The 263,350-nt window shown below is 42.3% G+C and overlaps 2 protein-coding genes across 7 annotated transcripts; both read right to left on the bottom strand.

Moving 5' to 3' along the window:
• Window positions 1–41,681: 41,681 nt before the first annotated feature.
• On the bottom strand, window positions 41,682–184,652 carry LOC147880794 (uncharacterized). 6 transcript variants are annotated; one of them, XM_087371099.1, is made up of 18 exons: window positions 183,684–184,652; window positions 167,216–167,764; window positions 166,983–167,123; window positions 153,259–153,340; window positions 152,363–152,847; window positions 151,712–151,870; window positions 129,564–129,672; window positions 129,294–129,395; window positions 129,142–129,201; window positions 128,755–128,796; window positions 126,586–126,696; window positions 100,702–100,764; window positions 100,295–100,413; window positions 100,067–100,127; window positions 99,635–99,785; window positions 59,040–59,171; window positions 58,818–58,969; window positions 41,682–42,378 (listed from the first exon to the last, which is right to left on the bottom strand). In XM_087371099.1, the coding sequence occupies exons 1-16, from the start codon at window positions 183,971–183,973 to the stop codon at window positions 59,155–59,157; spliced, it is 2,541 nt and encodes an 846-aa protein (XP_087227225.1). In that variant the 5' UTR covers window positions 183,974–184,652; the 3' UTR covers window positions 41,682–42,378; window positions 58,818–58,969; window positions 59,040–59,154. The 6 variants fall into 6 exon arrangements, with proteins under 6 accessions (XP_087227225.1, XP_087227227.1, XP_087227224.1 ...); XM_087371101.1 differs by having other exon boundaries at window positions 58,818–59,171; window positions 167,216–167,454; window positions 167,611–167,764; XM_087371098.1 differs by having other exon boundaries at window positions 58,818–59,171; window positions 183,684–183,984; window positions 184,171–184,652.
• A 37,964-nt stretch (window positions 184,653–222,616) lies between these two features.
• Window positions 222,617–224,359, bottom strand: LOC147880793 (Eukaryotic aspartyl protease family protein). Its single transcript, XM_087371154.1, has one exon. The coding sequence runs from the start codon at window positions 224,312–224,314 to the stop codon at window positions 222,872–222,874; it is 1,443 nt and encodes a 480-aa protein (XP_087227280.1). The 5' UTR covers window positions 224,315–224,359; the 3' UTR covers window positions 222,617–222,871.
• Between the last annotated feature and the right edge of the window lie 38,991 nt (window positions 224,360–263,350).

Here is a 263,350-nt window from a genome sequence, read left to right as displayed (position 1 = left end):
ATACCAACTTGGGAATTGGGTTCCAAGTGTGGGAAGATGGCCCCCACACACCTTCAAAATGTGTTTCTTGTTCTGTCGAGGGGCTCCAAACAAAATATGGGTGCATAGGATATGTGAGCTATAGGAAGGGGTTACCCATTCTTAAATGTCTCCTCTGAAAACACTCTAGTAAGGAGACCCATGTAAAATCCCAAAATTCATGAGGTAATATCTTAAAAACAATGACGATGCTATGTTATACTTATGAAGGCCAAGGCTACATTTTCAAATCACCCCTCTCTAAAGACTCATGACTTGCTCCCAAAACAACTCACAAAGGCCAAGGCCACATTTTCAAATCACCCCTCTCTAAAGACTCATGACTTACTCCCAACACAACTCATCACATGACAATGCCTCTCATCTAGATTTAACTAGTGGTAGATAACACGTCTCCCACATTTTGAAGAATTGGGTCTCTTATCTCCATCCAAGCACAAAGTAAATGTGTCTCTTAACAAACTATATGCTTCTTGAGGCATCATCCAAGAGCAATTGGAGAAAATTTGAAGAAGTATGCACTAGCATGCTTATACAACATGAGGATATTTAGCTAATGAGCATGGCGCTTTGACGATAAACTTTACAAGTAACTACTTTGATTTTTATATAACATAACCATCATTTTGTGTAATGATAGCAAATAGTTCATAAACAATGCCTCTAAATCACAATTTTTGTAATGTTGATATTCCATGCTATAGGCATTTCCACATGTTGTGGGCTTTAACCTATTCTGCAAACACTAAAGTATGTTAATATGAGAGGCATGTAACATTTTGGTTATGCATGTGTTCATTTGAGATCCATTGTACGGACTATGAGACTTTTTAAATGGATACATAGTGATGTTACAACCATTGCTTGTATTTCTTATTAAACAAAAGCTTGCATGGGAAGACTTCACATTCACACCCACCTACATGATGTTGAGTGTTTAATTGCTATAATGTCAGTGTAAGGTGAAATCGTAATGCCCATCTGATGGTCTACCAACATATATGATGGGAGTTAATTGCTATAATGTCAGTGTAAGGTGAAACCATAATGCCCATATACTGGTCTACATATGTATTTCATGGGAGCCCAAAAGTGCCGCAAACAACCCCTTTAATGAAACTAAAAATGCCATATGCAACCCAGCTTTATTTTGTTTTCATACTCTCATGCATAATTACGATCTCCCCACAAGAGAAAGTTATCCATTGCATTTTGCTTTTAAAAGTACATAATAATAATAAAGGGCTTGTTGTTGAGATGTCAATGTTATTAAAAAATATAATAATATGCGTTTATATCAAACAAATTGTGTATCGTATTTCCCCAAGGAACCTGCACTCACAACAATCGATTCCCCATTCCAGCTCGTTGCCTGTCTGCCAGACGACTGCTCTTGACTAGCCCCTGCACTTAGAATTCCCACAACATAGAGCAAGCCTAGAAACATTATTGCCATGGCTGTTAATTTTAAAGCTGGTAGGAGTAGCATTGGCTAGGAGAGGAGCAGCTATCTGAGAGCTGTTTAGTGGAGAAGCAAATTTTTGCCTTGAACTGTTTGATTTTTTATGCCTTGAAGCCCTTTTTTCAGCACCATATGTCATAATCTCCCTTATTATCAATGGCACTCTTGTATTATTTTCTCCATTTTATCATTCTCATCTCTCTCATCCTCACTCTCCTCCTTGTTATTGAATGGCATAAATATTGATGGACACTTCATAAAGTATTTTATGCCATAACCTTAGTTAGAACTAACAAGTGTGCAAAACAATAGAGCCTATTCTTTATATAGGCTAGGTGCATGTAAGTTTGCCTCAATATAAATATTGATATGTTTTGTTACTACAAAACTATGCATCCCTAGATGGTGCATTGATGGAGTTAAAGGTCTTAAAAAAAGGGTTGAAGAGACCCCATAGGTAATATACCCCTTTCTAAGTCCTATTAATTTAAAGTTGACTAATACACATGCTCTTACAAAAGGCAAACTATATGCAAGCCCTATTTGGTTTAGAATAGACTTATATGCATACTCTTACAATATTAGTGTCCCATAAGCCTTTGGAGTCCCCTATGGGGTATGCATTATAAAATTGCAATTTTCTTGTTTGAACGCCTCTTTGGAATTGCAATGGATAAGGAGAGGGTGCTTTACAATATTTCTCCCTTTTTTGAATGAAAATGTTGAAAAATAGTAACATATGTGTGAGCATTCCAACTACATAGTGAAAAGTGTTCATTTAGCACAACTTTTGAAGCTGATTTTGGTAGATGCCAATGACAAATTTTCAGGAAGATGTTGGCCACATTTGTTTTGTGTTAAACAATCAACTAGGTCTATTTCTCCACCTACCACATTTTCTCTTACGAAGAGATAGTGTAATTCAATATGCTTTATCTTGGCATGAATTTCGCTTCTATGCCTATTGAATAGTGCTCTATTATCTAAATAAAGCAAAAAGGGATCCATTTGAGATAATCTAACTTTCGTTTGCCATGATAAGGCTCTTCATCCAAGATAGAATGAGTAACCACTATGGCATCTTTTATGACCACCCATGCCCAATCGACATTAGGAATATAGATCTTATAATCTAGCACCTTTCAAACCATAACTCCATGTGCCCTTCAAGTATCTAAGAACTCTTTTTGTTGCTTAAAGATGAGTTTGACGCTTTATACACTAACTTGGAACACCAATTGCAATTTGCTAAAGGTAGATCTAGCCTTGCAATTGTCTATTAGATCAAGCTTCCAACAAGATATCCATGATTAAATGGATCTATTGCAACTGCCTCATCAAGTTCTTTTGTGAGTTTGCCCTTCACTTTTGAATAAGTTCAGCATTAGCAACCTATGATGATCACATCATTAACATAATAAAAAACAATACTAATGTCCTATTATATTTTCTTAATGTAAAGTAAGGATTTGAATATGATGGCAAAAAACCAATTTTGACAAAATTATTCCAAACTCTAGCATTCCATGCTCATGGTGCTTTTAATGATAAGCTTTAACCTTTCAATCTTGTCATGTAGATTTCATTATTTAACTAGCCATTTAAAAATGCATTATTGATGTTTATTCAATCTTTGACTCATCAAAATGTAAGCCAAGGGAATATTTTTGAAAAGGTCGTATTCACAACTAGTGTAAATGTTTCTTCATAACCTATCTAACCTTGCTTTGTAATTTTGAACAATTCCATCTAAACTTAGATATGTCTATACACCCAGTCATAACAAATAGGTTTCTTTTCTCTTAGTAAATCAATCAATAATCTAGTGTCATTCTTCATGAGCCTCGTACTCTACATTTCTTACATATTGCCATCTTTGTACTCCTTTTTTCATTAATATGAGTTCATTGAATTCCATGACACCATAAGCACAAATTACTTTTATACGTTCTTTCTGCTTCTTCCATTATCTAGATTATCTTCTAAATAAACTTTGTTGTAATTATTGTTGTTGTTGCAATACCTATGGTGCCATACACTTTTTGTGTTTCTTTGCTTTGCATTGTTAACTATGACTAAACTATTTATAATCTCAAAGACAAACTAGTTTTATAACTTATGTAACTTGGAGACTGCACAACGAACACTACACCTCTGAAAACAATGAGTCTTCTTTTATTGGACCATAAAATAAAACATGCATTTAATTCCTCAATGTAACCTATGAACACACATTTCTTGAACTTGATATCAAGTGTGTTCAAATTTTAATTTGAAATATGAGTACAGTCCAAAATAAACACTCACAAGTGGTTGAATATTGGATTCATACATATACATGCCTTTCTTGGTCTAATGTTTCAAAAAATTACTTGGTGTAATGGTGTATGTTTCTTGGTGTAATGATTTAAAAAAAAAACTATTGGACTTTTCTTTAAATAGATAAGTTACTCTTGCATGTACTTTTACCTTGTAAGTTCTAGGTATCTTCTTTTTTAACATGCATCTAGTTAATTTTGAGACAACTATATTCTTCCCTTTTACAAATTCATTCTATGATAGCACAAGCTAACTAGCAACAGCAAGAACACATAAGCAAGTTGACATATTATTTTTTCCTTTACTTGGTATAGTTAAGGTCATAAAATTCCAAATAATAGTGTGAACTATTTGTGAATGTATTTATATCACATGGGATTGCATAAAATTCTTGCATAGAGCCTAGAAACAAATCGGGACTATAGCGGATTTGGAACAGCAAGCATGCATAAGTGTACCATCAAGTTGTGCTACCAACAAAGGGCATGGAACATGGCGCAATCATGGAGGGGGGAGCAGAACATGGGTCGGCCATTAAATAAGGCTGGTAGGGCTAGTTGGATCTAGCCAACCAACCCAAGATATGGGTAGACCTAGGGGCTAGGCCCCAACATGAAATAGAGGACCTAATGGCCCAATTTAATGAGCCCCACAAGTTGGTGGGGGGTAGAGATGAAGTCGGCTAGTAGGAGGTCGACTGTGAAACCCCTACTGGGTTGATCATTTTGGGGGCTGGTTTGCATTCTAAAAGATGGGCCTATTGGCCTCATTCAAAATCATCTAGATAATCCCTTAGAGAGCAAACAAAAGTAGCAAGAAGGAAAGCATTGGGTTTATACATAGGAGGCGAAGGTGACCTTGAAGGAGTTATAGACTAAGCTTCAGTGGGGAAGCTAACCTAGGTTGAGGTTCTAAACATTAAAGTGGGGAGATCCTTTGGACGCAGAGTCTACATATGCTTAGTGGAACTACACGAGCTCAGAGATCTAGAGGTGCCAGGCATATAGTAGGAGAACCTTTTGGTATTGTTCTTGTTCAGTTTGTGGTGGATGAATGAAAATATATAGTGTTGCTTCTATATTTGTCTATGAGCACAATATATGCTAGTCTGAACATGCACATTAATGTTGTGAAGTACATACACTTGATGAAGCTTTATTCCATAGTGAAACTCTTCCATGTGTAATTCATGGGCTATCTATCAGTCTTCCACTGGCGGGATACCCTCTGGTGGGATTTCAATTTTTTAATATGGTATCAAAGACTTGAAGGAAGTTCTCAGGAAGTGGAGCTTGATGGTAAAGACGTTTTTAAAGGACCACCTTGATTCATTTGCTCGGAGGAATTAGGCTCGGTGTCTGAAGAATTGTACCCAAGAGGCAGGCTCAAGTTTAGGTAGATGCCTGAAGGATTGTACCTAGGTGGGAGGATAGGTGTATGGCAATCTAGACCCTTTTTCTATGTCAGCTCATTATCATGGCCAATAGATACTAGATCCCAAAATTTGGTGAGACTGGAAAGCTCAACGGGACCAACTACTAGTTTGTTATTGTTAGGATGTTAGACATCGAGGATTAGTCAAAAGAGGAGTCATGATCCTTTGTGGGGGATTCTTTGATTAGATCTAAAAGACTTAGGGTCAAATGGAGGCTGTGACTTTGAGGGGGACAACAATACAAAACCATAGTTGGAGCTTGACGGTCCAGATAAAGTGGATTTGTGCCTAGGATATGATGTCTTATGTATGGTGTTTAGTTGTAGACCTAGCCAGATAGAGGATGAGTTGAAACAGACCCTGAGAGCTTGGTGCTTGGAAGAATTCAATATGTTCACCTATTATGAGGGGAATAGCTGGAGGATACCAGTACCTAGAGAGCTCAAGTTTAGAGGCGGGTTCGTGGATTGAGAGTGGTAGTGCCATCAAGTGCTACCAAATATGGACTTGTGTACCAGACTAGTGTGCAAAAGTGAAACCAGACCTGGATGAGCAAGAGCCACTGGTTGAAAATCTAGCAAAAGACTATGATGACACCAAAGTGTTCTAGAGGGCTATGATACGAGAGCTACTGAAGCATTTTCAACTACGAATTAGGATCGGGCCAATGCGGGTCTATGAGAGAGGGTGAATGGTCAGCACCCCACTTGTGAGCCCCCATATGAGAAGTGGAGTGGGGGACTAGAGAGAGAAGATAAGCATGGGGCTACCACATGGGCAGTACATTGGCAGCACAAGGCAAGAGCAGGTACATGGGTGGCAAGAGTACGTACCTAGCCCTGACAAGAGCACGTCAGAGCAGATCCACAGGGGCTTGGCTAGATGGAGCAGGTCGAAGATGACATCAACATGTACGAAGGCTGCATGGGAGGGTATTAAATTTGCATAGGACCTGGAAAGGAATTGGGATTGTGGCGGATCTGGAGTATCAAAGCAGGTGCAGATGTACAATCAGGTTGTAGTGCCAACAAAGGGCATGGAACGTGGCACAATCATGGCAAGGGAGCAAAAGATGGGTTGCCATTAGATAAGGCCAATAGGACTGGTTGGAGCTAGCCAACCAGGCTAGGATCTGGGAAGATCTAGGGGCAAGTTCCCTATAGAGGGCCTAATGGCCTAGTTTTGTGAGCCCCACAAGTAGTTGGGGGCCAGATATGAAGTCGACCCAGTAGGGGGTCAATTAAACCCCTGTTGGGGTCGATCATTTTGGGGGCAAGTTTGCCCTATAAAGGGAGGGCCTATTGGCCTCATTCAACATCATCTAGAGTAGCCCTCAAAGAGTAAACAAGAGAAGTAAGAAGGGAAGACTTGGGCCTATAAACATGAGGTGAAGGCGACCTTGAAGGAGTTGCACACTAAGCTTGAGTGGTAGCCCACTTAGGTTGAGGTTCTTGACAGCAAGGTGGAGAGATCCTTGAATGGAGAGTCTACATATGCTCAATGGAGAACACGGGCTCAAAGAGCTAGAGGTGCCAAGCATATAGTAGGAGAACCTTTTGGTATCGTATCTTGTCCTGTTTTTGGATGGATGGCAATATAAAGTGTTTCTTCTATTTTTGTTTATGAGCATAGTCTATTTGCTAGTTTGTACATACACACGAATGTTGAGATGTACACACACTTGATAAAGCTTGATTCCACAGTAAAACAATTTTGTGTGTAATTCATTGGCTATCTCTCTACAAGATGCCCTTTGGTGGGAGTTCAATCCCCTAATAATGTTCCGAGGCTTTTTTGTTACCTACATATATTTCAATGTCATCTTTGTTGTAGAGTATAAGTGTAGCTTAGGATCTCTGGTTGTATTCCAGTAAGAGATGTAGGCCCAAGTGTCTGAAATAGAAGTTGCACATGCTTGTGTGAAAGGGACATTCAACTACATGGTTGGGGGAATTAAGGCTTTGGCCTCTATTGGGAGTTTAAGGTCTAGAAGGAGTTTTAGGGTTCAAAAGGATGTTCCACGTTTTAGGAGGATCAGTTCAGAATAGAGTACATGGTGGAGACTTATCTCCCTCATAAACCTTGGAGGACAAGGGTTGAGAAACTGATCTAGGGTGTAGGGGGTTGGGAGAAGCATAGAGTGGGAGAGAAAAAAGGTGTAAGATCAAAGGGATTGATGGAGAGAAAGGAGGAGAGGGGACTAGATGACAAAATATGAAGAGGGGAGAGGAGAAGTGTGGAGATGAGGAGAACTAGAGATGAAACCATTAGAAGGTTAAAAGAATGTCATCTACACATCAGATAATATACTGAATCTAGTCCTAGGGACATGCATTATCCTTATGAACAATTTCACTAGTATGAAAGGATTGGTGAAAGATGTACTCTATGTTCTAAAACTCAGCAAGAACCTCGTGTCAGTAGGTCAAATGACAAAACAAAACTACCGAGTAATCTTCAACGGAGATGAATGCACTATCAGAGACAAATCCATAAGATTTTAGCTAGTAGGAAAAGGAGTTAAGGAAGGATGCTTGTACAAAATGCAAGCTACAGTACCAGATTTGAATGCCATGTCAGCTCAACCACAATAGATGCCACTATCCACAAAATGGCACAAGAGATATGGTCATGTCAATTTCAAGAGCTTGCCAGATCTTAGGAATTAGAATATGGCAATTGGGATTCCTAAGCTACAATTTCTTGGAAAAGTTTGCAAAACATGTTGCTTCGGCAAAGAAAAGCAAACCAACTTTTGGCAGAAGCACGTCTCGGGCAAGAGGTATTCTTGATTTGATACATACAGATGTATGGGGTTATGCCCAGACCCGCAACATCAATGGTTCACTTTACTACTTGACTTTCATCAATGACTACATCAAATATTGTTGGGTCTACTTTTTGAAATAGAAATCTAAGGTCTTTTCCAGATTTCAAGAATTCAAAGCCATGGTAGAAAACTAGACAGGAAGAAAGATCAAAGTCATGAGATCAGATAGAGGAGGTGAATACATTTCTTCATCATTCATGAACTTTTGTAGAAGTCATGGCATTTGAAGACAATTCACATGTGCAGATACTCCTCAGCAGAATGCAAGAGCTGAAAGGAAGAATGGTACTTTAGTAGACATTGCTAGAGCAAGGCTTAGTGAGAAGCATCTTTCAAATCAGTATTGGTGGGTAGAAGCAATAGCCACTGCAAACTATTTGCTTAGTCGGCTTTCTATCAAACCGATTTAAGGTATGAAACCTTATGAAGCATTCACAGGACACAAGCCACGCATTGGGCATCTCCGCATAGTTGGTTGCATAGCATATGCCCACATACATGATGACCATTGCAGGAAATTAGATGTGAAGTCACATAAATGCATCATGATTGGCTACAGTGAAGAAATCAAAGCATACAAGTTGTATGCATCAACCGCAAGGTCATCATCTCTAGAGATGTAATCTTTGATGAGGAATCCGAATGGAAAACCTCAAACACACAAGAGGTAGACTCATCGATTTCATAGTTATCTATAAAAAAGGTTGATGAAGAAGAGCAAGAATTGCCAGAAGCACCTCAAGTAGAGCCACAGCAACTCAGACGATCTACTAGGGAAAGCAGACCACTAACCAGATTGACATATGATCAGAAAGGCAAAACAATTCAGGTTGAAACCACCAACTATGCTGTTATGACTACTATAGAAGAGCCACTGTACTTCGAGGATGCAGTAGGCAAGCCAGAATGGCAAACTACTATGAATGAAGAAATGTATGCTTTGTACAAGAATAATACTTGGGAATTATGTGACGTTCTACTAGGAAAGAAGGCCATAGCAAACAAATGGGTATATAAAAAGAAATACAATTGTGATGGAAGTATTCAAAGATACAAAGCCAGACTAGTTACAAAAGGATTTGCACAGCAATACGGTCAAGATTATGATGACACTTGTGCTTTAGTAGCAAAGATGGATTCCTTACAATTCTTAATGTCACTAGCGATACTCAGTAGATGGAATGTGTACCAACTTGATATCAAGAATGTATTTCTCAAACGTTACTTAGACAAGGAAGTCTACATGCAACAACTAGCAGGTTATGTTGAACCAGGAAAGGAGATTGATCTTGAGGGTAGGTGTCGAGAGACCACGCTCAACATCATGTGATTACGTGTGCATAGCACTAACACATATAGAGTGCTATAAAGGAAAGGGTTAGATGCCCTAACCCTAACCCTAAATGGGTTTGTATATATTCTAGATTTTCAACTAAATCTAGTGTACAGTTATTCATTTGTGGTGTGCTCTCTAGTTGTACCCTCTCTCCTCATCTCCACTCTTCTCCTCTCCTCTCTTCATATTTTGTCAAATGTATGATATTTTTACTCTTATTCTCTTCCTCCCTTCTTTTCTTCTCTTCTTTCTTTCTTCTCTGCTCTTCTTCTCTTCTAATCTCTTCTCTTCTTCTATTCTTCTCTCTCTTCTTCTCCTCTCCTCTTCTCTTCTCTTCTTCTATTCTTCTCTCTCTTCTTCTCCTCTTCTCTACCTTTATTTTTTTCTTTCTCTACTTCTATTCTTTTTTTATCTTCTTCTTTCTCTGATTACTCTTATTCTCTTTTCTTCTCTTATTCTCTATTCACTTTTCTCTTTTCTTCTCTTATTCTTTGTTCTCTTTTCTGTTTTCTTCTCTTTACTTGCCTTATTCTTTGTGTCTGTGTATTTGTAGTTCATCATGTGGCTAGGAAGCTCTTTAGGAGGTTTACCTGATCCTTGAGATGCCTTCTCCAAACCACCCCACACCCACATCACTTGAGATTACCCCTCTGGAGTTGAGACATCCCAACAAAAGGCAGAGCCGCCAGCCTTTTCCTATGGAGTTAGAAGTCCCTTCCAGATCACAAAGTCACCAGCCTACTCTCATGTAGTCAGGAGCCCCTTCCAAATCGTAAAGCTACATGCGTACTTAGTGGCACATTGGCCCTTGCCCCTCATGGCATGTAATTGGGTTAACATAAATGGTGAAAGTGGGAGGCTAAATGCCTCATAAAAGCACTACACTACATGTGGACTTGGAGGGACATTAGTTGCGTATACATTGCTATAACTTGATGATATTTAGATTCCTTGAGTTTCTTGAATACTCTCCTCTAATCCCAATTTGAATTTTTTGGGTGTTGAGGAGGCACGCCTAGCTATGGGGTAGGTATTGGGAACCTTATGCTCCCATGCTTCTTGGTATGCTACTCTTATTTTGCATACAAATAGGTGCTTGTGTAACATAGTAGGCTTAGATGGAACATGATGATGTGGTGTGTGATGATGTGACATCCTAAGAATATTTCTTGATGATGTGGTTGATACATGGCCAAACGATGTGGCTTATGATGACATGGCTAAATGATGATGTGGTAATTGATGATTGTACCTACTATTGCTAACATGGCAAGTTGATGATTGTACCTACTATTTCTAATGTGGCAAAATTGATATGGGATTACATGTACTTTGCCCAAAGCCATATCTACCGTATGTCATTATCTTACCTACAACATGTCACAATCTAAGGCTAAGGAACTTATGGGGAAGGAATATAGAAGAAATGAAGGTGGTACATAGGCTCCATGCTTCATCTCAACATGAAAGAGTAGAGGAAATGTGTAGTGAAGCATAGGGATTCTTCGAGGGGCATGACAATTGAGTACATTCAAGCTGATAATCCCTTGCTATGGAGGATTTCACATCTCACATCTCACAATTTGTTGCTAAGAAACCTATGAAGATAGAAGAAATGAAGACGCCACACAAGCTCCATGCTTCGGTACAAAATGAAAGAGTAAAGGAAGTGTGTAATGGAGCATAGGATTTTTCGAGGGTCATGACAATGAAGTACATTTAGGACAAGGAGCTCTTACTACAAAGGCTTGCAATGGAGATTTGTTGATGTTTCATGTGTTTGCTAAAGTCTCTTGCATTTGTTATTGTTGGAGTCATTTGGTCCATCGTGCCACTTGTGTAGAGAGAGAGAGAGAGAGAGAGAGAGAGAGAGAGAGAGCATCTTTGCATTACTATTTCTATGTAGCATTACTGGTTGCTATATGCTATTGCATGTATGTTTGTGCTACTACTATGCATCATGCTATCTTGGTTACTACTTGCTTATTGTTGCTCATTGTTACTCTTTATTTTGTGTCTAATGTAGAAGTTCTTGCTTTTGATCACTTTCGCGGCTATGGTCATTGATTGCAATGTTATTTGCTATCACTCCATGCCCTATTTCCATGGTGCAATTTACACAATTCTTAACAGAGGATGTAAGAAGCTAGTTGCTCCATCATTATTGTGTTTCTACATCCCAAGAATAAATTTTGTATACCCAAAACTTACATGATCATAAAATTGAAATCAATGGAGATGTATTGTAACTATTTCAAATGCAAAGATAGTTCATCAAATCCATATTTGCGTGTGTGAGTGTTTTTCCTATCAAACAACTATCCTACTACCCTCAAGCGTCAACTCCATATATATTATGTTACTACCCTCGTCCAAATTTTAGGGTATGGGGGGACAAGGTCCATATAAAATATGCATGGATTTATTACAAGAATTATAATATATGCAAGGAAAAAATATGAAAATATCAGGGGGGCCGTCCCACAAATGATAAGGAATATACCTTGAAAAATATGCAAGATTTTAAGATTTGTACATATTTTGCATAATATGTGAGACCCAAAGGGGGGGGTCTTTTGGATGAGGGTGGGGTAAACCAAAAATACACTAAAATATGAAAACCAAACTCCTTTCAATATCATCTAACTTTTTCATGTGTTATCCAAATTTCAAGGTGTAAAGACATATTTAAAGCTCTTCTAGTGTAGCACACAATCATTCTAATTCCACCAAGTTTTACTTATGGCATATTGTTTCATCTCATACTCAAGATTTTGATAGGTATTCTTATCAGAGGAAGTTGGAGCCCCAAGCCTAGTACACTACTGGAACCAATTCCAATGCTAAAATAAATCAATTGTAAACATCCGCTCTTGCCCTTTTCAAACACTTAATGAGAGTAATCCATTGTTAACTAATCTCTTAATACTGTCTAAGTGAGAATAATTCATATCATATCGTTCCTTTTGACAAAGTTACAAAGTGAAAGTCAATTTTTATACTCACATTCATGTTAGAATATTGCAAAAAGTACAACAATATTGATGGCTAGGCACCAATAGAATGTCCAATCTTATTTACTAGTACTTGGAGATAATCCACTGTAGAGTACGCTTCGAAGTTGCCAACACCATCTTCATGCCTTAGAATTTTTAATGCAAATCTGATGGAGAAGTATGCCAACTCACCTACATCCATCCACAAACATAGCATGTTAGAACATGTACACTATGAATTGTGGGGCTGTAGGCTTCAATGCCAACACATAGTTGTTATCTGTGTCACTCAATCTAGATTAGCATAATCAATCCTGGCATTTTACTATTCAATAGCAATCAGAGGTGGGCAATTAAAGATATGAAGAAATGTCATAAAATGTTAGGGAAATCCAAGTAGTAAGTGGGAATCTCAAATAAACCATAAATATCGGAGTTCCAACCAAGTCCAAGGGAATTCCCAAGGTTGAAAAATCTAGATATAACCTCCATATACTTATACCTTTTCTTGATTTCTTGTTGGCATTTTCTAATTACCAGTATCATAACTAAATGTATGCATACATCAAAATTATACCAATGGGAAGTACCATGAAAATGAGGTGTTAAAATATCCCAATTATCAATATTTGGGCTTAATGCCTCCTTCACCTTGGGACTTGTCCCTCAACAAAGAAAATGAAATAAATTCCAGAGGGGAATTCCAAAGGTACTTTTTGCAAAATACAATCCTACCAAAGTCACCGAAATCCTAAACCTAACAAAGTCATCAATCTCTACAATAAAGGAAATGTCGTCTTTATACTCTTCTTTTCAAGCAATGGACTTCATGTCTAAAGTATACGAATCCGAATGAGTAGAAGGGTGCCTTAATGCAAGTGTATGATTCCTAAGTAACAAATTGTAGTAAGAGAGTGTTTAAGAGTGAAATTTCCCTCTTAACATAATAAAATTGCCCCACTTGCATATACTTATCAATTTAGGAAAGGGGATCAGCTAGGAAACCATATAAGGAGAATCCAATGCTAAAATTCATTACAACTTCAAAGGGAAGCCCTCATAAGAACCAAGCAAGCAATTATATGCTCTTCTAAAACTATTATCGATTAAAGACAAAAAATAGAAATTACTCTAGAACCCTAATTATATAATAAAATTCTAGCTTTGTCCTTGAAGGCCCATACACCTCAATGAAACTTTCATAGTAGGATGATAGATGTCGCAGATAAGGAGAAGGCTTGCACTACTAGGTAGATGAAGGGCAAGAGGAAAATAAATTAGAATTATTGATGTAATTATTGTTAACTTGCTTTCCACCAATAATAGTGATGTAATTATTGTTAGCTCTCCATCAATAATATCAAATATAATCCAATCCCCTTCTGCCATCACTTCCCTTCCTCCACGTTGGTTGTGAGTCTTCAAAGTTTTCCCTCCTCTCCATATCCAGCCCCAAAACCCATCTCCTTGGATTCCCCGAGTCCTATGTCCTCCCAATTGCAAATTCTGAATCAAGCGATTCTCTGTTATTCTACTATGCCTTGATCATTCCACTTTCTGCACTCTCTTCAATGTGACTTAAGGTACCTTTCTTCATGCCACAAATTAGCTTTCAAATTGAGATAATAAATGCTTACATAGAGAAGCTTAAAGTTCATCCCACTAATGAGAAGATTGATTTATTTTAATTTTTGCCTCTCTTTTCCTCTAGTGATTGATTACAGTCTTCACTATTCTAGTTTCCTCTAGAAAATGCATTTCTTTCACTTACAAGTTACCGCCTCTCTTTTTCTCTAGTGATTGATTATAGTTTTTGGCAGTATGGCTTTCTCTTTTCCTCTAGCAATAGATTACTTTCTATTACATTCTTCCATGGAGAGTGTATATTGCTCAACCTCTCTCACATAAACTTTGCATCATAGGTATAGGCTACAAGTCTTAGATCTTGGTAAGATTTTGAATCACTCTACATAGGTCTATCCATGTTTCTTTGCTGCATTCCTTATCTCTGTTCTTCTTGGTATTTGTTGTGGCCTTTAAGTTAATATTTTTGTCATTCCCTTGTGCTTGGAAGTTGGATGGAATCTTGATGGACATGCCATATTAGATTCTAGGCAGTGGGCAGTTTATATCTCTTAGCAATGTGCAATCTTGGGCAGGAAGCTTCCAGATGAGGCCATGTCCACTATCTCGGCACTTTCAGAGAAAGAGCTGACAGTGATGAGGAGCGATCACCCTCAAGATCCTAGACATGCAGCTTGAGAAGAGGACTTGTAGTGGCCACCTAAATTGTGATTGACAAGAAAAGATGTATATTTTGTGGAGGCCTACTCCCTACATAAATCCTTGATAGATAATGTGCTAAATTGATGACTAATCATTCATTATGGCTACACCATGATCTCCAGCTTGTTGTTCAATTGCTTTGTGTCACCCATCTTGAGCTTGATATTTGGTATCACATAGCTTATGGACATCTGCTTAAAGTTCATCCCACTAAGGAGAAGGTTGATTTATTTCATTTTTTGCCTCTCTTTTCCTCTAGTGATTGATTACAGTCTTCACTATTCTAGTTTCCTCTAGAGAATGCATTTCTTTCACTTACAAGTTACCGCCTCTCTTTTTCTCTAGTGATTGATTATAGTTTTTGGTAGTATAGCTTTCTCTTTTCCTCTAGCAATAGATTACTTTCTATTACATTTTTCCATGGAGAGTGTATATTGCTCAACCTCTCTCACATAAACTTTGCATCATAGGTATAGGCTACGAGTTTTAGATCTTGGTAAGATTTTGAATCACTCTACATAGGTTTATCCATGTTTCTTTGCTACATTCCTTATCTCTATTCTTCTTGGTATTTGTTGCGGCCTTTAAGTTTGTACTTTTGTCATTCCCTTGTTCTTGGAAGTTGGATGGAATCTTGATGGACATGCCATATTAGATTCTAGGCAGTGGGCAGTATGTACCTCTTGGCAATGTGCAATCTTGGGCAGCAAGCTTCCAGATGAGGCCATGTCCACTATCTCAGCACTTTCAGAGAAAGAGCTGACAGCGATGAGGAGCGATCACCCTCAGGATCCCAGACATAAAGCTTGAGAAGAGGACCTGTAGTGGCCACCTAAATTGTGATTGACAGCAAGAGATGTATATTTTGTGGAGGCCTGCTCCCTACATAAATCCTTGATAGATAATGTGCTAAATTAATGACTAATCATTCATTATGGCTACACCATGACCTCTAGCTTGTTGTTCAATTGCTTTGTGTCACCCATCTTGAGCTTGATATTTGGCATCACAAAGCTTATGGACATCCATTCATGGTAGGGTAGTCATTTCTTTGTTTGTGCTCTTATTTTTTGTGTTGACTCTGAGTACCTTTGTGTGCATGGGACCCACTAGGCCAAATTTTCTTTGAAATTCTTATCAAAGCTACCATATGGAGTGAGTTATCCATCTAATTGCATGCATGGGTGAGTAGCTGTACAATGTTAGTGCTTCATATCCTAGGCAAAGTTATGATAACTTGCCGCTAGCCCATGTACATGAGATAGGACATACCTTACCATCCATGCTAGGGTTCTAAGGTTGTGCAACCTAGAGTGCCCCTCTTGGCATCCATTTGTTAAATCTCTGATTCATAGTTTTACATATGAATTTGAAAACAAGTTGACATATACTCTACCCAAAATGTCAATGATCCGGATTCCTACTACAGGAATCAAATCTAAAATTCAAAGTGAAAGCAAAACACATTTTAAGAGGGTAGAGTGTCTTCTTACTAATAAATATTTGCACGTGCTATATATGTTCATCTCTACTTGTCTACTTACTTCCAGGAAAAGAGTGTTTGATTTTCATCCTTACCATTTTGATTCTTTAAGAATATTTATTTAAGAATCATTTTGATTCTTTAAGAATCTTCATTATATTTGACTCTGTATACTTGCCATCTCTATGCTCCTTGAATAGCCTAGCTACCTCCGTTATAGACTCTTAATATGATGTGAGGCCCTATGTTCTCTCCTGTCTATTCAAAGACAAATCAAACACACTTTCAATAATTGCCTTCTACCAAGAGGACTTCTCTTGATTAAACGTCCCTATGTTTGTGCAAGCCATTGAGGAGAGATTAATTGTCAAGTTTGTGATTGGTTAGCATCCCAAGTCCAAATTTATAATCGAGGTGAAAATACATTAAACTTTCTCTACTCAATCTCCTACCCTTTGGCACATTCTCCCTCTCAACATTGCTATCAGCAAACTAGTTAACCAATTATGTTTCTTTTCTTTTTCTCTTTGGTTACTTTTGATATAGTGTCATATTCTGACATAAAACTATCGTATTTTAACATAAATTATCAATTTGTGACTTTTTTCAACTTGGTATTATATGGCTATTAGACATCAGATCTTTATTGTATATGGCCTTTCAATACAATACATCAGTTACTTGATTTGTCCCACAATATGAGTCATTTTTTGGGCCATACATTTGTGCATTGTGCTATCTCTCCATAGTGGGTTGTATCACTTGGTTATAGGTGCAATTAGATAAGTATGTGTGCATTTCAACATTTTGTCATAATACTCAACTTTTGATGTTGATATAAAGGCTCCTTCTCCTTGTTTTCAAATTATCTCAACACTCGATCATATCATTTGGTTGTATCTGTCATTCATCAACCTTAGAAGGGTAATAAGATTCAACACTTTGGTCATTTATTCGACTTTTGGTGTCGTTTCTTAGGCATCTAATTTATCCAAAACTATGCTTCAACACCAGGTTGTTTATTTGGCTCTCAACATCATCGTAGCTTACATGATAAAGTATTTACTTAGACTTTGACACATGGTCATTTATTTGGCTTTTGGTGTCATTGTACGTTATCATAAAATATGATAGTTTAAGCTTTGGTTTATTTGGCTTTTGGTGCTTTTGAACTTAGCATTTTTAAATTTTATTATTGAGGCTTTCACAATTAGGCATTTATTCAATATTTGATGTCATTGTAGCTTGCATATAAAATGGTTGTATGTGTTATCAAGTTTGAAATACTTGTCTACTATAAATGTGTTATGGTTTTTATATTTCAATCATACAGAAAATGTTAAATTAATGCATTATGGTATAAGACATGATGCTTTGAATTTGTCATGATAGTTTTCATTACATGTATTATAATGCACTTATTTCTATGATGATCTTTCACTTAAGATAAGGAATTGGACAAATTAGGAGAGAAGGGGATGAGGAAAGGAGTGAGAAATGAAGGAAAGGGGAGAGAGAGAGAGAGAGAGAGAGAGAGAGAGAGAGAGAGAGAGATTGAGGAACTCAAAGTATTGACCTAGCTTGTTGATTGGTATCTTCAACAAATTTGGTTCTTCGAATGTATCGGTGACCAACTATATTCTTGTTTTCAAAAAATTAGAATGACATTGGCCGAGTTGAAGTGACTGGCAAGATTTAACACTCAAATGCATGCTTGTTGTGACCTACAAAGATGATGCATTTTTTTAAAAAGAAAGTTTGATTATCTAGCTATTCTTGGTGGACAATTGTGTTTATAAACTAGAATGTTACTCTTTCTTGCATTTTAAAATACTAATATATGTGCTTATACTATTTGAATTTAATAAAGTGTTATAGAATTTATTTCCATTAAACAAATGAAAGGTGATGAACGTCCATTGCAACCATTTAAGTGTATTGAGGATGAGAATACACTAAGAAAACAACATGAGGAATGATGGAGAATCAATTATCAACTCCTAATTCACATCAAGAGGAGTTTGTATAGCTCAGAGGAAAATCGTCTTCCATGTAAAAGACATCGCACTCAACCAGCTAGTGAAGAAAATTATGAATATCAAGTTAACATGTCTTCAAAGCTTTTTAATAGATTACTAAGCCCAAGTATTCTTGAACTCTAGCAGTGTGAATGGGATCAGGATAGATCAAAGACAAAGGAAATGATGTCATCAAGCGATGATAGGTCTGAGTTGCATTCTGAGGACTTCAATGTGGTGCCTCATGTGCTTTCACAATCCAATACAACATATGATCACATCTGCCCATACATACATACTTCAACACTCCATGTCATTGATGATGTTTATCATAAACAGAGTTAGGATTTAAACATTTCAAACTTCTCATGAGGAAAGGCTTTTGTGAACAAATTAGTTGCCCGGTCCTTGGAGGAGATGTGAACTGGTTGGATAGTTCCTTCCTTCACCTGATGTCAAATGACATGGTAGCAGATATCAAAGTGCTTTGACCTTTCATGATCTTTTAGGTTCTTTTCCAATGCAATGGCACTTTGTTTGTCACAAAAGATCATGCTAGCACCATTTTGGCCTACACTAAGATCCTCCATGAGCCTTTGAAGCCATATTGCTTCACATGCACACTGTGCAAAATATTTGTATTCATCCTTTGTTGTAGACAATGCCACATTGTCTTGCTTCTTGCTAGTCAAGATACATAATGGGAATTCAGCATAAATGTGTATCCTAAAATAGAATTGCATTTGGGACTGTCTCCCCAATCTGCATCACAAAACTTGAGATGGTGAGGTGGGAAGGGAATGGAGGAGAAGAGAATGTGAGGGGGGCAGATGGAATGGGGGGTAAGAGTGAGTAGGAATGGAGAGAAGGTGAGAGGGTATGATGTAAAAAGTAAGGGGGTGGGAATATTAGAGAGAGAGTGGAAGGTGGGGTGTGAGAGAATGGTGGTGAGTGGAAGAGGGTAGAGAGAGAGGTGGGAATATTAAAAAGTAAGGGGTTGGGAATATTAGAGAGAGAGAGTGGAAGGGAGGTGTGAGGGAATAGTAGGGTGGTGAGTGGAAGAGGGCAAAGAAAGAGAATGGAAGGGGGTTGTGAGAGAATGGTAGGGGGGTGAGTGAAAGAGAGAATGGAATGGTAGGGGGTGATTGGAAGAGGGGAGAGAAAGAGAGAATGGAAGGGAGAGGGGATGGAATGAAGGATGAAAAGGTGGTGGAGGAAAACAAATAAACAGAACACGAGGGAGCGATGGAAAATAAAAGGGAAAAGGAAGAGACAAGGTATAAGAAGATATACATTGAGTGGTGGAGATGCATGACAAAAAAGTGGGGGTGGGGATGATGGGAGGTGGTGTGGTGGTGGTGGACGAAAGTGGAAGGGGTGGATGGAAAAAATTATGGTGGAGGAGAAAGAATGAATTGGGAAAAATGGTGGAGGGGATGAAGATGGTGGATGAAAGGTGGAGGAGATGCAGATGGAAAATGGAGGGGGAGTGGGGGGAGGTCAACATAAAAAACTATGGACAGTGAGAGGTGGATGGAAAATGGAGGTTGAGGGGGTGGAGATGGAGGAGGTGGACGGGATAGAGATGGAAAGAAAAAGTGGTGGTGTGGAGGTGGTGGATGTAGGGACATGCAACTACTATTACATGTCTTGGAAATAACACCAAGTGAGTCCCGTCCCATAACCATGTGGAAGCTCCACATACCCCCAAAAGACCCCAAGAGGGAATGAATGTGGAGGGCTAAGAGGTCTAATATATTCAAGGTTACACAAGGGTACTTTTGTGCTTATGGGATAAAAATCCCCCTTAGTACATGTGTCAATAGCATGGGGCATCCCCCCATTGTTCCTTAACCATGCACTTAGAGGGGTGCAGGCCACCACCTCCAACACCCCCCTATGGTTGAGCCCCAAAACACCATCAATGTACTGACCAAATCAAAGTTCAACACCAAACCAAGGAGACGTGGACAAACTGCATGGGGTCGACAAACCAAGGCCACCTAAAGTGCCTCAAAGTCCATGCCCATCAAACGAACCAACCATCGGTGCCAATAGTCATCCTAAAAATCATGCTACACATCACGAGACCTATGCAACAAAGTCACACTTCAAGGCCACCACACGGCAGATCGTGACATCTTCATAGGTTCATAGGTCTAGACAGTGCCACACCATGCATCAACTATGCCACACCAAGCCATCATCAAAAAATAGGCTCTGATACCACTATCGGGACACATATTTGCTACCATGTGTCTCAAAAATCACACCAAGTGCAGGGTCCCCAAGTATCGCCCTAGCCATGTGGAAGCTCCATAGCCCTAAAAAAAACCCAAGAGAGGATGACTGTGGAGGAGGGCTATGAGGTCTAATATATTCAAGGTTACCCAAGGGTACATTTGTGCTTATGGGATGGAAATCCCCTTAGTACATGTGTCAATAACACGGGGCATCCCCCCATTTTTCTTTAATCATGCAGTTAGAGGGGTGAAGGCCACCACCCCCAATAGTGGAAATGGATGGGAAAATGGAGGATGGATGAAATTTGGAGGTGGAGGTGAGAGGGAGTGGCTTACAAAATTGAGGGGAAAGAAATGAGGGGGAGGGGTGTGAGGTGTGTTTCTTTCATTGGATGTGAGGGATTAGAGGTTTTTTTAAAAAAATAGCATGTTATTTTTCTTATGCAAGTCACCATTATTTAAGATGAAAATCTCATAGGTTATTGTGCTTATGCAAGTCACCATTATTTAAAAAATTAGCGGGTTGTTGTGCTTATGCAAGTCACCATTGTTTATTATGAAAATCTCATAGTTTGCACAAATTGGAAGCATTTTTGCACTCCTTTTCCTATAATAGACTGAGTTTGTCGAAGATTTCTTCTTAGAAAAGGAGGAGGAGGGGGTCTTTAGATGGGATTCAAAAATTCTTACGTCCTTCAAGTTTGGGTCTTCATAAGTTGAACTCAAGTCTTTAGCTGCTCTTGATCCATGTGGTTCCTTAGATCCAGTTGGTGCATTTGTTACCAGAACTTGTGCAATTGAACCTTCCAATCAAGGCACCTCTAGCATTTTCATAGCTCTCGATCCCAACTTGTGTTAAAGCATGCATAAGTGTCCTCTGAGCTTATATCGGGCTTGATTCCTTAGGCACACACTCTTGGTTTATGAGTTGAAGTTTGTAGTAATGATTTTGAGCCAATCAATGTGTAACTTTATCTTCATACATCAAGAGGGACTTTGCTTCATACATCCTTGGGATGTAGCTAGGGCTCTTCTTTAGGCAAACGTATTCCATTAGAAATTGGAAGAAGGGATGCATTTTGGTGTTGAGAGCCTTATTGATCAAGTGTGATTCATTGAAGGTCTTTGCCACAAACATGTTTTTGTAGTGTGCCACACTCAACACTCGAATATGCTCTGACAACCTAGGGTGAGTCAAAACATTTTTGCATAAAGCCATTTATCCAAAGGGACTTATCTATCAAGTATGTTAATGTTGTAGATACCTCCTTCATAAGATTGGAGTGGTCCCTTAGCTACCTTTTCACTCCACACATCATGCCAATATGGAGTGGTCCCTTAGCTACCTCCTTCATAAGATTGGAGTGGTCCCTTAGCTACCTTTGCACAATATGGTGAATTTACCATATTGTGCAAGGTATTGCTCTTTAGCATCTTTACCGTGGTAGGGAGCTACTCAATCGGATAAGGGCCAAATAGTTGCAAGGATAGTTTTTGCCTTTGTAGATATCCTCTCTCCACATATAGGAGGAGTGGAAGCCATATCGGAGGAGTAGAAGAAATTGTGAAGTAATGAAGCCTCATAGCCCTTGCTTTTGCATGTACCAATAGCTCCTTGGACAAGGTGCACCACCAAATTTAGTGTCCAATGTGACATTGGAACAACCTCATCGTTATTCTCATGATTATCCTTAGTTACAGTGAGTTTAAGATGCTCACTACTGGTAATATGGCATCCATCTAGGCACTTGTAAGCTACTCATTGTTACCAAGCTCATCACTGTAGCAGTTTTGTATGGCTTAACTCCACTTCCATTGATCAAATCAGGAATCACCTACCCTTGTAAATCAGCCAATTGAACTATGCCATTGTCATGAACCTCAATTAACCCGTATGGTCTATTCTAAGCAAATTTAAGATTAGGTTTACAATCCAATCATTGCATTGTATAGTAGCACCAACATTCCCTTTTCATATTTTTTTGAGCAATAAGCTGGTCATGCCAAGTTTTCCTCTTCCTCTGTATCACCTATTGTGACACTATATGTAGCTCTAATGCGCAACTTATCTAGCTAATTTAGCTGCTATAACCATCTCTTGATTGTATCTGGTTTATTAATGTGGTAGTCATTTGTAATGCAAATACTCGAGACTAGAAACTCCATTGGAACAATAGCTTCTAAAGTAAAATCCATTCAAAGTATTCTGATACATCCATAATACAACAAGAAGATTGGCATCCCAATGTACTCGTTTTCTTTGTGAGCACTAATTTAAGAGTTTTGTCAGTCAACTTGCCTTTTCCATTACACCTAGGGTAGCATTCGTAGCAACCTGGTGCATGACCATAATCTACTTTGTTAATAACTCAAACACCTCTTTCATAAAATGAGCTCCTTGATCATCATCACTGACAAACTCAGCTGCAAATCCATATCTATCGACAATATTTTGGAACTTGGCTATAGACCAAGACGATTTGTCCCTTAAAGCTTTGGCTCTACCTATTTTGTAGCATAATTTGTGGCTGCAAGACTACACTTATTTTGGTTAGCTGTATTCTTGAATGGACCCATAAAATCTAGGCCAAAGCTTCCCACGGTTTGCTTGGCTACAAAGACATGTGGTCTGGAGGAAGCAAACGGGTTGTGCAATAACAAACATTGCACTAAATACTTTGAGTATGGGCATCCTTGAACACTATACTCCATCACAATCTAGCTTGTAAAACCTTTCGAGTAGTAAGCTAACCACAAAAATGACTCCCAATAGGACTTTTGTGGGCCTCACTAAATACTACAACTCGCTCATATGCAAAAACCTAGTGTCTCAAAATTAGCACTCTTACAATATAATTTTCCACCAATCAAGATGTACTTCCAAGCTTTTAAGGCCAACTACTTTCCCTTGTCTTTTAGCATGTGCTCGAAAAAAGTCCCCTAAGATAACTAGGGAGAAGTCCCTTGAGATATCTAGTGTAGCATTTCATCATACTCAGTTTTAGTGGAATCAATAGCAAATAGATGGGCATTTGGAAATTCAGTAGTAACCCCTTTACTTTCATTTGAGGCTGGTAACTTGGATAAACAATCAGCTCTTGCATGTGATTTGCCATTCCTTGTGAAAACTTATGAAAGTGAAGTCTTGTAATAACATTATCCATTTGACCAATCTACCTTGGATCACTCTTTTATTAATAAGGTATAGCAAAGCCTAATGATCAACATAGAAGATAAATTAATTTCCGAACAAATAGTGTCTAAATGTTTGGACACTATATACCATACTAAGAGCTTCATGTTTGGTTGTGCTCTTATTACCAGTAGGATTCTGAACTTTTGGATCTAATAGTTTTGATGTCATCAACTCAAAACCCTACTCATGAAGTACTTTGGCAATCTTCAATGAGGTTCTACTAAATAAAATTGGATAAGCATTTTCTTCCATCCAAATTTTGAGTAGATTACAATGTAGTGCACCACACCAATGGTAATAACAATATCAAAGAAAATACCTAATAGTTCAATACTTTAGTGATCCACCATATAAACTCAAAATGGATAAGGTTCTAGATTCTTGAGCTTTAGCTACTTCACAATAGCTTTTGAGAGTCTATTTACTCTAGATCTACCATCTATAATTACACCTAACACATTATTCTTATTGATCTTCACATCCATCACTGGAACTTCTTCATCCATTATTGAAATATCAGTGCCTGGAATAGTGACAAGGGAATTCACATCTTTGATCAACTTCTACTCATTTTGGAGTTAATGCCAAAAAAACTCTCTGCAATATGGAGAATTTTTTAATAATTTCGTGATTTTCAAGATAACCTTCATATTTCAAAATATCTGCCATACTTTTTCCATTTTTGGACTTGGTTATTTATTAGAACTTGGTTCATTTTGAGAACTCTGGTGGAAGCCTCAGTTGAGTTTGTCAACTAGTGGTGCCACACTCAAATCAAGTGGCAAATCTATAGCTGGTGCTTTGTCCTTCAGCTCTCATGATATTAGAGATGAATATTGTTTTGGTTCTTTCTAATTAACAACTTTTGATGAAGGCGGTGGTTCCTTTCCACTATATTTATGAATGCAAGCTTGGTTTGAATAATGGGCTCGAAATGAGGTGCATGCGAGGGGTCATCATCATACAAAATGTGAAGTGGAGAACTGCTAAAATGTTGGCCATGCCTCATACAAATTTCTTTCCAAACAACGACCATATATAAAAAGGCCTTTGCAAGAAAACCACAGCCCATAAAATAGCGAATTCATGCCCCCAAATGCCATCCTGTTCTGCAAGTTTTCTCACGTGTGTTAAATACTCATCATAGCTTCACACGCCATGTAGTGACTGAAGAGTACTGGGTAGCAAGTGTGTTTCCAAGCATTGCTTCGCTTTCTCCTTATTACTATTGCAAGCAAGTAAGAAACTGCTGCACAATTACTTTTTGAAGTTCACTGGTGAAAATTGCACCAATTCATTGTAAACCAGTGCACAATGAATGTCACATGAAGAGGAGAATCTGAGAGCTCATAACTAACAAAGATATTAATTGAGAAGAGAAGAGTGGATGGGAAAATACAATACCGCACCTCATAGAACTTGTCATTGAATAACGAGGAAGTCCATGCTAGAGTAAAATATGGGTAACTTGAGTAGTCCGTAATCAAATGACACCAAACGTGGTAGAGAGGAAGGAGTGCAAGAATACCAAAAAAATAAAGGCTCTACCTCTAGAGAAAATTTGGGCATCTCATCGGGCAATAGATGGAAAGAAAAACACCATAAATTCACAAAGGCAAGGAGGGAATCTAAGTTCAGTAACATGCTCTGTAAGAATAGCTAGCCATTCATAGAGCTCACCGACAAATCCGAGGACAAAGGGCAAATCTACTAGTAATGGAAAGAGTGAAGGTAAAAATTCAATTCCCAATTTCATGCGATGAGAAGGGGAAAACCCTCTACATATCTACAAAGCTATCTACAAATGGTAGCAATTCTACAATGCAACATAGAGGATGAGTATTTGTTCTCATTTCCCACCACATTCGTAGATAAGGCGTTTGACTATTTGAATAGTATCCACATGGATGGAATTGAAAGTAGCCTTTATGAGACAAGGTTTTAACACAAGTTCAACAAAAAGGATCTTACACTAAGGCTCAATAAAATGAAGCACGAGGCTAGAGAATTAGTCTACAATATTGTGGCACCTAAATGGGCGTGTTCACCAAGTAATTGGTAATAGCTCAAGATGAATTATCGCTCATAATTGTTAAGTGTCCTCATGAATGGTGTAGAATTAAGAAACATTGAGATTACAAATCTGACCAAGTAGAGAATTGATACAGAAAGCATTTGTGGAAGTTGTCAATGAGCAAAATAGAAGGCAAAAAGAAAAAATCGTTGATGTGGAAAACAAAGAGGATGGAGATGACTTGATTGTTAAAAAACTAGCATAAAAAGGAAGAGCTGAAAAAAAATGTCTCAACAGATGGGAGAAGATCTCCTAACAAAAAATCCTAAAGACATGGGGGAATTCCTTAAAAAAACCTTCTCAAGACATGGAAGAGGAGCTCCTAAAAAAGTAGAAGTTTGGTGCACAAGTGTAAAACATACCAAGCAATGAAGGTTGGTCAAGATGATATTGCAACATCTAAAATCATTTAGGCCACACAACTGAGAAGTGTTGATTTAATGAAACCAAGTAGACTACATAGGTCCATTAGGTAGAAAGGGAGGCAAGAAAGCCCTTCCAAATAGAAGGCCCTATGAAACAATAAACCCTATCATCAAATTGACTAAACCAATAATTCCAATACTCCATGTTTTTTGTGACAAGGTCACCATAAGAAAGACTACAAACTATGGAAAAAGCATCTAGATATGCTATAAGGAGCATGTTGACTAGGATGAGAAAGCACCAATAATAGCATTGGCATTGAGAGAAATGGAAATGGATGTGTTTATGAGGTCACAAGAAAAACACGGACCAAATGAATCAAGAAAATCTAAATGAACCTAGGATTCACTAGAGAAGATGGAACCTGAGATCACCAGAGCATTACAGCTAAAACAACCTTATGATGGAGCTGACAGATGAACCTAAATGTAGTTAGCCAATGAATCAAAATACAAAGAAGGCTGAATGCAGTCAAACTTAATACCACCTAGAGAATGATAGATAGTGATGAGGAAAGAGAAGACACCCTAGTGGAGCAAAATAAGATAGATGCCACTTGGGAGAATTCCATAAATTGAATGTAATAGTTTCAATAAGTCTTTTGTGTCTTTTCAGGAGTTATGTCGGGCTACACAATTTCAAATTAAGGGGTAATGGCAAAGAATTCAAAGAGTGATGCCATGCAAAAAATCAAAGCACCGGCATTGTAGAAAATAAAAAAATTCATATGCATGTGCATGTCCTGAGAATGGAAATTTGGCCCATCTTGACTCAACCAGAAGGGAATATGGATGTCCTCATCTTCCATGCAAGTCAATGTTCTTGAACAATAGATACAAATTACTCCATGACAAAAAGCAAAGCCTTGCAAATGGTGTACAGTGTTCAAAGTTTTGGCACTATCTATTGGGAAACCTATTTGTGTTCTTAGTGGACCGGCCTATTTTATCAATAAGAGAATTACAAAACCAACCTTGATTGGATGCTTCTACTTCAAGATTATTCATAAACGTAGTGTGACCCATTGTGGAGGGGATTATTTATCCCACACAAAATAAAAAAGATCCAAAGAAGATAGGTATGATGAGCTACTCGATATGCAGGATTGTTCACAATCTCAATAAGGATCAGCATTACGAGATCATACAGTACCTTTCCACATCCACATTAACTTGAAGATACATCTACAAATGAACAACAAAGGATTGCATTCAAATTTTGCAAATACACATTGATCACTAGCCATCTATATTGAAAAAGGAGGGATACGATCCTTGATGATGTGGCTTTCCACGTTAAGGGGATACTGGTGGCCAAAGAACATCAAGGAGTGGCAGGAGGTCATTTCTTCACCAATGTCACAATCTATAAAATCTTGAATACTAGGTTATGGTGGAGTACCATGTATGCAATTCTTGCAAGGCAATACAAAAGGTGTGGTATATGCCAAGAAGTGGGTAGGCTGAATTTCAAAGATTAGATGCCTTTAAATCCTACCCATCCATGGGAGTCTTTCAAAAAAGGGGAATACGAAGCATAGTAAGGTTTTTGTATGAAAAACGTCATATGTACATTTGGATGCCCAATTGAGATCATGTCGAATCAAGGAGTTCAATTCATCAACTCAATTATAGAAATCATGATGAAGGAATTCCTCATTCAATAGAAGAAGTTAATGACATCTGTGCATGGGTCAAGCCTTATACAAAATCAAGCACTAATATAATAATGGGATAATCATCCTTGGGCCCAAGCTTGATTCATTGTAGTGGAGGGATACATAGTTCTTAACTGAATGGGTACAATTGGTAGTTGGCATCAAATCAAAACTAACAATACAAATGGATATGATCATATTTTATGTGCATTCACCATCGAAGAAAGACCAAATTCTTTCACATTTGTTTTGCACATTCTCCTAGCCTTTCTAGATTCCAATTTGTGTTTTCTCTCAATTAGCAATAGTTCTCACCAAGATGCACTGAGGTCTCACCATTGGTGGTCAATATAGCACTAGCCTCGTAGCTAGGAAGGACGTTCAAGCTAGTCTATGTTGGAGCACACTCCCTAGATAGTCTTCAGATATGTTCAGTGTAGCACAAGGTGCAATATTTTTCAAACAATAAGAAAGAGAAGTACCATAAGTTCACATGCATCTACACACATGCATACCATGGGAACACTTCTAGAAATGGGGTTTGGACTACAAGTGTCCATTTAAGTAGCATAGTTCTCTAATTATGCAATTGTATGGGCAAAAGCTTAGGTGCAAACGAATGGGTAGAAGCCAAGGTGCTAAGAGATAGCTCTACTTGGAGCACAATAAAGATCATTTATGGGTACCTAATTTGCACATATGGGTGCTTGATCAACTTTGTTAGTAGCCATAGCACACACTTTGGGATTCAAGTATTCGACATCTTGGACAAGGAGCTCATGCTCATACATCAAGTGGGTGGGCCGATGCAATAAATAAATTATTGTAGACCATATTTACTTAGATGGCAAACATCAATCGATAGGATTGGGATTTCTAGATTTAATGCAGCCATTTTGGCATACAAAACAACATATAAGGTTGCTAATACAGTCACACCTTTTCCCATGGCCTATTACTTAGAAGCCATTGTGCCCTTGGAATTCCTAGTTCCAACTCTATGAGTCACAACCTTTCGACTTAGGCATCCAAAATTTATTCAACAGTGCTTGAATCAATTGTCAAATCTTGAGGACTTCCAAACCCAAGTAGCTTGGGCTCAACAAGTGGTTTAGTAAGATAAGGGAAACCTACCATCCAAGAATTTAACAAAGGTATGATAATATTAACAGACAATTTGAAACTTGGTCCCAAAAATCCCGACCTAAAACTCAAGTACGATGGACCCTTCAAGTTGAGCGAGATCTTCACTAGTGGAGTAGTCCAACTAGTTGACTTATGAGGCAACTTGTTCCCCAAGCTCTTTAATGGAAGTAAGGTAAAGCCTATCATGCATTTTTCTATTACATTTTCCAATCATATCTATTCAATGGCACATGGGATCTAGACATAAAGGACTTCAAGTCCAATTTAGCCACATCTTGCAATGATACTAAAGAGCAATCCTAGTGTTTGGCAATATTCCAACAAAACACCACTGCTACTCCATATTGCATATGATTCTATTCCTACATAGATCTTTGTCATCCTTTGCACACAAATCCACTATTCATTTCCATTCTTCAAGTAATAGCTGTCATTATGCACCATGGCCTCTTCAAATAGTCGTTCCCCCTCCATAGCACAAAAAAAGTGCACATTATAGCCCCATTACATATTCTGTCATCCCACTTCATTGAATGGATGATAGAAAGTGAGAGATTGCTGAGGACAAATGGACTTGTAGTGTTTACATAATTTAGTGATTTTTAATATAACCTTCATATTTCAAAATATCTGCCATACTTTATCCATTTTTGGACTTGGTTATTTATTAGAACTTGGTTCATTTTGAGACCTCTGGTGGAAGCCTCCGTTGAGTTTATCAACTGGTGGTGCCACACTCAAATCAAGTGGCAAATCTATAGCTGGTGCTTTGTCCTTCAGCTCTCATGATATTTGAGGTGAATATTGTTTTGGTTCTTTCTAATTAACAACTTTTGATGAAGGCGCTGGTTCCTTTCCACTATATTTATGAATGCAAGCTTGGTTTGAATAATGGGCTCAAAATGAGGTACATGCGAGGGGTCATCATCATACAAAATGTGAAGTGGAGAGCTGCTAAAATGTTGGCCATGCCTGATACAAATTTCTTTCTAAACAATGACCATATATAAATAGGCCTTTGCAAGAAAACCACAGCCCATAAAATAGCAAATTCATGCCCCCAAAGGCCAGCTTGTCCTGCAAATTTTCTCACGCGTGTTAAATACTCATCATAGCTTCACACGCATAGCTTCACATGCCATGTAGTGACTGAAGAGTACTGGGTAGCAAGTGTGTTTCCAAGCATTGCTTCGCTTTCTCCTAATTACTATGCAAGCAAGTAAGAAACTACTGCACAAATTCTTTTTGAAGTTCACTGGTGAAAATTGCACCACTTCATTGTAAACCAGTGCACAATGAATGTCACATGAAGAGGAGAATCTGAGAGCTCATAACTAACAAAGATATTAATTGAGAAGAGAAGAGTGGATGGGAAAATACAATACCACACCTCATAGAACTTGTCATTGAATAACGAGGAAGTCCATGCTAGAGTAAAATATGGGTAACTTGAGTAGTCCATAATCAACTGACACCAAACATGGTAGAGAGGAAGGAGTGTAAGAATACTAAAAAAATAAAGGATCTACCTCTAGAGAAAATTTGGGCATCTCATCGGGCAATAGATGGGAAGAAAAACACCATAAATTCACAAAGGCAAGGAGGGAATCTAAGTTTAGTAACATGCTCTGTAAGAATAGCTAGCCATTCATAGAGCTCACCGACAAATCCGAGGACAAAGGGCAAATCTACTAGTAATGGAACGAGTGAAGGTAAAAATTCAATTCCCAATTTCATGCGATGAGAAGGGGAAAACCCTCTACATATCTACAAAGCTATCTACAAATGGTAGCAATTCTACAACGCAACATAGAGGATGAGTATTTGTTCTCATTTCCCACCACATTCGTAGATAAGGCCTTTGAGTATTTGAATAGTATCCACATGGATGGAATTGAAATGAGCCTTTATGAGACAAGGTTTTAACACAAGTTTAACAAAAAGGATCTTACACTAAGGCTTAATAAAATGAAGCACGAGGCTAGAGAATTAGTCTACAACATTGTGGCACCTAAATGGGGTTCACCAAGCAATTGGTAATAGCTCAAGATGAATTGATAAAATGAAGCACGAGGCTAGAGAATTAGTCTACAACATTGTGGCACCTAAATGGGGGTGTTCACCAAGCAATTGGTAATAGCTCAAGATGAATTATCGCTCATAATTGTTAAGTGTCCTCGTGAATGGTGTAGAATTAAGAAACATTGAGATTACAAATCTGACCAAAAGATGACTTGATTGTTAAAAAACCAGCCAAGATAAAAAGGAAGAGCTAAAAAAAAATGTCTCAACAGATGGGAGAAGATCTCCTAACAAAAAATCCTAAAGACATGGGAGAGTTCCTTAAAAAAACCTTCTCAAGACATGGAAGAGGAGCTCCTAAAAAAGTAGAAGTTTGGTGCACAAGTGCAAAACATACCAAGCAATGAAGGTTGGTCAAGATGATATTGCAACATCTAAAATCATTTGGGCCACACAACTGAGGAGTGTTGATTTAATGAAACCAAGTAGACTACAAAGGTCCATTAGGTAGAAAGGGAGGCAAGAAAGCCCTTCCAAATAGAAGGCCCTATGAAACAATAAACCCTATCATCAAATTGACTAAACCAATAATTCCAATACTCCATGTTTTTTGTGAGAAGGTCACCATAAGAAAGACTACAAACTATGGAAAAAGCATCTAGATATGCTATAAGGAGCATGTTGACTAGGATGAGAAAGCACCAATAATAGCATTGGCATTGAGAGAAATGGAAATGGATGTGTTTATGAGGTCACAAGAAAAACACTGACCAAATGAATCAAGAAAATCTAAATGAACCTAGGATTCACTAGAGAAGATGGAACCTGAGATCACCAGAGCATTACAGCTAAAACAACCTTATGATGGAGCTGACAGATGAACCTAAATGTAGTTAGCTAATGAATCAAAATACAAAGAAGGCTGAATGCAGTCAAACTTAATATCACGTAGAGAATGATAGATAGTGATGAGGAAAGAGAAGAAACCCTTGTGGAGCAAAATAAGATAGATGCCACTTGGGAGAATTCCATAAATTGAATGTAACAATTTCAATAAGTCTTTTGTGTCTTTTCAGGAGTTATGTCAGGCTACACAATTTCAAATTAAGGGGTAATGGCAAAGAATTCAAAGATTGATGCCTTGCAAAAAATCAAAGCACCGGCATTGTAGATAATAAAAAAATTCATATGCATGTGCATGTCCTGAGAATGGAAATTGGGCCCATCTTGGCTCAACCAGAAGGGAATATGGACGTCCTCATCTTCCATGCAAGTCAATGTTCTTGAACAGTAGATACAAATTACTCCATCACAAAAAGTAAAGCCTTGCAAATGGTGTACAGTGTTCAAAGTTTTGGCACTATCTATTGGGAAACCTATTTGTGTTCTTAGTGGACTGGCCTATTTTATCAATAAGAGAATTACAAAACCAACCTTGATTGGATGCTTCTACTTCAAGATTATTCATAAACGTAGTTTGACCCATTGTGGAGGGGATTATTTATCCCACACAAAATAAAAAAGATCCAAAGAAGATAGGTATGATGAGCTACTCAATATGCAGGATTGTTCACAATCTCAATGAGGATCAGCATAACGAGATCATACAGTACCTTTCCACATCCACATTAACTTGAAGATACATCTACAAATGAACAACAAAGGATTGCATTCAAATTTTGCAAATACACATTGATCGCTAGCCATCTATATTGAAAAAGGAGGGATACGATCCTTGATGATGTGGCTTTCCACATTAAGGGGGATACTGGTGGCCAAAGAACATCAAGGAGTGGCAGGAGGTCATTTCTTCACCAATGTCACAATCTATAAAATCTTGAATACTAGGTTATGGTGGAGTACCATGTATGCAATTCTTACAAGGAAATACAAAAGGTGTGGTATATGCCAAGAAGTGGGTAGGCCGAATTTCAAAGATTAGATGCCTTTAAATCCTACCCATCCATGGGAGTCTTTCAAAAAAGGGGAATAGGAAGCATAGTAAGGTTTTTGTATGAAAAATGTCATATGTACATTTGGATGCCCAATTGAGATCATGTCGAATCAAGGAGTTCAATTCATCAACTCAATTATAGAAATCATGATGAAGGAATTCCTCATTCAATAGAAGAAGTTAATGACATTTGTGCATGGGTCAAGCCTTATACAAAATCAAGCACTAATATGATAATGGGATAGTCATCCTTGGGCCTAAGCTTGATTCATTGTAGTGGAGGGATACATAGTTCTGAACTGAATGGGTACAATTGGTAGTTGGCATCAAATCAAAACTAACAATACAAATGGATATGATCATATTTTATGTGCATTCACCATCGAAGAAAGACCAAATTCTTTCACATTTGTTTTGCACATCCTCCTAGCCTTTCTAGATTCCAATTTGTGTTTTCTCTCAATTAGCAATAGTTCTCACCAAGATGCATTGAGGTCTCACCATTGGTGGTCAATTTAGCACTAGCCTTGTAGCTAGGAAGGCTGTTCAAGGTAGTCTATGTTGGAGCACACTCCCTAGATAGTCTTCAGATATGTTCAGTGTAGCACAAGGTGCAATATTTGTCAAACAATAAGAAAGAGAAGTACCATAATTTCACATGCGTCTACACACATGCTTACCATGGGAAGACTTCTAGAAATGGGTTTGGACTACAAGTGTCCATTTAAGTAGCGTAGTTTTCTAATTATGCAATTGTATGGGCAAAAGCTTAGGTGCAAACGAATGGGTAGAAGCCAAGGTGCTAAGAGATAGCTCTACTTGGAGCACAATAAAGATCATTTATGGGTACCTAATTTGCACATATGGGTGCTTGATCAACTTTGTTAGTAGCCATAGCACACACTTTGGGATTCAAGTATTCGACATCTTGGACAAGGAGCTCATGCTCATACATCAAGTGGGTGGGCCGATGCAATAAATAAAGTATTGTAGACCATACTTACTTAGATGGTGAACATCAATCGATAGGATTGGGATTTCTAGATTTATTGTAGCCATTTTGGCATACAAAACAACATATAAGGTCGCTAATAGAGTCACACCTTTTCCCATGGCCTATTACTTAGAAGCCATTGTGCCCTTGGAATTCCTAGTTCCAACTCTATGAGTCACAACCTTTCGACTTAGGCATCCAAAATTTATTCAACAGTGCTTGAATCAATTGTCAAATCTTGAGGACCTCCAAACCCAAGTAGCTTGGGCTCAACAAGTGGTTTAGTGAGATAAGGGGAACCTACCATCCAAGAATCTAACAAAGGTATGATAATATTAATAGACAATTCGAAACTTGGCCCCAAAAATCCCGACCTAAAACTCAGGTACGATGGACCCTTCAAGTTGAGCGAGATCTTCACTAGTGGAGTAGTCCAACTAGTTGACTTATAAGGCAACTTGTTCCCCAAGCTCTTTAATGGAAGTAAGGTAGAGCCTATCATGCATTTTTCTATCACATTTTCCAGTCATATCTATTCAATGGCACATGGGATTTAGACATAAAGGACTTCAAGTCCAATTTAGCACATCTTGCAATGATACTAAAGAGCAATCCTAGTGTTTGGCAATATTCCAACAAAACACCACTGCTACTCCATATTGCATATGATTCTATTCCTACATAGATCTTTGTCATCCTTTGCACACAAATCCACTATTCATTTCCATTCTTCAAGCAATAGCTCTCATTATGCACCATGGCCTCTTCAAATAGTCGTTCCCCCTCCATAGCACAAAAAAAGTGCACACTATATCCCCATTACATATTCTGTCATCCCACTTCATTGAATGGATGATAGAAAGTGAGAGATTGCTGAGGACAAATGGACTTGTAGTGTTTACGTAGGTTCACAAGGAGCCTTGCTTCATCATTAAAGATGCATAGGTAGTAGCTACCATGACAAAGGCTCCTCAATTGTTGTTAAAGAGAGGAAAGGGTTATTCAGCAAGGGATTTATTGAGGAAGTGTTCCAAATTCCCTACGTAGAGAATAAGAATCTTACTCTTTGTGCTAGCCCAATGCAATGCTTCTTCCAGTCCATGTAAAAGAAGTGGCATATTTGGTTGGATGTCGCATGGAGATAAACACTTTATACTCTTGACCTTTGAAGATGAACTCAATTGATGTCGCATGGAGATAAACACTTTATACTCTTGACCTTTGAAGATGAACTCAATGGATGTGGAATCCATTTCCCCCTTCCTTACATCCGAGTTGAGGGTCCCTCCACCACCATGTACTAGCCAAGATGCCAGACACCATCTAGTGCACTAGAGTGACCCAAAGTAAGCATATTTCCAAGATCAATATCCCCTCCCAAGCTACCAACTTTTCTATCTTGGTGCCTCTCATTGGAAACCCTAGTGGCTAGAGCCCTCCTAGAGCCCCTACTAGCTCATGCTATCCATAGGACCCCAATATCTCTTTGGGATTCGGACCACGCCTAGACCACGAGGACTTCGTATAGGCTAAGACTATGTGAATGTCAATCCACACCACTTGCATTTTGAATTTTGAGGTATGAGTACAAAGCAAGAGGGACACATTTATTTAGAAGGTTACTAAACTAAAATGAGGCAACTGTTCACATGGTGGTGTCAGATTCAAGAGCAAATAAATTTCCACTCATGGGATGGGACTTCCAAGTTTTAAAGTCCACTTTAATGATTTGGCCCCCTTTATTAAAGAAATGTCTTCATACCACCGATCATGGACTAATTGGACAATTCACACAAAGGGTTTACCCAAGATAATGTCATATGACTCTAGCTGCTTATGGAAATTCATTATCACAAAGAATACTCGGTAGAAAAAGCTAAAAATTTTAATCTTGAGTTTTTTCATGAAACCAAATGGCTATGCTATTGTACCATAGTCCAACTTCACTAGAGGGTGGTATTCTCCATGGGAGGTTCTCTCCACTTTTCTTGGCATTGCTTGGTGATAATACTAACTCAAGATCCTACATCTGAGATAGCAAAGACCTTATGGTTGTGGTAGGAGATGGGTAGTACTACATCGGTGTCATCACTCTCTCGAAGTAATGATCAAGCTTGTTGACAAGTACATAGGGAAAATTTTCAACTTAATTGTTTATGTCATCAATAGGTTTAACTTGTGAGGCAACTTTGTGGTCTGTCTCATCCACTTTTGTTACATACAACCCACCATTCATCCAATCCAAAAAAACTCTCCATAAGCTTAGACTATTACGCAAAAATGTAGCAATGGGCGATTTGATGTCAATGGGCAAGAAGAATGTGACTCTATGTTGGATTTATAGGCCTAAAGCCACTAGGCATCTATGCAGTTGCATTTGGTTAGCTCAACATGGAGGTGTGAATAGGTGGGACCCTAGGAATTGACATGCCTACTCCCACTATAGATGTGCTGGTGAAAATGGGGTTTAAGGTAGCCCACCAATACCCCTAGATTGTGGGGCACTTTAGTTTTGTTTGGTAGGGTTTTGAGGTTTATGTTGTATTTCTATGGGGGTCCTAGTTGGCCTTGCTCAATTGCCATTGGGATGCATAGGAGTGGAATTTGTTGGTTCTTCCTCCCCATGTGGTAAAATAAATGAACATAAAGTCAAGGGTAGACAAGCTCCTCAAGTACTAAACACCTTGCTTTTCGAGGGAAATAAATCTAGTATTTGAGGGAATTTCAAGGGAACATCAATATCCATGATAGAGCAAAGTAAACTATCATTTTGGTTCAATTACCACGATACTGAGAATCATTTCATTCTTTTGATAATAAAAAGTTAATATACCTACCTATCATGGTCCCAACTATAGGCTCCTTTGAAGTCAAGGTCTTTCTAAAAAGTACTCTCTCTGTTCCACATAACACCACAACATGGATCCCCAAAAAATGTATATATCAGGAATAGAAGTATGAAACCATACATCTCATGTGACCTAAGAAATTGCAAGCCTACAAGTGTAATCAAACCTAATAATCATGTGCGTAGAAGTCTATTAGGAACTCTTTGAAACACTTATTATCCACCATAAGCAATTGCCATCTAACTCAAACTATGCATCTATCTATTCTAGCTCTTGATAATCAAGAAGCTACTACACATTGCTGCCATTATGAGCCACAAAGATTGCTAAGAACATCTCTAGAGGAGGAGTATTTATAAGCTGCTAAAGTTTGCAACCTGTTATCCTACGGATTTCCCAAATGTGTGAGTAGTTCCTCAACACATTTTTTGGCTCTTCTATGCAGTCAAAGTCAAGGGAAAATGTTTTTGTGCAATGGTTTCTCATAGCAGTTCAACATTCCATCTTTTCGTTTCACAATAAAAGGAGGAATATATTTTATTTCACTCTCTCCTCCACCACTTGTAAGTTTGAGATTATTATGAGGGTAAAAAGAAAACTAATTTCCAAAAATATTTTAGCTTATAAGCCAGTTGTCTCCCAAAGTCATGAAAGTCAATCATAAAACTAAGCAACAATTAACATAAAAAATATATCCTGCATAGGGTGTATCCCAAACATCCTACTATATATAAATGCTTTGGTAATTCTGTATCCTTGTTTGCTATCGTGGCCACATGACTATCCTATCCAATGTGAGGCTTATGTTGTGAATTTTCCTTTGTACTTTGCTTGGATTTTGATTATGGAGGCTTGAATGAATAGCTTATGGATATATCCTATGGAAATCTTTGGATATTTCCACCAAGACTATGTATACATCATTGCTGATTGTTGACAACTTATGTTAGAGTAGAAATGGATCTATGCTCATATCTATATTTTTAGACTTGAGGACATAATCAAGAGATTGATATGCAGGGAGTTTTTTCTGATTGGAGTAAGGTTTTTACATGCTTTGAAACCTATGTACTTTGTTATGTTTGCTCCATACTAGTATGATGATGGCTTAGTCCTTGCAAAGCACTTTTGTGTCTACTTAACAACCTCTGGGAGATCTATTTGCATTGCTTTCCAATTCTACCTCTCGCATCTAGTTTGTACAAGCTATTATATATATATAACCACCTCTAGTATGGCTTAGAACTTGGAAAGAAGATGGATATTTTATGTAGCTATGTCTTTCATGGCGAGATGAGGGAGCTTATACCCCCCTTGTCTTAATTATTGGTTGAGATTGCCAAGATTGCAGTGGACTACTAATTTGCCTAAATGAAGGTCTAGTGGATGGGATTTCTTCATTTAGGCAAACCCCATCCACTAGATTCTATAAATTATATTGTCCTCTCTAACAACAAACACAATTCATAAGGCAAATTCATGGAAGGTTTCTCATGCTAAATCCATGGATAATGTGGTCAAGAATGGAGAGTTCCTATAGCAAATCAAGGGCCCTATTGATGAGGCAAAAGCAAAATAAGAGAAATCAAGATCCCTTATATAGAAAAATAAGTATATAAATATTATTGCACACGTAACCTATAGAGCCATATTATAAAAACTATAGGATATGGAAGAAGTCCAATACACCAGATGTTGGAATAACATATTAGACTTTGCCTGAAATTACATATCACTGCAAACTCAAATCATTATAATACTCAATGTAGAAAGATTCACACACTGTATAACTTTTTAACCCTCTTGCCAAAACTTTGCCATTCATGATGAAGCTAAAACTATGATATACCATCCTCCATGACCAGTAGGTAGTTTTTCCTATCCCTTAGAGTCCACTTGGAGATTAAGGTCACCTTCTTGATATCCCCCCATTGAACTCAATAGCAATTTGACCTTTATGTTCTCATTGTCATTTGAATCTAGGGAAAGTCAACAGCATCCATTTTATTCCACCATTCGTATTAGAAGGCATATGTATGTTTTGTTGACTACACTTTGTCCCCCAGATGTTTCTCTTCTTTTGCAAAGAATACGACTTCTTGTCAATGAATTACAGTGAACCTCCCTTGAAAGAACCATGTGATTATCACTCTATAAGATATAAAGAAAGATATTAAGGAAATGTATTTGCACACAAGGAAATTCAACATAAAAAATAGAATGGACTTATTATTCTTAGATTCAAAGAAGGTACACAAAGTTGAGACCATCTAATGTGATGGTAATCTAGATTTATTATTGATGGGACACATGTCGTTTCCCACGTAGACATCTTACACCTTAACAAGCCACCCTTTCTTACAAAATTTGAGCATCAAGATGTGATTCTTCCACTTATGTCCACTCTCTTGCTCTTAGGTAGTTGGTGTGAACCTTGGAATTTCTTTCAAGACCATCTCCAATGTATAGGTGCATGGATAAAATTACCCAATGCATTTTTTGTATTGTGGAACACACAATAGTTTAGAATAATGCATGATCATGTAGGGGAATTCCTCATTATGCTTGCAAGGATAGAAAGATTCTCAAGAGACAACTCCAAGATAGATGGATATTGCAAATTGTAGGAAGGTGGTTGCTATTGAAGGGAAGCTCGAGATAGTATAATTGGACCAACAAAGGATGGAGGGAGAGCGGGAGAGGGCATAAATACGAGACATTAGTGAAATATCCTATTAGGGAGAACTCTATTTATGTACTTGTGATATACGAGACATTAGTGAAATATCCTACTACCACCCGTGTTCAACTTTATAATTATTCTTAAACAAAAGACTCATAGTTGTGTTGATCATTTATGGACACGTGAGTATAGAATATCAAGCAAGGAGTGTCAAATGACTTTCACGACACCTACCTACTTAAGGTGGAAATAGTTGACCTAGAATATGAGGATTGAAGACAATACTTGGCAACTCCCACATTTCTTAACAAAGTCCCCAACAATTGGATAACTTGCATCGAAAGAAAGTAGCAAATAATATTATGAATGCAAGTTGATAGGGAGCCAATAAAGTGCTTTGACAATGAGTCTCATCACATGGAAGGCCCTTGGTTTAGGTGAATCTCATCAAGGCATGTCACAAGATCATTTTAAAGATAAATGACCGGCTACCTTATTTTGACTAGCTACCTTGTTCTAAGATGGAACTTGGTATTGCAAGTAGTTACTAATACCAAGGACTCAATTTTGTGGATCAAATTAAACAAGTCACCTAGTTGCTTGCAACAAGCACATCATAATGGCCACAAATCGTTTGATAAGTGTATTAAAGCTAAATCCCTTCCAACAAAATCCCCAAGCATCCTTAACTATTTATACAATATCATTTTTTGACTCAATTTGCTTGTTAAGTTTATGAGTTACCATTACACATTTCAAGAACATGGCTTCCCTAACTCAATAGTTAATGTCAATACACATGAAAGCTACAACCTGTGGTCTAGTGACCAAGATAGGTATACAAATAAGACTCTAAGGGCTTTTTTAATCAAGACAATAAACACCGATCATAATGAATAGGATTTTAACATAAATGTTACATTACAAGGCTATAGAACAATATTGACTAGCTCACCAACAATGTCCAAATTAGCTTTTATAATGGAAATGACAATCTTAATGGAGTTTATGTATCAAGTTTGAGGATAGCAACAAAGTACCAACTATGTGGACTATAGTAGATTCAAGTTTAGCTCAAGTCAATAGAAAAGCTTAATGTATGGTCCCAACTAGTGATTTGACAATACCAAGCTAACATATTGTGAATAGGTAGCTAAAGTAAGGTATGCTATTGTTACTATACAAATTAAGACTTGGAGTAAAAAGTGTACACAAAAGCACTCCAACTTAAGGATTTGTACAAAATTTATGTCTCATTAAGATAATAAAAGCAAACTCAAAAACTACACCTTGAGTTATAGTCGTGTCAAATGAAAGACCTTTCATGCAAATCACATCAACGAGATGAAAGGTATTACAAGAGATGATTGAACTCTTCTCATACAAGCTAATTCATTCATCTAGAAAAAACCTCAAAGCTCTATCTACCATTCAATTACCCTGATAGTTGTTTGATTGTAAAATTTCCATTTACCAACGTTTCATAAGATGTCACTCCCCACTTTGTTAGTAACCCACTCCACTCCTAGAAATTTTCCTTGGCATTTTCTTAGTCCACTCTTAAGTGTCTCCTATGGAAGTATACAATATGGATACCAAGAGCCAATAATATACTGTGATAGTCAATTGGCTCAAGCATGAGCCAAGAATATATCACTCCAAAACAAAGCACATTGATGTCAGAGAGCACTTCATCAAAGAAAGAGTATACTTAGTAACATCACATTGCAACATATGACAGCAAAGAGAATGTTACAGATATCTTTACCAAACTACTTGAGAAAGATCTTTTTGAGAAACATTGATAAGCTCTTGGTTTGACTCAGAGGAAGAACATTCCCATTAAAAGGATGTGATATAATGTAATGCTAAGAAAAGACCTACTTTGATTCTCGATATTCATCATTTTAAGAAAAGACCTACTTTATGATATTGATCTTGAAGAAAGGTGTTGCCCACAAGAACTGAATTACGTGTGTAGCAGTCTACAAAGGAAAAACACATATTAACATGAGCTATGTGCCAAGCACATCCAACACTTTTAATCTAACTAGGCAAAAATGTGTATCTTAAATGCTTTTAAACTCTCACCAAGACCATTGGGTGCAATATGGAATGAAGCAAATGAGGATTAAGAGCCTTGAGGGATATAGCTAGACATAGCTTCACTAAATAGTATTAATATTGTGAAGAGACATGAATAGCGGATTGTTAAAAAAAAAAGTGTGATGGAAAGTCAAGTATGGCCACCTTGGAATGGTATACCATGTCATTAGTATAGGAATTATGGAATTTTTTCTCAAAAAGCCATCGGAATTGTGTAATAACAACACAACGGTAAGAGGTTGTACCCGCTTTTCTATTATGCAATCTCACAAGGGCATGATGTGACCTTGAGAGTAGATTCATACATAATGTACAACCCTGGGATTGTCACCCATCGAAGGAAAATATACATATAAAATGCTGAAAGTGAGGTGATTTTACCAATCCATTGTCATACAAAATCGTAGATTTCACCCAAATATACATCCCCTTTAAATGGGAGGACTACAAGCCTAAACTTCAACTAACGATCTCTTTGGTAACCCTTGAGTTGGTACTTACACCTTCGACCATTTGCCTTGATGCATCTACTTAAAATACTTCAAAATGACCTTTACACGAGGGAATCCAGGTTCATAACGTTGAGGTAGGTAATATCAAGGAACTTATTACATGCTTTACATTACAACAAGCACTTATAATGCTTGCTTTGGCTAACGCTTCAAAATCTGAACTAATAGAAGGTGAGTAGAACTCTCCCCTTCAAACCTGCAAATTGAAGATCGCTTATTGTTTGGAGGATGTATAAAGAAAATCTTTATTTGCCTCCATAGCATAGTTTCTTCCAATTCAAACTCTCCATGAACGATGGTAAGTTTACAGGCCTGAAATTCAACAAATAAAATATCAGTGTGTTGAGTAAGACAACAGAGAAGCAGCCGTGGAGCAGCCCCCCTAAATTAGTTTAGAAACAAGGATACCCAAAGAAACAACATCGTCTACCACTTATTCTGGAAAATCACAATCTTCACATTCCGTAACCTAGCTCATACATAGCAGGTATTAAAAAAACTTTAGTTCATGACTACATACTGACATCACAAGCCAATACTCTCCCACTAGGCATTTACAATTTCAGACTCTAATTTTTGCATGTTCAAGGTGAAACAGCAGACATCAAAAAAAGAAAAATCTTAAAATGACAAATTTCTAAGGATAAAACTGTTGTATTAAATGAAATTTTGAAATGCAGGCAATGGAGTACCAAAATAAAAATGACATGGAAGAGAGAGAAAGCAAGAAAGAAAGAAAGACAGAAAGTTCGTTAAAGTCTTCGAAAGACCGATGGGTCTACGAGACTATGAGAAACCTGATACAAAACAAGCTGAAAGGGTGGAGCTACTAAACGAGTATCAACACCCATACAAATTAAAATGCCACATAATCATATAATAACATCATAAAAATATCAATATCCAGATGTCATCTCCATCCTCACTACCACCACATGTCATCACAATACAAGACAAGATCCGGTCCAGTATCACAGCTACAGCCCCTCCCCTTCCCACCTCAAGGACGGTGGGGGAGTGATAACATGAAATCACAGATAGATTGCTGTCCATTGTCCATGGGTGCAGCCATGCGTTGTCTCCTCGCTGTGGCTGATCTGCATCCTGACAAGGGCTATGGTGACCCCTATCAGTCGCACAACAACCATGAACATGGAGGAAATGTCCCCAAGTGTGATATGTACATCATGTCCCCAAGTGTAATCTGTGCGTCCGTCCTTTGCCGAAAGTGTCACGCTGCCGGCTCTGGATCATGTCTGTGTCTGAGGTTTGCAGGGGGAGAGCCGACGTGGTACGATTGGATGAAAGAAAATGATCATGCTCTAAAAGGAGTCTGCTAGTGTGCCCTGTCCCTATCTCTGGGACCCAAGCAAGCACTGTCGGTGCCTGACTGTCTCATGAATGTAACCGGCCAAACATCTCTCGTCCGAAAAAGAGAGAAAGCCAGAATGCACCCCGGAGCTTTCTTCAAGAGATAAAAGTGGCACCCTTGGATTTCGTAGTTCACTGGGCATCTAAAAATGAAATGCTCCTCTAACTCGATCTCCTGTAGATTGCACAAGGTGCATATACGCCTCTCCCTAGGTACTCCCTCAGCTTGGCCACTCGGTGTGGAGTCGATGTGAAGAGACCCAAAACTGCCCAATAGCAATCCTCTTTAAATAGGGAGGATGAATCCGAGTATACCTTGGAGGATCAACAAAGCCCTCAGAAGGTACTCATGTATGGCCTAGTTAGCCTCCTGGTACCCAAGTGGGAGAAACGGCGCATCAATGCTGTATTGGAAGGATGGACATCTATCCATGTAGAACCCTAGTCTCTCGAGCCACCTATCTGCATGTGCATACCAGCATCTTTGGTCACCCACACTGCTATGGCCATGGATGAGGATAATGCTAACCATGGTAGTCTACGACGACCTGAAGTGTAGTCTCCGTAACCTCTACTGACACGCCATAGGTATGCAATGACATGGAATGCTGCATTAACCTGTAGTGGGGATGATCCAAACTCAACCTCGATAGTCTGGTAGGGGACCGACGGCTTACCGTGTATCATCTGTGATAGCATAAGAACCTACAGACGCTCCACCTGACCCACTCTGCATCTTGGTATAGGGGCACTCTAGCTCCCAATCTGCTACAAATACTTTTGCTGAATTGTTAATGTAAAAGTGTTGACTAGTTACTTGTAAGTTTTATGTCCTTTGAATTATTGAAGGTCGGTTTCAGGAGCCATGCATAGAGAGCGGTTCACCTTTAATGGATCACTGGTTGAGATTGTTTCATCCTATAGATACCTAGGGGTTTTCTTTTCTGGTCCTATCTTTACGATGACATCGGCGATGCAGGCCTGACTGAGCTGGGGATATGCCTCACTGGCCAAGTTGGAGAGGTAGTGCTTACACTCAGGTTGGAGAGGTAGTGCTTACACTCACACTTCCAGGACCCTCGGACCAAGGCTCTTCTATTTGACTCCTTGGTCAAACTAGCCTGAATGTATGGCAGCCCTTGTGTCAACAAGCAGTACCTCAGGTGAAACATACAATGTCACCAAGCGACCTCCAGATATCTGAGCCTGTCTGTAACAAAGAAACAGAGGTACTACCCCTCTCTTGAGCATCAGGCAATACTCCAGACCTACGCTCTGCTGAGCCTGAAGGAGCCACAACCGAAGTTGGCTCAAGCTAAAAAGTTTTCTAATAAAGCTGAAACAATTGAGGTGTATCTGCCAGATCACCCTCTTCCAGCCACTCTGCATACAAACCAGAGAAACTTTACCTCTGACTTTCCTTCCCTTATGTGCCAATACCTGCTCTGGAACTAAGATATCATCAAGTTCCCCAACTTCTGGCTACACACAGAAGGCATATCCTATGGCACATCCTCTGGAAAGATTTGAGAAGATTCACATTTCAAGCATTATGAATCCTTCAAAGATCTGGTAGCTTCAAACAGTAACCTACATCACTGATCTGCTAAGATACAATGGAAATCCCTACAAAAGCATCCATCTCTTGTCACAAAGTTGGCCAAAGAAAGTCTGCACTGCTTTCACTAAAGCATCAGTTACATCGATGCCCTGCACGCTAGGCCCAAACTGCTTGTAACACCAGAGACGACCATGCATCTGAAAGAATCCATCCCTGAAAGTATAATGCAAATGTTGCTGTCCATCAGACGACTGATCCATGAACCCTGCACGCTCCCCATCCTCTGCATACTAGTCCTTCATTGCATCCAACCGAGGACTAAACACATATGCTTCCCAGACAACCTAGTCTGAGTGAGGAAAATATCTCAAGGTCTGATGATCTGTCTGTACAGTGAAATCAGCCCCTAGCAAGTAATTCTCCCACGCAGAGAGCAAGAGCCACAGCCAGCAACTCTTTCTCATATACTTGCAAATTTCTTTCAGCATCCTGCAACATTCTACTCTTGTAGGCATGAGGATTGCACCAATGCTATTCCCACATACATCACAATGGACAACATAAGCCTGACAAACATTGCCATTACCCATAGCAGGGTTTGCTATACCAGCCCCAGTGCCCTGCATACCAAGCATGCTTAAAGGAGCTCCCATAATGCCATGCATTCCACTTTGCATTCCTGGCTACATGCCAATGTTTCCATTCATAACTCTCTGCATTCTAACTAGCATACCCCCAAGCATAGTGCCTTGCATACCTTGCATTCCAGGATGAAAACCAACAGGGTGATTTCCAAGCATTCCTTGACTATTCCCAACTTGGCCAGCCACTACTTGAAACACAAAACCACCATGAAAATATACTGCATGCACTAAGGGATGCAGAATGACTTGCTGTCCATGATTTGCATGCTGAAAACCATTGCCATGGCCATGCATATCAACACCAGGACCATGAATAAACTGTTGCCATGGAGCATCCTGTCCATTTGGCACAACTATTGGCTGCCCATTCAATGGCATAGGTCCATATGGCTTCCTATCAGCATTCTGATCATCATCAAGAGAAACTCCCTCAAACAAAGATTGCCCATCTTGGGAGGACTCCTGTCCACTATCCCAATCTTCGTCATTGTGTGACATACTTGCTGAATTCTCCTTGCTGCAATTCAATTACAGCCTGCAATACAGCCTCACCTCCTTAAAGAAGATGGTGATGTCTCCTCACCAAAGCAACCATGGACTCACCCCCTTGAGAAAGTTGGTGATGTCCCAGCAACGGAACCATGAAACCGGCCTTCAATAATTCAAAGGGCAGTAAAACTAACAAGTAACCAGTCAACATTGTTACATTAACAATTCAGCAAAGTATTTGTAGCAGATTGGGAGCTGGAGACGTTACAGGAAGACTCTGAAAAAAACTGTTACATCCAAAAGACCATTACCTCCACGCATATGGAATGGTACTTCTTCTAATAGCCATACCCCTCAAGAAAATTCAAGGGTTGGCATTACTTAGGCTGCTATAATAGCCAGTCGTACCCTTTTCCCAGAAGAGGATATTGTAGGTTTGCTTTCCTCTCAGCAAGAGCTTTTGTCACCTCGAGATAGAGGCCTTGATCCTGAGGTTGACATGTAGACTTGATATGTTTTCGCCTCAGCTGTACATACATTATAAATATGCTGTCTCATATTCAATGCTTGACACTTAATGTACAGGTATTTCTTTTATTAAGTGAGAGGCCCTGTAATCCAGGCTACATAAAGGATACACTCCTCCTTACAACTGGGGCATTCCTCATCCCAGTGACCAACCACATATCCTGCATAGCCCTTACAGTTCACCGCTCCCACTACTCCTGGCAATAGGCAATAGGTCTCCATCCCTAGTCCAGGAAGCTTGCACACAGCCCGGAACTGTCACTAGTGACCACACTTGGCCACACAGTTCCCCATAGCTGTCAATAGTGCCCAATTAGCCATCCATCTGCTCAAAGCAAAGAAAGAAAGCATACCAAGGCTTTCTCCACTCTCCAGGACTGCCCTGACCAATAGTCTCTCACCCTACAGGTTGCACATATCCTGATACAACGACTTGTTTCCCAAAAGAGATCTAGCATCACAATAGAACAAATACTATGGCAGTCACTCCTATACCATCCCTCTCGGGGTGGGTGGCAAACCCATGGAGGCGCAAGGAACCTGAGAGGTGGGATCCCCCCCGCGGGGTGCACCATCGACCGACCGTGATCTTCTGTGAAAGGTTTGAGTGGGAGCGTACCTACTGGGACCCGAAAGATGGTGAACTATGGCTGAGCAGGCCGAAGCCAGAGGAAACTCTGGTGGAGGCTCGTAGCGATACTGACGTGCAAATCGTTCGTCAAACTTGGGTATAGGGGCGAAAGACTAATCGAACCATCTAGTAGCCGGTTCCCTCCGAAGATTCCCTCAGGATAGCTGGAGCTCGTTGCACAGTTTTATCGGGTAAAGCGAATGATTAGAGGCATTAGGGGTGTAACACCCTCGACCTATTCTCAAACTTTAAATAGGTAAGCGGCCGAGGTTGCTCCGTTGAACCGCGGTGCAGAATGGGAGCTCCAAGTGGGTTTTTGGTAAGCAGAACTGGCGATGCAAGATGAACCGATACTTCTCATTCCAAGCATGGATTCCCGACCCCTGCTTGCTCAACAATGAGGCTATACCAAAGATGTGTCGCCTGCCTAGCAACCACTCCCTGCATGTGACCCATCTCCTGGAGAAACCCAAAACATATTCCCACACGGAACATGTTACTAGCCAAAGCCTACAATATGATACACAATGAATTCAATCTTACTTGCATTCAATGCATCCCCCTCCTCTTAGTAGGCATCAATATCCCAAGCAATACCCTGTTGGGTCTTGCTCTCACCCCCCAATGACCACAGGCATCCATCTCTGTCCATACACCTGCGTGAGGCTTGGAGTTGTTACTAGCAACCCATATGGGATCACTCAACTCCCCTCATTGCCATGGGTGTCCACAGACTCACTGAAATACCCAAGCAATGGGTGAACACATAACTGATCATCCCACAACGTCGGAAGCAAGAACTTGAACTGCAAGCGTCCAATGTAGACCACCCTGCCAACTAGGCTTCTCCAAAACAGTTGTACTCAGCTTAGGACTATTCCTAGCAACCAATACTTGGTCACACAATCCCCCACAGCTACCACCAGTACCTGCTCCACGCAAAAAGAAAACGCATTTATACACAGCCAACGTCATCAAGAACTTAGAAAAACGGAAAGGATAATCAGTTGAAAGCATAGTTAGGGAAAACGAAAACGTGGAACGGAAACGGAAACGAAAACGTTTCGGGATTTTTGGGAGCACTGAAACGGGGAAACGCCACGTCAGTAAGGGGGTTTTAGAAAAGGGGGTTTTGAGATGAGAACACACACATTTAGATTGCTACAACCTACAACCTACTTGTAACTTAAAATATAGTGCATAATACTTACCACAATGTCACTTAGAAGTTAGAACTTAGATTAAGTTACAAATTAGAACGTGTTTCAATGTAACCATGGTTGAAAGACTTCTACAGGGCTTGGGTCTCTATGGACTCAATTAGCTGCTCTTCATACAGCCAGCCACAGTTGGCTACGGTACAATGACCATGCAAGCATGCTCTATTGACGTATGTGCAGCCCGTACATCAGCCACTCGATACCCAGCATGGCAGACACTGTTCGGAATCCATCTGTATAGCTAGTAGGGACGCTCACTGTACAACCAGTCGTACAATTGTACATACACCAACGGCTACGCTCACCATACAACCATGTATGGCAGTCCATGCAATCATTAAAGTGGGCAGCCCACAGTCCGTACTGTTTACCCGCTCCGTACAAATGCCTTCAATAATCCCGTACGTACATCAGCAGCTCTACCATTACCGCTGCGTACAAGAATGCCAGCCCCCTTCAAGGCTCTTCCAAGTTCCGTGCTCACGACTGCACCAGGCTCCCTGAAGGCTTCTGTCCCTTCTCCGGATTCCAACCCCCGCGTTCATTTTTTGCCTCAACCTCCTTTTTCTTTTCGTGATTCTGCCTTGCGTTCCTTTTTCCCGTTCAATTTTCTACCCAAGGCCTTTCTTTCCAAAAGGGGGCTGCATGGGCTTGCCACGTGGCAGCCCATGCCATGGGTTGCCCCGAAGGGCCTTCAATTGCCCCTAGGCCCCCTCTAGTGGGACCTTTTTAAAAGCCCACCAATGAGCAACTTTAAAGCCTAAGGTTCTTTGGGCCCCTCTTGGCCCTAGACCTTTCATTTGCCCCCAAGGCACAAATGCTAGGGATTCTAGCACATCGAGTAACCCTTGACCTCGCCCCTTGTTTTCCTAGGGTCCTGCCCACACGCAGGCCAACATGCATGTGCCAGAAATCACACCCTCGTGACAGCTCTTCCCATATGCAATGAATTCAATGCATAATCCATCATGATCTTTCGCTTGACCATTATGAAGCTTCATCACAACGTCCTTAACAACCTCTTTCATGAAGAGTGTGTAGAAAGTGGGGCAAGGTGTGTGTTAGAGATTAGGAGCGAGTTGGTGTGGAATGACGAATAACCTGCATGCATAGGTGTACCACCCCTGCGTGCGTGAGGGGTGAAGGGGACCGCTGCTCTAGGAATCTCTACTAGAAGTCTTGGAATTGTATACTAAATAGGACGTTTAGCGACACCTCATTACGATGGACAAATGCTTGCTTCTTCCGACGTACCAATAGACGACACTTTTGCACCAATAGACGACACTCGCTCGACCATTATGAAGCTTCATCACAACGTCCTTAACAACTCCTTTCGTGAAGAGAGTACAAAAAGTGGACGAGGTGTGTGTTAGAGGTCAGGGGCGAGCTAGCGTGGAATGACAAATAGCGTGCGTGCATAGGTGTACCACACCTGTGTGCATGAGGGGTGAAGGGGACCGTTGCTCTAGGAATATCTGTCAAAAGATCTAGGATTGTTACTAAATAGGATGTTTAGCGACACCTCATTACGATGGACTTCTTTCGACGTACCAATAGACAACACTTGCGCACTAATAGACGACACTCGCTTTACCATTATGGAATGACGAATAACGTGCATGCATAGCTATACCACACCTGTGTGTGTGAGGGGTAAAGGGGACCGCTGCTCAGGAATCTCCGCCAGAAGTCCTAGAATTGTTACTAAATAGGACGTTTAGCAACACCTCATTACGATGGACAAATGCCTACTTCTTCCAGCGTACCAATCGATGACACTTGCGCGCCGTCTCTGATTCACTCGGAATGTTATGCTTGGTCTCGAATCTGAACTGACGACGACGGAGAGCCTTGCTATTCCAACTATTACAGGGGATCGTTCTAGGTGCTAGTGGACGAATGGAGTGAGTAGTGTAAGGAAAGCGTGAAGGGCAGCTTCGTGAAGTGAGCAAGCAATTAAAGCCACATAGTCCTGTAGCAATGGTATGAAACCTATATATGTGAGAAGTGTGTAGAGACGGGCAGAGAATCTAGGTGAGAGACAACGGTCAAAATGTATATCGTGGTAGGTGGTGTAGGTGATACTACAAGACGGGGAGTGGAGATGCGAATAGAAGAGGTATGCGTAGCCGGAGGTGGTGTAACTATGAAATCAATGATATGAGAAGTAAAGCCACCGAATCCCATGACATAGTTGACAATGATGGAGCCCCCTCCATGTGGAAATCAAGTAAAACCACCTGAGGAGGGCCATCTGCTGAGACCATTATACATAATGAGATCATCCACTCTGCCCAGATCCAATAGTACGTGCTCAAAAGATGTGACCAGGGCCCGCCTATCAACTGAGACTCGCATCACAACCTGCAACCTCCAAGTAAATATCTGGTTATAGAACATCATCATGTCTGAAGTCGAGGAGTGGCACCTGGTGTACGCCTACCCTCGCATTAAAGTCCCCAACCAGGACTTCCCCGAGGTTGAGAAATCTACAATGTTTGCAAAGACAGAGGGCTACGTACGACGTCGTTTCACTCTCCTCTCGGGCAGGAAAGTAGGAAGTCTGAGGTAGAAATACAATAAATAAATCTTGGTTGTCCGTATGCCGGATCCGGATCCAAAGAAACCTAGACTGTATATTCTCCTCTCTACTAAGATCGCCCCAAAGAGGGACAATCCATAGAGTATTGCTATGCCTCTTGAATCTCGTACACCCCCCGTGTCCCTCGTCTCATCTCTAAAGGCAGTCTCCCATGTGTACCCGTTGGCCACATGTAATGGGTGCTCTAGACTCTGCTGCGGAAGAAAAACCCTTGTAGAGAAATAGTGATCTTACATTCTTGCAGAGGATCCCTCCCCTTTTCCCCTTGATTGCGGGCCTTTCTTGATCTTGGTGTGTTTGCAGGTCACCTGTAGCTGATGCGAAGCTGTGGAGCTAGGCCATGAGGGCCTGTTGGAGCCTCGAGTAGGACCAATGGGCTGCGGGGAGCCCAAGGCTAGCAGCAGGCTTGAGGGCTACTGAGCAGCAGGCGCAGCTGCTCGTGGCCTAAGGCAGCAGCTCAGCTGTTGTAAGGCCAAGCCTAGAGGCCTACGGCAGGCCTAGAGTCCCACCCACATGAAGCAGCAGGCGCGGCAGCAAAGATGACGAGCACGGCAGAAGGGATGGCAGACCGGGGGGCGGGGGGGCCGCGACAGCAGGGGGGTTGCGGGAGGGGTGGATTGCTGTGCTATCGACTCTGAGCCCCTTGTGATCAAACATCCGTTGACATCCTCCAGGAGAGGAGGTGGAGTAGCTGGCGGAGCTACTAGCAGAAGGCGGAGTTGTAGGCGGGTGAGCAACCTAAGGTGGAGAGGGACTGTGATGGTGAAGGGGAGCTACGAGGGAGGTGGAGAGGAGCTGCAAGGGAGGTGGAGGAGGGCTGCGGGCAGGGAGGTAGAGCTCCTGGCGGAGATGTTAGCAAGAGGGCGGTTCAATAGGGTGCATTGCCTGTAGGTGATTAGCTCGAGGGGCTGCGGTGCGGTGGGGAGGAGCTGCGAGGGTGGAGGTGGAGAGAAGCTGCAAGAGAACAAGAGCGAGAGAGAGAAAGAAAGATCTATTAACGTCCGTGGGAGACCTCACGGGTCTATGGGACAAGTTACACACCAAAAAAGTTGCAAATACATCTGGGTATCCAGAGGGTTGAGGGAGTGAGAGTCTTTGGGTTTAGATTTGAAATCATGAATCAAGGCTTGTCCCGAGCTAAGTCAGAGTGAGCTCCTCAGATATCCATATCTGTGTACCTTTCAGCTTGTTTGTCTGTCGAAGAATCTTCGTTCTTCCTACCCTCTCTGCAAAATAAACTTGTACTTGTGTTCCCTTCTGAGAGATACAACTGATGTCAATTTCATCCCATTCTATCTACGGTATCTCCTTCTTGAGACACGCGAGCTTTTCTTCTTCTGTGTATCCCTCAATAAATACATCAACCGGACAACCAAGGCAATCCTCTGGCAGCCCCCCAATGCGCAATATTTCTTATTTTTTGCTATGTTTTCATGCTCTTTTACCTTTGTGTAAAGGTCTGCTTTGTTGATTTTGTTGTTGGCTATAATAGCCATCTCTCTCTTGGCTGAACTGACCTGAGTGGTAATCATCTCTTCGACCGTGGAGACAAGTGTTGGTGCTGGTGGAGATGAGCTGCATTTTTGTAGAACTTCGGCAATGATCTCCTGCTTACCATAAGCCTGAACTCTCTTACTTCATGCTGTAGATAGTAGATTTGCTCCGCAGGTCTGATCCAATCCTTCGCTTAAAGTATAGTGCATACAGGCTGGGTGTCGCTAATGAGGCTGCAATATCAAAGTACGAGGGCTTGCTGACTGGTGTGGTGGCGAGCTGCTTTATCTTAGGGAAAGAGGGGGACTACATAACGGTAGCCTGTGCAATCTATGGTTCCCTTAGCTGAAGCTAACCCATAAAATTGCAGGGGATCAGCCCAGTTTAAGGTGTATTAGATCTCTCCCCTTCTGCTCTGCTCTGGACGACCCGGACAAAAAGGCTGCTTTGCTGCTATACGGACGACGGCGGTGGCTGTACGATGAAGGTTGAAGGCAGCCGTACGGTGGCGGCTGTACGGCCTGTACTGGAGGCTGAGGGGCTAGGCGACGGGTGGGTGACAGGAGGCCGAGAGAGAGAGAGAGAGAGAGAGAGAGAGAGAGAGAGGGGGGGGGGGAGATTGGATCACTTCCTCCTCTTCTAGTCAACTATCTCCTCCTTGCAAGACCTAGCTGGCTGCAATAGAAGTATTTCTTTCTCTTCTTGCTCCCACTAAATGACCACGACAACTACTCATCGTTCTTATCATTTCTCTTTTTTTTCTCGTTGGGCTTGCCGTCGCCAAGCTTGCCCTTATTTGTGCCTTACTTGTCTAGAACATTAAAGGCATTGTCATCGGGCTTGCTCCTGCAGAAGCAAGGCACTTGCTGTTCAAAAGCCCCGAAGCCGACTGCTGCCTTGCAATCATGGTGGTGAGCATGCCCATTGCCAAGTAAAAACCTAGCCATCCTTGTCAAATCTGTCTTTTGACCAGCCGCAGAGAGTTGATCCCTCACAACCTTCATCTTGGTGATGTGCTAATCAACCATAGTTACGCTGAAATGCCGAAACGGCACAATCTAGGCCGAAAACGGCGTTTCTCCCGTGCCCGACCCCCCGAAACGCGAAACGCAGCCCGAAACGGCACGCCGAAACTGCATTTTAGAGCCGAAACGGGCCGTTTCCGGTGCCGTTTCGGACGTGACCTAAAAACAGGGACAAAACAAAAAAAAAAACACCGTGCGCCTGCTTCTCTTCGTCACGTTTTTCTACTCGCCTGCCTGCTGCTCTCCCCCACGATTTCTTAGCCTGCTTGGTTCTCTCCCAGCTCTACGAGTGGCTGCTCTTTTGGACACCCGGCTTTAGTGAGCACATTTCCTTTCTCTATGCTTCTCTTGCCACAAACATCTTGCTGTTTTTTGGCTGCAACCATTGATTCTTGGCTTTTCCCTTTGAAATTTGATCTATTGCAGCTTGTACAAGTGCTCTTTTTGCTCATGGATATGGCTTCACAAGCGCTGTCCCTCAGCAAGAGAAGGAGTTCACCCAATCGGATTATTGGTGGAGCCAAGTTGATTTGGTAGGCAAGTATGACTCCAAGAAAGGAGGAGCTCGCAAGTTTAGATGCAGATGGTGTGGATTGGAGCGAGGAGGGAACCCTGATAGGGTCAAATGTCATCTTCTTGGCATTAAGGATGGGGGGATTGGGCTATGCTCCGTAATCTCACCACAAGAGAAAGAAAGGCTGCAAAGAGAGGTTGAAGTATTGCCCACTACAAAAAGGGCAAAGACAATGGCTTCCACTGGTGTAGGAGCTTCTTCAGGTGCTCATGCAGCACGTGTTCAGCAGGCCACTGCATTTTGAAGTCCTCTTCCCTCTGCTACTACGGCTGCTTCTTTTGCGTGTGCACATGGAGCTCCTGCTGATATTCCTGCTACATCTCGGTCTACTTCACATAGGCAGGGCAGTCTTTACACATCATGGCATCCGCAAAGGAAGGCACAAGTAGATGCAGCTGTGGCCCGATTTTTTTACTCCAATGGGATTAGCTTCAATGTTGCTAGATCACCCTACTTCAAAGAGATGGTGTCAGAAATCAAAACATTTGGATCCACATATACCCCTCCCACATTTGATGCTTTGAGGGGCAAGTTTCTAGAGGATGAGGTGGTGGCAGTTAAGCAAAGCTATTGAACCTGTGAAAGAGAAATGGGTAAAGTATGGGGTAAGTTTGGTTGCAGATGGATGGAGTGATGTGCGAAGTCACTCACTAGAGGGTATCCTTGCATATTGTAGGGGATCTGCACTCTACATACACTCCATAGAGTGTGGAGTGCAACAAAAAACAGCACCTATATTGATGCAAATGTGGGTAGATGCAGTGGAATATGTGGGGCCGTCTAATGTTTTGCAACTTGTTTCAGATGGGGAAAATACCAATAAGGCAGCAGGTGCATTATTGGAGCAAAAGTATCCTCATATCCAGTGGAGTGCTTGTGTAACACATTGCTTGAATAATTTATTGAAAGACATTGGCAAATTGGATTGGGTCAAGAATGTTATTGACAATGAAAAAGAGGTGGTTAACTTCATCACATGACATAATTTTTCTCTTGCTTTGTACCGTAAATTTGCCAACAAGGAGCTTTTGAAGTATGCAGAGACAAGATTTACATACAACTTTTTGATGCTTCGCAGGCTCCTTGAAATGAGACCTGCACTGAAACAAGTTGTGGCAAGCCCAGAGTGGGATGCATGGCCCACTTCTAAGCAGGCTCTTGGAATTTATTGTTATGACTTGTGCATAGGCAGTGATGAATTTTGGGCTGATGCATCTCACATTGTTGATCTATGTGTGCCTATTGTGAAGCTGCTTAACCGAGTTGATGGAGATATGCCTTTTCTTGGTAAGGTGTATGAGGGGATGGATCGGATGATTGAGAATATCAGAGAAATAGAAAAGAATCCCCAAAGGTTGAGAGAATTGGAAGAGTTGGCTGTAAGCAGATGGAATCAATATTACTCTCCCATGCATGCAACTGCCTTTGTGTTGGACCCGGAGTTTCAACACAAGGCAAGTGCACAACAGAGTGATGCATAGGTTGTTCGTGGTTGGAACCTCACTCTTCAGAAGATGGTGCCAACTCCTGATGGACGGCGGAAGATAAAAGACCAGCTTTCCAATTATCGCAATAAGGAAGGCATGTATGGATGGCCAAATGCACAGCTTGATAGGTAATATTAACTCATTTTAATTTTCAGATTTTAGGAACTTGTAATTTGTTATTTAATACAAAATTAGAAATCTGAAATTTATGAGTTTTGGAATTTCAGATTTCGAGTTGGGGCTGTTACATGGTGGGAGGATTATGGAGCTGATTCCCTCGAGTTGCAAAAGCTTGCCATCCGCATTCTACACCAAGCTTGCACCTCCTCTTCTTGTGAGCGTTTGTGGAGTAGCTTTGCCCATATCCACACAAAGAAGAGAAAACGTCTGCGAACGCAACCTGCCAATGATCTTGTCTTTGTTAATGCAAACTTGCGTTTGCTTAACAAGATGAGACACGAGTATACGCATGACAAATATATTGGATTTCATAGCCCAGATGATGCCCACTCACCTGATGATAATTATTTCTTAGTAGAGGAGAATGATGATGATGAGGAGGAGGCGGCGGCGGCAAAGATTGAGTCTCAGGATGAGGATGAGCTTATTATTTGATCATATCATCCTCGATGTAGCCTTTTTTGGGTTTCAGCTTTCGAACCACCAGGTGGGGCTCCGGATCTTCATCTTACATAATGAGTAATTGGTTTCGTCGAGCTTAACCTGTTTTCCAAAAGCTATGATGAGGATGGAAAGAGCCTAGGAATTTGTACACCTACCTGAATCTGGATCTCCCTCCTCACAAGGGAAGCTGTCCACCAAATGTAGAAGTCGATTTCTACAAGCTGAACCGAGATCTCCTGCTGATGCTGCTCCAGTTGCAGCTATCTGGTAGTCTAGTGAGCTGTCCTTGCTGCCCACATGGCAGCTAGCATGCTGCCCAGGTGGCAGCCCTGCCAGCAGTGATATCAGTTTTGCTCCGCATCTATAACTCCCTCTTGGTGCACCTCCCCTCTGCTCTCCTCATTTGGGGGCTCACAGGGTGGGTAGTTCACCTACCCAAACTCCAACAATCACAAAGGTGGTCAGCAATATTGCCATGCAGTCACAGCAACGCACGTCAGCGGGAGATACAGCCAGTGTTTCATGTACGGTGGTTGAAGCAGTACGTTGGACACTTGTTTGATGCAGTTAGGGATGAGGAGAGGCTAGAGATGGTGAGCCAAGCACAGATTCTGAAACTTGAGCATGTCCACCACCACCAATTCAAGCAGGGCACAAGGCAATGACAAACAACCAAGTTCAAACACATAGGCGTGTTCAAGGCAGTTTAGTTGGAAGAAGACTTTTTTCCAGATTACCCACAGATCCTCAAACAGTACAAGGACGAAATAAAACTTGAAAGTGTTGCAACTTAGTCCATGGGGATGTCACATCCATCTCCTACAGATGGTGTGGATAGGGTTGCAACCTGGAGCAGTCCACTAATTGCAGGAGAAGTCTGCAGCAAGGCAGGCAGATGCAGCAGCAATCTGCTGCAGGTCTGGTCTTTATAGGCACTGTACCAGGTCAGCAGACCTACAGACCTGGTCAGCCTGCTACAAACTGGGTCATCCTGCTACAGATGAGGTCGGCCCAGCCCAGCCCATGGGCCCGCAAGTCTATAAAAGGGGGCTCACTCAACCAATGAGATTTCTGAGGCAATGCAGCAGCAGTCCCCCGCCTATCCTCTGTAGCAGCAGCAGGCTACACAGACGTCAGAGCAGATTTCATTCTCACAAGGTGAAACATCAGACAAATCTTCCAAGCACAGTTGCAGCAGTAACTCATTATTACAGGCAGTACCAATGCACAAAGATCCTCTCCATCTCACTGGGGTCTCCATAGCAAAACGACGGGAGGACAGCTTCCCAGAATTCCTTCCCGCCGGCAGTCTGTTGTACGTCACGTGGGCACATTGTGTATCCTTTCTCTTTCCGCCCACATTGACCCAGAAAAGAAGTAAATACTCTTCGGGGGGAGGGGGCATCTCATCCCAATCCAGTGCCAAGCGATATTTTTGCATTGTCTTTCAGTTGTCTCTTTCTTCCAGAATTTGTCTTTCAATTACCCTTATGCTTCGACTTCGCACTTAGACACGGACACGTTCCGCTTAGACCATTCATCAACATACATCTGAAGATAGCTTCAGTAGTCAAGTGCATGTTACTCTATGCATTTGTGTGTGTGGAAATAGATTATTTGGTAAGTAAAATAAGGCCCATGGAAGTTGTACAAGATACATGATCATCACAGAAATCAAAGAGTGTATGTTTTTCTGGATATATGGCAAACTATCAGCTTCTCCGTCACAATATTCTCTTTTCTTCCACTGGCTCAGATACTGGGCCTTATGGACCCTCTGGCTACAGCGCAATCAAGCATATCTGAATTCTCCCCTTCAGCAGCCATATGAGTTCTTCCGAGCCTCATTGCGGCAGTCTTTATATGATGCCTTACATGAGGAAGATTTGGATGTTTCTTGTATTCAGCTTTTCTTTTACTGCTTTTGATGGATAGGGCTTTGGCTCTCTTTTGAGCTCTGCCCAGATGTAAATGAATGTTTCATAATATAAGTATCTTGGTTTCACCAAAAAAAAAAAGTATGTGCTCACATGCCATGTTCTGTGTGCATCGTTAGATGTGTGCACTCTTGAGACAGAGAGAGGGGGGGGGGGGGGGGGGATGCACAATGCAGCTTCTTATAGAGGATAGGAGATGAGCAAAATTTACACTAGATTGTAGTTTAGTTTTGCCAAGGTCCATATAAATATACACCCATTTGAGCTACAACAACCAGGTCCATGTAGAAATCAAAGAGTGTATGTGTTCACATGCCATATTCGGTGTCCATCGCTAGATGTGTGCACTCCTCTGTGTGTGTGTGTGTGAAAGAGAGAGAGAGACGCGGGGGGGGGGGGCTGTGCAATGCAGTTTCTTACATGGGATAGGAGATGAGCAAAATTTACACTAGATTGTAATTTAGTTTTGCCAAGGTCCATGAAATAAATATAAACATACACCCATTTGAGCTACAAAAACCAGGAATGGACCAAACCAACCAGCCTGGAAAAGGAGCATACCTTACATACAGTAACAGTGAATTTCCACTGCTGCTTCCACATCAGAGAGTTGCAGAAGACGAATGCATGGAATATAATGTACTTATAGTGACCACAGCTTTTTCCGCCTCAATAATACCTTGGGCCATTGCATTCTGCAGCTGAGAGGGTCCCTAAGAATCAAAGTGATGGTCGTCAGTCTGAGACAACCACCAAATCTAGCAGCCATTAAGCTTTGCTTACAAAGATTCAATGCGCCTCCACTCAATTCAGATGTGATTCGAGGAATATCTTCCGGCAGATCTCCATTGATAGTCGATGGATGGATTAGGCAATCCTTGTAGATCCACCAGCAAAATCATTTTACAGACTTTCCTGTACAAGTATTGATGGAGAGGTTAGAACCAATGGTGCAAAAGCGAAGTTATACCCAAAAATTCAATTCAGGCAATATGCTTAGATTCCAGCTCATCTTCATTTTACATGAGCTAGAGGCATATCTAATTTTCACTTTTAAAGCCTTCTAAATAAATGTAATAGTAGCTATGTCAGGTCTAAGAGTCTTCATATAAAGCTTAGTCTCGCTTCTTCCCCCCCCTCTCTCTCTCTTTATCAATTTCTTGGTAGAGACATGGGACATGATGCCTGCAGGTTGCCCCACAATACATCTCGATACACACTCCTTGTCGTGGCCTGAGAAGGATCAAGCAAGCGCAGCCACAGGGGAATTGCATGTCCAATCCGTTGTGCCCTCAGCCCTACAGTCTCCATACATCTGGTTATCCCCCATCATGATTCTACGTACTATAGCTCATTTACAAAAATGGATCCACACTACACCTTCAGAGAGCTAAAGAAGGACATCGTCCAACTATCATGGCAAGGCAACATCATGATCTTGGGTGATGTGGACGCTCGCATTGGTATACACTAGTTGCATGATGAGTAAGACATCTCACGTCCTTGGGTGAGGTAAGATGACACATTTCATAGAGGTTGGGACCAGATCTCAAAGGATGCAACGCACAACCATGACCACCATGGAAAATGCCTTGAACAGTTGTGTGGCAACACTAGACTCCTGACTCTAAATGGCATGCCTAAAGAGTAGACACACAAGAGCTTTCACATGTCATACCCTGACTGGCAACAATGTCATTGACTATACCATAGTGCTTGTTATGTCCATAACTAGGCTTACTAGAGCCTAACCAAGACTACACTCTCTAGGGTCAAGGCCAGGGGGAGCACACGGGAGTAATTAGATCCCTATGCTTGCTTACTCTCTAATCAAGCTCAAGGATAAGTGATGTCTGAACTTCAAACTCGTAAACCTGAGATCATTATAAAAGAGATTGCTTGACTTCAAGTTGAATTCAATGTTTCTCTAGTGTGTAAAGCACAAAACCATCCAACAACTGGATGAATAAGCAATAGCGACAAGGATACGGAAGACCAATTGGTTCATGATAAATAATCTAAGGGTTGGTCAACCCCATCAAATGATGGGTGGGCTGTATTAGAGGGGCCCAGCGAAGAGTGAAAGCCCAAAACTGCTAGCTAAAAGTGAAAGCCCAAAACCATAAGTAGTTTCTTGAGCAGTTCATAATATATTTCAAGGAATACGGATTTGTTCTTGGGTGACTTTTCTAAATTCCATGTTCATTATGCTAATGATTCATAGGTAAAGGCTTTTAAGTAAAAGGCATCCCGCTTAGGAATTCTAGTACTTTGTGTTGATAATTTGTTGAGTTTAAGCAACTGTGTATCTCTTTAATAGTTGATTAAAGTCTAGTTTTGCAATTGCTTTGGTTTTTCCTAGATACTCACCGTTTGGCCGAATACTTGGATTGGTGGATTCTCATGGTATGGGACACATAGGATTGTGGCCATGAGTCTAGCTACTTAGCCATGGATTTGGCTAATGGACCATAGATTTAGCAAGTTGCATAGCTTTGATGATGGCAATGAAACAATATTGTGATTGGATAATCCACTATTTGAGAAATCCTTAGGGACAAACCACTTGGTTGATAACTTGGACTTTGTGGGTCACTAAGGTGACGTGGTTGTATCACTACAGTGACAATCTCAATTAGAATTGGCATTCTGGAGTGTGGATTCACTCAAACCCCAACTAAATTGAGACAAAACTTCTTATTCTCAATTCCTTTGGTGCTTTGAACTAAGCGCGTCATAAGGAATGCTGAGTACCTTCATAAATGAACTATGGATATGCTATGCTTGGGTTTGGCAAGTGCGTTATATGATATAGGTAGCCTTGTATTAGTCAGATAAAGATAAGAATAACCTCTCCTATAGCTTGCATAAGGAAGAAAAGATTGTGAGAAGCTGAATCCAGGATAAGGATCACTTCTGTTCTATGAAAGTGTGGCTAAAGGATACTCTGGTAAGAATAAGCCTTGTGGATAAAGATACTCATGCCAGAAATAGGCATTGAGTGAATCTCAAGTCGGGATTGACATGAAGAAGTCACGTTAAGTACTTGACTAAGTTTCTCTAGGCCAAGCTATGATCGTAATGATACGAGTCTGGGAGGCACTATTTTATCATTTTAAAGGAGGGGCAGAAGAGCAAGTCTAGAATGAATTTACAGAATCTAGCAATACATTCACAAATCCAAGAAGGGTTGATTTAGGCCTTTATTTTTTGATTTGGATCCTACCAAGGTTTGCACTCATGCGATCTTGATAGGTCCTCCAGAATCTAGATTGATAGCTTGTAGTAGTATGGGACACTATAAATACTATTGATGCAGGCAGCAGCATTTCTATGTGGTAGGAATCAAAAACCAATGCCAACATGCCCTTCATTTCCACGGTTGGAGTATGGTTAACATTTTCCAAACTAATGGTATCTAGTTAAAGAACAATGATCCTCTGTGTTTGGTAAAGCTGATCTAGATGTATTTCTGGTTGAAGATCAAATGTTCCTCAAGAATATTTGCCACATGTTTAGTAAAGCCGATCACCTTACTATGGCCAATGTGATTAGAAAAGAAGTTCAGATTGAGAATATCAATTTCTTGTTACTTCGTAGTATCATGGATTGCCTTTTTGGAAAGGAATCTTGAAAAAAGAATTCACGGTTTAGGCTACTCCCATTTCACTTGCCGCTACTATGGGAATCGCTTTTGATTTCCTTTCCTCCGACTGCTAAGATGTTTCAATTTGCCGGGTTGTCTCTTGTCTGCCTACGGATTCAGCATCAATTCAAAGGGTTAACCATTCGGGAATCTCCGGATCCATGCCTATTTTTGGCTCCCCGAAGCATTTCGTCGTTATTACGCCCTTCCTTGTCTCTGGGTGCCTAGGTATCCACCGTAAGCCCTTTCTCGTTTGAACCTTGCCGTTGAATGCTATGCTATCTCAATGTGCTACGCACACGGATCCTGTCAACCTCTCCCCACTGGGGATCAAGATTATTCCATACTAGTGTATGCGATTACACGAATTTGGATCACAGGCTGGAGATAAGCGGACTCGAACCGCTAACATCTGCCACAAGGTAAGCCATTGTCTCTTAGGCCTACCTTACTGGGGGACGCCGGCGATATACAATGACTCCCCTCGAACACGGCTTTCATTGTACCGTGCTCTCCAAGGAGCAACTCTTTTCGAATCGAAAGGCACCGAAAATGTTACCAAGTCCCAACCCCCGAGGGTTTGTCAATCCATATAATTTACTCCTCAATTCCTCATACAGTAAGATCAGGATTGCCTATCCGTGGCATATCCAAATACATCTAGTGTGACAAGCCATAATAGAATGTAGCATCTTGATTTGTGTCCGAGTCTCGCGTGGTAGTCAATCCCAAAATTGTCGAAATTATTGATCCTGGCACAACAAGGCGACACCCAAATTTGAACTAGGGGATGAAGGATTTGCAGTCCTTTGTCTTACCACTTGACTATATCACCAATTTTCCCCTAGATTGCTCCACTATCTTTTGACTTACTCAGATCCCTACTACCCACCCCCTGGTCTTGTTTTCCCTCCTAACCCTCTTGGGAATATCGAACGGATCCTTGACGCTCCCCACCCCCCAGAAACAGTTCACATAGATACCGGGTTCTACTTCGTCCTTGTCAAATTTACCTCATTCACTCCCTAGCTTTCGTCTCTCAGTGTCAGTGTCGGCCCAACAGAGTGCCTTCACCTTCGGTGTTCTTTCCGATCTCTACGCATTTCACCGCTCCACCGAAAATTCCCTCTGCCTTAGATTAGTGGGCCACTTTGCTTTGGGGACACTTCAACCAGAATCAGATCACCTGGCACTTAATCTGCATAAGACAGCCACCACTTGAAGTGGCAGCCCACCCCCCACGCCCCCCGTCTAGACTTCAAACAAGCAAAGACTTCCAAGGACAAACTATTGTTAGTGGTGGTGTTGATGATATGTGGGAGATTTAGGTCTTATCTCTTTGTCAATGACTCACTATTTCCATAATTTTTAACATCCGATTTGGTTTGTGTCAAAACAAAGTGTAGGCGTTATACATTCGCAATATGAGACAAAATTAAAAAGATCATTTAAAAATGTTGGCTTTAATATATTGAACTTGATTTTAAAGACTAGACTCAATTTGAATGTGTTTTGCTGAAGTCAATGTTGAACGTGCCAAAATTTTGGGTTTTTGATGCTTGAAATGTGGATTGATCTACTTTTAAACCAAACTATGCAATCTTGGTTATTTCAATTAGACCTAAATCCTTAGGTACACCCCTAGAGCTCCTTGGCATAGAGAGAACGACACAATATCTAGCCAAATTCACCCAACTCCTACACGACCACCTCCAATTCCTCTCATGGGAAGTGAGCGCCCCATCCAAAAAGACACATAAGCTAGATGATGGATACGAGGAGAAGGTTCCACTGGTGAGGGGTAGATGTACTTCCAGCTACTGGCCTCTCACCATCTGGGGGGCAGTACTCAACCGCTTCGCCTACCAACACGAGACTTTCATCGCTCTCCCACAACCCCATTTTCACGGTTTAGACTACTCCCATTTCACTCGCCACTACTGTGGGAATCGCTTTTGATTTCCTTTCGTCCGGCTGCTAAGATGTTTCAGTTTGCCAGGTTGTCTCTTGTCTGCATATGGATTCAGCGTCGATTCAAAGGGTTAGCCTATTCAGGAATCTCCAAATCCATGCCTATTTTCGGCTCCCTGAAGCATTTCATCGTTTACTACGCCCTTCCTTGTCTCCAGGTGCCTAGGTATCCACCGTAAGCCCTTTCTCGTTTGAACCTCGTCGTTGAATGCTACGCTATCTCGATGTGCTGTGCAGGGATCCTATCAACGTCCATAGGGAATAGGTCATGGGTCAACCTGTCCCCACTGGGGGTCAAGATTATTCCATACTAGTGTATGCGATTACACAAATTTGGATCACAGGCTCGAGATAAGCGGACTCGAACCGCTGACATCTGCCACAGGGTAAGCCACTGTCTCTTATGCCTACCTTATTGGGGGACATCGGCGATATACAATGACTCCCCCCAAACACGGCCTACAACTTTCATTGTACTGTGCTCTCCGAGGAGCAACTCTTTTTGAATCGAAAGGCACCGAATAAGATCGATAATGTTACCAACTCCCAACCCCCGAGGGGTTGTCAATACATATAATTTACTCCTCAATTCCTGATGCAATAAGATCAGGATTGCCTATCCGTGGCATATCCAGATACATCTAGCGTGACAGGCCATAATAGACTATGTAGCATCTCGATTTGTGTCCGAGTCTCGCGCGGTAGTCAATCCCGAAATCGTCGAAATTATCGACAACAAGGCGACACCCAAATTTGAACTAGGAGATGAAGGATTTGCAATCCTTTGTCTTACCACTTGACTATATCACCAAATTTCCCCTAGATTGCTCCACTATCCTCTGACTTACTTGGATCCCTACTACCCACCCCTTGGTCTTGTTTTCCCTCCTAACGCTCTTGGGAATATTGAACGGATCCTTTGTAGAATCCCGTAGGATTTTATAGATGCATCTTGGAAGAGGAGTGAGAGCACAATGAAGTTCTCTTTTATGGATTGTGAGAGAGGTGACTCTCTCTTATAGAAAGGGGGAGAAGGTAGCACCTTCCCTACATAAGTGGCAATCAGCCCCTACATCAGTGGGAATCAGCCCCTACATCAGTGGGACTGGCCTAAATCAAAGGAATCTCCCATGTGGGGACCTTTGCTTACATCATCACTTAGGTCACACACTAGACACATCATAGCACTTGAATCTTGATGTGCCTTTACAACACACACAAACACACGTGACTCCCCTAGATGCACATATGCATCATAGAGCAAGCCCTTGATCACACTTATCCCAACATACCCTCCCTCAAGGGTTTGCCTCTTGCAATGTCAAGGATACATCTAGTCTCATAGTTTCTCATGCCATCTCATGGTGGTCAAGGATAAATCTATGGCTAGGATCTCATGCTAGCAAGGGTTCCCAAGGGTGTGAGGTTCACAGAAATGGGATAGACAAAACACATATCACATGGTCTACATCATATGGTGACCAGAGGTGATTTACAAAGGTGATTTACAAAAGACAAAACACATGATATTCTTTTTGGAGTACTACTCCAGACAGAGAACCTCAAAATTTGACCAAGTGATGATAAACAAAAATTTCAAAAGACAAAGTGCTCAAAAAGCATAGTCTTTATTTTCAAAGTTTGATTCTTCATTTGCTGATGGAGTTCTTGTTGGAGATAAGTGCACACTAAGTGTACTATTTCCCTAGTCTACATTTGTCTAAGTCTAGTCTAGTCTTTGTGCCTTGAGTGTGTGCCATGTGGCACCTCTACAATTATCCCATAAGCACTCTTGCTTTCTGTCTTGTACTTTGGCCCATATATTCATGGGTCACATCATTGCAATCTATCTATCTAGCTTGTGTCTTGTCTACACTCTTCTCAAGGTACTTCTTTGTCTTTCAATCTTGTTCTTATTTTACTTCTAGTTTTCTAGCTTCTAGTTCTTCCTTTTCTATTCCTACTTGATATCAGAGCCATGTAGATCCCTCTTCTCTCCTCTCACTCTGCTGTAGCCATAGCCGCCTTTTCTCAGATTCCTGCCCCGATCAGCTGGTCACCATCATCTCCGAAACGGGCTGCTTCTGTCTGCCCTGCCACTCTTTGCGCCGCCATCTCCATCTTCTGCCCGTCTTCTCCACTACATGGTATTCAGACCGTCACCTCCAGCTGCTGCCGTTCCTGTTCAGGTTGCCGCTGGAGATCTGCCCGCCTCTTTCTGCCCCGCCATCTCTCTGCCAGATCTGCGCCACCACATCAGGATGCCATCTCTCTGCCAGATCTGCGTGCCAGATCTGCACGCCATTGTGCTGCCAGATCTGCTGCACCTTGATATGCGCGCCAGATCTGCACGCCATTGCGCTGCCAGATCTGCTGCGCCTTGATCTGCACGCCAGATCTGCGCGCCATTGCTGCGCTCAGCTCGCCATTGCTGCGCTGTGAGCTGCCGCCCTGTTCATGCTGAAGAGCCGCTCCATGTTGCTGCCCATGACTTTTTGAAGCTGCTGCCCGTACCTTTTCTGTTCGAAACAAAGAAGGAGCTGAAGCTGTTCTAAAGGTACTGTGCATTGTCTCTTCAGTTTGCTGAGCAGTTTTTTGTTATCCTCATATCTGCAAACTGCTGGTTCCTCCTGCTTCGATGGGCTGTCACATGCTATTATGGCCTTGACAAAGTGGTGAGAGAACCGGCTTCTTGGATCTCTCCTTTCATTTATTTCTGCAATATTGTAAGGGAATAGACACTGCCCTTGCATCTTAGCAAGAGGTAAGACCTTCCCACATGGCTTCTTCCTCTCATTCTCTCATGTCTATCAACAAATTCAATGGGTCCAACTTTCATACTTGGCAAATCAAAATCAAGTGCCATCTTATGAAAGAAGGTCTTTGGGATGTTGTTCACCATGCTGCTCCCGAAGATCCCGACATTGAGCAAGTTGTCAGTGCCAAGAACGACAAAGCCTATGCTATCATCTTGCTCGGTCTTGGAGATGATTACATTCATCACATCTCCGACATACAGTCTGCTCCTCAAGCATGAATCACTTTGGATACCCTTTTTGAACCCCGATCTAAAAACTCTAAGATTGCACTTATGATCTCATTCTTTGATCTACATATGCAGGAAGGAGCTACTATAGCCTCTCATGTCAATTATCTTCGCAGTCTTATGGTTCAGCTTGCATCAGTAAAGTCTCAAAAGCTTACCTGACACCTATGCTACTCTTGTCACTACCTTCAAGTATCACAATAATCCTTCTCTTGAAGGTATCATCAATGCTCTCCAAGAGGAAGAAAGAACTCAACAACGAAAGGTAACTGACACTGCTTTTTTAGCAAAGAAAGGAAGTTTTAAGGTAAGAAAGCCTTGCACCCATTGTGGCAAAACCAATCATATGGAGAAGGATTGTTTCAAGGCTCATCCATGCACCATTTGTGGCCGTGATAATCACCGGGAGAGGGACTGCTACTCCAAACCCTCTACATCAGCCCCTGCATCTACCTCAGCCCATGTTGCTCCAACATCTCCATGAGCAGATCCTGCTGTTCCTTCCTCATATAATGAGAAGTGCGCTTTCTGATTACTTCATATTTCTTGTCTACCACTTTGACCACCGATGATGTAGGTCAAGGCGTTCTAGTGATCCATCTTGTCCCTACCCTCGTGGACCCATATGAGGATATCACTTGAGGAGGGGTGTCTCAAGATCTTTGTCTATCAAGTCTTCTATCTTGTCTCTCAGTCTATCAATCTTTATGTATGTCTTCTAGTCTTGTCTTTCTTTCTTCCTCCTAGTGTCCACTTAAGGAGGGTGTTGGAGATAAGTGCACACTAAGTGTACTATTTCCCTAGTCTACATTTGTCTAAGTCTAGTCTAGTCTTTGTGTCTTGAGTGTGTGCCATGTGGCACCTCTACAATTATCCCATAAGCACTCTTGCTTTATGTCTTGTACTTTGGCCCATATATTCATGGGTCACATCATTGCAATCTATCTATCTAGCTTGTGTCTTGTCTACACTCTTCTCAAGGTACTTCTTTGTCTTTCAATCTTGTTCTTATTTTACTTCTAGTTTTCTAGTTTCTAGTTCTTCCTTTTCTATTCCTACTGTTCTTCCTTCAGCTAGATTTGCTTTGTTGTTGAAGTAGTCCTTCTTCACAAGAAATGCTTGATTCTCTTTGTTCTTCATGGAATAACACATTCCCTTTTTCAATTGTAGCTAAAGTAACTTAATAAGCAAGATACATTTGAAGCATTTTCCTTGTGCACCAAATACTGTGAGATGATGATCCCAAGCTTCATGTGAAGTTTCAAAGCCATCAATGTGGTGAATGTATGAGCCACTTAATCCCAAAGCAATGATAGCAAGAGCCTTCTTGTCTTTGATCAACCAATTAGCTTCTTCTTTTGTAGACTTCTTTTTCTTTCCATTCACAACATACCATATCTCCATAAACTTAGCTTTTGTTTGCCAAGTATGGAAACTAGTTCCATCAAACTTCTCTATTTGCTTGGGCTTAGTCATCTTTACAATTCAAGTACTCATCGAAGAGAATGACATAGTCATCATTCTAAATGCAAAGTATAAGGACACTTATGTGCTCCATGACTGAGTTCTACTACTCAAGTACAATCAAAGCAATCAAAGTCTGCAGTAAATAATGAAAGCCCCAAACTTATAGTGATTGCTCAACACCCTTTGACCAAAATATGCAAAATTCTGTCAACAGAGACCAGAGTAGATTGGAGGGTGCAATTCTCATAGCTCATAGCTCTATTCAAGGGGATTTTTATGCAGGAAGAAAGGCCTTATACCAAGGAAGCGTGCAATGTTGCGCCAGGTCGCCATAGCCAAGCTTGACAAAGTCGACTGGTTTTTTCGCTCTTTCTCCTCCAATTCTTGACCAAACGGGCTCAAATTTCATCAACAGCTTGCCTGTAGTGTCGTCCAACTCGAGCTCAGGGGGATTTGCAAATGGGTAACCACAAATTTCGCGATTCATCAACGGACAGTCTTCGTGTTGGCATTGCGCGTACAGAAGAAATATCTCTAATTGCTTGCAGCTGGAATGTCGCCCATACACGAGGAGTCTACAACTCAGAGGACTTGGAGAATAGTTGCTTGTAGGTAGAGCATAGGCTCTCACAAAATTTGGGAAAGAAAGAGGAAAATGGAGATGATGAAGAAGCTTTGAAAAACTAGCAGTTTATGCTAGAGAGAGCATCTAATGCTAGGCTAGGCTAGATCTAGAACCTAAAGCTCTGATACCAAGTGTAGAATCCCATAGGATAGAATAGATGCATCTTGGAAGAGGAGTGAGAGCACAATGAAACCAAAATGTAGTTCTCTATTATGGATTGTGAGAGAGGTGACTCTCTCTTATAGAAAGGGGGAGAAGGTAGCACCTTCCCTACATAAGTGGCAATCAACCCCTACATCAGTGGGAATCAGCCCCTACATCAGTGGGACTGGCCTAAATCAAAGGAACCTCCCATGTGGGGGCCTTTGGCTTACATCATCACTTAGGTCACACACTAGACACATCATAGCACTTGAATCTTGATGTGCCTTTACAACACACACAAACACACATGTGACTCCCCTAGATGCACGTATGCATCATAGAGCAAGCCCTTGATCACACTTATCCCAACATCCTTGACGCTCCCCACCCCCCAGAAACGGTTTGCATAGATACCGGGTTCTACTTCACCCTTGTCAAATTTACCTCATTCGCCCCCCTAACTTTCGTCTCTCAGTGTCAATGTCGGCCCAACAAAGTGCCTTCACCTTTGGTGTTCTTTCCAATCTCTACGCATTTCACTGCTCCATTGGAAATTCCCTCTACCCCTATCATACTCCAGCTCAATAGTTTCCACCGCTTGTCCAGGGTTGAGTCCTAGGATTTGACAACAGACTATCGAACCAACCGAGTAGCCACAAGCTCGACCAGCATTGAATGCTGGACTGTCTGTCGAGGAGAGAAGTATGTCGAAACCATGCAAAGATTTACCGTGACCAGATTGTATCCATTGAGCAAATACAGGTTCAATAAGAATTTGCTTCCGTGGGGTTGCAAAGGCTAACATGACGCCGTTATGGACATAGAGACCTCAAGTATGGAACCCTAGGAATAAACTACCCGACTCCAATGGGCTATTATTGCTTCTTTATGCTCCAACATCCTTGCCAACACATTATCCTTATTTTGTTCCGGATCATAATCATGTATAAAGAATATGGCTTCATGGGTGAACGCCCCTGTCATAATAAAACCAGCGATGTACTGGTGAAGGGTGTATAGCGCGGCCTAGGTCGTATAAACCTGTGTTATAAAAGCATAAGCGGGTAAGGAATACATATGGTGCGCCACTAGGGAAGTAATGACTTCTAAAGCCCGCTAAATATTCTTGTACTGACAGATTCCTGGGTCACTGAGGCTTTTCTCCATATGCACCTTCTTCACACATGGAACCAAGCAAATTTGTCCACTACTCCTGTCATGTTCATGGTGACTAGGGGAATCATACACCCGTCTCTCGTTCAACTCAACAGAACGTTGCCGCCATACGCACTGGATCCCAGAGGTTACACAATGAGACAAGATGTTGACAAACCACAAGACACCCTCCTTCAACCACCGGCCGCACCTTCACTTCTTGTGATCACGGGCACCATGCACTACTCACATGCACCGCCCATGAGGACACCTGAACTAGATTCCTACAACTCTTTTCTAAGCCCTCTTTGATTGCAGCTTTGCTCTCATTGTTTGGACGCATGATTACCTCGGCCGCCTTCATCGCCGAGGTTCTTGAGAGGTGAGGCCAGCTCGCCGCACCACGATAGACACAACACCTCAAGCACACCCTTGCATGCGTAATCCCACATGTATCATTTCTCATTAGATATGGGCTTTTAGTCCTTGACCGATGTTTTAGATGGACATTTAGTCCTCACCTGATGTACCGACTTTATGGCACTAGCAACAAGGGCATCCGTACAATTAGGAGAGAATATCGACAACACAAGAAAATACAATTTCTCTCACAACATGCACAAGAGGTCTTGAACATATTATAAAGAACTAATTCCTAGCAATTTTGGACAGAGCTTCTGAAGATGAGGTCCTCTCTTGTATAAGGCCATGGGTGCCCAAATCAAATCATCTACAATACTTAGTTTATCGAGTCGTGAAACGAGGCAAGTCCGTGAACCTGTGGGGACTAAATCAAAAATCCTTAAAAGAACACTATACTTTCTTCTTCCGATATCTAGCCTTTTGTATGAGAGCTTGGAGAGTGAAGAAGTGGGCCAAGGTGAAATGGTCCCGTCTGAAACATGCTTGGTCCGTTGATCTCATACTTCCCACTATGCTTGCTCATTGATGTGTATCTCCAAAGTCGAACCCTACACCTTGGCTATCAAAAATGACCTACCATGATGGTCTAGGTGGCTAGCACAATTGGGGTGAAGCAAGGATGTCCATTATCTCCACCCTCCTCGGACTTTATATCGATGAGTTGGCATCCTTCGTAGACACCCTTGGAGGGCAAGGCTCAACACTGGCAAGACCCTCATTCCCATTCTACCTATGCTGATCATGTGTTGTCATATAGCTCTACATACGTTTTGCGATAGTTGAAACATGAAGGTCAACCTTCAAAAAAACCTACGCAATGATCTCCAATGTCATGATGTCAACCTCAGACACGAGTCTCTAACACGTAGTCGGTTGAGATGGTCACATCTTATGTATACATGGGATGTGTTTTCATGAGACCCAAATACAGTATGAAACTAGCAGCCCATGTATGTTTGACTAGAGGACATGCATCATTCGCTAGATTAGAGACATAATGCTTCTAGGCTCACTTTCGGCCTGTCAACACAAAATCCCTCTCTTTTATTCTTTCTTCAAACCTGCATCATTGTACATGGGAGCCTTCTGGGGGATAGATCATAAAAGAGGATAATGAGTGGGTCGGATTTGATAGACTGCAGGTCACAATGCCATCATGCATCCCCACGCTCATACCGGCAAGTTCACAATAAGATCCCTACACATAAATTTCATTCCAGATAATCGGATACCTTGATCGTGTTAGGTATGCAGAGACTGGCATGGCAATCACAACGGAGGGGGACGAGAAGTGTTGGCACATAGGGCTTACCAAATGGTTTCACTCATGGCATGTCCATTTATCATCTCTCCCCATACGACTAGAGTCCCTAGATGCACCCACTATACACCTCAGTCAACAAGAAATACATCAAGTCATTAGAGAACCTTTGGTAGGTATACATTCATTATCTCCGGTCAAGCCACACTGCCAAAATGGCATTGTACAGAGACCATTTTCCTTGTCCGGTTGCAGAGGGATTTATCCAAATGCCCAGACACTTATCAAACTTTGTACGAATAGCCATAGGACAGCTCCAAACATCATCTTATTGATTCACATGTAGTGATGAGATGCCCTAGATATTATGAGATCTGGGGATAGATGCCACTCTCTTCGAGCAAGGGTTCCAAGATATGAACCGAGTCATTGACGATCTGAACCAATGATGTGTCACACTTTTCGTGTCTGGGGTAACAAGAGACACAAGGGCACTCATGAACACAGCACAAATCGCAACACCAAATAGCAGAGAATAACAAACTTCTTCTTTAACAAGGAAGAATCCACTTCGCACACTCACACTCACACACACACACATTTTTTTGAGGAGAAATCTATGAAATTTTCCATTACAAGAAGCACTCCCTAGATATGGAGCATGCAATTACAACATCATAAGATCTCAATATAAGACAAGTGGATAAAGAATCTATCTAACGAACATATAGACAATCATAGAATGATTGTCGTAGTGACATCCGGAAGTAGTGAAACTTGCAAAAAGTTGAATCTCCTAAGACTCTACAGTTTCTATCTTTCAACAAAGCCAAAGTCCCCAATATCAAATGTCACGAGGGCGTGATTTCTGGCGCATGCATGTTGGCTTGCATGTGGGCAAGGTCATGGGTTGCTTGGTGTGCTAGAACCCCTACCAAGTAATGCTTTGGGGGTAAAAAGTGTGTTTGGCTCCAAAGAGGGGGGGTAAAAAGCCCTAAGGATCCAAGGTTGGGCGATTGGTTTGGCCCCACTAGAAGGGGCAAGGGGCAAATATTAGACTTTGGGGGCAATTCAAGACGTGGGTTGCCATGTGGCATGCCCATGCAAACCAATTTGGCAAGATAGTCCATGGAAGGCTTCTGGCAAGTCGACGAGCAGAGGCGGGCTGGACAACGGGCTAATGGCGCACGTGAGAGCTAACGGGTTGTGGGCATAGGGGACGTTTGGATTGCAGGAGTGTGGTGCTAGCTTGGAGATCACGGCTGATGGGGCGCTGTTGCGTGGAAAGGCGCATGGCATGAAGCTCACAGGCTGGAGAGGAAACACAAAGGCCTAGTTGACGTGGGAATTCAATCGTCGGAGCTAGACAGCACCACTTTGTGCCTCGTACGGTTCACTAGGGGCTGGCTGGACTATAGGCCAGCTCTATGGTGGCAGCGCGCGGGCTGGCCACTAGAGCATGGATAGAGGTCACGACTCAAGCAAGGAGGCCAGGATCCATGCATAGCGTCATCTAAGAAATAATTTCTTTCCAATCCGAAAACATTCAGGAAGCAAAAGGGCAGCCTTTAACTCCGCCATCAATATATCCAAGAAGATCTCCTTGAGTGGGTTGCTAGTGCCCAAAAGCATGAGTGGTTAAATGTTAGAGCACGTGACGCTTCATAGCAACGCAAGGTAAAATTCCAGTATCATTTTCCCATTGTGTGTGTCACAATCCTGCAAACCTGTATACACTTGCTTGGTAATTTTTATTGTGAATTTCTATTTATTTCAAAAACATGTATGCATGCTTTGCAAAAGAGGGTGAATGTTTTTCCTACACTTCGGTTACCACCTTGCCTGGAGTTATGGGCATTAGTGACCCACAAGAATGATGCCCTCTCCTTAAGAGGGAACATCAAGAAAACACACCCCATTTGAGTACTCATTTCTGGAGCCAATAAAATGCACATTCTGCAGAACGACCTAACAACCATCCAAGAGAATGTTCTCAGGCCTTGGGTGTGAGCCAAGAAACATGCCAAAAGGTATATAGATATAAGATAAGACGACAAAAAAATACTCTATCTGTTGAGGTCAAAATGTCTCAAATATGGTTTAAAAGTGTGTCATTGTATATGTCTAACTATAGGGGACCCGTGCAGTCCGAATTGATTTCCGATCACTTTTAGTTTTAAGGGTTTCTAGGGGCGACACGTGCCAGGATGACACGTGTCAGTTGAGCTAGCAGCCAGGACAATTGTCCTACACACGTGGCAGCCAGAAGGGCAAGTGGCAAGGGCACAAGGGCAAGTGGCTAGGACCAAATCAAGAAGGATTTGGGGCAAGTTCTTCTTGCCTCTTTGGTCCAACCAGCCCACCAACTACTCTAGCAAGTATCCACCTTCTATCCTGGGGTGAGGGAGGGGTTCAACCTATAAAAGGGGGGCTTCCAGGCAGCAGCTCCTCTCCTCCTACTCCCTTGATGTGAGAGCCCTCTTCCACCCTTTCGGGTTCAACCAGCTCCCCTCCAAGCCCTTCCCTCTCTACTGCAGCACACTCTCTCTCTACCGTTCCAGCCCCTCTCCCGTCGGCTATCCCATCGCCCCTCCCGATGCCTGTCCCGTCGCTCGTCGCCTTCAATAGCTTTAGCTGTAGCTAGCAACGTAGCTAGCTGCATCACTAGCAGCCAGCCAATGGCGCCACCAGTAGCAGAACTGCCACCAACAGCGCCGTTGCTGCCAACAACAACAATTCCTTTGCTAGCTACTAAGCGTCTCTAACCCCAAGTTGGGCTGAACCCCCAACCCAACCCGAGGGTTAGGTTCAACTAGGGCGTTCTACAGAAATAGCCAATATGGAATAGCCCACCTTCTCCTCCAAATCCCCCTCAACTCCATCAACCTCAACTATTAGGACTCAGTCCTCTACGATTGCAGCCATGACACCCTCTCCGTATGCACGCAATTACTAGCGAGAAGGGTCCAAACGACTTATCCTTGGACAACATGAACATGTTTATTATTTGCAGCAAGCAGTCAGAGAGTTAAGGCTTGAGCTGGTAGAAGTAAAAGCCCAACTTCAAGTTCTAGAGGGACCTGGCAAGCATGCAGTAATTGCTGAGGTTGTGAACTCATGTAAGAATTCTACTCCTACTCCTCAACTAGTCTCTACAATCAAAGATATGGTTCATACTGAAGTACAATCAATCAAGAAAGAAGTGATTGAGGAGTTCGACACAAAGACAAACAAGACTAATATCCAAGAAGAGATCAAAGAACACGAAGCCAGAGGTGATAATGCATTGAAGATTAGAGTGGGGGGGCTCCCTAAAGGATGGTTCAAAGATGTTGACTCTTTCAATGAGACTTTAAAGCCAGGCCTAATATTGAATGGAAGGTTGATGATGATAATGATGATGATGACGGAGCAGCTAATAGCTGGCACTCCAAAGGACACGCTATTCTTACACTTAAGTTGCGAGATTTACGCATCAAGCTTCTTCGACAATCCTAAAGTTGAAAGGGACCAAGATATGGACAGCTGAGGAACTTACATGAGCTCAATTGAAACAATGGAATTAGCAACGGAATTAGCTAAAGTCAAGGCTGCTAGGAAGGATGGAAAATGGGTAGTTTATCATGAAGGCATAGCACTAATCAAAGAGTTTAAATCCAAACCAAAAGACTTTCAGTCTTAAACTGATGTATGGCTGATTACTCTTTCAGACTATTATGTAGGTACTCTAAATAATTGGGTTTGATTTTGCACTCCCTGGGAGCTGCTTTTGTCCCCTCCCTAAAGCAGATGTACTAGATGGTTTTTTGCTGTTCCATAGACCTGTTGGTCTCCCATGGACATCAATAGACTCACTTTCTTTCTTTCTTTCTCCTGCAGGAATCAGCCTCTCCTTTGCATTTCTGGAATCCCCTCTCCTCCTAACCTGTGAGCAGCCATAGCATCCTCTTCTCTCTTGCTGCAGGCTTTCTCTCTCCTGCTGCAGGCTCTCTCTCTACAGCAGCATAGCCCCTTCTCCATGCAGAAATCACTATCTCTGCACTTCTGGAACAGCAGCATGCATCTCTTTCCACCTGTTTGGGAGCAACCATAACACACTCTCTAAAAGCATTACCCCCTTCAGACTTTCTCTCTCTAGCTTGCACCTCCCATTTCTGAGTTTTTCCCTCTCCAGACCCAAGCTATCATCTATTCCAACAACAGGGGCTGCGAAGGCATCAAGGGTACCATAACCATGGCAGCCAATGAGGGAAGGGAGCTTGCATCTGAGATTTATGGTTTGAAATTCAGTTTTGCATTGTGATCTAAAGCATGCAACTAATGTGGGATGAAGTGGTGATCATGTAGGCATCTTCCTTGTGGATTGTGGTGCCCCTGAAGTTCAGTTCTCACTAGTTCCAGCCTTTGAGTCATCTCTTGTACAAATCTCAATTTGAGCCTTCTAGTTCTGCATTTGTGTCCGAGTCTTCTCTCTGTCAAGACTCTGAGTCCAAGTGTGTGAGGTGTATTGTACCTCAGCCTGTGGGGGGGGGGGGGGGTCTTAGCCCCTCAACATTTCAGCATGCAAAATCTTATTCATGCAATCTTCCATTCCAACTTGCATCTATGAGCATATTGAAAAGTCTCTAAAAGAAAGACAGCATATAAATTCCTTGGTTTAAAGCATCGGAAAGCATAGAGTGGATTCAATGTGCCAAAATATGTATGTGAATATTTCACATTTTCAGACCGCCATGCATCTTTTGAAGGAAAGGGAGAGAGTGAGAGCAAGAGGGAGTGAGAGAGTAGAAAGCTTGGAAGCTGTAGTTGCAATAGAATAGAGTGTAAAGAGTGTAACACAAAGTGAGTAGGATAAGGTTTTGTCCTAGTGACAAAACCTTAGCAGTCACTAACCATAGTTAGTGAACTAACTGCAGTTAGGAGGAAAAACCTCTAAATGAGGGAAAAGTGCCCCTAACTAACTTATTATATTACATTGGTCACTGCTGAATTATATCTATAATTCCAACACCCCCCTGCAGTGCCAATGTCATGTACAAGGCTGATCAATCACCAAACGGATATAAGTTCAGGGCACTGCGAAATGCCTCAAACTTCTCACGTGGTAGCGCTTTGGTGAAAATATCTGCAACGTTGTCATGTGTGGACACAAAGATCATACTGATCTCTCCTGCATGCAACTTCTCTCTGACGTAGTGATAGTGAACCTCAATGTGCTTCGTGCGAGCATGAAACACTGGATTCTTTGCCACTGCAATGGCACTCTGACTATCAGTGAGAATTGGAGAAGGACCCTCCAAAGACAGATGAAGATCAGCAAATAAACGTCTCAGCCAGACACATTCAACTGTTGCTGTGAAAGCTGCCCTGTACTCAGCTTCACATGATGAGGTAGCCACTGTAGATTGTTTCTTGCTCAGCCATGAAATGCAAGATTTTCCCAAAAAGAAACAATTGCCACTAGTGGACTGCCTAGTGTCATAATCACCAGCCCAATCTGAATCACTGTAGGCATGCATCTGCAAGTCACCCCCCCTGGGAAATAGTAAGCCAAAAGACTTGGTGCCTTGCAAATAACGGAAGATGCGCTTAACTGCCTGCCAATGCATAGTTTTGGGGCTGTGCATGTACCTGCTCACCTGAGATACTGCAAACTGAATATCAGGCCTAGTATTGCAGAGATATATGAGGCATCCAACAGCTTGACTGTAAAGTGTGGCATCAACTGATTCTCCTACATCATGCATTGTAAGTTTCAGCCCCGGTTCCATGGGAGTAGATATGGGCTTACACTCTTGCATGTTAAATCTGTCCAAAAGTTTCTGAACATACTTGGACTGAGACATAACAGTGCCACGTCTCTCATGAGAGAACTGGATCCCCAAATAAAAGTGAAGCAGCCCCAAATCTGACATATCAAAGTGGGTCTGCAAATCAGTTTTGAAATCTGCAATTTTTTCGTCATTGGACCCTGTGAGCAGTAAGTCATCAACATAAAGAAGGATGACTAAGATTTCCCCCCCATCCATCTTGATGTAGAGGGTGCTCTCAGTAGGACTATTGTGCAGCCCCTTGCTGGTCAAAAAGGCATGTATCTTGGCATACCATGCACGAGGGGCCTGTTTCAGCCCATATAAAGCTTTATTAAGCTTGCAGACTTGAAGTGCATTGGTTGTAATTTCAAAACCCGGAGGTGGTTTGACATACACCTCTTCCAGCAAGTCCCCATTTAAGAAGGCTGTTTTGATGTCCAACTGATGAACATTCCACTCAAAATGTGCAGCCATTGCAATTACTGATCGGATGGTAGTCATCCGGGATGTAGGAGCAAAAGTCTCCTCATAATCTATGCCCTTTTTCTGAGCATAGCCTTTAGCAACCAGCCTGGCTTTATATCTGTCAATGGAGCCATCTGGCTTCCGTTTGACTTTAAATACCCATCGTGTGCCAATAGCATGTTTACCCTGTGGCAAGTCCACAACATCCCAAGTCTGATTTTTTGCAATGGACTGCAACTCATCGTGCATGGCATTCATCCAATGCACATTACCTTGTGCCTCTTCAAATGTGGCAGGCTCCTCTTCATCAAGGAGAGTACCTGCATATGCTGATTCCACTGAATTAGCACCTTCCATGTGCCTTGCTGCACTGCGAGTCCTGCCAGGTAACGGAGCATCAAGTTTACTCTCCCGGAGAGTCTATAACAGCCAATTTGGGACTGTTTTTGCTGCATGTATGTCTGCAATTTCTTGCTGCACCGTTTGTTCCACTGCCTGTGGAGGGGGCATGACATCCTGTGGCGGAACTGAAGCATTTGAAGGTTGCTGTAAATTCTGATTTGGATCAGAAAAATCAGCAGGGGAACCCAAAGCAATTGGTAGCAACCCTTGAAAGACATCTTCTGAAGGTGAAGGCATTTGAAAATCAGCCTGAGTGTGAGCTGAATTTTCAGAAAATATCACATCTCTACTTACAATGATTTTGCGTGTAGCAGGATTGTAGAGACGATACCCCTTGCTTTCTGCACTGTATCCAACAAATATGCATTTGATGGCTTTATCTGACAATTTGTGCCTAAGTTCAACTGGCACATGTGCATAGGCAAGGCATCCAAAGACTCGGAAGTGATCCACTGAAGGCTTCCTGTCATTCCAGACCTCAAAAGGAGTTTTTGTTTTTAAAGCCTTAGTGGGAGCCCTGTTCAAAATGTAATTGGCACACATCAAACCCTCTAACCAGAATTTATGAGGCATGTGTTTGCTTTTCAGCATACATCTGTCCATCTCCATGAGGGTTCTATTTTTCCTCTCAGCTTTGCCATTTTGCTGAGGGGTCAGCCTGACTGTGAGCTGATGCACAATACCCTTTTGTTTGAGGAAAGCATCAAATTCTGCAGATAGGTATTCCCCACCTCTATCCGTGCGTAATGTCTGTATCTTGAGCCCGGTTTCATTTTCAACCATGGCTGAAAAGTGTTTAAACACTGTGAACACTTCAGATTTCTTTTTCAGCCCATAAACCCAAGTAAAATTGGAGTAGTCATCAATAAATGTGACAAAGTAGAGATGACCACCCAATGAAGGAGTCCTCATGGGACCACAGACATCACTGTGTATAAGCTGCAATTTGCGAACAGCTTTAACTGAACCATCCTTCTTGAAGGGAAATCTATGCATTTTACCTAAAATGCACCCTTCACAGGCATGTGGAGGAGGTATCTCAAGAGGTGGCAATGCATCAACCATTGAAAATTTCTGAAGTGTCATTAAGCTGTTGTAATGCATGTGGCCATATCTGGCATGCCATAATTCTGCATTTTGCATGGCAACTGTAGGGGTAGAAATTGCCAAAGCATGAGCTGCTCTTTTCTGAAAAATATCAAGCTGAAAAAGCCCACGCAGCAGAGTACCAGATAACATTAAGGCATAGTTAGCTTCCCTGTCCCGGACAGCACATTTGTCATCCTCAAAGATGACCTGAAATCCCCCTCTGTTAAGAGTGGACACTGAAAGGAGATTTTTGGTTATGCCAGGCACATATAAGACATCAGAAAGTCTGAAAATTGAGCCATCAATTGCAGTGAGCTCAACTTCTCCTGTGCCACGTACTGAATATGAGGAGTTGTTGGCACAAGTGACTTTCTTACCAACAGGAGGTGGATGCAAGGAAGTAAAAAGACACTTCCTCGAAGTGATGTGCTTGGATGCACCGCTGTCAAAATACCATGTGTTCAGTGTTTCATCAACACTGAAAGCAGATGCATCTGTAGAAGAGTCAAAACTGCAAGTCAAAAATGCATATGTATCATCACTGCAAGTAGCTGTACTATCCCGAGCATCTGGAACAGCCAACCTAGAATCAGAAATGCAAGATAAAAAGGCATAATCTTGACCAACAAAGTTGGCTGCAGCATCCCCACTGTCAGATGCACAAGGGGCTGAATCTGAAACAGCCATTCCTGAGCTGTTTTTCTTTTCCTTTGCAATCCTTTTCCTGCATTCTGCTATGTGATGACCTGGCTTTTTGCAGTAGTGACAAAAACCCTTCTTTTTGGGCTTGCTTGCATCACTTTTAGCCTTTTGTGAAGGCTGTCCTGACCCACTGGAAGGCTGATTTGCTGCTGTCTTTGCCTGTCCCTTTGTTTTTGATTTAAATTTTGAGAGCATGGCTTGTTCACCTGCACGTGAAGCCAAATTTTTCCTGGTCTGCTCTTCCTGAAGCAGAAGTCCTATCAGCTCATGAAAAGAAAGAGGATTTGCACCCCCCCTCAATGATAAATTCAGCGAAGTGTGAAAGCTGAGATAAGACTCAGGAAGAGAATTCAGAGTGGTTGTAATCATCTCTGAATCAGGAATAATTTCATCTATGTTTAACAACTGCTCTCTGAGATCCTGTAGCTTAGTGAGGTGGGCTGACATGGAGTCACCCTCCTCCATATGTGTATTGCTCAACTCTCTTTTTAAAAAAGATACCCTGGCATCATTCCGTGCTGCATACATGCTTTCCAAAATATCCCACGCTGCCCTGGAGGTCTTACACGACCGGATATGCGGAATGATTGATCTTTTCACTGAAAGAGAGATGCATGACAAGGCTAAGGCATCCCGTGAATCCCATTTCTTTTGTTCAGGAGTATTGACTGTAGCTGCACCAACAACTTGTCCTGCAGCTGCACCTTGTGCACGACCTCTTCCACCGCCTTGCTGAGGAGGGGTAGCAGGTGCAATATCTGCTGGTCGGATTTCATCCCCATTGACATAATCCCATAAATTGCGAGAAATCAGAATATTACGTACCATGAAACTCCAGAGGGAGTAGTTGGTACCATCCAATTTGTCTTCCTGTGAAAGACCACCGAACTGGAACTCATTCTGATTTTGATGGGCCATATCTGAGAAAGAGATTGAAGCAGATACAAAGCTGAATTCCCTTACTGGGAATAAAATGCACAACTCCCAAAAAACACAGCCAAGCACGGGCTGTATATGCAACTTAGATTTCTGCACTTGAGCTGTCAGAAATCTATCCAAGCATAAAACACTCTCCAAAATCTGCCAAAAGTGTTCCAAACACTCCAAGAAAGGCAGTATGTACTGAATACTCCAAAAAATGCTCTCCAAACACAAAAGCCCCAATTTGTGGCTAGAAATTGCAGCCAGAAAGGGGTAAAAATGCTAAAAGCCCCAAATCTGCAATTTTAATACAAAAGCCCCAAATTTCAGACTATATCTCCAATTTTTCTCCAGATGTAGCTCCAAAATTGCACAATGATTGCAATGTCTGCAATATGCAAAATGCCCCAAATGTACTCGCAGAATACTTAGCCAAACAATGGCTGTCTGCAAAATTAGCCTGCCAAAGATCACCTACTAGTTCTCTTGTACAAAACCAAGGAGGTACCTGCTATACTGAAGCAGATTCAGTACGGAACCAAGCCAAGAAGGTACCTGCTGTACTGAAGCAGATTCAGTACAGATTTACTGTACTGAAGACAGTACGGAAATGCCGTACAATTTGTACGGCACTGTACGGCTAGTACGTCGACAGGTACATAGACTATACAAGAATGATAACCTGTACGAAAAACAGGTACAAATACTGTACGGCATCGATGTACGGGAGTTGTACGACGACGGTGTACGGTACTTTACGGAACTGTACGGCCTTCACGATGTACGACGACGATGTACGGTGAACAGGTATGTACGACGGCGACGGTGTACGGCACTCCACGGACGGCGGTCGATGTACGAATCTGAATGTTGCGCTGTACGGTCAGCAGGTATGTACGGCCGACAATGTACGAATCTGAATGTTGCGATATACGAACAACAGGTGTGTACGGCCGACAATGCGTCAGGATGCCGTACAGTCGTACGGACTGTACGGACAGATTGGAGCGGGCTGAAGCTGGAGGCTATACGAACAGCAGGTGTGTACGGCCGACAATGCGTCAGGATGCCGTACAGTCGTACGGACTGTACGGACAGATTGGAGCGGGCTGAAGCTGGAGGCAAGGCGCTGGTACGAAAAAGAGCAGAGGGCTCAAAGGCCTAGAACCTGCTCTGATACCAAATGAAGGAAAGGGAGAGAGTGAGAGCAAGAGGGAGTGAGAGAGTAGAAAGCTTGGAAGCTGTAGTTGCAATAGAATAGAGTGTAAAGAGTGTAACACAAAGTGAGTAGGATAAGGTTTTGTCCTAGTGACAAAACCTTAGTAGTCACTAACCATAGTTAGTGAACTAACTGCAGTTAGGGGGAAAAACCTCTAAATGAGGGAAAAGTGCCCCTAACTAACTTATTATATTACATTGGTCACTGCTGAATTATATCTATAATTCCAACATCTTTGGCGAACAGAGGTGCTTCATGGAGAGTAATTTTGATGCTCTTATGGCCAAAAAGTGTCCAATAGGGTGGACATGGAACATGCAATATCTTCTTACTAACATCATCAAAGGTAAGAATTGTATTAGGCAACCAAAATTGATTGTACAATATGGAGTCGAACATGCAATGGCCAGGTAGCTAGATTCCAATATTCCAACTTCTTTTTGAGGTTTGCAAGCACCCAATTCATTTATAGGCGGCGAGTGACGATCCATCCGAGGGGATAACCAAGATGACGAACTAGTTGACTGGGTAAAACAATTTCTCGAGGCCACAAAGAGTGATGACAGTCTTTAGCATCCAAAGCTGGAAGCTTTGATTTTTTAAGGTTTACCTTCAAGCTAGCAGCCAATCATACAGTGATAAAGCACGCATGAATTGCAAAGATCCTTCCCAGTTTTCTTTGGAGTGAAGAAGAAATCATCAACATAAGCTTGTGCAGTCATAGGCATCAGTAGCCACAAGATGATCTATGTATCAAAGCTCGGATGAGTGGCTGTTGCATAAAGCAATGCACTAAGAGGGCATCCCTGCAATACTGAGCGATGTAGATTCCACTCACTAAAAACGTCCCCAAACAAAATACAAGACGCTTTACTGTCACAATACATTCCATAAATAACATGTATTTTCCCCCAAACTCCCAAACATTGCATGGTCCGAGAGATAAAGTCCATTGTACAGTTTCAAATGGTTTAGCAATGTCTACTTGTAGCAAAATCACATCTTGTTGAGTGTACGTTGCATATTCTATCCCAACATGAGCATAGATAATATTATCCGTGATACGTCTACGAGGTATGAGGCCATACCGGGCAGGATGTAGACCATCATGCAGGAAACCTTTAATTCTATATACCACCATTTTAGCAACCACCTTAAAAATGACAGGTATAAGTGTAACATGTCTTCAATCAGCAAATGATTCACAAAGATGCTTCATTGGGAGCAGCTTGACCAAACCTTTCTTCCAAGATCTGGCATTTGCTGATTTACCAAGCATAATTAATCATATGCAATAAAATAGATTTGAGGGCATCCCAATATGCAAGAAAGTACTCTACAGTGAGACCATCCCAACTCAGAGACTCCATTTGCCACATGATTTTAATGCATCAGTCAGCTCCCTTTCGTTGAAAGGTGCCTCAAGCTGCAAATCGTAGGCAGGAGTGATAATAGGAGAGACATGCTGGATAAGCTCCTGTCACGCCAACAAAATTTCCTGAAATGGGATTCTAGATTCCCAAGTGCAAAACCATCACATGTCAAAACACAGCAAATGTTTTTTTATAATTGACATTTAAAACAAAAGTGCAGGTGTATGCAAATGCAGCTCAGCCCCATGAACTATTTGTTCTTCAAAAGACATATAATGCTGTTAGATTACTTAGTCTTCAACATCCCTTTTTGAAAGAAATTAGCTCCTTTCTCCATACAAATCTTTTGAGATATGTTATTTTGCAATCCTCCTGCAGGACTTGCAACCTATTTAAACTAAAATTAGCTCGTCTGTCAATAAGCATCTTTTGAGCTACATTATTTTGTAGTGACTGCAAAAGACAGCCATTATCCCAACCAGACAATCTACAAACGATAGAGGAGTTCATTGACAAATAAGTCATACAAAAGAGACTAGACCTGCTCTTTCATTGGTAAGGAAGCCACAATAAACTGTAAAAATATTATGCAGACAGTTTTTACTTTCTCACAACCTTGGAGTAGGACTAATCCAATGTGGCTGTGTACAGAATGCTATTGCACTCAATGACAGACAAATATGCTAGGCATGAAACTCCAGAGATATCTAGGTAAAAACCTCATCTTGCCTGAGAGAGGCAAGATCTAAATCACTCCTGATATGAACTCACATGAGCATAATGCAAAATGAGCAACAAGATCAAGGGGGATCAAACCATACAAGAACTTCCATGAGAAGGACTGGTACACATAACTCAATCGTATTTCATGTTCAAGTACATTGTTTTAAAGCCTCAAGGGCTTATTTGTTATCCTCACTTAGATCCATATGTCAACACCTCATTCTTGCAATCTACTTCTTTCACTCTTGTACCACTCACATGAGCATTATGCAAAATGAGCAACAAGATCAAGGGGGATCAAACCATACAAGAACTTAAAGGACACAAGATTGGTACACATAACTCAATCGTATTTCATGTTCAAGTACATTGTTTTAAAGCCTCAAGGGCTTATTTGTTATCCTCACTTAGATCCATATGTCAACACCTCATTCTTGCGATCTACTTCTTTCACTCTTGTACCACTCACTAGTGCTCTATGGCACCACAGTTCTCAACACCCCCCCTTGGTGGCAACACAGCTACTGCAAGGTGGTCAAATGTGAGATTTCATCTTCACTAGTGCTCTATGGCACCACAGTTCTCAACACCCCCCCTTGGTGGCAACACAGCTACTGCAAGGTCGTCAAATGTGAGATTTCATCTTCATTATTCACTCTTCCTTTCTCTCCCTATGTGTTCAGGCAACTTTGCCCTTGTAGCTATTTTGGCTCTTCATCTTGAGTGCATCCTATGGCCTCAGAGGGTGGATCACAACACCTTTTGTGGAGATGAAAGGGGTGAAGCATCTTTCTTCGTTCTTCATTTTTTGGCCTATAAATATCGGTAATACTCATATGTTGTACTCAGCGTGTAGAGGTTGATTTGATGATCATTTTCGCTTTTTACATGTAGGCCATCCTTTGCTGGTTCTAGTGATGCCCTATAGGCCATGGTAAGTGTACGGAATCAGCATCTACAGTGACAGTCGTACGCTCTTCTCCGTACATGTGTACTAGCTCCGTACGATCATCTTCTCCGTACGTACACCTGCAGATCAACCGTCGTGCGAATTTATCTACAGGGCTTTTGCAAGACATTGCAAAATTTGGGGCTTTCACACATTTGCCCTCTTTTTGGCCTATTTGCCCTAAATAAATTTGGGGCTTTTGCCAAATTTGCTGTTTTTGCATCAGATTGCAGTACATTAAATCAGATTGCAGGACATTCAGTTACATTTGCAGGACATTGAGTCAGATTTGCAGGATATTGAGTCAGATTTGCATACATTGGGTCACATTTGCCAAATTTCAGCAAGATTTGGGGCTTTTCTGAATTTGCCCTCTTTTTGGCTTATTTGCCCTCAATAAATTTGGGGCTTTTGCCAAATTTGCTGTTTTTGCAGTGAACATTGCCTGTCACAGTCACATTTGGGTCAGATCTGCATTTGCCCTTTGATTTGGGTCAGAAAGTTGCAGATATTTGCTGTCATTTTTGGACAGCCAGCTTATTGCAGTGATAGCCTTGAGGCTTTTTGGTTTTCAGGTCTTTTACAAGTTATCACAGTTGCTATGGCTTGGAACAATCAAGATTTATTTGGAGTTCTTCGTGAATATGATAAGTTGGATGGCACCAACTATCCGATGTGGTCTTATCTCATGAAACATATTCTTGTTGCAAAGCATTTGTGGAATATTGTTTCTAAGGCTGATCTGAGGCCAGCCAATCCTTCAGTGGTTGTTTCTACTGCTGCACCTTCTGCAGGTGGTACTACTTCTGATGCCTTTTCATCTAGCACTTCTGCTGTTGCTCTTCCAACTCAAGAACAGTCTAGATGGGATGCAAGAGATGCAAATGCACATTCATGCATTGCTTTATCATGCAAGAGAATCATTATTCCACACATCCGTTCTTGCAGGACAGCAAAGGATGCTTGGGATAAATTGGCTTCTCTATATCAGATTCGCAATGAAGCTCGTGTTGCATATTTGAGAAGGCAATTACAGGAAGTGAATATGAATGAAGGTGAGTCAATGGATGCATATTTGACAAAGGTCAAGGACCTCATGGAACAGCTTGCCAACATTGATGAAGTGGTGCCAAATTCACAGCTTGTCAGTACTACATTGAATGGACTACCAGATACATATCAAGGGTTTGCTACAACCCTTCGATTAGTGGCCATGGGTAATCCAGACCACTATTCTTTTGATCAGCTTGTTACTTTGCTTTTGCAGGAAGAGCAAAGTAGAGCTAACAGACAAGCAATTATTCCTGATCATGCATTTGCTTCACAGCAAACAGGAAGAGGCAAGGCTCCCAAGCCTATGGGCAAGCCAAAATCTGCACACAGCAGCTGCAATTTCTCTACGCATAGCAGCTGCAATTCCTCTCATGCATCTAAAAATACAGCAGATAAGGGAAAGAAGAAAAGATGCAATTATTGTCGCAAGCCTGGACATGACATTTCAGAATGCAGGAAGCGCATTGCTTCGGAGAAAAAGAAAGCAGCATTGACAGCTAATGCCTCACATGCCATTGAATCCCATGAGCCTGCAGATGCTTCACATGCACATGCTCTTCAGGATGATTGGGCATGGGCTGTCCATTGCTCATTTGATCCCTCCAAAGTTGATGCACTTTTTACTTCTAATGATGCTCAGTCCTGGTACTTTGATAGTGGTGCTTCCAAGCATGTCACATCTTGCAGACAGTTGTTTCATTCTTTAGCTGATGCACCTCGAGGGGGGACTGTTACATGTGCCAATAATGCTTCATATGCTGTAAAAGGAGTTGGAGATGTGCAGCTCACATCCATTTCCAGTCATCCTGTCACTCTGACAAATGTTCTTTTTGTGCCTGGAATTGAAGTCAACTTGATTTCAATTTCAGCAATTGCTACTTCAGGTTTCAGAGTAATTTTTGATGGCTACAGATGCCTAGTATATGATCTTTGTGATGACAATGCCATAGTTCTCACTGGCACCTTGCGAAAAGGGCTTTATCACCTTGATCATCATGCAGCTGCACTTTACACCGAAGCATTGGCTATTTCAGATTCACAGCTTGCTGAAACTCATCTGTGGCATGAGAGAATGGGCCATCTAAATTATAGAGCTCTTGCAAAGCTGCATTCACACCAGATGGCTAATGATGTACCTCAGACTCACACAGTTCCTAAACATGTGTGTGAGGGCTGTCTCTTGGGTAAGATGCATCGATTTCCTTTTCAAAAGAATTGTCCAAAACTCTCACAAAGGAAATTGCAGCTAGTACACAGTGATGTCTGTGGCCCAATGAGGACAAATGCCATTGGAGGATACAAGTATTTCATGACTCTCATTGATGATTTCACAAGGTATTGCTGGATATATCCTTTAAAGGCCAAATCTGAAGTTTTCTTATGCTTTCAGAGATGGCTGAATATGGTTGAGAATGAATCAGGCTGCAAGCTTGTCACCCTCAACACAGATAGGGGGGGTGAGTATATGTCAAAGGAGTTTGATGCATTTCTTTCTTCACGGGGCATTATTCACTCATGCACTACTCCTTACACTCCTCAGCAGAATCCTGTTTCTGAAAGGAAAAACAGGTCCACAATGGAGATGGCCAGATGCATGCTCAAGGCCAAGTCTTTGCCCAATAAATTTTGGCTTGATGCAGTAATGTGTGCCAACTATGTGCTGAATAGATCACCTACGCGGGCATTACAGACTATGACACCTTATGAAGCATGGAAAGGCAGGAAGCCTTCACTTTCACACATGAAAGTTTTTGGGTCTCTTGCGTATGTTCATGTACCATCTCAGCTGAGACATAAGCTTGATGACAAGGCAATCAAATGCATATTCAATGGTTACAGCCAGGAGAGCAGAGGGTATCGGTTATATCAACCAAATACTGGGAAGATTATTGTCAGTAGAGATGTGATCTTTGCTGAACATTCATCTTCTCCTCTTGTGGACTGCAAAGCAAAGCCAGATATTGACATGTTTGATGCCTTTGAATCTTGGTTACCTCTACCATCATCAGAAGAAGATTTTGAGCAGCAACATGCGCCTCCTGCACGCCCTCCACAAAGCAATAATCAGCCTCAACCTCATGCTGATTTGCAGGCTTCTCTTCCGGCACCAAATGATCCCATTACTCATGATGCAGTCCTTGAAGAAAGAGCTGTTAATAGACAGCAAAGGCAAGTTCCCAGATGGCTTCTTGATACATTGAGGGACAGCAAACAAGATCAGCCTTTTGCTGCCCGGACAAGATCAGGGAATAGACAGCATGGTCACTTTCTTGAGTTTGCACTCCTTGCTACAGCTTGCAATGAAGAGCCTTTGTGCCATAAAGATGCTTTTGACAGCAAAGAGTGGATGGATGCAATGAAAGCTGAGTTACAATCTATTGCCAAAAATGACACTTGGGAATTAGTAGATCTTCCACCTGGCAAGCATGCCATTGGAACGCGTTGGGTCTACAAATTAAAAAGAAAATCTGATGGCAGCATAGATCGATACAAAGCCCGTCTTGTTGCAAAAGGGTATGCCCAACAACAAGGCATTGACTTTGAGGAGACATTTGCTCCCACATCCAGGATTACTACCATTCGATGTGTCATTGCCATTGCAGCCCATCATCATTGGCAAGTGCACCAACTTGACATCAAGACTGCCTTTCTTCATGGGGATCTGCAGGAAGAAGTCTATGTCACTCAACCTCCTGGTTTTGAGGTTGTTAATTCTGAAAATAAGGTATGCCGGCTTAAAAAAGCCCTTTATGGTTTGAAGCAGGCACCCAGGGCATGGTATGCCAAAATTCATGCACACTTACTATCCCTTAGTTTTCAGAATAGTCCCACAGAACCCACTCTTTATTTCCGTGGGAGTGGATCTGATTTTTTAGTGCTGATTTTATATGTGGATGATATGCTTATCACGGGCCCCGATACTCAGCAAATTGCAGCTTTCGAAGCTGATTTGCAGCAGATTTTTGACATGTCCAACATGGGACGGCTCCATTATTATTTGGGCATTCAGTTTGCTCATGTTGAGGGGGGTATCATGATGTCTCAGTCCAAGTATATTGGACAGCTCCTTGATCGTTTTCAGTTTGAGGATTGCAAGCCAATCTCTACTCCAGTGGACCCTGGCTTCAAATTCTCAGCTCATGATGGGAGCCCAACATGTGATATCACTCTTTATCAGCAGGCTGTTGGATGCCTTATTTATTTATGTCACACAAGACCTGACTTGCAGTATGCAGTATCTCAGCTCAGCAGATTCATGCACATGCCCAGTTCACAGCATTGGCAGGCAGTGAAACGAGTCTTCAGATATCTCAGAGGCACTCAGGATTTAGCCCTCTTCTATGGTGATCAGGGTTCACTTACCATGCATGCTTACACGGATAGTGACTGGGCAGGATGTTCCGACACCAGAGTCACATACTGGCAATTGTTTTTTGCTTGGCAATTCATGTATTTCTTGGCTCAGCAAGAAGCAACCGACAGTTGCCACGTCTAGTTGTGAGGCTGAGTACAGGGCAGCCTTCACCGCTACAATAGAGTGTGTTTGGCTTCGACAGTTACTTACAGATCTTGGTATTTGCCAGACATCCTCCACTATTGTCTACACTGACAGCCAGAGTGCTTTGGCCATTGCGCGTAACCCAGTGTTTCATGCGCGTACCAAGCATATTGAAGTTCACTATCATTATGTTCGGGAGCGGTTGTCAGCAGGTGACATAGAGTTGTCCTATCTTCCCACAGAGGACAACATCGCAGATATGTTTACAAAGGCACTTCCTCGTCCCAAGTTCGAAGTCTTCCGACAGGCTTTACACTTGGTTCCCTTTGTTACATGATCTGACATTCCTTGTACATTCATAGGTGGCTATATCCTTTTGGATGAAAATGTGCCACCATGACCAGAAACTACCAGGTATTCTGAGACGTTTCCAGAATACTTCAGCCCATCCCATGGAGGGGGGTTTGTAGGCCATCCTTTGCTGGTTCTAGTGATGCCCTATAGGCCATGGTATGTGCCTTGTAGGCATAAGTGTAGGCACTTATTGTGTTAGTGCCTTCTATGCCACATAGGACACATAGTCCTATGTGACACCTAGGACACTTAGTCCTAGGCCTAGATACAAGTACTTTGTACTTGTGTTTAGTAATGTTATCCATCTATCTAAGTTTGTGTGACTATCATCTTCGACTCGTCCTGTACTGTATACACTCTCTCTCTCTCTTTCTCTCAATCGTACCTTCATTACATCACTATGGAATTCTTTTTGGATCAAAAGTTATGCTCATTTGAATTTTTGCGTAAGATATTCCCTAAGGATGATGGCACTGTAGATGATGTAGAAGTGTGCATTCACATGTTGTGCAAGAACTGTGCTTGGCAAGATGTAACCGTGTGTTGACTATGCATGCTCAGATGTCACTGTTGACGTGACAATTGACACGTTTCTGGTGACATGACCTATGATGTGGCATTGTTAATAATGGATGGGATTGCCATGTGGCAAAAACTTGACCAAGCCTTTGATGATCTTATCCTATCCTAACTTGTGTGAGTTAATTTGACTTGACCTGGGCTAACCAAACTTGACCAGACCTTCACGTGGGAAGGTTCGTGCACGAGCTTCGTTGTCGCCTTCGATTTCCGTATGGTGTCGCGGAATTTTGTGTGTAGTTTCTTCCGTCTATCTCGTGCTGTTTCTCTGTGTGCCGCTGTTCTGAAGTCGGTCGTTATAGGTCCTTGCGGTTGCCTTCGAGGTCACCTTTTTGCCTTGCAAGCCCTCCAACAAGCAATGGTCAGCCAGCAACCCATAATGATTTGCAGGCTCCTCTTCCAGCACAAAATGATCCCAATATTCATGATGCAGTGATTGAAGAAAAAAAGAGCTGTCAATAGACAGCAAAGGCAAGTTCCCAGATGGCTTCTTGACACATTGAGGGATAACAAACAAGATCAACCTCTTGCTGCCCGGACAAAATCAGGGAATAGACAGATGCATGTTCACTTTCTTGAGTTTGCACTCCTTGCTATAGCTTGCAATGAAGAGCCTTTGTGCCATAAAGATGCTTTTGACAGCAAAAAGTGGATGGATGCACTGAGAGTTGAGCTACAATCTATTGCCAAAAATGACACATGGGAATTAGTAGATCTACCTTCTGGCAAGCATGCCATTGGTACCCGGTGCGTCTACAAATTGAAAAGGAAATTTGATGGCAGCATAGATCGACACAAAGCCTGTCTTGTTGCAAAAAGGTATGCCCAACAACAAGGCATTGACTTTGAGGAGACCTTTGCTCCTACTTCCAGGATTACTACTATCACATGTGTCATTACCATTGCAGCCCATCACCATTCGCAAGTGCACCAGCTTGACATCAAGACTGCCTTTCTTCATGGGGATCTGCAGGAAGAAGTTTATGTGACACACCTGGCTTTGAGGTTGTTAGCTCTGAAAACAAGGTATGCCGGCTGAGAAAAGCCCTTTATGGTTTGAAGCAGGCACCAAGGGCATGGTATGCTAAAATTCATGCACAGTAACTGTCCCTTGGTTTTCAGAATAGCCGAATAGAGCCCACTCTTTATGTCCGTGGGAGTGGATCTGAGTTTTTAGTGCTGATTTTATATGTGGATGACATGCTGATCACGGGCCCTAATACTCAGCATATTGCAACTTTCAAGGCTGTTTTTGCAGCAAGCTTTTGAAATGTCAGACATGGGACAGCTGCACTCTTATTTGGGCATTCAGTTTGCTCATATTGAGAGGGTATTATGATGTCGCAGTCAAAGTATATTAGACAGCTCCTTGATCGTTTTGAGTTTGAAGATTGCAAGCTTCAAATTTTCAGCTCATGATGGGAGCCCACCATGTGATATTACTCTTTACCAACAGGCTGTTGGATGTCTCATTTACTTGTGCCACACCAGACCTAACTTACAGTATGCAGTTGTTGGAATTATAGATATAATTCAGCAGTGACCAATGTAATATAATAAGTTAGTTAGGGGCACTTTTCCCTCATTTTAGAGGTTTTTCCCCCTAACTGCAGTTAGTTCACTAACTATGGTTAGTGACTACTAAGGTTTTGTCACTAGGACAAAACCTTATCCTACTCCTTTGTGTTGTACTCTCTTTACACTCTATTCTATTGCAACTACAGCTTCCAAGCTTTCGACTCTCTCACTCTCTCTAGCTCTCACTCTCCATTTCCTTCATTTGGTATCAGAGCAGGTCCAAGAGCGTTGCGCTCCTTGCTCCCTTCAGTTCCAACACTCAGCCTCGACTTTCAGCCTGCGCCAATCTGTCCGTACAATCCGTACGACTGTACGGAATTCTGACGCAAAGTGTCGTCCTTTGCGTGCATCGCCGTACAAGTGGCACCATTGACGTACATCGCCGTACACGAGCTCGCCGTACAATTTCGCCTGCCGTACAGCTCCGAGCTTCCGTACATCGACGTACCACATCCGTACCGACGTCCGTACATTTCCGTACCAGCGTCCGTACAGACGTCCGTGCAGCTCCGAACAGGCGTCCGTGCATTTCCGTACAGCGCCGTACAGTCTGTTTTGTCTGTCGCAGGAGCATCGTCGCTGCAGATCTGCACCAGTCGCTGCCAGCCTCGGGTGTTCTTTGACAGGCTCATTAAAATTGCAGATTTGGGGCTTTTAGCATTTTTACCCCTTTCTGGCTGCAATTTCTAGCCACAAATTGGGGCTTTTGTGTTTGGAGAGCATTTTTTGGAGTATTCAGTACATACTGCCTTTCTTGGAGTGTTTGGAACACTTTTGGCAGATTTTGGAGAGTGTTTTATGCTTGGACAGATTTCTGACAGCTCAAGTGCAGAAATCTAAGTTGCATATACAGCCCGTGCTTGGCTGTGTTTTTGGGAGTTGTGCATTTTATTCCCAGTAAGGGAATTCAGCTTTGTATCTGCTTCAATCTCTTTCTCAGATATGGCCCATCAAAATCAGAATGAGTTCCAGTTCGGTGGTCTTTCACAGGAAGACAAATTAATTGGTACCAACTACTCCCTCTGGAGTTTCATGGTACGTAATATTCTGATTTCTCGCAATTTATGGGATTATGTCAATGGGGATGACATCCGACCAGCAGATATTGCACCTGCTACCCCTCCTCAGCAAGGAGGTGGAAGAGGACGTGCACAAGGTGCAGCTGCAGGACAAGTTGTTGGTGCAGCTACAGTCAATACTCCTGAGCAAAAGAGATGGGATTCACGGGATGCCTTAGCCTTGTCATGCATCTCTCTTTCAGTGAAAAGACCAATCATTCCGCATATCCGGTCGTGTAAGACCTCCAAGGCAGCGTGGGATATTTTGGAAAGCATGTATGCAGCACGGAATGATGCCAGGGTATCTTTTTTAAAAAGAGAGTTGAGCAATACACATATGGAGGAGGGTGACTCCATGTCAGCCCACCTCACTAAGCTACAGGATCTCAGAGAGCAGTTGTTAAACATAGATGAAATTATTCCTGATTCAGAGATGATTACAACCACTCTGAATTCTCTTCCCGAGTCTTATCTCAGCTTTCACACTTCGCTGAATTTATCATTGAGGGGGGGTGCAAATCCTCTTTCTTTTCATGAGTTGATAGGACTTCTGCTTCAGGAAGAGCAGACCAGGAAAACTTTGGCTTCACGTGCAGGTGAACAAGCCATGCTCTCAAAGTTCAAATCAAAAACAAAGGGACAGGCAAAAACAGCAACAAATCAGCCTTCCAGTGGGTCAGGACAGCCTTCACAAAAGGCTAAAAGTGATGCAAGCAAGCCCAAAAAGAAGGGTTTTTGTCACTACTGCAAAAAGCCAGGTCATCACATAGCAGAATGCAGGAAAAGGATTGCAAAGGAAAAGAAAAACAGCTCAGGAATGGCTGTTTCAGATTCAGCCCCTTGTGCATCTGACAGTGGGGATGCTGCAGCCAACTTTGTTGGTCAAGATTATGCCTTTTTATCTTGCATTTCTGATTCTAGGTTGGCTGTTCCAGATGCTCGGGATAGTACAGCCTCTTGCAGTGATGATACATATGCTTTTTTGACTTGCAGTTTTGACTCTTCTACAGATGCATCTGCTTTCAGTGTTGATGAAACACTGAACACATGGTATTTTGACAGCGGTGCATCCAAGCACATCACTTCGAGAAAGTGTCTTTTTACTTCCTTGCATCCACCTCCTGTTGGTAAGAAAGTCACTTGTGCCAACAACTCCTCATATTCAGTACGTGGCACAGGAGAAGTTGAGCTCACTGCAATTGATGGCTCAATTTTCAGACTTTCTGATGTCTTATATGTGCCTGGCATAACCAAAAATCTCCTTTCAGTGTCCACTCTTAACAGAGGGGGATTTCAGGTCATCTTTGAGGATGACAAATGTGCTGTCCGGGACAGGGAAGCTAACTATGCCTTAATGTTATCTGGTACTCTGCTGCGTGGGCTTTTTCAGCTTGATATTTTTCAGAAAAGAGCAGCTCATGCTTTGGCAATTTCTACCCCTACAGTTGCCATGCAAAATGCAGAATTATGGCATGCCAGATATGGCCACATGCATTACAACAGCTTAATGACACTTCAGAAATTTTCAATGGTTGATGCATTGCCACCTCTTGAGATACCTCCTCCACATGCCTGTGAAGGGTGCATTTTAGGTAAAATGCATAGATTTCCCTTCAAGAAGGATGGTTCAGTTAAAGCTGTTCGCAAATTGCAGCTTATACACAGTGATGTCTGTGGTCCCATGAGGAATCCGTCATTGGGTGGTCATCTCTACTTTGTCACATTTATTGATGACTACTCCAATTTTACTTGGGTTTATGGGCTGAAAAAGAAATCTGAAGTGTTCACAGTGTTTAAACACTTTTCAGCCATGGTTGAAAATGAAACCGGGCTCAAGATCCAGACATTACGCACGGATAGAGGTGGGGAATACCTATCTGCAGAATTTGATGCTTTCCTCAAACAAAAGGGTATTGTGCATCAGCTCACAGTCAGGCTAACCCCTCAGCAAAATGGCAAAGCTGAGAGGAAAAATAAAACCCTCATGGAGATGGACAGATGTATGCTGAAAAGCAAACACATGCCTCATAAATTCTGGTTAGAGGGTTTGATGTGTGCCAATTACATTTTGAACAGGGCTCCCACTAAGGCTTTAAAAACAAAAACTCCTTTTGAGGTCTGGAATGAGAGGAAGCCTTCAGTGGATCACTTCCGAGTCTTTGGATGCCTTGCCTATGCACATGTGCCAGTTGAATTTAGGCACAAATTGTCAGATAAAGCCATCAAATGCATATTTGTTGGATACAGTGCAGAAAGCAAGGGGTATCGTCTCTACAATCCTGCTACACGCAAAATCATTGTAAGTAGAGATGTGATATTTTCTGAAAATTCAGCTCACACTCAGGCTGATTTTCAAATGCCTTCACCTTCAGAAGATGTCTTTCAAGGGTTGCTACCCATTGCTTTGGGTTCCCCTGCTGATTTTTCTGATCCAAATCAGAATTTACAGCAACCTTCAAATGCTTCAGTTCCGCCACAGGATGTCATGCCTCCTCCACAGGCAGTGGAACAAGCGGTGCAGCAAGAAATTGCAGACATACATGCAGCAAAAACAGTCCCAAACTGGCTGTTACAGACTCTCCGGGAGAGTAAACTTGATGCTCCGTTACCTGGCAGGACTCGCAGTGCAGCAAGGCACATGGAAGGTGCTAATTCAGTGGAATCAGCATATGCAGGTACTCTCCTTGATGAAGAGGAGCCTGCCACATTTGAAGAGGCACAAGGTAATGTGCATTGGATGAATGCCATGCACGATGAGTTGCAGTCCATTGCAAAAAATCAGACTTGGGATGTTGTGGACTTGCCACAGGGTAAACATGCTATGTGTGTTAAGATTATATTAGAACCCCTCAAGAAGGTCCAAGAATATATGAACAACACTTTAACATCAAATGATATATAAGAAAAGGTATTTATAAAGACAAGATTGAATCCCAAAAATCAAATTATTTTAGGATTGAAAAAGAATTTTTCCATGGAAGAACCTACCACCATCCAACACGCTAAAGTTAGGATAGCTTAAATCAGAAGGGAAGATAGGTGTCATAGAATTACTGGACTTGTTATCGATGTCCAAAGAGTAAAATATTAATCTATGGAAAATAATTGGATTGGAAAACTCCTTAATCCATGGACAATAAAATTATGGGGGTTAAAGGCCACTGTACCTTAACCCCGGTTATGTACAATACTCAAACGCACATATATATATATGGATGACATAGAAGATTAGGGTAATCTGCACCCACCAAACCTTATATAGTGATGCATCTAGTATATAAGTGTTGCTATATAGTGACTGACCAATGTCGCTATATAGCAACGTTGTGGGCTAAAACCCAAAACCTTGCACAACATCATCTGTCACAACTCTGTTGCGAGAAAAGCAAAAATCTCTCCTCCAACCTTATATTCGGTGTTCTCGCTTTCCTCCAACCTTTTTACCACACTCCTCACCCCTACCCAGCCCCTCTCCCAACACTTGTGCTCCCTCTCCACCCTTCTCCCTCTTTGCTCATGTGAAAAGGAAGTTTTTCAAGAAGGTGTGTCTCTTTAAAAAATGTAGGTTCATTTTTTGTGAGATTTCGTTTTGTGAGTGTTGAAGCATGTTTCTCCTTGCATTGTTAAGCCTATGTGCTAATTTTCATGCTTGATTTTCAGAGGTTAAGGAAAAAAACGAGATTTTGTGAAAGAAGACTCACCTCTTCTCTTTTTGGTACACGATGGGTATTTAAAGTCAAACGGAAGCCAGATGGCTCCATTGACAGATATAAAGCCAGGCTGGTTGCTAAAGGCTATGCTCAGAAAAAGGGCATAGATTATGAGGAGACTTTTGCTCCTACATCCCGGATGACTACCATCCGATCAGTAATTGCAATGGCTGCACATTTTGAGTGGAATGTTCATCAGTTGGACATCAAAACAGCCTTCTTAAATGGGGACTTGCTGGAAGAGGTGTATGTCAAACCACCTCCGGGTTTTAATATTACAGCAAATGCACTTCAAGTCTGCAAGCTTAATAAAGCTTTATATGGGCTGAAACAGGCCCCTCGTGCATGGTATGCCAAGATACATGCCTTTTTGACCAGCAAGGGGCTGCACAATAGTCCTACTGAGAGCACCCTCTACATCAAGATGGATGGGGGGGAAATATTAGTCATCCTTCTTTATGTTGATGACTTACTGCTCACAGGGTCCAATGAGAACAAAATTGCAGATTTCAAAACTGATTTGCAGACCCACTTTGATATGTCAGATTTGGGGCTGCTTCACTTTTATTTGGGGATCCAGTTCTCTCATGAGAGACGTGGCACTGTTATGTCTCAGTCCAAGTATGTTCAGAAACTTTTGGACAGATTTAACATGCAAGAGTGTAAGCCCATATCTACTCCTATGGAACCGGGGCTGAAACTCACAATGCATGATGCAGGAGAATCAGTTGATGCCACACTTTACAGTCAAGCTGTTGGATGCCTCATATATCTCTGCAATACTAGGCCTGATATTCAGTTTGTAGTATCTCAGGTGAGCAGGTACATGCACACCCCCAAAACTATGCATTGGTAGGCAGTTAAGCGCATCTTCCGTTATTTGCAAGGCACCAAGTCTTTTGGCTTACTATTTCCCAGGGGGGGTGACTTGCAGATGCATGCCTACAGTGATTCAGATTGGGCTGGTGATTATGACACTAGGCAGTCCACTAGTGGCAATTGTTTCTTTTTGGGAAAATCTTGCATTTCATGGCTGAGCAAGAAACAATCTACAGTGGCTACCTCATCATGTGAAGCTGAGTACAAGGCAGCTTTCACAGCAACAGTTGAATGTGTCTGGCTGAGACGTTTATTTGCTGATCTTCATCTGTCTTTGGAGGGTCCTTCTCCAATTCTCACTGATAGTCAGAGTGCCATTGCAGTGGCAAAGAATCCAGTGTTTCATGCTCGCACGAAGCACATTGAGGTTCACTATCACTACGTCAGAGAGAAGTTGCATGCAGGAGAGATCAGTATGATCTTTGTGTCCACACATGACAACGTTGCAGATATTTTCACCAAAGCGCTACCACGTGAGAAGTTTGAGGCATTTCGCAGTGCCCTGAACTTATATCCGTTTGGTGATTGATCAGCCTTGTACATGACATTGGCACTGCAGGGGGGTGTTGGAATTATAATAAGTTAGTTAGGGGCACTTTTCCCTCATTTTAGAGGTTTTTCCCCCTAACTGCAGTTAGTTCACTAACTATGGTTAGTGACTACTAAGGTTTTGTCACTAGGACAAAACCTTATCCTACTCCTTTGTGTTGTACTCTCTTTACACTCTATTCTATTGCAACTACAGCTTCCAAGCTTTCGACTCTCTCACTCTCTCTAGCTCTCACTCTCTCCATTTCCTTCATTTGGGACCTAACTTACAGTATGCAGTATGATGTATCCCAGCTCAGCAGGTTCATGCACATGCCCAGTTCACAGCATTGGCAGGCAGTGAAGAGAGTCTTCAGATATCTCAGAGGCGATTTAGCCCTCTTCTATGGTGATCACGGTTCACTTACCATGCATGCTTACACGGATAGTGACTGGGCAGGCTGTTCCGACACCAGAGTGTCACATACCGGCAATTGTTTTTTTGCTTGGTAGTTCATGTATCTCTTGGCTCAGCAAGAAGCAACCAATAGTTGCCACATCCAGCTATGAAACTACTTCAACTGCTGCTCTGCAGCCTTCTGTAGACCAAATAATGAAGTTCCAAGTGTCAACTGCCAAGATCCTAGCCCTACAAAAATAATATGTTCCTCTACTTATTCTTGGAAAATACAATACTGAATCCTCAATAAATCGTTCATGTATCAGAGTCACTTTTAGTACAACACCTTGTTTTTGCACATGACCAAATCGAGATGCAACTTGACGATGTTTAGTTGTCCAATCTATACGGCTCCAAAGGAACATGACAGGCGATATCCCTTTTTGTTTGTCAAGAACATTATCAGAAACGTCCATCAACCCCCAAGGCCAGAAAACCTGCCAGAACCACAGATATACCTCTATATGATAAACTGTACTTCAACAAAACAATCATATACATTTCTATTGGCTGTGAATTCATTCAATAAACATCATGTTCATTTGTGAAGGTTCTGCTCAATAAGTGTCATCTGTCTCACAACATGGGGCATGTAGTGTCGCTATGCTCATAAAACGATTAGAACAGTGGTTCAGCTGATGGCAAACACAAAGAGGCTAAAACCTGCTACCCCAATAGATAGATGACAAGATATGTGATTTCCAACGCAAAGTCGCACCTCATTCTGTAATAGTTCAGAGTCCTCCCATACAAGATCATAACTTGCCTCTTCCTCCAACCTAACCCATATAAGCACCACAAACATGATAAAATAGATTATTCAAAGAACTAAGATACCATGCCAACCTACACCATTTTGTAAAATCATTAGGATAAAAGGAGTTGCAACCAAGGAAAGCTGAAAGCACCTTTCAACTGCCGTTTCATGACACTTCTGCATGCTTACCTTCTAGTAAAGAGTGGAGCAATCAACACAATTAATTTTGGTTTCAGCTCCAAAGCATGATCTAGTGCTCTGTTGATTTGTTCCCCCCAAAAAGAAAACGAAAAGCTAAAGCACATCACCTTGAAACAATCACCCAAAAAAAAAAAAGTTCAGGATCAACTCTAGCTTCATGCAGACTGCCAAGTTCAAACACACCATCCCAAAAACAAAATTTCCAAAATGCATTCATTCAGAAACCCCTTCAGACCATTAATTTCCTGATAAGAACATTTCTCAATTCAAAATTTTATATTCAAAGAAGAATACTATTAGAATTTACTCTATATTTCATCCCTTAACCCTTCGTCCATACTATAAGTAGCGAGCCTTTTATATCAGTAAACTATGCAGAAAAAGTTGATAAATACCAGCTTTGATCCCGTTGGTAAATCTTTCTTCTCAAGACTCAGCCAATCTTTCAGCCCACATGTCTGCCCTAGCACAAATGATGACTTGTCAAAAGGCCTTCAGTGAGAGCAGACCATCAATTGAAGTATTAAGAGAAGCTCAGGAAAATTTACCACTTTTCTTAGTCACTAGCATGCAAAAGAGAGACCACAGACACAGACAAAAACACGCACGTGCATGCCCAAAATGTGAGAATCAGGGAATATTCCTAAACAGAAGCGAAAGAATGCTCTCTCTCTCTCTCTCTCTCTCTCTCTCTCTCTCTCTCATCAGTAGCAGCGCATCACAGCAGCCTGTACCTCTCCGTACCTATCCGTCCGTACCTCTCCGTCAGCAGCCCGTACCTCTCCATACAGCCCGTTAGCAGCCCTCCACCCGTCAGCCCTTTGCCTCAGCCAGCAGTTACCTCGCCTAGCAGCAAACACACTAACCCTAGCCCCGAGTTGGGCTAAACCCCCAACCCAACCCGGGGGTTAGGTTAAGCTAGGGGGTTCAATAGATAGCCAATTATGGATTGGCCTACCCTCTCCTCCAAGTCCCCCTCAACTCCTTCAACCTCCATCATTACTTGTTACTCTACAGTTGCAGCCATGATACCCTCTCCACATGCACAGAATTACCAACGAGAAGGCTCAAAACGACCCATCCTTGGGCAACAAGATCAGACTTTTTAACTGCAGCAGGCAGTGAGAGAGCTACGATTGGCACTGGCAAAAGTAAAGGCTCGACTTCACATTCTAGTAAGCAGGCAGTAATTGATGAGGCTGTAAAATTTTGTAAGGATTCCCCCGCTACCCTGCAATTAGTCTCTACAGTCAAAGATCTTGTTCACATTGAAGTACAAACTGCTAAGAAGGAAGTGACTGTGGAAGTGGACACCAAAGCAAGTAAGTCTGATATTCAAGCAGAGATTAAAGAACACAAAGCCAGATGTGGTAATGCACTGAAGATTAGAATAGGACGACTCCCAAAAGATTGGTACAAAGAGGACACATATAGTGAAATATTGACAAAGATCAAAGCAAGCTTGCCCAACATTGAATGGGTGGATGATGATGAGCACGATGATGACGACTCCAAGCCAGCTTCTATTATGCACTATAAAGGTCATGCAATCCTTACATTGAAGTCAAAAGATATGTGGATCAAGCTTCTTCGACAATCTTACAAGTTGAAGGGTACCAAGGTATGGATAGATACCATGAAGGCATAGCCCTAATCATAGAGTTTGAATCAAAACCAAAAGACTCTCAGTCTTAAACTGATGTATGGCTGTTTACTCCTTCAAACTATTGTGTAGGTACTCTAAATAATGGGGGTTGCGTTTGCACTCCTTGGGAGCTGCCATGTGCCCTCCCTAAAGCCTATGTACTAGAGGGTTTCTTGCTATCCCATAGACCTTTTGGTTTCAGTTCTCTCTCTCTCTCTCTCTCTCTCTCTCTCTCTCTCTCTCTCTCAGCTCGAAAATGGGCAGTCTACCGAGACAGATTGGCATTGATTAGAGATTTCAAATCTAAACCGAAAGACCCTCAGTCTTAAACTGATGTAATGAAGACCAGGCAATTTTATGATAGGACTAGAATTTAGATGTATGCTATAATAACCTCGAGCTGAGATGCCATATGCACTCCTCAATTCTCTGGTTTATCCAAATGTTGTGAGTCTTTTTAACATTTAGCATAGGCCCTCTGCAGATGTTAATATTACTCTCTCTCTCTCTCTCTCTCTCTCTCTCTCTCTCTCTCTCTCTATATATATATATATATGACCTCTATTTGATGGAGATGGGACGACACAAAGAGCTCCTACTGTGCCAAATCAGATAGCAGGAAGAGACAATACCTTGAGAGATAGGGATGGACCGAGCTCAACGGCACATCATAGATTTCTACGACAGACTAGAGTAGGAGGAGATAGACAATATGAGGGCAGCATGGGTCAGCGGGATGAGACGGCGACGAGGGAATATTGCAACCAGAGATGCTAGTCACCCATGATGCAAAGAAGGACCAGAGCATGCACAACGGAGGTTCAGCTCATCCCAACTCTACTCGGAGGGGATCGCGCTTCACTCTCAAGATAGCCCACCCAATACAGAGATCATAGAGACCACACCCCTCACCACAGTGGAAGACGACCCGGCAGACACAGAGATGAGATATTTTTGCAGCTCATAGGAGAGCCACCATGGCACCTGGATATTTTTGCAACTCATAGAAGAGTCACCATGGCACCTGGATATTTGTCTTGATTTAGCTTTGAGCTTTGAGCTTTTTTTCTTAGCTTAGTCGATTACTTAGCAAAGGGCCTTAGTGACACCTTTGACTCAGCCCACAGAGGCCTGTATGAGTTACTTTGATATTGTACTTTGTCTCATAGGCAATGAGGCCTACCGAAGATGGTAATACATCTGCCAACGAGCATCATCACCCATGCTGAATGCTAAGTCCTAAGTAGTACATAGTCATATCATCAATAAAATGACATCATCATCACCACAATCCTCATCATCATGTCAACAAGACCAAGCACTAAATCCAACTAGACTTCAACCAAAGACTCTAGAGTCAACAAAAGAGAGAGGATAGTATAAAGAGGAACCTGCAAGGATGGATAAATGGGAGATGTATATACAAGGTCATCCCAATGCAATAAATTATGAGAAACTTCGGAATGAAGTTACGTCAAATGTCTTTAAGTTGCCAAATACACAAGTGTCTCCCTTTCAAATATGGGCCCAAAAGCAACCGACCCAAGGGACCCCCAAGAGAGGGACAAATATCAAGCTTAAATTTATAATATGCATTTTGCACACACACACAATGAATTCATTGCCATTGGCATCACACATCAATCATGTGCAATAATGCAATCTGAGTTGTGATCATTGAGACACGATCAAGACCCTACTCATACTACAAACAAGAGAAAAATGTATGCCAAAGTGCCTATACCAAGCGTATCTAAGCATTTAAGCAGTTAGCAACCATAGTCACACCTTAGTTCGCTAGACAGTTAGGGTCCTAAGGAGACCTCACATTTCCTTTTGGACGGTGGCAACTGCTTCAAGGAGAACAATTCGTTCTTCACATTGCTCCTTGTCCCCACCTCCTAGAAGGTAGAGAAACTCAACCTATAGTTAGAGGAGATATCTACCAAAGGGAATTGTCAAGGGATACATTTGAAGACATCCTCGTGCTCCATGAGATCGTCTTGTTGGGTTCTAAATTTCTTTAGGTTTGGAGTACTTAAGTGCTTGTCCTCAACAATGCATGAGATCCTTTTAGTGGATTCTACACTTTTACATTTATTGAGGTCTAGGGGATGCACTTCCGCCCTCCTGTTTGACTACAATCTTCACTTCTCTCCTGTTTGAGTACTTAAGTGCTTGTCCTCAACAATGCATGAGATCCTTTTAGTGGATTCTACACTTTTAAATTTATTGAGGTCTAGGGGAGGCACTTACCCCCTCCTGTTTGAGTGCAATCTTCACTTCTCTCCTGTTTGAGTACTTTAGTGCTTGTCCTCAGCAATGCAAGAGATCCTTTTAGTGGATTCTACACTTTTAAATTTATTGAGGTCTAGGGGAGGCACTTACCCCCTCCTGTTTGAGTGCAATCTTCACTTCTCTCCCGTTTGAGTACTTTAGTGCTTGTCCTCAACAATGCATGAGATCCTTTTAGTGGATTCTACACTTTTAAATTTATTGAGGTCTAGGGGAGGCACTTACCCCCTCCTGTTTGAGTGCAATCTTCACATGATGAAAGAGTACCCTGGCCCAATTAGAGAGAGATTGTTTCCAGGTGCGTTTCCAAGATCCACCAACGAAGGGTTGGCTTTTTGACACTCTCGTGAGACCGACTGCCATGTGTGCAGCACCTTTTTGGGGGAGTGACCTTTCAGCTACTGACTGGAAGGGATTTGACATGGGATCTAGGATGATTCAGCGTAAGCCTTCAATTCCCCATCAGATCACACAAGCAGAGCTTACCATGATACCTCTCTAGGTGGACGCCCTCTTCTAGACCATGACTTTTCTCCACAGAGTTTGGGCCCTACCTCAGTGAAGATTACCGAGACTGGCACTAGAGTCATCCCGACGACTAGCAGAGAGAGGCTTTGATACAGCATGGTAGGCAGGGGTGTCCACATGGTTTGATAGCCACGATATCCAGATGGATAAGCTCCCCCCATTCCAGTACAGCATAGATGCACCATTGAAGCTCATTCCACATGATGAGATTAACCGTAGTATCCGGATGGACAGGCTCCCCCCTTTCAGTACAGCATGGATGCACCACCAGAGCTCATTCCACATGATGAGATAAACTGTATCATACGGTTAGACCTTCTCCAGTTCCATATAACTTGGCCTTGGGAGGGGGATCAGGAGTTCCCCACCAAGACCCAATTCTATCATGACCAGTTTTTGAGGATATCGGAGCATAGTCTCATCACCACGCCCCAGTACCTCAAGGATAGGAGAGTCTCACACGCCTTGCAGATTGCTATCGGAGAGATACGAGTCTCATCCCACCAGTTGCAGATTGAGGCAAGGAAAGCGGCCGGCATACCTACAGAGCAGCCGGTCTGTAGACTATGCACGATGGGGGAGGTAGAGACAAAGAAGCATTTTCTATGTGTCTGTGCAGCCTACTATGAGATCCGAGGACGTTCCACTGCCTCTTTCGAGGGGGGCTCGGCTTTGAACCACTCACACGGCTGATACATTTCCCCAACGAGGTTTGCATTAGATCTACCTGATGAGATACAGAGATACAAAGATTCCTTTGTGCGGCAAGCCAGCTACAATTGATGCCTCGGGACACCGGAGCATAGACACGCATCACTGATTTTTACGCATCCGAGCAAGCACCAGATGAGATCGAGGGTAAGGAGCTCGACGGACGAGAGCGCTATGGATCAATAGTGAGACCCGCTACCAGGATGTGGTTGGACGAGAGACGTGAAGACCACACACGGCATGTGGGTTGACCAGAGCACCCACGATTGAGGTTCGCAACCTATCTCAGCCCTCCTCAAAGGGGACCGCCAGAGACGAGACACTACTCTCGATGTAGCCCATCGGATATTGAGTCCAAGAAAGCACACCCCCCGCCACCGTGGGGGAGAGCCCATCAGACACAGATATGTGAGCTCTTTGCATCACATCACAGGGCCATCGGGGAGCTAGGTTATATAGAGCCTACACATGTACTTGGAGCTCTGGTTCTGAGCAATACTTGATTGCTCTTTTCCTACTATTTTGTACTAGCTTTTTGCAAGGGCCTTAGTGAGCCCTTTGCTACAGCCCACAGTGGCTTGTATGGGTTACATATATTTTGTACCTTATCTCATAGACCCGCGAGGTCTCCAAAAGACGTTAATACCTACCCCCCCCTCTCTCTCTCTCTCTCTCTCTCTCTCTCTCTCTCTCTCCCCCCCTCCGCCGTACAGCCCATACTTCTGTACAAGGCTTGTACTACCTTCTGACTAGGGCATCGCCAGTAGCGTCGCTTTCTTTCCTACAACCCTAGGCTGGGCTGAACCCCTAGCCCAGCTTAGGGGTTAGCTTCAACAGGAGGCTCCTCAGACTTATGCAGGCCAATATGGAGTTTCCCAAGACTAAGTTGTTTGCCTCTACCCCGACCACTAAGCCTTCGTACTCCTCCGTTGCAGCCACACCTAGTCCTTATGCATTTACATTCAAAAGAACAATTGGATCAGATCCACAGGAACAAATTTACTACCTAAATCAAGAAGTTAAAGAGATCAGGCTTATGGTTGCAGCTCTTGGAAGAAAGGTGAAGGAGATGGAGAGTAAGGACAAGAAGGAGATCATTTCAGAGGTCATGGAAAAGTGCAGCACCTCTCCGCCACCACCAACACTTGTTTCTACAGTCAAAGAGATGATCAGTACTCAGGTTAGCTCAGCCAAGGAAGAGATGGCTAGTGTGGCCAGAAATTCTCTCTCTCTCTCTCTCTCTCTCTCTCTCTCTCTCTCTCTCGTTTTCTATCAGCCTCATAGACCCATCGGTCTTTAGACTTTAGTAAACTCTCTCTCTCTGCATCAGACGGATTTTATTTGATGCTTATGTGGTGCAAACAGTCCTATATGCAGTAGAAGTATGGGGAGGTACCATCTCAGCATCAAAATGGAATGATATTGAAAAAATACAGAAATCATTTCTAAGACGGCATCTGGGAGTTAAAATTACTACACCATACTCAATCATGCTTATTGAGACCGGTACAAGGCCCATTGAACTGAGAGCACTACGAAGGGTTTTCAAATACATAATGAAGGTCAAGTCCACAGGGTCGCAGAGATTACCAATGAAAGCATGGGAAGCAAGTAAAAGGCCTCAAAAGACAAACAAAAGCAAGACGCTATTTTGCAAGCTGTGTGACCAAGAACAAGTAGAGACAGAAGCACATGTCCTCCTTACATGCACACAGTATGCCTGCATAAGGAGGGACTTTAACAATATTACAGAGGAACACGACACCCTAGCCAGCTTGCTCTCACATAGCCATATAGCCACTCTGGGTAACTATATTGCCAAGGTTCTTAAATATCGTGAATGTTGTATTACTCAATATATTTCAAAATAATTGTTCTCCCCCCCTTCCATAAAAGGAAGCAGACACTTGTATCGTGACTTTTATGGGTCCCATGGGTCGGTATTTCGGCCCCCAGAGGACGGTAATACATTCTTCTTCTTCTTCTTCTTCTTCTTCTCTCTCTCTCTCTCTCATTGTATTAGGTTTTCAATTAGTCTCATAGACCCGTCGATCTTTAGTAAGGCTTCCCTACCCACTCCTCAAACAGTCCCACAATTAAAGACTTCATTCACTTGAAATACAAACAGTAAATAAGGAGGTAAGTGTGGAAGTTGAGACAAAGGCAAGTAGAACTGACATTTAAGGCGCATGAAGCTAGATATGCAAACTCGTTGAAGATTCTGATAATAGGACTTCATGAAAACTGGTACAAAGATGAGGACTCTTTCAGTGAAACTTTAGCACAGGTCAAAGCAGCCATGCCCAACATTGAATGGAAGGATGACAATGAAGAAGATGATAAAATAGCAACTAATGTCAAACACTCCAAGGGGCATGCTATCATCACTTTGAAATCACGTAAACTGTGAACCAAGATTCTTTGCCAATCACATAAGCTGAAAGGGACAAAGGTAAGGATAGCTGAGGAGCTCAACTGAAGAACAAAGCGACTGAATTGGTCAAGGTTAGAGCTGCAAGTAAGGTGGAAAAAGTGCAGTATACCGTGAAGGCATGGCAATTATCAAAGAATTCAAATCCAAACCAAAAGATGGGAGTCTTAAACTGATGTATGGCCGATAATATGTTTTTATGCTTCATTAGATGTAGCTACTCTAAATAAATAGAGATGCTTTTGCACTCTATGGGAGCTGCCATGTGCCCTTCCTAAACTGATGTATTGGTTGGTTCTATGCTGTCCCATGACATTAATAGACTCTCTCTCTCTCTTCCCCCCCCCCTCTACCTCCATTCCCCCCTACTTCCTATGTATTGCCCCGCCTACTATGAGATCCGAGAACGGTACCACTGTCTCTTTCAGGAGGGACATGGGTTCGGTCCACTCTCTAGCTGATCCAATTCCATGACCAGGTCTACATTCGCCTCTATTTGATGGAGATACAACAACACAGAGGGACTTATTACAGCATATCAAACAGCAGCAAGTGACAGTGCCACACGAGATAAACTGAGCACAACAACACGTCACCAACTTCTATGCCTTTGAGTCAAGCCCGAGGAAGAGGAGGAGATAGCCGACATGAGGTCTACCATGGATCAGCGGGAAGAGATGGAGTGGAGCGATGGAGCTAGCAACACAAGACCACACACGATGTAAAGGCTGACCAGAGCACGCACAATAGAGCTCTACTGAGAGAAGGCCATCCGAGCCGAGGAGTCACTCTTGCTATAGTTCACCGGATACAAAGATCACGGAGACCATGCCCCCCGCCACAACGAGAGACGGCTTGACAGACAGAGATATGTCTATCTTCACGTCTCAATCTTGGTGCCTGGATATGTATTTGGAGCACTAGCTTTGCATTTCTGAGTTTTGAGATTATTAGCTTAGCCCTCAACAAGGGCCTTACGAAACCCTTTTCTTCAACCCACAGTGACTTGTATGAGTTACTTTCTTGATTGTACTTTGTCTCATAGACCCACAAGGCCTTCCGAAGACGTTAATACAATGCTCTCTCTCTCTCTCTCTCTCTCTCTCTCTCTCTCTCTCTCTCTCTTTTTCACACACACACACACAGAGGTAGGGTTTCGTCACAAAACATTGGACAGTGACCACGTAATTGCCATAAGAGCTGCATCAGAGAGCCAAGCATAAGAAGAAAGTTGCCTTTTGTTGCTTTATAGACTTCAAGAAAGCCTATGACAAGTGCCATGCTCGAGGCAATGGCAAAGATTGTAACAGCTCGAAATCCCTAAAGAACTCAAAGAGGCCACATATCGACTATATGAGAAAGATTAGCCGCATCGGCACAACCACCTATAGATGGATCATGCTCCATAGGAAATGTTGTCATAAGCAGTGCCATAGGGGTCAAACAAGGTTGCCACGTCTCACCAACTCTTTTCAGTCTCTTTACTGATGCCTAGAAGGTCCGATGAGAATGCACAACAGAGAAGGAGTTTGGACTGCAAGACATGCCCTATTACTACTTATTTATGAGGACAATGTAGTCTTGTTTGCAAAAAGCAAGAGGGACATACAATGCCACAAGGACGTGAATTTGGTAACCGTGACTACCTTTGACTTGGGGGACTAGCATAGGGGAAGTGATTCTTCTCAAAAGTCCCTAGGAATGCATCCAATGCCTAGGTGCAACCGCTAGGCCCAAGTGTTAGGCTAATGCTAGAAAAGAGGGATCTAAAAGTTGGGCCCACGAGGAAACCCATGTGTCATTAGTAAAGTGGGGCTAGAGCTTTTAGTCTCTCATTGGTTGTAGGGGTTAGGACTTTAACGAAAGGGAGGAAAATGTGCCACGTGGCAATTTGCCATGGACCCTTCCCTCCAAAGTCCCTACATAAAATGTTTTTAAGGCATTCCTCATTCGTACGGATTTCCTCAACGCGTCATTTGCTCTCCTTCACGCATTTTGAGGTGCTCTCTCTCTCTCTCTCTCTCTCTCTCTCTCTCTCTCTCTCTCTCTCTCGCCTCTACATGGACGGTAGGTTGCTCCCTCGCGGGCCCGCTGATCCGGATATTACTTTACGCAGATGACGTGGCTCTCTTATCCTCCTCAGCAGAAGGGCTCCAGAGACACCTTGACGAACTACAGTCCTTTTGTGAGTCTCATGATTTGAAGGTCAACTTAAGTAAAACCAAGGTTATGATCTTCAATACATCTCGAGCCGTCATGCGAGATCAGCATTTCACATCTAATGGGTCCCCTCTTGAGATAGTTTCATCATACACTTACCTTGGGGTTGTCTTTTTCGGACCCATCTTCACCATGAGACCCGCAATGCGTGCACACCTGAGCACAGGATATGCTTCATTGGCTAGGCTAGAGAGACAGTGCTTCCGCTCTCACATTCAGGATCCATGGACCAAAGGGTTGCTCTTTGACTCCTTGGTCCGCCCAACAAGGATGTATGGGAGTCCATGCTGGGGGCAGACTTGTCGGATACAGAGTGGGCCAGGGTGGAGCGGCTACAGGTTCTCATGTTATCACGGATGATCTGTGGTAAGCCATCCCTCCCTCACCAAATCATTCAGGCGGAGTTTGGGTCACCCCCATTACAGCTAGATGCTGCGTTTCAGGTCATCATGTATCTGTACCGAGTCAAGAGTATGGGGATTACAAATCCGGGCGTAGCAAGATACCATGGCTAGCATTGTCCTTTTCTATGGCACTTGCAACAGGGGGGGACTAGATGTGCTAGCACAGAGAGATGGTTTGCAAGGCTCGGGCTCCACATGGACAAACTGCCTCCTTTCCCGTACAACATGGATGCTTCTTTTTCTCCCCTCCTATCACACGAGGTCAACCAGGTTATCCGTGAGGATCTACTACAGCTACACACATTCCGGACCTGGTTGGGCCCGAGTGATCTTCCAGTGAAGCTAGGCTTCTATAGAGATCACTTCTTACATATCACAACGGATGGTTTTATTGATCCACCAGGATACACGCAAATTCACCTACCCCCCTCGCTGAGGATCTCTCTTGGGCAGTTCCGAGTCTCTTCACCCAAACTTCGTATTGAGAGCAGCAGAGCGGAGCAATTACCCAGGGAGAGGCGCATATGCACACTATGTGACACGCAGGAGGTTGAGACAGAGGAGCATTTCATCTTCAAGTGTCCTATCTACTATGAGATCCGAGGGCGTTTCTACTGCCTCTTCAGAGATAGTCATGGAGTTTTGGCCCGTTTCCTCTCCTACCCAGACCAGCGATGTTTGGCTACTTTCATTCATGAGGTGCTTAGACACTGCAATAGGATACTCCGAGCACGAAGACAGGGGCAAACCTCCTCCTCGACTGATACTTCTTAGAGCTCTATCACGGAGTTCTTTCAGCCAGATCACATAGACCCCCACGAGGCGAGGCCTCGACATGACCGTGACCTGGAGCCTGTGACCCGACAGCTCAGACAGAGGGTTGACTCACAAATCATACTTGGGGACATCCCCTCCTTGTTTAGGGTCGGAGCCCGACCGACGGGAGTCACACTGGCCCTGGTCAAACACAGAGCTACGACCAAGAGACATACCAGGACTGCACCCTTGGGGGGGCGACAGCGCTCTATTGCTGACCTCATGCCTCCTCTTCCACAACCCCATCCATCCTGATGTCCTATTGTTGTTGATGATGATGATGATGGTTATGATGATGTCGACGATGATGCAGAGATTGATATATATATAGTTGAGACATGACTATGTTGTACTTAGGATTTAGTACTGTCATTTCGCATTTTCTGCATTCTCCATTGATATGGATGCCCGTTTAGTAGCTCCACTACCACAACTCATTGTATCAGGTTTCTAACAGTCTCATAGACCCATCAGTCTTCCGAAGACTTTAATAAACTTTCTTTCTTTCTTTCTCTCTCTCTTGCTTCCCGAGGAGCCTTAATTCCTACTGTGCGGACGCCACAAATATTATACCAAACTTCCTAGCTCGCTTTCGAATGCTTTTGATGCCGTATAGACTTGATTTTTTCTGCTGGCATGCATCCTAGCACGCAGTCCTAGGCTGGTTTTGCTGCTGTGCACTGATTTCTACGATTGGCACGCACCCCAAGGTTGTTTCTCAAAGATGTACAGGCTGTCGGTGCACCTCCCAAGACCTATTGTTGATGCTCTAGCCTTTATCTCCTGTTTTTGGCCTCTACACCCGTGAGCCGTGCTCTTCTTTCTATTCTCAGCTCCTAGAATCTTCTCTCTCTCTCATTCTCTCTCTTTGCCCTTGGCTGGAAGTCATTTCTACACCCTTGGGGGACTGGACAAAGGAGAAGTGCAGGAATAGAGCTTGCCCCTTTTCCATGGACAGCAGGTATGGATATTCTGACTTCCTTTTGGATTTCATTTGTCCTTTTTGAACTTGTTATTGCTTCTGTTTTGCTTCGGGGCTCTCTCTAGGCCATACAGGTTGTGCCTGGAAAGGTGCTAAGGAGACTGTGTATTGAAGTTCTTATGCCTTGAGGCTGTTTGAGTATTTTCTGGGACTTGAGGAATGCATTGCCACTTTCAGTGGGGCACAGTCAGTATGGAATCCTTGGCTATGCCTTGATGATTGGGTTCTAGTGAGACTTGGGAATTGGATGCATTCTAATGCCAAGTATTGGCTTGGGCAGTGGACTACTAGTGTGGCAGAGTGCAAGGGTGAGCCTTTGATGTAATTGCACAATTGCCATTGCCTGAAGAGTTATACAAATACCGGAAGGATGTTTTCAAAGTTGTTTCTTAGTGAAATTTAACTAATCGAAGTGCTGGAAATGTTGCAATGTGGTTGTGAATAAAGTGCATGCTAAGTTAGTTACAGTTTACTGCTCTTTAGTTACCTAAAGGACGATTTCAGTGCTTCCATTGGCGGGACTGTCACCATCTTCCTATAGAGGTGAGCCCTCCTAGTGTTGGGTGAAGAAAGCCTCCATTGCATTCTTGTTACAGCCATAAAAACAGCAAGCATGTCACACCAGGAGAGGTCTCTGACTATCTCAGAGCAAGAGGAAGACAGGAGGTCGGACAGCTTTGAGGAGGAGCAAAACACCAGTGAGGGTGAAGAAGGGCATGATGTTGAGGGACAGCATGTTCTTTCGGGGCATGCCACTGAGGTATCCCAAGCTGAAGCTGATGTAGAAGCCCTTTCAGGATGAACTTGGCAAGTGTAGTGGGCACTTTGACACAATTAACCCGGAATCTAGCTGAAATTTTGAATGCCCCTCCCAAGAGCAAAAAGACAGCCAAGAAGAAGCAAAGGAAGCAAAGGCCTATGCATAATGATGCACCTTCAAGTGGACAGCCACCCGTGACTCCAGCTTTAATGCCCTCAATTGCTCTTGGCACGGGGAATGCCCCACAGGGCAACAATTTTCAGTCAGTGAATTATGGACAGCAACCCTTTCCTCCTTCGGTGATGCATCCAGAATACATTGGGGGAGGGTGTTGGAATATGGAAGCAAGAACTAGAACTAGAAACTGGAAATGAAATAACAAGACTGAAAGACTAGAAATACCTGGAGAAGAGTGTAGACAAGACACAAGCTAGACTAATTGATTACAATGATGTGACCCATTGAATATATGGGCCAAAGTACAAGTCATAAAGCAAGAGTGCTTATGGGATAATTGTAGAAGTGCCACATGGCACACACTCAAGACATAAAGACTAGACTTAGACTTAGACAAATGTAGACTAGGAAATAGTACACTTAGTGTGCACTTATCTCCAACACCCTCCTTAAGTGGACACTAGGAGTAAGACAGAAAAACAAGACTAGAAGACAGACATAAAGACTGATAGACTGAGAGACAAGATAGAAGACATGACAGACAAAGATCCTGAGACACCCCTCCTCACCGGTCCACAAGGGTAGGGACAAGATGGATCTAAAACAAAACACAGTCAGATTGATAGACAGACAGACAAGACTAGATAGACAGAAGACTGACTGTAGACAAATAGAAAGACCAAGACACTAGAACCCCTTGACCTACATCATCGGTGGTCAAGGTGGTAGACAAGACATAGAAGTAATCAGAAAGCCCACTTCTCATCATGTGAGGAAGACATGACAGACAAAGATCCTGAGACACCCCTCCTCAAGTGAAATCCTCATATGGGTCCACAAGGGTAGGGACAAGATGGATCTAAAACAAAACACAGTCAGATTGATAGACAGACAGACAAGACTAGATAGACAGAAGACTGACTGTAGACAAATAGAAAGACCAAGACACTAGAACCCCTTGACCTACATCATCGGTGGTCAAGGTGGTAGACAAGACATAGAAGTAATCAGAAAGCCCACTTCTCATCATGTGAGGAAGGAACAGCAGGATCAACTGATGGAGATGTTGCAGCAACATGGGCTGAGGTAGATGCAGGAGCTGATGTAGAGGTTTTGGAGTAGCAGTCCCTCTCCCAGTCATTATAACGGCCACAAATGGTGCATGGATGAGCCTTGAAACAGTCCTTCTCCATATGATTAGTTTTGCCACAATGGGTGCAAGGCTTCTTTACCTTAGAACTTCCCTTCTTTGCTAAAAATGCAGTGTCAGTTACCTTTCGTTGTTGAGTTCTTTCTTCCTCTTGGAGAGCATTGATGATACCCTCAAGAGAAGGATTATTATGATACTTGAAGGTAGTGACAAGAGTAGCATAGGAGTCAGGTAAGCTTTTGAGAAGCACAGCAATAGCAATATCTTCGGAGATGGGAGACTTGACTGACGCAAGCTGAACCATAAGACTGCAAAGATAATTGACATGAGAGGCTATAGTAGCTCCTTCCTGCATATGTAGATCAAAGAATGAGATCATAAGTGCAATCTTAGAGTTTTTAGATCGGGCTCCAAAAAGGGTATCCAAAGTGATCCATGCTTGAGGAGCAGACTGTATGTCGGAGATGTGATGAATGTAATCATCTCCAAGGCCGAGCAATATAATAGCATAGGCTTTGTCATTCTTGGCAGTGACAACTTGCTCAGAAGGACCTTCGGGAGCAGCACATTGAACAATGTCCCAAAGACCTTCTTTCATAAGATGGCACTTGATTTTGATCTGCCAAGTATGAAAGTTGGTCCCATTGAATTTGTCGATAGATATGAGAGAATGAGAGGAAGATGCCATGTGGGAAGGTCTTATCTCTTGCTAGGATGCAAGGGCAGTGTCTATTCCCTTACAATATTGCAGAAATAAATGAGAGGAGAGATCCAAGAAGCCGGTTCTCTCACCACTTTGTCAAGGCCATAGCATATGACAGCCCATCGAAGCAGGAGGAACCAGCAAAAAAGGAGAGACTGTTCAGCAAACTGAAAGAGGCAAAGCTTACCTTAATCCCGGGCAGAAGTAGAAGTGTAAAAAGGATGCAGATCTCCGTGAAGATGGAGCTAGAGAAGTTGTCAGCCTGTGCAGGCACGGATTCCGTACAGTCGTACGGACTGTACAGATGGCGATCAGAGTACGGATGACGTACGGATGTCGTGCAGAGTACGGACGACGGCGCACAACTGTACGGATCTGTCGGACGTACGGATGTCGTGCAGAGTACGGACCTCCATAGCTCAGAGTGAAAATCTTCTTGAATGATAATGGCCTTACAACTCCCTCAACTACATGGGAGTGAAGAATGGTTGCATAAACCCTTACAAGCTCAAAAAAAGCTAAAGAATGGGAGGTGATGAAGCATCTTAGCCCAACTCTTCTCCACCCCATTCACAAGAGAGAAGGTTGGGAGGGATGAGTGTGTTGGAGTACACCACAAGAGAGATGGAGACAAATGCTGAATACACAATGTGATATAAATTTGGAGGCAACACATACATATACTCAACACATTTTACAATTAGCTTCCCGCATTCTACAATAGTATAGGCCCATTATAAGGCTCTAATACCATGTGAAATTGGAGAGTGAGAGATACACTATAGAAGCCTAAAATCGATGACCCCATTGGAAATTAAAGACCAAATGGCTTATGCTTAGGGTTAGGGTTTTCCATGTCTCCTTTTATGATCCTCTATAAACCTTAGTCTTTAGTACGATTTACACCATTTGTAACAAGAAGCTTTTGAATTATCAATTTAACATATAATCTTGAAAAAATCAGAGGGTTAAGAAGACCTAGCATCCACAGACCTTGTAATAATCTGAAAATTATACAAATTATGAGATTAAAATATTAGCATCTACATGATTACTGTACACTTTTAAACATTTGGACATACATACATACACACACACACACACACACACACACATATATATATGTATATGTGTGTGTGTGTGTGTGTGTGTGTATAGAGAGAGAGAGGGAGAGAGAGAGTGAGTGAGAGAGAGAGTGAGTGAGAGAGATAGATAGAGAGAGAGAGATGTGATGATAGTTGTAACATCCATGAGGGCCAAATCTGATCTATGGCACCATAACAAAGACGTACGGACGACGGCGCAGAGCTGTACGGATAGCAGGAATGGGTGTTAGATCTGTCGTGACAGCAGAGTGTTGCGCAGATCTGGCGCTCAGATCTGTGGCTGGGCTGCGCAGATCTGAGGCAGATCTGAAGCGGGATACACACAGATCTGGCACACAGATCTGGAGTGCAATGACGGGGCAGAAAGAGGGGAAAAGGCGGCCAGCAGAAGCGTAGAAGAGGGTGGTGCAGTTTTTTTTGGAGCAGATGTCGGAGAGAGAGGTAAACTGAAAGGAGAAGACAAAGCTATGGCTGCAGCAGAGTGAGAGGAGAGGAGAGGGGATCTACATGCTCTGATACCATGTTGGAATATGGAAGCAAGAACTAGAACTAGAAACTGGAAATAAAATAACAAGACTGAGACTAGAAATACCTTGAGAAGAGTGTAGACAAGACACAAGCTAGACTAATTGATTACAATGATGTGACCCATTGAATATATGGGCCAAAGTACAAGTCATAAAGCAAGAGTGCTTATGGGATAATTGTAGAAGTGCCACATGGCACACACTCAAGACATAAAGACTAGACTTAGACTTAGACTTAGACTTAGACAAATGTAGACTAGGAAATAGTACACTTAGTGTGCACTTATCTCCAACAGAGGGTCGGTCTTCCAAGCAATGGTGGGACAACCCACAGAAGGGCTAGGAAAGCTTGGCACATACTTGGAAAGTTTTCAGCCAGGAATGCAAAAGTTTCCGCAACAAATGGTGGGGGGTATGCAAACTGGAAATCCCAACATGATTTATGCAAACATAGGGATGAAGCCGGGAATGCAGATGGGGATGCCAAGAATGATAGGTGGTTCCATGAACATGCCACAGATGCAGGGAATGGGACATGGAATGGTCAATCCAGCCATGGGAGTTGGCAGTAATGCACAAAGTATGGGCTAGATGATGCCAGCTCCCTATTTGCAGCCACCTGTGTACTCCGTTGGGAGCCCTTAGAAGCAGAGCGTAACCGAAAAACCGGGAACCTAGTGTGTCGTGTCCATATCCTCCACTGTAAAGCCATGGTACCAAGGGAAGAGGTACACCAAATGCGGGCCAAGGAGGACGGGGCTCTGCTCCACAAGTGTCAAGGCAGTATCAGGGGGAACTCAATTGGGTGAGGAATTGTTGGTGGTAGCGTCTCCCCATGATTTTTTTCCTCCAAAAGATAGCACTTCGATACTAGCTTGAGGCATGCCATTGTTCAATCAAAGAGTTGAAAATCTGCATCTGATTCGGAGATTTCTATTCATATATTCCGTTTCTGATGCACGCCCACTTCAAAAATTTCTAGGCATAAGGTTGGTTTCCTTAACATGTATGCCTCCAACATTAGAGGGGAACGTGTCCTTATGTGGAAGACTTTGCTCTCCTGGGCCCCCATTGTGGATTCATGGGTGATTGGAGGTGACTTTAACATGGTCGAGTTACCGTCAGACAAAAAAGGCGGTAGAGAAGACGGACTTCTTTGGAGAGAGCAGCTTGGGATGCCTTCCTTTTTCACTTCTGTGGCAGAAATACTTTGTGTGATGATGCCTTTCTTATTCAGCCACAGTCCCTCCTGTTCTCTTGGTCGACGAACAGAAGGCAACAGATGCCTATTCATGCACGCATTGACAGATTCTATGTAGATGACTGGGCACTAGACAGAGGTGGATCGGTATGCATTGCTAGTGGAAACCAGAGGAGGACCTTACAGAGCCAACCCTGCAGATATGGTTTGCTCATGTCCAGGGTGGGCAGCCATATCCATCACATGTAGCCGCTGCCCTTTCTGGTATTAGCGACTTCTACCGTTCAGTTGCTTGTACCAGGAGACGAGATATTCTCAGACGTGAGATTGGTGTTCGCCAGCAGTTGGCAACTTTGCAGAGGGAAGAGCAGAAACGGCCTTCAGATGCTTGGATTCAGGAGCGCCTTGCTGCAGCGAGGGCTCATCTGCAGTTATTGCTTGATCAGAGAGCGAGTATGCCTTTCATGCACAGGAGTCCTTCTGGATTCAGATGGATGGTAGAGTCAATAAACACTTTTTCTCTACTCTTGGCCCTAGACATAGTAGAGAGAGTGTATCCCAGCTTATTGACTCACATGGGGTTTTACAAACAGAGCCTGATGATGTCTTACGCATAGCTTCAGATTTCTATGCCACCCTTCTTACTGCTGATCCTGAGACACACGATAGAGAGGATGCTAGACATGCTATTTGGCAGAGCATCCCTGTGTTGGTGAATCCGGGTATGCATGTTCTACTCGACGCACCTTTCACCAACACAGAGTTCAGGACTGCACTTTCAGCCCTTCACAAGGGCAAGTGCCCAGGTTCAGATGGCCTCACCCCGTCTTTTTTCATTGCATTTTGGGATATGATTGGAGACTATATTACTTCAGCCCTGCAGGCCATTTGGGACTCTGGCAAGATGCCTGGGTCGCTTACAAAGGGTCTCATCCACCTTATCCCAAAAGGAGGTAGCAGAAATTTAATGTCCCACTGGAGGCCTATCACACTTCTGGGGACTTGTTACAAGATTCTGGCCAAGGCTATCAGCCTCCGATTGCAGCGACTTCTCCCTGATCTCATTCATGACACTCAGACGCGATTTGTGCATGGCAGAAGCATTTTTTATAACATTTTTTCTTTCTGGGAAGCTTCAGAGTGGGCCATGCAGAGTGGCCAGAATCTTGCCATTCTACTTTTGGATTTTGAAAAAGCTTATGACAGAGTAGATTCCTCTGGAAGCCTGCGGAAAGCTTTCCAAGACCCCATAGAAGAAGCAGGTCTCCTCTCCCACCTGGACCACTGCATGTAGAGTGAGGCACCCAGTGGTCTGCCATGATCATCTAAAATACTGTCATTCCACATGATGGGTTGCCTATCAATCTCTTCCCGAGAGGAAGGAGGAATCCTCCGAAGAGTGCTTCTGAAACTGGCCCAAGCTTTCAGAATGGCAACCATGAGAGGGGACGAAGGTGACCTGAGGTGTGCTGTGGTGAAGATCCATCTAACACTGTTCATCCAGTCTCCTCCTGAAGAAGGTGTGCACCTCTGTATGCTGCTGATAAGAAAGTCCTTCCACGGTTCCTGCCTTGGCATAAGTCCCCGCACCACCATCTTGCAAAGTAAAGCTCTGCACTGTAAATCTGGATCAATAATATTGAGACCCCCTTCCTGTGTAGGGAGGATGAGGGTCTCCCAAGCCACCCTGGCTAAGGCATCTGCTGTGCCATCAAGCCCACTCCAAAGAAAGTTTCTGATCGGTCTTCTGAGCTGAATGATGCAGTCCCTAGAACGGCACCAACATGAACAAACAAACCAGGCTGTGGCCAAGAGGACCTGGTTGACCACCACAACTCTAGAGGCAAGATCCAGCTTGGCTGAGCTCCAAAAAAGAAGCTTCCTTCTGATGCTCTCCAAAACGGGAGCAAACTGCTGCGTGGTAGAAATATCCAAGCCGACCTGGCAGACCAAATACCTGATAGGCACACCCCTCTGAACCCAAGTGAATCCTATGTCAAGCCCCCAAACTGGAGTGTCCTCATCACTGATCCAAAAGCCATTGGATTTATGCCAATTTATCTGCGCCCCTGCCGCCAAGCAAAATAAATCCAATGCTGTCCTGAAAGAAGTGAGCGTCTGTGGAGTGGCATCCAAGTAAACTGCTGTGTCATCAGCCAACTCACTGTCAAGTAGCTCCTCTCCCCTTCTGATGGGAAGTCTTAGCCCAAAGATGTCAGCTTGAGATCTAACATAGATACTCATAGCTTCGGCCGCGAACAAAAAAAGGAAAGGAGCAAGGGGGCATCCCTGACGGACTGATCTCGAAGGTTGACAGGACATCTCAGAGGGAGTGCAGGGAGGATCTTGCAGATTGAGGCAGCCCTTCCAGAGGTTTGGGTAGACACAGATGATATGCCACTCACTTCCTCCACTTGGGCAAGTACTTTTTCGAGAGGCGGGGTTCCACTTCAGGTTTTGGCCTTTCGAGATGCACAAGAGGATGCTTTGGTTTTTAGTGTCCAAGATGGTGGCAGATTGCTCAGGTCCACAAAGGACATCTTGCTTGAGTCTGCTTTTCAGCCTATCAGCGTTGTAGGTCTTTTGATGCAGGGATCAGATTCAGAGTGGTTCCTAGACCCAGACCCCCGGCTACTCTCCACCGGGTCTTGGAGGCTTTGGCTCTATGGGGGAGTTCCCATCAGGTATTTGCGGTGGGACCCCGGAGAGTGGGAGTGGATTGACACAGGACATCGAGAGAAGAGCATCCCCTTCTTTCGTTACACGGTCAGTAATGCCAAAAGATATCAGCTCAGTAGTAGAGGTTGGAGACCCTCCAGAGTTCCTCATTGGGAGACTTTTGCTATTACTGCGGATCAGCAGAGGTGCTTCTGGAGGAGACTCTGGAAATCCCACAAGAATAGAAAGATCACTATCTTCTTTTGGCTTTATATCCATGGAGGGATTGCAGTGAACCTTTGGAGGTCCAGGTTTGGAGCCGACCCTACATGCCGTCGATGCCTTTCTGCTTCGGAGTCTATTCAGCATTGCTTATGGGATTGCAGACAGGCGAGGATGATTTGGATGGGGGTAGCCAGGATTTTCAGTCACTTTGCCCATTCACCATTTTTTATGACATGGGGCTCGGTGGCTTGGCTTTCTCTTACAGGACCTCAGGTTTTCTATGAGGGAGTTGACTCCTCTCGGGCCATTTCGGTTCGACGTCATCGGATTGAGTCCTGTTTGTTAGATGTGGTACCACACATTCCTTTTACAGCTGTACATGCCTCTGTGGATACTTTTTGGGAGATTCTAGCGAGCATAGCATCCTGGCATATCTGGAGAGCCAGATGCACAGAGGCTTTGGAGGGAACTCAGGTTCATCCCTCGCACACATTGGCTAGTATCTGGACAGACATCGTACATACTTTAATGGCCGTATGGACGGGTATGCAGGGAGACTCCCGTGCAGCCTCAGCTAGGAGGGCTTCTTTCTTTAGGGAATGGAAGGATTCTCCTTTCTTCTCTGAAACTACTACAGGGTTGAGCTGGCACTTTCAGCCTCAGCCTTGGTTGTTTTCCACCTCACTCTGAGGGGGTTTTTTATTTATCCTCATGATTTCATGATGTATCCCGCTTTGAGCTTGCTCTCGCGGGTTTTTTCTCCTTACTTAATAGAAGTCTTTTTCTTGGAAAAATAAAAATAAAAAATTCTAGGCGATCCCAGGGAATCTTTACACTCCGGTATCTCTGTTGATAGCCACTTGAATTTCATCTTCACCTTCACACCTCACACATGGAGATTCAAAGATTAGGATACTAATCTATCTCCCCGAGGCCTCACGTTCGAGAGCTGCTGCTCCTCCCCGTGAAGCTGCTGCCCCTCCCTCACCCTCCTCCTCGCTAGCCCCCCCTCTCCCTTCCCCGCCTTGCTGCCCTCTCCATCGCTGCCCTCTCCCTCCCCCCCTCGCTGCCCTCTCCCCTCCCTCACAGCCCTCCTTTGTTGCCCCTCCCTTCCTCCCCCTCGCTGCCCTCTCCCTCTCCCCTTGCTGCCCTCTCCCCTCCCTCGCAGCTCCTCTCCCTTCCCCCCCTCGCTGCCCTCTCCATCACTGCCCTCTCCCCTCCCTCCCTCACTGCCCTCTCCCCTCCCTCGCAGCCCTCCTTCGCTGCCCCTCCCTTCCCCCCCTCGCTGCCCTCTCCCTCTCCCCTCGCTGCCCTCTCTTGCTGCCCCTCACCCACCAGCCTCTACCCCTCGCTCTTGCTGCCCCCCTCGCTCCTCCCTCTCTCTCCCCCGCCTGCCCCTGCCCTTCCCACCACCCTCCTCCACTCTCGCCTGCTGCCCCTGTTTTCCCCCGCCCCTCTCCTTTCCCCCCCACCCCCTCCCTCCCTCTCCCCCGCCCCCTCCTTTGCCCCCGATCGCTCCCCCCTCCCCCCCCCTGCCTTCTGCCCTTGCCTTTTTCCTCCCCTCCTGGCCCCCCCCTTCGCCCCCCGCCCCCTCCTTCACCCCTTCCTACCCCGCGCCCCTTCCTCCCTCTCCTCCGCCCCCTTCCTACCCCTCTGTTGCCTACCCGCAACTCGCCTCCCTCTTCTATTTTCCCCTCTCCACTTTTCCTCCCCTTCTTGCACCCTTGTTCCGGGCGTCCTGGGCAGCATTTCCACAGACGGAGTACTTACAGTGTTTGAATCGGCCTTTTCACTTCGATCGGCGAATGGATCCCCATTCAGCCAATCTTCGTCCACCCCCACCAACCGCGAGAACCGTCATATTTTCAGAAGACAAGTTGCAACAACTCAAAAAAGATGTAGAGCTCGAGGGCTCCACATCGCTCTTCGCACGCATCTTTGGGTCACACCCTTCCACATCACAAGCTAGAGACTGGATGCTGGCGGCGTTACCAGGAGAGCTTGCCCCACACCTTAGGGATATTCGACTTTTGGGACGAGGATTTTTCCAGGTTGTTTTTGACTCCCATGAGTCCACAGCCCTTGTTCTCAAAGCTACTCCTTTGGCCTTGGGTTCGAGGAGGATTCTTTTGCCCTACACCTTGCGCTTCGATCCGGTAGAGGAGGACAATCAGGTCACATTTCTGTTGATCAGGTTCCCTGGTCTTCCTCAGGTCTACTATCGACTTCTTGGTACTATCGGAGCCACTTTCGGAGTGGTCACTGAGATCCCTCCCCTTCATGACATGCCTTCTTCCTCGGTAGAGGCAATCAGAGCAGACGGGGTACCTCGAGTTAGGGTCATTGTCTCTGACCCTAACATTTCATATGACCACATTATGCTTCAGCGTCCAGATGACTCTCTCTTTCGACAGAGAGTTGAGATCACAGGTAGACATGACCAGTGCAGGATCTGCAGGACACTTGGACACTTTGCTAGAGACTGCCCAAGGAAGAGAAAAAGACCCAAGAGGTCTACTGGTGCAGCTCCTTCACGTATTACCCCGATTGCACCTCCCCAGCGCCCTGTACTACGCACTTCAAGACACAGTTACGCTGAAACGCGTTTCAGAGCCCAGCCAGGCCTGAAACGCCGTTTCAGAGAAGCGCCGTTTCCTGAAACGCGTTTCAGAGTCTGAAACGTCTCAGGACCCTGAAACGGCTGGCTGAAACGTTTCAGCCAGTCTAAAACGCGTTTCAGAGCTCTGAAACGTGCCGTTTCAGACAACACAGGCTGCTAGGTCTCCAAAATCACATTTTTTGTCTTTTTGCTTTTGATTTTGGTCTCCAGGCTCCTTCCACTCCTTCAGCCTCATACTCTCTCCATCCTCAAGGTTTTCCAGCCCTCCTTCAGCCCCATTCACTCCTTTCCTCTCCTTTCTCTCCTGCAGCCTGCTTCAGCCCTCCATCATCATCTACTCCCCTCCCTTGACGTGGCGTTTCCCCGTTTCAGCCCTCCCAGAAATCCCGAAACGTTTCCGTTTCCGTTTCCGTTTCCGTTCCCCGTTTCCCCGTTTCCGTTTCCCCTAACTATGCTTCAGGACCACAAGGAGCAGCAACGCGCCCTGCTTCGTGCACCCCAGAACCACAAGGGGCAGCAAGGCACCCAAAGCCCGTAGCACACCCAGTACCATGATGGAGAGCGATCAGAGCAGCTCCTTTACCTCAGGAGGAGACCTTTGATCAGGTTCAGATAGACGCCATCCAGACTCGAGAGATGGATGTTGCTGCAGCCCGAGACACTACAGGAGGGGCCTTCAGATGCACCAGCCCCAGTCACTTTGGTTTCGGATCACAAGGAGGCTTCCGATACTTCTTCCCCACAGACTATTCCTGCCACAGTCAGGACGATCGAGGGAGAGTATGCACAGATGAGGACTCCAGATGAGGACTCCAGATCCCTCTTCAGCCCCGCCACAGGCCTCCTCAGCCCCCAGCTCCAGTTCTGCTAATAGAGGCTTGGCGGGTCCTTCTCATCCATCTTCCACGAGTGCAGGTCTTCTTCGCACTCCTGGGCCAGACTTGCTTCTCAGGAATTCTTTTTTGACACTGGCAAATTCGACGACTTTCATGGATGATGAGGAGTTTGTGCCCTCCACCTTAGGGGCCCGGTCATTGGGATTCCTTTTGATAGGGCCTCCCCCTCAGCAAGTGTTGGGGATCCTTTCACCTGTTGAGTTTCCTGCCCTCAGCAGAAGTGTTTCGGCCAAGGGGAAGCTGGTCTCCTCTACTAGGTCAGGTAAGCCTTTCCATCCAGCATCCTCCATTGTCCTCTTGCCCCTTTTCTTTTTCTGTTTGTGGCGGAAGCTATGAGTATCTACCTTAGTCTCAAGCTGATATTTATGGGCTGAGGCTTCCTATCCGCCAGGAAGAAGAGATCCTGGATAGTGAGTTGGCAGATGACGCGGCTGTTTTTTTGGATGCCTCCCCCAAGACACTCACTTTCTTTCGGACAGCCTTGGATTTATCTTGCATGGCTGCAAGTGCACACATTAATTGGCATAAATCCAATGGTTTCTGGATTTGCGATGATGACACCCCGGATTGGGGTAATGATATTGGCTTCACTTGGGTACAAAGGGGTGTCTCCGTCAAATATTTGGGCTGCCCGACTGGGGTGGGCATCCAATAGAGATCTAGGTTCGGAGCTGACCCTTCTTGCCCTCGTTGCCTTTCTGCTTTGGAGACAATACAGCACTGCCTTTGGGATTGCAGACAGGCGAGAATCATATGGAAGGGTATTGCAAGACTTTTCAGCACTTTTGTTCGCCTACCCTTCTTCATGACCTAGGGATCAGTGGCTTGGCTAACTCTTTCACGGCCCCAGGTCTTCTTTGAGAGACTTGACTCCTCTTGGGCTCTTCACATCCGATGACATCTTGTGGAGTTGTGCTCTCTAGAGGATGTTCCGGCCACTCTCTTCAGAGCTGCTCATTCCTCGGTTGACTCTCCATGGGAGATCTTAGCTAGCATTGCAGCATGGCACATTTGGAGAGCCAAATGCACTAAGGCTCTAAAGGGTTCTCAGGTTCACCCTTCTCAGATCTTGGCCAGTACTTGGACAGATACGGTACACACTCTGATGGCCATTTGGGCGACCATGCAAGGATCATCTCAAGCAGCCTGCTCCAGGAGAGTTACTTTCTCAGAGATTGAAGAGACTCTTCCTTCTTTGCTGAGACTTCTACAGGATTGACTTGGCATTTTCAGCCTCAGCCTTGGTTTCTTTCTACCTCATTCCTCTGAGGTGTTTTCATTACATGCTTAGCATGTTGTATTTCTGCACAGAGCTTGCTCTAGCGAGTTTCTTTCTTACTTAATGGAAGTCTCCTTTTTGCCAAAAAAAAAAAAAATCATCTTCAATCCTTTACCCTCTCTTAGCGTTGAGTCGCCTTCCTCTAGTATTTCACGACGGACTACAGCTGTGTTGCCATGGCCATGCTCGTCACCTGCCGTGTGCTCGCCACTGATGTGGAGCTTCTGCTCGATCTTGTGGAAAATGGAAGACACCGTAATCAATGATGCTACGAGTCAGTGTATTTTAGAAGAACAAAAAACTGCAATCTCATGCCTTTGAGGTGGAAGGGGCGAAGGGAGAAGGGCAAGGGAAGGCAAGGGGAAGGAGAGGGCTATGACGAGGCGACGGTGGTTCACAGAGCAAGAAGATGGCAGTTAGTGAGATGCTAGTTTAGTTTAGTTACATTACTTTTAAGTTAGGTAGGCTTAGCTTAATGAAGATCTACTAAGGTCTAAATTAATGCGAAATTTGCTAGCATGCGATTTTTGTTTACAATTTTTAAACAAAGGTTCACTTTCGAATCATGTTGATCAGGCACTTGAATCAAAAGTTACAGATCTTAGAGCAAAATAGAGCCATTATGCAATGGTTGTTACTTGAGCCCACGTAAAGATTGCTGAAATGAGCCCACGTAAATTAATAGAAGCGACTAAACGCAAGGGATCGTGCAAGGCAAGGGTCTATTGGATAGAATTTGGGGGAAGAGATGAATTGGATCTTCAGAACAGTGATACAGCCATTAGAGAACTCACAATGCATAAAATGTTGCAAAAGCTATAGCATCAGCTGAGAGAGAAGAAGGCTTTCAATTCCCTTGATACAAGCCAAACATTAGCCTTTCCATTCCCTTAACTTTGTGCATGTGAATGAGCGCATGCAAAATATCCAACAAAAGAAACTCACCTCAGACCCATTGACCAAATATCTCTTGTAATCACATCTTTTGCCAGAATTTACAAGCCTCTCCCTTAAAAGTGAGAAGTAACCAATTGCTTGACTGCAGAGTTCTACCACCTGTATAGTTGAAATGAGATAATTCAATAGACACATAAACCTATGTATCAAAGCAAAACGAAATATCAAATTATATTCAAACTACTGTGCAAAGGCTAAGTCCCAATTTTAAATACCACATCCCTAACAAGACCTTTAGGAAACATGGTTTTTACTCGTTTATTTTCACTAGAACTAGATCCCTTTATCATAAAAATATGCAGACTAGTCACTCATTCATTTTTGCATAACATAAATTTTCTTATTCATATAGACATCCCTTTGTACCCTTGTTATGTTGAAAAATAATTCCTTTAAGAAACATCCCTCATAATCACTCTCAATGTAATAATATTATACATATATAATTACTTATTAAACACATTTATATCATATGGCAATATCTTTCTTGTGTTTTTATAGCATAAATAACAAGATATTTATGCACATGTTTCTAAAGAAGTTTAAATTACTATAAATAAGTATTAACTTGGGCTTATATATCACTCTCATAAAATACACTTAATATTTAATACTATATATGCAAGATTTTCCAAAATATAACCCCATAGATGTGCTCAAATGGGATTTTCCAATCAATTTGAGTGGTTGAATGACTATATTTGGACATTGGATGTGAAAGTTATGCCACTTTTAAAAGTGCTGTCCAAGGTAGTTTCGCCAGCGAAACTACCTTAGAAGACCTACTTCAAAGGGGTTTCGCTGGCGAAACTACCTTGATGGCTTGCTTCAATGAGTTTTCTTTGGAGAAACCCTTTCATGAAAATAGGTTGAGAGAGTTTTTCAATGTCACCCCCTATCAAGTAAAAGTTGTAAGAAGGATCATAAGGGGATTTTCATATAGAGAAGTCTACTCTACATGTGGGTTTCTTCAAAAGCCATCCCATTATGTTCTCACCATTCCCAAAGATTCGCGTAGAGATTTCCCAAAGATTCGCGTAAAGATTTGTGTATAAAATAGGCATTGCTATAATATTTTGCATATTTCTAAGTGAAACTATGTTTTCTTCCGATCCATTTTTGTCATATTTTTGCATAGTTGGAAGGTTATTTTTTCCTTCGCTCAAACGCTCGGAAGATTTTGCTTGAAAAATGCTCGTCCACCATACCCAACTAGGGGCCTTCAACACAGTAATGCACTTACCCTCTTAAAGCAACACTAACCTCCCCCCCGTGCTCAATGCTGCTGCCTTGGGTAGATCAAAATGGCATTGGCTCATAATCCTACGGTGATGCTCAAACAAACTGTTGCAACACCAGGGTATGTGAGTTCTAAAGCACCTCCAATATTCACTCAATGTGTTGGTGGTTCCTGGAAATGTCCAGGCAAGGAGCCAGTTATGGTGTGTATATGCTATTGCTTGTAAAGAAAACCCATCTAAGAGTCAACAATCATACCTCATAGCAAGCAAGTAGAAAAATATCGGGTTCTTCCAATGGACAATATTGGTGACTAAGTTGACCTTTTGGCATATGTCAATCAATCCAACTATGCAATAAACAATCTCTCTACAAACATGCATCGTTGATTCCTGGTTCCCCCAAATCTACAACACTGACTTGAACAGACATATTTCAAGCCTTCAAAAGAATTCCACTTCAAAAAAATCTGTTCCAGGGCTTGTTACAGCTACAAGCTCAATCTTTATGGTCCCAGGGGACAGATGATGGAAAGGAGAAGTCTGCAGGGATGGACAAGCAATATCGTCCAGGTCCCATGGCGAGAGCCTCATCCAACTTAGGCATGATCCAAATTGAGGAGCCACAAATTAGGTCAGAGGAACTACGTGTATGATGGAGACCAGCAATGTGTTCACATATTGCTAGCCTGCAACACTTTCTCGCCCTTTGCAACAGCATCATTCGCAAACAGAACCTTTATTTATGATTCCCAGCATATCATACTCCAACAGTACTAGCTTTGAGTCAAGAGATAGATTAACACATACGTATACATAGAATAGGGGATGCTCTTTCACATGCATCTAAATATGACTACTAAGTACTTTAGATTGACTTGTCCATACATATACAGAAGAACATGCTTCATATGCTTACCGTATCTCCATCATGAGCATAATAATTTACTCTTTCTGCAACCTACAGCAAAAGCAATCCACAAATCGTCAGAAGTATACAGTTAATATTTATGACAGCATCTGAGCTCACTCACTAAGATTCAACCTGGTTGGCTTTTCCTCCATTCTTGTCACCACAAACGTAGACTAAAACACGCAATGAATTCAAAGATCCTGCTAGACATTATCAATGACTCGCCATATTTACATCAAATATTTTCCTGCTGCGCTATGGGATAGTATAAGTATGTGTATGCATATGTACATTCATTTGGATTCAGCAGGAGCCACCATAGCATAATCTATCATTAAAAACAAAATGACTTATCCAATTGCATAACATATGAAGACATGAATGCTGAGAAACCTCTTTTTGTTTGCTAACCGTGGGGAAGAGCTTTAAAACCCCATCTTCCCTAAGAGTAGCCTGCAGCAGAGGCCAAAACGCTTATTAGCACCTGTTTGCTACTTTCAAGATACCATACTAGTAAAGGTGAGATGTAACGAACAATTTTAAACCTCATTTCCAAGAAAATCCATTAATGACTGTTTTGAACAGATGCTTTCTGCCTCTTGCAGGCTACCACCGCTGTCAAGGCAATGCAAAGCTTGGCGAGCTGCCTGCACAAGAAAGTGAATTCATTTCTTCAAGGCACCTGGCGATTTCAATAAGTTGCGTCGAAAAAACAAAACACAATTTTTGCTACCTGGTTTGCCATCCCAAACTACTCGGCTGACTTAAGTAATTAAAACAACAAAATGGAAGATGCAAAATAAAAAGGTGCTCACAGATACAACAGCCCCAAGTTTCATGATTGCAGAAAAAGGCTCAGTTGAGTACAAGCTTTTTTCATCCAACTTCTGATTGGCAGAAGATTCCTGAATGATCATTTTGATCCTGCAGTCATAGCATATTCACACAGCATCTCAGTAAACTTCAATTATAATAACAAGATGAGAAGCAAAAAGGAAAATACAGACAGTCATACCAAAACTAAATATTTGGACTGCTGTATTTCATTCACACATTAGCACAGAGATTTTAATCATTCCAAACTTTGCAACATGACTAATATTATACAGTCCTTAACACAGATGCGAAGAACCCAAAGTTAAGGCAGCACAGTAGGTCCTCAGTCTGGACAACAACAGGGATAAGGAGCGGAGGAGCAGCTTGCCTCTTTCCACCTCCATCCTCAAGGGGAAGGTCTCCCCTTCATTCAGTAATCCAATATTTACTCCAGGGATAAGCTAAGCAAGGAAGGATGCACCTGTCCATTAGAGCTAACATCTGACCTGACAAAAACTTCACAGCTGGCCCGCTCTGCCATTTTGCATCTGCACCAAGGGAGACACGCTAGAAAGCCGGATTAAGTGTGCTCCGGTACTTGAAGGGTACCAACAGATACAGAATCGCATACTGGAGTGGAACAGACTTCAACAGATACTACGCTGTTGCAACCCAATCGTGTCTCATTCTCACACACGCTTACAACAAAAGCACCTCCTGAGCATTGTGTGTCTTTTACCTTTACAGTTCATGCATTCCACTCAGTAGAAGACAATAGGTCAGAGAAAGAGGAAGTTAGTCATCTCGCCTATTACATTGCGAGAGGCTGTCATGTGGGCTGCCACATGGGCGGCAACAAAGCATCCTTACGTTTATTTTAGAGCAGCCGCATGGACCAGCCAGGCCAGCACACATGGCTGGCAATAGACCCTGGTTCAGCGATTGTGCCTGAGCACAAATCTTCGACATCATCTCACGATGAGACACTAAGAACCCAAGGTGAGGGTTAGCGAGGAGCAAGCCTAGGTGTAATCCAGGTTCTACTTTGACACCGAATCCTGCAAAACAACCATACACCATAAAGGTGGAGCTGGTGGGCTCACCACCCAGCAAATACAGTGTTATCCTTTCCGAGCAAGAGACCATTCCGAATGGAATACTCATCTCAGATTTCTTTCCCCCTTAAGTTTGAACCATCCAGCTCATCACAGAATGCCCCAACCTGGACCTGCTACCATATGCAGCCGATATAATGATCATGCTCATACACTCCTTTAGGGGATAGAAAGAGAGAAGCTTGAATCTCAGTAAACTCATAAAGTTCACGAAAACCAATGCGACTTGATGCATCCGCCACCACATTAGTAGCACCCCTTCTGTATCAGGTTTTCCATGAGCTTACACCATCTAGCCTTTCGGCCACGCAAGTCTGAATCAGAAGCACTTTAGCGATGTGTTATCCATGCACACCAAAAATTCAAACAAGGACTCCATTTCTTCAATGCGTGAACGACAAGAAAATGCTCCTGTAGGATATTTAACATTTGCTATAGTCAGCTTTTGACTAATAAACGCAACAAGTTGAATATCTTGAAACATAATCACTAGCACCCGTTTCAACCACAAATGGTTTACTCAGGTCCACTATATGCAACGTTGGTCATGCTCCAAAGCACCCACCTGACAACAGGTCTATATTTGGTCTGCTTATGAGGAATTCATTGTTCTCCTCCTTTCCAAAGATTGGAATGTGGTAGCAAAGTACGTGCACACTTACGAATGAAAGTCTGGAAGAGCTCAGTGAATCCGAGAAAGATCTCACTTTCATGACAATGTGTAAAATCAGCCTTTTCAAGGTCAATACACAAACCGTCAACCGGCTTAATGTGGCCAAGATAATGACAGGTCCTTTTTGAATAGCTCACACTTAATCATATTCAATTACATATAGACCCTCTCTCAAACGGACAATCAAAACGATCTTCAAATGTTCTATATGATTAGACAAACTACAGCTGTACACCAACAAGTCATCCAAAAATACCATGACAAACTTTCCCAACTATGGACAATATATATCATTCATCATATACTGGAAAGTAGCAGGTGCATTTGTCAGTTCAAATGGTAACACCAAGAACTCAGAATGCCCATACCATGTACTAAGACCCGTCTTACAGAACGTTCTTGCAAACCCACCGGTTGACAAACTCTTGTCTTTGCTTCTCTTTGACTTGATTATGAGAGATCATATGTTCACGATGATGGATGAGTGGTGTGGGTAGCAAGAAGAGGAGTTGTGGATCACGAGACAGGGCTACTTTCCAACTAGCTTTTTCTCCTAACAAACGAGGGTTGGCCTTGCAGCAATGGCGATTCGCTTAGACCTGGATGTGCACTCACACAGACTGCACACAAGCTGTTGAACCAATGAGCTAGCAAGCTAGGTGTGCAAACCTCTTGGTTATTTAAATGGGCACTAAAGGTAGACATCGAGCATGCCATGCCTTTAGCATGCTGTCGCACAGAAACGGTACTCTCCTTCCAAGCATCCCTCACACCCCCCAAACTTAAAGTCCACATTTGTCACACAGGATTTCACGCATAGGAGGGCCTTCTTCGCCATGATCGTGCAGTGTAAGCAACAACACCAACTGATACTTCGTCACGAATGGCACATGGTTGTGGTGGGACGAGCACTAGATGTCCTCATGCTTCGGGAGCACATATTTTCAACACCAAAAATCAAACGTTGTTGCCATCTCCTCCCAAGGAGAGGCCTGGAAGTGTGGTCCCTAGAGGGGAGGTTCGCCCTTCAGTATCCCAAGTATTGACCCCAAATGTAAATCGGCTTACGTATGGGTGACTCCAAGATCGAGATCCTGAACGTTTATGCTCCTACTTGCATATAGCACCGCCCTCGTTTCTACAAAGGACTCACCTAGTACCTCCCAAATATTGAGTCTTGGATTGTTGGAGGTGATTTCAACAATCTAGAGTTCGAGAACAAGCAAGGCAGAGCCCCCTTGTCGATGTCCCCAGCAAAGCGGAGCACTTGGGAGCAACGATCAATGGTCGAGATCCCTAGAGAGGAGGAGTTTTCCAGCCTTCCACACAGTCTTCATTTCCCTTCTTTCAATGGCAACACGATGGCTTGCTAGAGTGACTGGAAAGATACTATTGGGCTGGCAATGCACAATGGGGGAGCCATTGGTATCTTGATAGGGACAACGATGTAATATCACTCTCAGTCTATAAATTGATGTAATGCAGGCCGATTATCGTTGTTAGTAGAATGTTGTTAACCTATAATAACTTTGTGAGTGCTATATACGCTCACAAGACTCTCTGTCTATAACTGATGTTTTGGAGTTCACCTTTTGGTGTGTGTTTGTCCCATAGGCTCGTGAGGTCTCTCGAGGACGTTAATCTTTCTTTCTTTCTTTCTTTCTTTCTTTCTCCGATAGTGCGTCTGTTAGAGCAGCCACATCACATGGACTCCCACGAAAGGGGGTTCGTATCACCGATGCTTTGCTTCAAGAGGAGGAGGTACAACAAGCTATGTCAGTGATTTCGCAGCCGCAAGAGAGCCCCTCCGCGCATAGTTGGGCCTCCTCGTTAGTCGGGGGCAATTCAAAGGAGCAATTAGGAGCTACAGGCCCAGGCTCTTCGTCGACGCCATTCTCTCCAAGAGCAAGAGAGAGCACTGAATGTACTTGGCTCCCATAGTGGCTTGTACAACATTACGAGATTGCTCGTTTAGACCTTCAAAGAGATCCCTCGAGCCGACATTGATGCGAGCAGCCAAATGCATTCAGAACCGCAGGAGATCCTAAGGATGACCACATACTTCTATCGGCAATTGTTTCAATCCAAGAAGAAGTTCTCCCCAAGTCCTTGTAACTCGGGAAGCAATCTGAGCCCATATCCCGACAGGCGTCTCCTCAAGCATGAGTAGAAACATGGAGGCCCCGTTCATTGATGAGGAGCTCTCTAAGGCCCTCAAGGCCCTCCCTCCATAGAAGTGTCATGGGGAGGATGGAGTCACACCATCCTCCTTTACATGCTTCCAAGAGATCATTCATAATCCCCATCGTTTGGCTTTTCAAGAGATTCTCGACTCTGGCGAAGTCACTGAGTCGAGAATGGATTTGTTGATCCCAAAGTGGGGGAGGATAGGCCTCACTATTGACAATGGAAACTGATTACCTTGCTCGATACCGCTTACAAGATCTTAGCCAAAATCTTGAGCTTGCGGTTGTGACCCCACCTTGCTGACATCATCCGCAACATGCAGGATAGATTTTGTTCAGGAACGCATTATCTTCGACAACATCTTTATTTTTTAAGAGACAGTGGATGGGGCACAAGGAGAGTCCCAACCTATCGCAGCCCTTCTCTTGGATTTTGAGGTTTATGACAAGGTGGAGTGGTCGTTTCTACAGCGCACAATCTACCAGTTGGATTTCTCAGACAGATGGATTCGAGGGGTCTTGGCCATGTATGCAGGGACTGCCAGACATATGCTTATCGAAGGTCATGCGAGCAGACCTATGGACTTCCAAGTCTGTACCGTAGGGATGTCCCCTTGCTTCCTTTCTCTCTCTTTCCAACACAAGCTTTGGGCTACTTTTTGTGCTCGCAAGCATTAGACCTCAAGAGGTTGCTGTTGTAAATCCGCCAAGAGGAGGAGCTACTGGGCTCAGAGTTTGCAAACGACACGGCAATCTTTGTGAAGGGCACAGCAAAAGAATCTAGGGGGAGTCAAGGGACCCTGTCATGACAAGAGAAATCACTAATCCGTGATGAGCATCCTCTTTTAAGCCAATTGCAGAAGGGCATCCATACTCTCCAAGTCATTTCTTGCTTACTGATTTTTCACAGCCATGTCTGCAACTAAAGATGGCGTACCCACTATAATTTCCGGCAACCTAAGAGGCTAAGGTTCGCAAGGTAGGTGACGGGCGAGGCGGAGGCGGCACGGCATGGTGGCGACGGCGAGGCATGGGTAGGCGGTACACCCAACTGCATGGGCGGAGCAACAGGCGGCCATGGTCAAGGCAGATGACGGGATGCTCACGTACGAGCAGTAAGGCATCACGGCAGGGCTAGCTTGACGGTGAACGATGCTCACGAGGACGCCACACCAAGACGGGCTTACTGCACGAGGCTTGATTTGGACGGAAACCCCCGGTTCACGGGAACTCACGGACGTCTGGTGACGCAAGGTTGGGCACATCGACTGACGAGTTGAGAGAGTGTTGTGTATATAGATTCGGGTCTGAGGGCTGAGGGCAACAGATTCGAGGTGAACAGCTTGTAGCATTTGTCTACTTCGTGGATACTTTGTTTGAGAAAGCTCTTCATTCCAAAAGCCCTCTATTCCTTGCCATCAGCAACACGAGAAACGACCAGCCATTCCTTGCCAGTCCCGTTGCACGTTTTGGCCTGGTTGTCTACCAACACCTTGCGTTGGCCATGTTCTTCACATAATTGGCATAACAGGTACTGAGATTCGGAGTGAAGGGGTGAAGGGGAAGCAAAGGTACCAGGGTCGGGGCTCTGATACCGGGAAGGGGTAGATTTGGAGATGGGGAGAGAATAGCAGAAGGAAGGGAGAGAGAGAAGGATAAGGGGATAGAGAGATAGAGAGAGGGAGGAGAGAGTGTGTGAGCGTAGGCAGCAGGTAGCAGGAAGGAGGAGGGAGAGTAGATAGGATTAGATGTCACATCAAAAAGTACATAGTAGGGGGTGGATGGAGACTTATATAGTCCCTCCACATTTTCCACCTAAAGGGCCTCTCTTTTTCCCTTTCATTACAGACATTAATGAAAGGGTATCACCCTTTCATTGCGAATCTCACGTAGCATCTTCATTCACCTTGCATTCATCCGCCATCTCTCTCCCACCTTGCATGTAGGTTGAAATAGAAACAAGTACTCTCACGAGGGTGCTCTTCCCCATTGGAGAGCCAATTGGCATTCAAATTATGCATGCATTGCACACATTTGCATTCTTGAGAAGGCTGGTTCTTCACATTTGGTATCAGAGCTTCGACGATCCACTCCCGCGACGGAAAGAGAAGGAGAAGAATCGAGCACAAGAGAGGGCGCAAGCATGCGGGACAGCAGCCTACACAGCGTGGAAACAGAGTGCATGGAAGGAAGCCATACGAGAAGACACGACACAAAGAAACCAACCCGCACGGAGAGAGACGCACCAGAAGGACGCAAGCGATCAGGGCTGCAAGCACACGACACATTGTTGTTAGAAGAGCAAGCAGATCAGTGCGTGAACCAGCCCTTCTAGCCTCTGTGCGAAGTTCGAGGTGCTGCTGAATCTGCTGGCAGCAAAAACAGAGAAAAGGTTTGCACGTTCATCTAGAAAAGGCTGAAGATTGGGACCCTTGAGGCAAGGGCTTTCTCTGATTTTTTTGGTCTTTAGACAGGGAACGGGATGTCCTAACGGGGTGAAAAACCCCCCCTTGCGAATAGACCCTTAAAAACCCTTAAACCGTGAGGAAAAGAGACAACCCCCCCCCCCCCCCGGTTCTCCCCAACGAAAAGTCGGCTTGGAACAAGATTTTAAGGGGTGCCCCCTCTAACGGTATCTAGAGCACCAATCCGCTCAAAACAAGTAGCCCAAACGGAGTGTACCAGTTTACAGCATAAAAACAAGGAAGAAAGGCTAAACGAGAAGCAAGAAGAGGTCATTTGAAGCGGTTTTTTGACACAAGCGAAACGGGAGTCAAATAAGTACCACCAACTCTACAACACTTGACTTTTGCTGTAAAATAAACCCCTTTTCTTAAATTACAGCAAGTCATTTTCTCTCTTGTATTACAGAAGGAAAGAATGGAAGGAGAAGGGATATTTAATAATGAACTTGTCCTTTTTCCTCCACTACCAGAAGGAGATAGGGAGAGAACACTATCACCTCCTCCTAAAGAGGATAATGTAGATGAGAGTTACACACATATTGAGCATGATAACCCACGTATAGAATTACCTTCATCTCTCCTTCAAGAATCTCTTGATAGGGAGTTTTTCTTCAGAAATGAAGGGAGAAACAAGTCCATCCAAAATCAAGGCGCTGAGTTTACGCCTTTAACTCAAAATCCCATACACATGGATTATAATCCAAGTGCAAGAGGGAAAGAGGAGTCCCCATTGATAAGCTGGTTTCTCATCTTAGCCATATGATTGAACAGTCCATTATGACAAAATTAGGGACTAAGAGAGTGCTGAATTTTGGGGATGACAATTTAAGTACCCCCTCAAAGAGAGCTAAATTTCAACCTCGAGAGAGAATAGAATTCCCAAAGTATGATGGAGCAAGAGAGGCGGATAAAATCCTCAATTGGATTCGCCATTTTGAGCTATATTTTGCCCATCAAGATAAGACCGACCACGAGAAGCTTGCTCTTGCCGCACTGCATCTACAGAAGGATGCTTCCATGTGGTGGTCCTTATCACAAACGGGAAAAGAGCCTATTCTTCAATGGTCTAAATTTGTAGAGCACCTTAAGGCCACTTTGATGCCTCCGAGGCATGAAGAAGAATTGAACTTCCCCTGGGAAAGGTTCAGGCAATTCGATAACAAGAGTAACGCTGAATTTACAGCTAGGTTCTAGAAACTCTCTTTAGAGTTACCTGAGAAGAGCGAGGATGATAGAAGGAAGAAGTATTTAGCAGCCCTAACCCCGAAAGTGAGGTATGAGGTTGAAATGTTCAACCCAACCACCTTGAAAGACCACTAAATTGGCTGAGATTACGGAATGAAATTGAATCCTCGGAAGCCTTTCAACAAAGGAAAAGAGAGAGCTATTGTACAAAATGTTAATAGCCAATCACGTCCTGGATGGATACCATTTCTTTCCATGTATGAAAAGAAAAAGCTAATTACGAAGGGTAAATGTTTCGGATGTAAGAAACATAAGCCAGGGCATCCATGGCATAAATATCCTACTCTATTAGCCAAAATTGCAAAAACCAATTCTGTAAAAGGGAAAGGCAAAGCATCCAAGCAGGAGGGTGAGGCTTCTACCTCCTCATCCCAAGACTCTACGGTGAACATAGAACCAAGAGTAAATGCTATCCATTCAGCCAACACTTGTGTATGGATGTGTGAGCTGAACAGAGAGTAGGCATATTCATTGTAGAGTGTATAGACGGAGAATAAAGAGTTTTCTCATCTGTGTAGAGCGTCTTATGGGATGAATAGGGCTGAAATAGAAGAGTTGGAAAAAGAGAGTGATAATCTATAGTCTCTATAGATTAAGAAGCTCTTCATCACAAAATCATCTATAGCCAAGGTCCACCTAGTTCAATGAAACATTTGGGTGAGAGAATCGTTGTGATACTGACCAGTTTGTTGAAAATATGTTTCAGCTAATTGAGCAGGTTACTATAAAGAGATTCCATCAGCTAAGTATTCAAAAGAGAATTCCGAGCATGAAGAGATACTAAAGAGGCACTGCAGTGGTACTTCTGCATTTTAAAAAATTCAGAGCCTGAAGATGGGATTTAAGTTCTGATTCAAAAGAGATCGTGTACTACCAAGAGAAGACTATTGGCAGGTTATGAAATGGAGATGCAAATGCAAAAGTAAAAGAGAAGCGTACGCAAGAGAAAGAGACAAGAGACGATCCAGAAGAGGACTTCTGCCCATTCAAGCAAGAGGGAGTGTCATGACAAGAGAAATCACTAATCCGTGATTAGTAGACATTAAAACATTATTATATATTATACGCCATGGTGTAACATGTATTTATATTTATGACGGACACCAACCGATTTGTTATGGCAGTGGATCATCTCAATAGATAGGACTAGTCGAGCTGGAGCCACTGCTTCAGACGGCATCAAATTTGGACATGTGATACTTATTCTATTAATAAAAATATGCACACACGTGTCTTAATAAAAATATGCACACACGTGTCTAGGTCCTAGGGGCAATAGAAAGGGAAGGGTGCATTAAGGTGCATTGAATCGTAGATGCATGGGTCATAGGCTAAGGGTAGGTGTAGATGGGAAGATGGAACTTGAGCGATCTCAAGGGACATTAATGAAAGGGTATCACCCTTTCATTGCGAATCTCACGTAGCATCCTTCATTCACCTTGGATTCACCTACCATCTCTCTCCCACCTTCAAATTTTGCATGCATTGCACACATTTGCATTCTTGAGAAGGCTGGTTCTTCACAGACCCCTAGAGAGCTACTACTTCGCCTTAGGGGTTAAGATTGACTAAACCAAATCAGTCATCTTTCTCACAACTCAGGAGATTCTAAGATCTTGGATTAGGGAGCTGCACTCGATTTCCCATGGATTCCGTGTGAGAGACAAGAGCACACCACACTATACTCAAAGATAAGAAAACAAGATACAAGACTAAGGTTTTATCTTAGTGACAAAACCTTATCCTAACTACTAATTATAGTTAGGGGGAAAACCTCTAATCAAGGAAAAGTTTCCCTAACCCACTTATTGGTCATACATTGATCCTGCCATGAATTATGGCGATAATTCCAACACCCCCCTGCAGTGCCAATGTGATGATGTACAACGAAATGATCAATCACCAAAAGAAGATAAGTTCATAGCACTGCAAAATGCCTCAAACTTCTCACGTGGAAATGCTTTGGTGAAGATGTCTACAACATTGTCATGTGTGAAGACATAATGCAACTTCTCTCTGACATAATCATAATGAACCTCAATGTGCTTCGTGCGAGCATGAAACACAGGATTCTTTGCAATTGCTATAGCACTCTGACTATCATTGAGAATTGGAGAAGGAACCTCCAATGATAGATGAAGATAAACAAATAAGCGGTCCCTATTTATAAAGGAGATTAGCAATGGGCCCTTTTGTGTAAATGACTTTGTGGGTATAGATTGAAGAGACGGCAATCTTTACTCTCTGCACTTTACCCAACAAATATGCTTTTAAGTGCCTTATTTGACAACTTATGTCAAAACTCAACAGGCACATGGACATACGCAACACATCCAAAGACACGAAAATGTTCCATTGAAGGCTTTCTCCCATGCCAAACTTCATAAGGAGTCTTTGTTTTCCAAGCCTTAGTGGGAACCCGATTCAGAACATAGTTGGCACGCATGAGACCCTCAAGCCAAAACCTGTGAGGCAACATTTTGCTTGTGAGCATGCATCGATCCATCTCCATAACAGTTCTATTCTTCCGCTCAGCTTTGCCATTTTGCTAAGGGGTAAGCCTCACTGTAAGTTGATGTGTGATGCCTTTCTCTTTCAAATAAGCCTCAATCTCATGAGACATAACTCCCTCCCTCTATCTGTGCATAGAATCTGAGCCGTGAGGCCTGTTTCATTCTCAACCTTTGCCACAAAGTGTCGAAAATGCTTAAACACATCTGATTTTTTCTTTAAACCATAGACCCAAGTGTAGTTTGAGTAGTCATCAATAAATGTGACATAATAGAGACAACCACCCATGTAGGAGTCCTCATGGGACCGCAGACATCACTATGAATGAGCTGTAATTTCCGATCAATTCTTACTGCACCGTCCCTTTTTTTTTTCAAAAAGAGACTTCTATTAAGTATTAACAAAAACCGTTAGAGTAAGCTCCATACGGGATACACCATGCAATGCATGAAAAGCTAAAAGCCAAAAAGAAAGAATTGGGGCTGATAGTGCCATCTCAATCCAGTAGAAACCTCCGAGAAAAAGGGAGAACCCTTCCAAACTCGAAGAAATACAGTCCTTCTAGAAGAGGCTGCCCGTGAAGGGCCTTGCATGCTAGCCCAAATGGCTATCAAAGTGTGAACCGTGTCAATCCAAATACCCGTGAACACCTGTGAAGGGTGTATCTGGGTGCCATCCAAGGCCTCTGTACATCTCACTCTCCAAATGTGCCAAGAGGAAATGCTAGCCAAGATCTCCCAAGAGGTGTCCACTGAAGCATGAGAAGCCCTGAAGGGAGTAAGTGGTACATCCTGAAGAGAGCAGGGCTCTATCACCCACCGGCGGACCGAGAGTGCCCAAGAAGAAGGCTCACCCTCATAAAACACCTCGGGCCCAGTAAGGGATAACCATGCGACCAAGCCCCAAGTCATGAAGAAAGGGAAAGTATGAAAAATGCTGAGTATCCTTGCAACCCCTTTCCAAATAGTCCTCGCCTGACTGCAATCCCAAAGGCAATGTCGCACTGACTCCTCTGCAAAATGACAGCGAGGGCAAGTGGGATCAGCCCCACAACGTGATCGCCACAGGTTCACTGCAATCCCTCCATGAATATAAAGCCAAAAGAAAAGAGTGATCTTTCTATTTCTGAGGGATTTTCAGAGCCTCCTCCAGAAATTCCTACACAAATCTGCAGTGATGAAGAAGCTGTCCCAATGGGGGGCTCTGGAGGGAACCCAACCCCTACTGTTCAGCTGAAATCTCCTAGCATTACCAACCATGAAACGAAAAAAGGAAATTCCCCTCTCGGTGCCTATGATCTATCCACTCCCACTCTCCTGGGTCCCACTGCAAGCACCTGATAGGTGCACCTCCATACAACCACAACCTCCAAGATCCCAAGGCCAAAAGCAGAGGGTCGGGGTCTAAGTACCACTCCAAGCCCACTCCATGGTCCACAAAACCAGCAATCCTGACAGACTAAAGGCAACCTCTAGAAGAATATCATCCATGGATCTAGAGAGTATACCTCCATACCCAACGTCAAAGACCAATGCATCTTCTCCGAGACCAAGACCTCGAAGAGCGCTCACCTGTAGAAGAACTGCTGTCCTCGAAAAAGCTCCCATCCAAGTGGTGGAAGTAATAGGTAACTCAACTGCCCATTTCACCGGGATGGCTGCTTCTATCTGCTGAACCCTGCGTGCTACCCCTCTGAAGTGACTCACGGACTGAAGTCTCTAATCCTTGATAAATGCCTTCCAAGTACCTACTGTGTAGGCGGGGCCTCTCTCCCATCCAGACCACTACATGTAATGGGAAGTGCCCAGTGGTCTGCCATGCTCATCAAGTATACTATCATTCCAAATGACCGGCTGCCTATCAATCTCTTCTAGGATAGAGGGCGGAACCCTTCGAAGAGTGTTCCTGAAGCTCCCCCAAGCTTTCAGGATGGCAGACATGAGAAGAGAGGCAAGAGATCTGAGAGGGGCTGAAGTAAAAATCCGTCTTGGGCTGTCCACCCAATCATCTCCCAAGGTTGGTGTGCAAGCCTGAATGCGCCCAAAAAAGAAATCCTTCCAAGGTTCCTGCCCAAGCATGAGTCCCCTCACCACCACCTTACAAAGCAATGCCCTGCACTGCAAGTTCGGGTCAATGATGTTAAGGCCCCCTTCAGATGTAGGGAGAATAATGGTCTCCCAAGTCACCCTCGCTGCAACATCTGTTGTGCCATCAAGTCCACTCCATAAAAAATTCATGACTGGTCTTCGGGTCAATGATGTTAAGGCCCCCTTCAGATGTAGGGAGAATAATGCTCTCCCAGGTCACCCTCGCTGCAACATCTGTTGTGCCATCAAGTCCACTCCATAAAAAATTCATGACTGGTCTTCGGGTCAATGATGTTAAGGCCCCCTTCAGATGTAGGGAGAATAATGGTCTCCCAGGTCACCCTCGCTGCAACATCTGTTGTGCCATCAAGTCCACTCCATAAAAAATTCATGACTGGTCTAATGAGCTGAGTAACGCAACCTAGACCGGCACCAGCAAGAACACACAAACCAGGCAGCGGCCAAAAGAACCTGGTTCACTACCACAACTCTAGAGGCAAGGTCGAGTTGGGCTGAGCTCCAAAAAAGTAGCTTTTTCCTTATACTTTCTAGTACTGGGGCAAACTGATGTGCTAAAGAGATGCCCAACCCTACCTGGCATCCCAGATATCTGACAGGAACACCCCTCTGAATCCAGGAAAAATATTCAAGGCTGTCCGGAAAGAATCAAGTGACTGCGAAGAGGCCTCAATAAAAATAGCAATGTCATCAGCCAACTCACAGTCAAGAAGCTCCTGCTCCTATCTTAAGGGCAATCTCAATCCAAAAAGCTCAGCCTGAGATCTAAGAAAGATACTCATAGCTTTTGCCACAAAAAGAACGAGGAAGAGGGCTAAAGGACATCCCTGACGAACTGATCTGAAAATCTGAAATCTGTCACCCCTTACCCCTCCAATCAAAACCTGGCTGTGAGCTGATCTATAAAGGGAGTCCACCCCTCTAATCCATGCATCTGAAAAACCAAAACATAGAAGAGTGCCCTCAAGAAAGCCCCAATCTACTCTGTCATAGGCTTTCTCAAAGTCCAGGAGTAGAGCTGCCAGCCTCTGCCCGCTCTGCATAGCCCACTCAGTGGCTTCCCAAAAGGAAAAGATATTGTCAAATATGCTCCTGCCATGCACAAAGCCTGTGTGAGTATCATGGATGAGGTCTGCAAGAAGGGGCTGCAATCGGATGCTGATTGCCTTGGCAAGGATTTTGTATAGAGTGCCCAACAGAGTGATGGATCTCCAATGGGATACAAAATTCCTATTGCCAACTTTCGGGATAAGGTGTATGAGTCTCTCGGTCAGTGAGTCAGGCATCTCACCCGAGTCCCAAATGCCCTGCACGGCTGAAGTAATAGGATCACCTATCATATCCCAAAAGGCTATAAAGAAAGAAGGAGTAATACCATCGGAATCAGGGCATTTTCCCTTATGAAGGGCGGAGAGGGCAGACTTGAATTCTATGTTGGTAAAGCGTGCATCAAGTAAGCATATCATCTCTGGTGAGACCAACACAGGTAAACTCTGCCAAACTTCCTCTCTAGCCACATCTCTGGCATGTGTGTCAAGATATGCGGAAAGGAGGGAGGCATAGAAAGCTGTCGCTAAGTGCAAGACGGTATTCGAATGAGACTGCAAAACGCCATCAGAGTCAATAAGATACCTGACACTCTCTCTACTATGTCTGGGACCAAGTGTAGAGAAAAAGTGTTTATTGACTCTCCCTCCCATCTGTATCCAAAATGACTCCCGTGCATGGAAGGCATACTCTGCTCTCTGATCAAGCAATGTCTGCAAGTGAGCCCTTGCCGCAGCAAGGCGCTCCTGTATCCAAGCATCTGATGGTCGTCTCTGCTCCTCCCTCTGCAAGGCTGCCAACTGCCGGCGGATACCAACCTCCCGCCTGAGTACCTCACCTCGCCGAGCACTAGCAACGGAGTGATAAAAGTCGCTGATACTGGCAAGTGCTGTGGCCACATGTGAAGGACCGGCCACCCCCCTGCATGTGAGAAACCCAGATCTCCAAGACTGCCTCTGTGAGAGTCTCATCCGTGTATAAGGCATCGGGGATCCTGATACTGTGAGACCGTCCTCTCAGATAAGCCTCTGAGATTGACAAAACTACTCGAAAATGGTCGGAAGTGGAAACACCAGGTGCAATGCAAACTGTCCCCCCTCTATCAAGAGCCCAGTTATCCACATAGAATCTGTCAATCCGAGCATGGATAGGCATATGCACCCTATGGTTCGACCATGAAAACAAAAGTGACTGAGACTGAATATGAAATGCATCATCTGACCAAACATCTTTGCCACTAAACCTAAATAAGAAGGCATCCCAAGCTGCTCTCTCAAGGGAATGAATATCACCTTCTCTGCCCCCTTGCTTATCAAAAGGTGCCTCAACCATGTTGAAGTCACCTCCAATAATCCATGAATCTGCAATGTCAGTCCACGAGAGCAACTCTTTCCAGAACAGAACACAGTCCCCTCTGTTGTTCGGAGCATAAAGGTTGAGGAAACCAACCTTACGTCCGTCAATCAGAAGTAAAACCCACTGGGCCCTGGAGGGGGTTATGGTGCCGTGTCCAATGATCAAAGGGAGAATAGAATCTGAAATTGATATGCATGTACCTCCTCTGGTTCCCAACGCAGGAAGCCAAAAGGTCCGGCCTGAAAGAAGCTTACCTGACTTGGAGCAATCTCTGACATCCAATTTGTGTTCCTAAAGAAAAAGAATGTCTAGGGAACCACTTGAAACACCTGGATGGAGCTGATTCCTGATCAACTGTCTGCGACAGCGATGAGGGATGCCGCCCAATCCCTGTATATTCCAACTGGCTATCCTCATCAGCGGGAGGAAGCGGGTTGGAATACCTTATCCGACCTGGTGGTGGAAAAAGAACCCTCCGCTGGAGCTGACCTCCTACCATACACACGAGGTCCAAGGGGAGGAAAGTCCACAGGTGAGAGAGAGAAGGATCTCTCACAAGGGATGCCGATAACTGGCTCTCCGAAAGTAGAAGGTACAAAATCATCATCTGGGAGTTCAGAGATGTCCTCCAAAGCGAAAAAGGAGTTCCGTTGAGCCAGTCCTGAGGAGGGTGTATGAAGGATTCCTACCGAAGCAGGGATAGAATGTAAGACCCCCTTCCCTCTATCCAAAGAAGGAGGCACCTGTACTGGATCTTGATCAAGAAGTGCTGCGGACGAGGTGCCAACAACCTGGGCTGCTGAGGAAGGTACAGCCTGATCCAAGGATGGGGTCGAACAAGGCTCCTGAACACTAGTCTCCTCCCGAGGCTCCAAGGGGGTAGCCTCCGAAGCGGTGGATGTGTGATCTGAAGTAGAGGACCTAACCGCGACCGGGCCAGAGATGGTGCGAGGTGCAGGAGGGACTCAAGTAGCCCTAGGAGGAGGGGAGCCCGTGTCTGAGGCGGTGTCTGTGGAGCGGTAGGTCTTGCTTCTGCTCTCTATCGTAAGCTAGTATGAGCTGGTTGTTTTATGGGCCTCTTTTTCTTCTTTGGGCAATCTCTGGTGAAGTGCCCCGAGGATCTACAAATCCTGCACTGGTCCTGCCGACCTGCAACCTCAAATCTCTGGCGAAAGAAGGACCCATTGGGTCACTGTAGCATGATGTGGTCATATGAAATATTGGGGTCCTGGACAATGACCCTAACCCTAGGTACCCCATCCATCCTGACCGCCTCAGCAGCCAAAGAGGGTTCGCCAGGAAGAGGGGGATCTCTGCTACCACACCAAACCTCTCGCCAATAACTGAAAGTAGCCGGTGATAAACTGAGGGAAGACCAGGGAATCTGATGAAAACAGAAACTCCCTGCTTGTCCTCTTCAACTGGGTCAAAACCCAGTTGAAAGGGAAACAAAAAAATCCTCCTGTAGCCTAGAAAAAGAAAACCGGCCTGTAGCAGGTCTCTCGTGACATCCGGGGAATCTAGGCACACCTGAAAGAAACCTCGTCCCAACAAACGAACATCCTTAAGGTGGGGGGCGAGCCCTTCACAGGCATGAGGGGGAGGTGACTCCAATCAACCATAGCATGTTTTTGAAGTGTCATCAAACTGCCATAACTCATATGTCCATATCTGGCATGCCATAACTCCGCATTCTGCATAGCAACAGTGGGAGTAGAAATTGTAAGTGCATTATCTTATCTTTTCTCAAAAACATCAAGCTGAAAAAGACCACGAAACAGCATACCAGATAGTCTCAAGGCATAATCATCTTCCCTGTCTCGAATTGCACACTTGTCATCTTCAAAGACAACCTGAAAATCCTCTTTTATTGAGAGGGGACACTGAAAGCACATTCTTCTTGATTCAACGCACATGAAGCACATCGTGAATTCTGAAATTTGTGCCATCTGTGGCTGTAAGTACAATCTCACCAATACCACGAACTGTATAAGAAGAATCATTTGCACAAGACACCCTTTTTCTAGCGGGTGATGGATGCAGAGAATCAAACAAACACTTCCTGGAAGTGATATGTTTGGTGGCACCACTATCAAAATACCAATTATTCAATGTCTCATTGACATTGAAAGTGGATGCATCCTAGACGGAGCATAACTCCAAGTCAAAAAAGCATAAGAGTCATCCTCTGATGTGGTTGTACTATAAGGAGCAGCCACCTGAAAATTAGAAATGCAAGTCAAAAAAGGCATAGTCTTCTTCCACTAAGTTGGCTGAAGCATCACCACCATCATGTGCATTAGAAGCTGAATCTGCAACAACCATGCATCATTGCAAGCTGCAAACATACTCTCCAAAATATCCCAAGCTGCCTTTGAGGTCTTGCATGACCGAATGTGCGGAATAATAAACCTTTTGACATAAAGAGAGATTACTGACAGTGCTTGTGCATCACATGAATCCCACTTTTTCTGTTCCTGTGTGGGAGGCACAGCTGCAAGAGCCACTGCACCTAGCACTTGTCCTGCACCCTGAGCTTGTCCTCTACCCTTTCCTCCACCCCGTTGAGGAGTGGTAGGTGCAACTACATTCTCTAGCCTTGTCTCATCCCCACTGACGTAATCCCACAAATGTTTGCCAACTAAAAGATTGCATACCATAAAACTCCATAAAGAGTAATTGGTACCATCCAACTTATCGACCTGTGTGAGGACGCCAAACACTTCATTGGGATTGTTCTGAGCCATATCTACCAAAGGGAAAAAAATGCAGCAAACATGACAAGAAATATCCCTTCTGGGATATAGATGCAAGCTGCCCACTGCTCAAAGAGAGCCAATCAAAGGCTCAAAATGCAGCAGCCCAAAAGCATAAGCCCAACTAAATTTCTGCCAAATTTGCTTGCAAAACACCTGCAAAGTTTCCAAAAGCCCCTACTCTTGCAAAATTGGTGTCCAAGACTAAAAGCCCCAATTTGCAGTGTGAAATTGGGCTGAAATTGGGGCAAATACAAGAAAAGTCCCAAATTTTCCAAAATGCCCAATGCTCAAATCTACCTCCAAAAATTGCTTGAATCCAAGCCAGACACTGGCTGAATCCCAAATGCTCCTGCTTGCTTCAAAATCTGCAAAATGACCCAGCTAGCAGAGCCTGCAAAAAAGACCAACAAGTAGAACCTGTACAGAACTACTGGCACAGATGTACGGAAGCCCAAAATAAGTGTACGGAGCAATTAATGCAGGTTGTAGGGAGGATAGTACAGCAGAGCTGTGCAGGGACCTATGGCTGGGGCTGTATGAAAGGTATAGCAAGCCTGTACAGCAGGCTTGCATGAGCACAGGTGTACGGACAGCTGCCATGGGATCCATGATGAGCCAAAAAATATCATCAAGGAGGACCTGTTTGTTGCTGGAGTAAAAACAAGGTGTTTTGCACTCATGATAACCTGACTAGTGATGAATGGTAAATATATAGCAAAGCATTAAAGCACATGATGAAGAACAGAGAGTGATTCTAGACCCTCATCAAGTGGGTTCTTGATCTAATGTTACTATGGGTGACAGCCAAAGCTATCCCATCAAGGGAATCAAGTGTCATTCACAACCACCATTAGGGAAGAGAAAGTATTAGAAGAGGTATTTTATGACCTAATTGTGCTTTCAGCCAAGGTACTCCACTTCATTTGCCATAAAAGTAGACTCGCTCGCCATGGTAAAGAGCTGGTGTCTTAATACCTCAAGAACTTGCTTAGCATGCATCAAGTGCTCCTCTTTAGACTTGCTGTAAATAAGTATATCATCAAAGAAAATCATAGAGGTTGGGCTATAAAATCTTATTCACGAGTGCTTCGAGTGTTGCTGGAGTATTAGTGAGGCCAAATGCCATCACCTTAAATTGATACAAATCACGTTCAGTCTGGAAGACCTGTTGACTCATCCTCCTCCTGCTTGCTTTAATTGATGTCTTAGTACCAAAGTGGCCAATAACAATGGTCTCCTCCTGTATATTGTACTTGGGTTTATATAACTCAGCCAACTGTATGGCCCCCTTGAGAGTGATGGGCTTTTGGGCTGCCAGATCTGAGGTAATATTAGGGTGAAGTCCATGGATAAATTTGGGCATTCTACTTCTGTCAGCAAATGCCATGGATGAACAAGGCTAGTTTCCAAGACCGTCCGATATAATTATTTACTGTTCCTTGCTAATTCAAATGATACACTTGCAGATTATTAATCCCATGCCAAAGGAGAGATAAAATTCTAGAACATTTCCTTCTTAAAGTCCTCCCAAGTATCAATTACAACACCATCTTGCTACAGATGCCTCCAGCTGGTATGAGCCAAATCTTCCAAGTAAGGCACAGCAAACCTAATTTTTCCCTGACCCCCTTTAGGATAATTATGAAATATTCCTCCAATTTGCTTATCCACTGTTCCAGCTCACTGGGTCAGCAAGTCTCCCCTTGAACTTGGAAACGATAACTTTATCTTTGACCTCACTGCCCAGACATAACCTCCCCTCACAGTTTGAACATATTGCTGCAATGTGAGTACTGATTTTAGATCAACATGCAATCCTTTGTAATCGTTAGATCTGTCATAACACGTCAGTTTCAGGACTGTTACTTCAGCTAGGGATTAGGGGGTTCTACAGAAATAGCCAAGGTGGAATGGCCTACCTCTCCTCCAAATCCCCCTCAACTCCATCAACCTCAACTATCAGGACTCCATACTCTACAACTGCCACCATGACACCCTCTCCGTATGCACGCAATTACCAACAAGAAGGGTCCAAACAACCCATTATTGGGCAACATGAACAGATTTATTATTTGCAGCAAGCAGCCAGAGTGTTAAGGCTTGAGCTGGCAGAAGTAAAAGCCCAACTTCAAGTTCTAGAGGGACCTGGCAAGCATGCAGTAATTGCTGAGGTTGTGAACTCATGTAAGAATTCTCCTCCTACTCCCCAACTAGTCTCAGTCAAAGATATGGTTCATACTGAAGTACAATCAATCAAGAAAGAATGATTGAGGAGTTCGACACATAAGGCAAACAAGACTGATATCCAAGAAGAGATCAAAGAACACGAAGCCAGACACGATAATGCATTGAAGATTAGAGTGGGGGGGCTCCCAGAAGGATGGTTCAAAGATGATGACTCTTTCAGTGAGACTTTAGCACATGAAAGGGATTGTTCCACATGGGATCATATTTTGACCATTAAAGTTCTGATAGAGGAGGACATGCTATCCTTACACTTAAGTCGCGAGATTTTCTTACAAGTTGAAGGGACCAAGATATGGATAGCTGAGGAGCTTACACAAGCTCAATTGAAGAATCAGACAAAGGAATAAGCTAAAGTCAGGGCTGCTAGGAAGGATGGAAAATGAGCAGTTTACCGTGAAGGCATAGCAATAATCGAAGAGTTTAAATCCAAACCAAAAGACTCTCAGTCTTAAACTGATGTATGGCTGATTACTTTTCAGACTATTATGTAGGTACTCTAAATAATTGGGGTTGCTTTTGCACTCCCTTGGAGCCGCCATGTGCCCTCCCTAAAGCAAATGTACTATATGGTTTTTTTTTTGCTGTCCCGTAGACCTATTGGTCTCCGGTGGACATTAATAGACTTTCTTTCTTTCTTTCTTTCTTAATTGCTCCATGTGAAAGCTCTTTTGCTTTATGAACTGTCTCTTCAAACTTATAGTGAATCTTCCAAGCTGAAGCCATAAATCCCTCAAAGTTAATCACATGTTCAAGATCATCATCTATAACAAGCCCTGCTTCCAAATCAGCCCGTATGGGCCTTTTTCCTCCTTGAATTTGGCTCCTCTTGAAATGATCAAACCCTTTATTCATAGTGGCAGATAGGTTTTGCAGACTTTGATCCATTCTTTGATTATTGAGCTTAGTTTCATTGGTTGATTCCCTGATTTCTTGTAGCATAGGGGCTAAACAACTTCAATTTAATTGCTCCTGAAACTATTGCATCTGTTCTTGATGGATGGCTTCCATCAAGCCCTGATTATCCCTCAGGTAACTGCCCCTCCAGCCTGTCCTGCTGCTGTAGATCCCAATCCCAAAATGTGGCCTTCAGACCTACTGGGGGGTCCTTAATTGCCTCACCCTCCATCCTGGACTCTGATTCATCCATGCTTGCTTTCTAGACTGACTTCTAGGCTTCTTTGAAGGCATTTAGGAATGCAGAGAAGACCAGAATTTAACAATTTTCACATAAGAATCTGATAATTGCACCGGGATTTTGGCCCAAAATTAGACCTGATGGAAGTAATAACTTGCACACTCCTTCTAGAAGCAATTACGATTCAGTAGGTGTTGTCAACGAATAATTTGGAGTAGGATATCAGCAAAAGCATGGCAATTCCTTTGAAAATTCCCAGTTCAGCTCCCAGGGCCTAGATTCAGCTCCAAATTCAAAATTTCCCAACAATCAATTGGGTCTATTATTCAGGTGGTCATTGTGATCACAATGATGCTAATTCTGATCATTTTGAAATGTTCGCCTGTTTACAAGCTCACACATGGCATACAGAGATTGGGGCACTTTCCCATGACAGAATTTTGCCCAAAGGTGGCTTTCAAACATATGCTCCAAATTTCAAATGAAATGGACAAGATTTTACCACACTATCCCAGCCAGCTCTAACTAATTCTGGTCCTTAGTCAGACCTAGACTAAAATAACTCCTAAAACTAAAGCAGAAATCACCAAATTAAGCAAGAAAAGCCGGGGGTAGTTGGCAGCACTTTTTAGCAATTGGGGGGAAAGTGTGAGTCATGGGCTGGACTTACCACAGTGACTTGTCAGGGGCTGCACAAGGACACAAAAGGATTATTACTTAACTGAATTCCCAGCTGAGCAATCAGCTCTGCGGTACAATCCAGTTTCATTTAATGAAGGAAGTACAATCATAAGATGAGATGCATGTGGGACAGGCAGGCCTTTTATAGAAATTAAGGCAGTTTGCAACTGTGCATGTGGGTTATTTTCCTCAAAATTGCCACATGGCAGCTCCTAGAAGCCTATATAACATACAAAGCCAACTAGAAGGCTCCTAAATTAGCCCCTTTTGTTACATCAACTTCCGCATTAGATGATGTGAGCTCATGGTTGGTGATTGATGCAAGGTTCTTACATGGTGCCTGAATTATGAATTAGAGATACGTATTGAGATTCCACAATATCATTGTGTTTTCAATATGGTATCAAAGACATTGTTTTGAGCTAGCGGTACATTATTAGCTTCTCCAACAGACTATTCAAGATTGTTTCCGCTGATGTGCATTGCATGCCTGGTTAAATCTCTCACAGATTCTAGTTAGTAGCATAATGCCACAAGCTAGTCAAAAAATTAGACTTTCAGCAACACACAGCTGCTATCTATATCCCAGTAATCTAGCACATTCTAGGATTAGATCACGCACCTGCCGTCTATATCCCGGTAATCTAGCACATTCTGCCTTATTCCAATTTGAGCAGAGTTGTCTTTCTGTAAGGCTCGATCATGATCCTGCATGGACCCTGCTTCCACCTCAACAAACTCTAACCCTTGTTGCCGGCAAATAAAGGGAGACTCATTTTTCCTGTTACAACAGCAACTAAAACCTAAGAAAATGGCATTACCTAGAATCAAATAACTACAGAAACAGAAAACAAAGGGTCCATTGGATAACTGTGAACAATTAGGACAAAAGGCAACAGTATTGCAATACTAGGCAAGCCTTCTTATGCGCACTTCATTATTACCAAGCAGGTCCTGAGTTTGAACACAACCAAGTCCACAGATAATAATCCATTCACTAAAACCCAGAATGATGTAAGAATGTTTTGATGGCCTTAGTGACTTAGGTCTCCATGAAACCACTGGCATATTAACTTCAAAAATGTGCACCATAGATTCCCCCCTACTCAAAAAAGGAAGAAAAGACTTGTTCACTAGATACAGAGTGGAGCACTGGAGTGCTGTAACAAGTAGGAACCACACGGAGCCCTCAAAGTTGCAAAATATTTCCACTAGTTTGTGCAAACATGAAATAGCACTTCAATGCAGATTAAAAGTCATGCTTATCATGCACCTGTCATTGGGTTCGCTGTTGTGCAATGTAGTACATCCAAGTTCATGAGTTCCAAAATTTCCAGCAGCAGGGGCGTCTGCCAGCCTATTTTTGCTTGTCTGACACATCAGTTTTCCTCTTTTCAAAGCATTCAACCTTGAGCTGAGTAAGACATGATCTATATCTGCAATATGATGTGACACAGCTTCAGTATCTTCACAATGACTCTCCTCAAGATCAGGTCTTCTTTTTCTTAACTTTGTCGCTCGCTTCAAAATAAGAGGTTCTTGATCACTGTCGAGGTCTGGTTCCAGCTGGCTTGACATGTTACTCATCTGCATGGAATTTACACGTTCCATCTCGATGTTAGCTCTATCAAAATTTCCTCTAATCTGCACTTCGTCAGATGTGCGCCTCTTAGTGCGCCTGAAAGACAAGGGTTTGCTGTCACTGTCCGCATCAGATTCTCCGCCGACCTGAACTCTGCCAAAGTTCTTTGTGACAGCCTGGAGTAATCAATTTCACAAAACAAAGCAACTCCTCGTAAAGCTTAAGAAAATGAATGTACCGTTCTAAATTCAAAGAAGATTGATTGACAAAACTAACTCGAACTCTGCTTGGTTTTAAAATTAAAAACCTTGCATGCAGAAAATGCTATGCTGTGAGCTACTTCCCATGCATGAGCTGTACACCCACGAACTGACACAATTACAAACTTGAAGACCAATAACACAACAGCGCAAACGGCATTCATGACTGACTGCAGACATCCCAAAGAGAACCTGGCTACAAGAACATTTGTGTAAGAGAGGGGTGGGGGGGTTGTGCACAATCATACTAACTTGTATACATGTAGGAAGGCTACAAAGAGGAACAAGCATGTGTACATTACAAAGTATGGCAAATCCCAGACTCACTAGTGCAGCTCCCAAATTCAACTCCTTCACCAAGAGCATGCTTTCATGCAAATCAGTTTCATCTGGTTTGTCTCTCCAATGACTGCCCAAAAGAAAAGGAAAAAACAGCAATAGTAAGAATTCATCGTTACATAGTTACATCAAGGCATGAAAAGAAAAGGAAAAAACGGCAATAGTAAGAATTCATTGTTGCATAGTTACATTAAGGCGTGACCCCAGCTCAACTTAAAGTACATTTGAATTCAAAACAGATGTGAGTTCCAACTGTCAAGGTATTTCACACATGCCCAACAGAAAGAAAACAACTGCACAAACCATAAAGAAAAAAAAAGCTTAATCAAATGATAGATTAACCTGCAAAGGCAGAGCTTTTGATAATGACAGGATTACGTATACTCAAGATCTTGATAAAACTGTGTGTGTAGGAAGATTTCAGCATTGAAGAGAATCAAATTTGAACAATTGTAGCATGCAGTTTGCCATGTGGAAAAACTTGATATAGTCTAACATATAGTCGATAAAAGCTACACTCTAGGCTAGCAACTGCCAAGGAGAAGATTTACACCTCAGCAATGTTGTTTGCCTAAGCCTGATTGCAATGCCCATCAAATCTCATCTCCTTCGCGCCTCCACGTCAGTGAAGCTCAAACTCACATCACCTCAAGATTGACGTTACACAAAATACTCTTGAAGGCAAACCTTGAGCACGTAAGTCAAATCTATATGCATGCATAAGCATCCTAGAGTAGTGTAACTTTTTCTTTATCTAAGCTTTTAACAAAATAAGAATACGTTGAATTTTTATCCATGGCCATAAATGCAATAATTCATTATGTGTAGATCATTGTACTCTTCCTGTCACAATGATAAACTTACCTTTGAAATGTCGGAAGATAGTATAAGCTATATGATTTTGCATTCTATCTTTTCATTGTTGTTTCAGTACTTACATAAATCCTTTTTACTTAAATGCGGTTTTGTATGCATTAGCTTCTAATAAAATAATTGGCTCAATATGCTTGGTTGAGCATTGGAAGGTGAGGCTCTTATATGTGGTTATGTAATCCTTAGCTTCTAATCGAATCATTTTAATAATTTCTTATGCAAAATACATTATCCATATTTGATTTAAACTTTTTCATTTAATCAACACATGGATACTAGCTATCTAGTGATTCTTCCTTGGCTAAGTAGAGAACCAGATCAATAACCTAGCCGCAAGACAAATGTTGGGTCGAGCTTTGGACAAACGGGTGCGGCTCCAATCAACCTTTCATACTCTACGATGTCAACAAGTTCCAAGTCTTGGATAGTGGACAGTGGGACATCTCGTAATATGAGTCCTTCTCCAAAAGGGCTCAAGGTTTTCGTGATTTCAGGGGGAGATATCTGTATCGACGACAGTTCTATCATCAAAGTAAAGGGCACTGACCTTCTTCTACTCAGTCATAAACCTCGTAAATAGCCACAATGCAAGCTTCAGTGCACCACTAGAATATCAACTACCACGGCAATCTTAGGTATCCACTCCTGGGCTGACCCAACTGAGAGGCATTCAGGCATCCAATCTTCTGGCAAATTGTGCTCAAAGCAGCCTCAAGGCTATCACAAGCATCCATGTTGTCCTTCGACCTTTTCCAGGCACACCCTTGCCTCTGGGTGCTTGCTAGAACTTGAGACAGACCAAAAAGGATTGCAAACAACATGTAGGATCGATAGGCAAAAGAGAGAATACAAAGAGTCGATAGAGTCTGCCGTCACGTCAACTTAGGATAGATGAAAAACATAATACAAGGTACTTGTACCTAGACCTAGGACTAAGTGTCCTAGGTGTCACATAGGACTAAGTGTCCTATGTGGCCTAAAAGGCACTAACACTACAAGTGCCTATATTTATGCCTACAAGGCACATACCATGGCCTATAGGGCATCACTAGAACCACCAAGAGATTGCCTACAAACCCCCCTCCATGGGATGGGCTGAAGTACTCTAGAAACGTCTCAGAATATCTGGTATTTTCTAGTCATGGTGGCACATGTTCATCCAAAAGGATATAGCCACCTATGAATGTACAAGAGATGTCAGATCACGTAACAAAGGGAACCAAGTGTAAAGCCTCTCGGAAGACTTCGAACTTGGGACGAGGAAGTGCCTTTGTAAACATATCTGCTATGTTGTCCTCTGTGGGAAGATAGGACAACTCTATGTCTCCTGCTGACAACCACTCCCGAACATAATGATAGTGAACTTCAATATGCTTAGTACGCGCATGAAACACTGGGTTACGCGCAATGGCCAAAGCACTCTGGCTGCCAGTGTAGACAATAGTCGAGGATGTCTGGCGAATACCAAGATCTGTAAGTAACTGTCGAAGCCAAACACACTCTACTGTAGCAGTAAAAGCGGCCCTATACTCAGCCTCACAGCTAAATGTGGCAACTGTTGGTTGCTTCTTGCTGAGCCAAGAGTTACATGAATTGCCAAGCAAAAAACAATTGCCGGTGTGTGACACTCTGGTGTCGGAACATCCTGCCCAGTCACTATTCGTGTAAGGATGCATGGTAAGTGAACCCTGATCACCATAGAAGAGGGCAAAATCCTGAGTGCCTTTGAGATATCTGAAGACTCTCTTCACTGCTTGCCAATGCTGTGAACCAGGCATGTACATGAATCTGCTGAGCTGAGATACTGCATACTGTAAGTCAGGTCTGGTGTGACATAAATAAATAAGGCATCCAACAGCCTGCTGATAAAGAGTAATATCACATGGTGGGCTCCCATCATGAGCTGAGAATTTGAAACCAGGGTCCACTGGAATAGAGATTGGCTTGCAATCCTTGAACTGAAAACGATCAAGGAGCTGTCCAATATACTTGGACTGAGACATCATGATACCCCCCTCAACATGAGCAAATTAAATGCCCAAATAATAGTGGAGCTGTCCCATGTCTGACATTTCAAAAACCTGCTGCAAATCAGCCTTGAAAGCTGCAATATGCTGAGTATCTGCGCCCATGATGAGCATATCATCCACATATAAAATCAGCACTTAAAAATCAGATCCACTCCCACGGACATAAAGAGTGGGTTCTGTGGGGCTATTCTGAAAACCAAGAGATAGTAAGTGTGCGTGAATTTTGGCATACCATGCCCTGGGTGCCTACTTCAAACCATAAAGGGCTTTTCTAAGCCGGCATACCTTGTTTTCAGAATTAACAACCTCAAAGCCAGGAGGTTGTGTGACATAGACTTCTTCCTACAGATCCCCATGAAGAAAAGCAGTCTTGATGTCAAGTTGTTGCACTTGCCAATGATGATGGGCTGCAATGGCAATGACACATCTAATGGTAGTGATCCTGGATGTGGGAGCAAATGTCTCCTCAAAGTCAATGCCTTGTTGTTGGGCATACCCTTTTGCAACAAGACGAGCTTTGTGTCGATCTATGCTGCCATCAGATTTCCTTTTTAATTTGTAGACCCACCAGGTGCCAATGGCATGCTTGCCGGGAGGGAGATCTACTAATTCCCATGTGTCATTTTTGGCAATGGATTGTAATTCAGCTCTCATTGCATCCATCCACTCTTTGCTGTCAAAAGCATCTTTATGGCACAAGGGATCTTCATTGCAAGCTGTAGCAAGGAGTGTAAACTCAAGAAAGTGACCATGCATCTGTCTATTCCCTGATCTTGTCCAGGCAGCAAAAGCCTGATCTTGTTTGCTGTCCCTCAATGTATCAAGAAGCTATCTGGGAACTTGCCTTTGCTGTCTATTGACAGCTCTTTCTTCAATGACTGCATCATGAATAGTGGGATCATTTTGTGCCGGAAGAGAAACCTGCAAATCAGCATGGGGTAGTGACTGATTATTGCTTGGTGAAGGGCCTGCAGGAGGCTCATGTTGCTGGTCAAAGTCCTCTTCTGAGGATGGCAGAGGTAACCAAGATTCAAAGGCATCAAACATGTCAACATCTGGCTTAGCTTTGCAGTCCACAAGAGGAGAAGCTGAATAATCTTCCCACTATTGACAATAATCTTCCCACTATTTGGTTGGTATAACCGATACCCTCTGCTCTCCTGGCTGTAACCAATAAATATGCATTTGATTGCCTTGTCATCAAGCTTATGTCTCAGCTGAGATGGTACATGAACATATGCAAGAGACCCAAAAACTCTCATGTGTGAAAGTGAAGGTTGCTTGCCTTTCCATGCTTCATTAGGTGTAACAATCTTCAATGCCCGTGTAGGTGATCTATTCAACACATAGTTGGCACACATCACTGCATCAAGCCAAAATTTATTGGGCAAAGACTTGGCCTTAAGCATGCATCTGATGATCAAGGTGATAAAGCCCCTTTTTCAAAGTGCCTGTGAGAACTATGGCATTGTCATCACGAAGATCATATACTAGGCATCTGTAGCCATGTAAAATCACTCTGAAACCTGAAGTGGCAATTGCTGAAATTGAAATCAAGTTGACTTCAATTCCAGGCACAAAAAGAACATTTGTCAAAGTGACAGGATGGCTTGAAATAGATGTGAGCTGCACATCTCCAATTCCTTTTACAGCATATGAAGCATTATTAGCACATGTGACAGTCCCCCCTCGAGGTGCATCAGCTAAAGAGTGAAACAACTGTCTGCAAGATGTGACATGCTTGGAAGCACCACTATCAAAGTACCAGGACTGAGCATCATTAGCAGTAAAGAGTGCATCAGCTTTGGAGGGATCAAATGAGCAATGGACAGCCCATGCCCAATCATCCTGAAGAGCATGTGCATGTGAAGCATCTGCTGGCTCATGGGATTCAATAGCATGTGAGGCATTAACTATCAATCCTGCTTTCTTTTTCTCCAAAGCAATGCGCTTCCTGCATTCTAAAATGTCATGTCCAGGCTTGCGACAATAGTTGCATCTTTCCTTCTTTGACTTATCTGCTGTATTTTTAGATGCATGGGAGGAATTGCAGCTGCTATGCGCAGATTTTGGCTTGCCCATAGGCTTGGAAGCCTTGCCTCTTCCTGCCTGTTGTGAAGCAAATGCATGATCAGGAATAATGGCTTGTCTATTAGTTTGACTTTGCTCTTCCTGCAAAAGCAAAGTAACTAGCTGATCAAAAGAATAGTGGTCTGGATTACCCATGGCCACTAATCGAAGGGTTGTAGCAAACCCTTGATATGTATCTGGCAGTCCATTCAGTGTGGTACTAACAAGCTGTGAATTTGGCACCACCTCATCAATGTTGGCAAGTTGTTCCATGAGGTCCTTTACCTTTGTCAGATATGCATCCATAGAATCACCTTCATTCATACTGACTTCCTGTAATTGCCTTCTCAAATATGCAACACGTGCCTCATTGCCAATCTGATAAAGAGAAGCCAATTTGTCCCAAGCATTCTTTGTTGTCCTGCAAGACCGGATGTGTGGAATAATGATTCTCTTGCATGATAATGCAATACATGAATGTGCATTTGCATCTCTTGCATCCCATCTTAACTGTTCCTGAATCGGAAGAGCAGCAACAGGAGTGCTAGAAGATGAGGCATCAGGAGGAGTACCCCTTGCAGAGGGACCAGCAGTAGAGGCAACCACTGTAGCATTGGCTGGCCTCAGATCAACCCCAGAAACAATATTCCACAAATGCTTTGCAACAAGAATATGTTTCATGAGATAAGACCACATGGTGCCATCCAACTTATCATCTTCACGAAGAACACCAAATAGATCTTGATTGTTCCTAGCCATAGCAAATGTGATACCCTGGAAGAGACCTAAAAACCCGAAAGCCTCAAGGCTATCACTACAAAAAGCTGGCTGTTCAAAAATGACAGCAAGTATCTGCAAATTTCCAACCCAAAACAAAGGGCAAATGTAGATCTGACCCAAATGTGACTGTGGCAGGCAATGTTCACTGCAAAAACAGCAAATCAGGCAAAAGCCCCAAATTTAATGAGGGCAAATAGGCCAAAAAGAGGGCAAATGCAGAAAAGCCCCAAAATTTGCTGAAATTTTGGCAAATGTGACCCAATGTATGATAATCTGACTCAATGTCCTGCAAAAGTGACTCAACGTCCTGCAATCTGACCCAATGTGCTGCAAACAAATAAGAGATTGCAGACCAAACTCCAAAGCCCCAATGTTCTTGCAAGAAATTGCAACCAAAGAAGGTGAAAAGAACTGGAAGCCCCAAAAAATACCAATGTCCTAAATATGACCTTGTATGTGCAAAACCTGTACGGAGATCTCGAAAGAAGTACTAGCTGTACGGACAGCTCAAGTACAATGTACAGTGACTATACGGATCAAGTACACCGTACAATGTACGGTTTACGACTGTACGGTCGTACGGAAGTACAGTGTTCGTTGTACGAAGCCTTGAAGTATGTCATTTGTACGGAGGCTCCCACGTGCAGGTACGAAAAAGGTACGAAAGATGTACGTAGTGTAGTGCGACGGTCAGTACGGACAGTACAACGATGCAGAGCTGTACAGTGTACCGAACGTAGGTACCAAGCTGTACGGTGTACGGCTGTACGAAAGCACAGTATAGAAACAGGTACGATGCCTGTACGAAGTGCGGGTACGAAAGCTATACGAATGCAAGTATGGGGCAAGTACGGTGTACTGAACGCAGTACGGATGCCAGTACAAACAAGTATAGAGACTGTTGTACGGCTGTACGACGACATAGATACGAAAATTGTACAATGTATTGTTGCATGTACAGTGTACGACAACGCAAGTACGAAAATGTACGACCGGTGTACGGATCGCATGTACGACGGATGTATGGGCAGCTGGTACGAAAATGTACAGCCACCTAGGACACTTAGTCCTATGTGACACCTAGGACACTTAGTCCTAGGTCTAGGTACAAGTACCTTGTACTCCTTTTTTCATCTATCCTAGTTGACGTGACCACAGACTCTATCGACTCTTTGTATTCTCTCTTTTGCCTATCGATCCTACACAACACACATGCACTACAAAAAGCTCCAAAGCAAGAACGAACAATGAAAAACAGAACCTAGAACCAAATCCCACTGTCTGTGGCAGAGGGGTGAGCTCTTTCCTCGTGCCTATCCTCCTTCCAGGTTCCCTGCAAGGTGCAGGAGGTTTCCAACTATCGAGAGAAGAGAAAAAGTGAAGAAAGAGAGCAGAAGAGGGGCAAGAAAAGGCTGGAGAGGACCACAGACATGCAAATCTTCCCCAAAGAGTCAACACCGGGATCTGGGCCTTGAATCCTAGCTTCAACCAACCTTGGCAATCCCCTTGGGAACCGCACCATGTCCGTACAAGGCCGTATAGTAGCCTTGAGGGCTGCGCCTCTGTTTCATACAGTCCCCTCTGTTTCGTACAGTCCATACGGCTGTATGGATTGCAATAAATGTCTTGCTCCTTGTCTTGAGATCCGTGCCATCCATCGTACTCCACCTCGAGATGTGTACATGCTGAAGGACTCCCATGAAAAACATGCAAAAGGAGAGGGAGCAGCCAAAGCAGCAGCACAACAGTAGCAAGAGCTAGAAAATGCAACGAAAACTGCAGCAGGAGCTTCTGCTAGACCTGCTAGACTCTAGGAGGGAGAGGGGAGAGAGATGGTAGGTGGTAGAAAGGCATCCACCTGCATGCATGACACTTGGCCCTTCATTAAATCTCCTAACCACCATACCAAGGACAACGTTGGTTGTCCTTGGGCCCAACTTTTAGACCCCTCTCTAAAGCCTTTGCCTTGCCCCTAAACCTCGTGGTGCACCTAGACTTTGTCCCTAGGAACTTCTAGGAAGTGTGCACTTCCCCTAGCCGGTCCCTCACGGCCAAACCACTACTACACCTAACCATGGTTAACCCCGGGTCAAGCGTGGGTTGAGTTATAAAGATACTTTACATCACTTTTCACGTCCCCATGATGAGCGGCTGTGCATATATCTACTCAACTTTTAGACAGCATATTGAAGATCGGGTCTGATAATTCATAAATAAATCAAACAACCAACTACATGCTGATCGAGAGTGACATCACATGCACCATTGCCATCCTTAGATGAGAAGTGAAAAATAGGCTCTAATGGTGTGCATACTGGCTTGCAATCCTCAAAATGAAAACGCTGCAAAAGCTGTCCAATATACTTGGATTGTGACATCCTCACTACTAGCAAATTGAATGCCCAGATACTAATGCAAAAGACCAAGATCAGACATAGCAAATGTCTTCTGCAAGTCAAGCTTGAAAGCTGCAATTTGCTCAACATTTGTCCTAGTCACAAGCATGTCATCCACATTGAGTACTAAAATTAGCAAATCTGTCCCACTCTTACGGATGTAAAGAGTAGCCTCAGTAGGGCTATTCTAAAAGACAAGAAAAAAAGGAGCCAATAGGGAATCTTTTTGGGCTCCTATATTGCATCTCTCTCCTCGTCAATAGCCCTGTGCATAATATCTTGATCAATCCGAGGCATATGATGCTGTAAATCATGCTGATTTTCAGATTGCACATGTGGCTGCAAATGACCAATAGAGGAAGGAGGAGCAACCTCTGATGTGACATCATCATGAGAGTGTGACGGAAACAAAGGCATCAAGCTGTCAACGAGATTTGGGGCATCAATAATGGGCCGTTTTTACAGTCCAGCAAAGGCATAGAGGAAAAGACAACATCCCTACTGACAAAAACCTTGCCCATGTGGGGTTGGTAGAGCTTGTAGCCCTTGCTTCCTGAGCTGTGCCCAATAAAAATGCATTTGACAGCTTTATCATCCAACTTCGTGCTTGTCTGAGAAGGCACATGTGCATATGCCAAGCATCCAAAAGTCCTCATGTGAGAAATCATGGGCTTATGACCTATCCAAGCCTCATAAGGTGTGATGGTTTCCAATGCCTTTGTGGGACATGTCACGACGTGATTTTTAATGCTCGCATGTGGCCTTGACCCCGAGAATGGCGAGGTCACGAGATGAGGGTGTGCAAGTTTACCCCTAGGGAATTGTGCCTTAGGGGCGAATACAAGTTCTAGAACCAAGAGGGGCCCAAAGAACCTTAGAATTAAGGTTGGTCATTGGTGGGCTTTTAAAAAGGCCCCACTAGAGGGGGCCTAGGGGCAAATGAGGCCCTTGGGGGCAACCCAAGGCATGGACTGCCACATGGCAAGCCCATGCAAACCTTTTTGGAAGGGAAGCCCAAGGAAGGCCTTGGGCAAAGAAAGATGGCACATGTAAGTTCACGGGGTGAAAAAGAAAGAAGCCCGCGCGAGGTGACGCTGTCAATAGGAGAAGGCTGGCTAACAAACGCTCGCGAGAGGCCGTACGTGGTACGGAAAGCAATAAATGAAGGCTCCTTGGCTGCATGGCACAAAGAGCTGGTTTGGCCTTCCCTGCTAAAGCCGTACGATAGTACGGACTATTCCATATATACAGTACGGACGATTGTAAGGAGGCTGTACGACCAAGCTACGTGAGATTTGTACGAATGGCAGACTTTGGTCATTAATGAATTGTAAGGTCAGGTACGACGATACAGATGGGAGCTTTTGTAGGGTGATCCACGTGCTGGTGTACACCCATGTACGGGATGTGGTACAAAGCATCTCCAACCTCAACTAGGAATTGCAAACAGATGAGTGAATGCTTGGGAGAGCTCACTAGAAACAGATGAGTAAGGGCAGGCTGGTTATTCCTTTGGACAGCTTGCAGGTACCATGTTGATAGGCTGGTTGTTGCCTCGGGCTATGTACTCATGGTTGGGCAGTATTAGATGCCACCTACCCGGGAGTGAGCAAAGAAATGACCAGCATAGTATATGCTTGGTAAGAAGAATACACACAGAGGTTATGCTTGGGGGTCATGTTGGCCAATGAGCAATGGGCTGTGTTTTTAAAGAGACTTGCTTGGCAAGGTGATCACAATGAATGCTTGCAGATATTGTTTGTACTTCTGAGCACCGGGGGCAGCTCAGTTATGCTTCACCCATTGTTGGGTATTCCAGTGATCAGTGAACACTTGGGATTGTATGGGGGAGCATGTGGTCTTGCTTGGGCTGAAGATAATAGCTCCCCATGTTAAATGCAAGTGTTTGCACTGAGTATGGATGCTTATGGGCACATGGGTGTGATAGCAGAGCCTTGCAGGGCTAGTGCTGGTGATATTGATGCGTACTGAGAGAGTAATAAACATTTAATGCGAGTGAGTTGGTACTCATTGTGTATCATGTTTGCTAGCTTTGGCAAGTAACATGTTCCGTGTCGGAATATGTTTTTGGTTTCTCTAGGAGATGGATCACATGTAGGCAGTGGTTGTTAGGCAGACGGCACATCTTTGATACAACCTCGTTGCTGAGTAGGCAGGGTTCGGGAATCCATGCTTGGAATGGGAAGTACCCCCTGGAACCCCGAGAGGGATGGTACAAGTGTGACTGCCATAGTGTTTATTGTATTGTGATGCTAGATCTCTTTTGGGAAACAAGTCATTGTATCAGGATATGTACGACCCATAGGGTGAGAGACTATTGGTCATGGCAGTCCTGGACAGTGGAGAAAGCTTTCGTATGCTTTCTTTCTCTGCTTTGAGTAGATGGATGACTAATTGGTTGGGCACTCATAACAGCTATGGGGAACTGTATGGCTAAGTGTGGTTACTAGTGACAGTTCTGGTCTGTGTGCAAGCTCCCTGGACTAGGAATGTAGACCTACTAACAGGAGTGCTGAGAGCATTGAACAGTAAGCGCTATGCAAGGTATGTGCAATTGTAAGGAGTGTATCCTTTATGTAGCTTGGATTTCAGGGCCTCTAACTTAATTAAAGAAACACCGAAAGGGACGCCAAGGTTTGGGGCCAATCTATGGCTTTGTCTTGGTGGTGGGGCACTCTAGATCCCAATCTGCTGGGTAATACTTTTGATGAATTGCTAATGTAACAGTGTTGACTGGTTACTTGTCAGTTTTACTGCCCTTTGATTTATTGATGGCTGGTTTCAGGACATCTATTCAAAATATAGTTTGCACACATAACGGCATTCAACCACAATTTGCTAGGCAAATGTTTGCCTTTCAACATACACCTAGCCATCTCCATGGCTGATCTATTCTTTCTCTCACCCACGGGATATTGCTGAGGAGTGTAAGGCACAGTGCATTGATGATGTATGCCACGTGAGGCCAAAAAATCAGTAAATTGCATTGACATATATTCACCCCCCTTGTTTGTATTAATGTGGGCAATTTTCAGCCTGCTTTCATTCTCTACCAAGGCAATGATATGTCTGAAGCATGCAAAAACTTCAGATTTGGATTTCAAGGCAAAAATCCAAGTATATCTGGTGAAGTCATCAATGAAGGTGACAAAATAGTAAAATCCCCCAATAGCAGCAACCCCAATGGGACCACAAACCTCACTGTGAATCAAATACTACTTGCGAGATGCACCAACTCTCCAAGCCTTGGTAAATGCAAAGCGGTGCATTTTTCCAAGCAAGCATGCTTCACAGACATGCTTTGAAGGCATATGCATTTGAGGAAGATCAACAGCCATATCATCTTTGTGTAGCTTCATCAGAGCCCCAAAGTTGAGGTGTCCAAACCTCTCATGTCATAAATGAGTATCTGCCAAGGTAGAAGCATCAATAGCAAAAGCATCTGCATCTGCAAGTCCGGCATCATCCAACCAGCTATCATATGCATCAAGTCTGTAGAATCCTCTAGCCAATGTGCCAGTCAACACCATAGTAAAGACGTGTGTAGCATCATAGACTGCACACCTAACACCATCAAAGAGAACCTGATATCCACAAGTAGCTATGGCTGAAATGGATATGAGATTTTTCTGGATGCCTGGTACATAAATTAACATAATGTACATTGTCTAGAGTGACTAGACCACCAGAAACAGAAGTAATGGCAACTTGCCCAATGCCTTTCACTGAATAAGATGCATTATTGGCACATGTAACTATCGGCTTTTCTTGTATTCATCATGGGTGTTGATGCCTGCTTAGAGGCTCCACCCCTTCAGCTCGTTGTATCAGGTTCTTTCAATCTAATAGACCCTTCAGTCTTTCGAAGACTTCTAATAAACTTTCTCCCCCCCCCCCCGAAAACACACAGCAGGGCCACCCACCTGAAGTGCAACACCAGATTGGCCCCAAAATCGTTGGTGCCCCCTTCGGTATTTCTTTAACTTATTCTGAAGGCAGACAATACAACAAGGTCACTACCTTGCACTTATCCAGAACCAGCCAACCGAATCTTATCCTGGCAAGCATTCAACAACCTACAACACAAGCCAATCCCTGGCTTACAAAGGCATCCAGCCTCAATGCATAATTCCCTAGCACACAGCACATATCCAATTGCATCATCCATGGACAAACTGGCAACCATAAGCAAAACAAATTCTCTGGAAAGCTGTTGGAAAACGGCAGCAAATGTGTTTGAAATAGCTTCAACAGTCGTCCGGTCAGCTCCCCCGACGTCAATTCTTGGAAGGGCAGCAATTTCATAGAGCAAGAGGGCAGCCAGTAAGAATCGGCAGCTTGAAGGAGGAGAGAGCAGAAAACTGGCATGAAATGCTCACAGGGCAGGTGAAAAGTGCAGTACAGCAGAGGAGCAGCCTTGAAATGTGTGCAAGAGAGGCGTACAGCAAGCGATGGACCTTGAGATGTGGCAGAAGAGAGAGAACAGCCGCCTTGGGATGCATGAGCAGAAGAAAACAGTCCGTACAGCGTTGAAAAAGGCTCATAGAGCAACGATCAGGGTCTGCACGGTAGCATTTTTGGTCCTTGGGATGCATGCCAATGAAATGTGAAGCAAGGGGACCTTGGGGAGAGCGCAAAGCTCCCAAAAATCAGTCGAAATCAGCCCATACCAGCAACAGAACGCCTCTCATACATGAGGGATGGTGGAGGGTGATGGAGGGTGTGCATGCAACCACATGCATGCCATTTGCCCCCCCTCATTAAAACTCTTCCTAGGGCCCAACATTTAAACCCCTCTTAGACCCTTGCCTCGGCCTAGCATTTGGGCCTAGTGGGTGTACTTCAAACTGGACGGGACTTCTAGGAAGTCGGCGCTTCCTCTAGGCCAATCCCTCACGGCCAAAATGTCCACAAGTTTAGTTGCGCGTTGAAATTCACGTCCCCGTGACACTTAAAATAACTCAAAGTCACTCCTTGGGAGCTGCCTTGTGCCCTCCCTAAAGGGATGTTTTTTGGTCTCCTGTAGACATTAATAGACTTTCTTTCTTTCTCACAATCCAAGCAAAAATGACTTTTAACAAATTTGAGAGTCCGGGTCCTTAACCCACAACTGTCTACAAGAATCGTGGCCATTTCGCTTTCTGCCTCTAGCAAAGAGAGGTTTGCTTGCTCCCCACTGATTGGAAGCTTTTTTCCCTTGGAGTTGCCAACCAATTATGGTATCACCCCAACCGTCTCCTTCACATAAGAGGGATCATTATCTTATCAAACACAACTTCCCGACGAAAGACCTCAAATCTTTATAGCACAAGGTACCCAACCGTAAACTCAGACTTTAAACAAGAGAGAGTAAGCATGAATTTACCAGTAGATAAATTCACCTCAAATGTATTCATAAGTATACTTAGTGCTTAACTGCTTTGGCGACGACAAGTACAAGTTATACTTGATGTTGACCAAAGGAAAAAAACTAAGCTGTAGCCTTTGATTTCACATCTGCATGGAGAAAAGCAATGAGGCCAAATGAAGCCAGGATTCCTACCAGAACTCTTTCCGCAGGTGTTGTAGTAATGAAGACTTTGGAACTTCCGAACCTTCCTTGACCATGAAAAACAGCTGAATGTAAACCAGCACATTCCTGATAGTCTGTTCATAGTTTGCCTGAGGTTTTCCAAGTTGGATCCTGATCACTCATAGACATAGCAGGTTAGAGTCAACTACTGCTTGCTAAAAGAATATGAAGGAAAATCAATTACAGTGAAATGCCAAACTTACCACACCTTCTCTGCAGTCTTAACAGAAATTGCAGGTCTGCCTTCAACAGTGGGATCTAGTCTCCACTCCTGTACTTTTATCCTCAGAGGTTCTGCACGCGCATAACCAGAAAGCCAAAACTCATTAAGGTGGGCAGCATGGGGAGTTTCATGCCCTGCATATGGAACTTCCGTGATTGGAACATAACTTCCACCTTTGCCTGACATGCACCAGTTTTCAACAGCAAAGCTCTGTAACACCTGATTGCATGGAGAGGGATAACTAGTTAACATATTTGTGTCGATACTTCCTTTTTCAAAAGCATCATGTTCGCTTGCTGCTACAATCAATTTTGGTAGGTGTGAATTCTCAACAGGTGTACGGACTACTAAATCCTGATAATGAGTACTTGCAACCTTTGATGCATATTGACAGAAATTTTTTGTAGTGATATTATCGTCTGTCACTTTATCGCCCGAAGAAATGTCTTTGTTTCCAGCTAATGCTTCATTTGCACTTCCTTCTAATAGTAATAGCACACGTTCAAGACTCTGTCCAGTTGGGTGATTCCTGCCAAATCATAGCATTAAGGAAAACAGACATGTTGGTAGGTGTCACAATGAGGACTGTATAACCTGAATGCACAAAACACTCTTCTAAAGTAAAACAAGATGAAGCATGAAGACAGCAAACTAGTGTCACCGAATGTGCATGCACTGGTCTCTTCAGTTGAAAACATATTCCTGTCCGTTTTTGGTCAGATACTGTATAAAATTATGATTCTAGTGTTTTGCACTTCAACAAATTTGTTCTAGATGACAACATGTACCCCTTAGACAGACAGAAACAGAGACAGGGCACCAGTATAGGAATAGGGGGCATGAGAGTCTGCTATGTGTCCATCAGGTTTGGATGCCACATGGGCAGATCTAGGTGGAGAAAGTGTATCCACAAGGCAGGCATGTGTGCAGCACTGTAGGCTGCCAACACGGGCTGCTACACAGTCTACTGTCAGGTGTGGGCAACAGCTCTGGATTAGGGCAAACCTGCGGGCAGCATGCAACACGTACAGGGGCCACGACCATAGTATGTATGTGTAATGCAGCAGCAGGTACAGAACTTCAGTACAGCAGGTAACAGGCTAGAACCAGGGCTTCGCAATACGTGCTTGCAGTCTTCCTGGCTTAAGACTGCAGCATGTCAGCAGTCACACAGATTGCTAGTTGGCAGTCCAGGAGTGGGCAGACTGCATGTCTGCAGTGCTGCAGACACAGGCAACCAGTGGCAGAAGGCCACGTGGCACATTTGGGCAAGATCAGCACAGACTGGGTCGGCCCAGTCTGTAACAGGTCAGGTCAGACCTTACTGGGTCAGTGGGTCTGCCGACTAGGTCGGCCGTCATAGGACTTCTCAGCCCTATAAACGGCCGCATCCTACTGGTTGTAGGTATGACCAAGTGAAGCTTCACAGTGCGTGAGGCCTGCCTCCAAACTGAACTAATGATCTGCCCCTGGATTCAGTTGTGAAATGAAAATCTGTTTCGGCTCCTGCCAAACTTCAATCCCCAAACAGAAATGCATCAGTCTTCATTTCAAACTCTCTTCCTAGTAAATGCTTCGTCTGTAAGATCTTCTCTTCATGGTTCCTTGTTATGACAAGGTCATCCACATAAAGGACCATGATCATACACCTGCCTCCTTCTCTGAAAATATACAAATTTGCATGAGATGGGCTCCTCTCAGGTCTGTGGGAGTCATCTTTATGGATTGTAGAGGACATGGATTTTGGTCTTTTCTTCCGTACTGTTCTAATATCTCCAAGGTCAATCCCACCTTCGTGTGCCAATTTGCACTACAGATTGTCACTGAAGCTTACACACAACCTAAAGAGTGCATGGTCATGGGCATCAATAGGAGCAGTACATGTGCTCACCACGAAGCATCCAGGGGCAGCGGATTGCTGCAGGTTTTGGGATCTCATTTTCGTGCCATATACTTTGAGATATTTTGCACTGTTCTATTGTTGTCTATTACTCCAGATTTGATGCTTGTGGGTTCTCTCTTGTGGACACACAAAAGTTTGAAGTTGGATAAAGCATTCCCTTCTCTGCTCTTGAAATTCTTCCGTTGCATATCCCATATCTATTCCTATTTCCAGTGTCTAGGTTTTTCCTAACACAATGCTCTTTGCAATCGAAGACAACCATAATAAAGGAAGTTGTTCGAAACCCTCTGTCAAACTTTATTTACACCTTACTTTCCAATTCCAACCTTCGACGATCCTAAGAGCTAGAAGCTATCTTCATTAATAACTCACATACACTCAACCCACACCATATGTACATGAACTGCTCCAATCCAGCCACACATACACAGACGCACATGCGCAAACACACACATACACACACACCCCTTTTCACAAATCTTACAAATTCTAATTTTTTATAGAACAAAGAGAAAGAACAAGGGAAAGGAGGGAGTTTGTAAACGACTTTAGCCAAAATGCACCTATGCCCCATTCATCAAGGCCAAGGCCACAATCACAAACTACCTTCTTCAATGGCCGAAAAGTTCATAGTTCTGATTCAACAATGATACGAGTACCTAGGACCTAGGTCCTAGACTCTTGCCTCTAGTAAAACTTTTTGTACAACTTTTCAACATTTATATTGGACCTTGGTCCCCCTTTTTGTACTCACTACATTATGTCATAACTACTTTTTGTAATGATATATCTTCAATTCTTTTGACATGAATTATGAATCAATTATATATCTTCAGTCCTTTTGCACCTATGTAGCAGGTTTGTGTTTCAAGAATGAAGTCATGTGCATTTTCTAAGCATTGAATGTTCATTTAAGAAACTTGTACAAGTACTTACTCTAAAACCGTCAGTACAAGTACTTACTCTAAAACCGTCGTCTTCTGTTTTATCGAACGTACACTCAAAATTTTTTAGTTCTTTTAGTACCGCACTAATATCGAATAGTAGGTATCATACGTGACCGGTCGTGACACAACCACGGACCCATGCACCTACCATTCAATGAACTCTAATGCACCCTTCCCTTTTCTATTACCCCTAGCATCTAGACACATGAGTGCACATCTTAATTAATAAAATAAGTGTTATATGTCCAAATTTGGTACAATCTAAAGTAGTGGCTCCAGCTCAACAAGTCCTATCTACTCAGATGATCCACCACCATAACAATATCGATCAATGTCTGTCATAAATACAAACACATGTCACACCATCAAATTGGCACTTCATGTAATAATGTTCTAATGTCTGTTAATGACAAAATAGTCATTGCTCTTATCATGACACAGGCCATCTCCACCATGGTCCTGTTCTTCCTTTCAAGCACCCCATTCTCGGATGGAGTGCCATTGTTTGCAAGTCCTCTTTTGATGCCTTTCTCCGTGCAAAATCCCTAAAATGCATGTGAGCAGAACTCTCCTCCCTTGTCAGCCCGACGACAATTGACGGGCAGCCCGGATTCTTTCTCCACAAGAGCACACCACTCTCGAGACAAGGAGAAAGCAAATTCTTTCTCGGTCAAGAAATGGACCCACGTGAGCTTGCTGAAATCATCAATCAGCAAAATGAAGTAAAAGTGCTCCACCTAGAGTCGGGATTTGTAGAAGACCACAAAAGATCCATGTGTAACATCTCTAGGGGTTTCGAAGCTTTCCTATCAACCTATGTAGGAAAGGCTTCTTTATATTGCTTCCCTCGAATACATGAACTGCAATGCTCTTGCTTGCTGCCAACATCCAGCAAACCAAGAACCGTTTGCACCTAGATGGCTCATCGTGACGCATCCACATTCAAGTGACCATACCAGTCACTAAGGGGGGCTCCAATGATGAAAGAGAGAGTTGTGAGCTTGTAGAGGCCACTTTCTACTGTGCCATCACACACAACTTGGCCAGTTAATTTATCCCTAATGGCCACAAAGTCTTCATGGAACAACACAATAGTGCTAAGCTTGCACACCTCATGAATGGAGAGTAAATGAAAGCCCAAGGATGAAACAAATAATACCTTGGAGAAGTGCTTCCCCCCTCTACCATCCGGGGTGATCTTAAGCCTTCCCTCTCCACGAACTTTGATGGTAGAACTGTCACCGCTGTAAACGTCGCCGACCTTGGGCTTGAAGTCATGGAACCCTGTAGGGGATGGAGACATGTGCCGAGAGGCACCACTATCCAAGATCCACTCCATCGAATCACCAACCTTTAGGGAAACCCCCTCTTCTACGGAAGAAGTCAAAGAATCCACACTATGTAGATGTAGAAAGGCTAGAAAGATAGCTGCATTCGAGAACTGGTACCCTTCCCTTGTGATTGGTGAGTACTTCCTCTAGTGGTGACCTTTCTCGCCACAACGGTTGCACGTACATTCAGCCTTCAATGCTTCCTTCTCTGCATCAGTCTTCTTCTCTAAGGAGGTAGATCGGTTCCAATTCCCTTTGCTCTGGCCTTTGTTTTGTGAGGTAGCCAAAGAATCCGCACCTCCCCCTTGTGGAGGAGTCTAAAAGCACTCCTGATCAAGCACATACGCATGAGTTCTTCCGATGAGGGAGTGTTCAACCTCCCACTCATGACCGGGAAGAATAGAAAGCGGAATACTCAACATAAGTGGCGGGATCCAAAACTCGCATCTATACCTCAAGAGATACCTTTTCTTCATTGGGGGGAAACACAATTGTATAGTGCCGCCAAATGCTCCCACATGCCTTTCACTAGCGTCATATGCATCATTTGATTCATGACCAAGAGTGCAATTCAAGAAAATAAAAGATCGTACATCCATTTATACTTTACTCTTTCCCAGAGGTGAGCCAAACCCTCAGCACCCCTTGGCTCCAAAATGGAAAGGTTTTCATCAAGTGGATAGGGCTTTGCAACCCCACCAAGATGAAGTTTGCCAGGACATAGGACCACACATTGACTCCATCATCACCTCTCACACACCATAGTTGTTGCCATCCAGCTGCCGGTTCACTAGAAAAGTGTGTAAGTGTCACGAGGGCGTGAGTTTTGCACTTTCTTGTGGGTAGGACCCTGGAAAGCTAAGGGGCAGGGCCTTGGAATGTAATATTTACCCCTAGGGATTAATGCCTTGGGGGTGAATTAGTGAATAAGTCCAAAGAGGGGGCAAAAATACCTCCTTAGGACCCAGGTTGCCCATTAGTTTGGTCCCACTAGAAGGGGCAAGGGGCAAATGAGCTTTTAAGTTGGTCATTGCATAGGGGCAAATTAATGACCTTGGAGGCAATCCAAAGCGTGGGCTGCCATGTAGCATGCCCATGCAAATCAAAATGGAAAGGATTACCTTAGAAGAACGTGGGCTGGCCGATGAGCATAGAAGAAAGCGTGAGCTTGGACAGCCATACCGACTGTACGGAAGCAAGGGACAATTGAGTACGTGACTGTGTACGTAGGCTCGCATGGACAAGAACTGTACGAAATAGTACGGCCTACAGCGTACAACAACGTGCGACCTGTAGAGTGCAGACGGGTACAGCCAACAATGCACAAACCAGATTTGTACGGGGTGTGATTTTTTTGTGAGCTTTTTGTCATGAGCTTTTTTTCAATTTTCATGAATATTGCGAGCTTTTCATTCACCTGAGAGAGAGAGAGGGGGGGGGGGTCATGGGGTGGGGTGGGTTGAAAGTTTGGGTTGTGGTTGCAGTTAAGAGGAGAGAGGGGGGGGAGGGGAGATAAAGGAAAGGGGGAGGGACGGGCGCATGGGTAAGGTGGCATGGAGAAGGGAGGGGAGGGGAGTTGGAACATATATTCATTATCATAGTGGAGAATGTAGAGGGGGAACTTATAAGGTATGCAAAGAGGAGTGCAAGGAGGAGAGAGAGGATGAGGAATGTGAAAGTTATGTTCATCTACTAAATGTAAAGGAAAAGGGAGAGCATGTGGGAAATTTGTTTATTTTCAAAGTGTATAATTTGACAGATTTGACCTCATATTTGGATTCCTCGTCGAATTCCGGTCATTTTGAGTACCAACATGACCATATTCTGATAAAAATTGAAAAAATGGTGTTTTTTTCATTTTGGCCTGTTTGGGGCCTGTTTTGAGTCTGCGCTCAGACTCAAAACAGGCCCCAAACAGCGCAGACTCAAAACAGGCCCCAAACAGGCCAAAATGACAAAAACACCATTTTTTCAATTTTTATCAGAATATGGTCATGTTGGTACTCAAAATGACCGGAATTCGACGAGGAATCCAAATATGAGGTCAAAAGTTTCAAATTATACACTTTTAAAATGTACATATCTCCCATAGTTCCTCCCTTCTACTTTGAATATGGACATATCTTCCATAATTTTTTGCCTCCTACTGCCACTCATATCCTCCCCCCTCTTGTGCATAGTATATACTCTTCCACCCCTCCCACATGCTATGAAAATGAACATATCCTATATTCTCTCCCCCTCTTTCTAACCTTCCCATCTTTCTTATAACAAAAACATGTATGGATTTCTAAAAAAAGCTCGCAAAAACAAAGGAAATGGTAAAAAAGCTCACATTAAAAAGCTCGCCAAAAGATTTCCCCCATTTGTACGGAAGACCAGCTCACAGTCTTGTATGAGTTGTGTACAAAGGCAGCATAAAGTAGAGAATTGTATGGCCAACTCTAGAAAGGTTCATACGTCTTGGGTTGGGGATGCTCATAAGCAAAGGATGGATAGCGGTTCATATGCCAAAGTGGACCTCCCTCTTGATGTGCATAAGCACGTGTATGAGCTGAATTTATTGCCTGGGAAGTATGCTCTTACCCATTGCTTGGGTACTACAATAAATTAGTGGGCACTTGTTATCATATGCACAGATTGGTATTTGACGTGTACTAGGTACACAAGACTAGCTCACGTAGCCTGGGGAGGCTTAGGGCTACGCAGGCTTGATTCTCGAGTTGAGTGGCAAGGGTAGGAACCAGATTTAGATCTTCGCTATTTTTGGCACATTGGGCCCAAGTCTATAAAAGGGGCCCAGAGGTTCAATTCTCAGAGAGCCAATGGAAGAAAGTTTCGTTCCCAGGTGCTAGGTCTGATCCTGGATTGAGTCGCGGACGTGTGCCTGCATCTTAGCGTAGCCCAAGGCCCAGCAACAGATCCCAAGCCTCTAGGCACCACATAGTGGTATGGGATACCAGGCTAGTTAGGATCTCGTTAGGAGTTTGTGCTCATAGCTCAGCTCGTGGCTCGGAGGGAACATCTCCTAATTTGGGATCGCATCCCGTAGATGTCATGGTTGGGTGGTGAGCAGCTTGCTCGAATTCCTCACGTTTTTTTTTTCGCAAAAAGTAGTGCTAGTTATATTGCTTGAAAACGAGAGTACACGAAGGCCTAAAGGCCAGCGGGCTGGTTAGGATCTCGTTAGGAGTTTGTGCTCATAGCTCAGCTCGTGGCTCGGAGGGGACATCTCCTAATTTGGGATCGCATCCCGTAGATGTCATGGTTGGGTGGTGAGCAGCTTGCTCGAATTCCTCACGTTTTTTTTTTCGCAAAAAGTAGTGCTAGTTATATTGCTTGAAAACGAGAGTACAAGAAGGCCTAAAGGCCAACGGGCTATAATCACAAAACGGATACAACCCGTGGTAACAAAATAATTACAAGCCTCTCAGGGCATAATCATCTGAGTGTGGACAAACAGCCACGGTGGGGGGGAGTAATGCCACTGAAGACTATGAGCAGAGTCCTGGAAGAACAGCTCTTGATGGTCCCAGTCGCGAAGGAAGCGCCGTCGCTTCTCCTTCCCTGCCCGGGACTCCCCCTGAATGTGATCCCACTGACCCTTGAGCATGTGAATGATCGTGCTCCAAATGTCCGCTAGGGTCTGGGTAGCAGAAGAAGCCTGATCTCCTAAGGTCTGCGTGCATCTGGGAGTCCAGATATGCCAGCCTACAATACTCCCTATGATCTCCCAAACTGGGTGCCGAGTCATCGCTCCTGCATCTGTCTCTGTCAGATGCCAAGGAAAGATTTCCATGTATGCCCAGGTGGCCTGCGTGATGAAGAAAACTGGAACCTGCCGAGAGAACTCATAAGCCAAGTGATGTCCCATCTCGGTGCTGCACCAGCAAACGGCTCCCCAAGTGACCGGTCCTAGCTCGGGTGCAGCCCTTGCTAAGATCCCCATGACTCCCTTCCACACTGCCTGAGCATGCGAACAGCTCCAAAGGCAGTGCTTCAGGGACGACTCCTCCTGAAAACACATCTGGCAGTGCCCCTCCTGCCCCATCTGCCTCAACCATCTCCCAACTGGTAGCCCCTTGTGGACCACCATCCAAAGAAAGTAAGAGGTCTTCCTCGGCCGCCAACTTGCCCAAAGAGTCTTCCAGAATGTACGAAGAAAGACCAAAGATATCCCTTGGGCATACCAACTATGTACTTGGGTGGGTAGCCTGCGCTGGAGAGCCCCCAGAGCACGCCTACCGGTACGTGCGCTGTATGAGAAGAAGGGGGTAGGATTCTCTGAGGTCTCCAGTGGTGGCCAGCGCCACTCCCCTGGGTCCCACTCCACCTCTGTCAAGGAGCGGCCCTCCCAAATCCAGAGTCTCCAGTCCTGGTCCTGAACAATCAGGGGGTCTATATGCCACGCTTTCCCTTGCAGCCCTATGATGCGAAGGCGCTGCCAGGGAAGCTAGGGGTCGATCACGCCCTCTCTACTCTAGAGACGGCTACCATCGGCGACGGAGAAGAAGTCGAATTCCTCACGTTTGGTGTGTTCTTGTGTTTGCTTGCAAATCACAGGTTTCAGGAGTGCTGGGGACAAGTATTTCACTAAGATTGATTTGCGTACAGGTTATCACCAAATCCGTATCTATGCTAAACACATAGATAGAACCGCATTCCGAACTAGGTATGGCCACTACGAGTTTCTCGTATTACCTTTTGGTTTGACCAATGCTCCTACTACCTTCCAACAAATGATGAACAATTTGTTCCGAGATTTTTCGGGCAAATTACTCTAGGTATGAGTTCCTTAGATCATGCACAATCTAATGGCAGTACAGAGAAGGTAAACCAATTGGTTGAAGATATGCTTGTCATGGTTGGGTGGTGAGCAGCCTTCTCAGATTCCTCACGTTTGGTGTGTTCTTGTGTTTGCTTGCAAATCAGAGGTTTCAGAGTGCTGGGGACGTGTCACTTGTGGTGGTCTGGGGAGTCCATTGGCATGTGAAAGCAGAGCCCAACAGGGCTAATGTTTGGGATATTGATGCCTACTCACAGTAGAAAGAGTACTGAATGCAAGTGGAATTGAACTCATTGTGTAATCTCTTTTGCTAGACTCTCCAATTAATAAAGAAATACCGAAAGGGGTGCCAAGGGTTTGCGGCCAATCGGTGTCCTTGTTATTGAGCAGGAGCACTCTAGCTCCCACAATCTGTGCTTGGTTTAATTGCTGAATATTTTATTGTGAAGACTTTTGGCTGGCTAGTTGTTTTCCCACCCTCTTGTTGACCTTGAGGCTGGTTTCATGGTTACGTTGCCGGACATCACCATCTTTCTTAAGGAGGTGATCCTATGATTGTCTCTCGTGAAGTGTTGCTTACTGTAATTGGATTACAGCGAGAAGAAAATCAGCAAATATGTCACTAACAGATAATGCTTGGGATATCGAGGGCCAGTCCTCCCAGGATGAGCAAGAAGAGTAATCTATGCATGAGGGAGCCTCCCAGGATATTGAAATGTTAAGGCACAGCAAGCTGTAAATCATTTTGCTATGAGTGCCTCTCAATCGAAAGGGTCAAAAGAGGCTGAGGATGAAGAGGATGCTGATGCTATGTTTCAGGCACAGTTAATGAGCGCTGTGGGAACACCCACGCAGCTCACGCAGGACCCAAGGTTCTTCGAGTTTCTGCAGACTCCGTTGACGTCTAAGGAGAGAAAGAAGCATTCTCATACAAGGGAGCCTAGTGGGGTTCAAAAACAGCCATTTGGTGTGATGCCATTGGATGGACAGCCACCAGTAATGCGAAATGTACAGGATGCTTCAAGGCAGCAGTCCTTTCAAGATCAAACAGGGCCCTTATAGGGTGAGTGCAGCTCAGCAAGAAGAAATCATGAGCCAGGTGAAGGATCTTTTAGAAAAGGGGCTGCTTAAGCCCAATTCTTCCCCTTATTGTTCACCAATTCTATTAGTGCAAAAGAGTGATGGTTCTTGGATAATGTGCATTGACTATCGTGCACTATAAACCATAAAAAATGGATTTCCTATTTCAAGAATAGATGATATCTAGGATAGATTGGAGGGGTCAGCCGTTTTCAGTCGCATAGATCTCAAGAGTGGGTATCACCAGATACACATTCGTCCTGAGGATGTGTCCAAGACAGCCTTCAAAACTAGCTTTGGGTTGTATGAGTTCTTGGTTATGCCATTTGGCTTACGAATGCTCCTGCCACTTTTAATCAGATGATGGACAGAATCTTCCGTGAGCATAGGTCTTTTTTGGGCACTTTCTTCGATGATATGATTGTGTACTCGAAAGATGAGGCAAAGCACAGGAAGCATCTGGCAATAGTATTTGCAGAACTCAGCAATCATAGGCTGATTGTAAGTGCAAAGAAGAGTTAATTCTTTATGCCTGAGATTCACTTTATGGGACACACCACATTGTCTCTAAGGATGGAGTGCACATGAATCCCGCTAAGATTGAAGCAATTCACCACCTAAAGAATTTGCATGAAGTACGAAGCTTTTTGGGCTTATACTCATACTACACACGATTCATATGCCATTTCGCTGAAATTACTTCACCTCTCTATGCTATGCATAGGAAGGGAGCATCCTTCGTATGGGCTGAGAATCAGATTGCAGCATTGGAGATGCTAAAAGAAAAGCTTACCACAGATCCAGTGTTGATCTTACCAGATCTTCGGAAAGCTTTTCATGTCCAAGGTTATGCATGTGGCCTTGGAGCGGTCACTATGCAAGAAGGACTGGTAGTGGCCTATGAGAGTAGAATTTTGCAGGATGATGAGAGACGTTTGGGCATTTATGGAAAGGAATTGCTGGCTGTAATTCATGCCCTTGCTACATGGAAGCACTATTTACTTGGGGCTGATTTCACAATGCAGACAGATCATCAGTCTCTAAGATATTTCCTCACTGAGACGAAATTATCTAAGAAGCATATGCGTTGGGCTGATTTCTTATCTATATTTCACTTCCAGATAGTACATGTGGAAGATAAAAAGAACATAGTGGCCGATGCATTGTCAATGAAGCCTTAGGTTCTGCAGTAACCATTGCTTACCTCAGTGAGTTGGATGCAATGAAGGAACAATATGCTCAGGATGAGGATTTCTCCAGGATTTATGACCAGTTGTCTAATAACGGCATGGCCATTATACTCTCAGAGATGGCTTTATTATGATGCATCGACACCTTTGTGTCACAAAGCAGTTAAGTTCAAAGGTTATGATAGACAGTCATGCTCCACCGTATGCAGGGCATAAAGGCATTGATGCCACAGTGAAAGCAGTGGAGCACTTTTTCTATTGGCCAGCTTTGAGACAGGATGTGGATGCCTTTGTCTAAACCATGCATCATCTGCCAGAAGGTCAAGTTTGACAGGCAGAAGACACCTAGATTGTTGCAGCCATTGCCAATCCTAGAGAGATCATTGCCATCGATTTCATATTTGATCTTCCTAGGACACCTACGGGGAATGATGGCCTCTGGATGATTGTATGCCAATTCAGCAAGCAGGCACACTTCATTCCGATAAGGAAGAAAATTACAACGGATCACATGGCAACGTTGTTTATGCAGAACATTTTCAAATATCATGGGATGCCTCAATCTATCATGAGTGACAAGATCCGCGTATGACGAGTCTCTTTTGGAGACGGATCTTTGAGAATATGGTCACTACATTGAGATTTTCATCTTCTTTTCATCCTCAATCAAATGGGCAGTCCGAAGAGGCTAATTCCACTACTCTTGATTTGTTGAAATGTTATGCGTATGAGCATAAGACACAATGGGAGCAGTATCTGCCCTTAGTGGAATTTGCTTACAACAATACTGTGCATACTTCCACTGGGAAAGCTCCTTTTGAAATAGTAGAAGGGGGCAGGAAAGTTCCGCCTATTTTGCATACTAAGGATAAGATTTTGTAGCTTGTAGGTTGAAGCTACCAGATCATTGGAGGGTTCACAATGCTTTTCAAAATTTCATGCGAGTCTCTTTAAGCCTTTCAAGGGTGATGTGCCTGAGGATATGCTTGTTGAGATGCAACTAGAGGTTGAGAAGCTGGATGAGATCCTAGTTCCAGAGCAAATTTTGAAAGGAAGATTGAGATAGAGTTTCCCGCCGCTACTTGGTGAAGTTCAAAATTATTCTTCATTGCATGCAAAGTGGCTGGAAGAGGATGATCTGGCAAATACACCCCAGCTATTACAACTCTATATAGAAGCTTTTCAACTTGAGCTGACTTAAGTTGTGGCTCCTTCAAGCTCAGCAAAGCACAGGTCTGAAGCATTGCCTGATGCTCAAGAGAGGGGTAGTACCTCCTCTGTTCCTTTTCCACAGACAGGCTCAGATACGGGAGCCGTACACAACTATGCAGAAGCACGGGGCAATTGGGTGCATAACTATGTACGAAGGCTCGCACAGACAATAACTATACGAAAGAGTACGACCTGCAACGTACGACACCATATGGCCTATGGAGAGTACGAACGGGTACAACCAGCAATGCACACACCAGATCAGTATATCACAGCCTTGAATGAGTTGTGTATGAAGGCAGCATAAAGTAGATAGAGTTGTACGGCCAACTCTAGACAGGTTCGTACGTCGTGGGTTTGGGATGCTCACAAGCAAAGGATGGACAGCAGTTCATATGCCAAAGTGGAGGTGATAGTCCTCCCTCTTGATGTGCATAAGCTCGTGTATGAGCTGAATTTATTGCCTGGGAATATGCTGGTCACATATGCTCTTACCCATTGCTTGGGTACTACAATAAATTCGTGGACATTGGTGGTGATCTGGGGAGTTGTGTAACCCCGCACGGGCTACTAGCAACAACTCCCAAGTTTTTATGCAAGTGTTTGCACCGAAATGGATGCCCATTGCCATTGGGCTGTGAGTGCAGAGCCCAGCAGGGCTTAACTTTTGGGATATTGATGCCTACTCAAAGTAGGAAGGAAACTGAAATGCAAGTGCGATTGAGCTCATTGTGTAATCTCTTTTGATGGACTCTGCAAAGGGTTTGGGGCCAATCGGTGTCCTTGTTATCAAGCAGGAGCACTCTAGCTCCCCCAATCTGTGTTTGGTTTAATTGCTGAATATTTTAGTGTGAAGGCTTTTGGCTGGTTACCCTCTTGTTGGCCTTGAGGCTGGTTTCAGTAAGATGGGGATCTTGACGTGCTTCTCAGCCATCTCGCATAGGCCTACCATCTCAAAGAGGAGAGTGGGTGGAAAACGAAGAGGAAAATGAAAAAGAAACCGGGAGAAAGAAAGAGAGAAAGAAAGGTGTATTAACATCTTCAGGAGACCTCGCGGGTCTATGAGACAAGATACAAAATATATGTAACCCACACAAGCCACCGTGGGCTGTGGCTCAGAGAAGAAGAGAATGGAAGGGAGGAAAAAGCTGCTCCGTTTCTTCTGCCTTCAACTCCGTCGATCTGAACGCTTGTTGTCCCTGCCTCTTGTTACTTTTCACAATGTCGCCTTCAAGATCTCCTCTGGTAGCTCCGGAGGTCCTGAATAGTCGACCTCTTCTAACTTTGTCAGCCCCAACAAGATCTTTACACGATCTTGTTCAAGACACAAGCAATGGTTTCATCCATGCACAATGCAGTAAGGGTGGGTGACCTGGAAAAGCCCAAGTATAATAGTCCACACCTGCAAGCAACACTCTCCACCAATCCCTCGATGGCCTCCAAACAGCAGCAAATTCCCTTCGTCTTGGTCGCTTGCTTCTGCCGCTCTCTTGGTCCAAGGTTCTACTCATTTTGCTGCTCTGATCCTATGTAAAAGTGCAGCAGATTTGTTAAAAGCAAACTGAGAGCAAAAACAGCAAACTAACAAACAGGAAAATGCAATGGGAGATCTAGAAAAAACTCTGCAATGATGCTGGGGAAAACCCTGGTTCAAGATGCTGAAGAGAGCAAGGAAGGAGGGGCCCAATCCTGAAGTCGGCTACTTATGCAACCCAACCTGGATTGGCCCACACGTTGGTCCAACACGACCCAACAGGACCAACAGGGGGGGTCTGATCAAGTTAATGCAACCAGGTTGAGGAACTGGTTGGCCCCCAATCCAAGCCGGCTCCTAGGGCAGCCTGATCGTGGGTCAAACGGACCCCTCAGGTACCCCAAAAAACAGACTGAACCTGGCTGTCCACTGGCGAGGTAGTTGCCCTGGTATGGGTCAATCCCCCTCCTGTGCTACACTGATCTATCCTCCTGTTTGGCGGGCACACCCACAAAGCAGCCCTCACTCCTACTGTACACCAGGAGATGTCGAACTTAACACCTGCAATCCCCCATATGAAGGGGACATGGAAAAGATGACCAGCAGCATGCGAAGGGAGAGGAAGTCACGCAGGCAGAAAAAGAAGCATGCCATGGAGGAAGGCCTGAGAAGGAGATGGGGGCTGCTGATAAACAGCAGCCTTATGCTGCAGAAAAAGAACCATGTAGGCAACTATGTGGGTTGTCACATGGGCTGCCTAGGACCAGCCTAAGGGCTGGACAGCCCTGTAAATGATCAAATTTATTATGTCTTTGGAGCCTCGTCATAGCAAAAAGAGGCCCGCAATGGCACTTATATAGGAAACAACACAGGTCGACCACCAGGGCTGGTCATCCACATTGCTGCAGAGCGGGGCCCACATGGTCCAGCCGGGTGGGGCCAGCTAGGACCCAGGTGCAGTCGACCTGCCATGTGGGAGGTCGGCAGAGCAGTCAGCCAGCAGTCTGGCTGATCGGACTGCTAACAGCACTGGTTGGCCATTTGTGGAAGGGTGGGAACTGCCTTGCCCTCACCTATAAAAAGGAGACATTGTGCCCCCATTATCCATTCCAGCAAGGAGTGGGAGCCCACTGAAGCCTAAGGAAGGCATGCAGGTATCTAGACTACAAGAAGGTGCCACAAGCAAATAGAGAGCCGCATTCAAGAGGCTCCAGATGTCATGACAAGAGAAATGATTATTTAGTTAATTAATAGTCATTAGAACCTTATTATTGTTAGGCGCCAAGTTGATGGTGCGGTTACCGATCAAGCAGTGTAAATAGTACCGCCAAAACTATGTGACATTGGCCGATGATTAGTAATAAAGATGTGCACACACGTGTCTAGGTCCTAGGGGCAAAAGGGTGCATTAGAGTGCATTGAATGGTAGGTGCATGGGTCATAGGATAAGGGTAGGTGTAAATGGGAAGATGGAACTTGAGTGATCTCGAGGGACATTAATGAAAGGGTATCACCCTTTCATTGTGAATCTCACGTAACAGTCTCTCTACCATATTGCATTTATCCGCCATCTCTCTCCCACCTTGCATGTAGGTCAAAATAGAAACAAGTACTCTCACGAGGGTGCTCTTCCCCATTGGAGGGCCAATTGGCATTCGAATTCTGCATGCATTGCACACATTTGCATTCTCGAAAAGTCTGGTTTTTCACATTTGGTATCAGAGCGGCGACAGTCCATGAGCGCGACGAGAAGAGGGTGAGAGCAACGCGTAGAACCGTGGCAGAAGCACTAGTGGGGGGAAGGCATGGTCCGTGACAGCTGCGGACGATGGGAGCAGGCACGGAAGTCACAGAAGAAGGTGCGGCCAAGGAACACGAGTCAAAGAAATCTACCGACAGAACAACGCAATGCAGCGCAATTTCCGGGTTGCAAACATCTCCTCCCAAATGAAGCCCACATCAAGGCAGCATCCATTGCTTGAGGGATGCTGCTTCATGGTCGGAAAATGAGTCCTCATCTTGTACTAGGGTTTGTCCTATTTCAAAGCATACTATATACATGCGCTTGCGTGGTGTTAGTTTGAGGAGAATTTGAAGGTCCTTACAGCCCTCACAAAACAAAGCTTCTCTTGTACATGCTCATATTTTCTTCGCTTTTTTCCTTTCAAGAAAAAAGATGAAAGGAAAAAAGTGAAAAAAATATGATCATGAAAATGAAAGGTCAGGTCACGAATAATTCTCCATGGCCCACACAAAAGACTACTTATGTCTCATACATATCCATATTGTGATATCTTTTCACTACCCTCCCCTAAACGTCCTATCTCTTCAAAGGTGACTACTATGCTTCAAATTCCACTTGCCTTGACTACAATTGCCTGCAAAATTTGTCTTCCCAATCCAGAGACCCTAGGCTTCAATATGATACTATATACTTAACAAGCCATCCGAGACCATTCTATTTTACAACTCTTGACAACCGTAAACAAACATTGGTACATGGAAAGCATTGAGAAGATACTTACTTCAAATCTGAAGAAGACTCTTTGGAGCCAGATGAAGGCTGTCCACGTCCGTCAACGATACTGTCACCTTTGTGTTCAAAAACAGTGACTTTTGGATCGTTCACATCAAAGCCTTTTGATTGTTGGATGCAATGCAACTTCAACTCTTCAAGGCTCCCAAAATTTCCATAGAAGCCACCCTTTCTAAGTTTTTGAATTAGCTGGGTTTCAAAATCTGCATAACGCACGAGATTCCAACCCCTGGCTTTCACATCCTTATCTATCTCAACTGCAGCATATGTTCGTGCCATAGGTCCAACAGCTGGTAACCAAAACAACAAAGCTTTTTATCCAAACAGCATCAGCTGCTGCTTTCTTTTCACTGCCTTCTTTTAGCAAAAAGAAAGCAATCCCACCAATTACTACTAGAAAATGAGCACCAATCCTGCTAAGGTTGCAGTCTCCTCCCCATGAATTGGCAGGAAAACCTCAAATATGACCCAAGTACCTGCAACACCCTCATGCCTTCATGAAAACAGCACCTACACTATCAAAGTGCATAGTGACAGGAGAAACGCACGAGACGAGCTTATTCGCAAGACATCTGAACCTCGCTAAGACTGCAAGCAATCGCGAGGAAGTGAACCTCGCGCAAAAGCTCCTTATCATGCTTCATATGTTGCTTTGGAGATAATTTTTTTGATCGACAACTATCTACTTCAACTGCCACTCTACACTACGATCGGAGTAATAAATCGAGGCCACGTGTTTCTTTCAGATAAGCCACAAGGTCCCCGTTATGTTCACGACAGCAAAATTTCCTGACAGAACCTTTTGCCGCACTATGCATGAAAAGACAAAACCTCCCCTCTGCAAGGAGCCGCACAACAGCCCAAAACAGACCCACTACATTGAAAGCAAACGCATACTTTCCATCACTAATCGCCAGCATCAAGAACGAATGCTCTTTCTCTCTCTCAAGGTTACTAATTGCAGCCCCACAGCTTCAGTATGAAGAACCTAACCCCCCTCTTTCTCCTCCCCCACGCCCCCCCCCCCAAAAAAAAACACGCGAAAGAAGACCAGCTGTCGCAAAGTGTGACGAGGCTACCAAAAACGGCTCTCTGACAAGGTTCAACTCTCTCGCGCGCGCAAAGGCTTATTGGTAGGTAGGTGAGGTGAAGGAGGTGCTAGACACGTACCCCTCCAATCTCATCTCATTGAAAGTAATGCATCGTTTTTTCCCTGAACGAGCTAAGTGAATCGCATCATTACCCTCTCATATGGTTTCATGTAAATGAAATGAAGTAAGACTTGCGAACAAATCTTCGGTTTTTTTGAACCAAACCCTCTTCATCAAGTTAATTAAATGAAAAAATAAAATGCTTGAAAATTAATGTTTGACAACTCTATGTCAACATTAACATTTTAGTAAGATCCATGCAAAGGTAGATGATCAAGTTAGAAGAACATATTAGTTGACATTGCCTATGACTATAACACCTCAAGTTCCCTTGATTTAATTTGTCTAAGTTGCTTCAATCTAGATGAAGTTCTTTATGAGGCTTTAACATGTAGTTTATTATTTAATAGATTTGAATATTTCACACATATATAGGGTGATCGTGTGGACTAACTTGTATGTTTGAGTGTTAACAATACCTATCTTTGGCCTCTTTGGTCACATCATGGAATTTTTTTATTCTTGTCCTTCAATGTGAAAGTGCAAAGGGAGATGCATCTTTTTAAGAACGGCTTGGCAATGGCAAAAAGGGCCCATAGTCTTAAAATAAGTATAAGTATATGTCCTTCTCACATCTAGAGAATATGTACCTGCTTTAGGCTATTCAAGTGTAACATCATTTTTATATATTCTTGTCCTTCAAATGTGACAGTGTAAAGGGAGATCCATCTTTCTAAGAATTGTTTGCCAATGGCAAAAAGGGCCCAAAATCTTCAAAATAAGTCTAACTATACGTCCTTTTCACATCTAAAAAATGTGTTCCACATTCAGGATCTTTAAGTGTAGTATCTTTCTACGATGCATGTTGCTAGTAGTTTGCCTTCACCTAGGGTAACTTTCTCTCTTAACCTTACATTTGAAGAAATACGCCCACCTCACAACACAGTTTGCATTGCCTATGTACTAAGGCTAACAGATATGAGAGGATGTCTAAAGTATAAAAAATGGAAGCCTCTAAAAATCACATAAAGTTACAAAGTATATTTCACATGAGCGGGTGCTAGAATGCATAAAAATTTATTTGAATTATAGCCACACAAAACATTACAATAAAAAATTAAAGCGAATGATCTTGTCCAAAAATATTTATTAATAATTGTCTCTCACTACTATAATCATTCCATGCAATGTAACAATGCACTCAATTTGATTTCTTCTTAGCTGAATATAGAGATAAATGGCACCAAATTAGCTCTTAAGCCTAGTAAATTGTTTGTGTCCTCTCTCTCCTCCATTTGAATGCATAGCTTTAGCTAGAGATAGGCCATGATGCATATATATCATGATTTAGGAAGAGTTTAAAAATATTCCCTCTAGAGTTGCGACTCGTTAAGGTGCATATAAGCAAATTGGTAAATCAAGGCCTTCATAAAAGGTATCAACATTGGGATAAAACAAAAGTAGATGTTAAAGATGCAATGTGGCACATGAAAAATGTACAACGCTTGATGCTTCAATCAATCATTAAGAGGGATCATTAAGGGATGTATCTTTTAATTCTTTTTCAAATAATGTATATAGAGTCGATGAATTAAACACATGATATCGTGTCCTTAATGTTTCTTCTCTACTTGGTATATGTTTAAATAGTATTTAATAAACCTTATCAAACAATAAATATGGGTGGCCATCTCAAATGTTAAAGTCTTTGACCCCTGGCATACATTCCTTTGTAAAATAAGTTTATAACAAGACGATAATGGCCATGTTGTCATGATGGGTTCCAGAGCACTAGCTCTATGTACATTTTACATTCACAACCTATATGTGCATGCCTTGGATAGTGCAAATAGTCCTCCATGGATATCCATGTATGTTTGAGTAGTTCTCTATGTTTAAGTCTCCATGGCTATCCAAATAGCAAACTTTGGATATAGGTCTCCATGTATGTTTAGAGATGGCAACCTTATTATTAGTTCTTAGTTTGGCACATTAATATGATAAACTAGGTAAATCAAGCACTTTCTAGTATCAATTATGGATCCACATTACGTGCATGATAGACATAATGTTCAATTTAGTTTCAAAATTTTGTATTGGCTAAATAGATGCATGCTATATGGGAGTAGCCAAGGTGTGGGAACACTAGGCCTATAGTGTGTGGGTGTGAATGTGTGTATGTAAGTCACATGGGCCACTTGTGTGTGGGTCTGTCCCTTGAGAGTGTGAGGGGTTAGGTTGATTCCTATCCCATCACCCATGAGGTCATCCAGTGACATCATGTGTGATGTATGTGTGTGAGGACGCTACAACCTAGCCCAACCTATAAATGTGGCACACTGTACTTGGTTCTAGATCTTATCCATACATCACTTATGCGCCTCCCTACATTGCCTCATTTTGTTATTGCTTCTTGCTTCTCTCTTTGGCCATAGATTTCAACAAGATCTAGCACTATTCATGTGCATGCTAGAGTCTTAGGTGTCTTTTTTCGATTTTCTCCTCTTAAAAATCCACCTTCTTGATCAAGAAGCCTTCGTACCATAAATTCCTCAAAGTAAGATTAACATGAGAACTTCCAAGTAATATAATGATACTTAGTGACAAAAGTGTCATTATATTTTTCAAGCATTACTTGTGTAACTTGGACAATAGTAGCTTTTTCTTGCCTATTATAGAACAATGTTTTCTACATTACTTATATGGATATTTTTATATTTTATAGACGTATTGACTATGACAAAGTATACCATAGAACCACATGAGATGTGATGTGGGTTCTAAAGGATGCTTTGTGTGGTTTAGTTAGGGACACCTAACTAGACCTATGTTTTTGCCATGCTAAATGGTCAAAATTACAGGTGATTCCATGTTAATACAGATGTCGCTAGTGTTATTAGGGTTGTGTTAATACATAGTCGCTAGTGCTATAAGTGTTGTGTTTGCTTATTATACTTTGAGCACAATTATATTGGTATTGATTGATTTGATTGATAAGAACCACTGTGATTGCAGATTGGGTATAGGTGCTGTAACTAATGACAAGGATTGGAGTTAGTATGAGGTACCGATCAATGGGTCGCATGGCCATAGGCAAAGTTTTGCATTACTTTGATATTGTAACCTTTGGCAATGTTTTGGATGAGGACATACATTATTTTTTAATTAAATCAAGTCCAAAGAGGCTATGTAAAAGTATCCCTTATTTTGGAGGAGAAGAGGGGTAATTTTGGCTCCTTATGCTTTAATCAAATATCTCATATACCCTAAATAAGGTCGTTCTACTCCTTGCACGAGACTATGAATCAAATAGAGGAAATTCAAAAAAAAAAAGTTTATTCTTTCCCACACATCTCCGGATTCACTGATTGCATCACAAGTCTTCCTTGTGCTTGCGCTCTCCTCTCTACTCCTCCTTTAAATTGCAAATCAATGTGCTACCTAAAGGACCCTTCATTGTATGGTAGCTACAGAGGAAGAAATAGACAAGCTGCCATCATTGAAATATGGTGTGTTGATCCACGTGGGCTCTTTGCGGGTTGCTGCAATAACTCTCATGAGAACCAAATGCACTACTTACATTGCCCATTCTCTTTGTGCTTCTCATCTACTTGTACCAATATCATCCCTTGTACTACTTGCTAGCATATCGCCTATGTTGAATGAAACCTGGGGAACTTATTAAGGAAGAATTGGAGAATAAAAAATTAGAGCAAGAAAAGATAGAGGCATTCAACTACTGAAGAGTCATTCGATTTTGATTTTGAAGATGAGCATATCTATAGGATGGCAGTACCCAAATTAAAAGCATAGAATTTGGGCAACGGAATTAAAATACGTAGAAAAGCTTCACATTCTAAAATTTCAATGGAAAGAAAGTGCACGCAGTATTCTATCATCGATTAATTAGCTAGATGAACACTTTTCACAGGAACGAGTCCTTTGAAAGACATCAATTTAAATGTGATGCTAGCCATTTGGTAGAGAGTATTACAATTTTGTGGAATGCCACAAAGCAAAGTCAAAGATGACCAGACACTTGGAATATTTGTGTGTACCATTTCATAAAAAGATTTTTTTTGAGTTGCAAAGATACACATGATTGATGACAAAGCAGCCAAGCAAGAGGGTGACATAAAAAGAAGCCATTCCAAAGGTGAAGGTAAGTACAATTGTCATGCACTTCTCAAGATGAAACAATTCATTAATGGAAAGGAATTTGTTGTTTTGCATGACAATGGGAGTACCCATGAATTTATTTTGGAAAGGGCTTTGTCATTGTTGAAGTTAGTTCTCATTAAAATTAAGGCGACTTTCACAAAAATGAAGTTTAATTGTACTATAAGGTTAAGGAATTAGGAATCTCATTGAGGCCGTATAAAAATAGACAAGACTTCCTAGTAGCAGCCCTTCGGGGAGTACAAATTATCTAGGGTATAGATTATGGCTCACATCAAGTGTGGATTACCAAAAAATATGCTTACAAACCTATATGAAGATAGGGATTAGTCCCCTACTCAATCACACATAGGCTAAGAGGGAAATTAGAATATGAGAGAAAACCTTCTTGATTTTAGTGAATATGATCACGGCTACCAATGCTAATACCGAACCTATGAGATCATCCCACGTAATACTCACCTTGTAAAGCACCATATAAAGTAAATTAGATAAAGAAAAAAAAAAAAACAAGTTGAGGGACTGAGAGAAAAAGGGTTGATAAGATCTAATAGTTCTCCTTCTAGATACCTATTTTATTGGTAAATAATAATAATGGTACTTCCTAAATGTGCATTGACTATCATGCCCTAAACAAGACCACAGTGAAAACTAAGAATCCAATTTGTATGGTAGATGACCTTTTGGAGAAATTGAGGGGGGTCAAGTTCTTTAGTAAAACCGGGTTGATATTGAATCATGGGCTAATAAGTTAGAATAAACGATGCCAATTTGATATACCTACTTGATATTAATGGCTCGGTCAACAAGTGTTTAATACATTATTAATCTATCTTGACAAGGATTTTAGGTCCCATTCGATAATGCTTCCACATGCTTATGTATGAACAATAGTTGTTAATTATTTATCATATGTGCTATACATATGGACTGCTCCAATACTATAAACACTAGTGTTAGTCAACCACAAAGAAAGGTCTAGGAAAATCAGGTAGTCATAAGACAAGAGCTTTTGTAAGAGCTTCTTTCAAAGCTTCAAAATATTTATCTTATCACTCAGTCCAATGGACATGTCTAGCTTTTTTAGGAATTTATGTCAATGGTTTGCAATGAATGTAAAGTTCTTGAAAATTTTTATATAGATAATCTCAAAAATTATCTTAATTCATATATATCTTAGGGTCTCAGCCGTGTGACTATATATTCAATCTTATTTCAATCTACTTGGGTTCCATTCTTGAATGAAACTACTCTTTCTAGGATTAATGTATAATTGTTTTCCTTCAAGAGTGTAAATACTAATTCTAGATGTATCCTATTTTCCTCTAAGTCTTTACTAAACACCACAATATCATCAAAGAATACCACTACATAGTCTTGGTCTTTAAGAAAGATTTGCTTCATCATTCTATTAAAACTAGCTAGGGTATTAGTTAACAAAAAGGGCATAACTAATAATTCACAATTCCTTGTTTGAGTTCTTTAATCTTATGTCTTCTTTTTCATATGAACTTGGTGAAGCTCTAATCAAGAAAACAAGTATTGATCATATTACTTCTTTAGAAATTCAACCATTCAAAAACATGAGGAATTATTATGAAGAAGATCCAGACTATTTTGATATATGGACTAAGTTGGGCAATAACAATTGGAATACTATGTCTCAATATTCATACATTGATGGATACCTCTTTTATGAAAAGAAACTATGCATCAATTGACCCTTTAGGCAAATTGCAATGGCATAAATGCATCAACCACCACATATGGGACATAAGGGAGTGACTTCCAATCTACAAGTGATAGCAAGAGAATACTATTGGCCTACTATCAAGAAAGATGTGGCAAGGTTTGTTGCTGAATGCTTCAATTGTTAAAAGGTAAAAAGTTAGAAAGGGAAGACTCCTAGATTGTTAATGCCATTGCCTATATCAATGCAACCTTGAGAAAAAATATCCATGGAATTTATAATAGGTATGCCTACTATTGCGAGCCCAAATGAAATGTATAGACTATAGTAGGCTACTTTGGTAAGCAAGCCTACTTTATCCCATGCAAATAGACTTGCAAGTTACACATACGTTTATCAAGTAGATATTGGTACATTGTAGTTTCTAATAAGATTTTAAATTTTGTAGAGCTTTTGGATTGCACTACTGAAAATATGGGAAGTACGTTAGACTTCTCCTTAGCTTCTCATCTAGAATCAAATGGACGAAGTGAAGTAACCAATGTAACTATTCTAAATATGTTAAAAGTTTATGTAGGAAGTCATACCAAAACTTGGCATAAGTATATTCATAATCTACAATTTGCCTACAATAATACACCTCATTTGGGAATTGGAAGAGCACCCTTTGAGATCCAAGAAATGAAGCTTAGTGGATGCTTGAATGGTAATTTTGAGCTTTTCAATGTCAATACCAATGTTTCTAGTGTTATTAGTGTTGTGTTTTCTTATTGTGCTTTGAGTGCAATTATATTAGGAGTGATTGGTTTACTGATTGGTGCAATATATGGTTACGCAACTAACGTGATTGCGGCTTGATGGAACTAAGATGAAGATTGGAGTTAGAAAACTAAAAATTCAGAAACAAATGCAAACAAAGCTGATGCTGATGTTTATGTTTATGATTATGCTAATATTTATACAATGCAAAGGATGACATATGAGGGTAAATGGAAGAGATTAACCCAGAGCCCAAAGAGCTCAAAATGGAGCCTGAATAGCCTAGAGGAGTCCCCTAATCACCTCTACTTCATACCAAAAATATGCAGACACTGATCAAGGTCAAAGAATACAGCAAATGCAAGCTTAGGGAAAGGAAAAACAGCAAACCAAAACTCAACAAACAGTTCCGACATGTTCCATGCCATCTGATGAAGCTCGGATGCATTTTGAAGGTTGGAAACAGTCCAAAAGATGGATTGTCAACTTGATTGTAGTAAAGGGAAGTTATGTACAAGGTATTGATTGAGGTATTGCATGGCACAGGTTGTATGGCTATAGATTGTTTTGACATTCTATACCTTGGGGTAATGTTTTTGTATAAGGACATAAATATTTATTGGATTAAATCAAACCCAAAGATGCTATGTAAAAGCATCCCTTATTTTGGAGGAGGAGAGGTGTAAATTTCACTCGTTATGCTTTCACAGAATATCTCCAATACTCTAGATGGGGAAGCGCGAGCCACTCATCAGGGAGGAGATTGTACCCAAGTAGTTATCATTGTCTCCTTTTTCTTTTCATTTTTCTTCAACTCTTTCTGTATGTATATATGCTTTTGGTTATAATGTCATCATTTTCAACTCTTCCTCCCAATGGCCCCCACTATGGTAGATATGATTCTAGGTTGGTATAAGTATGATAGGTGAAGTAGGTATAGGTAAACATACGAATCATTTACAATCAAATGTGAAATAGTGTGTGATTTTAGGAATAAGAATGGAAATTATTACATGAAAGGGCTCTAATTATCAAGGTTCTTGAGCACTCATAAATTATAACAATAATTTGAATTGCCTATGAAAAGAATTGGGACATGATCATGTCAATCTTACATATGAGGATATGAATAGGTCTAATGCCATGCATGGGAAGCCTTAAACTAATTTTAACAAGAAGGATCCTCAAGCAAGAAGATCATTTAGATAGCACCAAGAAGACACCAACTTGAAATTTTGAGATACAATCTAAATAATATACAAAAATGTATGATGAGAACTTTAAATTGCATCAATGTCTAATAATATTGAGAATATAGGCTTGAACAAAGATGAAGCCATGTATGTTTTGTGTGTTCTAACAAGAGAGATTTATTATGCTCAATTGTGATAATCAAGACTACATCTTCTAATGTTATCTTGAGTAATTTGATTATAATAGAAGCATGCATGCACTATTTAAATAATATTTGGTAAAATCACATGTTTTATAGCTACCATGACCATTGTTGTGCTTGTCTTAAATTATCTATGAAAGCAGAAACATCTCATACATGAAGCTTCATGTGAAGCAATGCCATCACACATGAATCTTCACCATTAGAGACCATTTTCATGTTAAGGTGCATGACAATGACTAATTACATGGAGAGGTGTGAAGTTGAAATGTGACTATCTTTTAAAAGTAATAATCATTCAATTTTGTCATTTGAAGGAGACATAACAAGTTTTGGTTAAAAAGTTGAAGATTTAAACAATTAAACAATAGATCCACATAATTTGGGATTATAGATTCTTGGATGAAGGGATGAGCTACATCAAGTTTGATAAATGAGTTAAATAGACTCATATATTCCTTATAAATGTTAGAAAATAGTTTACAATCACTAGGTCACCAATTATAAGGCTCTGAGCCACCATAAAATAAATAGCAGAAGGAGGAAATGATGAAGTACAAAGTGATCTCTTCAAACTTAAAGATGAATTCAAAAAATAGGAAATTATCTATATTTAGCATCTTAATATATACTTTCATGAAAGCACTAGCCATTGAATCTTACAAGGAATGTTTGGAACTAATTGGGCCAAAGCTTCTCTAGGTTTGTAATAATGAAGGGCTCTAGTTAGGCACCCTCTCGAATGAAATTTATCATGGTGTCCTCAAATTAACACCAAAAGATGGATGAAGAAAAAAACTAAAGATTTGGTGACTGTAATGATACTTTATTGCAATTACAAGATCTTTGTTAAAGCCTTTTCTCATAGGCTAAAGGACAAAAGATAGTTTTGGATCAACCAACCTTTCAAGGCTCAAGCCTGTGTGCATGGCTCCTCACTGGCATAGCACCTTCTTATATCATTACCTAGGGGCACACATGGAGACCCATAGCTCCCTTGTTCAAGGACTTGGACTTGAAACAAAGATATACCTTGAGCGTTAACCTCTAGTACATAGCTCTAAATTTCTATAACCCATAAGAACTCCTTGCATAGAACTATAGTGGCTAGGAAAAATCACAACTTGATAACACAGATGAGGATAAGAACTTACCAATGGAAGAAACTCAACATTAATGTAATTTAGGACCATGATGTGGGGCATGTTATCTTCAATTGCAAGAATCTTTAACTTCATTCAATTAATTCAAAAGATTTTGTGCATGAGGGTAAGTTCGATCAACTTATGCAATTCAATTGACATCTGAAGCATTTTGTCAAGCAAGTGGAAACATCAAATCATCTCAAGTCATCCTTTTTCACAAAATGTAATATTCAATCAAAAGTAGGTCAATGTTAGCATAATAGTTCTATTAATCAAAGGCAAAGTAAAAGACAAGTCTACACTTAACAGACAGGAAAATCAAGATGTTATCGACCATCAATTCTTCAAGTCAAAGATAAACCATTATGAGCATCATGCAAGTTCAATAGAAGTGAAATTACACTCGATAAGCAATCTATGCATCGATCAAAAAATGGTGTTGTTTTTTAAGGTATTATTTCATACCGAACTAGTTTTCAAAATAGAATGTTATCCACATAGATAGAAATAGATGATGCAAATATCATAGATAGGTAATATCATCTACACAACTTCAGTGCTGCATAGAGGATAAGTCACAACAATTTCAATATGAAACATGATGATTTTTTCCAATTTGCAACATAATTCTAGGAATCTCTACTCCTTATATAAGGATAAATTAATTGAGATTGACTTGGCACCAATAAATTTCAAATCTATTCGACATCTAACTCATGCTATTTTAGCATCAACAATATATAATTAAAGAAGGTATGGAATGGAAGAATTCTAGGTTTCAATCAAGAATTGAAGTCTGAAAACATACATGAAGACTTCAGAAAGAATTTCCAGCAATAGCTAGACACTTATGAAGTGCCAATAACCATTCTTAGAAATCTAAATCTACATTATATGTAAAATATTATCTAGAAGATTATCAAGCCTTATGCAAAGGACCATAATTTATAGAAAGATGAAACTATTCAAAAGACCTAACCAATCTTATAATCACATAATTCAATAGAGATTCCATTTCTAGATGATGGCAAGTCAAAAGAACTACCCAAGATTACATAAATAGGGGCACCTAATGTTCGCAAAAATAAAATATCATTAATAAGCGAAAGGGTGGCACTCTTAATGTAAGGTAAGAGGGCCAAAATGAAGCAAATTAATGTAATGCCATTGGAAGCTTCTAACCGCCTTCGCAAGTTCTATACTAACGCTTCCCAATGGTACTGTTGATGCACACGTGAGTGGAGAAGGGTTGAGGGGATGGAGCGAGGGGTGAGGGGACGGAGCAGAGGAGGAGCTTAGCGAAGGGGGAAGGGCAGGGAAAGCAAGGGGAGAGGAGGTGGAAGCCTGTGGATGGGGGAAGGTAGGAAGCCTATTGAGGAGAGATATCACGGAAGGCAGCGGAAGGGAGAGGCAGCGGCTAGCAGCGTGACGAGCTAGAAGTAGATTGATTAATTGAGGACTATTACATTAGCATTCACACTTGTGAAGATTTAGGATTAGCGAATGACGGGTGCATTTCATCATACAGCAACACCTCCATGGCTACAGCATAGAGATATGGAATGCAAATACATACAATTTTTATACTGGAATTTTATGCATAAAATTAACTTCAATTTCCAATTGATTCAATGTGAAAACGATGTCTGTTTTGGTAGGTAATAAATTTTGAATCCAGAGGAGCCATTAGGTAGTTTTTTCAAATTCTAGTCTAAGTTATCAAGTTATTCAAATTCCTCTCTCTCCTCCATCACTTCAGCATAATGATTATCATAGTTGGTCATTACAACTACATGTTTACTCTAATTATAGGTGCCTTAAATGGTCCAGACAATTTAAAGCTAGAATGGAATAGATTCTATCAAGTTGTCGAGGTAAATACAAATGGAATTTTATATCTTGAGGACTTTCAAGGAAAAGTTCTACCCAAGCTAAGCAAGGCCAATTTGTATAATACAAAGTCCTAGTAGGAAAGTGATTGGAGACTCTATTAATATGCAATCATGTGTGAGGTAATTTCCAAATTCATGATAACTTTATATTAAATGGATCTAACCAAGATTGAGCTAGTCTTAGTCGTGACCACCCATGCATGGGAAGATACTAAAGTGGTGTCCTAATCATGTATAAATAACACCATAGTGAGAGTATCCACTTCCCAAGTCAACTTTTAACACATTTTACACTTCCCCAAGTATACATACATAAGGGGTTTTTTAATTCAAAAAGTGAAAATTCATAATAAGGGATACTTTAATCATCTCAAAATTTACATAAGGGGTGTATATAGGTTATCAAAATTAGTATAGGTAGAGGGTATTTTTAATACCCCTTGATCGCACATGCTATATAAGGTTTTAACATAGTGGCCCCTTCAGACCTGTCATTTATTCTTTTTGCTTTGGCCGCTTCATATCTCTCAATCCACTTTTGCATCTCCTTGCTATTAAGGATACAAAACTTGTTGAATTTTCCCCTTTGTTCTTTGATCATCTTTCTTTCAATCCTTTCCCTTGGGGGACCTCGGTAATGAAATGATCATCGTCCTAGTTATGCTAAGTGTATGGCATATTGGGATCCATGGATGCAAGAAACTTCGAGATATGTACTATTGATTCTTGCACAAGCCAGCCCTCTACCATGCTTGCTTTAGGTCTTTCTCTTTGACTTACAAATTCCTTGAAATTTTTCTTAAACCATTCAAGGAAAAACATATCCAACAACCATGAATGGTTCCCGCAATGATGACCTCATCAGTGCACCTGAGTCGTGATAATGCTTGAGGGAAAGTCCTTCGCACTAATGTGTTAAAAATTACCCCTATTCTTGCATTTTTATATTTTCTCATGTAAATGGTTAAACCCCTATAGGTGTTTACATTTTCAATCTTAAAATTGTGACACTCCTTCATAAATCTACATATATAAATAACATTAAGTCCCCCACTAAAAAATACCCCTCAATGCACTAAAGTGCTATGTTACATGTTTTTGAGTGACCCCCCGAAGTAATTGCCAAACCCAAATGGGGTCATGTTACAATAGTCCTTAACTTTAGACTACTCAGTTTCAAGAAATGTGACACATAACCACCCTTTTGAATACTTTCTACTTCAAGCAATTATTCCTATTGAAATAGCTACAATGTTTACGTATTATCCAACCTCCTCATCCCATGTAATGGTGGATAAAAGAGGCAAGTAAGTAGAAAAGCATATAGAGACACATGACATAGGGAGAAATGCTTGCAGATTTAAGGACAAAAGTGGAAACCAACTAGAGGCTACTAAAAAAATTGTTTGTTTTTTTGAATATACCTCTCGAATTCCCCTACCTACTATGATAAGGGTATTTATTTAGGTAGACTAACCTAATCTCAAGGGTACCCTATGTTAGTAAAGCTACTAGGAATGGCATTTAGTGTTACTTTTGGTTTTGTTTACATGCAAGGATAAGATTACCAATAGTTGGCCCAATACAATGCATCAAGCTCTACAATAAGCTCAAAGGTTGTTCTAGATGCACTATAAGCTTGGCACACATCTTTGCACTCTATAGTATCATTTGTATAGAGGTGTAGTAGGGTGGCCCCAAGATGAGATAAATAGTGTCATTTGTATAGAGAGGGTATAGAGGTGCACAAGAATGGCACCAATACTGAATTGATAGTATTGTAGGTATATCTTAGAAGCAAAAAAGGCATCTAAACACATGATAATCTTGTCAGAGAACAAGAGAAAGAAAATTTGTTTGAGTAATCATCCAAGGAAGCCATACTTTTTCTCACAACTACTTTGAATTCCCCTCCTACAAAGAATTTTTTCAAGGTTGTGTGGATTTGGTAAGATATATTCACTAAACTCTCAAAGAACTATTTGTTGTGATTGGCCAATTTCCTACTAAAGAAGCGCAATTAACTTTTAAAAATCCCATTAGTACAAGCTATAGTATTTAGAATGCAATTAGGTAATGGAGATCAAGTATGTGATAGATGGTAAAATGGACAAAGATCACCTTGCTAAGAAAGAAAAGATCTGGAAGAAAAAGTTGCAAAGTCTTAAGCAAGATGAATTGTCAATAATGAACATTTTTATTCTTCTTAGAAGAAGGTGGCAAGAAACAACTATAGTGGTATTAGAGTGATAGAGTTACAAAAGCAAACATTTTTGCAGAATAGAATACATAGAAGAGACTTAGTTCCTCACTAGATATCTAATCATAACAACGCTCAAGTTGACTAAAGAGAGACCAAGTTAAGGCAACATCTTGGTGAATCAAGGGATAATGTGATATAACTTAAAGCATGAAATGGAAAGTGCAATCGAAGAAGAAAAGGCCTTGCTCTACAAAAGCTAAATGCTACACATCGAAGGTATAGCTACACTTACAAGCACATAAAATTGGAAAAGAGGTACATGAGTTCTAGAAGAAACATGATGGTTGAGTTGAAAACATCTTGGAGCTAACAAGAACGGTGAATAGGTATCACCATCAGGTATTCAAGTTAAGGTTTTTTCAATTGGCCATGGTAGTTGAGGAAGAGATGCATTCAAGGTTAGTGGGACAACCTCGAGTTGTTGAATGAGAGGATGCGTAATTTTTTTTCACAAACTTGCAATACTAGCTTGAAAAACTATTGAAAGCTCATGAGGAGCATCCTATCATGACTCCCCATAGGAAAGATCACAAGGACCTACATTTGGGGCCCTCAAGAGAATGGAAGGCAAGAAACAAATAATATCATAGCTTTAGCAAAAATGACAACATCAAGTAGTAGGCCTAGCATAAGCTCTACTAGCACAACAAAAGCTCACAAGATAGAGAAGATAATTTTGTACAATCTACTATCTATATCTAAGTTTAGATGTGTTGAATCCACGTGTTAATGCTGAATGCACTAACTCCAATCTCCCAACATCAAATACACACTATTATATTAGCTAGTGCTCATCTCATATGCCCTTTGTTCATCTAGGTTCATAGAGTGATTCCTTTTCTAGATAGCCAGAGGTGGTGAGCGAATCTTTGCAAGTGGTGACAATAAACAACATTTGTAAACAAAAAAGGGGGGTGAAAAGCTCAATGGGGAAAGACATAGTTTGTGTGTGTGTGTGTGTGTGTGTGTGATAGATAGGACAACAACCCCTTTTGCATAGTTAAAAGACAAAAGAGTCGAGGAAAAGGGTAGAAAGAGAACATTATAGAATAAAGGAAGTGTTTGAGTGAGTAGGTAAAACATTTACGAAATTGTATAAAAAAGTATGTAAGAGTTGTTTTGATAAGAAGTGCCAAAAATGTTTTAGAAAAAAAAAAGATATTTTTTGCAAAAAATTAAAGCAGGTGAAGTCCTGACAAGCATCTCTTTTATTGAAGAGGAGAGTCGGCATACTTGCCACCATCCAAAAAGAAAACATGGTAAGAACCCGCTTAACTTTGATTGGGAAGACATGTGTCATAAACACTCCTCCCTTGTTATCGGGTTCACAATAAAATAGAAGCTTAACCACAAACTTCAACAACTCGATGTAGCATTATAGGTGTAAATTAGATGGGTTTACGGAGTGGCGTGAACCAATTTGTGGTGAATATGGTGGGGTGAACCATCTCGTAGTAAACATGGAGGGGAAGGGGAGGTGTAATAGAAAAAATAATAATCAGAGTAATAATATATAGTGGGACATTTTAAAGGGATAAAGGGAAGACCTAGAGGGAAAACATAAAGGGGATTTAAGAAGGGAAAATTACATAAGTGGAGAGGAGGGGAGAAAAAAGAAAGTATACATAAAAGAGGGGGAAATTGAAAATACATAAATAGAGAAATGGGGGGGGGGGTTGGTGGTTTGGGGTGAAGAAAAATACAAAGAATCAAGGGAGAGAAAGAAAACAAATGTAGAAATATAAGGGGGGAATTAGTAGGTGAGTTTTCTTTTATAAAGGGAGAAGTATAATGGCATAAAAAGAGAGAGAAAGGGGGGGGGGGAGGATGAAAATTTAAGGGGTTTGAGGTGGGTAGTGTAGAGGTAGTACCTCCTTAAATAGGCTGGTGTGAGGGTAGCTAGGGAGTCAGGGGAGAGCTAGGGAGTGTAAGGGTTTGGGAAGGCGGGTGGGTTGGGAGACTAAAGTCCAATGTGGGCCGGCAGGAAATGCGGGAAGGGTATAGAATGGCGGGCGGGTAGAAAATGCGGGGAGGAAGGTTTTGTATAAGGTAGGAAAATAAATTAGGAGATTGTTAAGAGAAGGGTCTTAAGGAAAAAAAGAAGTGAATGCGAAATCAAAAATTAAAAAGAGGAGAATAGATATAGAGAGAAGGGGATAATTTATTTTAAAATAGGGGAAAAAAGGTTTTTAAAAAAGAAGTTAAAAGTAAAAAAAAGTATATGTGAAAAAAGGACGATGAAACAGTGAAAAAAAGGAAAGAGAATAAAAGGTTTAAAATTATGAGAAAAAAGATTAAAAAAAGGAAAGAAAAATAAGGGAGAAGGGAAAAATAAAAGGATAAGAGGAGAAATAAGGGGAACAAATTAAAAAAGGGAAAAAAGGGGGGGGTATGGGTTCAAGAGAAATTGAGATAAAATAAGGGAAAAAAAACCTTGGGAGTTTTATTCAATTTTAAATATTTGAATAAAAGGGAGGAATTAAGTGGAACTAATAGAAAAAGGGAAAACAAAAATTAAGGAGAGTAAATGTAAATAATGGAAAGAATTAAAGTAAAAGTTTTAAATGAAAGAAAAAAGATTAAAAGTAAATGGGGGGGGGGAGGATATTAGACAAGAGGTGTTCAAAAGAAGGAAGGGGTAGGAAGTGTGTGTGTGTGTCTGTGTGTGTGAGAGAGAGAGAGAGAGAGAGAGAGAGAGAGAGAGAGAGATGTATTAACATCTTCATGAGGCCTCATGGGTCTATGAGACAAAGTACAATATTAGAGTGACACATGCTCATACAAGCTACTAAGGGGGGCCAAGGCAAAGGGATCACTAAGACCCTTTGTTGATTACTAGAGTAAACTAAGCCCAAAAATATAGAAAGCAAACTGAATTTCAAAATTAGGAACAGATAGCTGGACTAAGACTTAGAGTTGGAGCCAGAATACATAGCCAAGTGCCATGGTAGGTCTCTATAAGCTCCAAAAGTGTCTCATTTGTAAGTTTGTCTAGTCGTCTCACGCTATGGTGGGGGCCGTGGTCTCTGAGATTTCTATATTTTGTGGTCCATATCGATACCAATGCCTCTAGTCAGATTGTCTCCATCGAGTAGAGTTGTGATGGGCTAAACCTCCATCATACGTGCTTTGGTATGCTACTGCAGCATGTTGAGCAAGAGATTTGAAGCCATATCCCTCCTAGAAGAGTCCTAGAATAGGCAACAATAGTGTCCTTGGATCTCATAGTAGACTAGATAGGTATATAGGAAATGCTCCTTCATCTCTAGCTCTACATAGTAGACTGGATAAGTACATAGGAAATGCTCCTTCATCTCTAGCTTCCCCAAAGTGCACAATCTACAAATGCACTACTCCTTAGGTGTACATGTGGCTCTCCTTGTCTCAGTTCTCAAGTAATGGGATGAGACCTGCATCTGTCCAATGGCAATCCTAAAGGCATGTGAGACTCATCTCTCCTCTAGATAGTGGGGCTTGATGATAACTCCATCCTATGATACTCTCAAGAAATGGTCACGATAGAGTCAAGTCTTGGTGTGTAGCTCGTGGTCCCCTCCCCAAGTCCGTGACATATAAAGCTGAAGTACTTCCAACCGTATAATATGGCTAATATCATCTCATGGGATCAGGGGATCAAGACCATCCAAGCTGTATTGAAAGGGGGGGAGATGATCTATCTACATACCTTGTTTATCAAACCATCAAGAAATGCATGCATACTAGGCCATGTGAACCCCACTCTCAGCTAGTCGTATGGATGACTCTAGTGCCACCCTTGGTAGCCACCTCTAGACAAAGCCTAGACCCTATGAAGGTAGGTGATCGTTTGGAAAATGACATCAATCTTGAGCGATGTCATGGCAAACTCTGCCTATATGATCTGATGGGGGACAAAAGGCTTGCTCTGGATCATGTTGGATCCCATAGTTATCGAGCAACCTCTTGAAGTGTTGGCACTTAGTCACAATCAGGTCATACCCCCAAAAAGGTGCTGTTACATGGCTATTGGCCTCATCAATGTGTCAAAATAGCCACCCCTTCATCGGGGGATAAAGAAAAATGTGCCTGAAAGCACTACCGTTGTTCCTTGTCAAATAGCCTTATGGTCTTCATGACTACCCTTGATTTACCTTTTGGTTTTTTTCCCCTGTCATTCATGGCCATCGAGGATTTAGGTTATTTGTCTTTTTTATTCAGGTTTTCTCCCTTCCTCTTTTGAGTGGTTTTTAGGCTGCTTGTCTTTGGAGCTTCCATGCTTGGATGATTCTATTGTCCATGAAGTGTTTGGGCCTATCGCCTCATTTCCTCCATCCCTATTCGTCATCCTTGTCTTGCATGGTTTCTCTTTCTCTTGGTCTTGGGGTTGTGTCAACACTTGCAGCAGCTCTTCTACCTGCTACTTTTGTGCTTACCTCTATTGGAAGATCCCCTCAAAGACCTTAGATTCTACATTTGTGAGTTTCTCTTGTGCCTCTTGAAGTTTCACTTCGTGAGACTGGGACCTTGTCCTCAATGTTGGCACTCTGTGCCTCTAGGATCTTGACCATTGTCCATAGTGAAAGACTTTATCTATCAACTCTCTCGCTATGTGCTTGAGCCTCTTTTAATTCATTTTTCCTTTTAGGATTCTCCCATTTCATCTTCTCATGTTCTCCGCTTTGTGGAGATTGCCTGCAGCCCGGACTTTGGCATCGGCCAGGTCTTGTGGGATTTTTCCCTTGTTATTTCCTGCATTTTCTGGGCGAAGGAAGTTGCCATCGTCATTTGTGACGATCAGGGTCTTTAATTCGCCTTGTTTTTCTCCATGACTGGGCTGGAGGGTGCCTTCGCCAGGGTCTTTGTGCCCTTTTTTTGTTTTTTGCCCGTTCGTTGAGGGCAGGCATTCTTCATCGCCTTCTTCTACTCCTCTTGTGGGCGGGAGGTTACCTTTGAGCAGGACTCTTTTGTCTGCTCCATCTCCTTCATTGGCTGAGGAGGATTAGCAAGCCACTATTTGGCGAAAAGCGTGGTTGGTTTGGGCACTAGCCAGCCTCTGATACCATATCAAAATCTGAGAGTTGCGCTCATACGTAGAAGTGAATTGTTTCTTCATTGAACGATCTAGTTACAATTGTGACGGTTGCCATTGGGTATGTCGATTGACATCACCGGCAGAGTATGTGTGTGTGATTAGACTTTTTAGTCTTAATTCCTATATCTCCTTCTCGTGCGGCTCCAACGAGCAACTGGCTCCAGTGTTCTTCAACTCCAGCGGTGCTCCTCTGCTACAACCCGAGCTCAACGAACCGGATGTGAAAACCAGCCGCTTCATGACGGGTGACTCACTCTAACAGTGGCTCCATCGCTGCCAGACACGCCAGCTTCAACACGGACTCCTCCATCAAGCCCGCTGCTCCAGCCGACATAGCTTGCAAATGCAAAGAAGTTGCCTCTGCTATCAGTGCCATGCACTACTATTCCACCAACAGCCCAGCAATTCATGAAATAGCACCTCCTATTCCTGAGGGCTATCACGCCTTCATGGGAGGTGCCAGCGGCTCCTGCCACAGCAAATCGGCCAGCCTATGTACACTAGAGCCTCAACTCCTCCGATAACTACCTTCAACGGCCTCTTCTCCTCGACGGCTCCTCCACGACAGTCAGCAGATGACGGAATCCATCAGGACACGTGTCAGCCTAGCCACTCTTGGTCAAGATAGGGTATCCTCACAATGTTCAGTACTGACACGTGGCACATCATATCCTACTTTGGTTAGGTATGTTTGACCCTAGGTTTGGTCAGTGGCCCAGATTGTGCCATGTGGCAGCTTCATCACAAGTGCCATGTCATCAGTGGTCCCAGTCACCTACCACCTCGGTTGCATAGTCAGTAGTTCTAGCTAGGCACCCCTACCTCTTCACAGGCACAGTCCTTCTACATGTGACTGCACACTACCACATCACCATAGGCCACCTCATCATTTTGATCACCTTCTTGGGATCAAAATTTGGACAACCTTCCAGGAGGAAATTTTCAGCGCTCCAAAAAACCAAAAATGCTTGCCAGATCGTGCTCTATGCGCTGAGCAACTTAGATCTGCCATCTGACATTTCCACAGGTCACCATCTTTGATTCCTCATCATCGGAACCACCTCCCAATCCTTTGCAGCATACCCAACACTTAAAATGAATCAAGATAAAATTCATTTACTGCATTTTGCGATTCGACGTGTAGTCTAGCTATTGTAGACTAGCATTGTCATAGAGGAGATCTAACTCGAGCAAGCCAAGCAAGCCATTGCCACATTACTCCATTAGTTCCCACCGATGTCAGTCCCATCGGATCTATCATCCATATAGATATTCACACACTGACACCAATTCAGTTCTCTTGGCATTTGGTAGTTCATCACTCAGTGTGACACTTGGCAGAGTGATCTTTCTCCTCAGATTCAGGATTGTTGCATACTTCTTGCACGCACACATGCCACCCATGTACAATCATGTTTGTTGACTATTTTCTGCCATTGGTTCCTACATGCACATACATCAACCTTGTACAGTCTCTTGGCTATCCTGACACGCAGTTGTCATCTTCATTTTACAGGCTTGATCCATTCACACAAATGTTCTCACATGACTTGGCTTTGACTATTCAGCGTAAGCCCCACAGTGGCAGCTTTCATACAGTGTTCTCATGGGTAGACACTCTCATCGGTACACGGGTCAACATAAGGCACATTTGGCAGTAAGCCCTCAGCATGAGGCATATTTGACAATAAGTCCTCAGCACAAGGCAATCTCATGTACATCAGCACAGGCTGATTCTAGTGATGTACGACCATCACATTCATGGATGTATCCGACTCCATCCTTTGCCATAGATGCTACAAAGTTCACTAGTGATAACGCAGTTATTCAGCAGCAGGTAAGTTCTCAGTACGAGGCACTCTCTCGCCACATGCAGAGATACATGCCACATCACATTCAGCTCTTCAGGTGATTCCATTCCAGCATCCATCACTGATGCTTTCACCTCTGACATGGAGCATATCATGGACACAATTTCCACCTTCAGCACAGATCAGCAGATCTGTCTTCAGGATATTCTAGCAATGGCTCAATCATGTAGCATTGTACCACCCTTGGATCTAGCTATCACCACCACCTCTTCCGATCAGCAAATCATTCCTCAGCATGAGGATACCTACGCATTAGTGCAGTCTTGCCCTAGTGCAACAGACATTATCAGGTTTAGCCATAGTGCAACTTGGGGAGACTCAGTGTTTCATCATGCACTTGGATCCAGGACTACAGATCAGTCCCTACATCAGCATTCGGCACTGCATATGCCTCAGGGACATCTTATGCACTTTCAATTGTATTTCAGGCTTCTAGGCCTCTATACTATTAGCTCATTCTCCATAAGCCTATGACAGATGCTACATCCCATGCCGATGGAAGTTTATCTATTCACACATTAGATGACCTTTAGCTCATGATAGTTGAGCATACAGGTTTGACAAGTTGCCATACCTTGTCTGTTTTACAAGCCTATCCTTCATCGTCACAACAGTGTATCATACTTGCACCTTTGGCCCCAGATTTTCAGCCCCTGGATCACTCTGTCCACATCGACTATGTGGTCTTCTTTGACCCCGCATCATGCAACATAGATTATTCTACTGTAGCATACCTCACACATTGTTGTTAGTTCTTTTGGGTTGGTGACACCCTTGTATGTCACAACCTACCAGATCACATCGCCATAGCTATATTGACTAGCCTCACATCCGAATGCCTCTTCTACAGAGCATCTGCACAATCCATGGTGACACATGACATGTTCAACATGTAGCCATACACACAGTTCTCCACGCAATAGTCTTTTGATCGACCAGTCTTTGATCTAGGTGGACTTTACCTTCTGCATATTTCCTTCCTCTTCCTTTTGGCATATCGTCTAGGTTTTATTTCCAAAGGTGAAGGATGACCCACAACTTAAGAGGGGGAAATCCACATTATGTACATGATCATAAGTTGTACTCATTATACATGTTTTTGCTACGTAGTCACTATGCTCACATACGCGCATACTACTCTGATTTCTTTTTAGTTTTGGATGCTATCATATGCACCAAATGAAATCCACAAAAAGGTCTTGTACACGACTTAGTGGGCTCCTCATCCTCAAGTGGAACTACCAATTGAACATCAGCAAGCTCATTGGCAGAAGGCAATTCATGATTTGTGGAATTAGACTCAAGAAACTCAAGAATAGATTGATCATCAACATGATTTGTTGCTCCTAGGAACTTGTCCTCGTGGAAGATGACATCAGTACTTACGATCATTCATGCTTTGAGTGGATCCCAAAGCTTGTATCCAACCTGGTTTGCCAAATAACCAATAAAAATGGCGGGAACACTTATGGGATCAAATTTGTCACAATGCATTGTGGGGATCTTGGCAAATCCATGGCATCCAAACACTCTAAAGTAGGAGACATCTGGTTTGGTACCCTTCCATAGATCATAAGGCGTGGAGTCTTCCAATGCGAAGTGGGGAAGACGATTTTGGATGTATACAGCAGTGTGGACTGCTTTAGCCCAAAACGATGCATCCAAATTGCTTTCAATTAGCATGGTATGACATGAATCATTGGTGGTTTTGTTCTTGCATTCTGCAATACCATTGAGCTGCATGGTACCGTGAGCTCTCTGTCTCCTATTGGCAAAATGTGCGAGATGCATTGCTAAGGTACTCACCTCCATTGTCTAATCGAAAAACCTTGAGCTTGTGACCCGCAGCCATACTCCGGTATTGTTGGAAGCAATGGAATGCTTCAGACTTGTTCTTGAGAAAGTAGACTTCCATCCACTTGCTTGCATCATCTATGAAGGTCATGTAGTATTTGATCCCTCCCTTGGAAGCAATGGGCATAGGCCCACACATTTTCGAATGTACCAAAGCAAGGAATTGAGTGGCCTTATGACTCTGATACAAAAATGGACGTCTAACATGCTTACGTAAGACAGAAGCTTCACATGCTCCGAATTTGGGATGATCAGGGAGAGACAAACCTAGGACTAAACTCTAAGAAAGAAGAGTATAATATTTTTAAAACTCGTGTGAGCAAGACATTTATGCCATAAGTTTGTGTTGCTGTCATTGGTGGCTATGACTACATTCTTAATTTTAGTTGTATTCACGAGTAGATACAATGCTGATGTCTTACACCCTCTGCTATTAATTATTTTGAATTTTCATGATAAATAATGCACGAATTTGCATTGAACTATACTATGACTCCCATATTGGTCAATCTAGCTATTGAAATCAAATCTCTCTTCAAATTTGGGACATACAACACTCCAGGAAGTCAAAAAACATCACTTGAGGGAAGTTGAAATTCAACATTCTTGACTCCTTCAATTGCATGCTCGGTGTCATCACCCATCTAGATAGTTTGTCTTGAAGTGCATGGTGTATAACACACGAACCAATCTTTGGGATGACTCATGTGTTGATTTGTTCTTGAATCAAGTATGAGGCTATCTATGACACATGTGACCCTATTTGGAATTCCTTCACTTGATGCTCCAGGTCTGCCATCTTTTTTTGACACTCAAATTAGAAGTGTCCTTCAATTCCACAGTATCTGCACATACCCTTGCGGTAGCTAGATGATCGAGTAATAGTGGGAAATTTTGGGGGAGCACCCTTCATCCAAGCTTGCATGCTCACTGTCAACGCATGGTCACTCTTCATTGCTTGTAATCCCATGTCGATTGTCATAGTTTCTTCTTCATACAATTCCTCAGTTGCTTGCTCCCATGCTAGTTATTTGTCAGCCATCAAGGTGCTTCGAAATGCATGCCAGTTGCTTGGGAGAGATTGATAGAGCTTCAACTTTCGTTGCTCTACTGGAATATTGTAGGCTTTTCTTGCACATGCAAGTTGATCATAAATCTCTTTCATGCCGTTGACGTGAGTACGCATATCATTACCTTTGATATATTGCATGTTATCTAGTTTGTGTAGCAGATGCAACACTTCAACTTCGGACTTTTTCTCATACTTGTTCTCTAGCCATGTCCACAATCCATGGTTCTTGTCGCATGGTGCTTGTAAAACAATCTCTTTCTTTAGGCTAAGCCCCATTGCAGCCAAGGCTTTGTCCTCCTTGGATTGCCACACCTTAGCTTCGGCCGCTTCATTCGATTTCTTGTCTATGCCATCAACAATCACCTTCACCTTTCAGATGCAAGGTCATCACCCTTTTCCATGCTCCAAAGCCAGTCCAGTAAAACATAGGAACAAGGCGGATAGTGTTAGTGGATGTTGTGGTCGACATAGCTTTGATACCAAAGATAAGAAATGCAAACAACAATGAACAAATGAATTATGCAATACGATAAGAACTCGATAGTTTTCATTACATTCTTCCCTACTCATATACATGAAATCCATCCAAGGAAGATGATAATGCCAACCTGACCAACGTGCATGAATGTAATACAAGGGAGATGCTCAAGGATTAAGACCTTGCATGTGTGCACATAGCATGCATGCATTACAATAGGTGAACTCCACATTCACTCCTCATGTGGCTACACCAACTACCCAGGTCGTGGATGACCCCAACACTCCAGTGTGCATATTATTGTGGGCCGGCAATGAGCTACTCAATTATTCATATAGAGATCCGTGCATTTAACAATGAGCGGTAAACAATATATATTGAGTAAGCACTCACCCACTTCCACTCACAACGTATGCCAACGACAAAGGACCATAGTCGATGATCCTATATGGTGCACCCCTTTAGCAACAACCAACGTTCCTCAACGTCTCCTTGCCAGGCTCGATGGTAATCACTATACTAAGCTTTTGTAGCACATATAGGGCCCATTCCTATGATTTTCACACCTGTTAGATGCTGAGACCATGTGAAGAAAAAGGGACACGCCTTAATGCTTTATCTATGCCTTCATTTGTTGTATTTTGGTGGCGGAGAGCCTGTACATGGAAGATGAGTATAAGACCTTTGCCACTCTAGATTTTGAGGGCCATCTCTTTGTGACAACGATAATGCTAATATTCTAGCAAAGAATATGGTATGTAGAGCTAAAGCGCTGATGAGAGTATGCAGTGAATGACTGGGCACTCTAGGACTAAGATATGCATGCTACGATGGTAGTAGCTACTAGAGGCCTATCAACTACACCAAGTATATACCGCCTTCAATATATCTGAGATATAGCTCAAAGTCCACCCTAGAATGCATTGAGAATTACCTTAGTCTCTAATGTCCCCCTTATTCCCTATATTCTCCCTAATTTTCCTCTCCAAATTTTTATATTTTCTCCTCCTAATTACTCACTAATTTCTCCATGATTTCTCCCTCATTTTCTCCCTACTTCCTCCCCCCCCTGTTTCCCCCCTTTTTTCTATTTTCTCCCTATTTTTCCTAAATTTTCTATGCTTATCTACCTAACTACATAAACAAACTAGCTTAACCTCCTAACTACCCTGACTCCCTAACTTCCCCCACCTCTATGACTACCTCCCCTACAATTTTTTCCAATTGAGCTGCGCCACTAAGCCAAACTACTCAAATCTTGCATTACGCCATAGCTACAAGCTTGACCACCATCGCCAACCTCACACACACACACACACACACACACACACACACACATATGCACGCATGCACACACACACACACACACATGCACACATGCACACACACACACACACAGAGACACAAAGTCTCACATCACATTGTTGGTTTATGTAGATGTTATATCTCATGGTCAAATAAGAGCACATCTCTTATGTCCCTAAGTAGTATGGAATCAATATATATATTCTTAAGTCCTAGCTTATGTGTAGCAATGAGGTTTTAAACCAATTCCCTATGGTGATAGGCCTTTATAAATTCAATACACCAATACTAATCTATTCACCGTCCCTTCAACACATCCCAATTCATTTTACACTTAAAGCATCGTGTCTAAATTTAGCTTTATAAATTTGTAGTGTGAGCAACTAGTTTTATTGTGATCCCAATAACAAGGGAGGGGTGTTTATGACACTTGTCTTCCCAACCATGTTAAAATACGGTTCTTATCATTTTTCTTGTTGGATGGTGGTAGGTATGGAGACTCTCCTCTTCAATAAAAGTGATGCTCGTCGCTAGGACTTATCCAAGCTCAACTTTTATGCATTTTATGCAAAACCATTTTTACAAAATTGCCTAGTGCTAGTTAGCTTTTATTAATAGGGGTTCATCAACTAGTACAAACTTTTCTTATAATGCAACAAGTTTCTCTTTATATTCCATTGTCTAACATTGCTCTTTTGTCATTTCACTATGCAAAGGGGTGTTGTTAAGTCTTCCACACACAAGCTATGATCAAAGATCTAGGGATTATGGTTAATGAGATCTAAGATTGGTACTATGAGCCAATTTTTTAAGATGGGGATTGGAAGCCTAGTGTACGGGATTACAAGCCAATTCTACAAGGGGGGATTATGAGCTACTTTTGCAAGATGGGATTACATCTATCACCATGGAGCCTTTCCTAAAGAACGTAATCTCAGAAAATTGTGACACCCATCAAGCTTACTTTGTTGGAAGAGCCTCTCTCTCACTCAACACTAGAAGGATGTTTTAAAGAATTTGGCTCTTGATATGATGAGTAATTTTTCAAGTCTAAATTACCTCTACCTCTATTTTGGATAGCTCCTTTAGATGTACTACAGCTGCACAATCTTTAATCTACACGGTCTTTGGCTGACAGCATGTGACTTCCTTCTTTTGTAATTATGATTCATTCGCTAGCCCTAGCCAAGATTGACGATATCTATATTCAATCATTGTTCATTGAGCCAATGCACAATTGAAACTTTTCATTTTTATCAAATCATGGAGATGCGAATGGAAATACCTGGAGAAAACTAAAAATAGTGTAGACCTAGAGCTCCCTTAAGAGAACTTTGAATTGCAGAGATGTGCATGGAAATACCTTGAAAAAAGTGTGAATACTGTAGACTTGGAGCTCCCTCATGTGAACTTTAAACTGTGGAGAGCCTGAACAATGTAGAGGAGAACCTGAAAGTTGGAGAGCCCAAACGGTCATGAGCTTGGAATGTTTGAGAGGGTAAGGTTGGAATGGCATGGAGGAGAGGCCAAATGCAAATGCAAATAGGGCTCCCTAGTTGGTGAAATCTCCTATTAATTAATTAGTTGGTGTGGGGGGAGGGGGAGTGGCATACGATGGCAAAATATTGAGGGATAAAGGGGTGAGGGCTTGAAATTTAATCTCACGCAAGGGGGAGTGGAAGAGCTTGATTTAAAAAAGGGGCGAAAGGGAGAGATTGATTTAAAAAAGGGGGGAGGGGGCAGGGCATTAAAGAGGGAGGGACATGTGAGATTGGTCTTGAATTAAATAAAAGGGGAGGGGGAGAGGCATTAAAGAGGAAAGGACATCCCAAAGGGGGGGGGAGGATTCATTCCTCTTTAAAAATGGTGCATTCTCTGCATCTATTTGAAAATGGATATAATATTATTATAAAGAAAGGGGCACTTAATATTATTTTATAGCTTAGTGGTAGAGCTCACGTGTGGGAAAAAGAAGGTTTTGAGTTCAAATCTTTTCTTGAACCTTTGAGGAATCCCCCTTTGGACATAGTCTATGCATAATATAAATTAAGCCATGGAGAAACATAAATGAAAGCATAAATAAATTAAGCCATATATAAACATAGGTTAATTCAAGCATACATAAATCAAGCCATAGATAAACATAGGTTAATTAAGCCTCCATGCACCAAAACTAATTAATTAATGGGTTGGAATAGGAGAGGTGAATATATGATCATGCATATCTATGTAGAAGAATGCAATTATGTGCATGAAATATTCTCCTAACACTGAGTATCCAACTATATCAATCATCACGGAACGAGCGTGTACCTCATTGAGAAAAGAGACCCTCATGACTAAATTCATGAGGTCTTTGCATTGGTGGGGCTAACCTTTTTCTCATGCTTTATGGGTTTATGAAGAGTGATTCCTAGAGTGCAATTAAAGTGCAATTAAAAGGTAGAGGATGTTAAAATTTGTCTTTTTTTGGCCAAAATAGACAGTATCTTCTCGCTCCCTATTATGGGAAACCTTGCTTTAAATTTTGTGCAAGAAATTGGACAGAATTTCACAAAATTCATATTCTGATGCATAATTTTTTTAGATGGTGCAAAAAAGCATGAGATTCATCTAAATCATGCCTTGTTATTTGATTTGATATATAACATTATGCCATTTATATTTGACAATCAAAAGATGCAGGGGCCAAAACAATCAAATGTTGACATCTTTCAAAAATATAGGGATGCAAAATGTCCTCTTTTGGGGTTAAACACGGAGTGTATTAATGCACTCCGTGTTTTGGCCCAAAAGAGGACATTTTCACATCCCTGTATCTTTTGATTTACAAGTCCAAACGGGGTCATGTTACATATCAAAATCAAAGCAAGGCTTACTTTAGATGATTGTCATGTCTTTGTGCACCATCTAGTAAACTTTAATGCACCAAAATATGAATTTGTGGTCAATTTGTTGCATTCGTAAGATTAGTCAAAGGTAAGAGTAAATCATTTTCGAATGATATTTTTGCAGTAACAAAGAAACATGGGTTTTGTTCCAAGAGTGAACAGAGTTGAAATAGCTAAGCATTTACATATGCATGGAATCTAGACTTATCCTTGCAAGGAGTCCTTGGAAACACCCCACTTGTGTGGAAGGTTGCATCGATGATCTCAATTACTCTAGTGGAAAGAGAGAACTTGATTGCAGTAGGGTTTGTCTTTGATACAAACCATGACTTGGAAATTAAACATACAAATTGTCTCATGGATGATGTGAAATTAGTGTTAGTGACTTTAAAGTTATATGCATATTTAACCTTCTAGCATTGAGAAAACATATGGACTTTTAAATAAGTTAGTATTTTTAGCTACTGAAATGGGGGATTTATAAATCTTTTACTATTTTTTATCGCTCACTTTTTTTGGCTCGCTCGCATTTTGTGCTCGCTTTTTGGTAATCCTCCCATCATTCTAGCTCTCGATGGGTTGAACAATGGTCACCATTTTGAGAAACTACCTACGATTATGTGATTAATGCTCTGTGAGAGTTCTAAGTAGCATCCATTTCTGTGGTCCTCCTACTCTTAAATTATATATGGTGAGCTGTATGCAACCTTTTCTTCCTCACACAAGAGCACTTGTTGTCCAAAGTAACATCTTGTTTGATGAGGAATTTGAGGGATCCTTATGATATATGAACTCACCATTTTGCTCTAGTGAATGTTACAATGCATATTTCTCAACAAGCTTTATCTAGACATACCAAGCCGCATGTTCTAATGACAAAATATTGATGTTTAAAAAAAAGTTACAATGATAGCATTTCTATGCTAAGATAAAAATCATAAACCACATCTAGTGTGCCAAATTATTACACTTCTATGCTAAGCTAAAAATCACAAAACAAATCTACTGTGCCGAATGTTGTAGAGCCACATTTGTGCCTAACTTCAATCTTACTTTGCACACTAATTGTTCAACTTTTGAGATGTCTATTGATAAGTTTGACCTTAGTCTATGCTTGCAATAGTTTTCCAATAAGTTTGGCTTTTATCTTTGCTTGCATAATCTTTCCAAGAAAGATGTGGGTGACAGTTGGAAAATGGTAAAGCAAGGATTTGAAGTTGAGGAACGTATCATAGATATTATTAAGGTCTAAGGACATATGAGGCTCACCTACTTTGTGAAGAGCATGATAGCCAAGAAGAATTGAAAATCATAGTCAAGGTGGAAGAGTGATGCCTTGTTTGCAATTAAGATATTGGAGTTTGACCTACTACTATAATTGCAAGACAAGAAAGATTATATATCTTGTTTTGCTATGCTTGTACTTTTGTTAGAAAAATCTTTTTTATTTATCAATGAGGTGCACACCCTTTTTGGAAAAGAGTGAACTGCTTAAAGGGAAAATAACATTTTGGGTCCTAATAGTAAGGGCCATGACCTTTAATATTACTTTTGATATGTCGATTGATGAGTTATTCTTGCATAAGTTTAGCCTTTATCTATGCCTTGCATAAGCTTTCCAAGAAATGCGGGTGACAGTTGGAAAATGACAAAGCAAAGGTTTGAAATGGAGGATCTTATCCTAGATATTTTGAAGGTCTAAGGACATATGGGACTTACCTACTTTGTAAAGAGCATGATGGTAAAGAATAATTTAAAATCATAGTCAAGGTGGAAGGGTGATGCCAATAAAAATGTTGCACACATTTCCTTATTCCCAAGTCGATGACATCATATAAAGAGTGCTAAGGATTAAATAAGAGAACATGAATCTTCGTGGGACCTACCTCATGATTATTACCTAAAAGTAAGATTAACACAAAAGTGGTTGGGATCAAAGCAAGGAGCTAGCATATGAAATGAGAGAGAGAGAGAGAGAGAGAGAGAGAGAGAGAGAGAGAGGAGAGAGAGAGAGAGAGAGAGAGAGTTTGTGTTTATTGAATAAAGCTTACTTTTGATTGAGTCAATGCAAAACTTTGGATTAGAATTGGGTTTAGTGAGAACTCACTTTTGATTGACCCATAGTAAAACCAATGTTGGATTGCATCCATGAGAGATGAGATTGTTTGTGTTTAATGAAGAAGCTCACTTTAAAATAATTCAATGCAAAACCTTTGGATTGGATTTGTGTTTAGTGAATAAAAATTACTTTTGACTGATGTTATATTGGATCTCTCTGTCTCTGGTCAATACACGATCGAGTGTCGCCAGTTGTGAAACTATTTTATAGATAGTTTTGGAGTCGTGATGTGATGCATTGGTGGGCAATATTTTGAATTTTGGGCAGACTCATACTCTCATCAAATTTTTTTCCAGCTAATGATTGGCTTATTGGCATAATAATGAGATACAATCTGTCAAAACTTGTTGTTTTGAACACCACAAAGCTTGGCACATGTCACTACATGAGTAGTTTTGCCCTTCTTCATGTAGTCTCTATGTTGCATCTTTGTGCACTAGACTGTCCACAGTTTGCCCTGTATTTTACCCACAACTTGCCACCTGTCATCTACCCAGAGCTTGCCATTTGTCATCTACCCACAGCTCACCACCTGTCATCTATGTATAGCTTTTTCGTGTTGATCTAGATTCGTGACCACCATGCTGCCATTGGCTTGGTGTGACCACCATGCTAGTTCGTGAAGTTATTTTAGTGGTGGCTATAGCTACTCCTAATTAAACCAAAGAAAATGTATTTACCTGTCTTTGGATGGGTCACATGAGACCCACATTAGAGTCCCACAATTGTTCATTATATTTTGGTCCCCTTTCTTAATTTATGTTCTTAGTGTGTAATCGGACAATCGGACAGTGTAATCGGACAGGTTTAAAACTAGCCCGGTGGTTGGAACATGTTGTTATAGTGTAGTGAGAGTGCAATTAATAGTTTTAAACAAGTGGTTAAAAGTTAATCCTAAACCAAGGAAAATGTATTTCCTTGCATCCACTATGCTAGTTCTTGGAACTATTTTAGTGCTTCTTGCTGTTAATCCTAAAACCAAGAAAAATGTATTTCCTTGTGCAACCACCACGCTAGTTCTATTTTACTGTGGGTTGCAGTTAATCCTAAACCAAGGAAAATGTATTTCCTTGTGCAACGATTGCAACCAACAATGATCGTTATTCTAGCCAACGAATGCGATGATAGTATTATTTATATTAAAGTTGAAACTTAAAAGAGATTATACCTGGTGAGTATAACAAATCAACCATTGCTGAGAGCAAAAGTTGAACAAAGAGATTATATCAAATGATAATTTATAATAACTCAGCAAATTGCTGAGAGCCTTCATCGAGTAAAAATTAAACAAAAGAGATTACATCTACTTCCAAAGATAGTTAATGACAACTCAGCAATAATTGCTAAGAGCATCATTGAGTGAAAATTGAATAAAAGAGAGTGTATCGAAAGATAATTTTTGTCATAATAGTATTATATTAGAGTTGAAACAAAAGATTACATATGGCGAGGATAACCACTTAACTAGTGGCGAGAGCCTAAAAGATTACATCTGACAAGGATAACTACTCAGCCATTGTTGAGTGGTTATGAGCCTCGTTGAGCAAAAGTTGCAAAGAGGATGCTTGTATAGCTCAATATTGGAGAGACTCATTGATGCTTGCTGATAGGACACTATACATTATTGTATTCACAGAGGCTAGCCTAGCTTGTTGCATTGGAATTTTGGGGATAAAGGAGAGGCTGAAGACCATGCATGATTGTAGGAGTCAGAATCCGAGGCCTGACAACAACATAAGAAAACTTTGCCCTAAAAATTATTAGCCCTTCGTCACCGTCTCCAAGGAATCCATAGAGCATATCCATAAAGAGGCTAGCTACATACACACCATCCAAGATGGCAACTTGGATATGTGAGGGGAATCAAGAGGAGCAGGCATTTTGATTCCTAACAAGTGCAACACAATGGCCTTGTACGAGAAACAAGACAAGATTAGGATCACATTGAATTGAGGGGGGGTAGTATTGTTGGTTGAGGTTCCTTCCATAGTGATGATGAAGGGGTGAAAGGAGTGGAGCGGATGAACAGGGGAGTGGAGGAGCGGATTGGAGCTAGTGTGGAGCAAAGTAATAGAGCAGGGGTAGATGAGAGCTAGAAGTGCGAGCATGGAGCAAAGTAGCAAAGTAGGGGTGGATGAGAGCAAAGTAGACAAATAGCAATCTCCATGTTTGTGTCGAGGGTAAAAGAGTAACAATGGCACTCTAATAATAATGAGCCACCTTAAATTAATTAAAATTTGAGCCACCGTGGTGATTGGTAGATCGGTGGTGCCATTAGAATAATCTCATGAGCCATCTTAACGGGCCACGTTAAATTAATCAAAATCGAGCCACCGAGGGGAAATTGGAGGCCTAGTGGTGCCATCCAAATAATCATGAGACATGTTTAATAAATCAAAATTTGAGCCACCAATTAATCACGTGCCTGGCCTCTCGGACAGTGCTGTATTTTGTAGACATTCTTCGCCATGCAAAGCTTCATCGAAAGGCCTTACAAAATTTTGGGCTTCAAAATAAGGGTGTAAAATTATAAGGCTCGAGTAAAATTTGGCCTTCTCATTAAAGGTGAGCACTGTAGTGTTTTGCCTAGAAAATAATCGCGAACATGCAAGCCTGTTCAATTATAAAATAATGAAATGCTATTAAGTCTCATGCCATCACGGTGATTGGTAATTAACCACACTAAAAATAATTGAGAATTCTTTCTTTTGTCCCAAAAATAATCGCATGCAAGCATGTCCAATTATAGAATCATGAGCCACTATTTAATCACATGCCACCACAATGACTAATAATTAACTACACTAAAAATAAAAGGGACATCCAAATAATCATGAAGGAGCTGCCATGTTGGTGACTGGTAATTAAGTGATAATTAAATCACATGCATGTTGGTGGTGCCGCATGAGTGAGCCACCATGCTAGTGATTTGCTCCACCGCATTGCCCATGAATCATGGATGAATATCATGGATGAACAAGATTACCCATAACATGGACAAGATTGCCCACGATGTGGAAAAGATTGCAAACATCATCGATGCATTCAATGCACCCGTAGATCGCATGCAGGTCCAATGGTGCCATCTAAATAATCATGAAGAAGCCACCATTCCATGCAAGCTCGGTGGTGTCATCACTATGGCATTCAACTAATCAAAATTTGAACTCCAATTATTCACATGCCACCTGTCCAAATAATCACAAAGGAGCCACCACGATGGTTGGTAATTAACTGTGCTCTACCTACCCATATGCACCTCACTTTTTATTGGCAGAAAAAGACTTATGGTTTAGCCATTAATTTGAGCCTCATCCAATCATTGCGGTGGCCCTCACTTGAATAATACCACCACGGTGTCCTTCACTCTACTTAAGTCTCCACTATTCCATTTTATTCACCATTTTTTACTCCTTTCGTGTTTTGTGTAGACCATAATTACTCCTTTGCCATTTTTGACTCCCTTCATCGTTACCTCTCGACCTTTCTCTTTTGCATGCTTCCTGCAACTTCTATTCCCTCTCACAATGGATCCCCTTGGACACTCTGAGCTCCCAAACTTGTCATCATGCTCCTCCATCTTTGCACAATTTGAGAGACACAATCTTTTCTCCTCCTCTGCATAGTGCAAGAGCGTCTCACATAATCTCTCCTCCCCCTCTGCACAGTGGGAGAACTTCACACAATCTTGCCTCATGTAATCTTGCAATCATGACATGTGAGAGCTCCTCACACAATTATTCTTGCCATAATCTTGAAATTGTGGCATAGAAGAGCTCCTCAAATAGTCTTCAAAAGCCTGATTTGGATTCTCTATCCAACTTCACTGAGTTGATAGATGAAGGAAATGTGAAGGGTGGATACATTGTCTTTCAAAGTCAAAAGATTAACATCAGTGAAATCATGATTGAAAAGGAACTAGACATTCTGATTTGCAAGCACAATTCTTGGAGAATTTGTGGAAGAGAAAGGCTATTTAAGATTTATACCCCAATGTTCATATGAGTGCTCATAGTGGAGTCAAGGTTTCAAGCTTACCACAACAGATGTTTAAGATGTGTTAAAATAGACAAGGCAATACTTTCTTGATACGAGAGGAACCTTGAAGTTTTGATAAAATTAGATAGAGCTATTGCAGTGAGTGAGCAGTAAGTGGAGGTGTTGTAGGAGAACATCTACACATTCAGGATGAGACAAGAAGGATTCAAGAAAGAGCTTACTGATTTATAGGGTTAGACTGGCAACCGCACCTTGTTTTCCTTTCCCCTTGTACCATGGCTTTACAGTAGAGGACCCATGACTCCTCCAATCATGTGCCTCGTTTTCTGGTGATGCTTCATTTTCTAGGACTTCCTAGGGAGTACAGGCCCATTATCCCTTCCATTGGCAAAGCTTTTGGCATGGTACTGGAGCTAGAATTGATGTTTCCATGACCTGGGCAGTGGGCAAGTTACATCACGTCCTCTGTATTTTGAGTTTGTATCCACAAACATCCCAAAGCAAAACACATGCATAGGGTGGCCGCACTTGGTCCATCAGATCATGCACTCATTTATGATGTGCATATGGTAGACCATGCACATCTTACATTACCGCATCTCAAGAGGATAGTCATTTGATCTAACTAGCCAAGATAGATGGGGCTCTGCTCAATTAGTGCTTGTGTGCTGTCAAGTGAGCATAGCTGGAGAAGGAAAACTCCTCGTTCATAGATGGTGACATCCCTATGCTCGCCTATATCTAGTCACGAATCTGGCTTCTGGAAGGGGTGAGCCCTACTATCCAGCCCACTGTTGCTCTATCCGTGAGGGATTGAACTACTTGCTTAACCTATTGTTTGTGCTACTACAGCTGTCCATAGATAGTAAGAAAGTATATGCCACAAGAGAATTCACCACTTGGGCCTATAGCGTAAAAAGAAAGGGCCTTGAAAGGAAGAATAGCCGCTTGAAAGAAGGAGCCTAAAGGGAAGAAGCCCAAGCTCTGAGCCTTGGAAAGAATGACTGATCCCCCATCACGGTTGATCCTCCCCAGACATAGCTCAAAGATCTCAAAGAGAACTGATGAAGGGAGCTCAAAGCAGAAAGTAAAATGTGAAACCAGTTTCTATTGTTTATCATTCCATCTTTGTGTAGAGAAAAAACTTGACTGCCTCCCATCTCTTCATAGTTGCAATGTCCTTACAATTGTCATGATCCCCTGTGATGCATACACGGCAAAAACAAGAAAGTTTTCTTGTGACCAACTATCTTATGAGATGAACAAAGAATAGAAGATGACCTATGAAGATAATGCCAAACTAAAAGCACGAGGTCAAGTCAAGTTCACTCTGCACGAGGCAAGTTGTAGGGCGGTAGGAGAAGGATTACTTTGCAGGGTGGTAGGAAGAGGAGATATTTTAATATTTAGACATTTTTGAAGATTTGCAAGGCAAGAGATGAAAAAATTCAATATAAATTTTTAGCCATCGTGTTTCCTCCTACACTTTAGCAAAATTAGATAAGCCAAATGCCCTTAAGCAATTGAAATGTAGCAAAAATTGCTCCAAAATAAAAATAAACCAAAGGACATGCTATTGTATTTGATACTGTATACTATAAAATGCAATGACCTTTAACATGCTTATGAGCCATATAACAAGCAATTTCATGAAAAAAGAACCAATATAAAATTACAAATAGTATTGAATTTATTAAAAGATCTTTGCACATGCACAAATTATACATTTTCAAATTCATCCATTCTAGAATAAATCTAGATACCAATATTACAAACTATCAAAGTTTTAAGACCACCATGCAATAGTCCCACTAGTTTGGCTTTCATTTATTTAATTAGTTTTAGTTTTCAACAAAAGAAGAAAAGTAATGGAGCATGCCCTTGATTGTGTGTACATAAATTTAGTACAGTCCTTTAACTACATCTAAGATTCTCAATTAGGTATATCCTTTGGTTGAAGAGAAGCTCATGTAGTGTACTTATGAATGTTTTACTTGATTGCATGTATGTGTAGAATAAAATTTTGATAATTTTAAAGAAATTGTCATATCCGACACTCTTCAAGATGCATGTTTTACATGTGACAAAACACTTGTAATGGTATAGAAAGTCTAGTTTCAAATACTTTTTTCATATTTTCTTGGTCTCATGCTCAAGATTTGAATTTATACTTCAATCTGAAGACAAAGTTTACGTTTTCTAATTCCGTTGAGCAATGAATGAGTTAGGCACGATACCCATTTACAAAAAATTCCCTGACGCTCACAAAAATAAGCTACACTGAAGCAAACATTGATCCTCTCTCTTTATGAGCTCGCATGAAGTGAGTGAGGCCCTTTGCTCCTTTCTCCCACTTTGCCCTTCATTCAACTTCTCAATATCATAGCTTGCTTCCTCTTGATTCACAATAATAATGGTGTACCTCATGCTATACATTCCATAGCTCCCCATACAATAGAGAGATAAAAGGTAATAGCAATAAGGACAACTCACAAATTCCATAGCCTCCCATACAATAGAGAGATAAAAGGTAATGGCAATAAGGACAGCTCACATACTACAATGTTGGGTGATCAACACAATACATCGTGATCAACACTATCATATACAAAGCTCTTATAATTCCAAGCACATTACTAGGAGACCAAATATAAAGAATCAAAAGTAACATAGTACATCACACAAAGCTAATAAAAGATCATTCCAACCCTCCACATGACCTTTGAAAATTTAGCGCCATATAACACCGACACTCCTAATTTGCCTAGTTTTTATTAAGGCAATCTCTTTCTATGGTTTCATATCCTTTCATAGAATGGACATTAGCGACAATCACATTGATGATCTGGGCTCCATTCTTCCAATTCCTCTCCATATAGATAACCCATGCTATATTGATGCTAGGTTAATTACGTTCTTAAAGCATATGAGCACATGAAAGAGATCTGGGAGAATCTCTCATTAATTTATCTCCCTTAATTAGGAGACACATACCTCTTTCTATTTGGCCTACTCCACAAGGGGAAGGGCTTTAGTGACGATTTTCTCTCAAGGGAATTGCATGTATTCAACTTAATTTCACCTCACTTGAGCGTATAATTCTCTACACTCCATAATCCCTACGTCCACAACGACATCTTGGAAAGTTCCTCCACAAAGCTCTTTGGCGAGCCTTATGAGTGACTAAAGTCATTCATTTCTTTCCCTTGTTTTTTGAGTAACATCTTGAATAGGATAGAAGTACGATGAAACATGTTCACAGTTCCAACCAACTCCTAAACAGCCATCAACAGCATGGGGATACACGAAACATAATTAAAATTTGAAAAATTGAAAATAAAGAACAAAAACGCATTAACTGTTCGATTCTTGAAGACCGCCGTCGCAGCAGGTGAACTGTGAGCAACGCATGCAACGAAAGCCGCAACCAGTCCAGCCAAATTTGTTTCCACGTCGTACCCAGCAAATCTACTATCACCTACCTTCACATTACGCATATCCGGTAAGCGGCATATAACCAGCGCCTGAGGCTGTTCTGCAGGTACGGCGATGACGAAGAAAGACCTTAGGTAGAGGCTAAGTTTACGCTGGCTGCGCCCGAAAGCTGTTGTTAAATTCAGTGGTTCCGAAAGCCCGGTTCGTACAGAGGAAGCTAGTCACAATTAGAGACGAACTGATGCGCTGCAAGTCACAGCTCTTGCTCAGAGGATTTTATTTCTCCATGCTAGACGAGTTGAAACTCGAGCGTGGCAGCTCTTTCCCAGCCTGGGATGGAATGGCGGCCGTTTTGACAATCAATTTCAGGCAGGACGTGTCTTTGAGTTGAGCATACGCAAAACCGTATCTCGGATGATTACAACCCTCACAAAGCAATAGCGAATTCAAACAAGAAGAGTCATAAGCACGAACGACGAAGATAGTATGCTCACAACGATAGAGTGCACATGCGTTTATCGTGCGCACTCGTTAATCTGTAGAAGAGCTGCAAGAAGTGTCCGAAAGAGACTCGCCTGAGCAACGACGAAGGTGTAAAGCAAGCGATCTACGATGCTTCTGCGCATACTGTGGGCGCGAACCCAAGTTGCGAGTTTGCAGCATCAATCTGTATTTGGAAATTCTGCTGAATAAGGTTCCCGAGGACAGAAAACCCGAAGGGAGAACCCACGCCTTGCAATCCGAGACACTTCAAACCGCCTGGGATGTCGATGAAGTAATTGTTGGCTCGCGGCTGGAACACGGCATTGCCTTGGAGATATATGGAAAGTCCGGGAAGCGCGAGATTGGAGATGCCAGAGGCGTTGAAACAAAGGTCGAAGGTCTGAACTGGCTCTACTTGCGGGTATATGAGAGCATTGGTGATAGCGCGGAGGATCTCGCGGTAAGCGGGCTCAACAAAGAACGTGAGAGTCGTGCCTGAATCTACAACAGTACCCCCATTGCCGGCACCGTCGATGCCCCAGACGTAGGAAGGAATGGAGAGCAGCTGGCCATCTACACGAACATCCTGGATGGTCACATAGTAAAGGCTCTGCGCGAAGGGATTTTGCAACAATGGCGTGAACTGGAAAGGAGATTGGAGCTTCAACGACGAAGGAACGTCACCGAAAAACAAAGAGCTATCCTGGGCAGGAGTTTGGAAGAAATTTACAAGGCAGTAGGAGAACTTGTTGCCTACCATCGACCCGATCTGCGAAGGGAAGGAGATGGTTCCTCTCCCGAGGCCAAGCACGCCGTCTGAGCCTACGAAGCTCTGTCCTGAGTTGCGCAGCCCGCATCCGAATGCAATGCCGCGCACAGTGACGTTGGTTCCGGAGGAGGAGTTCAAGGTGACAGTCTCCTGGGAGAAGACTCCACTGCTCTCGGAGGAGTCAGCGTACTGGTAGTCGTATCTGCAAGTGCTGGGAAAACGGAGGTTGCAGGAGAGAGAGGGCACGAGCAGGCATTCTTGTGAGAGGCAAGGGATGGCTAGGTAAGAGGTGGACGCGCTAGGAAGGAATGTGGGAGGGGAGGTCCTGCTGTTGCTGCAGCTATTGCGTCGGCACTGAGAGCAGCGCACCCAGATGAGGTCGCTACCTGTATCAGCAATGAGCATGAAGCTCTGGGGAGGGGTGCCGATGACGAACTCCACGAAGTATTGGCCTGCGCCAGCGGACGCTCCAGAGGTGATGCCTGCTCGGAAGCCGCTGGTGGTCTTAGGCGGCTGCTGCTGTTGCTGAGGGGGGGATCGAGCGAGCTGCTGCTGCATTAAGGTGCTGGCGATGGAATGGAAGCGAGCGTCATCCGATTGTTTGAAGAGCGAGAGCTGTTCCAGGAGGGAGAGGGGGGAGGAAAGGATGCGAGGCGAGGTGGTGTGGATGAGGGAGAGGCGAAGAAAGGGTGGTGGCAAGGAGGTGGTGGAACGCGATTGCAAGCTAACGAGGAAGAAGATGAGGAGGAGGTGGAGGAAGGAGACATGGGGATGCTGTAGAGGAGGTGCGAGTGGCATGGCGAAGGTGGTGGTGGTGGCTTGGAACTTGGGCAGATGAGGTCTCTTGTGGTGCTCCAGCAGCAGCAGCAAAGGTATGGAAGGCACAGCAAAAGGCAAACACAAACAAGGACGTGTTTCTACACAAAAGGGCGTCAACACCATTCTAAGATTATCCCGCGGTGTCACTCGACACTACTAGTTAAGATTTTTTTTTCCTAAGAAAATATATCTATTAACAAAAGGAAAAAGGAAACAGCATTGCCTTCAAGTTGCTTCTGTCCAAGGAAAACAATTGTCAAGATGAATAAATGATTACTTTGCAACACATGTGATGGAAGCAGTATATAGGAAAGTTAGAGTGATTTGCAAACTTTGTGTGTGTGAGAGAGAGAGAGAGAGAGGGGAGAGAGGGGGGAGAGAAAGAGAGAGAGAGAGCGCAGGGGAAGAGGGGAGAGAGAGAGCAGAGAGAGAGAGAGGGAAGAGAGAGGGGAGAGAGGGGAGAGGAGAGAGGAGAGGAGAGGAGAAGAAGAAGAATATATTATCGTCCTCTGAAGACCAAAACCGGCCTATGGGACCTGGGCAATACAATATCACAAGTACATGAAAGCTCCTCCCGAAGATGGGAGGGTGGAAAGAGAAACCACCTTCTAGGATTCAGGTGGATTCCTATGCTTGAAGAGCTTATACACAAATGTTCCTAAAGCTGAAGGTGACCCTTTATGCAGCAAATCAGCCAGTTTGTTATGTCCCTCAAGGAGGTGATTGAACTCTTCCCTAATGTGTGCATAGTGAGGGCATATCATTACCATGTGTTCTTCTGTTTCAACCATACCTTGATCACATAGTTGGCATATTCTACTCTCCCTTGGCATCTTTTTCCATCCCCCTGTTTCTATTTGCAGCTGGTGTGATCGGGTGCGAAGTGAGGCTAAAGCCCTCCGTTTATGCACTGCTATAGGTGTACATATGTACTTCTGCGTTGTTGTCTCCCTTCCTGTATAAATTGACCAATATTCGGGGTTGATATATGTGCGATAGTACTCAAATTTATCTTTGTTTTCTGCTGTTTGCCATTTCGGAGAGAGGGGAGGGGAGGGGAGGGGAGGGGAGGGGAGGGGAGGAGAGGAGAGAGAGAGAGGAGAGAGAGAGAACCAAAATAGAAGGGGCCACGTGGCAACAAAGTGTGTGGGACACTTTCTTAAGAAAAGTGTACCTAGAGCGCTGCCTAAAGGCAGTGCTAACAAAAGAGAAACTGCAGCTGCCCTAAAAGGGTAGGTGAAGAAAGCTTAGCTAGAAAGAGCGGCGGCAAACTGCCTAAAAGACTTAAGAGCCTTGTTCTTATTAGCAAAAAACTTGACAGTTCCTATGATAAGACTAGTTAAGAATTTTAAAGGAATCCCATTAGGTGCTTGGAAATTTAACCCCCCAAATTAGTACTTTAAGGACCTTGGTTGGAAAATAGAAAATAAGGGTTGAACTTCAAGGGGAGAGGGAATGCTACTTTCATTAAAAAATTTGTTACATATTTTTGGAAGGTCTAGACCAAGTAGAACCTATGCAAGATGGATACTCATTTAAAGCCCTTGAAGCTAATAAGCCATATAATTGTACCATAAAAGAACTCACATCAACATATACCATTTTATGCAAAAAGTGATCCAAAATTTCTAGTTAAGATATTATGCGTAACATAATGGGTATCATGTCAGGTCTGGATTAGTACGACAGGGTGGTCTCGGCTTTCCCCCTCCACATGGTTAGCTTAGACCTTTTGGGCCATTTTTAAAAAGGGGTACGAATTGTTAACAAGCCACTAACCCCAATTGGAATACTTGGTAAACGAGCCCTAAGAATGTTGTGTTTTTCGGGGGAGGGGCTTGCTTGGAATCATCACAAGTGCTAAGCTCTATGGCATCCTTTTGGAATACCCAAATTTACCCCCAAACACATTTAAATGTTTTAAAGACTTTTGTTGGTGTGTTGGGCATTTTAAAGAGCCCACAAAAGGGGAAGTAAATACATTTATGTGTTTTTAGACTCGTCTTTATGTGTTGTAATTTTAAAATAGGCAAGAAAATACTTGTTATCAATGAGAGATAATAGTGATGACCATTGGAGAATATGGACCATCAGATTCTCTTTGATCAATTTAACCATTTGATGAGATTTCTAACCCCTACTTCTTACGGTTTGCTCCTTCTCTTTTGATCTTGTAGTCCAAACATGTGACCTTGGATAGAGCTTTTTTAATGTTTGGATTTCAATTATGGATCTTAGATAAATTTTTGCTTCCGAAACAATATGTAAGAAAATCTCGTTTCGGATGTGAAGCACCTTACGAGTATGAAGCAATGTCGTAAGACAAATAAGGTGCCCAATACTCGTAAGACAAATACGGTGCTTCATACTCGTAATGCAATGTCTATATGGCTGTAGGTTATAGGTATGCAACTTTTCTAGAAGCCAAAGTTTTTAGTAAAGGAATAGATGTGCATCGAATACAGAGATTTTCAAGGTACACCGGCAATAAATAGGAGATCATTGGGAATGAATAAGACAAATACGGTGCTTCATACTCGTAATGCAATGTCTATATGGCTGTAGGTTATAGGTATGCAACTTTTCTAGAAGCCAAAGTTTTTAGTAAAGGAATAGATGTGCATCGAATACAGAGATTTTCAAGGTACACCGGCAATAAATAGGAGATCATTGGGAATGAATAAGAGTTGCTCACTCTAGCCAAAGCATTTTCTGGTAGATAAATCAAGATAGAGAGAGATATTTTGAATGTAAGGGCCAGTTGTGATCGTTTTAAGAAACACAGTGAGTGAAGCAGACGACAATGAGGATGTATAAAATAATCAAAGGGTAAGCAGTCTTCCAAAATGCGCAAATTGAGTGAATTGATTCTTAGCACTAGATTGATCCACAACATTTTTTGATTTGTGCTGAATGTTTATAACATGAGGTTTGTTGAAACTCTAAGAGTTGTTAAAGTTACTCAAAATTTTTAACAACAATTGCATTCGAGATAGAGCTCAATTAGTAAGGTGGTGGATTTGAGGGGTTACTACTACACTTGTGAAAGTGAGAAACGAAGGGGATTAAGATGATGATATGACACATATGATAGAAATGTGTTCTTTTTTTTTTTACATGAAAAAAATTCAATTAAACAGAAAGGGTTTTTAAAAAAAGAAATGTTGGCTTATTGGTGAGAGCCAGATTTTAGCAATACGAATGTAATCCTAAAGTCCTCAGAGTAGAGTGAGCGTCTTATCTTTCCATTTGTGGAATTTCTCTTGCACTTTGGTGAAACACCGTTCTAGATGTTGGTTCATTGACACATCCAACCCAATCAGACACTGTAGATACTAGAAAATCGAGTCCATAGGGATCCTTTTGAATTGATATTCATCTAGCTAGTCTGGACTATATCACATTTCTTTACGCCAACAAAGTAATTTAGTATCATAAAGCCCTCCCTGTTGACTTTGCGATAACAAAGCATTGCATTTATAGACGGGATGATAAGAAGCAATAAGAAGCCGACAACCAAGCACATTGTGTGTGATTTCAACGTACATGGATAGATAGAGATTGTCCCATCATTCCCACCTTTCCGATTTGGAAAGTGTCAATCCCTCTACATCACAAACCTAGAACACACAAAATAAATGGCTTCCCTTCATTGTCCAACATGGATAAATAATTGTCAGTGTCTTCACCCTCGCCACCTTTGAGTCGAGGTGCCTTTTGTCCATTGGTGAGATGCCTTTTTTTTCGTGGAAGGGAGAAATTATTAAAAGATAAGGAAAAGATAGAAGAGGAAAATTAGAGGTGGGCTATTGTTGAGAGCCAAGACTGAAGGATAGCAAAGGCTATCTTGTATTTGGTAGGGCAAGGATGCACGACCCAATGCCTTTCCCCGTTTATAGATAAACCGAAATGGAATAAAAACTAGGCAGTGGCTGTATTTAGATTGTTCTTCCCGATTTAACCACTCCCACCTACCCCTGAGCGGCACTGAAAAGCGTGTCAAAGCTGCTCATTTTTCTTCCACTCACAAGCCGACGAGCACACCTAATTGGCCAGACTTTCATCCACCCATCCTACAAATAAAGGTTCAGACTCCAACCAAGGAATTGCAGATTCTGCAGAAGGTGGGTGGTAGTCACAGTTCTGCGGAAATGAATTTGACGTGGGGTGCTGCAAAGCAAAACTACAGCAGTAGCCCGTGGGGTAACGACAGAGAGATCTATGCAAGGCTACGTGCCGCCTGCATTTTGCCAATCAGCATGAGATTTGCGAGCAAATTTGTCTTTTGTTATGTGCAACGACAGCTCGAGCCTCGCTTACTGTTCTTGGCAGCCTCATATTGACTTGCTAAGTATTTTAAGAGTGCAAAGTCCTTGCTCAATTTAATTCCTTCACCTTTCGGAACTTTGGGTTGCCAGGTATCCGTCCAGGAAAAAAACAAACTTTCGGGACCCTTTTTTTTTTGGCAGTAGCAAAGATATACAAATATTCGGAACTGCAAGGACAGAGCTATGAGCATTGACCTGTTGATTTAAAAAATGGATGGATCTGTTTAACTGCGGGTAACTTCTCTATACTTCTTTCGGGCAATCAAGGATATCGCTTCATTTTTTCACGAAACAATGCTGTTTCTTCAAACCATCATTATCGCTTCGTTTTTAAAGTCAAAACAAAAGTAAGTACTAAGACTGCTTCCAAGTTCCAGGTTCTCGAGAGTACAACACCGCATATTGATCCTGAATGTCACCTCAAACTAAATTGGTAACGGCCAACTGCCCTTCCTTCCTTCACTAGGAGAGTCTAAAGGATCCAAAAGAGTAGGCTTCCCGACCGTAGTTGGACCTGCACCTCCTGGTAGCCGAACCTTCAGGCGTTTGCTATAAGAGTCGTCTGTGGCCTTGTGGAAGAAATGCGGACTCACGAGTCACAGGACTCGTCAGCACTCAGAAATAGCGAGACGGAGTTTATAAAATTCCACCTTCCTCAAATTGTCCGATAGAAACGATCCGCCGCCTTCCAAGATCTGTGAAAATTTGTAGCAGGCATGTTTTCTCTCCCTTCCTTTCCAGCTCGCTGCGTTTCCAGCTTGCTCGTCCGAGGACCACAGGTCTTCGCCCAAATTCCTTGCTTCCGTTATTTTTTGTTGGTCCATGGTGGTTTGTTTCCCTTTAGCACGGTTGGCCTGCCTGCCTTGTTGGACGCCTCAAGTGGCTGCGACAGTTTTTGCATGCGTGCCTGGCACCTGCCTAAGAGATTATTCCACCGGGCGATAGCCTGTCCTCCACCAGTGACCAGTCCTCCCCGCCATGGCAACTAACTTCACTTCCAAGCTCCCACTGACGTGTTGTCTCTTTAGACTTGGTGATCAACTTCTCACGTTTCATCCCACTGTTTGCCTAGCTTTTTCAACGACTCCCACTTTCCACTTCTTTCACAGATTTCTCACATCAACTTCAACGTCAGAGCAACTGCCAGGTTACTTACTCAGTTCCAACTCAACTTTCATCCCGATGCCAGCTCCCAGTTCACGCCTTTCCTGCCACCCAAGCAAAGGAAAAAGCCGGAAGAAGTCTTGAATTCACCCTGTCGCCGTAGTGATAAAAAACAGCTTTTTCCTGGTGTAAGTAACACGTCCGATGTGCTTTACAGCGACAACTTCGACCGTTCGCCCTGTCGCACATTGCGCATCTCCACTGTCCTCGTCCAGCAACAGCAACACCCATCACTATGATCACTTCAGTTTTCGTGGCCCTGTGGCCCCGCCCCATACAACATTTCCCTTGGAACATGTTGGAGGTGGTGGTGAGAAAGTCATCATTGAATCCCCTGTTCTTTCTGTGATGGAATGCTTTTATGCTACTGAGTGGGATGTAGCCATGCTATTTGGGGTGAGTCCGTTGGACATGTGGGCTACAGCTTTTTGGCCATAGCGAGGCATCCCATGAAAGCAACCGCTCAATGCCTGCTTGCATCACTCAAGCCCACCCTGCACAACTTTTAACTCGGATGAGACTTTTCATGTGGGAGTGCACTGCGCCGCTCATCTTGCATTACAATTGTCCGATTTGGAAGGCACACCAACCCTACCTATTTGGTTGCACGAGAACGCCTTTAACCCGCCATGGGAAAGTGCTCAATCGGTATGAATCCATGGACGAAGGGCCATACGTAATGGGCTATTCAAGAGGACATAATGGGTCAACTTTCAAGTAAAATCAGTAACTTTCTTTTTAAAGCTCCCATGAACATGATTCCATGCCAAATTGATATTTTTGTAAAATGCAAATAAAAATGTCATGAGATCACAGGGGATTTTGTGAAGATGGCTAACGAGGTCTGGCTTAGGGAAACCCTTTCTCCCAGGGTCAATAGAGGCCTAATCAGATTTATTCCCAAACAGTTCCAGTAGAGAGATTTGGAGACTGGAGACCACTTTCACTCCTTAATGTCTCTTACAAGCTCATTGCGAAGATGGTGGCCACAAGGATTGCTCACCTTGTTCCTCAAGTCGTCTCTAGCCATAGATACCGGATGCTATTGGGTAGACCCTGGTGCAAGGCAATGAGAGTCAAACAGGATTGGGGATCCACAATAATAACCACAAGGTGCAGGAAGAAGAAATTGAAGATGTAGATGATCCCCACAACGACTCTAAATAAAAAAATCGACTAGTGATGGCACAAAGGATAATCATGGGGATGGAATTAAATGACGATGAGGAACAAAAGTTTCTCGATGCTAATCCCTCTGTGATCCCCATCTTTGAGGTGCATGCATTAGGAAATAAGGGAACTCATTTTGGGGCCTTTTGGACAAAATGAAAAATCCTTCCAAATCCTGTAAAGCGCAGCATGCCTAACCACGTCCCACAATGTAGCCCTGTCTGGGCCTAGGTCTGCTCCAAAAATAACTGCTCCTTTGGAGATAAACTCCATACCCAGAGTCTTGGCACAATGCCCGCGAATGGTTCCCCACAAGTTCCGGACCTAGGGGCAGCCCCAAAATAAGTGGGTGAGGGTTTTAGCAGAGCATTTGCAAATCTTACATCTGTCATCCACGTGGAGCTAGGGGACATGGCTGCCAATGGGAAAGTACCCTCCACATACTCTCCATAGGAAATAGTTGATTCTGCTGAAAGGAGTCGACTTCCACAGCTGAGCAAATCTGCCACTCCATGTCACCTCTGGATCATCCCATAGCCACCGCTCATTTAGTTTGTGGTACCAACCTTCCTTCTAGGCAAGGAGCCCATCTAAAGACTTGGCATTAAGCTTATCGAGGGGGATATCTAACCCCCAAACCCATTCCTTAGGCACTGAGCCTTCTGCGGGCTGCACATTGGTGGGCCAATCAAGGGGAACCCTACCAAGTAAACCTCTGACAAACTCAACTTCAACAGGGGACAGAAGGAATTTGGCTCCAATCTGGAGGGGAGATAGCTAGCAACTCTCAGCAACGTCCCAGAGATCTTCCCAAGTGCGCACATCTTTGGCATCTATTTGACCTGCAACTCTCTCGTTGCCTACTACAAGATTCCCCCCGCCCGGCCATGCCAGTTGCCACCAAATGGAGAGCCTTAAAGAAAAGTCTTCCATCCCTATAGGAGGCCCTTCCAGTTAAGCATAACTAGTCCCTCTTTCCACACAGCAACCAATCGATTGAGGAAGCTCCCCTTCAAGCACAAGGGAGCAACCGAGAAGATTTTGGTCCACATATCTAGTGTGTCAAAATACTTAACCTTAGCATTGCGAATAGCAAACTCCAGGAACTCAGTCCAAGGTCCCTTTGAATCTAGAAATTGCACCCATAGTTTCATGAGGAAAGAGATGGAGCTTCTCCTTAGATCTAGGACCCCAAAACCCCCCAGCTTTTTGGGTGCACACAGTATAGACCAGGAAAGCCATTTCCATCTGGTCTTCTTCCAGATAAAGGCCCTTAGCTGCTTTTCAATCAACAGTACATGACTCTTGAAAAATGCATTGATAGAGAGGATATAAAATGAGGCCGGAGCTAAAACATGTTTGACCATAGTGCATCTACCTAGTAAGCTCAAGGGAACCTTAGACCATGCATCGATTTTGGCTTTGAATTTTGGCCACCGCCACAAGAACCTTTGCCTAATTGTAGTTCCAGCTCCAATGGGGATACCCAAGTGACGTATGATTTGACCTCTCAATACCCATTGCAGTCCAGTAGCTCGCAATCCAATCTGTTGGGTCCCTCCTCGCCACGTACAGAGCCTTTGATTTGTCCCACTAAATCCTAGAGCCTGATGCAACATAGTGTAGTTCAAATAAGCCAAGGACGAGCTTCAGCTGCTCTAGGTCCGCTTTACAAATGGAGTTGGAGTCATCAGCAAAACAGTTGGGCAAACAACGGTGAGCTGGACCCCAGTAGCCTCATGGGATCCAATGAGCCTCTGGAAATCCACTTTCGAAATATGGCAAGTAGAGGTTCAGTAATCAAGGCAAACAGCAAAGGAGCCAGGGGGCATCTCTGCCTAATAGACCTCCTAAGCTCAAATGACCCTATGTTATATTTATGATTATATTGATGCTTATATCCACTATTTAATTAACAATATATCAATGATTAGGGTGTATGATATTTAAAAAAAGTACATATTAATGGGACTAAAAATTGACTCCAAAGGTGTTAATGCATGAAAATTCACTCCAAAGATGTCAATGCACGAAAGATACATTGGTCCTCCTCGATGCAAAGTCTCATCTTGATTAAATCTCATTAAGTCATCCTAAATATTAGTTACTTTATAAAAACTTTATCGCTTATATTAATGTGCAATATGATGTAGGTTTTAAAGGGTTCTGAATGGCTAAATGAATTCTAATGGTGTGGTGCATAGAAGACACTACTATTATGTGCGGTATTTATTTATCCCTAAATGTAGCCAAAACGGCAAAAGATTAGTGCACTCTATGTGCTTAACCTATGGAAATCTTGTCCCAATAAAGCGATAAATGCCACATGAAACCATAGTATAAAAACTTTTAAGGTGATGTATAGTATCCGATAAATAATTTGACCTTGCATATATTTCAATTGTAGAACCAATAAACATCAGACTTGTAATGGCCTAACTTGATTTTTTAGACCAATATATATTCATAACTTATAAGAGAAGTGCTTGCCATGCCCTAACTCAATTTGCTAGACCACCATATATTCATAACTTATAGGGAAAGTTTAGGTCCTTGGAATGCAAATCACCTCCACACCTCCAACAACACATAGTATAAGGATCCATGTGACTAAGGACATTAATATTATGATCATGACCTACCATGCTTTGATACAAAAACTCAAAGCCAGATGAAGTCAATAAATCCCTAAAAAGAGGAGTGATAGCTGCAAGCATTGATTTAAGCATCAACTATCGATAAAGTTATTGATATATAAGCATCAATTATCAAATTTTTATTGGTAATTATTTTGATAAATCTTTTGATGCTTGTTTAGTATCGATGCTTATTTTGAATACTCAAAGTCTTCTATCTAAGTATTTCAACATTAATGTCCTTTTGTTCAGGATTATTGGATAGAAACTATGGCTTTCACGAAAGATTTTTGTTTGTTTCTATATTTTATAATGAAGTCTTATGGGAGAAAATTTGTGAGTTGAAGACGTCATCGAGTATCTTAGACGTGGTAGAGCAAGCTCACAATCATTTTGATTGCTTATGTGGGCTAGGTGTAGTAGTTGTGCTTCCCTGGCTTTGTCTCATGCTATATTGTGCTTTGTGTGTTTAGGCGTGTAGAGGAGATATTATTAAAATTGAAGTTGTTTCAGGTTAGCGTTCTGAAGCTATGGATCGTAGAATAGATGATAACCAAAACTATTTTATCTTCAAAACAGTTCCAGAAGATTCAATCAATAGTTCCATCTTTAGTTTCTCTTCAACAATTCAAATCACCCTCTAATAGAAAGGTTTCTTGGAAAGATCTTTCAGTCTCTCTTCAACAGTTCAAACAAACCTATGATAGAAAGGTCTCTTTATGGAAGCTATGAAAGAGCAAGCATTGGAGAGAAACATCTGTCAATTGAGCAAGAGGTGGAGGCAAAATAACTTTGGTAAAAACACTCTATGATATGAGGGGTACGTTTCAGTGATTCCAAGGTACTTGAGTGTGCAAGAATCAACACTTCGTCCATCCTCTAAGAGCAAAAATGTTCAACCAAAAACATCGAAGGAATTCACTTTACCTAGAAAATGCATATGATTGAAGTGGATTTGAGGTTGCTAGTAAATACAGGTGGGTAAGGTGCAACACACATAGGCAACTTTGTACTTTTTTCTCCTCCTACATTTTTAGAATGGTCATTTTTGGAAGGCCCAACCCTCAAGAACACAACGTTTGGCATGGTATTGCATAGGTAATGAGGATTAAACAATGCATTTCGACATCGGGAGCAAAGCATGATTCAAAAGCTTAATGTTGGGAGGATGGGTGGGAGCCAAATTTTAAAGGAACTCTTCTTTTCCTTTGTTGACGTGTTAATGACATGACCGCTACTTTCAAGACAATGACAAATCCATTCATGAGCCATAAAGCAGAGGAGGGATTAAGGATGACTTACGAGAGGTTGTGAATCCAACATTGGGAAAATCATCATGGGGACTAGAAGAAAGAGATGGAATGTTATTGCGTGGATGGAGTCCTTATACGATTCATCTTGATGTGCCAGGAACCTACAATATATCTTATGGCTAAGCTCCCTGCTTGCTTAATGAAGACCCCATATGTCTCTAATCCGTTGCTTAAAGAGACTCCCAACCATGAGAGTTGTCTCACATGGAACTTGTTGTTGGTGGTGTATTGCAGTCCCTGTTTCTTTTCTTCACTTCTCATGGACAATATTGGCTTGCTCACGTTCTCAACTCAAAAAACGTCATTCAAAGCTCCATTAAAAAACTCCATCAATAAACAAAGTATCTAAAAGAGATTGATACCAAAGGTTTTATTCAACATAAGCCAAAGAGCACGCCATCAACGTAAGTGGTGATGGTCAAAGCCCCAACTGGCAATGAACCTTGATTGAAGGTATCTATTGATGCAAAGGTTGTGAATGAGGGACAAGAAGGTGAGACAAGAATTGAGAAGACAAGGGCAAGGAGCTACTGGCATCTCTTACATTCATAAAGGAGGCTATTCAAAAAGGAGGTTCAGGCCTATAAAGGGACACAAGAAAAAAACAGACACAAAGTATATACCCATGACAAACTCCATAGCAGCTACTATAGCTCTAGTACCAGATTACTAAGACTAGACCCAACTAAGGAGTCCTTCCTTCTCGCTAAACTCCCCAAGAGCATAGTTGCTTATAAGTTAGATGGTAGCCCACTAGTATCACCCAAGATTATCAATTTCCAATTTATGTGAATAGACCGGCTCATGAACCCTATCTTCCTTGCAACTTGGCCCTAAACTCTCCTAGAGGCTGCACATGCCCAAATCAAGTGCATAGTATCTTCTTCACACGTCCCACATAGTGGATAGAAAAGATTAACTTTGGACTCCTTCAACATTCAACCTCTTAAAGGAAACCACTTGTGCATAGCCTTTCACAAAAAGAAATTGGCCTTACCCATTTGGCATCCCTTTCAAATATCACTCATCCTTTGTTTCCACCACTTAGAAGACCTTCTAAGCTTCCACTTTTCATTCAATTTGGGAGCCAGAGATTGATCTACCATACAAATCTGGCAAGCCCATCAACTCCATTGATCCACCCTCCATTTTGTTGAGGGAATAGAGTTAGTAGGACATCGCGTACATTGTTTAACACCATGTTTCATAGAGTCACCTCTCTGTCAGCAGACAATGCAAACTAGTCCCTTAATGACAAACTGGACATTCAATAGGCTCTCCTACCGTCCACAACTGAGGCCCATCCTGATTCCCTTCTTATACACAAATCTAGCAGATAATAGATCAATCCAAGCAAAAGCCTTATCCTATAGTGTGACTGCCCAACTCCACCATATTCCTTCATGCAAGCTCGCATCTCCGCGAATGCCCAATCTACCCTTATAATGTTCGCAACCATCTTTATTCAAGTGCAATTATGAAGGCTACTCTATACATAGCTTCACAAAAGCAACCAACTCAGGAATGTGGACATAGAAACTATTTCATAAACACTAGTACAACAAAATCAGTGCATAGGTTTTAAAGGGAAGTTTTTAAAGCAAAGGATTTGGAGAAGGAGATTGCCATTAGATTGTATTGGTGGTTAAAAGGACAATGCTAGTTTAATGAAATGGGTATAGGAACATTGCAGTAGAAACACCATTTGAAACTATAAACGAGACATGTGAGACAAGACATAATTGTGGAAGTGATTGTACCACTGACCAAAAATATGCTTACAATCTCAAGGTTCCCAATTCTAAACTCCCAATGCTCCTAGTGCAAGACACAACCATGCATGACTCAAATTTACAATTGGGCTTTTGTACTTGATAGCCTTGATGTTTTTGTAATGGGTTGAGGACCTTCTTTTGTATTAAAATTTGACCCCAATAGTGGCCTAGAAGTTGTGATAATGTTCGACTCTAAGCCTTGCAGTGATGGGGGAGGAAGATGATAGATGCCTTCAAATCATTAATCTATAGATGATGTTGAGCACTTGGCTCATCCTTTCTACTTCATGGCATGTCTAGCTCATGCACATTGGAAGATCGGTTCAGTAATTAGTCTCACCAGTGATTGGCCATTGGCCACAATTGTGAGTTGGTCAAACTAGAGTTGGGACATAGAGGCAAAGGAGTGAGTGCATATAAACATTCCATCACCTTTGATTTGCACTAGGTCCGATGTCTTAACATGGAGGAGGTAGGGATTAAGTAACACACTTCTTCTTTTCTAAACCCATGCACACATTCTTTGCTCCTTGATTTATTAGGATATGTTCCACAATCCATAGTGTTAGCCACTTCTTTCACACAACTGCTCACCCATCAAGATCAACTACTTAGCCTGAGTCTAGACTAAATGCCTAACTATAGAGCAGAGACAATTCACAACAATAGAACAAGATTCATATATGATGAACAAAGGGAGCTAACTTTTCTCTTGAGGTTAAGGCAAGTAGGCCACAATCATTCCAGCTAAATAAAAACTAGAGATCACTTAAGCATCCATTGATGCATCTACTACTTGCTAGTCTAACTCCCTATAAAAACTGGCCATGCTATAGCCGCCTTGATATATCCAAGGATACTTTATACTTTAATGGCATAATTCTTGGCTTTGCTACAGAGTGATCTTCTATCATGTAAATTTAGTCATAGTGTTCATGTGAATTTCACTATAGTTTCTGTTGTAATTAATGACAAGTTATCTATTAAAGTTTTTGTTTTGTATACCTGTCAGCCAATGAATACTTATCTGGCCAACTAGCTAGTGAATACCTATCTATCTGATCTACATAGCCAAACTTACAATAATGCAAAGTGGTAAATTGTCATGATCATGTTGCTCTCACTCTACAAAGTTTTTTTACTAGAATCTTTGATTAGAAAGTATAAGCCTTTCTTTGTGCCTTCCGCTTCTCAAGATTCTTAGGTTGCCTACACCCACTAGTAGTTTGAATTTCCAAGTTGCCAGCGCTCAAGTTTCCTAAAGACACCAAAAATTAAAGTACTTTTGTTGTCTCAAGTGCACATATTTTCCAAGAAACTCTCACATAAATGAAGACTATGATCAAGCACTTACTCTAGAGTACTGTATCCTAAAGTAGTTTTTATACCATCTTTTCGATGTGTCATTATTATTGCAATGTGTGAGAATGGTATGATTTTATCATAATCCAAAAGATGGTATGTAAACACACATTGTGTCAATGTGTGTTCATACACATTGACACACATACATTGACTGAGTGGTATGTGTCAAAAGATGTGTGAATGGTATATGTTCTTGGTACGCACAATGCAGAACACTTAGTAAATTCATGTATAGAAATCCATAAGATTCTAGGTATACCTATAGAATTTACAATGGAGTGCACAATATTTCCTATTAAAGTTACTTTTCAAAAAATGGAGAAACCTCAATTAATAAATTAACATAGAAATTAATCTAATATACCTCTTGTATATTATGTGTATTATAACAAAAGGAATATAAATATAAAGATAGACCATACTACTTTGAGGGGTACATTCATGAGTAATAAAGAACCACTTAAAATATTCGTGCAAATAACACTAAATACAAGGTATCTACATACCTTGAAATTGCATAAGAGAGAATCAAAACTGTGTGAAAAGGAAAGAATAAAAATTGCTTAAAGGAAATGTGTCAATATATTCATAAAAGTATATATGCAATGATACTCTTTTTTATATATGCAATAGCTAAATATATAAATATCTCTACATATCTATAAATACATATAATCCTATATACATATCGCTATTCATAAAGGAGAAGTCGTGAATGTAGAGTACCCCATAAAGCCCCTGTGAGAACATAAACACTAAGGCAACCTAAAGGTTGTTTTAGATAGCTATACATTCAACTGGGATACAAGGGGCTCTGCTAAGGTCGTAAGAAGCATTGAGAGAAACTTCCAAGGATCGAAGAATAATTAATTTTAATGTGATATTTAGGCAATTCATGTATTAATCTAACTTAGACCTTAATCACTTTCACTCTTATTGATACTAAAATGAATTGAAACTATGCAAGGTGCTATGACATGTCATTTAGTCTAAATGATCATGCTTCATGGCTATTGCTTAGAATCCATGTGATGGATTGAATCAATCAACAAATATTGATTGTTCTCACATGGTTTTCACTACTTACTTATTGTGTCTCATTTGGTTTTCATTTCTCATTTCATTTGGTTTTCATTCAAAGACTCAAAAAACTTTTAGCAAATGCATTGAAAATTTGAGCTTCATAAAAAGATGTTACAAGCTCAATGTTGTGTTCATACAAATTTTACATGATCCAAAAATTCTTTCATCCAAAGCATCCAAAAGATAATGGCTTGGTTTTCTCTTGCTTCACGACATGTTGATTCTAGGCTAACCAACATTTCAATAAATGCATTATAAGTAGAGATGAAGGGTGATTCCATCTTAGTTGTATCTAGAAAGGCCCCAAAAACCTCTATGAAAAATCATTGTTGCCTCATACCATGTTGTGAGTTTAGACCCATTAAGCAAAATGCAATTTGTGTGCTCAAAATGTTGGCTAGTGTGAATGAGCATATGAAGCTTCAATCTTACATATACCTAGAACAAGAACATGTATTACAAGTGCTTGCAAGCTAATTATGGATTTTTACCAAATCTCTCTTTCTTGGAAACTAGGACAAGTACACATGGGCTCCATCTTTTGGTGCACATCATAGGTACTTTGACTATTACTCATAATACGAAACATACAATGTCAAAGGGCATGTGCATTCTCATCCCAACATCATATTTTGGAGGCCACCATTGAACACCATCCTCACTTGGCTCCAATCTCGTCTGCCATGAAGCTGTTGAAATTGGTAGGCGGGTACTCTAATTGTTTCATTGTTGCATTAAGCAACTCACAAAAAAAACTTGGCCCTCTGTATCTTCCTCTTTCTCTCACATGTGGATATGGTCATCACTTGCTAGACTTTGAAATGTGGAAACATTTAAAATGAATGTAATAGCACCACGAAATTTATCTTTGTGATACAGTATATCAACCCAACCTCACCTTGGATGATATACGTGTCATGCCATTGTGCTCCATGCAATGACTCTATGGGTGTACACAATCAATTACACCCATGATAGATGAAGATTAGCATTCCCACTATGCCTCATGCGATTCATATGATCAATCCTTGAGGCTGCCCCCCTAGTTCACATCTTGAACATGAAGCACTTATCATTTGGTAGTCCTTGGCCTGGAAATCTATTACCGTCAAAGTACATTGACCTTTTCTACAATAATAGAGGAAATTGTCATATCCCTCTCTGAAAGGAGTACATTGATCTTTTATGCAATAATAGTGTCATATCCCCACCATGAAAGTACATTGATATTTTCTACGCTAATGTGAGACTTCTCTCATGAAAGTACATTGATCTTTTTTGCAATAATATGAGATTGACATATCCCTCTTTTAGCGGCATCCTCATCTCCTTCTCTTGTTATTATGCATCAAAAGATATAACATTGGCTGCGCAATGAAAAAAAAAGGAAGAAAATATCTAAAAGTGCACAGATGGCAACCATGTTACCTTTGATTCTCCCTAAGTAGAATTAACTCTTCCAGGAAGAGTTGAAATTCTACATCCCCAATAATGCCTTCATTATGAGCACCTTTGTTACCTCACATCATGGCAGTTATTAGCCTGGCCACAGTCACTTGTATTTTTTATGGCCTTGCATTTTTGTCATTATTTAAAACATTGGCCACCAACTTCTTAGTTTTCTCTATCATTGGTTTTAGGTTCCAGGCTCGACTCGACGATAATGCTCACCCATATGCACCATTATGTGTGTTAATGTTTCATCATGTTGCATGAAATGATAAACTATACATTGATAAGTGTCAGCACAAGATGTCAGTTTTATATAATTGTGGCAAACAATTTTATTATGTCCCTCCATAGTCATCAATCCTAGTGCTACTCAATTTGGTAAAGCAAATTGAATAAAGTTGTGTTGTATTTCTTTTGGTTCATGTAGTAAGGGCGAATTCACCCTATGGCATTCTAAAGCACCCACACAATAGCTTAACCTCATAGTACATTGGATACATATATTGATGGTCAATGGTTTAGTCCAAGTGACCATCAAACTTTTGTTCCATGTCATCCATGCTCACACATTTTCAAAAGGTGGGTGGAAATTCCATAACAAATTTCCATTGAAGTGTCACGGTAACTTTGCGATTTGAAGCCTATTCTTGATGTTTGAGATCCTAGTTTCAAATAATTAGTATTTATGTTTTTCAAAATCCATAGCAGCATACTTTGGCCAATTAGACAGTCATCATCCTCAATGTTCTTGCCACTCTGATGTTGCATGCAAGCCACATCACCACCTTGTTCATCACTATCTTTTTTACTTACGTCTAGGATTTCAATCAATAAATGCATTGAGCCTCAGGTTGGGTATATATATATATATATACATATATATATATATATATAAAGGAGGCTTTGAAGAAAAAATGAGCTTATAATGACCCTTCCGTCTTAGAGGCCCCGAACAAGAAATTCTCACTCCATCAACCACCCATTCCATTGATGCTTCTTTCATACTCTCACTACAAACAAGCTCTACTGATATGAATCAAGAGTTAAACAAGTGGTGAAAAGACAAAAGGTGATGGTAATAAGACACAAAGCAAAAAAATTGAATGAGAAGCCACATTGAAACATTTGTTTTGATGGAGAGAGATAACAACAACATGCAATTGGTAATGGAATGGCAAGTAGGAGTGAACATGTGCTACTTATTTTGAGAAAGGGTGATTGGCTATGGAATGGGTGCCACTGTTTCTTAGCAGAAGAAACAACACAACAATAGGACATGGAGAGAGGCAACAGAAGGTCTAGAAGTGAGGTTGTGAACCAAAAGTTACACGGTTGCTATAGGTCTAATAGTGGAGATGAGTAGCCATATAAAGTGGCACCTTGTGGCACTAAGTGACACATAGAAGTTATGAAGTCTAAATCTTGTAAAGATACCACAAAAAATCATACAAAATTGTGGCATTAGCTCATCTAAGATGATTTTTAAACACCGTGATACTGAGCTTCCATTATTGACACTACAAAAGTGTGTTAACATAAACACAAAATAAACATTGCGTATGGAGAGCACAACATCAGTCTTGCCTTGCTACTAAGTTTAGAGGCTCCATAGACAAATTATGTAGATATAGTCCCCCTTTTACCTTCCTTTTTCCTTTCCTTCATTCTTCTTCTTACAAATTCATTGCTTTGAACTTGTTTTTAGCTCTTGAGATTTTATTGGAAGATTATTATCATGAGTTCCTTGACCCATCTATGATGGGATAGAGATTGGCACCGCTAGGCCACAAGGTTAGGGTCCTAGGGTTCCATTAATTTCAAGGAATAATTTTAAGTTTTATTTACAAATCTCAATATTTGAATGTTTTTTGAGGAATTTTTGAATTGGATCTTTAGTATTGCTTTTAGTTTCTAGTTGGTAATTGCAAATATGTGTGTGTGTGTGTGTGCATGGCGTGCATGCGTGTGCATGTGTGTGTGTGTGGGTGGGTGGGTGTGTGTGGGTGTAGGGGTGTGTGTGTGTGTGTGTGTGTGTCCATGTGAAAGATTACAAATCTCAAAACTTGTATGCTTTTTATCAAATGTTTGAATCAAATCCCAATGATTACCTAATAGTGTCATTATTTGGAAAAAATATTTTTGATAATAATATTCTCTCTCTCTCTCTCTCTCTCTCTACACACACACACACACACACACAGCCATTTACACCATATTGCACACACACAGTCACACATACAATGCACACACTCACACCTATAGCCTTATGAGGTAATCTTCAAATTGGTCCTTGGTGTTCACACTTACATTTATGGGTTTAATTTATGTTTATCTTGATTTGTTTGTCGGATAGTATGCTATACCTGCTTGCACTTATAGTGTGCATGGCATCATTACATTATGCTTTTTATCAAATAGGATTGCAAGCTTAAAGATAGAACTTGAGTATATCCTTACAAATTATAGGAATGACAAAATGCTTGGAATCTATTAAGAGCATAAGGTTACTAAGGAAATCATGAGGATTTCTACGAACACTTAACATAGAGCCTAGATTCTCAAAGGACCTTAGAATGTCCTTATGGAAAGAGGTAGATGGTATTGTGAGAAGCTTGGAATCGAGCTCAATTTTCTAGATTGTTACATCTAGTTTGTATGTAATTCATGTTCGTTTTGTGGGGCTTTTTTCATCCTGGTTGTATCTTTAATATAAGTATGTCAGTATTGAAAGGAACCTAAAAGTAGGTGAGGTTTTCTAGACTGGCATTTTGGTTGTATCTTTTAGATGGTTGATCATAAGGTTTGTATTTAGATGATACCCACGTTTAGGAGTTAAAATCTACGATTGTGCAAAGGACAATGAATATTTGTACATAATATAATGACAACCGACCACCAAGGCAATTTTTAATATGTTAGAATAATAATATATAACTTAGTACTAATTGATGTAATAAAATCTTAATACGTAATAGGAAAAACTATAGACATGTTGTAATCATCAAAACCATGTTGATGATCTCCGAGCATCTATGTTAACTTAAAGGATAACTACTTGCTTTAAAATATTACATGATATCTAGTATCAATTGTAATTGTCAAATCCAAGCTATATTTCTTTGAACATTCATTATTGATACAAATAAACAATAAGGAGCTTTCTTTTCTCTTATTCTTCTGCTATAGTTGTCAACTTTTTCCATTTTCCTTGCCATATTTTTTTGCATAGCATGATAGAAAGCTAGAAATCGAACGTGACATTTCTTAGCTAAAATGAAATGTAAAATGTGTATTATTTAAGTACTAACATCAACTCAATCTCACAACCATTTCATAAAGTAGGTCTCATCCACACAACTCAAAGGCATCATTGATATGTTCTTCTTACTTAACATTACTAAGGTGAAAATAGCTATGTTCACCTTAGTAATGTTAAGTAAGAAGAACATCATTGATAGAAAATTATAGCTCTTGAACTACTCTATAACTTTCTTACAGACTCCAAGTCAAGATTCTTCCTCTAAAATATGAATATCAGCATTATAATGCTTGCAAGTCTTTGAAGACTGTACTACAGTATTCTCCCACAAAGAACGAAGATGTTGTCACACTATTTCTTCTTCTGAAAAAAAGAACTTTGTCTTGCATCAAACAACCCTCTTCTCTCTCATACACAAGGATTAGATCCTCCCACTCTCTCTCTCTCTCATACACGACACTAAGGAAAGCATTAATACCATGTTGAATCTTAGACAGTCAAGCTAAAGTAGAATGAACATGAGAGATAAGATGTCACAAGATGTATTGATCACTAAGAGAATAAAACTCATGAAGATGTTACGAGGGGAAGAATCCGTTTATCTTGTACTAAGCAAAGGATTAGATCCTCCCGCTCTCTCTCTCATACACGACACTAAGGAAAGCTTTAATACCATGTTGAATCTTAGATAGTCAAGCTAAAGTAGAATGAACATGAGAGACAAGATGTCACAAGATGTATTGATCACTAAGAGAATAAAACTCATGAAGATGTACAAGGGGAAGAATCCATTTATCTTGCACTAAGCAATCCACCTCCAAGTGTCTCACATGCCACATAGTATCCACACAAGCATACAAAGAAAACCTTAGACAACCGACTCCACTTAGGCACACATAGCCCCATTGTTATTTAATGCTATAATCGCCTATTTCTAAACATCCTCAACACATAACAAACATGGAGGTGCGCAAATAATAAGTGAATATCTAGGAGGTAACAAGTAAACACAAACACACACACACACAAGTATATATAGATATATGAGTACAAAAGGCATCACTCTGTGGGGGTCGCCCCTATTTGGTACTATGATAGGGGCTCTGTGTTGCTCCTATAATTTGCTCTCATTTAAAGCTTCAGTGGCTTTAGTTTTTGGGAGTCTATTCTTCCCTCCTTATGGCGAGGGATGGCTAGTCTAGCCCCCTCCACAAACAAGTTGACTCAATCCTAGAAGGGCCGGGATACAAGTTGTCAACCAACTTATTGTGCTTGACTAGTCGACCTGCTTAGGGCCCCCACCAAAACTAGTCGACTTGCTTAGGGCCCCCGCCAACCGCCAGCTGCATGCTCTCATTCTGAGCTTCAATGGCTTTGTTAGATGGAAGTCTAACCACTGACTAAGCCCTAGAACAGGATGACCTGCAAGATGTTGACTAGTCTCCTATGCCAACTGACCAATGGTTGCCTTCAAATCAATTAGTTGGGTCACATTGTTGCAGCAAAGTAGTCATGTGCGGTAGGGGTAGGTCATCCGTGCTTGTGCATTAATCATTGCCGTACAATAATTGTGGAAGGCATATGCACTTTGCAACCATACATTGGGCTCATCCTGATTATGAAAGAGAAGAAAAAAGAGGTAAACAAAAACTTTTATGAAAAACAAAAGGAAGACATACTTAGCAAGCGAAGCAACACTTATGTCGTCATCAGTGCCCAAGCATAAGCAGCTATACTGGGTTTCTAAAGACCCGTGGAGTCTCTTGGGCAAACCCAGTGCTTACTAAAATACGTCGAATAAACAAAAGAGAAAGAAAACAAGAAATAAAGAAGAAAGAAAGCAGGTGACTAAGCAAAAATAAACAAGCAAATCAAGAAACAAATTCTTCCAAAAAATTGGAATCTCTCTCTCTCTCTCTCTCTCTCTCTCTCACTCTCATTTAAAACAAAAAAACCTAAATGGCCCTTTACACTTATGTATCGTTTCTACAAAGAGGCAAAAATACATTTTTGACTTAGAAAGCACAAGCATACTCAAACAACCTCTTTTGAAACTAAAAGAAAAACGGGCTATTTAGCTCACCACTTTTTGTTTTTAGCTTATGTTCAATCATTCTAAACATACCTAAGGCCGATACACCATAGATAAAAGACTTCATATCTAAGATTGTGCGAACTTTTTTCATTACTTTCCTTGGATTATACCTCTTGTGTAATAGTAAAGTGATCGAATTACTACATTGAGTGATAAAATGACTCCTTAGTTGTACAAAGGCGGGAAAATATATGGAATTGGGAAGAAATGACTCCATATTTTGCCAAATCAGAAATGTTTGAGTCAATGTGAGGCGTTTTTATAATGTGTAAACCACTATATTCAGGTTGTTCACGTTTATCGTATATATCAACTTCTAATCCCACGTTTATCGTATATATCAACTTCTAATCCTATGGTAGATTCAGAAAGTCTAAGATGTAAGAAATCACAAGAATCCCCTCTTGAAGTGCAGTTCAGTTCACAAGAGTCACGAGGATAGATTCCTTCTCTAAAAGTACTAGCGTCTTTGTACATAAAGTCTTGAAAGTTAGGAACATCTGGAACAAATAAATAATCTATAAAACGCCTAACTTTGCTAAGTTTATGGAAAATGATAGGGCAGGTATTGATAGAAATAAGACATTGCATAAACTCAAATTCATAAGTGAAAAGATAAAAGTTTGCTAAAAAGACCACACAATTAGTGCCCATGGGAATTCCTATAATTTATTGAAACAAAGAATCACCTATTGTGATGTAAAGATTATCTAAAAGAAAATCTATCCAAGAGCAAACATCTTCCACACTTACTACCTTTGTGTATCTTTTCTTTTTAGAACCTACGTCATGATCTTTATTTTTTAACCACAAAAAGTCAAAGCATAAGGCTGTTTTCTTAACTCATCTATCTTTGTCAAATCTCAGCTTGAAAACTTTAGCCATTAGCGTTTTTATTCTAAACTTCAGGTCTTCCAGCTTGATCTTTGTGTGAAGCGTGGTAAAATCATAGGTTTGAAGGAGAATAGGAGACTCTTTTTCTTGAATGCTTCGAGAGGAATTAAAAAATTTTACAACATGAATCACTCCTACAGAGTCATTTAAAATCCAACTTGAGTGCGAGGGGACATCTGCCTCTTTTAATAAGCCCCTCCAAAGTTCATTGACACTAGGCAACATGGCTTTGAAGCAGTAGCTTAGCCATTTAGAGACATCCATCAAAGTGGCTTTTTTGGAGTTTTGTGAAACTTCCAAGCAACACAAAGAAAAGATATACTTGGATTGCAAACAAACCTAGAAGACTTGCAAAAACTCTGATGTTTTGGGATCAAATCCTTTTGAGAAACTAGGCAACATGGCTTTGAAGCAGTAGCTTAGCCATTTAGAGACATCCATCAAAGTGGCTTTTTTGGAGTTTTGTGAAACTTCCAAGCAACACAAAGAAAAGATATACTTGGATTGCAAACAAATCCAGAAGACTTGCAAAAACTCTGATGTTTTGAGATCAAATCCTTTTGAGAAACTAAGGCAGAGGTGTAAATTTTGGCAGATAAGTTCACTTCTCTCAAAAGACATTCTAAGTAAAACTTTTTGCAAATAAAAACAAAGTTATTGGAACATTTGTCCATATAAGAAATGACAAAATTCCTATGGAATTTTCGAAGAAGAGTTTCATCTTCTTTAGAAAGATGGTTACTTTTCTTTGAGCAATTAACCGAAGGGAGTTCTTCTAGTTTCAAAGCAACTTTCTTCAAAATCTTCCCTTTCCATTCTGATAAGATATTTTGAACTCCTAAACATTCTTCAAATTGCAAAATAAACTTTGAGATTCCCTTTTCGATAGCTTTTAAAAGGCAAGACTCTTTAAAAGAGTACAATCGAAATTTCGTGCCTTTCATGAAAAGATCTCTTAAGTTACTAGAAAGCAAAATTGAGATATTAGCTGTGACTACATGTCCTAAATCAGCATCGATAAAGCTTTGGAATTCATTACTTTTACAACAAGGTTCTCGAAGGATAGGAGATTTTGAATGCTCTAAAAGCCTTTTACCTATCTCTCCATAGTTGAAAGCCTTTTGTCCTAAAGTTTTTACATACTTCCAAGCTACTACTGGATGCTTCCAAATTCTTCTCACAAAATGAGGGAGAGAATCCATTACTTCAAGAGACTTCAAAATTGAGTTTAAGCCTATCTTGTCAAGTGAGGGACAAGTAAAAATACAAATCAAGAGTTCCTTATTTAGATAGACTTCTTTGCTTTGAAAAGAAGCTTTTACTTTTAAGAAGCGATCCAACGAAGTTTTTAAGTTGTATATGGAGCTTTTTTAGATTCAAATCCTCAAAAGAGAAGTTTTCCAAGGTGTATTGAAGTTTAAAAAGAACTTTGACATTATATTTATCAAAAACTTTTATTGAAAAAAGACCCAGAGACATTAGTCTAACTAGGTAGAGTAGTGTTATTTTATAGTCTCGAGAAGCAAAAACTCTTGGAACTGAGGAAGTTAAAGGAACTAAAGGAGGAGGAAGTGGAGGAAGAGGAAGTGAGGGAGGCAACTCATGAACAACATGTGAGATTGCAGGAGAGCTAGGACAACCTCGTAACATAACTTTAGGTTTCCATAACTTTAGATAAGCAAAGAAATCTATAAGCTGCTGCAGCAACTTCTGCATATCCTTAACCCCCACCAATCAACATTCCATTGTTGTCCTGTGTTTTAGCCAAATGTACAGCATACAGTCCACAAACACCCTTGAGGTCCCTCACCAATTTTCTGGATGATACTACTGTCAGCTTATGACATTCGAAGTCCATAAATGGAGGAAGTGGAGGAAGAGGAAGTGAGGGAGGCAACTCATGAACAACATGTGAGATTGCAGGAGAGCTAGGACAACCTCGTAACATAACTTTAGGTTTCCATAACTTTAGATAAGCAAAGAAATCTATAAGCTGCTGCAGCAACTTCTGCATATCCTTAACCCCCACCAATCAACATTCCATTGTTGTCCTGTGTTTTAGCCAAATGTACAGCATACAGTCCACAAACACCCTTGAGGTCCCTCACCAATTTTCTGGATGATACTACTGTCAGCTTATGACATTCGAAGTCCATAAATGTGGCCTGTTTACAAGAATGCAGAAACTTCATAAACATCTTGCCCATCTCCATAGAGAACTCTCCTCATGTTGTCAGCCATTCACAGCCAATACAATATCAATACGCCCCATATCTAGAACAAGTAGATCACCATAAAGTAGTCTTCAAACAGTTTGATTTGAGTGGCTTGGCAATATTGTTTGCTGAAGGAGTCCTCCCAATTAGCCACTTAAACTTTAAGCCCATGATCCAATGTGGATGGGTGCAATCTCACTGCTTGGATAGTTTTGGAGTTGATGAAGTTATGGGCAATCCTGCTATCAACCAAAATGTGGACAGATCCGCCATTAATAATACCTTTCAAGTTGAGAGTTTGGGCACCCCTAGAACCAACCCATCATAGCCTCCAGAAGAAAGAAAAAAGGAAAGAAAGAAAGAAAGATATATTAACGTCCGCGGAAGGCCTCGCGGGCCTATGGAACAAAGTACACCAAATAGAAGTGGAAACTCATACAAGCCTCAAAGGGCTGAAGCAAAGGGCACGCTAGGGCCCTTGCTGAGCGCTATGCTAACCTAAGATATAGCTATAGATATATACCTTGAGCTTCCATTGGGCACCACTTATTTGCCTAGTAATGATAATATTTTGGACAAGATGTGATATGGATATTTGAAGTTACCTAAGCTCCAAGCCTTGGAGATACGCAACTAATCCATATTAATGCAGTAAGCCACCATGTTGGTTTGTCTAGTTTTATGATTGTCTAATTATGGTCATGTACCTTATGGTGACTATGATGGAGATATTCTTTTTCAGTTCCCTACATTTAAAGCTCAAGGATCCTCTTTAAGGGCTTTGGCCTTGTATTGCTTGTTAGGCTTAGACCTTTCTTTCATGGAGGTCTTTCTCATTACAGCTATCGATCGCAAAAACCTCAGAAACTCAAAGAAAACTGGAGCTGAGTGTCCGGCTCTGAATCAGAAACCAAAACGCAGCACCACAGTAGCTCTCCAGTTGGGCTGCAAAGATCTCCCAAATCTGCGTCTGTCAAGCTGTCTCATGATGTGGCGGAGGGCCTGGTCTCCTCGACCTCTGTATCCATTGGGCTATGTCAAGGGTGACTCCTCGTCTGGGGCGATCGCCTCTAAGGAGGACGGAGATAATAGTGTGCACCATGGTCACTCTCAGTGTCGTGTGTGGACTCTACATCCCTTGGTTGGCAGTATCATGTCGTCTCCCTACACTGATCCACAATGCTCGCGGGTCAGCTAGCTCGTCCTTCTCCTCCACCTTGTTGTGTCCTGCAGCCGGCTCAAAGGCATAGAAGTTTGTGACACATCACTGCGCTCAGTCTACCTCCACAGGCTGTGATGCTATATCTGTCTCTAAAGTGGCTGTCCTAGAAACCTTCTTTGAAGTGGATGCCCCAAAAAAACCTCCTTCTTGAGCTGGTTAGTGAGGGGTGTTGCTTCTAGAACAAGTAGATAAAGGTATAGTCTTCAAACAGTTTAACTTAAGTGGCTTAGCAATATTGTTTGCTGAAGGAGTGCTCCCAATTAGCCACTTAAACTTTAAGCCCATGATCCAATGTAGATGGGTGCAATCTCCCTGCTTGGATAGTTTTGGAGTTGATGAAGTTATGGGTACTCCTGCTATCAACCAAAATGTGGACAGATCTGCCATTAATAATACCTTTCAATTTGAGAGTTTAGGTACCTCTAGAACCAACCCATCATAACCTCTAGAAAGAAAGAAAGATATATTAACGTCTTTTATGAGTGTACGTACTGCGCAAGTGTTGCAGCTGATCCAGGACATGTTGAGTCTGATGTTCCATTCTCAATATCTCAAAGCGGATACCTATCATACACGTTGCCTCTAAAGTCTAGACGTAATTCCTTCCAGTGTTGAAAATTCACGAAAAACATTATTACTCCCATCATAAGAAACTTGATACTTTGCAACCAGCAAGTTTTTGCCTCAATCTAACTTGAGATGCTATGAGTAACCACGTTGCAATCTCTTTGCTAAGGATGATATAAGGACTATGTCATCCGCATAGAGCAAGCATCATCAAATCTGTCAGTAATGATCCCTTGCCTCCCAGAAGGTCTCCTTAACAAGCAATGCCTTCAGAAGCCTCTGCAATCCCTTGGCTAAGGATGATATAAGGACTATGTCATTTGTATCATCAAATCTGTCAATAGTGATCCCTTGCCTCCCAGAAGGTCAGTAAAAAATGTGATCTCATCAATATAGAGCCCAAAGAGAGTCGATGATAGAGGACTTCCCTTCTTCACACCGATGATGCTCTAAACCTAGTCAGATAGACCTCTTGGGGCATGAACTCTCTCTCTGACGGACTCCTATAAGCTCATCACCCCCCAGACCAAGACCTTTGGGATCTGCATCTCTTGAAGCCTCTTGATCAGACAGGAGCATGGGACAAGGTCAATCCCCCTTCTCTGAATGGCTCCTCCCCATGGCATCAACCAAGATAACAAATCTCCGTGGTGGAAGGAAGTGGAGCCTGGAAGTCTCTACAACAAGTCAAAAGAAGGAGCACACAAGTGGAGATGCAAATTTTGCCCAGAAGAAAAATCTGGAGGCTCCGATCGAGTTCGACATCACTTATTACGAGTAAAGAGGAGAAACATTAACTCTTGCCCTGGGAATATTCCAGATTCAGAGATGGCACATTTTTAGGCACTTGCAAATAGATTGGATGCTGAGGAAGCACGGGAGAAGGTTCTTGATCCTCGAGGTCAAGCAAGGGCATTCTCACATGCAACGCCTTCTCCTACTGCTTCCATTTCTAGCTCTTTGCGAGTACAGCTTCACAGGCACATGCTCCCGCTTCATCAGCCCCCACCCTGAGAGTCGTGCAGGCTAGTCTTGTGGCATCATGGCATCCTGGGAGGAGGGCACACGTAGATGCTGCAATGGGCCAATTCTCTTATGGAGCAGACGTACCCACAGTGAAGGCCCGCAATCTTGATATGGTAAAGGAGATTGCAGCCTTTGGACCATCTTACACTCCTCCCTCATGTGAGGCCCTACGCACCACAATTTTGGCAACAGAGAAGACTGCTATAGAGCTTGGGTGAAATGTGGTGTCACATTGATGGGAGATGGATGGAGTGATACTAGGAGCAACTCTATTAAGGGTATCATTGCATACTCCAGGGGGCCTAGCTTTTTCATTTAAAAGCTATCGATAATTCAGAGGAGGGAAAGTCAACCGAGAGGTTGGCTAGCATGTGGATGGAGTCCATTGAGTATGTGGGGGCAGATAAGGTTATTCGGTTTGTTTCTGATGGTGAGAACTCCCACAAGGCAGCAGGGAGGATTTTGAAAGAGAACTACCCTCACCTTACCTTCACTCCTTGCATGGCACATGGGCTGAATAATCTCTTGAAGGATATTGGTAAGTTGGATTGAGTGGATCCTACCATTGATATGGGTAATCATGTTGTATCTTTCATCACTCGCCATCACTACATTTTGGCTATTTTTCGTAAGATATCCCCTCAAAAGAATCTCTTTAAGTATTCCGACACACGCTTTGCTTATAATTTCATCGTGTTGAAGCGGCTTTTTAAGCTGAAATCCCAATTGAGGCAGCTTATTGTTCCCGCTGAGTGGGATGCATGGCGTGAACAGAACTCTATACGTGCTTAGAGACTTAAGTCCATTGTCTTGGATGACCTCTTTTTGGATGATTTTCGCCTTTCACTTCAGGTTACAAAGCCAATTCTTTTGATGTTGAGGCTTGTTGATGGAGATGGGCCTTGTATTGGGAAGGTGTATGAAGGGATGGATAGGATGATTGAGACCATTCAAAGTATAGATGCTTTGTATGCTTGGAGGAAGGAGGAGTTGAGGACCCTGGCAACTTTTCGGTGGACAGAATATCATTCACCTTTGGAGGTTGCAGCCTTTGATTTGGATCCTGAATTTCAAGGGAAGGGACAAGAAACAAATAAAGAGATGGTGCAAGGATGGGAGACGACTTGTCTCAAGTCAAGATGATAGGAGAAAGTGTGGGAGGAGCTGTCATATTATAGGCAAGGAAAAGGGTTGTTTGGTTTCGAGGATTTCAAGATTTCCTCCGTTCGTTGATGGGAGGACTATGGGGTAGATGCTCCATTGTTGCAGCGTTTGGCCATTCATATACTCAGCCAGGAAGCTAGCTCTTCACCCGTTGGGCAGCTGTGGAGCAATTTTGGAAATATTGCATTGAAAAAGAGGAACAGGCTTGGGGGTTCAGAAGGCAAATGATATGTATTTGTTAATGCAAACTTGTGTTTTCTTAACAAAAGTTCAGGACTCCAACATATCTTGGATTTAAACCTGATGAGGACTCCAATAGTGATGTAGCAGAGGATGCTCCTGAGCATGAGGATGATGAGGCCCATGAGCAGGATCAAGATGATGAGGCCCAACAGGGTGAGGGAGAGGTCTCCGTTGCTATGCCACCCTCAGACCATTAGAGCTGACTCTCTTTTTTTCTATACACCATGTACTTGACTCGAGAGTCTGGAGTCCTATTTTGTATTGAGGCCTTCAGGCCTGAGGCATGGCGTCCCTTTTTTGTACTTTGCATATTATATGCTCTCGGATCTATTGTATTCTACAATCTACTACGCTTTATTCACATTGCAAACGTGTACATTTCAGTTTTGAGTATTCTAAGAGTGTCTTTAAATGTCTAAAGCTGAAATGGAAAGTTTAGAGCTGCTGTGTTTGCGGGGTACCATTACGAGGCCCATATACCTAGATGAATCCAGGAACATTCCCAAACTCATCCTCTAAAAACACAACACAGTGCAGTTTCAATCCCACGATAGTCACTCATAAGATTAAAAACCATAAACTCCATCACGCATAGCAGGGACTACCTACTATGACATCCCCACTGAAGTCATCAGCGCCCAACAGTGGGTGTAGATTATAGTATAAAAATATGCTCTCACACATACAAATACACACCCACACATAAGATTAAAAACCATAAATCACGCATAGCAGGGACTACCTACTATGACATCCCCACTGAAGTCATCAGCGCCCAACAGTGGGTGTAGACCATAGTATAAAAATATGCTCTCACACATACAAATCCACACACCCACACATACTTGAGCATTCATTTATACAAAGTCTTCGTACTGAGTTTCTGTCGGCACTCTGGAGTTGAAGGGTAGACTCAGCCATGACAAAGGCTAGCACTAAAGGCTACCATTATGAGGCCCACACAAGCTCTAGAAGAACAATGCAGGCTGAGTGTTTTGATGGTGCCACAAGGAGGTAGGAGAACATAATGAGTGTCACAGGGGGTCCACATCTAGTCAGCACACTGCTGATAGAGGGTGGCACACTGTGCATATATTTTGTGTATGATTTGGTCCACCTTGGACAAATACATATTGATGTTTCTACTCTCTCTTGAGCATTGTTCCTTTACCATCTGCGCATACACACTAAGGAAAAATTTTGGATTTGAAATTTTGCGATTACTGGGCACCATCTCTTTGGTTAGCTTCTGCTGCAGGAGCGGGGAGCATTGGCCTTAGCAGCAACCTCTACCACTCTTTTCTAACAAGAAGTCCAGACTTGCTTAGCCATTGAAGCTGAGACATAGTGACATCAGCAAAGATGAGGATGAGGCTTAGGCAGACTGCTTAGAGTCAAGATATCAGGAACATTGGGACACTGTTTCAGGTCCAAGGAATTACAGTTTGCATATAGTGGAATCATTATGTTCATGTCAAACACTGAAAAAATGATCAGCAGATCTAGAGCATCAGGACAAAATGGTGGACAGCCATTGAAGCTGAGAATATAGCCACCAACATTAGCAAAGATTATGGATAAAAGGCTGATTGTTTATAGAATTAAGACAGAAACATCATTATTGCAGTTCCAAGGAGTTACAACGCAGGACACTCTGCAGCTTGCTGCAATGGCAAGCAACAACCACAGAAGGAGAATATCCAGCTTATGGATTCTCATTATGCATTATTGATAATTTCCTATGTAAATTTTGGGTTCTTCAGATATCATGGAATTCTCAGCTGGAAGAATGGAGGCTGAAGACTGGGAAAGCACTGATGCAGAAACATTAAACACCTGCTACATCATGGTTGTGAAGGTTGGAGCCGTGCATTTTGAGGCCATGGTGCTGAAACGGTCAACGCAGAGAATCTACTCAATGGGACACTTACTTGAACTACCATCAGTCTTTTAACTTTTTCTACATTCACTACAAGCCAAACAAAACATACCTGAATGTGGAAGCTCCTCCCTCATTGCCAAGGAGACCACCTTTCAGTTTGGAGAAGGTATTAGTTGTTGATCTCTTGGACCCTAAGTCACGATCTTGACTACAGCTATCCTTGATAGACAACCGGGCTTTAACAACATGTCAAAGAAGAGAGTTGCTTGCTGTAGACAACTCCCACGCAAAAGAGATAGGTTGAGATCACACAACGTCACTCCAAACAGCAATTCACTCCACATGCATGCATGTATGGAAAGGCACTTTAGATCTAGAGAGAGAATACTCAGATGTACAACCAAAGGAATATGAATATGTATTGACGTAAAGAATCAATTACAAAACCTGCCAATATTTGCATGCATGTATGGAAAGGCACTTTAGATCTAGAGAGAGAATACTCAGATGTACAACCAAAGGAATATGTATTGACGTAAAGAATCAATTACAAAACCTGCCAATATTTGTACCAACACTTATAACATATTGTCCCACAGGTAAGGCACATACCTACTGAAGTAGACTATCTTCTCTGCCACGCACCTTCCTATAGGCTTCGATAGTTACATATGGTGAGTCTCCTGCTCACCCTCGTAGGCCCCACTTTGTGCTCTTCAATCTGGGTGTAGATCTACACTCTGGATGTACCTAGAAGGCTCCAAACCCTTGGCAAACTAGACGAACTAGCCAGTCTAACCAAGGCCGAATTGGTCTAAGATTCGACCAGACCTGAGTCCTAACAGACTGTCAACTGCAGCAATCTATCCATATGCCGACCCTCTGCCCTATATAAGGGAAAAGAGATAGGTTGAGATCACACAACGTCACTCCAAACAGCAACTCACTCCACATGCATGCATGTATGGAAAGGCACTTCAGATCTAGAGAGAGAATACTCAGATGTACAACCAAAGGAATATGTATTGACGTAAAGAACCAATTACAAAACCTGCCAATATTTGTACCAACACCTACAACATATTGTCCCACAGGTAAGGTACATCCCTACTGAAGTAGACTCTTCTCTGCCATGCACCTTCCCATAGGCTTCGATAGTTACATATGGTGAGTCTCCCGCTCAGCCTCCTAGGCCCCAATCTGGGTGTAGATCTGCCCTTTGGTTCTTCTGGAGAGAGTACATATTTGTGCCCTTTATGCTATTGTCAGAATAATTGAAATGCTAGTGCACTTGTATATCATAGATGCATATAACTTTAAGCCCCAACAAGAAAGTGAGAGGATGATTGCAAGAATTGAAAATGTGCAAGACTACACAGGCAAGTTAAGATTATAAAAGATGAGAAAAGATCTGGAAAAACAGGCAATGTTCCTTGTAAGCCAAGTTTTGGAGGTGTCTAAGGCTTTAAAATTTCTTTCTGCAAAGAAAAAGAATGATAGGCTCAAACGTGCTGATGAGTTTGATGTATGGCAAAAGTTACACGGTGCCTGTAGGGGAAAGGGGAAAAAAAGATTGGAAAAAGCACCAGTTTGGTTAGCTCTTGATAGCTTGGTACCTTTGCTTGGCATTATTAAGGTCTTCTCCAAATAGATATGAAGGTGATGAAAGTAGTTGTCTGCCAGACCGAGACCAGTAATGGCGTCGATCATTTTTGTCATTCCATGTAGTTTCTATGTCTAAATTTTCTTTCCTTCAGGCTTGGGCTCAGTCCCCTTGACGACTTTCCACACATTGTACTGCTTAAGGACGAGGCATATTGTTTGTACGAGAGAATTTCTCATGAGTTTGGTTAGCTCTTGATAGCTTGGTACCTTTGCTTGGCATTATTAAGGTCTTCTCCAAATAGATCATTCAGATTTTTCCATGCCTCTTGAGATGTACTATCAAAATGAAGGTGATGAAAGTAGTTGTCTGCAAGACCGAGACCAGTAATGGTGTCAATCATTTTTGTCATTCCATGTAGTTTCTACATCTAAATTTTCTTTCCTTCAGGCTTGGGCTCGGTCCCCTTGACGACTTTCCACACATTGTATTGCTTAAGGACGAGGCGTAATGTTTGTACGAGAGAATTTCTCGACCTGAGAAGCAAGACGGGGAAGTTCCATTGGTGGAGACAGATAATAAGTTCGTTAACTTAAAGTGTCTTCCTCAACATTCGATCAGGCACTTTCAATTGATGAAATCTCGCTCAAGGAAGATTAGCATATATGCTAAGAAATATGGACAGAACATACAATCGTGAAGGAGAGGATTGCTTCATGAAACGGAGAGAGAAAATCTCCCAAAAAAACTCTTAGCAACTGTCTTGCTTTAGGTAGAGGCAATTGATGACAAGCATTTGATGCAATTCGTGAAGATCATTCACGTAGGCAGTGGCTCCTCCAAACACACAGTTATTCAAGAAATGGCAGCGCACAAAAACTAGGACCAATGTGCCTCAAGTTCATTTCACATGGTTGACACTTGTGATCAAGCCGGGAGTAGAGGCACAGTGGGTAAGGTAGATTCAATCGAAAAATGGTGACATGAGAAATAGAAAAGCAACAAATCTTCCACGATGAAGGCAACATTGAGGTGGCCCCAAACTGTTGAAACTGATGCGCTGAAAGGAAAGTCTCCACCAAGCTGTAGGTTGGCTTTAACTGCAAGAGAATAAGATCAGATAGGAGACAAAGTGAGTTTGGGATGGACAGTAGACCGGCGTCATGAATAGAAGATGGAGTAACAGCTCTCACAACGTCGTCAAAGGGGCTATGTGTAATTCGGTGCAGCATGGCGAATTGCTCTCAACAGCAAAGCCAAATGTGGCACAGCCAGTCATTTTTATGGCTTCCATTATGGTCAAAAATGTGATACTCCTCCAAGGTTTTCCATCAGCATTGTGCTTTGCTTGATTGATGGCGCCAACAAGAATCGTTGATATATTTGAGGGACAATCATTCTTTAGAGAAAAGAAACAACAATTCTGAAAGCGAAGATACTTGCAGCAGGATGGCCAGCTATCAGTTCAGTGCATCCTTGTGTCGGTAGTCTTGATAGAACTGTCTTGGCAACAGCGTGGGAAGGACTTGATTTTCATATGACTCTGTGGTTGATGTTTGCTGCAAAATAAATGGTTGATGTTTGCCGCAAAAGATGACTCTGTGGCTTCTAGATGATGCTCCATGAGATGGACAACAACCAGCAAACATGTTTGTTCTCTTTTTTTGCAAGAAACTGGAAAATTGTATTAAAAAGGAAAATCACATACAGATTACAGCTTGTCAAGCTTATCCTAGATGGCAGCTCTTAGTAGCCTAAGAGCTAAAACAAAATCCTCGGATTGTCTACTAAAATACCAAACACATCAAAGATCTCCATCTAAACGTCCTCGATTCCCAATGAAGTCAGTCGATAACTGAATACTGTGGAAAATCTTCAAATTTCTTCTCTTCCAAATCTGATGAATTGTGCATGCCCCGAGAAGCAGATGCGTTTCTTACTCAAGATGAAAACCCATGATAGCTCAGCTCAAGCTGGCGTAACCTGAAAACATGGTACTTCTTCAAAGTGCCAACAAGCAGAAAACAGCATGCATAATCACTGCAACAGAAGAGTTTCCTTCAGAACTTGACATCAGATTCAGGATAAAAAGTTGAGCAGATCTCTGGGCAACGTCTTCCCCTCCTAGAGGCATGAAGGGTGAATCTGGAGGAAGAACCTATGCTGTGATACCATGTTACCAAACATGGTGAGAGAGAGAGACTCGGCAGGAGAACAAGAGGGCACGATTTGTGTGCCCGGCACAGCACTACCCCATGAATGGTATTAAGTCTTGTGAAGTTTTCAAGACAAAGGATCTCTAAACTTTATTAAGTGTCTAATGCTTTCAAGATAAATTGTATGCTGATAAAAGAAGCGGAACATCACGATACAAAGTATAGTATGATGTAGGCTCTTGGCCATTCTCCAAAGAATTACCTTCTTCATATTGGCCCAACTAAATGACATAGATAAAACATGCGAGGGAGATCTTGCAAGATCCACTTTCATTTGTTACAATAAGCTTAGAAAATAAGACAAAACTAGAAATTGTTAAGAGAAAATTTGATCTTGGTTTGACAAGCTTACTCACGTAGAAGCTGTTACCGGCAAACAAGAAATTGAAGCCCCAGATTTGTGCATGCTACACCAACCCACACAAGTGGTCGCTGTTGAAGCCTTCTTCACAAAGCCCGTCTTTCCAACTTGTTCCTGCTACGAGCATTCAGAGCCTGCCCTATTGCTTCTAGGGCTTGGCGAGGTAGTGGCAATCGGGATCCCCATGCAGCCATTGAAAGGATTGAGAATGAGCTGCTGGCTTTCGGATTTCTCTACGTCACATCCCTGCACAGACCGGCCTTCAATTGAAATGAGAGAGAGCCATGAGCCAGGAGCATGAGGGCCACATAACTTCCATAGGACTAAAGACAACTGAATCAAAACCCATTCCATGGCTGCCACTTGTCTAACAATCCGAATTCCAAGGGCAAAGTAAACACCAAACCCTTTTAGGGGCAGTGCTAACAAACAGTTCGAACTTTGTTACGTCAAAGAAGTTCAGTCGTATACGTAAGGTTTTGACTGTGCATCACAAGGATGCATTCAAATCTCATCCCGCAGGGGATAATGCTCAACAGCTATTAAAATGTTCTAAGAAGGAGCATCATGAGAAAATGGATTGCTTTAAGAAGTTCATGCTGCATGGGAATTAAGAGACAGATTTTGCATCGGATTTATATTTGATCAGCCTTGTTGAATCCATATACAATCAGCAACTTACAGAATAATAGCAATTAATAGGCTCAGCCATCGAGAACTCTACTTTGATGGCTACAACCCAAATCATTTTCAATCACAATATTATGTCCACAAGAAAAATGATCCAAGATTTAGCATCCTTGGAGCTTGGATCCAGAAATTTTCCACTCCATTCTTTTCAAGAAAAAAAAAAAGGCCTGAAAATTAAAGCAACTCAGGGGGAGCACTGCACTTTCACAGCCCATAGAAGCAATCTTAATTCAACTTTGACAATCCATAGATATGACAAGTAAGATATCTTACTTCCAGTTTTACAATCCATAGATATGAAAAGTAAGATCAACAGATTACAAGAAATAACAAAATTTCTGCAACTTGGCATAACAGAATCACACTATCACAATCCAAGATGACGGCTTCCCTCTCTCAGCAGTTTCGATGATATGATCAGTTTCGATGATATGCAAAGCCAAACAGACATGATAAAATGAAATCGATCAACCCCCAGGGTCAAAAATGGACGGGAGAAGCTTACTAACACTGAGAGCAAAGCAAGAAGATCAAAACAACCTCTGTGGCTAGCGCTCACTTGTAGCAACTCCATAGATATGACAAGTAAGATATCTTACTTCCAGTTTTACAATCCATAGATATGAAAAGTAAGATCAACAGATTACAAGAAATAACAAAATTTCTGCAACTTGGCATAACAGAATCACACTATCGCAATCCAAGATGACGGCTTCCCTCTCTCAGCAGTTTCGATGATATGATCAGTTTCGATGATATGCAAAGCCAAACAGACATGATAAAATGAAATCGATCAACCCCCAGGGTCAAAAATGGACGGGAGAAACTTACTAACACTGAGAGCAAAGCAAGAAGATCAAACCAACCTCTGTGCTAGCGCTCACTTGTAGCAACTCAAGTCCTCTTCGATGATCACCACATATATCTTTTAAAAAATGCCTTGCGATTAGATGTTACATTCTGCCAGAGAGTACCTCGAAGAAAGAACTTATCTTCCTGCAATGAATGATTCGGCGATGCTCACTTTTGCGCCTACTTCCTTCCTATTTCACAAACTTGGCCTTTACAGGTTCCTCAGTCAAGCTACCATTGCCAGTCGTTCCATTTTCCCCCAAAGTTGTTGTAGACAAGTCAGTCTCCCTTTTCTGCCTATTGATCACTTCAACATCCTCTTCGGAGATTTTTTGCTTCTTAACTTCGTTGCTTTGAGGTTCCTCCAATTTCACAGCATTTTCGACAATCTTTCGAGGCCTACCCCTCTTTCTCGATACAGGAAATTATCTCCTAGGCTTATTTTTTTGGCTTGCGGGGGAGCCGCAACAAGCAAGCAAGAGCCCCGCAATTTTATCGATTGAGGAGGAAAGACGAGGATCCTGATTGGACACAAAAGGATGGCGCTTCAATAGATCGACATATGCAATATGCAAATAAGCAACATAATATCTCTATACGAGGGACACTCACTCTCGGACTCTAGGAATCTCACACATAGGCTTCCATATCCAACAACCACGCCATATGGGGGCTCAGAGGCTGGAAGGTGCCCATTCTATTCCAACAAGACTCTGTGATGATCCTTGAGTGAAGCCCATCGGGAGTTGTAATCAAAGATGGATGATTGAAGATTCAGAGCTTTGGCAACACTCATGGCAGAATAGATCCATGTGGAGCAGCCACAAAGATAAATCTACATAGAGTCTAAAGACGGATTGGGGATGCAGCCCCTGGGTGCTGCATCCACCGCACACAGGAATCTAATCTTATCTAAGACACTTGTTCAACTTGGACAAGTGTCCCGCTTGCACAAGTGGGACAAAGACTTCTTCACCCACAAGACTCTAGTGAGGGACACTCACTCTAGGACTCTAGGAATCTCACACATAGGATTCCATATCCAACAACCAATTCTACTCCTGCTAGAAGGTCATTGCCCCACCTATGAGCCCCTGATTTGAGGGGACAAGGGGGCAGGAGACCATAGGGGGTAGGGAAGATGAAAAGGAAAGAAGACGGACCTGTCTGGCAGCCCGCGCAGCAGCAAGAAGATGGCGCGCTGTTCGAGGCACCCCTCAACCTGCACACGGGCAGACTTGGCAGCTGCAACAGCAGCCCATAAGCAATGCTTATGGGCCCTTTATATAGGGCAGACCTGAGCCGGCCTGACCAGTCAGGTCAGTTGGTGGGCTGGCAGGTCCGTTTCTAGGGCAGGGAGCCGACTCCCTGGTCAGCCAAATCAGGGGGCCTAGCCTCCCCTATAAATAGCCCCCCCTTCCCCCCTCATTCCTTATCACCTGCACTTACAGCCTTGCACACAGGCAAGCGCACAGGGAGATGAAAAGGAAAGAAGACGGACCTGTCTTGCAGCAGCAAGAAGATGGCGCGCTGGTCGCGGGCACCTGGACCTGCGCACAGGCAGACGTGGCAGCTGCAACAGCAGCCCATAAGCCCTCCCTGCTTATGGGCCCTTTATATAGGGCAGACCTGAGCCGGCCTGACCAGCCAGCAAAGGCCGACCAGTCAGGTCGGCTGGTGGGCCGGCAGGTCGGTTTCTAGGGCAGGGAGCCAACTCCCTGGTCGGCCAAAGCCCCCCCTTCCCCCCTCATTCCCCATCACCTGCACTTACAGCCTTTCACACAAGCAAGCGCATAGGGAGAGGAAGAGACTCAGCATCTTTTGGACAGCACTTGGGCTGTTTGTACACGCTCTCTCTTGAGCTTTTGTTGCCCACGATTGTGGGGGAATATATCTGAGTTTTGGCCTCTCTCTCTTTCAATTTTCTGAGTGTTGTATGAGCTAGAGAGGAAGCGAGGTGTGAGTGATTCTATCCTCTGTTTACAACATGTGATAAGGTTCAGAGCTCTAGATCGGAGTACCTCTGCTAAAAGGCGACTCCAATCGACACTCAAGTTTAGGTGCGTGGTCAAGTTCTCCGCTGTATATTCAGTTTTCTGTTCTTTATTACAGCAAGGATGGAGGACAAAGATTCTATTGTTGCCTCTTCAGCCCATTCTCTTCCTTCCTCCTCCAAATTCCTCTCATTTACAATCCCGAACTTTGGAGAGTCAGGGAAGCTAGACGGGTCGAACTACCCGATCTGGAAAATGAAGATCCAGAGCCATCTTGTCGCCCAGAAGTTGTGGAAGCTGACGACGGGGGTGAAGGCAAAACCGGAAGACTTGTTGGATAACAAGGGGAAGATTCTCATTCCAGTGGATGGTGAAGAACTTGAGAATTGGGAAGAGAGAGATGCCCACTCCCTAGCATTAATCATAGGGACCACGTCGGACCCTG

This window comes from Dipteris shenzhenensis, chromosome 32, assembly GCF_047967505.1.
Source record: "Dipteris shenzhenensis isolate YYH24624 ecotype China chromosome 32, Dip_SZ_1.0, whole genome shotgun sequence".
Classification (NCBI taxonomy): domain Eukaryota; kingdom Viridiplantae; phylum Streptophyta; class Polypodiopsida; order Gleicheniales; family Dipteridaceae; genus Dipteris; species Dipteris shenzhenensis.
Note: the sequence above shows the minus strand (reverse complement) of the source record. Positions and strands in the feature narration are given on the sequence as shown.

Excerpts from the sequence above, each read along its gene's own strand:
- LOC147880794 (XM_087371097.1), bottom strand. The coding sequence starts at position 183,973 with ATGGCACGAACATATGCTGCAGTTGAGATAGATAAGGATGTGAAAGCC. Across the intron at positions 100,765-126,585 it reads ATTTGGTCAATGGGTCTGAG|ACATGTGGGCTGAAAGATTG; the intron begins GTGAGTTTCTTT and ends GTGCTAGGGCAG. Across the intron at positions 99,786-100,066 it reads CTGAACTATTACAGAATGAG|GTTTTCTGGCCTTGGGGGTT; the intron begins GTGCGACTTTGC and ends TGGTTCTGGCAG.
- LOC147880793 (XM_087371154.1), bottom strand. The coding sequence starts at position 224,314 with ATGCCACTCGCACCTCCTCTACAGCATCCCCATGTCTCCTTCCTCCAC.